Here is a 288,358-nt window from a genome sequence, read left to right as displayed (position 1 = left end):
CACAAAGAGATTACTGTAAAATGCCTCTCAGAAATGATATATGAATGGTTTGAAATCCATTCCACTGTTGTGAGTTTCTACGGTGTCTTACTTTACCATTCAGAAAAAGGGACACACAATAATAGTATCTGTGATACAGGAGGAGAGGAATTGGAGTAGCAACTGAATTTGTATTGAACATACTTGCAAAGATGAGTGGAGTCTATTATGGCACATACAATTCATCACTATGACAAGTAGCTCAGAAGAGGCTGAATAAATGGGAGGATGGACAAGTCATCAACAGAAACTAAATCAGGAACCTTCCCACCTAAATTCAGTTCAGCCACCATTGCATTCGTGTTATTTCACCCCCATCGAGCATCTACACTAAGAATGAAGAGTGCTAGTTGAAAATCTATTTTCACTCTGTCAGTATCATTTAAATGTGTCATGCCAAGAAATACCAAAAATCCAGATTTCCTCCCATAATATTATTTCTGTTGGGCTGGAAAAGCACTTAAAACAGCACATTAGAGCTGCTCCTGTCAATACCTTTATACTGTCTTGCATTAAATCCCTGCATGTAATGTAAAAGGGGTCACTTGTATTCATGAACCCAGAGAGAGCTATCATTCAAATCTGCAGCATCTTTCAGCTTATTGTTGTGTGCGTTGTGGCCTCAAACGTTAACGTCTTGGTTCACTCTCACCGCTCTCATCAATGTCATTTCTGGTTGCAGCCGACAGCTGTTTTTAAATCTTAACAACTGACCAACAGAGTTAGCCACAAGGGAACATAGTGAAGGATTTAGCAGCTAAAAAGCCAGATAGTTTATTTGGAGTTGATGTAGACCAAAATAGAGGCATAAAGAGAGTGAATACTAGACTTACTATAAGCTACATTAGACATTATTCCAAATGAATGCTATAAACGTTACACGTCTCCTCGATGTGTAAGTGGGCAGCTGTTTACTACCATGCCATAGCAACTTTATACTGTAAGGTAGTACTATGTCACTGGAAATAAAGGTCCAGTGTGTAGGATTTAGTCACATCTAGCACCTGACTAAACAGCCCTCCTTCTGTGGCTGCTAAAAACATAAAAGGCCCTCTGTATAACCAGTATTTGGTTTGTCCATTTCGGGCCACTGTAAAAACATGGTAATGCACCGTGGCGGAATCAAGCCCCCAGGAAGAGCACTAGGCTTTGAAATCAATTCAACATAGTGGCAAATCTGTGATCGCGTCATGTGATGCACGCTGGCCCAAAAACACTTTGTTCCTTAAGATAAGACATGATAAGATAAGATGTACCTTTGTTGATACCCTGTAGGAGAAATTCAATTTAACACAGCAGCACAAGGGAACAAACAGTGTTGTGCAAACAATATAAAAAGTAGCAGCACAGGGCAGGAATTGAATAAAATAGAGTAAAGTAAAAAATATACTCCAATAATTAAGATAAAGTAGAATAAAAATGCTATATACACGAGATGGATCTGTGTGTATATACCAGTGCAGCATTTGTTTGCGCGTCACGAGCCCCACGAAATGACTCGTTTCACCATCGGAATTCGATCCATTCGCTCCGATAACATTTGCCAAGTCACGATTAAATCACTTTATCCCCATTCAAGTTAGCAGACCGCTAAACTGGAAGTTAGCCACTCGGCTGGGCAGACGTCACTCATGCGCAGGCTCTATGGGCTCCACAGTGTGAAAGTTATACAGGAATTTTACACCCAGGAAGTAAAACAATTTTGGCTTCATGCACCACTGAGCAGCTTGGAATGGACAGGCGCCTAGCTCCGATGCTGCATCCAGATTTCCCTTCATAGATCCATGGCCAACAGAGGACCTGCTCCCTCTGTAGATATTAAGGTCTCACGCTAAGGGGACAAAAACACAATGATTCTTAGTTTCAGTTGATTCAGTAAAGGAAACATAATTATGAATATTTCATTCCATTTCTGCTCCTTTGCATCAGAGTTTAACAACACTTTCTGCTACATAACCAATATTTATATTCTTGTGAATACTATATATTATAATGATTGTTTCTCTCTAATCTAATCTATAATTAACTACCTTCTAATTTATCTCCATTGCCTTGTCTACAAGCATTACAGGATACGCCACATCTTAAATCAGGCCGAGCACACAGTGTTTCCCGTCTCATCTTTCAACACCACGACTCGGCTTTGACATCCATGAAATTCTTCTCTTTTCCCTATCAATTGTATGTCATTCCTCCACTACATACTCTTCCTGCCTTCCCCCCCCTTGTTGATCTAAGACAGAGCCCCGGTCCATTAACACTCAGCCGTCATCCCTCTAATCTATCTCAGCACCTGTTTCAGATGCCACCTCTCCTTGAGCAAAGCTTGAAGAAGAGATTCAGAGGGGTCAGCTTTGTCACTTTTTCTCAGCTTAGTCGAACAGCAGCCGCACTACCCAAAGCTCCTGCAAGAGTCCTGTGCGCTAGCAGGTGTTATTCTAACAATGACTTGCGCAGCTCTCTGGCGAGAGTGAAAAGTGAAATCCCCACGGGCATCTGGTTTGAGCAGCAATAAGAAAGATGTTCAATTTGCACCCGCAGCTTCACTTCAGTCAGTCCTAAAGTCATTGAATACCTTTTGTAAAGCATACAAAGGCCACGTTTAAAAGAAAAAAGGAAAAAGTTTTAATTGGAATTTTATCATGCAGGCTTTCTAATTCCTTTTTGTCCATGGTCTACTGATAGACTACTGTCCCTGACTGTGAAATATTTGTCTTTGAGCTAATCTTCACACTCTGAATCCCTCTTTCATCTTATTCTTGCCCTTTCACTCATTTGTTAAAGGCTCTTTTCAACATGACTGTTATACCAGTCCACCTCCACTAATATCCAATATTAATCCCTGCCATGTAGCCGTGGCAACTGATGCCTCTGAAGTGCTGACATTAATCTGGATATTACTGTATGTCTCACTAAAAACCCTGCCTCTGCATCTACAAATATACATCACATACACATTAGTGGTGATCATCACTCTTTTGCTCTTTCTCGTAATTAGTTTCCCTCCTCCTGCACATTGCATTCATTTTATGTTGTCTCCAAGACATTTGTATTCTTCTGTCTCTGGTGGCAGTATAATGCAGGTCATCATAATAAATGGTATGTACACTATACAGCAATGTATGGCAGAAGAATCTGGATATTAATGTATGCACATTTAACTCCTGGATGAACAAATTGAAAAGAGTCTTGCATTTTTAATGCTCCCTGTGGGGATACTGGATTAACAGAGGTTTAACAGTGGTACAGCATAGCAAATGTTATATAAACAAGAGCATGGAAAATAAACAGTAACACAATTCAAGCAATAAGTCCAACTTTTCAGGAACATCTATATCAAATGTAATGATAATAATAAGGTATGATGGAGTTATTTACAAAGTCAATGGAGACCAAACTAGGGCAATAAAAAATCTGATTGAAATATGATAAATTACATTAAAAATGTGCGTGAATAACTGAAATCTAGGCAAGGCAAGGCAAGTTTATTTGTATAGCAAAGTAGGCTAAAATAGAATAGGTTTAAAAGAGACAAGAATAGAAAATAAAAGTCGCAGTGCAGTTCAAAGCCTTAAAATTGCTTCAGTGAAAAGCAGTGGCAAACAGCAAGATCTTCAGTCTTGATTTAAAAGAGGTGAGAGTTGGAGCAGACCTGCAGTTTTCTGGGAGTTTGTTCCAGATGTGTGGTGCATAATAACTGAACACTGCTTCTCCATGTTTAGTTTTGACTCTAGGGACTGAAAGCAGACCTGTACCTGACGACCTCAGAGGTCTGGATGGTTCATAATGTGGCAGCAGGTCAGAAATGTATTTTGGCCCGAAACCATTCAGTACTTTTTAAACCAACAACAGGATTTTGAAATCTATTCTTTGACTGATCGGAAGCCAGTGTAAAGATCTGAGAACTGGAGTGATGTGATCTACTTTTTTGGTTCTTGTTTGGTACTCGAGCAGCAGCGTTGTGAATCAGCTGCAGCTGTCTGATGGATTTTTTAGAGAGTCCTGTAAAGACACCGTTACAGCAGTCGAGCCTGCTGAAGATAAATGCATGGATAAGTTTTTCCAAAACCTGCCGAGACATAAGTCCTTTTATCCTGGATATATTTTTAAGATGATAGAAGGCCGACTTTGTAATTGACTTAATGTGGCTACACAAAATATGAAAAAATGCTAACTATTATCTTTAAATATAAATGTTCTGGTTATGTAATGCGCCTGCTTTGTCATTTCTTGACCCTATTAGGATGAAATCATGGACAAAAAGGTGCATGGCTACAGGTTAAACAGGTCTCTGCTGAAAATTGGTCTTAATGGTGCAATTAACGGTGCAACTTTGATGTATAAAGTATGGCCATGATTAATCTCATCTTAACCTGAAAATGTACGTAAAAGTATCCTTAACGCCTATACCAGTCTAGACTGTTGTTGAACCATTTAGAGTACAGACATGGTTTTGGGCTCTTTTGAAAGGTTATAAGCTGAACGCCCCCTTATAGCTGGAAAACACAATGGGTCCCCATCATATAGTCTTAGGTGGTCCAAGTTCAAATAAGATAACAACGTAACTAAATATGAACACTTGACAGTTGTTTTTTTAAGGAAATATTCAGGCGCCTGGCAAAAAAATGCCACTCTGTGACCTCAAAATACCCCTGCTTGAGCGCAACAGAGGCAAAAACTCATTATGACTGTGCTTAAGTGGAAGAATGGCCCATTCAAAGAGCAAAATGCATAAAAACTATATTAACAACTTGCATAATTTCCAAATTTATGGCTTTAAAAACATTAATAAACTATATTTTGCTGGATTTTCAATTCAAAGGGGGCTTTATTGGCATGAAAGATTAACAACAATCTTTTTTTCTCCTTCTCTTTTAAACCATCCCATCAGAAATATCTGGCAGCCCGCACATTTATTCTTTTATGTCCATTTATTCATGTAGACAACATCTATTATGAGGATCTTTTGTGTCAAATCTGATTAACCTAATATTCAAATTGTACTTCTTACAAAATGAAAAAAGCTGCATATGAATTAATGTAATGGCAAAGGTCATTCTACATTGAACGGCTTTTTAAATTTGCAAATTTTGTGCAGTTTCATCTCCACTTTTTTTGAGTGATCTTTTTCTATTTGAATACAGTTTGTAGAGGTACATTTCTTCCATTCTGGGTGTGGACTTTTATGTCCATGCTGGACTGTAAACAGAGCTGTCCCAGCTGTTTGCATCTGTCTCCTCTTCTCATTCCCTTTGCTTTTCATTGATTTCCTGATAGGAGACAAGCAGCAGCAAGTGAGAGGACACAAGTGGGAGGAAAAATCTCACTGCAGGAGCGATCACCCGCTGAATGTTTCCACTGAACAAATTTGAAACAACGGAAGAAAACTGCATAGATACATTTTACATTTTATACATCCTGTTTTTGTATTGAAATTAGATGATAATATTTCCTTTGGGAAATCCTTGCATCCTTTGGGAAATCCTTGCATCCTTCTGAACATTATGCTAGCTGATCTTAATGGGAAAATTTGCTTACTGGAAACCAAGTAAAAGCTTTAATCAAACTAATCGAATTACTCTCAGTGATCAGGTTGCATGGTAGGAGCATGCAAATCCACTCTTTGATTAATTTAAATGTATTGATTGGACCTTTTCCTGGAAACATTTGACAACCTTCCCTGATGTTGTTGGTGAATGGAGAGCGCTTTGTGTGCCCGTTCCCTCTGAACAAAAGCCATGCTGCTTGATTTGCATAGGCTATTTACACTCCTCATTCAGTTTGGCAAGCAGCCTTTATGTTCAGGGTACCACTGTAGACATAGCTGCAATATTTACATGGTTGACGGGTCACTCACCACTGCCTTTTTTTCCCAAAAAAGCCCCTCTGATGTTCTAATGATTACCTCCAACACCTCCATGAAGGGAAGACTGTACACCCAGCCACATGAGCAGTTTAGAGTTTAGAGGATCTTCAACACCGAGGCCTTCTGTGACATTTTGAGCACAGCTTCAGCAGAACTACTGTTTTGCCCCGTAAGGCTCCGCTGACATTTTAAAACAGACAATTCAATTTGTCAATTCATGCATGCACAAGCATTGCCCTTGACATCTCCAGACCATATTTTGTATGCAGGGATGCTCCTCGCATCAGCAATTTAATTAAGTCTGTACACTTATATATGCTAAATCTATAATTGTAGTATGCAGCAGTCACAGGTGACTTGCTAATCAGCTTTTGTGCCTTGGAGAGACAAGACATCAATCAGATTTCTTTTTCTGAATTAAATTACACGGAGGTGAGTCGTGTGCATTACACCTGAGGCGCAGGCAAGAGATCATCCCACCACTAATTTGTGTACTATACTCTGAGTATTTATCAGAAGGTTTGATGCATTTACAGCATAGTGAGCAAACTTGGAGCCAAGTAAAAACTTTCAGAAGATGATTGTTTCTGTTGTATATATGGAGCATGCATACATTTTCTGAAAAGCTGCTCTGTGGTGTCAAAAAAAAGTATGTGGTTATATCCTCAGCTCATTTATCACAGGAAATGAGCTAGGAAGCAAAGTTTACTTTTTATTTGCATTCAGTGTGTGTGTTCAGAAACTCACAAGTAGCCATATATATATATATATATATATATATATATATATACATACATATATATATATACATACATTGGAGGTTCCTAACCTGTCATTCTGCCATGTTAGAGTCATAAGCAGCAAAATGTTTTCACTTCTAACACACTGGAGAACATTGCGTGTGTGGGGGCTGAGACTTTTAGGTGTATTGATGGAGTGCTTTCGTCCACAGTCGACTTTGATTGGCATTGATCGCCTTTGCCCCCTGCCAGAGGAAAAATCAGAGATAAGATAAACACTGAAAAAGGCTGGAATAAGTCTCTCAAAATAGACTTTTTGTAAACGTGCCCTCAGATAAACTTCCCACTGCCCTCCCATTTTGATGCTTGGTGACAGCTAAATGGACTCAGGGAGAGGTTAGCATTTTCATCTATTGTGGAAATGTTCTTTTGTTTTCAACATGTTTACCATCCAATTTTCAAGCTTGCACAGGTGTTAAGTCACACAGAAGAAGGATGCAATTCAGCAGTACAGCTGCATATTAGAAGATGCAGTTGTGTACAGTATGCGTAGGAGGAATAAATGAGGCTGTTTGGCTGAGTGCAACTCGTGGAACAATCCTGTGTGTCTGACTATCTGATATCCTCATGCTACCAGCTCATTACCACCATTCGTGTTTCCTTTGTCATAGCCAAAGACCAGATAAAGATACGAGAGGATTAGCATAATGAAGTTCTCTCCAATAATTGACTTGTTGTGTCTAAATACTGGTCACACAGCTTCACAACGTGAAGACTTGTACGGAGATTATGTCTGAGGAGATAAAGAGAGATCTTACCCAAAGAGAAAATGAAGAAGGGCTTTCAAACCCAGGAGGACATAGCTCTGAAACTGTGCCTTTCAACTTCCTATCAGCTCCATCTCTAATGAATATGCTAACAAGTCTTGATAAGACTATCGAATCACTTACAGTAGGTTGCAGTGATAGTAGAAATGATCAGAATCAGGAAGGTATCAGGTCATTTAAGATCCATCAATGTAGCAATAATGAGACGGTAAATAGTTTCAAGTGTCCAATTTGTAACCCGATACAATGTGGAAAGCGTTGAAGATATATTATGTTGGAAATTCCATTAACATTTGTCCCTGTCACATCAGGTAGATTTTCATCAGCTATAGTGGCTGTTTAATGGTGTGTTCACCACCAGCGAAGATTATCTGCAGAGTGTTTTATTTTCCCCAGACAGCCAGATTATTTTACTGTACATTAGCTTTAAAATAGTGAGCAATGGTGCATGGCAAGGGGGTTTGTGTCTGTGTGCTTGCACTCAGGTCAATCATGCCATTCTCAGAAACCCAATTGGTGGTTGCCAGTGCCTGTTCCAAAATCAAGCAGGTCTCCAGGTGCAGGTTATCAGGCAGTCAAGTGAGTTAAGGGGGAGTACAGACATCAAGCAGTGACAAGTGTAGACAAACCAATTTGTAACAATAAAACCATGCAATAAAACAAACAAACTCATGCAAATAAAAAAACAATATAAAATACTTAAAAACAGTCACTTCTGCCCTTTGACATAAACAGCTCCAAATCAGAGCAGAATCAGAAGTGACTCTGGGTGTCTACTCCTTCAGAAGGTCTGGCACTGCACTCAACTCTCTCCTACCGTAGCTCCGAGCAATGCCGATTCATATATTGGTGTTCATATACAATCCCAGACAGAATCCATTGTTGAGAAAAATATTTAAATAGGACCAATACATTGATGACATTGTGCGTCTGTTTGAGGGGGATTTTATATATTTTATAATAAACTTTATAATAAAAGATCCCAATATAGAGTTCAATATATGCTGTTGATGTTGAAGTTCACGTCATGGACATGTGGGTTGAGAATAACTTAATACAGACAAAAACACATCAAAACACCTTACTGCTGGCAAATAGCTATCACCCCACACCCCTAAAATGAGGTCTACCAAGAAGTCAATTTTTCAGACTCACACACCAGAGGATTTTATTAACATATCAGTAGATATGAAACAAAGATATATAATAGATAACAAGGGTTATTCGTGTGATTTTGTGGAGGAGGAGCCACTGCTGTGATGTTTTGTTAAATTATCATGGAGTGATATTAGTGTAATTTCTTTTCTGTGATAAATGAGGATATTTAGTTGAGATTTGATATTGGGATTAGGGAGGAAAAACACTTAAGGACTGTTACACCTTATCTCTTTTCACATTTCTCATCACGGTTGGTGACAAATTTATGCAAGGATCCATGTTAATGCTCTAATCCTTCATTCAATTTGAAGCTGCTCTAAAGCATTTCTTCACAGATGAAGAACAAAGCTGAGCATCCCAGTGCAAGGGGGAGGGAGGAGGAGCCACTTGCTGCGGCCTGAATACCTGCTGCTAGCTGGTAGAAATAAATTCTCCAGCTTCAGTGATATGCTTAACTTCAATTGAAAGATTAGGTGTTCCTCTGTGGGCTGCCAAACCCATAATTTTGGGAGACAATGGAGGAATAGAAAGATGTTTTGAGGGTGATGTGAAACAAAGTTATTTTCTTTTTAGTTCTTAACAAAGCACACTTGTGTGTGTGTGTGTGTTTCCTTAACTGCTTTTGATTGTCTTACTAAATGTAATGTATTTTAGCTTGGGTTGTTGTTTGACAAACTCAAACTGCATTTGTCAGCATTGTACGCAAAGTATGAAAAGTAAAAGAACTCCTTCAGACAATTAAATTATGGAGCATTCAAGGTCTAGACGACTTTATTATTATATTATGCAGACAGAAAGATATATTCTTATAATCAGGTTTATAAAACTGTGTGTACGCCCGATTCTGTTTTATAAATTCAAGCTTCATTTCCTCTCCCACTATAATCCAAAAATGGATGTAGAAACGCTATTTAACAACTGTTTATTTATCAATACATAACCCTATCATGAGAAGAACTGCAAAGAACAATTTCTGAAATTCTCCAACACCATCAGAACAGCTGTCATGAACACAACCAGGCACAGCTGTGGCTATTTATAGTGGCCACACATGTGTCTGCAAAACAACATTGCCATGGTATTTCAGTCATCATTTTAAATGTCAGGAGAATGATCGATAGTTCATCTACAGAGCTATTATTGAAACAGACTTTACAAAGTGCTTCGCAATTTAGGATCAATGGAAAAGATCATTAACAGGGACGCCATAGCTCCAATGTAAATTAAAAGAATAAAACATTTAAAATAAAGTTTATAAAGACGCCTCTGAGTGACAACTCCAAAAAAACAGCCTGTCATCAGAAAAACAACCATATAGATCAACTTTGAAAGCAGCTTATTATGACCCATTTTCACGTTACTTGTTAGGCGGCGGCCTCTAGTGGCTGTAGTAATTATTACGGCTGCAGAAGAGGAAGTCAGGAGATGTAAAAAGATTGAAAAGTCAATATAGTGATGGGAGGTCGGGGAAGGATGGTCGGGTTAAACAAGTACAGGACTTTCATTCATAGACTGCTGTTCATGTCCAACGTAAAATCAGAAGTCAACGGTGAGTTCCTTTGACTAACGTTGTTAGGTTATGTCGCGTGCATAACATATCGTATGTTACTTATGTAATGTAGGTACATTTGTAACTGAGGATGTATTGCCAAAATAATAATACAGAAATAATAATACAGATCAGTGAAAATCGGCAATCAACCAAAACAAAAAGTGTTTTACTCTGCGGTTACATCTCTTACCTTAGACTTCATGTCCAACTCATCATTCCCCCTGCAGCTATCTCTCAAAAAACTTGTGTACTCTGGTCCAAAGTATGCTTGACTGCACACATTCATCCTTAACAAATACCATTTTATGTGTGGGACAAAGACATAAGCGTGGTTTCTGTGCGTACACCCGGCACAAGGTCTTACCAGCAACATAACTGAAAACACCTGTGCAAGTGTGTGGTGCCTTTATTCATTCACAATGTGTCATATTTAATGAGTTGTATTAATTGTGATTAAGTACAGTACACAAATAAATGCACTTTCCACCACTTGATACCAACAACCCTTTGATTCTGTTTAAAATATGCAACAGCAAACGCGCATTAGTGGATCTAAGAATGAAAGATTGGCTGGTGTCAAGCAATTACAAATCCATTGTCATCACAGTCCCTTGAGAGAATTCATCTTTTATTAGATGCTGGTTTACGATCCATTTAATTATCTCCATTTTAAAATGAGATCACCAGGGGGGCAATCACCTCTGACCACGTATAATCATTTTGCATGTTTTCGTTCTGTGATAATCACAACTCATGTTGAGCAATCAACACTTTGACAAATGATCAATTAGCTGAAGATTGCATTCCGTCTACAACACTCATGAGGGCTGAGGCCTGCGTCTGTCCGAGCAAATGACTCTGACTTCACTGTTGATTTGCTCTCTTCTGTCATACAGTGCTGCTTTGTTTGCAACATACTACATAGGAAAAACCTAATGGACCCCCTGCAGGTCAACCACTCAATTCGAGTACCTATAATCTATATTCCGAATGCATCTACAAAGAAAAGGCCGCTTGATTAGGGGAGAAATCAATGGCTCAGTCGGGGGATGACAGAGCATCCGGTGCAGCACACTTCAGGAGACAATAAGCTGATTATCGCTGCTTTGTGGCTACATGCATTCCACTTGATATACAACAAGAACACAAAATGTGAGGTTCAATAACGTCACCTACCCAACATTGTTGTGGATGTACTCTTTGGAATTATGCATAAGATTGGTGTTTCGAAAAGAAATTCTCAAGAGGGTTATTGGTATGCATCACACATCATTTTATTTAATCAAAATGCTGTCAGTCTACCTTCTTCATGCAAACTGCATATTGAAGTTGAAGTTGAGTTGAAGTTTCCCATTGTTTGAACTAGTTTGAAATGTTTACACACGAGGGTTAAAGTTGGTCCAACACACAATACTTGAGTTTCAATCTGATGGTAAATTTTGTGACATCATGGTTACAATAATAAACATGTAGTTAATAAAGCAAATTTGTCATGAGTGGGTGTTGTGGCTGCACATTTCTTCACGCTGGTCGAATCTGCTCCTCTGCTCTTTTCAAATTAGGCCTACACATAGAAATGATCTTTATAAGAACCACATGAATTTATAATGTATGGCCTTTTACGTGTCTGCATAAGCGGGACATTGCTCCTTCTGCAAGGACCAGACTTGTGTGATAATCTGCGGGGAGGTGTTTTATGATGCCTGCAGCCTCTGTGTCTGAGTGTCTGCTGCTCGCCTCTGAGCAATAAATACATTTACATAGATCACAAAAACCACTCACATTATTTTCAATAGATTATATTGTGTTTCCTTGCCAGATCCAATTGCGGCACATGGAGAAAATAGAACAAATGCCAAAAGGGTCATTGAAGATTGAGAGTCGGCCACGAAGCATCTTACTGGGGCGCAGTGCTGTCTGAACATCCCAGCTGGTTAACATGGGAGCAGAAAGTTAAGTAGCATAAGTTCAGCACGGAAGTTAAAACAAGTTGCTCTTTGCACTACATCACCCGACTTCCTCTTTTGCTCCTGTCATAATGACGATGCCCGGTGGAGGTCGCCATGTTACAGTAAACCTAAATATAGGTCATAATAAGTCAACTTGAATGGCTGATTCTGAGGGAGGATTGTTTGTTTTGTTCATGACCAAATACTAGCAAAACTAATGAAATTCCCATCAGCCTTTGCTTCACATTCTGTTTTGCGCTAATAAACAAGCATGCTAATGTGCTAGTGAATATGGTTGTATTTTATGCATCTCTGTCAACATGTTAGCATAGTGATTTTTTAACTCTCTAGCATGGTGACATTAGCATTAAGCTGAAAACACAGCTGTGCCTCAGTACAGACTCACAGAGCCGCTAGCATGACAGTAGACTCTTAGTCTTGTTTCACACTCAAGGCATGTTTTAAATCCACATCCTGCTGTATCACCGCATTTTTATGGTTTTATGAGCCAGCGTGCCTTCTGTGCTCTTCTGATCATTCCACTCAAGATGTGCATGCTGTGAAAACGGTATGTTATATTGATGACTGACTGACACTGTAAAATTGAAACTCCACGGGCTCAGGCTGTGCGATTGTTGCGGTAAAGTTTTTGATGAGATTCCTCCATCGCGGCCCTGTAGGCCTTGGAAAGCCCTGCTGGTCACAATCAGATGAGCCAACTTAGTATCTGCTAAACTCATTTCATTTGAACTCTATATTTCGATTTATTTATTTATTAGCTCTCCTGTGTGTTAGCCCAGGGAATGGGTAAAAGAACTTTTGAAAAACCCGCTTGTGAGTTCAGGCGAAACGATAGTTGAAAAATGGTTTCAATTACTTTCATCAATAACACCCATTTTATGGCTGTACAGCTCCACCGACGCCAATATAATGATATCAAATAACACTCCAAATAATTTTCAGAGGGACCCTTTTCAGTAATGGAGCTTCTGAGAAAAATATCTCATATCCAGAGAATGGCTTCATCATCATTACCGGGTCTGATAAAGTTGTTAAACTGTAGAATGTGTAAAATGCCTCTTTGGATATGGTGATTGTTATATAATGCAGAAAGACCATTACAGCCAATTTTAATATTTTACATTTATACTTTATCAGTGTAAATACTGCTCTAATTTGTACTTATAGAGTAAACTGAATTCAAGCTCTTTGTCATCTTTAAAGTGTGGTTGTCTTATGGGTGAACACACATTGCAATATATGGGCATGTTATAAGCTCACTTGCCAGCTCTCCTCGTTTTTTTTTCCCCTTTTTAGTTATCATAACCTGTTTCTGTTGTCCACTGTTGTGCTGTCTTATGGAAAGTTTTAAAGGAAAGCTGCACAGATTTTCTATAATCTGCTACGCCTATATTTCTGGTTCCCACAGCGTCAATCATCATCAAGAGGCTGAAGGGCAGTGGCGTGCACAGACTCTGCACAGACTTGCTTTTCTCCATTTCTGGAGATTCATGCAAGTTCACGCCAGAGGGGCAAATTATTTTGCATTTTTTTCTGAGAATTAAAAGAAAATTTTTAATTATATAACTGTGGCAGTTTACTTCATTTTTTGTTATTTTTATTAAAGACAGGAAACAAAATCTCCCCCAGTTTCTGTTTTAGTCCATTTACATAGAAATGCTTGCTCTTGCCAGTGTTGCTCAGAAACATAACTTTAGGCATAAAGCACAGGAACATTCTCACTTATTCATTCATTAAGTTACAGTGTATACTGTCTGTTGGTGGAAATGGGTCACCATGTGTGAGGCATCCGGCCTCTGTGGGTGTTAATAAATGTCTGTTCAGCATAATTTTGAATCTGCATATCAGTCTCTGACCTTTTTCAAGTACTTTAGAAACAAGGACCTGACATGAAATCTCTCTGAAGCAAACACTGGAGCTTTACATAACAATAACACTGTCTTTCCTGCCACATTGTGAACTAACATTGAGTGATTACTAATTGAGGTGATATTTCCATTAATTGTGCTCGCCACTTGTTTTTTCTGACGCCATTTCCGTGGTGTTGTAATTGAAGTCCCTCTCTTACATCTGTTTAGTGACACTAGATCCATCCTCGTTGTCTGTCAAGTGCCTTGTTAGACCTTTTAAATGCGTTTCAAACAAGAGAAAGGAAATCATAAAGATCTATCGTATGACTTCATATTACACAAGTGGGACAGTTTTTTTCAGAATTAACAGGGGGCCTTTTAATGTTGGAGACAGTCATTATTCTGATATTCAGGAACATTGTATTTGAATAGTTTAGTGGTGAAGCTTTGGTGAACAATCTGCATCTGCTATTAAACTTATAAGTGACCCTTTGACCTCAGTCACTAACTCAAACAGTAACTCTTGAGATGAAATGTTGTGCATTTGTGGTCCCCCGAGGATGAAACCTACCTACTTCCATGCGTTTGTAGTCCTAAAACCTGCAAACCAGTTAGCATTTTTGCACATCCGGTTCCCTCGTCTCAAAGTCTATGAGTTTTTTTAATTGTTATTTTGTTAAATGCCTGAAATAAAGTCTGTGGTTACCACAGGCATAAGATATTTACATGTTTTGTTCTACAACATAAAATCTAAGTGCTGTATCGTAGGCAACTGGACTTGTTTCAGTTTCTGGGCTCCATGGGCTCACCTAGCCTTAGAAACCCACATGAAGGCCGGTTGGATCAACGACCCACAACGACTCTGAAACTCAGACCTCACACGTGTCCTTAACGACTCTGTAAGGACACTCCCACACAGAGTTTAAAAGCCTGCCACCTCCCCTCCAGTTAGTTAGAACTGAAGAAGCCTCCTGGATGAGAGGTGAAACGTCTTCGGGGTTGTTGTGGACATTAAATGTCATCACACCGAACACAGACAATCATCTACTCACAAGTACGTCTTCACAGGCCGACTTTAGTTATAAACTATTCTAACTCTAACTTTACAACTTGTACACTGATCAATTTATAGAAACCGTGTATAGTAATTGTGTAGTAAGACGCTTAGTGGTGATGACGTTTAACTCGTGTGATTGTGATGTAGTCTGTTTACATAACATTAGCTTTTTACTTAGGCTTCGAGAATCACAAAAGTGGTGTTCATCTGTGAGGATTATCTTGCTGAACAAAACGTGTAAGTATCATAAACTTGTGTTTGCCACGGAGCATGTTTTCAGCGATAAGCCAAAATCCAATTAAAAAATCCCACAGGCTTTTTGTCGAGGGAACTAGGGTGATACTAACGTCCGGGTTAGCCTACAAAAATACGTCACCGCTACACCACTCTATTTGCTACACACATTAATGTTCCCCTCAAGATGATTTACACCGACTGATGATCAACTTGCTTTATTGAGCACCACAGTCGACAAGTCCAATACTTCGGTTTATAAACAAAATCCCTATAAAACTAATAACATTCCCATCAGCCTCTGCTGTACTTTGTATTTTGTGCTAATTAAACGTTCATTGTTACCATGGTACCTAATCATTGTCACTGTGAGCATGAGCATGAGATTCAAAGCACCTTAGTACACACACCTTAGTATGTTTGTAAAAAACACTTGGCTGGGGTAAGGAAAAGATTGCGTTTGGCATAAAATTCCTGCTTCGGTTGCACAAACACGGCTTAAGATGTCACGACTTCCCATCAAAAATATCCATTTTTTTGTCACCACAAACATAAATATTAATATGGTATAGTGTATGACATGTACAAATGTGGACGTATCAGTGTGTGCAGAAATGTTAACTGCCAACATTTTATCCTGGCGACTAGGCTGGTTGATAAGACATCTCACCAAGGACAGAGCAAGATAAAATAAGGACATCACAAAACCTTTGCCACAGCACCCCTTTATCCAGGTAGACAGATAAGATAACAAAAGTCTTTTGCGTGTTCTGTAAAAAAACATATACTGCGCATCTGGGACAGATGGTAAAGAACCCAGCCACCACCACTAAACAACCTGTGATGTCTTTGTCACCACAAACATCTGTGATCAGAGCAAATTGCTGGATGGTGAGTCAGGGTCCCCAATGAGAGTGGAATCCAGATGGATGCAAATAAATCCCCTGTAGTTTCATCAGGAAAATTGCTGTTTTTGTATTTCTCCTCCACATCCTCCAGACACTGCAGGACATCCCTGCTGCACATCAGAAAAAAAGCAGCGTTTGTATTTGACCGCGTGTGCGTGGCGAATGTGTTTGTGTGCACGTGTGTGCGTGCACACGCGTGTGTCTAATTGCAGTAATCTGCCAAGTGTGGAAGAAATTCATCTGTTCGGCTGTGCTCTACAATCCTTTAGGTACGGCAACAAATTGGATTAGCATATGATGCAGATTATCTAGTCGTCACTGAAGGCACGTTGGTGTTAAAATGGTTGACGCGTAGACAGAAACCGACAGGGAGTTTGATGGAGTCGGACGTTTTTCAAACTGATTAGAAGTGCAATAAACCAGAGCTAAACTGCAGGAGATGACAGGCTCAGTGTGGGATTGAACTTTAAAGCTCAGCTAAAACCTTTAAACACTGAGAGAGTAAGAGAGGGAGGAAGTTGTGCTGCAGATTGTCCTGTCGTCACAATAGAAGTGTTTCACGATGTCGGCCTCCAGAGTTAAACAGAGTTAGGGTTCAGATGATTGATGCTGTAATCTTACATCATATCACACACACACCACACTTCTTGTAATTAATCTCATATACAAATGGCATTTTAGATGCTTTTTCTCTTTGAATGCTAGAATTTTGGAGAAAGGTCTGACTGCACCTAGGGAGTGCTGCAGGAATCAGTTAATCAACCCTTGTGTATTTAAGTCCTTATCTCCCTGTCCCATCTTCCTGTAGTGTGTTTCTGGCTTTTGATTCCGATTCCTGGCATTATTTCTGGACTCTGCTTTTGGTTTATACTTTGTTTTGCTTTTGTTCTTGGATTTCTTGAGTTTTGTGTTCTGCGTCTGTGTTCGTGGAACCTGACAGCAACACAGTCCACAAATGATTTTTGAGTCTCATTCCCGACTCGTCAAATACTGACCTTCTGGGACGTTGCCCGCCCCGACCTACACTCCCCAAGGCTTCAGTTTTTGATGAGTTGGGAATGAGACTCAGAATTCAACTTCCTTAAAAATAGGACCTTTATAATTTCTAGTTTTCAGCATATACCTCTGATCTCAGACAGCCTGCTGAATAAACATTATTTTCATTTGAAATACTGTAGAGACACATTAAAAGCTGAAGCATCACATCTTGTGAAAGGTTTTGCATCATTTCAATTTTGACAGTTCGGATTGAATAGCATTTTGAAGAGTGAGCAAGGAAAGTGTTTATCTGTTGCTTCCTGCCTTTGGATATTAATATGCTTTTCAGTGACTCTTTAGACGGGATTCTTTTTCTCCCTCGGCTCGGGGGTCATGGTGGGGTTATATACGTACTGGTGAGGAGGATATGATGAAGTGGGATTGTGCTGTATGTGAAAGGCATATTTCAGTTGCCTGAAGGGTTGGAGACCCTTGCTTTAATTCAATATGATAGGTAAAGATATGCAGGAATCTCATTTAAGTCTTAAATAAATCCTTCACCTGGAGTTCAGATGAGTCCTTGATGGGATTTGAAATTATTATTTGTTCCTGTGTGTTTTATGAAGATCCACTCTACCATTTATGTAAAGTTCTGAAAAACCTTCGGTTCTTAGCTCGACATCCCAAAGAGGGGAGGAAAATTGTTAATCCAACTTCCATTTCAAACAGGCAAGTCAATTAAAATCAGATTTTTATTCATGCTGAGGGTCCAGAAAGAGTAGGGATGGGGAACCTGGGGGAGATCGGAAAAAAACTGAGAGACAAGACACGAATGCAAGAGGCAGGAGGCAATAACAGAAAGTCAGTAGACAGAAATGGTCAAGGAGACAGGTAGGTAGAGACAGCAAACAATGTATGAAAAACAAGACACCAAAATATTAACATGTGACTGGAAATATACAAACATAGCTCTTTGCACTGGCAAAAGGTATGGGCAACACTTTGAATGTAAAGAATATTAAAAAGAAAATGTTGATCCATTATTGCCCTCTGCTGGACACCAGTGTCACCCTCAGTGAGAGGTAACAAAACAGTTAACAGCCTTCTCACTCACACAATAAGCAGCTACTTTACACCTGACTTTTTATGATTTCGATTTTTGAATCACACTTCCAGCTGATTGTCATCTGAGGGTTATTTATGTAGGACTTGCTAGTAATTTTGTACAATCACTGGCCACTTCATTATTTATTTATACAGTTGAGAGTTACAGGGACATTGCACATCAATAACATTTCTGTGAATGTGCCAGCATAGCCATCCTGGCCAATTTTTTAAGAGCCATCCCTTGGCAGGTTGACAGCCACAATAGACACATGAAATACATTAAAACAGGACAGCAACACTGTACACATTTAAAACAAGGACAACAATATACATAACATTAAAAAAAAGTACGCTTCAGGATATTTGAATATTTGTACAAAGTATGGTCACACACTCGATTGTCTTTTAAACATGATTTTAAATAGATTTCAAATGAACAATATGTTTCACAGTTTCTGATAGGCGCTGACAGACTGCTCAGTGTGTGAACTGCTTTCACTGAAAAAGCTGACAATATTCAATATTCAATATAATGTAGTGCAATCCAATGCAATAGCTCTGCTCTGAATTCTGCATTTAAAAAGATAAGAATTTTCAGTTTTGAATGACACTGTCAGAGAGGTATTAATTTAGCAGCATGTTTATTATTGAGGCTGTAGTTTGCAGTGGTGTTGAAAAGGACGCCATTATATTAAGAAGTGTTTCTCATATTTGGTCCACACCATTTACATATATGAGAGGGGCAGAATATAATCACTCGATATGATGCACTACAGTACAACACCACCACCTGCTAAGACCTTAATAATAAATATAAAGTAGAGTGTCTTGTAGCACGGTGAATGGTGTCTCTGTCTCAGCCGCTCCACCCCCCTATCACTTGTTTCTGCACTGTGTAACTTCAGTGAGAGGGCAGGATCACAGCGTCACATACATGTTTACTTCAACATACAAGTTTTCAACACATAACATTGTTACAACGTAATGAGTTTTGTTTGTAGTCAGCACCTACATTACGTCTGACGGTGGTGTTGGACTCAGAAACTGTAGGGGGCGCCAAATCGTACAAAATGCCAATTTCTACACAATGTTGCTTTAAGATACTTCTTCTTTACTCCTAATGTTTAAAATTTCAAGTTGTAATTTACCATTGTTTTGAGCCAGTTTGATTCCTCCACACCTGACAAAAAAAGCTCTTTACTTTACTCTTTACTTTTTCCAGTGGGGTGGCAGGAATTAGAGTTAAATAACAGTGAGTAAGTAAATAACATCGCAGACTCTTGTTTTGAGACTTGTCCTTTACTGTGTCCTGTGCATTGTGAACTTTACCAATTCAGAAAATTATACACAAATTAAACAACTATAATCTCCACTTTTAAACAATGCCACTGGTATAGAGAAGGATCACTCTTACATTATCCCTCATTTTCAGTCAGTGGTTGTGAACATGTGGATTTGAGTGCAGCATACCTCCACTCACGAACATTTTCAGCTGGGTCGGGTCGGGAGCAGCTATTATGTACATCTAAAAAAGAAAGCTTATTAGTAATCACAAAATCAGCAGGGGGGGACAGACATTTTGTCTCCATCATTGATCTCGCTTCAGTTGTTTGTTGTTCCTCTCTTTCTAGCTTCCAACTCTGTCTCATTACAACTCTAAGCAACTTGACAGCCCAGTCACTGAGAATCTGTCGAGACAAACTGAAGTCAAGTGAAATCAATTTCACGGTGAGCCGATACAAAACGATGCTGTTGGACAAATTCAACTCAACTTGTGGTAGTGAAATAAACTCAGATTGAGAGCCCTGAAGAGATGGGTGATTAGATCATGTTTTCCCCCAGATGCTCCGGTTATTTATTTTATTGGTTTAGGACGGTGCAGTGTGAATGAAATTTGCATGCTGAAAAGACAACAGCAGTTATTTTTAAACCGTTGGAAGTTGAATGACCTGTGGCCTGATGTGAGGCGATGTGATGTCGTCAGTGCTGTTGATAAATGTGCCCAAACATTTTCAGTGTCACCAGTAGCATTGGTGCGAAGGGCATTATGGGAGAGAAAGTGCCCTGACAAGGGCTTCAAGTTTCTGGGTATTATGTTAATAGTCAAGTGATTGGCAGCATGACTGCTGACAGAAAGTTCAAAACAGATAATGAGTTGGTGTTTAATTGTTGGGGAAAACATTCACAATGTTACTTACATTAACCACATGAGGTAGATGGGTCATATATATTGCCACATCAACTCTTCACAGCATTGCATTTGCTAACAATTAGCCCACATCCAGCAGCCGCAGCCCTCTCCTATTGGCTCATTTGTACCGCCAGGGTTACAGCTTGAATGAACAGAGGCCACTGTGGCCACAAAAGACAACTACATGATGTTGGTAAATGCTCAAACCATCTAGACTGTATAATAAATAGTCACCATGATGCCACCCATTGGTTTGTGGGCTGTAGTTTTGAAGCCTCAAGTTGGGCATAATGGCTGTTGCCATCTTGCACGACTTGTGTGCCTTGAATTTTGACCATCTTGCCCCTATATCCATTTTAGATTAAAGATTTAAGGCGTATCTGCATTGGCTTTAATGTTTGGTCAATATTTATACAATATTTATTACAAGACACTGTAGGATTTTGAAGCTGTTATTTTAAGATAAAAAGTTACATAATGCAGCTTTAAGTAAAAGACAGTTGCAGGTAAAAGTTTCTCTACATTCACCTCTTGTGAAATGATATTAACTCTGGTCGAACTACGATGATCATATCTCTATTCATTCATGCTAATAAAGAGGAAAAAAAGTGACTAAATGTTATGCATATACTGTGTGTTTTCTGAATCCAAATATCAAGACAGCAGTTGCACTGACTGTTCAGCCTAATTATGAAATCAATCCAAGCACCTTGAAGTGTTTGTGTATATTTTCACTTGGTGTATTTTGTGTCTTGTTTGTTTTCTGATTATTGTGCCAATTTTTCTTTAAATCAAAACATAACAAGAAATCAATCATCTAAAAACTGTGAATTTAAATTACAAGTGTGTCTCAGAGGTAAACAACAGAATGAACCAGCGACAGCTGCCTGAACTGGATGCTGCAAACAACCTAAAATAATATCTCCGGGCACCTTATCTAGCAGCCTACAACTTCATCAGACTTCTCCTTTCGTGTTCACTAGAGGGCGATGGCGAGTGTGGTGGATGAAGAGCAGTGACCCAGAGGTTCAAGTGCTGATCCTTAATCTCATGTTGCAGGAACATAGTGCGTATTTTGTATCCCGGACTGCATCTGGAATGAATGGAATTCAGATGGAAATCAAGGAGTCTTGTGATTGCTATGTTGTCCACACTAAAGAAAAGCCTATTGGGAAATATCCACTGGATGTTTTGGAGTCGGATGCAATCACAAAGCATAATACAGAGGAAGTTGGAGCGCTCTGCTATTTAAAGTTTTTGCACCGCGGCAAAACAATGAGATCTATTCAGAGGGAAATTGTTTGGGGCATTATGTTGATTTCAGTGGTGATGGGAGTCAATCTGACCCGTGTCACGTGGAGTGAGTATGTGACTTCAGCGGTATTGTATCAGTCTCCTAACAGTCTCCTACCTCGGTTGCACATTAGACCCCACCTTGTTGCTATAAATGCCTCCTTGGCCTCCAATGGCTACACCATCTGGTAGAGAGAGGGGGGACAAATCCCTCCTGGTTATTCCCCAGTGTGCCATTTCAGAAGGTCAAGGAACTGTACATTTCCCTCGGGCCGACAAAAGAAATCAAAAGAGTATTTTATGCATCACTCCCTGATAATTTGACTTACTTTGCTTTTTTTTTTTTATCAAACCAAGGACAGATATGTGGGCAGAGGAAGATGAAAGTCAGGACAGAATATACGGCACGCAGAAACTCCCACGAAATAGCAATAAAGCACAGCGTGAGGCTTCTCCCTGCTGTTTTTCTCTCACATTAGCAGACGATGATGACGCCAACGAAAAGCATGAGAAAGGTCTCCGTATCAATTATTCAGCTTAAGCAATTCGTACCATCTGATATGAATGAAAAATTTTTTCAAGACAGTTTTGTCAGGTCGGTCTGACCACCCTAGAGAGATATTCAGAGTTGGAGAAAAATGTTTGACCCGCGTGGAGGCATCTTTGGAGGCATAAATAACCAGCATAGATTTGTTACATTAGTTAGTGATGTACCTATACTCCCAGTGGACCTATCAAGCCATGTTTGATGGACCATACCCAACAATGTGTGGAATTAAGGAGGTTCAGTGAGTTTCAACAACACTGTAAATACATAAAAACCTCTCTCATTTGTCACAGACGTTTTGTGCAAGCTTGTGATTTTAATTTCTCTTGCATAATCCTATCCTGTTGATCTGCCAGTCCTTTTGGGTAGGGTCTAATTCTTTGTCTACCATCTGGATGATTAAACGTATTGGCTTGTTTCATTTCCCCCTTCTCAGCTTGTCATAGACGTAATCTTCTCCACCACTGCATACGTGTGAACAGCCTTGTCATTTAAAAAAACAAGCTCGCCTCAGCAGTGCAAAGCTACCAGAGAACTACGAGAACTTCCCTTTTGTTTTTATTCTTTTTAAAAGCACCAGACGTCTGCATACAATTGCAAAATCCAGGCTTATCACAGACTGGAAATAACAAGAGGGCGATGACAGAGCGTTCCCATTTCACCTAACGCAGTGATAAATAATAAACATCATTCACGGGGTACAGCTTCGTGCACATTGACGAACCGCAAAACTCCATTAACGTGAGCTTCGTGGGTGGCCTGATGGGCCTCTGGTGAATGCAAGGTATGCCCTGATGCGGGGAAAGATGAAGTGATCTCTTTATGGACCTCCTGACCTCTGAGGCAACCTATAAAGGCTCCCCAGAATGTCACAGTTGATATGTAAAGGTATATATTTACAATTAATGACTCTAGAGATCGTTAAACTGATACAAGCCCGAAGCTGCCAATGATCACAAGGATGCCTCTCTCCCCTCAGATGATCACAGTTTTAACCCCAGTTTTTCTCTTTGTCCTTATAAAAATCCAGTGAAAAACTACAACAGAATCAGGTATATTCTCATCGATTTGTGTTTTAAATGGCACTTTCTTTCCCATCCCATCCCATCTTACAATGGCAGGATACTGAGTTGAAATAACATGCAGCCCATACCTTCCTTATTTTGAGTTCAGCAGAGTGTTATCCTAATATTTGTACAAGTGCTTTGTCAATACTGATGTTTCCTGTCCTCCCATTTTTACTTTCCCCAAATAATCTCTATCATGAGACATTTGTAGCCAAATCTGAACTTCGATGTTCGAGTCAGAATCACTCAGAGGACGTCATTTCAATTTGAACCGGTCAATATCTTAAAGACGTGCAAAAAGCTGGCTAATCTTTGCTTTTTGCTTATAAAGAAAATATATAGAACGGAAACTGGGAGACAGTAAAGGAGACAAGGAAGGGTGTGGACTCACCGACAGTCGATCGATAATATTGTTCTAGGTGGCCTGAAACGAATCCAGTGAGACAATACTATTCCCAACTCCTCATAAAGTCGTTATTAAATGAGTTTATAATTGCTAATTCCTTTTAATTAAAAGAAAAGGCAGTGTAATCATCTTATTTTAGTCAAAACTAGTTTACTGAGGTTTCTGTTTGCATGTTCCTGGGAAGCAGAATAATCTGGAGCAGTGCACTATGGGTAGAGATCAGTTCCTCTGTTTGAAAATGGCCACATTATCTGATGTGAAGGGATTGTTTTGGTCTGTTGTGGTTGGCCCGAAGCAAAAGTGTTGTGTAAGAAAACATGATAATGTTTTATCTCTCGTATGGGTACAAAAGAATGAAATCAGTTCCACAAGGCCTACTGTTGAAAAGAGAAATCTCTGTATCGCAGGCCTAAATGTTTTCAGCATTCAAATCCCAGTTAAGTTTTCGATGTTCGAAGTTTCGTGTTTCAAAGTTCAAATTAGAATAAATGAACAACATGCTGTATTGACTTAAAACTAACAACTGAGACCATAAACTCATTAGAAAACTGTTAACTAAGGTAATAAATCAAACAAGTAGTAGGGTCAGAAGTGGGCCTGAATGTTTTGGCATTCAAATCCCCATTAAGCTTTCTATCAATTTAAGCCAAATAAATAGATATTTTTTCCTCGTAGAAATTTGCAACAACAATTTATTGATTCTGCAAAGGAATAAAAATGCGTCCGTAAAATATACAAGTTACAAATAAGCATGTATCTAGCATACATGCTTATTTGTATGAAGTATATGTATGAAGCTTCCCAGCTGCCCACTGAGACAGGATGCAACGCACATATCAGACTTCCCAAAAGAAAACAAGCCAACCAGTACAGTCTGGAAGGCATGTTTTGAACTTGGCAGAAGGCTGTCACAATGACTGGCCCTATGCCTGATAGGTCTTGATTTGTAGACGACATCTGCTCTCTTGCTACTTTAACCTATTGTGCAAACTTCTCCATGCATGGAAAAGAACATGTTTAAGAAAACCGCTGCGTATGCATGGACATATCTTCAGCTGTATGCATACTTTATCAGGGGAGTTCAGGAGCCAGATTTAGCCGTTTAGCAACTTTCTCACAGCCTCCTACTTGATATACAGGCCTTTTGTTTCACAGGAAGTAAACCGAGCCACCCGTTTGTGAATCGATCGGCTGGGATGTTGCTCCAATCAAAGCGTAGTAATTTATTCAGTGTATGTACGGTACATTGAGAAGTCCAACCTGCATGCGCTGAGTCAGAATGACTCACTCTGCAGAGACACTTGTTAATGAAATATGACTAAGTACATAACCTGCCCAGAAAGGAGGGTCATGTGATAATGTGTGATGACTAATGGGACTTTCACTCATACTGCTGCGTCCGTGCATTAATGACGTGGAAATGCAATCCAGGAACGTGCTAACATAACTCGTTCTTTCTTTGGAGCTTAGTGACAAATGTTTGTCTGCTCTGTTTAGGCTTTCGTCTTTTTCACATCCTGAGTCCGAACTGCTGCAGCAACGGCCTCTTGGCAGTGCTCTCTCATTAACATATAGGTCTGAAACAGCCTTCTGCTCACACATTTGATCCCTTTTCAACTAAGGGGCCTAACACACCACAGTTGCCTCAATAGCTTTTATTCCTCACTGTGGGGGGTTTGGTAGAAAATTGCATTAAAAATGGCAGCAGATCCTTTCATTGCTGTGTAGCAATGAAAGAGAGCCAGCGTCCCGTCAGTGGTTTCATAACAAAAAAGTAGAAGTGACCTTTTCAAATACCAGGGATTTTGTAATTACACTTTGTGATATTTATATTCTGACCTGCTCTCATTCAAAGAGGTAAAGGTGGACTGAGGCAGCCGGAGCATTTTATGACCTCAGGTCCAGGCCACCTTCAGTTTTGTAACCTCGTTCTCTGCAACTTGAAATTAGCACATATCATTTCCCAAATTAGAGCTGTGATTACATGAGAGGCTTTACATCTGAGGGGGTTGATCTCCATCAAGTGATGTGACATTCAAAGTAATTGCTTGAAAGCTGCACCCCTCTAACCCCATTAAGCCGGCAAGCAGAGACAAAGCTGTCACCGTAGTTATTTATCTGGAGGGAGAGGTATGGCGTGAGGCTCTATTGCTGCCATGTTTGCTCGTTTTTTAGTGCAAATTGAAAGTTCACAAAGCTCCCATTAGTTAGCCAACTGTTGCTGTGCCTTCAAAACTTTCCGTTCTAGCAATAACGGATGCACACATGCAGTTAGGACTCAGAACAACAGTTGCTAACAAACTTTGTCAGCTGTTGCTAGCTAGCATATGCTAAACCCCACAAAATAGCTCTCTGCCTTTACAAATAGTACGCTAGTTAGCCGGTAGGGTAACGTTAACTAACGTTAGATCAGATAAACTAATAACCACCAAATCCATTCCTTGCTCGTTTGTTCTTGCAATTCTGTATAGTATCGCTCTTAATACAGCCCCATACACAATATGTGGAGAAATTCAAAGCTTCACTCACTTGCTGCGCCTTGAAACAGTTGCAAAGGCTTTGAATGAACAGCCGCAGTTCAGGAAAGGGGTTTAGCCGACAGTCAGTTTGTTTGAGACTGATTTGCTTGCTGACAGATCACTGGACAATAATGAACGGGATGATGATAAGAGTGCCAGCAATAGCCTCAGGATAGTTTTAAACAAGCACCACTAATCTGACAAGCTAAGACTGTGTTTGGAGTCTTAATAATAATCTAATAAGGGGCATCATTCTCAACAGAGGAGCCGCTTAAACTCCTCATGGCTGATGGATCCAGTTTGAGTAAACTGTCTATCTTTCAGGGGTAAGTTTTGGTCAGGCTACAAGTCTGTATTGTATCAAGGCCTTGGCCTGGGTAGCTGAACAGTAGCCCAGGATTTCATTAACCAGGAGGACATGAACACAGCTTCCACTGTTCAACCTTTTAACAGCCCTCCTAACATCTCAGCAAAGTCGAGTGCTCGGCTCCAAGTGTTACCGCGCACGATGGACTGACTCATCCATCTGTTCGTGCACTTGCTTTTATATATTGGATTGAGTGGCGCAGCAGCAAGGCTATGTGTGGAGGATGTCTGAGAGACAAGTGATGATTTAAAGTGTCAATGTTGTGATAATGCGGGCGCCTACGGTGCCGCTGTCCGTCCAAGAAACGGAAAAGGACATCCTCTGTTCTTCTACCAAGTTGGCATAGTTTGTTTTCTGGCAGGGTTGTTTGCCAGCGGAAGTGAATGGACAGACCGCTTACTATGCAGCAACACATCTCAGCTGTTAAATGAGCTTCAGGTGGAGGGACAGTCACCGATAGTTGGAGGATAAAAACTCACCCTGGGATTTTCACCAGCACCAAATGTGGCAACTTTGTTTTGATGAATGTAGGAAGTTTCATGTGAAAGGGAGGCTGAACTGCTTTTCCCTTTTTATCTCACTTCATTTATTAATAGTTTTCACTTCTGTTTTCACCTTTAGTCCATATCGACTACTTTATAATCTGTCAGGTTCCTGTGTTTGTTTCCTTTGAGTCAAAACAACTGATATTCCTCGATAGCACAAACAACCTTACCTTGGGGCACCCCTAGGCATTATCCTCCTCCTGCTGACTAATGCAGCCTCCTCTCACTAGGGGGGAACAATAACATACAATGCAGGGAAGCAGCTCCCAGATTATTTCCTTCCCTTGATAAGGCAGTGGCTACTACTGAATAGGAGACAGGAGAGTTCTTTTCTGCACCCGAGGGACCCGCACTGTGTGAGAAGATCCTGTGCCTTTGGAGCCAACACCTGCCCCGTTGCCACCCATGAACTCCTGCTACAGTTCCCAGTCGACCTCCCACTGATTATCTGCCCTCGCTGATTTCCACCGCTGTGCACACAATGCTTTGTGTGTAAGATTTAGCGCTGACACTCAGGCATCTAGGAAATGCTTGCAATGTGATATAATTGTCTGTCTGTGGATTTGGGAGGAGTGCACAGTACAGTACATAACTGCCTGTTTTTTTAAGTCATCAAGAATTCATCATTTTGTAAGCACCCCAGGTGTCATAACAGTTAAAAGAAAGACAAGTTTTATAGCCTCTCACAACTTTTTGAGAACTATTGCTTTTTTGTATTTTTTAAAGCAGTGAACACATCCGTCCTCTGCACCCAAAATGTCCTCATTTACAGATTTCCATAAAGTTTCCCAAAGCTCTTCTTCAATAGTGTTGTATTGTTTGTGGCTTGTACCCACACTGGATTTTCATCAAAAGAAGCCTAAATAAGCTACTTCCACCGGATCTTAACCACTGTAAAGCGGGGTACAGTGCGACACGTGTGAGCTTTTTTACAATCAAAAAATACAATAGAGTCACTGTATATAATGGCCCACTCTAATATTTTATTGCTCCCTTTAGAGGAACTTTGTTTGCACTTACGTCAGGCCAGGAACTGGCAGGGATGTTGTTCCTTGTTTAAATCCACTTGAGCACGTCAGACACCTATTAACACAGATGCTGCAGACACTTTCCCTGCGTGGTTCAAGGACGGGTCCTCTGAGCACAAGGCCACTCAGAGGAACCTGAATGTGCCTCTCTTCCTCACCCAGGAGCTTTTACTCAGAATACTGTCATTGATCATAATGAAGAAACTGGTAGACAGCATGGGACACAGTCCAACACACAGTCGCCGAACATTCCCCCACATTGTTCTCGCCACTGATTTTTACATCAAAGAGCTTGATGTCCATCACCACTGACTCTCACAGAGACAGGATTTCTTGGACTAGCTGGTGGGCATGGGAAGGGAAAGAGGGGTGCTGTTTCATTTCCCAGTGGGTTGAATTGTTTCTGTGTAGGTAGGAAGAAGTGAGAGGAGCCATGCAGACAATAGCTGGTTTTATTGCATTTAGCTTAAAATTAAAAATACTCTTTAAATGATACAAAAACCTCTCATTCTTTGTCATAAGGCACAATAATAGTGCATTATTTTATTTTTTTTACTTTTAACCACATGTTTTACCAATTAAACTTTGCAGCCGGTCAACATGTGTTCAGCCTCAGTAGTGTTTTTTTGATGGTCAGTACTCCTCATACATTTGCATAAATATCATAGCCATCGAACAGATAGCGACTGACGCAATGTCACATAAGTGAGTCCAAAGAGGAAACCACAGCCCCGTCCAAACATCAACAGCCTGCTAAATTTAATCTGAATCCTGGCTGACATTTCTATCTCCAACCAGACAGCATGAGTTTGTCTGTACGAATGGTGTATTTATCTAGGATGAAGCTGAGAGGTGGTCTTTTTTCAACTTGAAATTCTGATGCATTTTTAACCCATATGCTTTTGAAATTAAACATAAATAAAGCATAACATTTTTAACTGAAGGATTTTGGATGATGCATATGACTGTAATACATCCAGTAATGAACTATCCACTTCTAGATTTGCTAATTTTGTATGCAATGGCAGCAAACACACTCACTCATAGATGCCAGCCAACTAAATACACCTGTTTTTTTTCATCGAGATCCAAGCGTGAAAATATGAAAAAACGCCCTATCACCCAATGTTAAAAAGTGTCCATCCCTTTTGTCCAAATCTGCACCAAATCTAAATGGGGTCTATTCTGGGCTGAGACCCATCCTCCAACCAAGTTTTGTGGAAGTCCGTTCAGTAGTTTTTGTGTAATTATACTGACAAACCAACAAACAAACAAACACAGGTGAAAAAATAACCTCCTTGGCGGAGGTAATAAACCTCTGACGTAACTTTCTATTGTGCTATCTGATGTCTGGCTGCCACAAAGATCTCATGTCACGTTAAGCACATCTGCATCCCTATTCCTCGTACTGACTTGTAGTCAGCGGGGTGAAGCGCTCTCCAGCCAACTCCGTACTGACAGAAACGATGGTAAGAGAGCCTTAATAGTGCCATCGCAACAAACTGTAACTTCCTCTTCTATCTATTCAACTTCTATAATTATGAGCAAGATGAGAAAAGAACTGGCAATCAAATTAAAAAACTATTACAGTAAGTGCTTGGTAATTATGTAAAAGAATAATTAAAAATCAAGTTTGAGCAACAGGATTTTACTCCTGTAAAAACAAAAAATAGAGATCTTGAGGAGCTTCTAACAGATCAACACAAGCTAATGAAACAATGAACAAAATGAAAACAAGCTAGAGAAATCATCAGTAAGTGGCAGCTACTTATTGATGATACTGTGGTTTCTTTTAATGTCAGAGAAAAAGGCAATTTTCATGAAAGGACTTTAAAACTTTAATGTGCAGTACAGGTTCTCTTCTAATTGACAGAAAGGTTGGTGGGCAAAAGAAATGCCACCTATTATAAATCTTGGCACGCTATAATGACTTAAAGTGCATCCAAAATCTAACTTTTGAGTACAAAACACTCACCCTCCTGTGGCTTGAAAGATTAGAGTGATTCATAGTTTGCTTCAAAACATGCACATTGCCAGCAGAAATGTAGTTTATCTTGCAGGAGCAGTTTGAGACTTCTTTGTGGGTGTTTTGGTGCTTTTTTCCTCCAATATATACAAATTCTCCTGCCTCCAATATTAAGTTTTTTTGAGGCATTCGAGAATATAATAACATGGCAGATTAAGTGCATTTATATTGCGTTTTTCTACTTTAATGGAAAAAAAGCTTTACAGTATTGCCTCTCATTCATCCATTCAGACCCTGGCCTGCTCGTTGTGAGCAGCTCAGGGTTCAGTGTCTTGGCCAAGGACACTGACACATGGAGAAAAGAGAAAAAGGAATCAAACTGCAAACCTTGAGATAATTGGATGAACTGTCTACCTCCTGAGCCACAGTCGCCATAACTACAGAAATTTTCCTGATATCCAATATGCCAATATTTTCCAACTGATTTTGGCTGATTGCAGTTGCCAATGCAAATATACGCAGGTATTGCAGAGTACATAAAATCTCTCACATCTCAAATCTCTCTCTCAATCTATTATGCCTACTCTTATCCTGATGGCCCACTGGTAGATGCAGACATACAATGCTTTTCAAATTGTGCACATTTACAAAAAAGATAGGAAAGACAAAATAAGAAACTACTTAAGGCTCATTTATGCTCAGCGTTAGATACGCATACGGACGGCGCCTTCTGTCCACACTGTGCGTTAATTTCTTCAATGTTTCTGCACATTTTCTGAAAGCGCACAAACGGAGCAGCATCTCCGCTAGTCGTGGGGGGCAGTGTAGCAGTGTAGTGAATAGTTCAAGCGAGACAAGAGGAATCATTTTTAAAAATGGTGTATCTTTTTGAGGAGAGGATATGTGAGTTGGCCAAGCCCAAATGAGGGGCGCCAGGGTTTGAAGCCAACTTTCGTAGTGGCCAAACTGTGTAATTACAGCGTCAACTGATGCACTGGGGCTCAAAAGTACTCCCATAAGCTTACATTGTGAAAGAAGCTGCTGTAAACGGGTGGATACATTTTTTGGAGCGTCACAACCCCAATGAAATAACTTGTTTGACTGTCATAATTTGATCCATTTGCTCCAGTAAAATTTGGAAAGTCTAGAAGAGCCACACGGTTAAATCATTTTATGGCGACTCAAGTTAGCCGGGCGCTAAACCGGAAGTTAGCCAGCTCGGTCGTTCGAAGTCTCCAGTGAGCAGCTGTCATAGGAATGGATGAATGAAAACTGCATTCAGGTTTTAATGTAACGTCCATGTAGCTAGTTAAAACATGTGTATGATGTTACCTCACCATGTGAGATGGACGGTAGTGAAGGAAAAGTGGAGGTCCACGCGAGACTGACTTGACTCTGAGCGGCGACCTCTAGTGGTTGTATTGTTTAAATCAATGCCCATGTGGAGGACGCATGGAAGTGGACAGTGACGGTAATATAGTTTGAAACTGACGTATCTATTTTTTTTATGTAAAGGGAGCAAAAATGAGCCTTAAGTCAACTTTTTGCCTCGCTTGCACATAATTAAATCACCATCTCGTCGGCCTGTCCTATTGGTAGAAACGTTGATTTCTGGTCGATGTTTTATTTTGAAGCATTTATTGGTTGATGCAGATGATGTGCTGACATAATCATTAGTCTCTGACCATAACAGGAAGTGGTTTCAAGTATTGGATACTTGAAGTATACCGTCACCCAAAGCTTGCCTCAATAAATGAATATTGCATTCATGTGGGTACTTGGTTTCCACCATAAGACCTTGTCAGCGTTGAAATCTGTTGGACCATGTGTAGATAAATCTGTTGGACCAAGTGTAGATATTGGTACAGAAGCTGAATGTTAAAATGCATTCCAACCAAAAACTCTAACATCAGTATTAAGAAGACAGTCCTTAAATCACACAAATCACTTGTACAATGGTCTGGCTTACTTAAAGGCCTGTTATTAATTTATTTTTAGTACTATAATCTGTCTAATTGCTGCTCCATCAGTGGAATGATCTACTCTTATTTATCCTTGACTGGTCTCTGGTCTGCAATAACTTCATTCAAGCGCTCTGTTCATGTTGTATTGTGGCTTCCTCTGCTTCTGCTACCAAACTCTGAGTGACGTGTCTTTCGTCCCCTTTCTTCTCAGACTCTTTCCTCCCCCAGGGACTTGCCTATGGGCTGAATGTGCTGATGCTGTTGGTCATGCATGGCTGTTTGTTCACGGCTTCCTTTTTCTTTTGTCGTGTTTCGACTTTCTGCGTGGTCTCTGCTGATAGCCGTTCCTTCTGTTGTTGTTTCCATGTACCCATTTACCCGTTGATAGGTGAAACCTGATTTACATCCTGTCTAAGGGCATCAAGGTGGGTGTCCTCATCATATATAGCTTCTGATGTAGTTGGAACATGAGGCAGAGTGCCAACCTGTAATCTCTCTTGATCTCTCGGTCTTGCAGGAGCTGTACATTAAACTGCTGCCTTTTGTATTGCCTCATTGCACAGTTCTCTCACGGTTTCAGTCTGGCAGTTAGTACATGGTGGTCTCTTTTAGCATCCACCCATTTCTTTACCTGCATGTATTGATGCTGAAACTTCTTGAACATGCACATACTCAATCTTGTTCTCTATGGAACGATCCAGAAAACCAGCCTGGCTTGTGAGCAATAAATGCTTCCTCCTGTAAATCTTCCCCTGCTCTCGTTTTTTTTCCATTTGCTTCTTTGAATTGCTTCTGGGTTCTGGTTTTCCATCACTAAATGTTCATGTCTCTATCACTGAGCTTGTCCAAGGATACTTGATGTACTGTGGTAGATGCCTTACTGTTAAAGGGTACTATACCAAAAATACTTTGGTGGAAATGCAGCTTTTGAGAGTTTGCTACGGTACCCTTTCTTGGAAGTCCATTTTTGTACTCCCTCAAAAGAAAATTATGCACCCCATGCCACAGAAAATGTACCCATCAATGGCAGACAGAACAACAGAGAGAGTTATGAGTGCTGGGAGGACATGATCCCTCTCTAGCTTCCCACCAAAACCGACACTGTTGCTCAAGCTACAAGATTTTAGCTCGGATCTTCCACTCACTTCGGTTTCATGCATATTCTTTTCTTTTTATTTCTTGTTTTCCTGTTGCTCTGCTGTGCAGAGCACAACGATCTGACCACTTTGAAAGTTGTGTAGATTGGCCAAGTTTAAACGAAGCGGTTTTTCCCATCCATCATTAGAGTTAGGAACTTTGTATCTTTACAGATCAGAACGCATGAAAAGGTATGTTTCTGGGATCCGTTGTGTGCCTGTTATGAAAATGTTCAGAGAGAAAGACACCAGACGACTGAAAGACAAGATATCTTATCAAGATATCAGTGAAAAGTGACTTAAGCCTTTGCAAAATCTACAAAGGTATCACAAATTCTGTCAGTCCTAGATAAGCTCGTTCACAGGATTTTGTTTGCAGGATGAAAGATACTGGTGTAGGACCAGAAGATGAGAAACCGACCTGGAGAGGCTTTTGCGAGGACACCCAGATTTTTCAACTACACACAATTATAATCACTGGAATACAATTCTTCTTTATACTGTATGTTAAAATTGTGGATGATAATTAGGCAATACAGAAAATACAGTCAACCTTTCAGGACTCTAAGACATGACATGGGATCATCTGGCAAAAAACTTGTGAGTTAATGGACGGACAGGGTGCCTTCTGTCACCATTGATGTTTCTAACCATCACTGATTAGATCATAAAGATAGAACCCACAAGAAAAGATAAAAGAAATCCAGACAACCTTTAAGACCTGGTACCGTGATTTGGACTTCAAGGCAAGAAGTTCGGGGATTAGAAGCCAGACAGTGGTGCCTGCTGACACCATTTTCTGTTTTTTAGCCACCACTGATTGGATCACAGAGACAGTATCAGCAAGAAAAGATAAAAGCAATCCAGACAACCCTGTGGACACATATGAATGCCTGGACTTACATGTAAATGATGATCACTTTCACAAACACCAACGGATGCAGATGAACTGTAAATCAATACCACCAGTGTTGAGCCAGATAACACTGATGCAGACACGAGGGCAAATACAGCGCAAATACTGGAAAATTTAATAAAAACAGACCACAATTGAAAATAGACCTATTTAAGTAGTCCTGTTAGACAATCAAAAGTAGTGAAGAAGCTCCACCTCACCCTTCTTTATTCAGTGTTTAAAGCGGCAAAATGTCCCAAAAGGCAAACTGGTCCACACTTAATGTCAAAAACAATAAACAGCTGCATTTAAATGATTCTACATATCTAAATCAGAGAGACACCATCAGAAGTACTGACCTATATGGCAGAAAACATACAATATCAGTAGAACTCACATACTGTAAGGTGAGTTTTATAAAAGGCCCATCGTGTTGGCCTATCAAATCATAACAGATAAACTTCTCAACCTGAACTCATGAACCTGATTATTTTGACTTAGCTCCCTGCTCTAATCTGGAGTGATGAGAGGAGTGGGAACAGTTGAACGTGACTTTTGTTGCTTTCTCTTGAGGTCAGTTTCATCAGACACTAAGCTACTGCAAGAGAACATTTTGTTTTTCAACTTTGGGACCACAAGCACGGAAAATTTATGGAGCCTTTGTTTTGGGTGGGACTCCAGAATGAGCTTCTGACACGCTCTGTGAAATTAAAAATATTTGAGGACACATCCACATCCATCATTGCTGTCCATTTTGCAACCATTGTCCTCCAGCTACTCTCCCGTGAAATCCTGCTCCGTTGTACGCGAACACAGAAACCATATGTACACTCACATGTGTTCCTTCTTGATTATGTAAAGACAGATTTGTACACCAGGCACAATTGTCATGTGTGGTATAACAAGTCTTGCTATATGATAAGGAAGTCAGCTTTATTGTCATTATTTCTGGCCCCCCAACTGATTGTCTCGTAGGACATAGTCTAATTTAGTTTCATTGTTTTTCCTTCCCAGTATGAAAACAGATGGCCTTACACACCCATACACACCCCCACACCTACTCTCCTGTGCATCCACACACTCTCAACTGAACAGATGTACTTCACAATAATGTTGGACTTGGTGACTCATCTTTTTCCAGACTGGGAATTGAATTTGTCTCTTCTCAGTGCAGGAGCTTATCTGTTGAGATCATAGAGATATGTTGTATCTCCATTTTTGTTGTCCGTAAATCAGAGAGCCTCTTTCCAGATATATCCTACAACAAGAGAGTAACAGAGTAACTAGGAGCATGGTGAATGAGAACTGTCAAGTACCATGCTATCGGTTGTTTAAGGTAGTTAATGCGGGCCCAAGTGCATGCTAGTTACCTGTTACGAAGCACATATTATGAAGATGTGCTCAGCTTGTCAGTCTTGACAGATTTTGCCACTTAAAGGACAAGTTCGCCCAAAAATGTTCATTATCTATTCAACCTCATGCCGATGGAAGTCGGGTTCAGTTTTGTCGTCTACAAAGACTTCTAGAGCTTCATAGCAAAACAGTGTTGCAGCATTCTCATAAAACTGAAGTAGATGAAGACTTGTCTTACATTTATAGGTCTAGATTAGGACAAGCAGTCTCCATAAAGTACTGGAACACATTACTAACTGAAATAAAACAAATTCCAGATATAAAATCTTTGTAGCAGTCGAAAGAGGTTAAGTGTTGGCTAAAGGGAAACCAGAGCTGTACCCATTTTTAGCTAATTCTATTCTTGGTATATCGTGTGTTGTTTATTGTGGTATGTGTGTTGTGGTAAGTATATTTTATCGTATATCCATTTCTACAGTGCATTATGGTTTTATAACACTGACAGCTGTATATTTTAATTACAGTGTACGTGTCAAAACTCAGGGACAAGAGTTAAAAATTAACTGTAGCTACAGTGTGTTAGCTGCCTACTGTAACTGCGTTATCCCTATCAAACGCTTTAACAAAATAAATCATATTTCATTGAAGTAAATGGGTTTGGCAAGTACAGATGACTTATTACTCAACAGCTTTTAAAAACATTTCCTAGAAGGCATTTCTCATATCTAGCCAGACCTCTGTGCGTAGCAGGACGTTTAGTAGTCACTCAGATAACCACGCCACAACAGATAGATGGAACGCTGATAATGTTACATCGGTGGCTGCTTTCTTTAGCTTAACAGTGTTCATTTAATCCTTGCATAGGCATTTTGTGAAATGTTCTCTGAGATGTGCCTTCAGTGAATGTATTCTGCTGCATCAACTCAAATCAAATCAGGTTTAAAAGTTTTGAATCGCTTAATTTGGCACAGTCAGATGGCTGAGAGGACTGCTGCATTTTGTGAATGGTCTTTCATGCTTTTAGGTTGTAGCAGGTGCTTTACAAATAGATGTGATTTTGCATGAAGGGTCCGTGTGTTGTGCATGGAGAGCAAAACGCTGTACAATGATGCAAACAGACTGACAACTGAAGGGGAAGAGAGAGACAAAGAAGCCTCTGAGCAACGGTTATAAGAATTTAAGACATCATCCGTCGTTGATCAAAGAAATCGGAAGCTTAGCATCAAAATCGGTGCAGATTTTAAAGATGAACAGGTGTCTTGTTTCAGTGTTGAGTGCACAATAATGCCTCTAGCAAGCTGGAATTGACAGGCGTGTTGCTTTAACAAAAACTGTTCTTAGAATTAATTACAAGTTTAGTCTGGGGTATTGTAACTGAATCGTTGAATATCAGCTGGATTGGCAATTTAAACCTATTCAATTAGTAGACTACAGAGGGATCAAAGGAAAACAGGTTCCCAAAATACTAAAGTCAATTTTATTTAAATAGCCCTGAAAATCACAATTTGCCTTAAACGATTTTACAACCTGTGCAGCAAACAACATCCTCTGTCCTTGACTTTTGATTAGAATCGGGAAAAACGCCTCCAAAACAAAAACATTTAAACAGGTAATAACTGAAGAAACCTCAGAAAGAGTTACAGAGAAATAGAATTGTTGCTTTTGCAGACTCTACTATGGATGACATCAGTGCTGGTGCTACCTTAGATGACACTCATGAAAGCACCATATTCACCATAAAATTTGTCCTCGCTTTCATTAAGTTTTTGCCGGATTAGTTCCACATTGTAATTGCTATTTCTTTTTAGTTCCTATTTGAAAGTGCTGGTTATGAAACTGCTACAGGATATTTTTATCCATGCCTGTAAAATCCATTATTTGATTAGTTCTGCCTGAACAGTATGAATAACTCAGCAGAGACAACGGTACCAGCAGTTACTGCTGCCTCTTATCCTCAAGCACTTTAGTGTTGCTGAGATGTTTGAATGAATTTATGGTGTAGTAATATATTATATATCACTCAGAGATTTACTGCACGTGGCATATGGAGAATCCCACTTTTACCAGAGGGGGGCCTTCCCACAATTTATAGATCAGTGCATGTCTTGCGTCCCAGTCAAACACGTATTTACTGAGGAACCATCTTGCTCAAAGGCTTAAGGATTTTGTCAGGTCATCATAAATAACTGTAAGTGCTGCTCTGTTTGGGAAAGACAGATCACCCTGATACCACTATTTCATTGCAAGCAAACCTCACCAGATATACAACAGTTCACCTGCCATAAAAGCAGCTCAGCTTATGAAATATTGTTTGTTTTGGGAGAGAAATATATACATCTACATCTTTTATTTTTATTTTTTACAATCATTTTTTTTAAATATTCTGTTTAGTTCTTTTAAAGCCGCACTAATCATTCTTGTCATGTTAATAATGGATCAAATGGTTATGTGCAACGTGAGAGAGGTCATTCATACTTACAAACCTGAGGGCAGCTCTGGTTCCCCTCAGCTCCACTTAACATTTTGGCATCTTTCAGCACACTGTTTTGATTGTACAGCCCACAACTCTATTGTTTTGGTTTATTGTCACGTGGCAGCCTATTTTCGATAAAAAGTCAGAATAATGAGACACAAAAGTTAAACAATATATGAGACTTTTTATCTCATATTTGACTATGGTTGCCCATAATTATTTATTTGAATCTAATAATCGTTGCTTGTTATCTCATAATTATTACTTTTTTATCATATTTTAGATTTTTTTTTTGTCTTATGATCATGACTTACCAGTTCTTATCATTTTTTTTCTTTCTTTAACTGGCGATAATGGGCTTCCACACAGCTCTCATCACACTCATTTCCAGCAGTAACAGTATCCTCCCTGCAGTTATATCGAACAGTAGGCACTAAGGAAGCTGCGCTAACTCGGTGTAAACATGTTTTATTTCCAAAAAATTCTTCACAATAAAAGTCCCTTGCTATTTAGTTGTTTTTAAAAGTTTTTATTGTGATACAGCAAAATCAGGAAATGTTGGGTTTTTACCAGATATCTCACAAATAAGACAAATTTCCACAACACAACTTAACGCGACTCCTGAAACAGCTGAAAGCAAACACGATGAAACAGTGAAAAAACAGCAGATATCAGAGCATAGGAGAGAAACTAAACTTCGAACCACAGAGACTCGCTTTAAAGCTACGAAATTACCTGGAGCTGACTTTTAAAAACGTCTTTCTCTCCTGTCTCTGGCACAGACATTAGCTGAGTATTGCAACACAAGCTTGTTTGAGGGCGAGACAGGACTCATCACGGGTTGGCCGACCACGCGAGAAAGTCACTGCAGCCCGCCTCGGAGGCGGCGCAGGATTGCTTTGGCCCCATTCCGGAGACAGTCCATCCTGGGAGTGGCTCAGCTCAACCTGGCGTAATAAAACTGGTAGTGGAAACTAAATCAGTGCTGCACGGTTTGACTTGGCGCGGCCAAAATTTAGCAACTGGTTGGTGAAAAGTGGGGCACTTCAGCAGATCAAGAACCAGCTGCTAGAGAACAGCAGCAGCTCTTAAGCAACAGCAGCTCAAGAATCGGTTTTGGTTTCCACTTGTAGGAGGAGAAAGCAAGACAGAGCGTAGGGTCATGTCAATGCACTTCCATAGTTAAAATGTCAGGTTTATGTTTACAGCTGGATCCACTGCACAAGAGGCCAATAATGTAATTAATATTGAATGAAATATGTTTATTCACATGTAGCAAGTATTTGGGTGTGATCTTTGGACTGCAGCAATGCGCAGACGTATATGAATCAATGAAAACAGTATCTCTCCCAGAGCACTCTGTGTTCCAGCTGTTACCAGAAATGGAATGTAAATAAACACATCAAATCAACTTGGCATCACGAGGGAGTTTAGAGCTAATATTGTATCATCACTCGCTGGATTAAAGCCAAAAATGAGCTTGCCAACAGTGTAAAGTCCGTCCTTATCAGTTGGCGCACAATCATTTTATTATTTTATAAACTTGTTTTCATGCCAGAGCAGTTAATGTGGTCTCAACGCATCCAGGATGGCAGCTAGCCATAAAGGCCTGATAAGTCTGCTGTTATCTGAGAGGAAGAAAGGTTTTATGGGGAGATTGCTACACTAGACAGGACATTATTATGGTACCAGGTGTGAAGTTTCTGTCCATAACCGAGAACAAATATTTTCTCATTTCTACCATCAATTCATTTGCGTTTCAAACATGCCAGCTTTTCACGATTTTCAATTTTCCACATCACAGTTTTTCTGCGGTGAGTCACTGAGCTGCTCCGCTGCGCCAAAATCCTGATTTGGTTAGTCAGTAAGGTCTCCTTGGTGATCTCGCCACAGAGATGCGTAAAACATGATATGGTCTCTGAAGCGGGAAGAAGTCTATAATGTTGTAGCTGTTGCCACGGCATCACAGGACCCCTGACCAAGCCTTTCAGAAATGTTTTTGTATAGGTTTTGTAGAGGTGGGGGACACTGGCGAGGGCCTTTGCAATGGTAATAAATAGGCAAAGAGCCAGTGGCCACACGTAACAATTGAGGGGAACTGATCCGCCCAATAAAAGCCCCCCTGTGTGTTTTGTGAGTCTGCCATTCTCAGGAGAACACAGAGTGGAAATATAAATCTCTTTGGAGATGGACACATGTAAGCATCGGCCCGCGGCTGCAAATTGCAGAGGCTGGTTCGATTCAACACAGAAACTTGTCACCAAAAAAAAGAGCTGGGTACGATTGAGATAAATCTTGACCGAGCACGTACAAAATCCCTTCAAAGGCTAATCGGTTAATGTTTAAAGTTATATGGACGTGACACAGATAAGACTACTTGGACACTGTTGCAACTATTGTAAAAGCCATTTTTAGGGTGCTTGGAAAATCATTTGTTGCACTGACACGTTTCCTTGACAGAGATAAAGTAGCTGAATGCACAACGCGGGTGTTAGAACGAGCTATAATAAAGAGGTGTTACACCAAAATCGATTTTATGAACAGAACAGCAGATCTGCACGGTTGGCCTGAAGGAATACACATCAGAATGCCCTGATCAATGTCAGGGAGGTGCACACAGACGTACTACTGCTCCCCTGAGACGAGACAACATGCAGAATAAGAGGATATCCTACAATGGCTGTTGCAAAAATAAACAGTTTCACCTTATAACTCGCTAATTACGCTCCCACTGTGGAAGTCAGATAAGCCAAAAACCATTAAAGCGACATTAGACCTGCTAATGCTTCCTATTCTGGGCAGCAACACCAAACATTACACCTTGGATATTTTATAAACAAATAAAAATGACGCAGACGCAGCAGGAAGTTTCGGGGATGTCATAACTCACCTGTCTGTTCTAACAATATCTGGACGTGAGGCTCTTTCGCCACTTTGGTGTTTTTGAGGAAAAATCTGATCAATCATGACATAAAAAAAAAAAAAAAAACTTAAGATGTTAAAATTAGCGCATGGATGGAAGGAGTGTTTATGGTTATGAATCCTTTTCTTATGATTCTGAGAATAAAGAGACAATAAGCTAATTTGGGCCTCTGTTTTCAGATGGTTCGTGTTAGTTACATAACTGACCAGAGCGCTGACCCGAGCTCGAGCAGCAAGTCTCATGATTGTGATTTGTTAGCTAATGTTACTGTCTCTCGGTTGAATAGAAGCCTTTGAAGGAAGCTGTTCACTATGGATGATTTCAGAGTGTGTGTGTATTTGCATGTATTCTGGGTAACATGACAGTCAGACGCATGAATCTGAGCTCTCAAATTATTGAACCAGTCATTTGGCTCTTTTGTCTCTGTCCTGCTTTCACACGCTTGCAGCTAAATTCCTCTCCTTGTCAGTGTGAGGTCATTGCGAAGAATGACCTCTCTTTATCCGGGCAATCAAAACATCTGTTTCAGAGCAAACGTATCAACCACGTGCTCGCTCCTATTTCTGTTTCTATTGTAGCCTCAACAAAAACTTTATTCATTTTTTTCAGAGGAAGTGATGCAAAGCAGCAATGCGAATGTGGTGTGTTTGTTTTGCGGCGAGGAATGTTTCCTTTGGACACAAAATACCTTGTGACCAAACTGTAATTAGATAAGTTTGAGCAATTAGTAAAATGAGTTCCTGACTGTCACAGGCGGTTTTTCGGGTCACTGGATTTCTGTGTTGTTCATGCTCCTCAACCTTTAACCCCATTGGTCTGTTTGTTCAACCAGCAGCTCACAGTACTCCTGACAAACACTTGGAACAGGCGCATGTTTGATTTCATCTTTACCTTTTTCATTGAACCACTTGAAACCTACGAAATGGGCCAAACTATGATGACTCTGTCCTGTCAAGCTTGGACTGAATTGGCTTTGTTGTTAATTGTGGTCTGACAATTAAAGCTTTAAAGGGATCCAACATTTGTTATGGCATTCCCCAAACCACTATTCATCCATCATGAACTGCTCTCAGACTTTCTTTTCTGTTACTGCAAGAATAATGCTTACGGTTTAAGCGAGCGACTGGAAATTAAGTGGTGCACTCTTGCATGAAGCTTTAAAAAGAAGGGAACTCCATCTTCCTACCTAGCGGTAAATGTCGGCTCGTATCAGCCGGCTGCAGATTCAAATTTTGGCAGGACTGAAGCAAACTGAACAATTCCGAAAAATGGCATAATTTACTTACAATTTGAATGAGCAGCAGTTCCACTTGAATGCAACTCACCTCCATTAGAAGAAATGAAGGATTTTCCCACAAGTCAGAGAGGGCCGAGCAGTTTGTACTTTTCACATCATTCTGCAGACTTTTACTGCAGTTATTCATGGCTATGTGTACAACCGTGCATGCATGGGTGGATTATTATGGCGTATAGTGGCAACCTCTGTTTGTGTTATGTGTCACCTTTGAACCTAAATACCTAACAAACTCATGTGATAATCAAGTCCACCATGACCTTGACCTCCCCCTGACATTCACCCTCTGCTGTTGCTACCACTGTCATGTCCATTAGCTGAACATTTTAAAGGTTTACAGAACATTTGTATCAACTCTTACATAAATCACTCACATGGAGCTTCTCACTGTGTTTAATACTTTGAGTGTTTATAAGCATTCTCCACATTCCTCCACTGGCGATCTGAGCACCTCGCAATCCAGTACGATGTGACGTCACTCCACGTGCTCCGGGAAAGGTATGTTTTCGGAGAAGATGTAAGCAGAGGCGAAGGTGGAGCGGTCTGAGAGTCTGATAAGATGCAGAGATATCTGTCATACTGTCAACTGTGAAAGATCTGTGGAAACACTTAGCGGAAAGTTTAGGAAAGTTTAGCACTCATGCCATAATGTCAAAACAGGCCTCACCTGATGGCTGCTTTTCCCAGATATTCCCACTCTCCCTCTCCCACTGAGGGGTGTTTGAGGTAACGGCACACAAAGTGCAAAGCAAGAAAGCATAAAAATCCCAATTGCAATCTCCTAAGACTTCACTGAGCCACACTTTGTCTGTACATGTACTTAACTCTGAGAGCAGAACAGTCAAGTCCCCTCCGACACAAAACATGGTTTGCGTTATTGCACTTCGGGGGCATCTGGGTTATCTTGATGTTCATGCATTTCGATTATCAAGAGAGATAATCGAAGTCACCACAGGTTCAAGTGGCTTGACCTCTAAATTGGGTGACTAATTAACCAAGTTAACGACAAAACTGCAAAATAGTGCAGCATAGATTTGTGCTTTCACCAAATACCCCCAGAAATATGATAGAGAGTCTAGATAACTGCATAACTGTACATTACACATTGCATATTGCATCATGTATAAGCTCACTGGATGTATTTTTGACATTTTCAATCTGAAATACAATCTGATTTTGGATGCTGAGCATTGCCAACATGTCCCAGATTGATCATTCTGTAAATCTGCTCAGACTTAATTTCACTCTTTCCAATTTCATGTTGGAAAAGTGGTTGGAAAATGTGACTGTATTCGCAGGAAAGCATGCGTACAAAATGTTTATCAGATGTGACTACTGAGATGTGACAAATTGCCATTAATAAATCATGTATTAGTTTGTATCAGTCATCAAGTTTTCTCTTTCAAATGTTAGTAAGTCATTACTTGTTGTCCTTCTCTCCACTGAAGAGCTGTGCGTTCACCCTGGCAGCACACTGCTTTTAAAGGAACTGAGAGCAGCTGGTGTGATTGACGCCAGCCCCGACAATATACTGTATGGCTCCCAACCTCATGTCATTTTGACTGCAGTGCTGCTTTTGCACAGCGGCACACCTCTGGCCATAAAGCTTTCCAAACTCTCACCTCTCCAGCGTTCACACAGTTTATTCTGCGCTTCAATTATAGCACTATTTTTTTCAACCTTGTCCTCGGGCCACGTGTGTCCTGGAAATTTTTGCTCCAGTGCCACTCCAGCACAGCGGATACAGTAAAGGAGTTTTGAACATGCATACTTGCATACCTGATGCAACACTTAATTGCATCAGGTATGCAAGAGCACACTTGGAACAAAATGTGCACAGGACAAATCTAGGGTGAGGATTGGTCTGAGAAATGTTCCTCTGTCCAAACACATCAATCTCTTTAGTTCAGGATTTTTAAAATTCATGTCTCCATTACAGATTAGAGGAAGTTGGTCCTCAATTTGTCGGTCCTCACTTATAAATAAATCTAGTCAGTGATATGATTAAGTTCTTTGCTTTTTTTCATGCTGATGTTTTAACTGAGTTATTTAATAAAGGTAAAAAGAAAAAACAGGGTAACTATAATCAAAACAGACCCGCATTATTAGTCAGTACTTCAATTCACAGAGGAGTTTAAAAACTAAATGTAATTTCTTACACTCTTATGACCCTGGACATGCTCCACAATAATATGGAGGCAAAGCTGTTGTTGTTTTTGTTGCTTTTACTCCTTCTATTTTGCATGTTTTGGCAAACTGTGGAGGAAAATGAAAGTGATCAATGCCAAAAAAGAGGTTCCATTTTCCTTCTCCTATTTTGCTGCACCTATAAAATGCTTCCTGTTGGCTCCCACACATCCTTCCGCACATTCGCTCGATTATCAGACAAATCAGGTAAACTCAGGTCAGTGCGGAACTCAGGGAACTAAGAAAACTGTGCGAGTTTAGTGAGATGAAACAGTTTTCGCTGTAATGAACTGATTAGTCGTCAACACCCTCAGATGTGCATTGCTAGCTTCATCTGCTGCTCGCTGGGCTCAGTTGTACTTTTGGCTTAATGCTTTTATTAGCATGCTACTGTTAGTACTGCAGAGAGGTAAAGATGATCTAACTACATTAATACTGATACTATCTCAAAGTGCAGTCTGGTAAAGAACTGCTAAGAATACAGTACTCAACTACTGTAGTACTGTTGAACATTAAAATACTTGTCAGAGGTTTGTACAGCTGGCAAACGGAGCAGAGAATGCATCTTTCATGAAACCTATGCAGCCAAGCATGCTGTATTATTGCTTACGAATGTCCAAATCAAACAGTATTTGGTTCCGGACTAAAGAGGATATGTCATCATTCTTTACTGAAAAGTGGTGCTTATCTACATCCTGTTCCTGCATGGGGCAGCAAGGAACAGTACAGGAAAATGCTAAAAAAAAAAGAGTTGAGCTGTAGGTGTGTCCTGAGCAAAACTTTTATGTGACATAATATGAAAGTAAAAACAGATATTTTTACACAGCTTTTGTGCTTTTGCTAGATATCCTATGGTCTAAAATACAAAATCTAACAAAAGTTACATGTCTGCTCTTATATACATATACATATATGTACATATACATATACGTACACTGAATGTTAGCTGATATTCAGTATTATTATTATTATAGAGCAGGTGGAAGTGACAGACAGTCCTCAGTTTCTCAGAATCATGTATTTTATATAATTTGATTATGATAGCATTCATGTATAAGCATCACTTTGATATTACAGCTGGTAAACTTAAACATTTATACATATGTATGTTATTATTATTACTCATGGTCAGAATATGACACAAAATATGAACATTGGCCCCTTACACAAACACGTAACAGACTTTGTGGTTGTGTTGCCTCTGTGTCTAGTCACTTTTTATCTCTTTGTAGTTGTAGTTTATGTGTCTTTATGGTTTTTGTGTGTCTCTTTGTGGCCATTTTGTGTCTCTGTCGTGATTTTGTGTTTCTTTGGTAATTTTGCACCTTAATTTTAGTAATGTATTGTCTCTTCGTGGCTTTGTGTCTCGTGTCTTGATGTAATTGTGACTGTATGCATCTTTCTGAAGTTTTTTATCTCATTGTTGTGGTTTGGTGGCTCTTTATGGTTATTTTGTGTCTATTTTTGGTTGTTTTGCTCCTTTTTTTGGCCTTTATACGCCTCTCCATGATCATTGTGCATGTTTCTGAAGTTTTATGACTCTCTGAGGTTATTTTGTGGCTCTTTCTAGATGTTTTTGTGCCTCTTTGTGTTGTTTGTGGCATTCAGTTTCTTTTGTGGTCATATTACATTTCTCTCCAGTTATTGTATGTCTCTATGTAATAGATTTGCCCATTTTTGCGGTCGTTTTGTACCACTTTTTGGTCATTTTGTGTCTCTCTCTGTTGTTATTTTATGTCTCTTTGATTTTTTTTGCTCCTCTTTGTAGCCAATGTTGTGTCTCTTTGTGGTCATTATGTGTCACCCTTGACGCGATGTCTAGCAGGTCCATTCAGTAATGATGATGATATTACATCATAAAGGGAATTAATCATATTGCGTGTAAAAGGTAAGCAAAAAACATCTTATCATTCAAGTCATTAGAATTTCTACTAAAACAAGTAAGTCATGACATATTGACCAGCGCTGTCAGGCACACATTTTATTCAACCAAGCGCTGAGCTAAGTAGATTACCAGTTGCCCTCCAAGCATTAGTCATTGTGGTTTGAGAGCATGTTTCATGGTACTGCAAGATATCCGTCAGCAATGTTTTTGCAACAGGCTGTCACTGTCCCTGCCACTCTCAATGTCAGGAATGTGCCAAATGTGAGCCCAGTAAGCTTGTTAGAGTACAAACTGGCACAGTTAAACATTAAAAGGTCATAAAATTGTTTAAGGACATGAAGCTTTTCCTCATCTGTCTTTGATGCTACCTAAAACTAGTTAATGAGACATCCTCTATAGCAATGACAGAATTAGTCACAACTATAAGATACATTTTGTACAAACCTGCAGGCTGAGTCAGCTTCATAGTAAGTGTTACACCCGTGAGGAATGATCAACACAGTTCAATTAGAATTAAACCAGACACTTTATCTGATATAATGAAAATAAAAAAAATGTTTACCCAAGAACCAGAACACACAGAGACATAGAAACTCCCACAGTAGTAGTTAAGTAAATTCCATGACATATTTTGCAGTGGTCTGGCTGCTGTTTGCCATCACACCCCCTTGAGCTGGGGACCAGGTGCAACAGGCAGCTCATTTCTCAGAGTTGATGTTTTACTCTGCTCCGACTCTATTGCACTCTTCAAAACGTCTAAAAATTATTTCGCAAAACACCCTTCCAGTTAATGAGTTGCGACATGCTACATATTTGGATTTTTGTTTGAGAAATCAGTCGCCTAAAATCAGTCCTGCTTGTTTTGAAAGTCACAAATTTAATCCTTTTTTTTTAAGAGGATTGTTTTTATTTGGTTTTGCAACACCGACAAGAGAAAAAAATGCTTTTTTTCTCCCAACTTTTGTTTTTATTCTATTTCTCTGTCTCTAAGTGTCTCAGAGCTGGCATGTGAGCTGTCATTTGGGTGGTCTTGTAAAAGCTTGAAAACCTTTGGGGAGGGAAGGGTGAGACCTGAAATGACTATTTGGGAGTTGCCTGGCCTCCCTCTGGCTCTCTCCTATGTGCTGTCAGTCATCCATGGTGCGATTAAGTCCAAAGTAGCACAAGACACATTAAGAAAGTTGTTGTTGTTGTTGTTTTTCAAATATAAATAAGACAAATTACATTTAAAAATACTTAGAATTCATCTGGTTTTAATGCAAAACAATTTTCAACTGAAAACTCACATTTAGGAGCTCTGTAGTAAAACTGCACATGCTTGTGTGAGTGAAAGATGTACCTTTGGATACAGCTATTTCAGGACCAAGTTCTTTTACTGACAAAAGTCCAAAGAGCAGAGAGCGGTGCGCAGGGAGGTGCCGGGAGAGGGGCCGGAGGACAGAGAGAGGAGGAAGGAGGGTGAGGGAGCAGAGGGAGGGAAGTGAGAGACCAGTCTTTTGGATTTCTCATTAATTCAGTGTGGCCCTCTCTTTCAGTTTTTTTAAAGCCCGCCCACTGACCATTATCAGCTCAGGCCTTATATATGCAGCCTGTCGCCGTTGTTTGTGAGTACACTTTCCAGAGCTCAAACCCACAGCCGGACAGCAACACTGCCACCACCATGAGAGAGTTCAAGAGCAAGGACTTCTGGAGGGCCGTTCTGGCAGAACTGGTTGGCATGACCCTTTTCATTTTCCTCAGCATCTCCACAGCTATTGGGAACTCCAACAACACCAACCCAGACCAGGAAGTGAAGGTGTCACTGGCCTTCGGACTGGCAATCGCCACGTTGGCTCAGAGTTTAGGCCACATCAGCGGAGCCCACCTGAATCCTGCAGTCACCCTCGGGATGCTCGCCAGCTGCCAGATCAGCGTGTTCAAGGCGGTCATGTACATTGTGGCCCAGATGCTGGGTTCAGCCCTGGCAAGTGGCATTGTGTATGGAACACGTCCAAGTAACACTGATGGACTGGGGCTCAACGCTGTAAGTAAAACATTTTATATTACTGTTGTTGACAGAGCATCTGATGATCTAAAATGTAGAGCTTTAAAACATCCTTCACTACTAGGAAATGTGATGCAACTGTATGTTTTAAGAGTAAAGTTGACCTGTCAGTAAAAACTGAGACTTCAGCGAGGATGTAGGCACTTTATTTGGCACTGTTTGTATTTTTCTTTGGACACTCTGTCATTGCTTATTATTGAAAAGTGATGACACATGATTAAAGCACACTGCACACTGGAACAGCTGAAAGAACCTGCAAAAAATATGCATCTCCTTGACATTTCTCCTCAGCTCTCTTGGTAAATTTATATACTAAAAACCTTCAAAATGCAACATTTTCCCTTGGTTCTCTGTAATGTGTAACATCAGCTGTCTTCTAACCAAACAGCATGTGAGTGTCAAGCTCATTTTAGAGAAACAGTACTGCCCTGTCGGGTACCACAGCTAAATTACACCGAATAACAACAATCAGGTTTCCCACAAATAAAAAAAAATGAATAAGCAATGTGGCACTAAAAAGCTGTCAGACTTCCAAGGCGATGCCAGCTGCGGCTACATGGGAAGTGGCCGTGATGGGAAACTATCCGTCTAACCGACGCAGACTGACAAACTGTTGTTGTTTTGGATTCCTCTCTAACTCTCACAGCTCGCTGGTGTCACTCCCAGCCAAGGCGTGGGCATCGAGCTCCTGGCAACCTTCCAGCTAGTGCTGTGTGTCATTGCAGTCACTGATAAAAGGCGGCGTGATGTCACCGGCTCAGCACCCTTGGCCATTGGCCTCTCAGTCTGCTTGGGACACTTGGCAGCGGTAAGATGCACCTCACAACCGTACCCGAAACGGTGTCATGTTTATCTTGGATTAGGCCCGGTACACGTGAACAATGTAAACAAGCAGCACACATGATAGAGCTCTTGGAGTGACAGAATTTCATGCATTTTAATTGTTTTAGCTAATGCCCCTCACCCCCTGCTGCACTATTAAACCACCAGACCATGTAGCTGAAGATATTCTCTTCATGTTGTCTCTTTGTTGTTGATTACAGATCAGCTACACAGGCTGTGGCATCAATCCCGCTCGCTCCTTTGGTCCGGCTTTGATCCTGAACAATTTCACGAACCACTGGGTAAGTCAGACAGAGAGGCACACAAGCTCTTTATGCGTGCCTCACATTTTTTCTGCATGCATGTTACATGTCAGGCTTAAATAATTCAATAACTCCATAACAGACAGACGACTCCTTCACCCATGAATCCTTCTTCAGTTAATCAGTTATAGATTCCTATTGTTTTAGGCTAAGATATTGATGAAATTGATGAAACCTTTAGAACTTGGAATCTTTGTTATTTCTTGCTGTGATAATGACGGTTTACACCCGGCATCCAGAGATTGATCAGAGTTATCCATTTGCAGGTGTACTGGGTGGGGCCGATGTGCGGCGGCGTAGCAGCAGCTCTCATGTACGATTTCCTGCTGTCCCCCAAATTCGATGACTTCCCCGAGCGCATGAAGGTCCTGGTCAGCGGTCCAGTGGGTGACTACGACGTTAACGGAGGCAATGAGGCTGCGACTGTGGAGATGACGTCAAAATAGTCCCACACAGACATAACCACTTAGTGTCATTGTACATGTCTATACTCCTGTAAAAATAAAAAAGAAGCTATTGAATTTAGTGTAGATGTCAGTGTTTTTGTGCTGTTGTGAAATACCAATGAGGATTGTGGTAATGGGTCAGTTAGTGTCTCTTTCTAATTCACTCCTTTTTTTGACCCCACACACGATGCAGCTCGGGCGAACAAGTCCAGGTTGTAAAGATCTTGGCAGTGAAGTTTGTTGAAATTTTTGTCCCATATCAGTATTCTATGATGAGCCATTTTTTGTATACTTTATGTGCCTGTATCACTTTTTATTTCTGATGGATAATGTATTGTGTGTGCACTTTTGAAATGTCTCTCACTTTTTTAAGTAAATAAAACACTTGTTGTTAACAGATGTCATTCTATGTGCTTTCTTGTTACATAGCTATAAAAGTAAAACAAATGCTCGGTATTTGATGTTAAGGATTAGATTTTCTCCTCTCTACTGAATCAGCACAAACCACTTAGCTACACAAATTCAAAACTCTTAAAAAAATAGTTGAATGAACACTCACTTCCATATTGGATAGTTATTAGCTTTGTAAAACTTTGACTGCATGCAAATGTACAGGTAATCCAGGGACTGATTAACCTTTTAGGGAGCCCCAGGGCAAAACTTTGCTGCTGGGCCTCCTCTGGCCCCAGCCCCAACACCAGTCCTCTTTTTATTGTAAATGTACCCTGTTGCCTCCACGTCCATGGCCACAGGTTGTGGAAAAACTTGATTTTGACACAAGGCCTCTCAGCACACATCAACTTTACAGAATAATGCAGGACCCACCTTGTTTAAAATTGGTCTTTTATCTTGTTCTTTTAGCAATCAAATTACTAGAAGTCACTTGGCATGCAGTAAACCTTGGGCTTTTGGAGGCCCTAGAGGTCTGAGTTTTAGCCTAGTTTATTTATTTGTTTAGTCCAATTAAAAAAATTCACAATGTAACAAGAATAACAGCTTATATACAGTGCAGGAAGAGGCAGAAATCCCAGTGGGTTTATTTGAAGCCTCTACTTAAGTGTTAAAATATCATAAAGTTATAGAAGAAACATTTGTGACAAATAATATGACAATTATACTATCAAAATAAAAGCAGAAAATGTGAATTTGTGCCTATAAGGTTTGCCCAATTGGTAATCCAGTCTTGGATTTATCTGATAATGTGCACAAGCCCTCATTTCTGTAGAACTTGAGACAAATCATCTTGGTTATTATGTTTCCACTATTGTATATTTTCAGTGCAAGACAATTCAACAAAATAAGAAGTAGTAATCCGTAAGGTGTCCAACCTGTCGGGTGTTATGAAAGTTACATGCAGCTCAATGATGATGCATGATGCATTAACAAAAAAAAACAAAACAACAAAAACACAGAACCCAGAACCACTGACAGAAGACAAACATGTGTGTTTGTGTGTGAAAGAGAGAGAGAGAGAGAGAGAGACGGCTTACTCACAGGAATTTCAGAAAAATGACTAATGTTAAGTGTGTAAAACCGAAGAAACCACAGCACACGTCAGTGGTTAGTTACCACAGTAAAGACATCATCTGTAATTCAAATGTAAACAGAAGGCCACCCCACTATGAAAGTGAAAGCACGAGACTGTAACCTGTTATCTCACCCACATTGATTGATTGGTCTTTAAAAACACATGCAAAGATTAGACAAGAGCTGTAAGGAAAGATTATCTGATGTCAAAAGTTGATTAAATCAGATCACAAATGTGAGATGATGTTTGTTTTACATAATTCAGTCCAGCTCTTCAGTTAAATATGTGAATATACTTGTAATATATAAGGTCAGAGTTGCTGATTTGGGCCTGATGAGCATGAGCTGTAACTGAAAATATTCCTCATCCAACATATGCCTTCAAAATCTTCAGGAACCAGACTCTTCATAACTGAATATATTTATTCCAGTCTTGTGGGTTTTTTTTTTTGCCATGGTCAGCTGTTGTTGCTGAGTGATGAAAAGCTTCCCTCGCTTCTGTTTTCAACAGGTGAAGCATCCAGCGGGCAGGTTGCCAGGTTGGTGAGAGTTTCTCCCCAGCAGCCAAGAGACAGCACATACTGGAGATTTTTCTGACTCGCCCTCTCTCTAGCTCTCCCCTGTGGGTTGGTTGGTCAGCTTAGGGCAGTTTGCCAGCGGGGAAAGACTGAGAAAGACTGGATATCTTTTTGGCCTTGGCCCTGCAGCGTATTGCTCATCTTTTGACAGAGGATGCTGGTATTATGCTTCCAAGAGCAACATGTTCTCTCGAGTGAAATTATGTAATTGCTGCACAGAGGAGACTTTCAAGGGGTCAGCACCTCCACTGCATGCAGGATTTGGTTTGGGTAAAAGGTTAAGGTTTTTTTCTGCTTAGATAGTTTGAGCTACAGAGCAAGACATTAGCCCTTATTGTAGTTTTTGGAGGCCAGACCAGAGAAGTATTTGTAGGGCACTTGAATAAAGGTTCATACATCTTTTACTCATTCCCAGCATTCAAATACAGCAGCCTGGTTTGACGCTTGAGTCGGGGGATGATTGGTGATGAGGTCACACATTGGACCTTCCCCTCAGAGACTGAGGCTGGCCAACCAAGTGTGACCAAGAGTCGAGAGTGTTTGTTTATAAGTTATGTTATGTAAGTTAACGTACGTAAATAAGGTAATGTCTAAACCTGACCATGTTTTTCACATGCAAAACTGACGCTAGAGGGGTAGGTAGAGCGTCATAGTTCGAAGATTAAGACCACTGACAAAGCTGCAGTATTTGATGAGTTGGAAGTGAGAAGGTGTTGGACATTAAACTCTTTGCAACACCTTTTGGATGCCCGTTCATTGGTTGGTTTCAAATATGTTTTAAGGCCACATTCAGAGTGACTTCAGCCTTTCATGAAAAAAATTCAGGCTTGTCAAAAAAGGTCAAACTGGTTCAACTTTTGCTGGACTGCTACGTGACATCATCCACTAAGGCGCTGCAGTGGCAAGCATACATTCCTGGTGGAATGATCTCTAACGTGAAAGTCACAGATTGTTATGGCAAAAGACAAAATAGTTGTCGAACATGTTTGTGAAGCCTTCAAGCGCTCAGGTCTGTCACTCAAACTGGATTATATTTCATCCATTAAGTCCTCCACTACCCAAAGCTTGGTACCCCTACAGATCAGCCCCAAGGCTGTTTTCAGTCTGAATATCCGTAAATACATGCAGTGACTTCTGATACGGCAGTCTTCAATATATGCCTGAGGGGACAATGAAGATAAGAGCATTTGTGATACATAGTCCAAGAAAAAGGAAGATGTCACTTCAACCTACTTGAGCAGTTCTCAGTATCCCTCAACACAGCAGAGACATGCAGGTAAAGACTGGCAACCAAATGGTCTACGTCAGTGAGCAGGAAGACCTCCATTCATGGCATTCAGGCCATAAAACAGAGATCAGCCAAAGACGAATACAGGTCTACACAAACTAGCCGGAGCACACAGGATGGGCAGAGGCTGCTAGCTTTTCACCATGTGGATGTATAAATCAGTCATTCCTCTTGTCTTGTTGTTTTTGAGGGTGTTGATCAGTCAGCGTAACCATCACACCACCCTTTATCTACAGTATTTTCTCTCACACCTGCTCCCTCTTCCTTCTCCCTTCCTCATCCACCTACTGTGTGTCATAAGGCCACAGCGTCATTTTTTCAAGACCTAATTACTCTTTGCATTCACTATTTTGATATGAAATATTTTGCTGTTCAAACAGACTACCGGGGCAGAACAGAAGCAGTGAAGGATCATCCACAAAGTGTAAACTAATGGAGTTTCATAGGCAGAAGACAAGCAGTTTACTTTGTCCTGTTTTGACCAGTTTTTCTGTGGTTACAATTTATTCACCACATCACGCATTTATGTTTTCACTGACTTTAGGTTAGTGTGAGGGAAAACCTTTGAAGTTGAAAGTATCATTTCACTCTGCTTAACAGACCAGAATTCATATTGATTACATACTTGACTTGCTTCCATTTCTGCATGGTTGAATTCTCTGTGTTCATCCTATAATCTCTGGGTTAGTCTGAGGTCCAACTCTCATGACAGACCACAGCAACAAATCCTCCCGGGGGTTTCTCAGAACACCTGCATCTTGGTGTTATTTATGCCTCTAGAAGACCAGATTTGGGGGATGAGTCACATTTGCGTCTTATTTACATCTGAAAGACAGGGGCGAGGAGAGGACATCATGGTTGAGTGGGAAGCAGACGGGGTGAGGTGGCCCCGCTGGCACAGTATCAAAGCAGGTTTTTGTGCACTCTAAAACTGTCCTCGACCAGAGAAAACATTGGCTCATTGAAAGCCGTCCGTCCGTTTGTCCAATCGAATGGTTAGAAATAAGTTGTCTTGCTTGATTTACTTATATCACAGCTGTTTTAGGAGCTGATAGTCTACTTAAGTTCACTCCACTGGGACGTACAGGTATATTTTTGCATTAGTGGTGGTTACACAGTTATGCACATTGATATACAGTTTGTGTTTAGAAAAATGTCCTTTTGGAGCTCTCCCTGGATCTTTGCCTGAACAAAAAAATCATTGCAGAATGGAAAAAAACTTTGTGCCATCTTCTACCCGTTTGAGGCAGGAGTTCAGTGATGGTATGATTACAGCTCCATACTCTCCTTTACCCCTATAGATAAAGCCACACACAGTTTGTTGTACAGAAAACATTTTTTTTATTTTAGGCGATCAAAGATATATAATTTTTACTCTCAGTTTTTTGCCTAAACCTAACCAAGTAGTTTTGGTGCCTAAACATAACCAAACCCGACCAGTTCTTAACGTTATTTATAGTCCAAAAGTCACAGTCTCAGTCATAATATGTCAAATGTTTGGCAGCAAGCTTTACTTTGAAGATGAGGGGCCTCTGACCAAGCTGCTGTATTTGACGAGTTGGAAGTGAGAGAGTGTTGGCCATTAAACTCTTTGCAACACCTGGTTGACCAACGACAGTGAGTTCAATCACGTTTCCGGTTCACCACCACAGTATGTCGGGTCATATGCCAGCAGGACACCAACTGCACAACACTGTTAACGCAAGTGGTTGAGGCGGAATGAATTTAACCATTTAAAGATGAATCCACCCACTGGCTCATTGGTGGGTTTCAAATATGTATTTAACACACATTCAGACCAACTTCAGCCTTGCATGAAAATAAAATGCAGTGCAGTGGCCAATCCTAATCCGATTCTGTATCGCCTAGATAGTTTCACAAAAAGGGGGGTTTTGGGTGTTCCTACGGTGGCCCGGAGAGTCCAAACACAACAACATTTAGGCAGAAAAATCGCCATGTCAGATCACACAAAAGCATTTATAGTACACATACAATACAAACAGGACATGAAACTGAACTATTTATAGGGACTTGGGTTCTGTCCAATCACAACCAAGAATTGTTCCCTAAACTTTTCTGTAATCTGAAATGTTGTTGTGTTTTCTGTCACGTGTTGTGTCTTGACCCTCAGGGCCACCGTAGATTTCTTTCTGGCAACACCTCATCCATGTATGTAATCAGATTGGTTCAGCCATTTTAATTTGGGTATGTCATTTAACCCCAAAGATGATTGGAATGGAAGAGGGTAACATGTAAACGTTGGTTTAGGACTGTTGACAAACTGGTAAAAAAGTCAAACATTACTTGCTTGTGATTATTAATATATATACTAATATCACAGGCCTCAACATGTGCACACATTGTCTTTTGTCAATAGCCTTATATTGTAATTTGCTAATTAAGAAATTTCACTTGAATTAAATTGTCAGCTTCAGTCATTTGTAATGGCAAATCAGAACTGAACCGAATTTTGCAGCATTTTAACATTATTCAGCATTTTATAGGTCATTTGTACGTCTGCCAGGTACATTTCTGTACAAAAAACACAAAAGAAAATGTGATGTTGAGAATGTCGTCAATACTGCTGACAGATGAGCCGATGCTGCTGTGTACTGATCTGGTGGCTGATGTGATAATTATACTTTGGAGTATTTCCATGTCGACTCAACCAAAATATCAAATTTTGAAGGAGCAATAGAGCATCTTTGACACATCTTTTGTCAAAGGAAAATAATCCTTTCTTGGGAAAATATACAAAAGAAATATCAAAATATCCTAATAATGTTTTGTTTCTTTTCAGCTCCAACGCTATATTTAACAAGATCTGTGGCAGTCAGTCTTTTGTTCAGGACCAAACAATGTCTGGATGTGCTGAAAAAATATTACCACACAGAATTACAAATTGAATGCAAGAAAGTGAAAACTAGCGACAGCTTTGTCGTTTGGCTTGAAAAACGTATGGTTGTTGATTAGTTTTCTGTAAACATTCTGCAACAATTTAAATGAATAGCAACCCCAGGGTTCTTGGATGCTCAAGACAAATTTCAACTGAATCCAGCAAAAAAGGACAACAATTCATGACTAAAAAAGTAGAGCTATAGGTTTTTTCTATACCTCAGTCAGCCAACTCATATGGAATAGATTATTACATGAATGTACAATATGTTAAGTTTACATTTGGTGTGTAGGCTCTGACCTTTTCATCCCCCACAAGGAAACTCCAATCTTAGCACAGCAGGGAGCGGGGGGGAAAGATGACAGCTTCCCCTCCCTGAAGACTCAGAGCCTACAGCTGGATGCAGGAGTGGGAGTGAGGCTTATCATATAACTTTACAGCCGAGTAAGACAGTATCAGATATGCACGTACCAAAAGAAAAAGAGGAGATTTTTCAATGAATGACATGTTTGTTGACAGTTTCAGTGGAGAGTTGGCAAGCTGCTCCTGCTCACAGGGTTAGAAGGCATAACTTTCGTCCTTCCTGTCAGCTCTCCATGATTATCTCCCCACTCTCCTGTCACATTTACTTTATGATGCGCAGTTCATTACGACACTCCTCTCCCATCCAGTGACAGTCTGATAAATCTCACACAGAAGATGGAAACAACTATTTGATTTAAATTCACAAAATCAAGAAATAATTGGCAAAACATGCAAGAAAAGCTACATTTATGGGAAAAGAATAGTGCATTCTTCTTTTCGGGTGGAGTATTGTTGCCTGAGTCAAAAGTGGTGCTTTGATTTCTCTACTGACAAGAAGACAAGAAGCAGCGTGACCTTTTAACCTGTCAGTCCATTCACACAGAAGAGCAGAATGGGAGGCTGGTTTCCTTGCCGTGCATTCAAAAGGTCCCATTTCCTTCACAGCGGCGTATGACTGATGTTAACTTCAATGCAGCCGGGTCCTGCATGACACATGCTCAGAATAGAATAAGAAGATGGAAAGATAGGGATGCCATTTACAAAGACCTGCAAAAAGTAATGGGGTAGTGAGTGTCCTTCACTCATCTGACGAAGGTCCTTCACACACTTAACAGCTCATGAAAATTCATTCCATAATATTAAGATGCATTACTTTTTCGCAAAATCGGATCATTTTGAAGGATGGCCTATTTTAATATTTGACAATTAGCTTGAGCGTGGATTTAATTATACATGGAAACTGCTGATGGCTGCATGTGTTATTTTTTACTACAAAGGCACAAAAACTCTTTCTTTTCAATCCAAAAAAGAATTAAACATATTCTTTATTCGAACAGGTCTTCTACATCATTCGTTCATTCGTTCGGTGCAGTCTTTAATGAGTCATGAATAATAGTATAAAAGCAGCACCGCCTTCTGTTAAACTGGAAAAGTACTGAACAGAGCAGGAGACGTGGAGGTCACTCTCACTGGTTGAAATGCACATCTCTCAGCTGTTTGTAATTAGGCCTGATTCTTTACAGCCACACACTTGATGAATGCTGGTGAACCTCACTCATGTTTTGTTTTTGTTTTTAATTGGGCTGCTAGTGGAACCAAACCTCTGCCTGTGCCACAGCCCTCTCAAAAACTGCCCAAATACCTGTTTGTTTGTGTGAGCAGCCATGTCAGAAATAAAAACGTGGGCATTTTGGAGGGCAGTGCTGGCCGAGTGCCTGGGAATGATCATCCTTGTCTTCACCGGCCTGTCGGCTGCAATAGGAGACCGAAATAATTCCCACCCTGACCAGGAGATCAAAGTGGCATTTGCCTTTGGCTTGGCCGTTGCCACATTAGCCCAGTGTATAGGTCACATTAGCGGTGCCCATCTGAATCCTGCCATCACCATGGGCCTCCTGGCCAGCTGCCACATGAGCCTCCTCATTGCAGTGCCATTGTGTATGGTATCAGACCAGAAAGCACACATTCACTCGGTGTTAACAAGGTAAGGTGGAATCCATGTGTTTCCAATTTTCCTCTTATCCTCCCCTTAATGAATGACATGTTCTGCTCAGTGTTGAGTGGCATTTGGGGAATTGCCTCCGGCCTGATCTAGTTTCCTCGTGGAAGTCAGACACTCAAAGTTTTGTGCTGTAATCTCGAAGACGTCCACACTTACTAACTGCTGGTGATGTTGTTTAATTTAAATGTCAAATTTTCATTATCATGGTTTGTAGCTGCCGTGCAACAAAGGAAGGCCTTTACAGGATGAAAGCTTGTGCCGTCCACTGCAGTAATTTGTTAAGGGCTGAATGAGACAGGCAGCTAAATACCAAGGGGAGACACTACAGGTGAAATCATGCACTGGTTAATTTTGAGACTTCAGGCTAGTAAGCCTCCATGACATGTCTTCTTCAGACTAGTGGAAAGAAAATATCCAAAATACACATTAAAGTGTTTATTTAGTTCAGATTTCTCAGGCCTTTTTCTCAAAAAGAGGCTTTTTTTCACTTAAACTAACCCAGAAATCTCCACATTAGTGGCACTAACATACACCAAACTTTCCAGCTTTACTTATGTATCTATATTCTGAAGGTTTTTACAGAGGGGTTTGTTCATATATCATCCATAGCCGGATTTATCTAATCTAATCTTATTTATTTAATTCATTTTTATGGCCTGTTGACAGTATTTCCTTTATTTTATTTATGGAGTGATGAAAAGAGAGATCCAAAAAACCTTTTGACTCTAATCCATCAACAATTTTGAGCCTGGCTTCATCAAATGTTTAGAAGTGTTTTCAAACTGGTGCACTTTGAATAAGATAAAGCATCATTTGCATATTTGAACATAACATTTCAGAAAACGTGTAGTACAAAAAATAATTTTCTCAATGTAAGTAATCAACTAGGATAGTTAAAACCTAAAAAGAATTAACTAAAATTATCAACAGAAACTGAATAAATCACAGTATTGTGTTTCAGAGATATCTGCTGAAGTTAGCATGTTAACCAGCGAGCCCCAGCCCGTGGCTTCTGTGCCAGTGGTGTAACCGGAACCCTAGTCCCTGGGCTACCAGTCCAAACTGCTAGCTCCACAGCTAACTATGCTAACTAGCTGAAGGCAGCTACAGCAGCAGAAGTTAGCAGTTACTCTGGCGATATGTTGCCCCTTATTCAATTTGAGTATGAATTTAACAGTTGGCCAATTCCTTCATATTGCACCTTTTTTTAAATGTAAGTATGTTTATAGGTCTTGGGGAGTTACTGCATGTGTGGGGGAACGTGTTGTGGCTCCAGAGGAAGCTGCATGTAATCTGATTGCCCCCGTGACTAAGTTGCATTATGGGTAATGTAGTGCACCAGGATTTGAAAAGGACAGCATCGAATAAAAAAAGGTAATATCTTTGACTCTTTATGGACAATTTTTTTAAACAAATCATCAAACAGTGTTTATAGGAGTGCAATGCTAGACCCACTGGTCTAGCCACTGGGCTGCTTTTAAAAACCTGGCACCTACATTACCCACAATACAACTTAGCGACTGAGTGACATCACTGGACGCAATTTATCAGATTACATGCAGCCACAAAAGGCTTTACACTACTTTTAATATGAAAGATTGGTGGAGTTACCCTTTAGTTGTATATCCATAGAGGCAGGAAAGAGGCGGGGTGTAAACTGAAGCGTTTTCTCGTATTGCAGCTGAATGGAATTACCCCACGTCAAGGATTTACTGTAGAAGTCCTGCTCACCCTCCAGCTCGTCCTGTGTGTGCTGGCAGTCACCGACAAAAGACGTGATGTGGGCGGATTTGGACCTCTGGCAATCGGATTGTCTGTGGGGCTGGGACACCTTGCTGGAGTGAGTATATATCAAAACATTTCCTCTCATTAATTTGGTAGATGGTTTCTCCGTCTGATACAATGGATTGGCGTAGGATGAACTGGCTATAAATCCGGCTTGCGTGTAATCTGCTGATGTACGGCCAGAGAAGCAAGTGGTGGTTTCCTCTGATATGGTTTACAGATCAGCTACACAGGATGTGGTATCAACCCAGCTCGATCCCTTGGTCCTGCAATCATACAGAAGTCTTTTGATGATCATTGGGTATGTATTGCAGAGCTGTAAATCTGATATTTTGCAAGTGTTCCACTCGTGAGTCATTTCTATTGAAACAGAAACAGATGTTCTTTTGTTTTTCAGGTGTACTGGGCAGGACCAATGAGTGGCGGTGTGGTGGCAGCTCTTCTGTATTATTCTCTGCTGGTGCCCAGAGATGAGCCCTTGGGCGAACAAGCACGAGTCCTGTTCTGCTGTGGCTCGACAACGGAGGTTGAAATTCGTGAGCCCCTCCTCGAGGATGTCAAAGATGGATGGTCAAGGAGGTAGTCTGGTGGAAATCACTACTGTGTAATGCTTATTTGTATCCAATAAAATATTTTTTCAAACGCAAGGAGCTTCTCTCTGATGCTCAAATGTGTAACCTGAAGTCATCTTTTTCCTGGTTCATCTCTTTTTTTGCCCTCCCCTCTGCCCACAAACCTCCTCACTATAAATACAGAAGCTCACACATGTTGGTTTGACACACCAAACACATTCGACGCAGAGATGACAGAAATAAAAAGCTGGGAGTTTTGGAGGGCAGTGGCTGCAGAATTTGTCGGCATGTTGCTGTTCATATTCGTGGGTTTAACTGCTATCATTGGAAACGATAAGGAGAGCATTGCTCAGGAGCTGAAGGTCTCGCTGGCCTTCGCGCTGGCCATCGCCACACTGGTTCAGAGTTTGGGGCACGTCAGCGGGGCGCACTTAAATCCTGCAGTCTCGCTGGGGCTACTGGTGAGCTGCCAGATCAGTGCACTCAGATGTGTCTGCTACATCTTGGCTCAGATGCTCGGGGCAGTTGCAGCTAGTGCTATTGTGAACGGAACCGGAAACAGTAATTCCCTCGGTGTTAACAAGGCAAGAGGTCGTTTTTAATGTCTGTTTTTTGACTTTAATTTATTGTGATTTCGAAAACTGTGTCATGTAATATACACCACAGCATTGATTCTAACTTTTTGCATTTAGCTGTGTTTTTTTCTCATTGTCTTTCACAGCTAAACAAAGTCACCAAAGCGCAAGGCTTCATCATCGAGTTCCTTGCAACCCTCCAGCTGGTCCTGTGTGTGATAGCAGTGACCGACAAGCGACGGAGTGATGTCAAAGGTTCTGCACCGCTGGCTATTGGGCTGTCTGTGGGGCTCGGGCACCTTGCAGCTGTAAGTGAATCCCAATCCTGACGTTTTCTGCTTGGATTTTACAGCAATTTGGACCAGTTGAGCAGAGCAGAGTGAAATCCTTTCAGGGCACAAATGTATGTTATAAAGGAGACTCTCAGTGGAGAAAGTTGCCTCTTCAGCTAAGTACTGTAGGGGTGGACAAGGTTTCATTTAAATGATAGAAGGTGGGAGAAAAAAGCTATGCAGTCACAGCAATTTGCTAACGATTTTTGTTCAATTTCTCTGAGGACCGACAGGTGTTGATGCTTTTTGAGGCCATTTGCAGTGGTGTGGGGCAGATTTCCTGTTCACTCACTCACTCAAACAGTGTTGGTAAGGGTCTACTTGAGACCACTGTTCCTCTTTTGACAATACAGTTTCCCTGTGTTGCACAGGAATTGTCATGATTCAAGACTTTACTCTTGTTGCATAATTTTTCAGGGTGTGTGGCTGACATGCCAGTAGTTCAGGAAGCGGGCGCAGCAAATCACAATTGCAAAAGCGGCTACAGCGGCGCATTAAGTTGAATACAAATCGGCAGCACGTGTCAAATTTCTGTAAGTGCATTTTCCTGGCAACATCACGCAGCTTTCCGAGGAACAAGTGGGTTGGGCGCTGCCTGCTGCCAAGACTAACTTATTGAATGAATAAGGTTTTTTAAAGTCACATGTCAAAATGCGAAAACTGCATCACAAACAGGAACAGTGGTCACAGTTAGGCCATCAACATAAACAACTTTTAATTTAAAAGAAAAATGGTGATATTCAGGTTACACTGTTAAAATGGTTTAAAATATTCATTTATTTTTGATAAAATAAAAATGTTATATTGTAAGGTGACCTTCTGAGTGCAGGAATGACATGCGCAATTAACCCTTTCATGCAATAATTATTCAATCACAATGTAATATTTTTTAATGCTTGGTTTTACTGTTACAAGTGAAAAATCACGACGATACCATTTTATTTGTTATTTTGAAGGAGTTAAATGTCCACTGCAGTGTAAACCATACATCACTGGTATGAAAAAATTATTCAGGAATAACTTTCAAAACCTTTTTAATTCTCAGGAAACCAGAATGGTAAAGACATTTTTGTATTATTTTTCTTGTAAAGCTATTTTTTTGTGACTGAAAATATCTATCCACTAACCGTAACCCTATATTCTGCCTACTGGATCTATATTTAGATCTTAAGACTATCTAATATTTGATGTTAATTAAATTATTAAATTATATCATAATTTAAAATAAGACATAAGGCAGATCTCAAGAAGAAGAATATACCTGTTGGTACATAATCTCTACTGGAGTGGACGGATATATTTTCAGTCACAGAAAAAATAAAGTACAATAAATTCTAATTACAATCTGGTTTAATGCATTTTTAACAACTTATGTAGCCGTGAAAAAAATATTTTTAGCTGCCTAGTTTTCTGAAAATAGTAGGATTTAACAGTTATTCTAGAGGGACTTTTAAATCTATTATGTCATATCTCAAAACTGTTATTATTTATTTGGACTCGGGTGGCTGGGACATGGTACTCCAGCCTAAATGGTCAAAAATGGCTTCCAAATAGCTGTCCTCCACAACACCATGCATGAAAGGGTTAATTGGTACATTCATACTGCATATACTCAAACTACTGATATGAATTCATTAATATAACTTGCTGAGTAACTGACTTTTCCCATCTACAGATCAGTTTCACTGGATGTGGTATCAACCCTGCTCGCTCTTTCGGACCTGCCCTGATACGTAGCAGAATGGAGAACCACTGGGTAATGTCAGCAAACAATTTGAAGCCTTTGCTCTAAAATACATTTTCTTGTCCATTTTATTTTGTTGACAAATGATCTCTCTCGCTTTTATTCAAGCTGTACTGGCTGGGGCCCATGTGTGGCGGCATAGCAGCGGCTCTTATCTACGATTTCCTTCTGTGTCCACGAGCACAAAACTTCAGGACGCGCAGGAACGTCCTGCTTAATGGTCCAGAAGATGAAAACGATGGATATGACAGGATTAGAGAAGGCGACAGCAGCCCAGGGCCAAGTCAGGGGCCAAGTCAGTGGCCAAAACAATGAAAAACATGCAACATATGAATTACAGATGAGCTTTGAATATGACTGATCACATTTTTATTTTTGTAGTGAGTTTTTGTAGTTGCTTTTATCATGTGTGTGATAAATTGTTATAATAAAGATTATTTTTCATCCACTTTCAGTGTTTTCATCTCAAACTATTTCCTAATTTGCAAAGTTCAAAGACAGTTCAACATATCCTTATTTACATTGAGCAGCTACCAGAATAACACAATGTATATTTAGATCTGCTTGACCTTGACACTAGTTTCTTTATAATATATCACATACTGTATTATTCTATTCATTGTGCTTGGCGTCCGTCCCAAAAACCTCTGTTCTGAAACAACGAGAGGATGTGGATCAGGTAATTGCACATAAAAGTACTTTAAATTCTTCATAAGAAACGGCATGATTAGACAAGACGTGACCATCATGGAGGTTTCCTGTTTGGCTGTGACACAAGAATGTCTGTTCTCCATCTACGCACACGGCCCCTCTCACATCCCGTTTTATGGCTCATGGGTATTTGATGATCCCCACACCCTGGGCTAATCATTGAAAAACCATTGAGTGACTTTAAACTCCACAGCCCAACATTTCTCAGTAGAAACCCTGCGGTCTGAGGGCAATCTAGCCAAGGTCATTTAATGCAGGTTATTGTTAGCTTAAGCACCAATCATGGGGCAGGATGACCGCCGTGGTTGGATGCACATCCCCTTGCTGAGCATTCCCATTATCCTGCTCAGTGTGAGATGATCATTAACAAAATGTCTGTGTCCCAAATAATTTTACGATGTCCCGTGTGGAAATAAAGGTGTACATATTGTTTTATTGTCGTGCCTAGGTTGTTCCATTTATTGCAACACAGCTAGGCAGGTGATGGGAAATCACTGATGTATAACACAAACTTTGGTTAAACGACCTGCACAGCCTGAATAAATCAACATATTTCATTGTATTTAATTGCAATTGCTGGAATATTTAGAATGAAAATATTTATCTACATTAGTATATAGATCATTCTTTATGTCTTTCCTCCCTTCAAGGAGGAATATTGCTGTGCTCTGGTATATGTTACCACAACTCTGTCAGCTTGGTTCCTCATAAACCCACTGAGGTGCACTGTGTGTTTAAATTTATCAATGAAGGATCGCCGTGCTGATGGGTTTATCTCACTTATACGACCCGACGCTTCTTCACATGATTTTTTATGGTGGAATTTCAGAGGCCGGTCATGTGACGGCGGCCAATCTAAAATCTCCTTCCTTTGTGTGCTTAACCTCGGAGGTCAGGGCATTGTGTTTAGTCTCTTGTTTTGAAGTTTGTCCTGAACAACATGGACAATGCCCTTTTTGTTGCGCCTCAGTCATTTTTGTCTGAGACTGTCCTTCATCAAATGATTTGGCTCTCGTGTTGAGCTTGATTATTCCCTGAGTTGGCATGGGAGAGTGTTCAGTGCTCCTCTCATTCTCTTTATCTAGACAAAATAAACAATTGGGAATGAAGGCTTAAGCCGATTGAAGCTGATTTGACAAGTTAACAGGATAATATTCAACCCAAGAAATAAAACACATATTTTCAACAGTTTTTGTGATAGAAAACCTGTGTCATTTATTTTCACCTTACAAATCAATAGTGATTAATTAAAAGATAACGTTTCCAATATCCTGTATATTTCTTTATTGTCAACAAATAGCATTTAAAGACCAAAATCATCAATGCATTGATACTAATGAGTATTGTCTGTGTAACCAAAGCCTGATAACTTCCTCTGTGCCGAAGAATCTTTGGACTCAAGTGTTTACACATTTCATTGACTAAACACTTGATTGATTAAGTTTCTGATTATTTGCACAATAACTCAGTTATGAAATTAGTTGTTAGTTGCTGCCATGTTGTTGGTAAAACTAAAATTAGATGACTAAATAAGCCTTCATTTAACTCTGAGCTATTCATTTACGCATTGAGCGTTCCTTAAATAAGAATCACAGTAACATAAATGTTCCTTCCTTTATAAAGGCTAAGTTTTATCTCACTGAAGGAAGAATTTTATGTTTATTTAATAGGATTTGATTGTTAAAGGTAGAAATACATTGCACTGAAGCAAGAATTTAAGTGTTAGCCTCACACAAATATCAAGACAGGAAGATCCAAGTTTGCAGAAACTCAACAACAGCAGTCAAAAGTTGAGAAAACACAAGCATTTAGTGCATCAAAAATCTTGTTTATAGCGCAGATTGTGTCCAAAGACTATTTAAAACAGATCAATGTGCCGCAATGTCAGTGTGATTCCTTCATTACAGTTAACATGGGCACTGTAGTTTGTTTTAAGTCAAGTCCCACGCACACTGTCCTGCCCTGCTTACTAAGGTGCACTGTGTAGTTTAGGTGAAGGCATCTTTGTTCATATTTAGCGGACCCTTCTTCTCCAAAACTACATAGTGCCCCTTTAAAGTAATGTTTGCTGAGAGCTGCGGTGCCCAGCTATTTAAGGACATTACTGAGGCTCTTTAAAACAAACCGATATATCTGTGACCTGTTCATAAAGATTTACATCCTCAGAAGGAACATGAGGGGTGATAATATATACAGTAACACCTGCACTCAAAGGCACATACACGTCTTCCTTAGTATGCACATGTAGAGTAACATTTCCAACTTAAAGACTACGTGCCTTTAACCTTAACCCCTCCCATCAGCCCTCTTCACCCCATCTCCACATACTGACTGATGCCGGGCCCTTATCTGCAACCCAAGAGTTACCCGCCATGCTCACTCCCTTTCTGCTTTTCATCAGTTTTTGGCAACGGTTCAATAAGCATTGTGTCAAGGGGGGGGGGAGATTGTGGGCCCCAGCTATAGATATCTTGTGAACTGAACTGTGCATTAGGGTAACAAGGTGCCAATCAAAACTGCAGAGTAAAACAGTTCTTAGTTCCCCTTTTTATGACCATGCAGCCACACAGATGTCATGAAAATGATCCCTCAGCTCTTTCTACGTGACACTACTGCCCTACAATTTCACAGCTTTAGTGTATTTCTCCCAACGTCAGCACAACACCTTCAAGTTCAGTTAACAGTCAGTGTAACAGCAGGGCTGTAAACACATGTCAGAGGGTGCAGAGGGTGAATGATCCCACTACTAGAAACTACTACAGAGGTCTTGACCCGTGAAACTGCTTCGTAAACACAGATCAAAACAGGCCAAAGTGCTCACATCGATTCTGGGAAAGTAAAAGGCAGAGTGAGTGATTCAGACAGTATATAGACCAGTGTCACCACTACTAAAATTAAAAACGAGGGACTTAAACCTGCTATCACTCTCCAATAGATTTACAGATGGTTTAAAGCAAAGGCGAACAACTAACAGAGACAACAGATGCAAATTAGCTGCTAGCCAACTCTGGTGCAATTATTTTTAATTGTGCGCTGTCCCTGTAAAAATAAACAATAAAAATAAATAAATAAACAAATGGCAACAACCAAAGCCAGGTTATTAAAGGAGAAGTTCACCCCAAAATTAAAATTTAGTCATTGTCTACTCACACACATGCTGATGAACTTTCGTGGTCCACAAATCATTTCTGGAGCTTCACAACAAAACAGTGTTGCAGCATTCCTCCTAAACAACTGAAGAAGATGGGAACTACTGGGGGAAAACTGTAAAAAATAAATAAATAAATAAAAACAATAAAATGACTCCATACAGCTTGCACTGTGTAATCCACGTCTCCTGAAGCCTCGAAACCCCAAATTGATTTGAAAAGACGTTATTTACACTCTCTTTTAAGCCAAAATCTTCACTGTAGCTGCTAAGCTAAAACATTAGCGCGCACCCTGTCTGAAGTGCGTGCATGAACTCGCACGTCAAGGGTGTGAATAACGTCTTTTCAAATCAATTTGGGATCACTGGGCCTCTGGAGATGTGGATTATTTATTGTTTTGGGTTGTTTTTTTTCAGTTTTCTTTTTATAATTTAAAACAAGTCCCCATCAACTTCAGTTGTTTAGGAGGATGTTGCAACACTGTTTTGTTGTGAAGCTCCAGAAATGCTTTGTGGCCTACAAAACTTCACCTGACTTTCCATCGGCATGAGGGTGAGTAGACTGACTGAAATTTTCACTTTTTGTTGAACTTTTCCTTTAATGTTTTCTGGTGTTCTTGAAGATATGTTTACATCAGTAATGTTTGTCAATACAACCTCCTTGCATTTATATATGTGGTGAATAAAGTCTGATTCTGATTAAAACGGGCTTAGTTTTAAACCCATAAAATGATAATTAAGTCAACTCTGCATGTGAATAGAAGGCAAGTTTATGTCTAACTAAAAGAAATATGGATTGGGCCTTTATTGACTGACGCTGCGGTTAAATGCACCGCTGGTTCTAATGTGCTGTGTGACATTGTTGAAAAGCTAAATCCTATCAAAGAAATCAGGCCCCCTGCAGCTCAGTGATTGTAATTTAAATTGTATTCCCATAACACATCCAAGTGTGCACACACAAATATGACTGCTGTGACCTCTGTGGTGTTCAGTATCTGCATGTCCATGTGATGTACAACGCCAGAGGGAATATCATCACATTCATGTTTATTCTGCCATGAGTACATGACAGACACACACACACACTCACAGCCACCACTTAGTATTGTATTTGTGCAAACAAAGCTGTGCATGATCTGACAGCTTTAAATGTAGAGGACATAAAATGGTGTGCAACACTGCCGCCCTCTGGTTTAAAGGTCACAATGCATTTCCACCAACTACTGACAAAATTATGTTATTATGTTAAGTTAAAGACTTGATGAGACATGATGACTGAAATGATGTGCCTGTGATAATTTTGTTTTCAGTTTATGTTTTTATGTTTTTTTTAGTCTGGCTGTTAGTTTAAAAGTGATGAGGAGAGAACGTTTTTTAGATATTAGGTTTTTCAGAAATTAGGAAATACATAAGCTTTTCTAAAGTTATTTGTTTTTGTTTGATTACATTTCTTTCTAGTCTTTTCTCTTTATAAAGACAGGAAACTGCAAGTAAGGCTTGGAGCAAATGACTTGAGTCACATAACTGCCATAACACACAAACAATACAAAAAATAATTGATTAATAAATAAATAAATAAGAAAGAAAGAAAGAAAGAAAGAAAGAAAGAAAGAAAGAAAGAAAAAGAAAATAAATAAAAACATACAAAATACATATTATACAGGTATCAATTATCTCCATAAAAGCTGGCTGCAGACAATAAAGACAATAATAAATATTATTCATAATTGTACGATATTAGCGAGATAAACACATGGATGTATTATATTATTTCGGATCGGAGAGCTCCTGAACGCACCCTTCCACAAACCTGAACAAACCGGAAGAAGTTCGGCGTCACTTCCGGTTGCTAAGGCGTAAAGATGTCGCCGTCCTTATTTAATTTTCTCGACGCTAAAGACAAATTCACGGTGAGGAATCGCAAAATTGCCTTTCTTTATCAAAAGACGTGTTATTGTACACTGTATACCGTCATTAAAACCACAGCTAGACGGCGGGCTTACTGATGCAAGTTACTGCTTGTTCTTGTTCTGTTGGTGTTCTCGTAGCTAATGCTAGCTAAGCTAACTCAACAGAAACGCTATCCTGGTGATGAATTTCGTCTTGTAAATGTTCTTCTCTTTCCCTCTCACACACCCACAGGCGTCTGCCAGACATGCCCTATCTGGTAAAACTGGCAAGCATTTGCTAAATGCTTTCAATCAGATCCCTGGGAAGTGAGTAATATTGATTCAGCTTCTGTACAAGCTCTGGAGACAGATTAATAACGCTCGTTTTGCACCCGGTTAAACATTTCACTTCTGTCTGCCATGTTACAGTGAGACAGAGAAGAAGACCACACTTGACCAGGCGCTGAGAGGTGTTCTTGGTGATCAGATTGTAAGTCAAATTAGCACAATAAACATCATTTAACTAACCTGTTTGTATACGAAAGCCTGAAATTGGTGCGTTTTTGTCTGCAGGTTGAGCAGAAGTCGAGCTGTGATGATTACCTGTCTCTCATCTACCTGAGTATTGATGCAGTTACAGAAGGTATGTAACTCTGTGAGAGAGACAACAATGAATGAAAGAGTGTTTGGTTTTCTTTCATATCATTCATATTGCCAACGTGACAATTACGTTGTATGGTATTATATTATTGTTGGGTCATTCTATTGAAATGTTTATTTTTCTGTTTGAGACTTACATTTTTTTCATGTTTTATATTAAAACAATACGGTATTTTAACAATTACTGCCCCTTAAAACATCAACTTGGCACTATTTGTTTATTAATGAATTATTTATCATACCAAGCACCACAGAACTGCTTCAGAACCATGTTTTTCCACCATTTAATATGCAATAATGTATACATAACTGATGCTCTATAACAGCTGTTTTGTAAAATGTAATTTTTTATGAATATTGTCACTGGTGTTACTTTCCTTATGGGTAACACCATTTTTAAAATGTTTCTTTTTAAAGAGGTCATTAAGCTTACATTTGTGTATTTATAGAGTCAATGAGTTATGGAATAATGTGATCTAATTTTAAATGTTAGTAAAGGAAGTCAATTTTCAGACATTTTGCCCTTCCAAAAGTGGACGTTTCTGTAGAATGACCCTGTTATTAATATTATTAAGATTGTTATTAATTAGAACGGTTCCAAAAAATGAAAACAGGGTTGTTTGGTTTAACAAATGCTTCATTTTAATTTCACAAAATATTATTTTCTTACAGACAAACTTGATTCAATACCCTACTGCGTATTCTCTCAGTAAGCACTGATCATATTAGACTTCGAGCAGTTGACCTTCTGTCTCCGAAGAAAGATACCACATACTGTACACAACAATAAGCAAAAGGAAAGAAAGCAAAATATGTTTTCACAAAAACAGAATTTGGACATTCAAAGCTGTATACAACCTACATTTTCCATTAAAATTTTGTATATTTTGAGTTGCATCATTCATATCAGCCTAGTGTTCAGGCCGTACTAAATCTACTTCTTCATTCCTTATAAGACCACATTTGGGGTTTTTTCCTGAGTCCAAAACCTGAGTAAAATCGTCCCTCAACCCAGCCCTGCTGCTCTGCTTCTCAGGGGTGGGATTTTCTAGACTCCTCAAGATTCAAATCCAATTCATATGGCCTTAATACTAAGATAACAGTGATCTGAATAATCAGAATGAGAGTCCAAACACGTAATTTGCATAACAGTGAATTAAAATCACATGAAAATCAGTTAGCTTGTAATGAATTCTGCCTGTTGTTGTAGCCTCTCCTTTTTATTTTGCGTAGGATGTCAGTTGAGTAACTGCCCCGGGAGCTCAGATGGAGCTCATGTTCAGAGGCTGCGTCCTCGCTGCAGCGGCCCAAGGGTTCAAATCCGACGTGTTGCCCTTTGCAGCATGTCATACCCCTTCTTTCTCTCATCCCGTATCCTGTCACTCTTCAACTGCTCTATCAAAAATAAAAAGCCATGAAAAGGCCAAAAATATACAACAAAAGAATGTTGTCACATGTGGTTTGAGTGATCGGATCTCAAATGTGTCTTGGGGGGCGTTCACACCTGTACTTAGAGCTGTCCATCTGTTGATAACGGGTCTGAACAGCCTCAATAAGCTTTCTCTCCTTGCACAAAGATCAACACATCTGTTGATCGAGCTGTCTTTCACTCTCTTCATGTAGGTATCTGTTCTGCTACGACTCCTTTCGTTCTGCTGGGAGACGTACTGGACTGCCTCCCTCTCGACCAATGTGACAAAATATTCTCTTTCGTTGAGGAGAATGTTTCCACTTGGAAATCGGTAAGTGAGCTACAGCCTAAACTTAAACGTAAAGTATTTCTCCAGCATAATATACATCATTTGATCACCATGTCTCTTCTCTCCCTTTTTCCTAGAACTCTTTTTACACTGCCGGGAAGAACTACCTGCTGAGGATGTGTAATGGTAAGGATAGTATTTGTTTCTTGTTAATGAACAAGACTTTTTACGTTTACAGGGCAAAGCTGTTTGTAACACACCTCTAAATCTGTATAGATCTTTTAAGGAGGCTGTCCAAATCTCAGAATACTGTATTCTGTGGAAGAATCCAGCTTTTCCTGGCACGTCTCTTCCCTCTGTCTGAAAAATCAGGTAAGAACAGCATCTGTGTATTTTATTTCTTAACAAATTTCAACCATGTCTGATTGCACTGTTTTTTTACGCACTGCCATTTGTGTTTATTTCAGGTCTCAATCTACAGAGCCAGTTTAACCTGGACAACATAACAGTGTTCAACAAAAATGAACAAGAAAGCACTCTGGGCCAGAAGGTAAAATTTAGACACCCGATAATGACTGTGAGAATTTAATTTTTAATCAGAAAATTGAAGTTTAATCATATTTTATGGTTCCATGTTTATAGCACACAGAAGAAAAGGAGGATGGTATGGAGGTGGAGGAAGGAGAAATGGGGGAGGATGATGCTCCTGCGCCATGGTAGTGACAGACATGCTCCAAAACACACAATATAGTTTGACCATGTTTTTTTTTTTATTATTTAAATGACACCTTTGATTGTTACTGTTTTTAATTTCATAAAAACTGACTCAAACTTTACTTTCAGTTCCATCCCAATCGACTACAACTTGTACAGAAAGTTCTGGACGCTGCAGGACTACTTCAGAAACCCTGTGCAGTGTTACGAGAAATTCTCTTGGATGACATTCCTTAAGGTAATGCGCCCGGGCACTAAAGCAGAGGAACATTTTCCCCCTTGCTCTTTATTTGATCAGATCACATTAATACCTAAATAGATGCCGCAGATGTTAATTCCTTTTTGTCGTTCACAGTACTCAGATGAGACCTTGGCAGTGTTTAAGAGCTACAAGTTGGATGACATGCAGGCCTCTAAGAGGAAGCTGGAGGAGTTGAGAGCATCTGGTGGAGAGCATGTCTACTTTGCCAAGTTTCTAACAAGTGAGAAGGTGAGGAAACTCTTTTTACTGTAACAATAATCACCAGTTCAAATCATTTTATTCTATTATCTCAAAGGATAATATCCCACTCAAAGATATGTGTTGCACATTGATTGATAGATAGATAGATAGATAGATAGATAGATAGATAGATAGATAGATAGATAGATAGATGGATACTTTATTGATCCCGAGGGAAATTCAAGGTCTCCAGTAGCTTATAAACAACACACACAACATACACATACAACATAAACAGGATGATAAAATATCCACATGAATGTAAAAAGAAATGTATAAGCATGAGACGCTTGCAGTGGCAGGGCAGGGACTGATTCAGTGTGCATTGTAAGGTGCTCTAAAAGAATGTGTGCCATGGTGTGGTGCAAAGGAGTATTACAGTGCAAGGCTAAAGCCTAAAAACCAGCATTAAATATGGACAATAGAAAATAAGAGAATAATGTAAACAGTAGGAGAGACACAGATCAACGGCAAATATTAGAGTATTAAGTATTAAAGTTACAGCCAGTATTCAAGTATTAAGTTAGGACACAGTCCAGGTTGGGGGAAGGAGGGAGGGGGGGTGCATATGGGCTAATATAGCCAGTAGACAGCCAACTGACCTCACGTCCTCTTCTTTCATTCATCTCCAGTTGATGGACCTCCAGCTCAGCGACAGCAACTTCAGGCGGCACATTCTACTGCAGTACCTCATCCTGTTCCAGTACCTGAAGGGTCAGGTCAAGTTCAAAAGGTGAAGCGTGTCTCTGCTCTGACCTTGTAGAACAGGAGACAAATTGTTGTTTGTTGTTGGGGCTTTACATTTTACATTTCTTTGTCCTTGTACAGCTCCAGCTGTGTCCTGAATGATGATCAGACTGCGTGGATTGAAGAGACAACTAAACTTGTTTATCAGGTCAGTCCTAAGTTACACATAATCTCACCTATTCTGATGGTAAGATTTACCTGAATAATTATAGGCTGACAGAAGCTAAGGAGAAAGAGGAGTCTTTCTTTTTATTGTATTCATTGAGCTGTGCTGACCTGTGGCTGTTCCCTTGTAGCTTCTGAAAGAGATCCCTCCTGAAGGAGACAAGTTTGCCACAATGGTTGAGGTAAGCTATGTTTTGGGAATACTGACTATTAAATATTAATTGAGGCTCATCTTTACATTTACATTCTGATAAGTTTGTTGTTAGATTTCCCCTCACACTGGTGACATTTATCATCATTTGACAGCATATCCTAAACACAGAGGACAACTGGAACGGCTGGAAAAATGAGGGATGCCCGAGCTTTGTGAAAGAACGGTACAGCTGTTATTTTATTTGATTGATACATTGATAAGTCCATTTTTTAACCATAAAACAATGAGGTACGTGAGCTCATGCTAGCAATTGTTCCCTCTTTAACAGGACGGTAGATGACAAACCCAAAAGACCCACCAGGAAAAGACAAGCTCCAGAAGACTTCCTCGGAAAGGGGCCGGACCGCAAGATTTTCATGGGAAAGTAGGTGATCTAATACAGGGGTGGTCTAACAGTAGCGCAGAGATGAGGAGATAAGATGAGAGATTTTTATTTTTAAATTAATTGTCAGGTTTGAACCCTGTAATAGGAAGCGTCCATCTTCCTAAAATATCTTCGAACAAAGTGTGAACGTAGACACATCGAGGTGTTTTGCGAGATCAGTCTTTACTAATCCATTTTAGACTATGAAGATCATTGATCAAGCTCTTTGTGTGTTTTGTCAGTGACGAGTTGACTCGACTCTGGAACCTGAACCAAGACAACATGGAGGCCTGCAAGTCAGACAGCAGGTCAGTGGGTCAGCAAAGCAGGTATATGTTCCCATCTTCAATCATATTCATTCTTACATTTTGTATATGCTCAGAACCATGCAGTAGCTTTTTAAGAGTATTTTTCCAGACTCTCAATGCCTATATCATCACATCTGTATCATTACCATAAATGCCATTATGAGAAATAGTTTACAGAATGTCTTTACACTCACCCTGTTTATTTTACCATATTTTTGATTGAATGTTTTGATCATGATTATTAAATCTTGCTAATAAATCTGATGTCTTTCATGCAGGGAGTTCATGCCATCACTGGACGAATTCTTTGCAGAGGCCATCGAACAGGCCGACCCTGCTAACATGGTGGAGGATGAGTACAAGTAAGTCTCCTCCTTCCAAAGTCAGTTTGCAAGATTTTTCCCCACAAGATGACCACTGGCTTCCATTACCTGTTTGTCTCTATGTATGGTTGTGTGACTTTTTTGTTTCTTCCTGTAAATCGACACAGGGTTGTGCGTAACCCAAACTACGGCTGGCGCGCTCTGAGGCTGCTGTCCAGGAGAAGTCCCCACTTCTTTCAACCAACCAATCAAAAGTTCAAGAGCCTGGCAGACTATCTAGACAGCATGGTTAGCAAACTGGCCAAAGAACTGCCGGTGAGGGTTTTTTTACTTTCAAAACACTGTTGATCATTATAGAAAAGACTGCATGATGATCACACCATTGACAAATGCTGATCTAATCTCATTCTGTACATGCAGAAGGATATCCCCTCTGAAGAGATCAAGACAGGAGAGGAGGATGACGACGATAATGGAGACAATCTACTCAAAGACAGCAATGACAGTGAGTTGACGTTTTCATGTAGGAACCATTTTCTGTATCAGGAAGTGTGCATCTGCTCATGGACTAGTTAAAGTTACAGCTCAACTGAGGATGCCATTCAGCGTTTGTTTACACCCTAATATGCATCAACCCAGTTATCTCATTCTGCTTTCCCCTGCTTGACCTCTGTATTTTTTTACATCTTGGTTTTAATGACTACATCACCTCATCCTCCACACATCTGCTCATTTCCATCCGTTTTAGATCAAGAATCTATTTTTATCGTCCTTATTGTGTGTTTTCTTCCAGGTCCGAGCATACAAAGCAAGATGGTGACGAACCAGCAGATGGACGACATAGCAGCCAAACTCGGGGCTCAGTGGAAGGCGTTGGCTTCTCATTTAGAGATGAAGGCGGCAGAGCTGCGGGAGATCGAAACGGACAGCGAAGATGTTGAGATGCAGGCCAAACTGCTGCTCGTAGCCTGGCAGGACAGAGAGGGAACACAAGCTACCGTGGACAGCCTGGTCGCCGCCCTTAATGCTGCAGGATTCTCCCAGATTGCAGACAGCCTCAATGAGGCCTAAAGTAGACCGTTCGCAGTACTTCCATTACTTTGTTGCAGCATCCTTTTTTCATACCAAAAACTGTCGACTAAATTTTTGTATGTAGCGTAGGTTGAAACAAGTTTTTTCACTGTAGAAAATCCAATAAATGTTTTTTTTTTTCTAATAAAACACGTGTTAGATCATTCATTGATCCCAAGCTCACATTAAAGAATCTCACATTTTGGTATAAGTTTATTTTCACCACCTATGAAAAGCGATCAGTCAATAACTTATTACAGAGTGGTGATGGTTAGGTCTTACACATTGTGGCAGGGTGATGAGGAAACCTGCTAGGAGAAACAAAGTGAAGCATAGCATTTTAATGGTACAGATGTCTGAAATCAGTGTCGGCAAAGAACAACGTTCAAGGCTTGTCCAGTAAACCATCACAGTTGAATCTCAAGTCTTTATTTAACTGCACACAGTTCACCGCAAGGGCAACCTGTTCTGAACCAGTCCCCCCACCCCCAACAAAGCATTAGTGAAGATTTGGCAGTAAGAACCTCATCTGTCAATACATCCGAGAACAATTCCAGGAGATGACGCGAGCCAAGCACTTAAGAAAAGACCTGAGATTGAACCCAAATTTCCCAGAGGGCCAACAGGTGAACAAGGGCGAGTCTTTACAGTGTTACATGAAAATCTCCATAATACATCTAAGATACAAGCCAGAGTGTCGAGGACAACAGCCCGGCTAGGCGTTTTTTGTACAAGTTGATTAAATGACTAAAGAGAAATATTTTGCTTTTTATGATATGAGCACCTTATCAAAGGCTTTAAAAAATATACAATGTGTATAAAACATTTAATGAAACTGCAGAGCTAGACTCAAAAACCTCTTTCAAGGATCCAGTCCAGAGATTGCCTCTCGTCATATCTCTTATTTTCAAAGCCCACTATGTTGAATATTTAACACCATTTTGACAGAATTTGTTTTACAAGCATCCGTGTTGGTTACAAAACAAAAAAAAAAAAATTAAGGTCATCAAATCTTTAAAGACACCAGTTTTACTGCACATCTATGCAGACAGTGCTTGGAAATGGCAATTTGTACGTGTGTTGGATGTCGTCTTTGTCTTCTAGGCAATCTTCCGCGGCTACTGCTCCTCTTCAAGTATTTCCAGCCGCCGGGGGCCGTACAGTAGAACGTATGCTATATGCCAGTCTCCGCCGCCGGACAGTCGCAAGATGTCCTCCGGAGACACCACGCTCACTTTGTCATCATCAAACTTGACCCACTCATCTGACCGAGGCCACAGGAAAAAGAGGAAACGTTAAGTTCCTGAACATCTGCGTACACTTCCTGTACAGTTTTATGATTTATGACTCATCTACGTGATGACACACACGTGCTGAATATAGTGTCTGCGGTTACCTTCTTTCCTCTTGACCCACCCGACATAGTGACCTGATGAGCTCGAGCGGCCTTGGTGTGTCAGCACAGCCTGCAGGTCGTAGTAGCCGCTGTTGTTGGAGCCGGTGTCTGCAGGAGAAACAGCAGCGTGTTACAAATCCTGAAAAGCAACCCTCGAATTTCATTACGTCGCTTGATACCCAAGTGTGGGACCAATTACATTTTGCAGGGCCTTTAAAACCTTAAGAGATTTGACATTTATGGTGTGTTTTAATGTAGATTCCCCCTTTATAACGTGTGCAGGGGATGTCGTTGTTGTGTCCCAACATACCATCAGAGAACGAGAAAGGTTCGTATTTCACTTCTTTTGCGGCGCCTGGCTTCTTCACAATCTAACAAATAAAGAAAATCGTGAGATACTGTACACGACTAATAATCACACTGCACGGTCCGAGTGGGAGCCACACTGCCGCTCATTTTAGCATGAAAGGTAAAAAGGCAGCGTGGATCGGCCTCACCTTCTGCTGCTGTTTCTCTAACTTCTTGTCCTCGACCTCCTTAAACTTTGACCTGATCGGCAGCATTTTCTCCTGGAGCTCTGCGGTGCACAGCTCGTAGACGTCCAGCATGAGCGGGAACTTGACATCCTTCAAAAGAAAATGTTAGACTTTGAGATTCACGTTATATAGAGGCCTGTTGTTAATTAAGAGATAATTGTGACTGAAGACGAACCTTGAGGACTTTTGCATTGACGGACTCCTTCTCTTTGTAGAAAAATCGGACCATCTGAACAGTCATGTAGGCCGGCAGACGGCTCAGTTTTGACTAGAGGATGGGAAAAGGATGGGTTTGCGTACGTTTCAAATTCACAGCAGGAAACAAAAACACTTCAAATTTCAGGTAAAAGGAAACACTTACAGATTTTATATACAGGGCATTTCTTTCCAAGGATGTTGACATTTTTGTGATTTCTTCCTGCAGTCTCTGGAGAGAAAAACGGGCAGAGACAGGATTTGTTCCTCATTACCTTGGAGACAAACTAACCAAGAGCCAGTCTGACGTATGCTTTCACTCTGACTAAACCTGGACAAACACGTAAGATCCAAGTATAGTCTTCCAAGAAACAGTGACGGCTTCCTGGTAGAAAAGAGACACTGCTGTGTTTCAGCACATTTCAGAGTCTGATACGTACCAGCCTCAGTCCTGTTGCAAGGTATTTGACTTCTTGGTTGATGAAGCAGCTGAGCTGGAGCTGGCTTTCCTTGCCCTTGATCGGCTCCTCGTCCTCAGCCTCTGTGCATTTCATACTGAACGGGAGAGTTAAGAAGAAGCCGAGCAAAGCAATGCGAGACCTCTGCTGTGTCGCCGCGCACCACCCTTAATGACCCAAACCGTACTGAAACAGGATAAAATACAGAAAGATGCAATCGACAAAGGCACGCTTGCAAGGATACGTAGTTTCGAATTCTACACCGAAATATTGGTCGATGAAGTTCTTCTTTGAAGAGGCGGAGGCAGCTCCACTCTCAGTGTCGGTCTGGAGATTGAAGAAATGGAAGGGATTATTTGTTTGTCCTCAACTAGCTCATCGGTTACACATGTTGTCATCATAAAGAATCAACGTTTTACCTCCATGGGAGTCTCTGGCTCTAGTGGCTCCAGCTTTTGCTGAAGCACTCTCATCATCTGCAGCCAGCACTCGTTGGCATCCTGAGAGAACAAAAGAAAAACAACGCCAAGAAGTGAGACCACGTCCCATCGCTTGATAAGAAAGTAAGCGTGAGACGCAAGGCGCGGCTGTATCAGTAGTGAGTGTCTGACCTGCTGGAGGTACTGTCCCTGGTCCCCCTTCTCGGCAAACTGTGGAAAGGCCATGTGAAGGAACTGCAGCAGAATGATGGGCGGCAGGCTTGATGAGGTCTTGTCCATGGTCTCATACAAGTCACGAAGGGCTGAGGATGCAAAGGTGAAAACATATACATGCATTAGTTAGTTTCCCACATCAATCAATCGCATTAATAATTCACTGCGCTTCATACCAGCTGTGATGTACTGTGATGGCGCATTTGCCCCTGAAGATCGCAGAGCGCCTGCATACCTAGAAGGAGAGCGACGAGTTCAGCAAGTGCAAAACCACAAAAACAACAGGAAGGAAGAACACGTCCTCAGTTAAAGAACACCAGATTATTTCAAGCAGTGTTTTCCATCAGTGTAGACCACTTAAACACAACGTTCCTTTATATTTAGGGTTTTAAAACTCACCTTCTGAGTGCAGTCTTGAGCTCTGGCACAGAGCGCAGGCACTGCACCGTGGCGTTCATGTAACAGGTGTTACCCAAGTTTGTCAGCCCGCAAGGCAGCTCCATCTACAGACGACAAGAGTGGGATGAGTCCCTCTACAACTATCAAGGTGACTAAAGTGTGGCTGTTTTCATTTCATCCGCTCCCAGTAAGTTAGATGTTGGCCCTTAATCTGCTGTTACACCCCTACACTTCAATTCCTCTTTCATTTTACAGGCTTTTTTATGGTATCCCAGAGTTTCAAGCAGTGCTGAGAGGTTACAGCGAGCCATCCTGCCTCGAGGACCTGCTAACGCATAAAACAATTACGCTTGTTTGGATTTCGAGAAAGAGCTGGCATCGTCAGAGACAAATCGAATCAGCTCCTCTCCTTCCCTCGGCTCTGTCGTGGGGAACTGACAAGTTTCCAAACCGAGATGAGACTGCAGACTAAACAGCGTCAGAAAATCAAGTGACACAGCAGTTTGTAGTTTACATGTAGTTAGCATTCAGAAAAAAATGAAAAGACAAAAAAAAAAAAGACATTTCCTTAAAATCATAACAGATGCTGACCGCACTAAGTTGCATTTCCCGAAAGGTGGATATATACGGTATAATTAGTTTATTATGTTCTCTGCTTGGTAAACATCATATTGTGGAAAATGTTTGATCGGCCACGTCAGCGCAGAAAACAGCAATCACCATATTTGTTTTAGTTGTACTGATAATTTTCAGGCTTACTCACCGCTGAGGCCAGCTGCTCCTCAGTCATGTCCTCCACAAACATGGGCCGGACAGCAGGCTCCTCGGGCAGGGCATCGGCAGAGCCCATCATCAGCAGAGTCATCCCCTGCGATGAGAACACAAGCACACACAAAAAATTCACATGCCTGTTTGTGGATGAAGAGGTGCCTGTTGTATGCATCCTGAGGTGTGTTGCATACTCACATTTTTCAGTTTAATGTTTCCCCACTCATCGTCCTAGAGCGAGGACAGGACACCGGTTAGCTTCTTAAAAACAATTACATGATGCATACCAACAACGTGGACATGGAGTGTTTTTTCACAAGATCTTGACTGCTGTGTGTGTCTGTACCTTCAGAGTGCCACCCTTCACCATCACCTTCTGTCTGTCTGGCTGAACTCCTGTCAGGGCAAAGAGCTGAGCCTTGAACACCATGGGTGGCTCCTCAGTGTTCAGCTCTACTGCATCAAACTTCTCTTTGCCCCATTTCACATTTACTGGAAGAAGCAGAGGGATGGTACAGTACATGCCCACATGTTAGCTTCCCAGGGTACGCAGCATAACTTTGTCTGACTGCTGCCATGTATGACACAGCATCTGGTTAGCAACAATACAATACACCATGGACTCAGCTGACTGTTGAGCTAAAAGCATTGTGTGAACGCTAATGTATAGCTGCTTGATTGTCAGTGTAATGAGTTAACACGGCTGATTACACGTTTTAGAAACCACTACAAGATTACTGGCACGTAAAAAGGTAAACTCTTGCTCTATAAGCATTGCTGGTATCCAATAAGCCGCAGCTGCAGTCAAAAGCTAGTAAAGTGTACACTCATGATTTGGCTAACTTAGTTAGCAAAGCTACCTGCGCTAGTAAAAGGCGTGATTCTGATAATTTCATACCGGTAAAACATTAGACATGTATTCTTGTTAGTTTATTCTCGTAAGAGTTGTGCTGAGAAACGATAGCTTTAAATAACTAGATGAAAACACCTTTCTTAACGTCAACTGTTACTCAACAACGCAGCTAGCTAGCTGACACTTAGCGGCAGTAGCTAGCTACTTTCTGTTCTGTCAGATGCATGTTAGCATAGCCGGCGTCACTAAACACATTCTGTAAACTCTACGAACGGACAATAACAAAGTCAAAGCGACGTGACACTTTTGTATGTTTTCTTGTCTCGAGCTATTGCTTTTTGTTTTAACTCAATCAGTGGCCTAACAAGGCTAATGTACTGCTGGCTACCGTTAGCATGCTAACTGCACATCATGCTAAACCTAGCTAAGCTAGCATGCTAAATGTAATTTACGCTACAGCACAAAAACACGTGTAAGGTTTCGTGTTTTTATCATCAATTCCAATGGCATTGAACGTGTTGTATTAAAACAGCATCATACCTGTAAACACCGGCATATTTGGCAACCTTTAACTTCCCAAACTCTTTATTTTTTCCTGTTTCAGACCACCGGGGCGCGAATGAAGAGTTGGCTAGTTCTCGGTCTGAACTTCATTCAAACAGAATGACGCTGCAACAACACGCTGGGAACTTATCGATGCGCTCTGACATCTGCTAGTCATCCTGCCGCATGCAGCGCACGCACACCACACACACCCAGATCCGCCGCACAGATCACTCAGCCACATTAATCACAGTGTTTATGAGGCGGGGATGTTGTCTGTGAGGTCTGTTCAGTCACCAGGACTGATGCAGGTGATAGTCTGGCCCGTCTGTCTCGTTACTCAGACAGCACTGATGGATGAACCTGCTGGAGGACCCCGGGGCCCCCTGAAGCCCCTATTCCTCCCATTCTCTGTGTAGTGTGTGCAGGTTTTCTACACTGCAATGACCTCAACTGTAGTAATTAGATTTTTGGGATGGATCCATGTACAGTCTGATATTTAGGGCTTTACAAACATGATCAAAGCTGCAACAGACCCATTGCAGAAGCAGAACAGTGTTATAATGAGGTACTGTAGGGCTGCAGAGAGGCTCCGGCCTACGCGTCTCGCTCCAGACGTAAGGAAACATGTATCTGTATCGTATCTGTAGTGAAAAGTAAGTAGTAAACAATTATTGATAGAGATATGTTTATTGACATATCCATCAGTGCGGACTCCAATGCAATTAACCATGCAAATTATCCAAGACAAGAGTAGATCATAGTTCCAGTGCTTTTTTTAACTGAACAAAGTTACAAATAAAAAGATTGCGGAGGTATTTCCATAATCCTTATGTCTCTCTCATTATATACACTGTGGGGGGGAGGGGGGTTTGCATTAATGGGACATTACCGTGTTAGAGAAACAACTTGTAATCGTTAACAAGGACAATCATCGACACAGGTAGGCTCGCCTTTAGGTAAACACCATCCCGAAAATTTGTCGCGTGATATGAACCGAGTCTGGGGACCTTCTTTTTTTTTTTCTTTTTCCATTTTGACACACTAACTCTATTGCAATGTGTCCATAAAGAGGTAATCTAATATATATATTTATATATATATATATACTTTATATGCTCAAACCAGAGAAAAGAAGTTCCGATAAAACCACAAATGTGCGGTGATTTCTTAAAAAATAAACGATGGAAGAGTTAAGATTTGTCTTGTTTTGGAGAAGGAAGAGAAGAAAAAAAAACAAAAAGAACAACAGATATGGCAGTAAAATCAATATCCAAACGTTAAGGCACTAGGTGGGGCAAATGCTACACCTGTTTAGTCTTCTACAAATAATTTACAATTCAAACAGTGCAGTTTTACATTTGTTAACTTAATGTTTTCCTTTTGAACCATTTATCTATGAATCAATGTAAGGCAATACATTACAAAAAAATAAACAATACAAGAAAAAAAAAATATTACAGAGACAATGTACCAAATAAACAAACAGAAAAAAAAAAAAAAATCAATTAAGTTTTAGGACTCCTATATGCCATTACAATGGAATTTTTCCTTATGGCTTGGAGCAATAAAAATAATTATAATAATAAAAATAATGCATAGATTTAAATGATGATCTTGCATGCTCCTCACTCAATACTCAAAAACATCTAATACTCATGTCCCAATACTCTGTTTCCAAACCTGATAAGTGACTCGCAGAGTGAGAAAGAATAAAGGCAGAAAAGGCCAGAGATATTAGATGAAGGCATCAGTCGTTTGTTTTGTTTTTTCTGTGTGTACGTTTGCATTTAGCTCGAGTATCTGTCGGGTGGGGGGAGAGAAATTACAAAATAAGATATTCATATTCCACCCCTGAGACACAACCACTCACTGCACATCTGCAATCCCTGTATGACGGTACCTTAAACTGAACACATACTTTTGCAGGAGTCCCAGCGAAACCCCCTTTTTACCTTCCCAATTCCATCATAACTGCCGTGTGATATGAAACGCCGGGACGTCTCCGTGACATCAGTCCCTCCGTCGCTCCATTGTCCGTCTTAAGTTCGAGACGAGCGCGCCATCTCCTGGTCGAAATGGAGATGTGCACGTTGTTGATGTGGATGACGGTTCTCTCTGTGGTATCAGGCCTCTTTGTGTCCGTGATGCCTTTGTGTCTGACGTGTGTTGCGACTTTTCCAGCGCCGGTAATTTATTGAGATTTTTTTTTTTCTTTTTAATGACATTTTTTAAAATGTAATACAGGTTGTTTTTTTTCTCCGTTTTTGAGGATGAGGAAGGAGGGAAAGTTTAGAGTCCAGAAAAAATCCAAACGGTTCAGATGGTTAGCTGAAAGACAGAGCAGAGACAGGTGTCCAGTAAAAGAGAGACAATATCTTTACTTTGGTTAGTAACATAACAGGAAAAGCTGGTTTACAGACGCCGTTAACACCTTTGACAGGTAACGTGAATCCTTTAAGCGGACAATCCTGACCAGAGTTGTAAAGTAAGTCTTTAAGTTAGTTACTGAACCCAACAACACATTAGTGCCAATTAGAAAAATCCCAAGTGTCAACTGGAAAGAGCCCAGAGTCCAAACGACCAACCAGGAAGTGTCTCGTGTTAGAAACACCCAGTAAACAATTAATAAATAGACAAGTTTGAAGAGAAAAGTCTAAAAAAAAAAAAAATAACACATCAACACTTTCTGAAGAAGTTCCTGTCAACAAGTGCTGGATGTTGTGTCTGCTGCTTGGAGGCTGGACTGCGCTCTGCTACAACACAGGAGACAAACAGCAGGTCACGCCACCGACTCGACCACATCTCAGCCCACCAGATGGGATAAAATAAGATTTCTGACTGCAGCACACCCTCACTTACTGCCTTTAACAACATTACAGTGCCTTGTTGTATGTCATGCAATTATCTAATTAGGGGGAGGGGGGGAGTCACAAGTTGTCAAGTTACCTCAGCTTTCCTGTATTGCTTTTAGGGTTCTTGCGGAAGGATTGGTTCGGTCCAGAGCGAGTGGACATAGAACGAGGTGAGGCTCTGGAAAATGTGGATGGTGGAGTCTTGGGGATCTTCTTTCCGAGGTGGCCGATCCATTTCTTCTGCTCGTCTTGAGTCAGGGCCAGCAGGAGCATGTCCCGGGCAGAGGTCACATCGTAGTTTACTGGAAGGAGTGACACGGAGTGTTTGAGGATCAAGAATCAAAACATGTTCCTGCCAAAGTTTCAAGTTATTCCACTGGTGGCAGTGACAAACCAAGATATGCTGCAATTTGCCAACAGACAGGCATAAAAGAAGACTGCTAGCTAGTCAACATGGATGTAAACAATGCAGGGTTTAAAATACCAGCTTTGACGACCCCGGACGGCACACTTTACCTTTGCAAGGAGCAATAACGTCCTCCTTTTTGTCGAGGTGGTCCTTGTGGCACTTGACGTGGCAGCGGCGACACTCCAGGGCCGGAGGCGGCTTGAAGACGTGCCACAGAGGCTTGGAGCAGGCCTCGCAGTTGGAAGGGAAGTGATATAGCGTGGGGATGAACTCGTGGCCTTTGTGTGGGAGACAGTTGGTCTTGTCGCCCTGAGGGACCGTCTCCATGTCCGCCTCCTTCCTGCACTCTCCCTCGTTGGCATACAGAATCTGAGTACGGACGGAGAAGAGGGCCACGTCAAAACAAATCTGCGCTAAAATAAGCATTTCGGAGGCCGGGCAGCGCTTCACAGAATCTGACTTGACATTTCGACATCCAGGCTGATGCTGAAAAATGGAGAGAAACCTCCAGGATAGGAAGAAGCCTCAAACCTGGAATATCCTTGGAATCTCCTCCGTCTCAGCTCGGTACACGTCTCCTTGTGTGACCGGTCTCACGTGAAACAATTTGCTACAAAAAAAAAGACACAAAATTAGCAATTACATTTCAATAACATTTACATTTACAACATGGCCTCTGTGGAGAGACGGGAGGGGAAAATACTCACTCGATATCTAGTACCATTGAGGGGTTGGACTGTTCCTTATCCTGCTCGTCATTGTAGAACAGAATCTTCTTACTGCTCACCACCACATACTGAAAAAATATTGAGAGGAAGGACAATGAGAGGAAGGCGGATATTGCCCTCAAGGGGTTGGCAGCATTCTCAACAAACCATAACAAACTTCTAAACAATGCGGGAGCGCAGAAGAGACTCAAAATAAGCAACGACATACCTGCTTCTTCCATCCGTATCGCTTGATATTAGCACGGTTAGGAATGGACAGCCAACCCTCCAGTCTGGATTCTGAAAAGCAGCCCAGACGCAAAACGGAAGAAGAAATTAGAGATCTACGCGGCGAACTAAATGCACTGCAGAAAAAAAGGCCATGCAGTGTTTTAAAATCCAAACTCAACTGGGGGAAAAGAAAATCAAAAGTTAAGTGACAAAGATCATAATTGTTTCCAAACACCAGGTGAAGCCCTTTAAGGAGCTCTGCCAGCGTTAACTGCACTGGAGTAACGTGATAAGAGCCGAGTTTGGTGCTGCTGCTGCACACTCCATGCAGGAGGAACATATCACATACGGGTAAGTCCTTCTTACAGCATGTAAGATTTTATCATTCCAAATCATGTTAAAAGTTTTTTAGTTTTGCAGCAGGAATTAGTATTTATTTATTTATTATCTCGCAGTAAGCTTCATCACTCACTCCTCTTACAGAAACAACCATGTGCATTGCAGGTTTCACACATTATTTGGTTTTTTAAATGATATCTTTAAGAACATGCAGCTGCAACAAACAACACAAGTTAAAACGGGATCGGTGAACTAAGCGGGACTCGTCTACTAAAGGTGACATTGTGAGGGAGGTCTTCGTGTCTAAACGAGCGGTACTTCTGGGTGAACATGCCGACAAATCAAAAGAACAACCAATAAGAGTGTTGAAGTGTTTGAAGCACACGGTGCTGTGAATTTAAATGAAAACAGCTCTTTCAGTTTCAAGACACGTTTTGAAAGGTGCTGAGAGTGAGGCGGTAAACCTCACGCAGGGTGTAGTATGGTAACCTTCTGATGTGGTTACATTACCGTTAGGGCTGCCATCGTGACGTTAAGCAAATTCACTACCAGCATCTTTGCTTAACGTCCCAATTGATTTGAAAGTAAGTATTTTGCTGGTCAGATTGTTTTGACAATTTGGAAAGATGTATTTTTTTCTCTCCGCTCCACCAGACTTCTTTCAAAAGTGTTTCCCCCAAACAGAGGTGGTTTTCTCACCTCTGGAAAAGAATACTTAACAAACTGGGAGCGAAAATACAAAAAACCACACAACAGCTGCTGCACAGGCCAGGCAATAGAGGCTCGTCCACTCAGTTACTCACAGAGGGAAAGATATAGAAGTTACAAAGATAAGAAGAGCAAGGAGAACCGGCTGGACATGAGGGGGATAAAGAGAGAATGATTTAACCACAGACACCAGCATGTATGAAAACAGACCATATTTGTAAATAAGAGGCGTTTACCTGCATGAACTCTGAACTGTTTATGTACCGCACTAAATATGATAGGGTGGCTTTGAACTATATCTAAAACCACAGACACCTGTTGAACAGTCGGTTCAGTAAACGCCTGCTTTTCATGTCTTAAATATACAAGCTGAATCAATACTAACTGTCCTGAAAGAACGTCCTCAAAACTGAGCAACAAACGGATTAAAAAGGACAAAAGACGTTACCTGAAATAATATTTAAATGCAAAAAGGTACCCAAGGAATAGAGTACAAAGCTGACCAAATACAAAACAACCATTTAAACTCCTGTAAGACTGTTTTTGTTACATATAAAAAGGACTTTTTGTTTTAAATCTCGTCCAAATGGCAACTATTTTAACCAAAACTAGGAAAGTCATACGAAAAAATGAAAACTGCAAAATGAATTACTGAAATATGTTAAAGCGAGATACAGCAAGAAAACACGAGGAGGACGGTTAAGTTTGGTATTCAATCAGTGAATAGTGGACGCACATTATCAACCCAGCACATCTTTCCAACTTTAACATTTGTATTGTAATTGGATATTAAAAACAAGAGGACCTCTGTTGCTTTCTGTCTAATGAACACACGGATGCAACATATCGGAACACAAACAACAACTTTTTTAAGACCCATAAAAGCGTCATCATTGTTTGTTTTGAAAAAGACAGAGTTAATAGTCAAAGGAGAATCCCACATTGGGACTTGTGTCTCCTCTGCAAGGTAAAGCATCAACAGCAGCAGTGTCCAGTTAGGCCCAGTGGTGACCCTACCTGCGATGTTGCTGTCCGTCTCATCTGTCTGCAAACTGGTGACACTAGAGTTTTCCATGCGCAGCTGCAGGTCGTTCAGTTTCTCCCGAAGCTGCTCGATGTCGCTCTCCTTGCTGTCCAGCTGCATTTGCAGCTCATTGCGATATGTGCATTCCTCCGCCAGTTGCTGTTGGCAGAAAAGCCGAGAGACGTGGTTTAAAAAACGTGGTTAAAAACGTGGGGGGTTTTTTTGTTTTATTTTACTGAGCTCTAGTATCCTGAGACTTCTTTCACTCACCGCCTGCATCTCGCTCAACTCCTTCTGGTACTTGATGGCCATGTGGTTAAACTTCTCCTTCTCCTGGTTAAGTTCCAGCTGAAGCTTGCGGTTCTCCTTCTCCTTCTTCCGCAGGTCGGCGGTGCTGCCCTTCTTCTTCTGGTCAAGCTTCATGTCCTTGCGGTTCATGATCTCTGCCAGCTTGTTCACCGCCTGATAAATTGAAGCAGGTAAATAGTTAGGCCAGAATAGGCCACCACCAGGAGGTAGGTTTTACGTAGAAAAATGGTTATTAGATTATTGTAATCTACATTTTGCCAAAAGGTATGAGCAAGTATATAGTAAAAAGACACTATGAAGTTAAGCTTAAAGACTTTTTAAGGACCTGAAGACACCCTGCTACTGTTTGCAAATATCTTCTGAAATAAAAAAGATGGATCTTTACCTGAGTCTTCAGCGTGCGCTCTGTGTTGAGGACCTTCTCGTAGTTAGCCTTGATTGTATTTGCAATCTCTTCCTTCTGAGCTTCGTACTCTGTCAAGACAAAGAGACTGCTCGTACAACAACGTAATTTTATTAAATAACAGAGAGACAGAAGGGGCAGTACCTTCGTCCTGAGCATGAAGCTTCTCATTCAACTCCGCCTTCTCTTTGCTGAGGTTCTCCACATCTTTGGTCAGAGTTTTGTTAGATTCCTCAAGCTGCAGAGAAATTTCAATATTATCAGTATTTACACTCAAAATTCAGATACATAAAGTTGCATCTCACTGAAAGTACAAGATAGTATAAATTGTGGAGGGGAGGAGACAATATAGGTTTTGCTCACCCGTGCAATAGTAGCCTCCTTCTCCCCAATCTCCTGCTTATGTCTAGTAACCGACTTCTTGTTCTCCTGGCTGAGCTCAAAGTACTGCTCCTCCTGAAGTGCCCGGGCAAGCTGCTCCGACTCGGCCTTCGTCACTGTCAGATCCAGCTGGGCCGACAGAGAGTCCCTTTGTCCAGGATGAAACACGTTTCAAGTTATATAACCTTGTCTCTTCAGCTTTGTATCGGTTTTTTCATCAGACCATATATAACTCAGCAGAAACAGAACGAAATAAAAAACAATTTTAATCAATATTTTGGAAGTTAAGTCAATAAAGCGGATTAAATGTATACTCTTACCTTTCACTACACAACTCCTGCACCTTTTTATGAGCCTCCTGTACCTGCCGGTTCCTTTCCTCAATCTCTTCTTTGAGTTCCTTGACCTGAGTTTTGTAAAGCGTCTGAGGAGGGACGGACAAATACTTTAGCTAGTGGCTCTCACACTAAACAAAGAGGACAGAGACACTCAAGAATAGATTTATACTTACAGAAAAATACTGTTCGGCCTCAAGCTGGTCCTGAAGTTCCCTCATCTGTCCCTCGTTGCCTCTGTATTGTCTGTTAACACATCACAACATTTCTTCAGTAAATCAGCCACAGCACTCTTAGGCAGGCAAACAGAGCCCGCCTCTGAGTGCGCCCCTGTAGTAAAATGTAACCAGCAGCACTGGCGGCAGCATCGGCCAGAGGATTAGCAACAGAGTGGATGGAGCTGGACTCAGTGTTTACATCAAAGGATTAGAGTTTTCTCTGCCGCTGAACAGCTTTGGCGCAGTCACCCTCTAAGCTGGAATAATAGCACTTATTTGGAAATAGCAGGCAATTGTAGGGTAATTTACGCCTTGACTTCCAAAGAGCATTACAGGCCAGTGCAGCAATAACAGAAAATTAACGTTTCTGGCTGGAGCTACTGCCAGTTAGTTTCACGGTAATATTAACCCGCAGAATTGCCTGAGCAACCTCACATTTTCCCGTTTTCCGTGTTCACCTGATACAAGTGTTGTTTCTATTTACTATAATTTCCACTTGGATTATTTTACGTACATTACGTTAAGACATCATCCTCTGTGATGAGATTAGAGGAAAGGCATCAAGGTGGGAAATTAACATTTTAAAATGTGAACATCTACCCGATAGTGACAGATAAATGTTCAATAACCAGCCACTCAATAGTTAATCATTTTTGCATATCTGAAACCTGCCAGCCAATTTCATATTTAATCTGCTAGTGGCTGGTCCTAATTCCCCACCCTGAGGAACATCATATGCATCATTTCATGGAAGAACAAGTAATGAGTTTTAAAGATCTCGTGCAGGAAAGCCGCTCACTTGGTCAGCTGTGCCAGCTGGAACTCCAGCGAGCGTTTACTCTCTAGCGCTGTGTTGATCTCCTGTTTGAGCTGCTTCTCTGTACACCTAAGACGGTCCACCTCCTGTGTGCGGCTCTTCAGGTCGCTTTGAGCCACCACGCGCTTGCTCGACTCCTGTTCTCCCTGTATCCGCAGGCTCTTGACCTGGAGAAGGAAGACGTTAGACAGGTGAGATATCACAGATACAAGGCACATGGATGAATTTGATGTAGGTGAATACAAAACAAAGACTGCCGCAATTACCTCATCTTCTAGCCTTTCTTTTTGCTTCATCAGCTGCTCCATCTTCTGCACCGACTGCTTGAGATCAAATTCTAACATGGAGCACTGCTTCTCAACCTCCACTATTCGGCTCTCCGCCCGCATCCGCGCTCCATTCTCCTCAGACATCTTCTGCTGAACCGCTGGGGGGGGGGGGAACAGTGACAGAGAAATCATCAATTACTTGTTCTCACTTAACCCTGAATTCACAGGGTACAATCCATCTTGTCTAATAACTATATAGAGCAAGCGTATTTTGCATTTTCTGTTCTTTGGTGAAGCTGCTGTCAGCTTCAGTGTTGCTGAAATGTGGAACAAATTGCCAGAAGAGACAAGACTGGATGTCAACTACTTTCAAATGCAAGGAAAGACAAACCTCTTTAACATCGCTTTGAGTTTTCTTTTACATTAAATTCATTTGTAAGTTTGACTTTATGTTTTTATTCTGTGTGCTTCTGCCCTTTGTCTGTAACATTTATTTCTTGTGTATTTGCCTGTGTATCTGTAAAGCACTTTTGGCTATCATTTGGTATGAAATAAAGAAGAGAGAATAAATTTGCCTTAAACAAACAGTGTGTTTTTGAAGCTGTAAATGAATAATGGGGGGCATAAAATCCAGATAAAAGGGGCTTTGAACTGTGGAGGTAAAAAAAGGACGGGCCTTGGCAAGGAGAGGCTTATATCTATTCCAGCATGGAGTAGGCGAAAAGTAAAGAAATCACCTTGACAGACCATTATTATATTGCAAAAACTTTTTCAGCAATAATATGCAATGAGGCAATGTCCCAACATGCTGACTGGCTTACACTCCTTGAATTCCTCCCACCCAAACATCCCCTTCAGGTGAGTCTCCTCAGACAGCAGATAAGAGAGCCAAACAGCAAGATGGGGTCAGAAAGAAGTTAAATCAATTAAATGTGGAGAGAAGAGTAAAGATTAAGAGATTAAGATAAACTTCACGTGCATTCTAGAGTTAAAAGGACAGAAAAAGAGTGAAAAAGAGCGGAGGAGGGCATGCTCTGACATAGGACTGACATACCAGTCATGGCAGCTGATTTGGCTTCTTCAATGGACTCATATTTGTCAGTGAGCTGAGCCCGTGTCACCCTGTGCTCAGTCTGCTCCTGCTCCAGACGCTGCTGCAACGTCTTCAGTTTGTAGTTCAGGTCGATCTCCAGGTTGTTCTTTTCCTGTGGGGAGGAAAAACAACATGAAACCAGCTGAACACACCACTCTCCTATTATCTATATTATTAGAAATACAAAAAAATACCAGCAATTGCTAAAACTGAACAGTCTTGTATACCTTCTCCAGATTATTGCTCCTCTCCTGGGCCTGTTTGCGTTCTGCCTCCACTTTGGAGAGGCTGAGCTTCAAGCTTTTGTTGTCCTCCTGCAGCCCTGACATCCTCGCTGAGAACAGACGATAAAGACAGTGACCATCATATTGTTGGTGATATGAGGCTGGCTTTTTCACTGCTTAAAACTTTTTCTTACTGCCATTCACAAAGCTCAGTATTTCGAATGTCTGATACTTATTTAACATTCAAAGAATGACTCTCTCCATCATTACTTCCCCACTCATTCTTTGACTTTTAGAAGCTTGTTTCCATTAAAAGATAACTGGCTGACAGTTAAATCAGAGACTCATTTGGATGCTGTGGTGTGTTGTCGGTGCTTGGGCATGTCTGGCATCAGTGCGAGAGTGAGGGATGGCTTCTATTAGGTGGAATTTCTGCAGCTGTCTCAAATGTCTGAATAAGAGTAAGATGATTAGTCTTAAAGAGTTATTTTGAACCACACCGAGATGGTGAAAACGCACAGATTCTGCCCTCTAAAGTAAGCATTTCCACTCTGATCAAACCAGATTCAAAACAAATGTAAACACTGTAAACTGTATTTTGGTCACGCTGTTATGGATTCCAGTGTTGTGGCTCACCTTGCAGCTCCCTGATCTCCTCAGAGCCCTGGCTGTAGTTCCTCCTCTCCGAGTCCAGGTTGCTCTGAAGGAGCAGAAGCTCCTTCTCCAGCTGGGCCTTCTCTCCGTCCACAGAACGGCTCCTCTCCTGCATCTCGCGGTTCAAGCTCTCCAACTGGCTCATCGACTTGGCCATCTCGGTGTGGCTCTTCCGCAGTCTTGCTGCTGTGTCCGACTCTGCGCGCAGGAGGTCGTTGGCCTCTTCCAGCTGTCAATCAAATCAGAGGACCAGAATGGGGTGTTAGGTTTAATGTATTGTCCTCCCCCTCATTCAGACTGTGTGTGTGCGTTTGGACTGTATACCTGATTCTGTAGCTGGACAATCTTGTCATTTGAGGCCTGAGAGTTCTGGCTGATCTTCCTCATATCTTCAAGTTGCTCCTTTAAAGTTGACACTAGAAAAGAAACCAAATGGAAAATTATTAGACAAGGATTCATTTAAGCGTCCATTTCAACTACCAACACCATTCCTGATTAAAATTACGTGAAATTACACACACAGAATATTAAGTCATCAATTCTAACAGCTCACTGCTCGTCAATCCAATTAGTGCTGTCTTCTGTTGTAAATCAACAGGGAGGTCAGACAGACGTGTGCAAGGTTTAACAGTTAACTAGATCTGAGGTTAGCAGCGAGGAAAGAGAAGGTCACACCAGGATACCAGGTAATCCATTTTGGACACATGTCTTACCCAGACAAAACACACTGAGAGGATGAGGGCATTAACATGCAACTCAACTACTGCGTCCACTCTTCATTCTGCAATTTCACTTCAATTGCAAAGCATCTGAATCATACAACAGCAGCACCTCATTATCTTTACCCTCATTCTCCAGATTGCGTCTCTTCTCTGCCTCCTGGTCAGCTTTTCTTTGGTACTCTGTGAATCGGTGCTGCAGCATGATCTTGTCCTTCTCCAGCAGAGAGACGCCGGCCTCTGCGCTCTTCCTCAGGTTTGCCTGTGGTGAGGGACAAGAGCAGCAGTGATGTGGCAGGTTTTATTCAACTCATCACACTTTACCAAATCAATCAATGCAGCAAACATTATGAATTTATATTTCATATTTCATTATGAGCGAGTGTCAGCATTTGACCTCTTCATCCAGTTCTTTAATGATCTTGTCGATCTTGGTGTTTGATGTCCTGCAGAGAACAGAATTTGAGAAAAATACTTAACTTAAACTTTTTTTTTATTCAGCTCAGCAGAAAATAACGTGAGACAAGACGATACACAACATGATACTCTGGGAGACTTGACAGGTTCAGCACGTCAAGGAAAAACAGACATTGAGTCCAGACAATGGCAACAGCAAAACGAAACAAAAAACTGGCATACTGGCACGACGTATATTGGAGAAGTTGTGGGGCAGTCTGTGTATAGGATTTTGTGTGTGTGGTGTGAGTGATGGGGAGCGGTTTGGAAATAACAGAAAAGAGCCGAAAGGGAAACAGGAAGGAGAAAGAGAAAAGAAAAAATAATAAATTAATTAAATGAAATATAGTAAATAAAATAAAATAGTAAGATAAATGGAAAATGGCTCTTAATAAACATCTAAGGATGCATATGTAACAAGGGGACAGCGAATACTATGGAAACAAACCATAATGACTTAAATATGGCCCTGTTTGCATTTTATCAAAATTTTACTAGAAGCCATAAAATTAGTGTTTTAACCAAATAAAATAAGTAAACATCTCTGTTAATGCTGTTGTTTGCTTTGCAGCCTGTTTATGAGGCGAATTTGCATCAAGTCAGCACTTTGACTATGAAAGAGGTTTTTTTGTTGTTGTTGTATATATGAATAAATATGATTTCTTATTGATCCTGCACCAGAGACATTCATTTCTTAATGCAGCTCAGGAGTCAAGCAAATGAAAAATTGATTGAGTGGCAAACAGAAATGAAACATAATGAAAAAAAGACAAAAATTAAAATAACATATAAATAAATATAAAAGCTATATACAATTATACATGTACATACATTTCCTGTTTCATACCTGCATTTCTGCTCCAGCTCATCCTTCAGCTGCATCTCACTGTGGAGCTGCTCCTCCAGCTGGTAGATCCTTTTCTGCAGGTTCTCCAGCTGAACAGAAACAAACAAGAAACAATCTTAGATCGTCATAGACACAAGACAGATCTTGCAGATACCTTCAATAAATCTAACCATTACCGCAATTAAAACAACTGGCAGATATTCTATTCTACCATCTACTCACATGACTCTTGTCTTCTTTTGCGGAGCTGCTACGTTTGTCACTGGCCTTTGTGGAGGCGCTGGACTTGCGCAAAAGGCTGGAAATAGATCACATGTTTTATTATTCGTATAGATTCAGCATGGTGATATCAAAACCTCTTCTCAAACTGAAAACCAACAACTAGCACCATTTATTTACAGAAGGAATAAGCATATATAGCAAGAGCATTTACACACAAACAGAAGAGTTAATTCATCTGTGACATTCGCTCCAAAATAAGATATTCAAACGATGTATTCTGTGATAAATTGATTTCTACCATGAAAGAGTCATTTTAAGGGCATGAAACACTGACTGAAAAATGCACAATGTCACACATACATCAAAAATCCTATATTTTCATTTTGTTTCATAATGTAGTGTTACAGGAAGAGCAGATTAATTATGAACCAGGTAAGGAGCAAAGTCTGGTACACTTACAGCTGATTGCTGTAATAAGTGAAGCCTACAAAGGGGAGCTGGTTGCCCACAAAGGCCTTTGGTATAGGGAAGGTCTCTTCCTCCCCCCGATCCTCCTCGATGTCATCAAAGTTACTGGTGTCAACGTCACTGCTCAGTTCAGGCACAACTGGGGCAGCCGCTGCACAGGGCACAAAAAGATGTGAGATTCAGTGACTAAAGACAATAAACAGGGCCACCGCGGCTCTTAAGGTGCTATGTGTTAAAGGCCCAGTCCCTGAAACATGTAAAATATAAAGGGCTATTAGGCCTTGAAAAAATGGCCAGTTAACCCAAATCAAAGGAACATCTTTTTGCAGACTTTTTTCTTTTTGTTATCAGAGATAATCATAATTTGACCTTTCAGATAGAACAGAGACAACACAAGTGTTTAAGTTTTCTCTGCATTGACTTTTTTTGGATCACAGATCTATTTAAAACATGAGGAAACCAGCCAGCTAGCAGAATCAGCCAGTGGAACGACAGAGGTGGCAAACACCAAAGTGCTGACTTCAGCCTAGTCAAGTATTAAATATAAAGCCACTAAAGAACTGACTATAGCTCCTGGATTTAGCTCTACATTTCTAATCTCTCTCTGCTCCAGTGTCAATCCCAGCGCATTAACATTTGCGATTGACTGCTTCCCCCCGCTGTTGGCCTCAAACAACGCAGTGCTGCCAATTATTCCTCTGAGCAGGAATCACGTTTAGTCTTGGAAAGGATACTGAATGAATGGCTCGTCTACAAGAATTTCCTGCAACTGTCTGTAGTAGGTCAAATGGAAAACATGACCGCTGGCTGCACGATTGCAGTAACAGTGAGCAGACTGCCAAATGAAATGGGAGGTGTGAAAGTAATGAGTGATAATGTTCTTACTCTCTCTGATGTTCTCCCATGTCCACTGGTCATTCTTGAAGAAAGGATGCCTCTTGATTTCATCTACACCGTTACGGCCGAGTCGAACTTCCCTGTGGGGGGTCAGTGAGGACATGCTTATCAACTTTGATCCTTCATAATTATGTGCATGATTTTCATAATACCAGCAGAAGCAGTTCTTAAATATCTCAATGCAAAGAGGCACATGCATATTTCAATCAGGATTCTTTCCACCAAGGGTCCTCTAAGCCGGAAAACAATCAGCTCCTAAATAAGGAAAGGGTCTTAAGATAAGAGCCCTGTGCTAAGATTGCCACTATCTAACCTGTCAGTCAGGAAAGCACAGATGAGATTCTTGGCATCATTGGAGATGTCACTGTCGTCAGGGAAAGTCAGGGCATTCTTGTGGTTCATGATTTTGCTGTAGGTCCCCACCAGGGAGTCTGCATAGAAAGGAGTGTCGCCTGGTGCACAAAAAAGAGACAAGCCATCACTTACGGAAATGTTCACAGTAAGAAAAAAACTGTGAATCTCAATTTGGTGTTTTAGAATAGAGAAAGCTAAAAATGATCTAATTTTGTTGTGATTCTTAAAAAACTTCATATTACTAATAAGCATTTTTATGGGTATAATACAGGGTTCGTACAGCTTTTGAAGAGTAAAAAATCGACAGCCTAACAGCCTCTCAAATCTTTATCATCAAATGTAAGTTGTCAGTATAAATACAACTGATAAAACAAAGAATTTTTAAACCCACAGCAATCAAAATATTGTCACGGTTTATTTTCCCAGCTGTTCACATTAACTTCTTGTTTAATTTAATTATTGCTAATTTCGACGCCAGGTGACAACAAACAAATATGATACTTGAATGTTTTTCTTTCAAACATAAAGAAGATTTTTGGTTTACATGTGCGATGGTGAAGATAAAACACCAGATTATGTTGAAAATCGCAGATTTTTCAAGGATTACATTAAATTGAAGCATGTTCCTGACCTTAACATGTAGGCAAAATTAAGCATTTTCCAAACTTTACAGCAGACCTATTCAACTAGCAGCATGTGCACCAAATGTGGTCCTTTAAGAAACTCATTCTGGTCCGTGGATCATTTTAATAGTAGGTTAATTTGCCCATTAGTGAGTTATGTCTGTTTCCAAGCCCAGAAATACACAGAAAGTTTAACCTGGGGTGTTTAAGGAATTAGGAGAGTCAAACAGACAACCTACTTCTAAGATTAAAAAGGTGCATTGTGATTTTTTACATGCACTTTTGTAGATCTAACAATTGTAAAAACTTATTCTTAAAAAAATGTCTAAAAAAATTAAAAGTGCATTGTTTTAACACATTTCATAACACATAGAAAATTTCAATGTTTGGCCGCTTGGCACTTCACTTTTGCCCAAATCTGGCCTTTCTGAAAAGGTAGCTGAATAGGTCTGCTTTAAAGATGTTGTACGAAACCCGGATAACAGCATTAACATTAACTAGTTGACCTTTTCCAGCAAATACTCACCAACTAGCATTTCGTACAAGAACACTCCCACTGACCACCAGTCACACTCTCTGCCATAATAACCATCGCCTCCTTGGGATTTCAGTACCTCAGGCGAAATGTAGTCTGGAGTTCCCACTGCTGTGTCACATCGTACCATACCATCCTGAAGAGGGAAAACATTTTTAAAATCCCTTGAAATGTTAATGTTTTTCATAGCCCTTAATAATCAGCTAATTTTATACATAAAGTATTCAGAATGTATGCGGTGTGATAACAATGGTGATGTGATACCTTGTTCATTTTCATGCAGGTCCCAAAGTCTGCCAATTTTAAGTGGCCTGCTTTGTCTAGCAACATGTTATCAGGCTTCACGTCCCTGAGAAGGCAAAAGTAAAGTGATGTCAAACACAAACAATACATCCATCTCAAGCATATAACAAGAAAACTGAAGCACATAAGTGAACAGTTAAAAGGTTAAAGCTGCTTGAGGGCACCACTTGGAAAAATAGCTCTCCAAATCACAAGTGTCTGAAGGTGCTGTGCTGTTCTGCAGCGATAGCTCCGATGTAATGAGGTATGAAGGAGGCTGGGGGCTGAGAGAGCGCAATTTATGTTTTCTTCAAATTTCCTTTCACTGCAACTTCCAGGGGAACACAGCAAGAACTATTTAATACAACTGTCATGGTGTGAATTTTCCACCACCTCAGCTGTGCATAGAGCCAAGGTTGTAAAATAATATTAGTGACCATCGCATAAAAAGGAAAAAAAAAAACCTATTTTAGGACTGTTTTATATTGAATTTATATCGTAATAAATTGGCTCTGTCCAGTACAGAGAGATTGATTATCCTACTAGTCCAGGAGGTATTACAGATCTATAGCCAGGGTTATGGACTTAAAAGATCAGAAGCAATTCTAGACAATTTAAAAAGGTCAAGTGTGTAGGATTCTGCTGCATCTGGTAGTGTGAGCGCAGACTTTAGGGAACCAACTAAACATCCCTCATCTAACCCTCCCCCTACAATGGTTGCTAAAAATGTGAAAAACGCAAATGGCCCTCTCTAGAGCCGGTGTTTTGTTTGTCCATTCTGGGCTACTGTAGAAACGTAGTGGTGCAACATGTGAAAGAGGACCTACTCCCTCTGTAGAAATAAAAAGGCTCATTCAAAGGTGACAGCCTCACAACGATACTTAGTTTCTATAAACGTTTTGATTTACAGCTAAAGACGCTAAGGAAAAAATGTATGACACATGATACTGTAATATTGGGAGCGAGCATTACATTCATATTTTAATTTGTGAAAGAAATCAAAGTTGAAGTTAGTGTTTAATAGGCTTGCTGTGGCAGTCCGTGTAATATGGTGTTCAGGCATACACTGATAACTTTACTTGCCCACCGTTGTTTACTTTGATTTGTTTAGTCAAATACTTGTCGTACAATGGACGCTACAATTACAAACTGAACGTGCTCCGTGCAGCAGCAGAAGAATCGCAGCACGCTACTTTGGCAATGAGAGAAAAAGAGTTAGTTACCTCACTGAGAAGTTGGAGCTGTGCAGCCTGTCGTCTGCAGCTCTTCATCTAACAGCTAACTGAGGCTGCTCCTTATTCCATTACTCACATAATCTGCATAAAACTGTTCCCTGACATATTTCAAACTGATCCACCGCCAAAAAAAAAATAGAGAAGATAAGCGCAGGTTTGCTCTGCAGACACATGCTTGACGACGGTAGCGTTATGTGCTAAACTTACTGAACACACTTCATTTCCTGTGACTAGCCTTCTTCATAATAAAAGGCATCTCATCTTTTATAAGTTAACTGTTTTTTAATGTGAAGCTACAGCAGTAGGAAATGTTTTGTTTGTATTAGCAGTAAATTAATACAGCGTTCTAAAGGTAGTGAATGTATTTTCTTGTAAAAAAGACTATAATTGGGAACACTGGTGTTGTCACAAGCTTCTTAGCCAGTGGGAAAATGTCACCATGGCAAACTCTGTCAACAGAGTCTTAGTTTTGAAAACAAGCAGTAATGAGGCATGACACCTTAAGCTAGAACACAAGCAAGTATCTAGCATTAATGCTAAAAAACAATACTACTTCAGGGTTATCCCTAACCCTGCTTATTACAAACACGCTGTAAAGAATAGGTTGTCACCATACCTTCTAGATCCTAATACATATTTCACAATTGTCAAGAACCATAAAACAGTACAAAACCTTAGGACTGCCTCACAGAGGTGGGAAACATCATTTTCCATTAGAAATTAGTTAACATCAACGTGTTTGGCTGCAGCTAATTTGAAAAGCAAAACAATAAACGTAAAAGACAGACAGAGAGAAAGTAAAAGTTTTGTTGTTACCTGTGAATGAAGCCCATGGCGTGGATACCGTCCAGAGCCAGCACTACCTCGGCTGTGTAAAAGCGAGCCCACTTCTCTGGGACATCATAGTTGCTCATCAAGTTAACCAAGTCGCCACCAGGCATGTATTCCATCACCATGTAGAGGTAGCGGTCATCTTGGAATGCAAAAAAGAGCTACAGAATAGAAAAGAGAAGAAATAATAAGCTAAAGCAATTAAGAAAAAAGGAAAAATGCCAGTCAGAAGTGAGTAAATATCTTGCACTTAAAATCACACTAGTTTAAGAAGCCTTGAGATGCTTCTTTTCTGTCGCTTCATACCTGCACCACCCATGAGCTGTTGGCAAAAGCCATGATGTCCCTCTCCTCCCAAAAGAAAGCAGAGTCCGACCTCTTGATCATCTCAAACTTGCTCAGCAGCTTCATGGCGTATACTTTGCATGTGGCTCTATGTCTTACCTGGAACAGATGGAGCAGTGACAATCAAGTAAGGCTTACTGGAGTACTTCTCACAAACTTTGTTTTAGAGCAAAACATAAGAAATAATGTAGTATTTTGAACTCATTAAGGAAATAAGTGACTTTATTACTTATACAATTGGAACATTCTTTATGATTTTTAGACACAGCATGCCATTCTTACCAATTGCACCTCTCCAAATGCTCCCCTCCCAATAACTTTAACCACCTCATAGTCCTCCGCTTTCATGCGTAGATCACGAATTTTACTAATGGTGTCCTTGTCTGGAAAATAAAATCAAGAAAAGACAAACGTTAATGAACAAAAAACTATACTCTGCTTAAGTTACTGCATCGATCTTTTAGAGGAATCTTATTCTTAGCCTTGTATGTTTAATAGAGCTGCAACTAACGAATAATCAGCAGATCAAAGTATGCAGTGTGAATTTTATTTAGTAATTTTTGTTATTACAATTCAGTCACTAGTGGTTGCATTTCATATGAAAGATCAGCTCACTGCTACCATGTTTTTATTATCCAACATCACGTAAGTGTCATATAATGTCTACATAAAGCAGAGGTCGACTTTAATAGGAAAATCCACCGTGTTGGCAAACAGAGCAGAAAAAGCTGACGACGCCTCTGCACAACTGAGAGATGCTGTTTAGGGAAAGTTTGTAACATCAGGGAGAGGCCAACTCTCAGTAAGCAACAATGCTAGCTCCCTGAGGGGAGATAGTATTCAGCGTTAAGCCAAATTTGGTCATAGTTGAACTACGGGGGATAATTTTCAATTCACATGGGTCACTACTGGCACGGGAACGCATGGAAAAGGGGGATGCAGGGGCATACAAGTTCAATTGATCTAAAAATAAAAAAGCAAGGGAGGCCTCAGTTATTAGAATAAGAACATTTGCGAGTGAGTCATTTCCACCCTGCGCACTGGTTCCCGGGATCATAATCCCAGAGGACGAAAAGGATACATAAACCATGTTAAGAAAAGGTACAAATAGGATTTGTGTTGCTGTTAGAGATATAGACTGTGTGTATTTGCCTGTGTGTGTGTGTGTGTGTGTGGGAGGAGGGGGATTATTTCCAGTAGATCCCAGCATGCACAGAATAAATACATCAGCTGAGGTGATCGGGGTGCAGGGCACAATGCATGGAGGAGAGAATTCAGAGTAAAGAGCCCTTTAGGCAATGCATGCTACTGAGGACCAGTGTCTCACAAGACTGCTGCTCCATTAGTCCATATCCATCAATGCATTTCCAACACTTGGCTGCTATACAGAAAAGTACTGTACCAAGAGTAATTGAGGAGATTCCTAATGGCAGTTTCAGCCCCAGGGATTTACAGTAGCTTGGGCTGATTATCAAATAAGAAACAGTGATTTTTTTTAGTTTTCCTTAAACTGATATAAATGTTTAATACGCTGTTACAAGAAAAGTCATTATATGGACAAAAGAACCCTTTTACATTACACTTCTTATGAAAGCAGGTCAGCCCTGCAAATATAGCAATCACCTTAAATAAAGTGATTACAATTTAATAGATTTGTATACATTATAATTTAAATAATGCACTAGTATTTCCGTTTGCACACAGAGTGAGAGAAGGCCACATGCAGCAATCTGTGCACTTCTACAGCATAGAGTTCAAAGTTCACATTTCCCCATGAAAGCCGTCACTACTCTATCACTACTATGCATGAATTGCAGATCTAAATAGATTTCGCTGCAAAGTTTATTTTCTGGAGAGGAATTCTTTGAGAAGAAAATGAAAAGTGATGCCACAAAGGAAGGGAGAATACTGTAGAGTCCTAACAGAGGCGGTGAGAGTAGCATTTGTTTGTTTGGTTTGGTTAGAGGTGTTTCAGTTAAATTATACGTTTCGCTATATGCAATTCTGGAAATTAAAGATGTATACCTCAAAAATATAGCCCCCGTGCCCTTCCCCCATTTCAGACATTGCTGGCTCGCTGAGGTAAACACTGTAACATAATAGCTAACATTTCCTAGAAATGTAAATGCCTCATAGCTTTACTAAAGTATATCTGTTAGGGAGATAAAGATGTAGCCTCTCTATCAGCCTTGTATTGGTATTTTCTGGTGTTTACTCTAAACAGAGTTATGGGGGTCCCCCAGTCTGAGGGCACTATGAAAGAGAGAAGCCATCACGATAGGCATCATGTGGGTCACCAGCCATTTATGAAAGCCCCTTTGTTGGGGACACTAAGCAGCAGACACCTATTGTGTCCAAGCCCACATAGAGCTGGTGACCCAAAAACAGCCTTCTTTTCTGAGCCTAGGCTTATGCCCATATGTAACGGGGTCTGCAAATGGTTCAAGTGAAAGACATGGATGGATCAGCATTAAAGGAGGACATGAGGGGAAAATGAACGATGTGAGCTACTTACATCTATTCAAGAAGTTGTCAATGCTCTTGTTTTTCCTCAGGGCAGGGAAGTCAAGGTCATACACCAGTGCGTCCAAGCCATCCTGAGAGGAGAGAGGAAGGGTTAGCATGCAGGCACACAAAGCTCAAGTGTCTACTATTGCAGCAGCATCACAGACAGACAACATGTAAACAGCAAAGATGGCATCCCATCAGGCTGTTGGTTGCTGTAGAACAGCTTTGAACAGACCACTGCATAAAGCTAGCAGTGGGCTGCCAGTCTGGATTACATTAATAATGTCTAGGAGGGTTTTACTTGATTACAAATATCCGGATTTCAGTGCTACTGTAAACATTCACAGTCTCTGACAGTGATTTATAACAGAACCACTGAAGGATCTCAAAGGGTAGTTGTTTATTAAAGAGCGCCTCAAAACATGTCTGCCATGGACAGAACCAAGGCCAATTTAAATGTACAAAATCACTGATGTTAACTCTTTGAATGTAAAGATTAAATGAAAAATGTCTTGTAAAAGCTTTTAGATCACATCCGTACTCCTATTGTGCACCTATTTATCAATATATGCCAAAAAATACAAAAAATCTATTTCTTTGTATTGTTAAATAAAAATCCAATCAATGATGGCCGTTAACGTAGGCTTGAACCAAACAATTTTAACCAATGATATCAAGACATCTCAACTTTTAGTAGCAAACAGCTAAGATTCACTAGTTAGGTAACTAGCAACAACATTGCAAGTAGGTGTGTCTTCAGGTGTTCACCACCTCAAACCTTGTTCCATTTCCACAAAATTCCATGTCCCCCCTGGCTAGAATTTGTGTTATTCACTTTGAGGAAAGTGGTATCTCCTGATTATGCGCAAGGCATTTTACAGAAGACTGCTTCAGCAACAACATGAGCACACTATCAAATCAAATTCCTCCCAACACGCCGGGCATTCCCATCCTGTTGTACTCAGAAATATGACACAAGACAGAAGCTAGATATTTTTGAAAGGCCATTTCTCTGGACTTTAAATGCTGGCAGAAAATTCATGTTGTGCATCTATAAATGCATGTGAGGAATTAAGGAAAATCCTGCCGTTTCAAACAAATGTTTGAAAGTGCACAGGTTGTTATATCTGGGGGCTTGAGACTACTGCTGAGCAAACACAGACATTGTGAAGAGCAGTACTTCAGTTTTACAGTTCCAACGCTTTTCTACAACGTCTTTCCAATAATAAATGGCTGAGGTAAAAAGCACAGGCAGGGGAGATCCTGACCGGATGACGAAAAGCAGAATTTCCCACCCTGGTCACAAAGTTTCTAATAAAAGCAACTGACGAAACTAACCACCTTTTGATGAATGAGGCAACAGGGTGGTGCCTAACAATCACCGTTTAGTGAGGTAACCTGTATGTATTTACAATCCAGTCCCTGAATGTCTAGAAATGACTCCCATCTCCTGACCCTCATTAGAATCCCTTTTATGATTACTTATAAAGAAAGCGTGACTGTTATTATAAACAGGGATAAGAATGATGGTGTCAATAAATAAAATTAAAAAGGACCATTATGCTGTGACGGGTTAACAATATTGGAATTCCCAGAGCTACAAACATTCAGTAGTGGCTGGATTGGCTCAGGCTAGGCAGGAGCATAAGTGCCACAGGCGGGATTTAATCTAATCTTCCATAATCCAGAATGGCTGGAAGAAGACAGGCACACAAGCACTTGAACACAACACACTGTTATTCATTCCCTCTAGCGTGTGTGAGCCAGATGTTGAGACTGAGCATCTACTGACATTTTACCATGGGTCACCAAGCCCACATTTTCTTTCTTCAAAAAGGAGAGAGATAAATATTACAGCTGATGTTAACATCGTTATTTCACTAATTGACTTATTTTACACCGTCTCTGAACTCACTATCATGTTGGCAAAATGCTTATCTTTAATGTATCATGAATGATCTTCTGTTGAATAATGACACACTTCTTGTTGCATCCCCGAGCAAAACAATGATGACACATGGTGAATCAGCAGCTCAGACGCGGCGAGGAATCCTCTTAAGTAACTCGGCTGCTTCTGCTCAGCAGTGGAGGTCAGGGCCATACCCCCCCTCTATGAGACATAAAACAAGCAAGCGCCCTGCGGGATGGGTGGAAGCAGGGAAAAAAGGCAGATGGGAGGGGAAAAGGAAAAAATGGGAGGTGAAGAATGGCTGAAGGGAAGAACAAAAGCAACGGAGATATTCACGGAGACAGAATGTGGTAAATTAATGAGAGGGTAGGTTGTGATCAACAGAGCTGGGAGCCATCATCTACTCAGCTTTAAAAAAAAAATAAAAAAATAAGTCGACTTTCAGGAAGGAGAATTTACACAAGACAGACCATAGGCTGGGAGAGAACAGGGGCCTTGTTGGCCATACAGTATCCAGCCAGCCAGCACTGGAAAAAAAAAAAAAGAAACTTGGAGAACCGAGTCCTTCAGGACCCTAATCACAAGGCTCTGTGCTCAGCAATGCACGTTTGCATAACTTCCTGCCGCAGAGCACTCTGGACAGCCACAGTAACATTCCTTAACAGGACTGTACACGTCAGAGAGCTATTTTAGGTATGTGGCCAAACAAGTTCTCAACAAAAAGTGAAGGAAGGGAGGAAAAAAATCCATCCCAAGTACAGAGTCACATAGTGAGCCTTACTTTCAATCAGCACTAGTGCCTAACACTACAGTATGACGGAAAGGAGGAGGGAGTGGACGGCTGGTGCATGTGGGGCTGGCTAGTCCAATAGAAGAACAAATAAAGGAAAAAACAAAGAAAATGGGAAGAGGGCCACGCTAGGAGTCTTTTCAGAGTGCTGAAATACCAGTCTGATGAAAGAACCAGGTTTAGTAAGGCAGAAATCACATGGTAGCATGAAAAAGAACTGCACATGTAACTGAAAAAGGTGGATTTAAGGAACTGTGCAACAATAAATGAGCAATTTGAGGCAGTCAGTGTGTAGCACTGGGTGTGTGAACTGTTCCAGGATTGAATCTCAGCATTTGCATCTCTGTTTTGGTGTCAGCTATCTTCATGGAAAGAGGAACTGCACAGAGAGGGGATTTTATTATGTGGGTTGTTCAAAGTGGGCAATGTAGATTAAATACTCTAATAATCTAATAAAAGACATGTCATTTTGTAATGATAGCTACCACAGTAGAAACAATATGGCATAATCTCTACTTGTAGTCAAATGTATATCATCTCACAGGATTTAGTCACACAGGCAGGGTCATCAGGTTCAATATGTAAATACGAAACAACCTCCGCTGACTAGCTTGTAATCATCAAGGTTGAGGGTTCGCAACCAAACAACATCTGTCACTATCTGGCTCAAGCTATCAGACCACTCTGCCGCTGGCCCAGATGGAGCAGCCAGTAGCATCCAAAATGGCTCAGCCCAAAATCAACTCCAGGCTACGCTAACAAATATGAGGCTGACGGTCCAGGATCACTGACAAAGCTCTTTCTTAGCTAGTAATTTCAAGAAGCGAAAGTGTTCCCAGATAAGCACTTCTACAGCACTTGTTGCGGCTCAGAAATTTCCAAGGGCTCAGGAGTTTGTCTGCTGAGGGGAAAAGGCGTCAATGATACAAAAAAATGTGGAGCACAAAACGGAAAAGGATGAGAAATAATAAATGTATGTGAAGCTAGCCTTTAGCCTCTGAGATACACATATTCACGGCAGGGTAAACCCTGAATCAACCATGCAAAACCCTATGACAGTATTCAGCAAAATGTGAAAGTAATTGAGATCACATACTGAAAAAAAACATGACATACACACAATATTCCAACCACCTACCCTATTAAGAGCAAACCCACGCATAAAATTCACTCAGTGCTACAAGCATTGGGCGGTAGCAGTCCACAGGCTATGTTTCATTATGTGGCAGTCTTGGGAAAAGAAAAAAAATGCTGGGAAAACAAACCAGAGCTCACAGGACTCCATGTTATCTTATTTCTGCTGATGCTGCTTCAGCCAGAGGGCGACACATTGCTGGGATTACTAATAATAATACCAAAAACCAGCTCATCACCCCATTAATGAAATGTGGTGATTATGTTAAAAAAAATGTACAGTTCTAGAAAACGCACAAGCTAGTGGTTAACATTGCATATGGCAATTATTTCTTTAAGCTTTAGGGGAGAGAAATCCACACACAGACACACACAAGCTCTTTTCCAGACATTAAAGTCTGAGTTAAAATTTCCATGGGAGACTCAGCCACATCATCCCTTTCTGCATGCCAGCACAAGGCATGTGGACTGGCCTGAGTCGAGCCCTACTTCTCACTTCCTTTTCTGCCACCTCTTCAAGACAATATGCTTTCCACATGTGAGCAATTGTGCAGACAGCCGTTCAGTTTGCCATGCAAATAAAAGCAGTTCCACTGCAGGCTGCGGCCGTGTAAACACAAACATGATCATACAAACCAGTGGAGGCATTCAAAGTATGAAATACCACAAGGCTTCCACGCTGCTAACTTTCAGGTGGAGGCGGTGATGCATCTCCATCTGCTTTGGGATTTATCAGTTTGGTACACTTTGAAATCCACCACAGAGGTTCACTTTTTACTTGGTCCAAACTCCTTTTGCACACGACTGCTGTACATAACATCTACTGACAGGAAATCCCACTTACCTAGAAAGACTGCATATCTAACAACTCTACTGGATAAATGGCAGTGACATTGAACCCAGGGGTGGCAAAACAGGGGCATTCCATTTCCTTATGAGGTCCCAGTGAGCGAGAATCACTGTCACAAACGCTTTCATGTCAAAATATAATTGAGTTATTCCAACAGTGGAGAGCACTCACGAGTTTCCACTGACCGAGCTCTGGATTCTCAAGAAAAAAACTCTGCTGACCTGCCTGCTCTGCCCAGCATATCTGACCTCACCCCTCACAAAATAACCACCTTATTACCACACTTCAACTTGGTTCACTTCGACCATCTTCACTGGAAAGGGGTCATAGAGCCTTTAATAAGTGGGACAACCTAACTGGGTTTGTAGCCCTTAAGAAATGAGATTAAAGAAAAGCAGGAGGCTGTGAGGTTCAGTGGGTGAATCAAAGGCAAAAGCGTCCGTTATTAAAAGACTGGATCATTTAAGTATGCATTCCTGCACATAATCAGTCAGTTGAGGGAATGCAGAGCTACAAATAGCTCAGCCAATTGTTGTTCCCATAGCTGAATAGCTGAGGGGAGCAGTTTACAACCGACAGCCCTGAACCTTTCTGACAAAAGGGATGGATCAAATGCTGACAATAACCATGGCCACAAATACATGTTTTTCAGTGGCTGCAATTTATATCATTAAAAGGGACCAAACTAGTAGTTTTAAATACTTCAGCCCATTAACTATAAAGTACATAAACTGTAGATTACAAAATACTATTTTCTAATGTATACCAAAAGTTATTAAAGTGCTTTTGTTGCTTCCAGCAGCACGTTATGATAAACACTTTGCAGAAAATTGAAACATGATTTAAGTAGATAATCCACCACAATGAGAATTTAGTCACTCTTCCTCAGAGTTAGTGCACCTTAGCCTTGCAAGGTCAAAAATAGCACTGGCGTAACCTGAAAACAATGGCTGCCTGGAAGGTAAATCAACGTAAGATCTTACAGTGCGCTACAGTTAATCGTCGTAACTCATGTGTAGTGAGCAAATTACTCAAGTATGAGCAAATTACATGCACGGCACTTATCCGGGGTAAACAAAGAAAACAACCAGCACTGTCCTTCACAGAATGATAATGGGCATCACATGCATTGCTTCAAATTAATACATTTTAGAAAATGAGGTTGAATAATTTAATTTACTATAAGTCAAGGAAAAAGTATGAGTAGTGTCATGCAGTGAAAAATCTCTTGACTGACTCATTTCCTTCTGTCAAAACTATGCAAATCTGTTTTGAGTCTAGAACCAAAAACAGACTATAGCTGCATTATCAGTCTGGACAACACTTTGCAGGTAAGATTTGTCCACTAAAAGGCAAAGGTGGCTAGAACAAGGGCTGGACCTATACATAGGTAAGACAAGTTAGTATGGCTGTTACTCAAGTTCAGCCTGGACTATGCAAGACAATTAGGTCGCACCCCAATAAATTACTTTTTAAAATCATTCTCAAAGCTCAAATTCAGAATGCTACGACTGCTTGTCTGCCTGTAAAAAAGGTCTTCATGGCCAGGTTTTAGTAGACCCTGGTTTCGCTATTTCATCGTTTCCTTTACATGCCTAAACTGGGCTTGAAATAGAAAATATGCCACATGCTGACTGGACCAATTAGACCATAATTGGAGGTGAAAGAATAAAAATTAACATAAGTAAAATGTTTCACACTGGCCATTTTCATTCCATAGCCTCTTTGCCACACAAAAACCTTTCAACCATTCATAATGACATAAGTGGTGATGAGCACCTCCTCCAGTTAGTCAACAGATATCGCTGAGGGCTGAAATTGAATTTGAGTGGAAAATATTGGCAGGTGTTGACCTGCAAATGCGATTTTAACACATTTATTATCTCTTTCAGTTAATACAGCAAGTGTGTCGTCATCTGTGAATGTGCTCATGGCTACAACACTCCCATAATACCATAAAGATCCACCACATAAACTTCACTTCTTACAGTGTTGTTATTTTGGCAAATTCAGCCTATTCAACTAATATTCTAAATCACATCAAATACAAGAGCATCCATCCTAACATGTACATGCAGCGCAGTCTATCTCTGTCTACAAATCTGGTTTACCAGCCTTGCAGTTTCCTGTAATTACTCTTATTACAGATTTAGAGTCCAAGTAACAGATGAAAGAGGGATCAAAACGCAGAGAAGCTAATGCACCCCAAAATTCACAGTAAGAACAAAGGCGGTGCCAGGAGGCCTTTATATATCTCAAACAGAGGCAAAGCCCTCACAAAACAAGTTCCAACACATCAACTCAACCATTCGAATTTACCAAATGATGAAGAGACTCCAGCACTGAAGGGCCAAGTTAAAAAGCAACCAGGCATGTCTAGTCAATATGAAAATTGACAAACACACAATTTCCTCCATGCTATCTTTCAGAGATTCAAACTAAGGTGATCATGTTCGATCCAGACATTTCATTTGATAAAATGTTTGGATGCAAGACGTTGATTGTTACCAATGGAAAAAGATATATGGACAGTGCTCAGACCCTTTATAAAAGTGAGCTTTCACATGACAATGTCAGGAATTCTGTCCGTTCAGACTGGCTCTTAGAGGCCAGCCCAGAGCACAATGATTGGGGAGGGGACAATCCATCGAGATAAGGCAATCTTCTCTCCTAGCAGGATTTATTTAGGGGGTGAAGATAAGGGCGACAGGTTTGGAATACTGTGCTCAAAGGGGCAGCCCAGGGCTGAGTGGTAAGGTGCAGGCCAAATGTCACCATCACACAACACAGGCCAGGCTTTCTATGGGAAAAAATGTATAATCCCAACAGGGCTGGAAAGCAATACCAGCTCAAGACTCAGGTACAGACACATGGCCAGTAAAAAGGCCTGCATTGTGCATTCTGATGGAACCTATTACTCATAGCCAAGCATGTTGGCTGCTCTATGAGTTAAATGTCCTGATTCACGGCATTCAGAAACATGAGTCTTCAGTCCACATAATTTTGGTTTATGGGTAGAGAGCTGAGCCCACACCCAGCTACCTCAGAGCTGCCTGCCTGCTCTCAACTCTCTCCAGACGTTGCAGAATGGCTTTGGGGACGAACAGGGAACTCCAGGCCAGTCAAAGACAAGAGGTTATTTGATTAGCATGGAATTTTATTAAGCTGTGGGTGGAGTTGCATGGTGGCAGAGAGAGCCTCAGCAAAAGGCCTCCATTCATTGATCCGGCGAGATTGCAGAAAGGGGAAAAGAGAGGAACAACACCCTTGTGTGTGTGGCTGCCAGCAGGAACAGTCCCCACAGCTTTTTGCCATTAAAAATGCAGAGTGTGTGCACTTTTAGGTGAGTTTAATTGCCTCTTTCTGCAACAGGATGGGAGGTCACGGAGACTAAGCAAGTTTTCTTTTCAAAAGACTATCTACAGCAGCCTATACATAAACACTCCAAGTTGGGTGTGTGGGTAGGGTTTTAAGTACAAGCCCTTTTCCCAAAACAGATTCCCTGATGTTCTTTTTCTTGGCAAGTCTGCCTGCTGCAATGTCCCATATCTTACAATCCAGATACAGAAATTAATCATCAAAGAGCGTGACTGTGTATGCACAAGATACATGTGAGTTACAATGAAACTACTGTGTACAGGGACACAGAACTACTAGTCACACCTTACTAGTTAAAGCAATGAACCCTAGGCAAAAACTCTTGCAAACGCAAAAAGTAGGTCCCAAGGTCAGTCCCGGGAAATTCAGGTCAAAATGTTCCATCCAATTACCCACATGAATATTAATTTCATCACACTGTACATCCGAGTGCAACTGCACTAACGAGTCACTAAGAGCCAAATCCCTGTGAAAACACTGAGAGCCACAGTCACCCAAGTCGAAAGGCTTGTGATATCAACAAACACTTGACACAACAACATCCCCTTGGCATCCACTCCATTGGTGAGTCAGTTCCTGGGATTGGCACACGTAAGAAAACTCTATGAAGGTGTTGCTTTAGGGTTTAGCACGTGGCAGTAGCCGCCTTCTTTCCTCACACATCAGAGTCCCTTCGAGACTTGTCGCCCATAGACAGGAAGCAGCCAGAGCTAACTCCAGCCAACAGGTGTACTGATGCAGCTGGAGGCCTGCAGGTTGCAACAGGCTTGCTGGCAGCCTATCACTTCAAAATGAAGCTCAGATAAGTAAATCTAGACAAAACAGCACACCTAACCACCAACTTCCTAATGATCTAAAAAGGCACACTAGTGACATCACAAACCATTATCAGTTTGTGGTGGGCGGAAATCCAGATTTAATAGCAATGGCCTATAATAATCTGACAAAGTGTGTCTGAAACACGGTTACCACCTGTCAGTATGTTTTACCATTGCTTTTTAATTAGGTAGACTCCTTAACTGAAGCTAGGTTATGGAGTGCTGACAGTATATAAACGTGACATATCAATCCGCCTGCTAGAAATGACAGTTTAGTTGTTTTTGGCTGCGACTTTATACAGTATTTGATTGTAGGATACCAGAGTTTCAAATGGCTGATTGTTTTCTTTTGGCATATCCGTATCCGTAATACATTAAGCGATCACACACACAGGCGTTTGAACTTGATTAAGCGTGAGTCTAATTGGCCTGTCGGCGTCAATATCAGCACATTCCTCCAGTGACAATTGAGACGACTTGTTGGTCTCGGAAAGAATTTCTGCTCCAAGGAGTAGACTGACCCCGAATGGTTGACTCGCTAGCTTCCTAGCCAGCTAGCAAGCTACAAACTTACCAGAAGACAATCCGTGTTTACTTCTGACTTTGGGTCCTTCAACATGGCATCGATTTTTTCAAATCGAGCCTCCATACTTTCCCTAGCAGTCATTTTTGCTGTTAAACTCAGTCCCAATGGTGAGTTGTGAACAAAAACAGCTCACTGGCGAGGCAGGAGGCTGGCTAGCTAGCTTTAGCAGCCAGCGGTAGCTAGCTAGCCAAATGTTCCTTTCTTCGTGTAAACTTCACACCGCACTTCAGAGAAAATACATCGTTCTCCTCGAGCTTTCACAGACGATGAAACGTTTAAGGTTGCGTTGAATGTACAAAAGCCACATTTTCAGAGTCGAAAGGTATTTTCCCAGTTTGAGTGACAAACAACTTCAGTGGCAAAAGATAAATGCGGCGACAGATTAGTCAGCCTCCGCAGGATGCCACTGAGGATAAGGGCTTAAAATGTTGGTGCATCCGAACAAAAGGCAATTAAAACTGAAATGTAATGTCTCTTTCAAAAAAGCACAGTTTGTAGGTAGGTTAGTCCAGGCCCGTTCCCATATCTGTGCCAGGCCCTTGCAGAAAACGACAATAGAATCTGACAGCTCAAAAGTAGAAGTGGTGGGAAAAAAAAAACTTCTGCTTCTTCCAAATTTCGATCAGTTTAAACGCGGAGTCGTTACAGCGTTTAACGGCAGTCCTTCCGCTGCAGCCCGTGCTCTGTCATTGACTGTCGACTGTTTCCCGTCCAGACGGCCTTAACTCTCAGTTTGAAGACACATACATCGGGTTTTTCTTGTGCGTTAGTTTTCGGAAAAAAAACAGCAGACTATGCCCGATTTTCTCCCACAGCCTGACCAACATGTCCGCCTTCCTGTTCAAACAGCCCGGAGAAGCAACTTCAAAATGTCAAGTACTGCGCATGCGCCCTGTCGTGGCGCATTCAAAGAGTTCACATATGGCAACATGTTGCTGTTCACTGAGGTTTCACTGCAGAGGGAAGGAGCTCACTGAGCAGCTACATCAAGAGGAAGAGAAAACATTGAAATAATCTGTGTTACTGTAGTAGTTATTTATTGTTAAGGTTTACACAAGTTCAAATATTCTATTCTATTGTGAAAGTGATGTAACGTGTCCATAAGGGTTACAGATAGGCTTCCCTTGGTTCTGGTCTGGAACATGGTCTATTCTATTCTATTATTTTCTATTCTATTCTATTCTATTCTATTCTATTCTATTCTATTCTATTATTTTCTATTCTATTCTATTCTATTCTATTCTATTCTATTCTATTCTATTCTATTATTTTCTATTCTATTCCAAGTCTTTATCAAGTCATATCTATTCTTTTCTCAATTCAATTCAATTCAAAGGGGCTTTATTGGCATGAAAGTTTAACAGCAATGTTGCCAAAGCATCTGTCCAAACACTCGGACAGAACACAACAAATAACAACACAAACACAACACCAAGATTGATTTACATTAATTATATATACAGTATATACGGTGTGTGCGTGTGTGTGTGTTGCTCACTCACTGTCCCTCAGGTTGTGGCATGTTGACACATATTGGGCATTTCTATTCTATTCTATTCTATTCTATTCTATTCCTTTCCAAGTCTCAGTCAAGTCCCAAGTTATTTTTTCTCGGGCAGTCACAGGTTGTGTTATGTCAAGTCCAGTCGAGTCCTAAGTTAAGGTCTGGATACTGCAGTTTCACGTGCAGTATCCAGTCTTTATAGATATTAAACACAAGATATCGGTGCATCAACTAATGATATTATCCACCAATTTGTCTTACCTGTTCAAAAAGTATGGCAATTAATTTGTATTATAATTATTAATAATCAGTGAAATAAATGTGATTGAAAAACAAACAACTTTGTATAAGCTTATTTAGTCTTAAATTCTTCTCAGTCAAATACAAAAGTCCCTACACATCACTTTTACACAGTTAAATACTGACAGCCAGACAAAACTGAATTGTGTTCTATTAAGTATATACTGTAAATAATCCATGTGGGTTGTGCTCTTGGTTCTGAACCATAATTACTGTAAATAGTCTATTCTATTCTGTTTTGTTGTATTCTACCCTTTTCCATGCTATTGTATTTATCACACTGCCACTCACACCAGGATAGCTGTTCACCCCTCTCACCCCTGTGAGTTACATGAAAAGGTCAGATGGTCATCACTGACATCCAGAAGGCATCAGCATACCTATCTTTTAATTTATAAGGTCATGCTGTCTGAATTTATCAACCTTAGTTGGGTTCAAAGTGAACAACCATAAAACCATTATCACAGGATCAGTTTTCTCTAAGATTTTCTCATACCAACTCGAACTAGGGGAGGCTGGTTTCCAGCTCCATGCAGAAAACTGAACCTAGAGGCACACCTAGAGGCACTCCATCAATGCAATCATAATCTATGGTTGTAACACAATCCCATTTGGAAACAACTGGTCTATAGAAAAAGATATATTTCGAAAGAGTCAGTCACAATACTCTCGTCATCTTCTCCCGATTATGCTGCAGTGATTTCAAAATTAATCTTGATTTCAAAGAGATTCACCTGTGTTTTTTCTGTCTCAGCTTGGTGGTGGACGAGATTAGTTTAGATCAGATACCTACTGACTGTATATTTGTCTACTGTGATCCCACACAGGTAGTTCTTTGAATGAACACATGATGATCAGGAAATGCTTCTAGGACCTGCTGTCAGTTGCTCGCTGGGGAATGGCAGCTGGTCTCTTGCATGGTTAAGAGTGATCTATCTAGGCTTGCTGTGTAACTATCTTTAGTGTAATTATTTAATAATAACATATAACTGGAAAGATTTTCACTTTTTTTCTCATTATTCAGCATGTCATCCAACAGAGGGCGGTGTTGTACAACTTTTATGATAAGAACTCCACTGTGTTCACACACTTGAGGCACATGATCTTGAATTTTATGGCACTGAAATATGAACTGAAGCTGCTGCCAAGTGCTCTTCACAAAATGGTACTTCCTTTTTTTAGTAATATCACTTTGAAAAGATATTTTCTTTTTTGTAAAAATGGATTCCCTAAAACTTAGCCCTTGATAGTGGAACCTGAACTCGATGCCCCAGTTCTGTATTTCTGCCCATAGAGGGAGATGTTTTATCCTTGAATACCATAAGTGGGAGATATGCTGTAGAAACTATATACAGGTACAGACTGTATCTACAGTTTCAAAAGAAAATATTGAGTGAAGGCTGGCTAATAATAATTTTGTAATAACATATAGTAGCCCATTATGTATATTTTGTATGTATGTTTTGTAGGCTTTATAGATGAAGAATATAGACGATAGCCTATACAAGAAACTTGAAACACAAGTCCATGTAATGTCCATCAAGGTCAACAGTCAGTCACCATACTACCTTCAAGTTATACTGCAATAATTTAAAATTCAATCTTTTATTCATGTACGTATATATGTCTGTATGCCTAGTATCTATGTATGTATGTTTGTATGTACACTACTCAAAATTAGTTAGGGGTATTGGGATACTTTATTATTTAACTTGATGGTTTATTCTGTGTCTATTTTGTGTTTTGTGAATATTTCTGGTCCCCCAAAATAATGTGACACATTTAATTAGACTTTTTTTGCATATACATTCACACACATGTATGCACCCATATCCCAATATCCCTAACTAATTTTGAGTAGTGTATGTATGTATGTATGTATGTATGTATATATGTATGAATGTATGTATGTATGTATGTATGTATGTATATATGTATGTATATATGTATGTATGTATGTATGTATATATGTATGTATGTATATGTATGTGTATATATATGTGTATGTATGTATGTATGTATGTATGTTTGTATGTATGTATGTTTATATGTATGTTTGTATGTATGTATGTATATATGTATGTATGTATATGTATGTGTATATATATGTGTATGTATGTATGTATGTATGTTTGTATGTATGTATGTTTATATGTATGTTTGTATGTTTATATGTATGTATGTATGTATGTATGTATGTTTATATGTATGTATGTATGTTTGTATGTATGTATGTTTATATGTATGTATGTATGTATGTATGTATGTAGGCCTATGTCAAGGCAAAGTCAAGTCAAAGCGTTAATAATATGAAATAATAAGATAAGAATATATACAGAAGATGTAAAATGTACATTGTAGTATACATTTCAAGTGCAATATGCAGTGTGTATGTGTAGGCTATGTATTCCTACTGTGTAAATATATATATATATATATATATATATATATATATATATATATATATATATATATATATATATATATATATATATATATATATATATATATATAGATAGATAGATAGATAGATAGATAGATAGATAGATAGATAGATAGATAGATGTTCCTCCTCCTCCTCCTTTGTGTTTATATCCTGCCCTCTGACTGTGCAGCAACAATCTGAACTGAACTTTTTCTTCCGTCCATGTGAACCAAACGGCACGTACAGTAACTCCCTGACGTCAGCTGGCAGTTCCTCGGCTGTGCGCAGATCAGCTGTGGGAGAGCACAGCGAGCCGAGCAGCAGCAGCAGCAGAGGTGGTGTTAACTGGACGCAAATTTACCCACATACTGGCCCGCTTTCGTGTGGATACAGGTAGGAGGGCATGCTGCTGTTCCGTTTCCTCACTCTTGCTTTGAATCGCATGTCATAATAAACGTGTTGGCGATCATAAACGAGGAGTAGGGCTGCTGACGCTCTCCGGAGGATGGTCGCCCTGGAAGCGCGCAGCTTGTTTTCGGTCCGAGGCTGAAACAGATGCTTAAAGTTTGTTTCGTCATTGAATTTGATTTGGCATTAAAGCTACTGCTGGAGAAACTTACCCATATGTGTTAGAGGAAGGGATGATTAAAGTGTGAAAGAGGAAATTATAGGTGATCAACTCTTGTCTTGTCAGTGGACCTGTTTGAATGCTCGAGAATACTGCACGAATAGCCTGAACCTATTTTAACCTTTCTTCATTTTCTTCTTTTGATTAACAAGCCTCGCCAAGTGTCGTGGCTGTCAGTGATGCTCGGCCACTGATCTTCATCAAATAGCTCAATTATCATTTTAATTTAACAAAATGAGCGTCAGTGTGCAACTCAAACTTCTGTGGAACCAAAAAGAAGATTCAAGATTATTTTGGATCAGCAGTCAAGTAATGAATCTTGTATTATCTTGCAGATGATCGCATTTTATTTCATATTTGAAAGTGTCAATCCTGCTGATTAATCATCGTTTAAGTCATGTCAAGAATATCTGGAACCAGCCCACTGATTTAAGTTCTCTTGTTGAACACTGTTACAGTTGCCTGAGGCTCGGTGTTGAAACAGGCTTCAGCAGCTCAGATAAAGACCTATCAGATAAGAGGGACCGTGAGATGTATTTGGTGGTTTGTCATTGTAATGACAGGCAAACCAGTCTGTCTTGACTGCATCTAATCTGCCATTCCTCATGTTTCATGTCCCAAAGGTTGCATTCCTCTTGGCTCCACTACCCCCCTTCTGTACTCTCAAAAATGCCTGAGAGCCAAAGCCAAAGAAGCAGAGAGCCAATTTTCATGTTAAAGCAACATTTGCATATATCAAGTTCTCATCCAGGGCCATTTTTGCTTTCAAATATTTACATGCATGATTAGAAATATTGCCAATTGCTGCCATTAACTGCATATTTCATTCATTGTTGTCTTCTGTAACTCCTATGCCAGGTAGTGTAGTATCTCTGTACAGCCGTGTGAGTTGTGAATGTGCTGGGTGGCACGTCTCGCTTAGAGCACGCGCAGCCCTGTCAGAGAGGGCGAGGGCTGGAGGGGTCAGGGGGCTCTGAATGCTGACCATCTGGCCCTTGGGGGGGTGGTTTCCTCACTGGCTGCCTTTGTTCACGCCGAACAATTGGGACTTAATCTAGGAGGAGATAAGTAAGGCCTCCGTGACAGGACTCCTGCGCTCGGACAGGTTTCCCCTCTTCAGCCTTGAAGGAGACATCTTCGTCCCCATGATGCATTGTGAAGGCCGTGAGGCGTAGGGGTTGTTGGTACTGGGCGTTTTGTTTGTGTGATTGCAGCATCCTAACCTTTTATTTTTAAACTAGAGCAGTAAATTGGCAGTGGAGCTGGGTATGGTTTAGCAAACAGAAATGTGAACTTTGAAAATGGCAAATTCCGACCAAATTAATCGATATGTGAAAAGTCACTGTTTACTGACCCCCTGATGAAAAGTCGGGTGAAGTTTTGTAGTCCACAAAACACTACTGGAGCTTCACAGCAGAACAGCGTTGCAACATTCTCCTGAACAACTGTACAAAAGTACAGTAGATGTTTTAAAATGTAAAATAACAGCTCTTCTGGCATAATCCAAGCCTGCAGAAGCTCCAAAATCCCAAACTGATTTGAAGAGATGTTTACACCCTTTTTTTAAGATGAAATCTTCACTGTAGCTGCTAGACTAAAAGCGTTAGCGTGCACCCTGTCTGAGGAGGGTGCACAGGCTCGGCCATGCATCGAGGGTGTAAATAACGTCTTTTCAAATCAATTTGGGATCTTAGGCTTCCAGAGAGAAGCTCTATGGAGAATGCTGTTTTCATTTTTGTGTGAACTTGTACTTTAACGCTTAATACGCACATGCTTTCCTCAGTAAATCAGATGAACCAAATTGAGATGCACCTAAATAAAAATGAAGGGACATGACCTGCCAGAGATGCTCTCTTCCACAAGTACTGTTCTATGCCGTGACGATAATGGTCCTCATTCACGGTTGCTTTTTTTGGCATAAAACCTGCTGCTGGGCAAAGAGGTTTTCTAAAAATGTAACATGTCATTTGTCGTATGGAAAAGCTCCACCAAGCTGTGGACAGATGACTATTTGCACGTATAAGGCAGATTGTCACTGTGGTAACGGATTGATTAATTTTCTCACATTATTCTCTCTCTATCATTATGTGCACATCAGGACTCCTCTCTCAGATGCTCCTCCTCCGCTCTACCTTGTTGGTTGTCATCGTCATTACTCTCTGTTATGACAAGTTAGCGTGTGATAGATCGCTCAGATTTGTATTCGGTGTCATAACAAAAGGGCATACATGAGAATTGATTACCAATGCAGTCTGTGACAAAGTGGTTTCAGTTCCTGCTTTGGCTTCCGGATCATATCATTTTGAAGATTGATCACTGAGGATGTCAAACACCCTCACAGATCATTCGCCGTCCCAGTTTAGAGCTCAAAAACGCCACTGGGACCAGTCAGCAAAAGCAGGCAGATGCTCCTCTTGATCTCTTCAGAGGTACGTCTTAGTGATTGTGGGCCTCCCTGATCCTCAGTACAGATGGTACAAGGGATAAAATCCCAAGTAGAGAGATCAGCGCTATTGTTTCACACTTTATTCTTTGAGTCCGATGTAAGAGGGCCCAGAAAACAGGTGTTCTTCAAAATAGCTGTCATTCATCAATCTGCTGAGGCAGAAGCTAGGAGCATCTTTGACTAATTCTCCTCATGGCACACGCTCAAGTTGATATAGACAGACAGATGATTGTTGTAGAAACACACAATATGATCTGAAACTACATAATCAAACACCAGCAGCAGAGGAAGTCATCAGATACTTGTAGCAACGTCAAAATACGAGAGCCTGACCAATACTTGATTTTGGGGACTGATGCTGATACTCCTTACTTAACTACATAATAAGTAAGTAATATCAGCAAAATGTACTTAAGATATCAAATTAAACATGTTCATTATGAAGAAAATGGCCTCTAAATTAGTATATGTAACATTATTTTATTTTTAAAACAACTGTAATAGTACATTTTGTTGTTTTTTAACGTTATAGATGAAGCTAATTCAAACTGCTTTATCCAGGGTTGTGTGTAAACAGTCCATTATATTTCATATATAAATGCACTCAGTGTTGTGTGTAGAATGTACATCCATAGTGTAAGGTAGAGTTACAATTTTGACAAACTTGTACTTATATTTCAATGTTATGCTACTTTGAACTTAACTAATTTCCGTGGAAAATATTGTAAATTTTACTCCATTACATTTTTTTGAAAGCTATAGTTGAAGTTAAGTTACTTTTTACATAAAAACATATGATAAACTCATCTGATATGATGCAGTACTATACTGTTCATCTATGGTAGTATACAAAATATTTAGAATTGGCTCCATTTTACTCAAGTAAAAGTACAGAGTGCCTACATTCACTACTGCCAAATAATATAAGAGACCATTTCACACCCAACACTATTAAATCATATGTTTATGCCAAACACAAACAAGTCACATAGAAATTTTGTCCTCATTTCACTACCTGGAAATATATTTTCTGATTCTTGACAAAATATCTTTATTGCTTTCGCACTAACATTGCCAATGTGAGTCAGAATCATTCAGTCATGTGAATTGAAGGAGCATCTTGCTGCTGATATGCAGAGCCAGATATGTTCTGCTTGGATGGTTGTAAACTTTTTAACCTGTCCTCTTTTATTGAGGGTCAGGAACACTAGGAACACCGTGTTCTTGCAGTGTCTATAAAATAAATAAATATTCACAGAGTGTAATGGCAGTGCCTGGGTTTTATGTTTACTTTTCATGCCAGTCAGATATAAACTTGGCCAAATTAGTTTCTACTCAAAAGCAGTCATTTGAATATCTTACTTTAATGTTTATCTTGAGCCGCTTTTATCATCCAAAGTCTGAACGTTAGATTCATGTAATGTTTTGCTTCTTGCATGGGAGGATCTTGGAAAGCGGTTTGTTTATCCTCCTGCCTTGGTCTTTTTAAGTGACCAAACTCCTGTTCAAAAAAATGCAGCATGAAAGAGGAGGGAGGGTAAGCTCAGATAAGGAGAGGAGCAGGGGAGGCTGAGGACTTGAGGTGATGGGAGAGGAGGTTGAAACAGATGTGGGAGTGAACGAAGCGAAACGAGACAGCTGAATGGGGACAGCAAATGAGATACGGGGCAACTCTTTTTTTATCCAAACCTCACACTTGTGGCTGGACGGTTCGGTGAATGAAACCATGCGTAAGGGTTGAGTGTGCATAGGGTGGAGCGGAGTAAGATAAGATAAGGTAATACTTTATTGAACCCCCAGCAGGCAGATTGGGGTATGAAAATGTGCAACAATCTGTATGTACTGTATGAAGGTGCATGACACAGTCGACAATTGGATCATTAAAGCCAATCTCACAAAGGCCCGTGCCCCCTCCCCCGGCTGAAAGGACATGTCAAAGGTCTGTGACCTCTTCCATTTATGTGCATTGATCCCTCTGGTCGGGGGTGGGGCTTCCTTCTCAAAGCCCCTCCACCGTCAGCTGTTATATCTTAGTTTCACCTGCAGGAAGTGGATCAATTATTTAATTTTGATTAATTTAGATTTTCTCAGTTGTTGTTTTTTTTCTTTTTGTTCTACATTACAAAGTACAAGTACCCCATTTGAGTGTGCTGTTGTTTGAAGCTGAAGCGATTGGTCAGTTAATCAATTACTCAGTCAAGAAGAATAATCAATTGATCACGTTTTCCCAGTCTTCTATGGAAGAAAATGTAATATTTTAAGTTTTTAATGTTGGTTGATTTGGGTTCTAAGTAATTCTGATGGGCATTTCTTTTCCTATTATATATGATATGATACCTTACAGATTAAAGGAATGATTGGAAAAATAATTGGCAGATGAATTGAATTTTGCCAATAAAGATGTAGCTAATATAGGAGTACTGAACTGTAGCTAGAACAACCCATTCTTCCTCTAAATGCCTGACCATGAATTTGTGCTGCAGGGTGTGAGTCTACTTCACGCCTCTGCATTTACGGCCTGCTTAGGAGTGAAGGGGAAAAGGGGAAGGTTGTGAAGATGAAATTCCTCCAAGTTGAAACAAAAAAAATCCTTCTCATAGTGGCCTTTAAGTGATGGATGAAAGGAACTTACAGTCAGGAAGGTAGGAGTACAGCCAAAAAGACTGGCCTGGACATCCTGCTCTTTGTTGCAAAGAGAGACTTGGGATGCTAATTGTGCATGTGTGTGCGTGTGTGTGTGTGTGTGTGTGTGTCTACATTTATGCATGAGTGGAACACGACCCCGGTAGATGGCACTTCCTGTTGTCCTGTTAGTTATCTTTATCTCTATTCTGACATGCAGGCCAGGTCCTTATCTGTCACCGCTGGATCTTCTGGTTGACTAACCGGAAGACTCAGTGAACCCAAACCCTGTAGTTTATGTAAACCCTCTGTCTCTATAACAGTAATGGTACTTCTTCCTCTTTTTAAGGCTCTTTTACGTAGAAGTTGTAAAGGCATCCAAATGCAAAGCTTAAATAGTCGTAAGAAGTTAAAAGCTCCAAATTTGCGCTCTTTCTCTCCGACCTCCCACCGCCAGATCAAAGTTGAAAAAGCTCCCTGACAAAAAAACGAGTGGAGCTGATCTGGACGTGGCCCTAATCATTTGTCAGGAAGCGTGTCCGGAGCAAAGTTAAAGGGTCGCCATTAAGCGCGAGTGCATTTGTGTGTTTCGCAGGGGAGTGATGGCATGTCAAGGTGAAGGAGGAATTTCAGTCTTTTGTTCCTCGAGTTGAACTCTTTCATTTGCAGCCGTAATAAACAAATGAGGCCTAATAACCCCCAGACGCCTGAGTCCTTGAATCTTGCGTCTTGCATCGCATCACAGCAGCACTGTGGCATGAAGTGCTCATCTCATGTCTGCAGTTGTTCTCCTTGTTTTCTTTTTTTTTTTTTTTTTCAATCAATCTCGTGGATTTTTTGCAAGGCTCCATTACATCAAGTGTGTGGCAGGCTCCATGGAGAACACTTATCCTCATTCTAGCCGTTGAAAGCTGGACAGCATCCAGCTACGATTCCCTTCTGGCACAGTACTGTTGTGGAACAGTGTGTTCTCACAGGGTGTACCGCTGTATCTCCACCCCCCCCCCCCTCCTGCGTGCGTGCAGATGCCAACCCATGAACAGTAGTCCTGGCCAGAAATGACTGCTAACAGCGTGCATGTTCTTATTAAAGGGTACGGTGTGTGCTGTGCTGCTGGCTGGATCACAGAGCAGAAGCCTGAAGGAAAGTTAATGGTTTTTTAGATTGCATTTCTTTGTTTTGGCCTCTGCTACGAGGGTCATTCTTTTTTTTTCTTTGGAATGACAAACACTGTTCGAATGATTCATCATCATACTGGGTTCCTATCTATTGATTAACATGCTAGTTAGACACACCAGTGATCATTGTCTGCATTTACTACGTTTAATCGGGGCAGGCTGCAACACTGAACTTTTCACTCTACTGTAGAGACAACTAGTTGTATACTGAGTTTGTGCAATATGCAGTCATACTGTGTCTACTTTTGAGTTGTGTAGTGTTGAAAGAGAAAGGTAAACAGAAGGGTTGGCCATCTGTATCTACAGTAACTTATGTTATTATTAAGATAGGGGCAGGTGATATTAGATTTTTCTTCTTCCTGCTCCTGTTTGTTCATGGAATGTGAAGTACAGTGGGTAAAGTGCATCATGTGTTTTGTATTATGGTTTTTGGAAATCATACGCTGAAACAATTATACTCATTATTGTTTATTCTGACGATTATTTCCTGAAATAACTGATTAACCATTTAGTCTATAAAAATGACAGCTTCACGTTGCTCCTTTTGTACAACCAACAGTCCAATCCCAAAGACTCTTTATTTACTATAATAAATTGCAAAGAAAGGCAGCAAATCTTTACATTTAAAGGGCGACTTCACCAGTTTTACACATTGAAGCGCATATACATGTCTTGGGGGGTTCTACTGCGTATGTGGAAAACAAAGTATAAGCCTTGCGCCGAGCCAGAGGGAGCTGCATGTAATCTGATAAATTGCCTCCAGTGATGTCACTCAGTGGCTAAGGTGCATTGTGGGTAACGTAGGCACTGCAGGTTTTGAAAAGCAAGAAGAATGCGTGGAATAAAACGCCGATATCTCTGGTTGTGCTGTATCCATTTTGAGTCGACCAGTTGTATAGGAGTGCAGTGCCATACCACAATGCAATTCAGCAACTGAGTGACATCACCGGAGGTAATTCATCAGATTACGTGCAGCTTCCTCTGGAGCCACAACAGGCTTTATACTACTTTTTTCACATATGCAGTAGTACTCCCTCAAGACCTGTAAACACACTTTAATCTGTAAAGTTGGTGGATTTACCCTTTAAGAATTGATTAGCTGACTTGTGTTGTAGAGGATGTATACAACAAGTGTATCTGTTGAAGCCAAAACTCTCAGCAGGACGACACAGAGGCGAGGTTTGTAGAAAGTGGGTTATGTTTATTCCTGGACTGACCAGGCATTTATATACCTCAAACTCTGTTCATCTGTTTACACAGTTGCGTAGTGATGACCTGGACCATCACCAAAATGTGATGATGATCTTTGCCTCATTGTTCCATATCTCTCCTAATATTCATGTAACTTCCAGTAATCCTTCCAGAGCTTGTGTGTGTGTGTGTGCGTATTTGCTCATGCATGTATGTGTATGTGTTCTTCCTTGTTGACTGGACCATACGTGCTGGTTTGGTGTGTAGGCTTCCTGTTTTTCACCGTTTTGGAAAGTTTTGGCATCTCTATGCGGTTATGTGTGTGTGTGCTTATTAAGTTTGATGTCATTCATATTTCCCAATCTTCTGTTTATCGCAGACCCCAAAACAGAATAACACATTCATATTTAAAGGTCAATACCGGTCACCTGGTCAGGCCAGATTTCATGGTTGCAGCTCTAGTTTGTAACGTCTTTTGTTTTAGATTGCCAAATGTGAGCTTTAGTAGATTTTAGGCTTCTAACATATTGGTGATGATTATGTTTTACTAATGGAAAGTAACACTTTATAATAACCATCATTAATAAATCGAAAATGTATCGCTAATTAAGCTTTAGTTCATAGTTATTTCACTGTAAACAAACAATGAAATGCTTCATAAACCATTTGTTAAGAAATTGTTAAGGTTTATAAACATCAGCAGCAACTTTACAATAAACAATTGCTTAACAATGATTTGTAAAGCATCATTGTTTGTTAACAGTGAAATAACTATAAAATAAAGTTTGATTTATTAATGATGGTTATTATCAAGTGTTACCCATGTGGTCAACTGCAAATTGTGTCTTTGTGTTGTTGCTGTGGAGGAGCAGGATGCGTGTGAACAACAGCTGGAAACACTCAGGCTAGAAGCCAAATTTCCCACATCAACACTGCAGCATCGTTGCCTTTGCCCACATGGATTGTCCTCACATCTCCCTGCCTACACACACACACAAACACAAACACAAACACACACACACACACACACTCGCTCTCCCTCCCTCTTTGTATTGAAGCACAAGGTCAGCGTGTGTTGATGCTGCCAGGCTCTGCAGCAGAAGGCTTTTCTATAGGCTGTCACAGATTGTCCAAGGCTACGGTGACCAAGACCCGGCACTCTGCTGCGAGGACTCAGCGTTCCTCTGTGGCAGGAGAGGTCATTCTCTCTCTCTCTCTCTCTCTCTCTCTCTCTCTCTCTCTCTCTCTCTCTCTTTCTCTCTCTCTCTCTCTCTCTCTCTCTCTCTCTCTCTTATTCTCTCTTTTCATCCATTCTCTGTGCACATTAGCAGCTCAAGCACAACCGGAACAGTACATAAATGCAGCTCCCTTTCAGGTAATGAGGCATTATTGAATGGTGAATAATATGCACATGGCCTTTGTGAATAAGCGTTTGGAGATTTTAGCAGAGCTTGTTTAATGGAGCTCTCAACCATCATCATTAAAAACACCAAATGAAAGGAGTATCTTTTGGGAGAGTGGTGTCCATCCGTAGAGAAGATTTCGAGAGAGCCCAGGAGCATTTTAGCTGTGACTGTGACTGTAAAGTGTGACTTTATGCCAGTTTTTCCTTTGATTTGCCACTTACTATATGTGAAACGCTAACTTCCGGTATCTCACGCTGTGATGAGAAATATATAAAATACCTGAGCACATATTCACCTGCAATGACTCACTCTGCGTTTGTTCCCTATAATAAGAGCAGTGCCGCCAAGTCAGCGATGCTTTATCCACACATGGTTCACTTTTATGTGCCGTGTGGCGTGTTTATGTTGTTTTCGCCCTCTTGCTACGGATTGAACAACACAATTGTAACCTTAGACACTGCAGGAGGAAACAGCTGCCCCTAAAACATTGATTGTCATTGTATGAGCTTTAGAGGAGTTTGCGTGTGGATTTTGTTATCTATGGAAAGAGCCAGGCTTGCAGCTTCCTCCTATTTCCAGTCTTTATGCTAAGCTAAGCTAATCAGTCACAGGCTGTCGTCTTAAATTGAATGGGCAGTTATGCGACCATTATGCTGCAAAATGATACACTGTGATGGGTGATATATATTATAGTTAGAATGATTCTACTTTATTATTTTCGGGTTGTTCCACAATGAAGGAATGAATTATTACTCTAACATACTCTAACTCTAACTAATTATGGATAATTTAGTCCCTATCTGCTGTTGTTTTATAGGGCACAGCTGAATTTAACAGTAATGGGTGTAATAATAGAGTTGGGAGTCAGATGTTAAGCTGATAAAATGACGTTAGGTGTGTTTAATGTCTTCCTGTGCTGGCACTGAATTCAGAAAATAAAGTGAAGAGAAACAGAAGCCCATGTATCACACACAGCCCGGAGTAATTGGAGAACGCTACACAACAAAACAAAAACACAAAAATACCTGGTAGGAAGAGCTTTCTCTGTGCTGAGGTTTGATAAATATCACTTTATCCATCGTTTGGTGTGAGACTGTTAAGTAGGAACATTTTGGAAGTCACTTTAAAATGACCCAATGTTGAATAATGTGATACTGATTCATTTTCCTTTCTATGGGGTGGCAGCAAGAAGGAACACATTTGAAATCACATTGTTATATTATTTTATCCAAAATGTCAATCTTTTTGTCACCTGAGTATCTTATTAGCTGTTATTTCCGCCTGGTCAACCACATTGTCCAATGAGCCTTGTCTTAACTGTCACATCTGCCAGTCGGTAAAGTATCTCATCTCTCAGAGGGATCAGTGCGGGATGAAGTGCAACAGCCCTGAATAGGTTTACTGTCACTTTTTCTCATCAGCAAGGTTTGTGTGTGGGGTCCAGCTCTCAACAAAGGATGGCCCTGCTTCCATTGTCCCATTAAGACAAAAAAGAGCCCTGCTGATGCAGTGGCTCTTGCTGCAGTAAGGAGGACTGATGGGATTTAAAGTGTGGGTCCTGTCACCGACGGCAACCTGGTGCTTATTAATCGGGAGGGTGGGGGGTAATGGACGAGATGTGGCAGGAGAGTGACGGGGGTGGGGTGCTGCTGAGGCAGCAGTGCCGCCGCCTGGGGTCAGGAAGAGGGGGCATGATGGATACAGCTGATCGCCCGGTAAGGAAGTTTGGAGGGAAGGAGGAGGAGGCGCCTTCGTCGGGACGTTAAGAAGCCTCTTTGTCACGGTGTCACTCAAATGGATTCAAGGTGGCTGAGACTTTTTTCAGGGAGGAAAAGAAAGGAGAGGTCCTATTGTGAAAGGTGGATCTCTCTCTGGACGCCTGATAAACACAACAGACCTCTTTCTTATGTCCTCTCCATGAGTGCTCCTGTGTGGCTAAATTGAGTTAATGTGTCAGTGGTGGGAACTTTTCAAGGAAGCACTTTGACTGAACTTTGAGGGATCTGCTCTCTTTTGTATCTCTGCCTTTCATGTCTATTCCTTTATTTGTAAAATAATTAGAGGTATCTAAAATATTGTCGACACAGATAAAGGATGTCTTTATCTTTAACATGTCTTCAAGGTTTCTAATGAGCAGAGGGGGGTAGGGCTGCAACTAATGGATAATGGATTCATCTGCTAATTCATTTTTCAATTAATGAATTAATCGATTGTTAAAAATGTCCATCTCAGTTTCCTTTCTTCGGATGTCTTGTTTAGACCAATCAGCTGAAAAAATGCCCAAGATGCTGTTAAGACAAAGAAAAGCAGTAAATCCTGAGACTTGAGAACATGAAACTCGCAGTTATTTTGCTTTTATTTTTATTAATTTTTATTTTATTAGTATTAATTAGTTGTTCATCTATTAAATTGTTTCATCTCTAGAGCAATTGTGTTTGTAATTGTGCATACAGCTCAACAAATATAGAGAATAATTCTTCCAAAAATAAATGAATAGTTAATTAATTTTTGGTCGGGTTTAAGTTTTTTTCTTTTTTAAAGAATACTCACTAATTAGAACTAAATTAAGTAATTTCCATCCAGTAAACCTTCTTGGAGAATATCAGGAAAATGTGCATAAATTACGCATATGCATAAAGTGTGGCCAAAATTATGTTGGTTGTTGTTATCATGTGACCAACAATCAACGCTTATGTCACGTGATGATGCAGGGGCCACTTTCATTTGCTGATGAAGACTGTAAAGCTGCTTGAGGGCTCAGAGAAAGCTTATAAGCAAATCTGCTTTCATCTGTTTTGGTAAAAACTAAGGTGACGCGTCGGTACGGATCTGGAAAAATGCCAAACAACACAAAGCCCTTCTAATGTAGGCTATGACCATCGGAAATCCCCCATGAGTATCACCTCTGAACCTCCGTTTGACTGACGTGATGTGGAGGCAGGGTGGAGAGCAGCTCCTGGAAACAGAACCTGACCCCTCTGCTAGCTCTGTCATCTGATAAGAGCCAATGTTTTGATAGTGTTGGCCCTCTCAACGTGATCCATGGCTCTCCTTTTACACCCCATAACAAATAGGGCTGTCTAAACAACAGTTTATGGCCGGGACAAGGCCTGGTCAACCATCATCAAAGATCTACTCTGGGATGAGCCATTAGGTGTGGACCAGATGTTAGAAGAAGCTCTGGTGATGGTGGAGGATCAATTTTTATGTCAGAAAAGGATAAGATACAGATACATGTATATGCAGCTTAATTTGACCATAAATTTCATTTAAGGTTAGGGTATTAGAATGAAAATATAAATCTTTAAAGAATGCATCGAGTCCGGTTAACATCGTGCTCAAGTCTTAAGATTTTATCCCCTCCCCTCATCTTGCCCTTTACCATTGACCGCCATTTGACCACAGCCCTGTGACAGCTTTACAGTATGAAATAGAACTCATTGTTGTCTTATTCAATATGGCTTCCCTGAATAAGTCCATAAATGCATTAGGGTCCTGTGTCTCTCCCTGTTGTTCAGACTTAGGTGAACTGGCGTTCAACCCGGCAGCGTTGTAAAATGCAGATTGGGTTCACTGACAGGCCTTCCATTTTATTACACAGTCATGAACGGCATTGTAAACTGTCACTCGTCCTTCACTTTCATTCACTTATTCTATCAGGGGGAACAGCCATGAGAAGCCATCGCTGTGCTCAGCGCTCACATCGACAAAGAACTGACTTTTTTTGTTTTGGCCATCAGGATGGAACATTTCTTACATTCTATAAACACGGTGAAACAATGAAAATATGGATTTATGTGGTCACCAGTTTAGATTTGGCATTTGAACTTTAACTTTGCAAAGGATGAAATCAGGAGGAAACTGGATATTGGATCAGTTTTTTAGAACAATCACTCACAGATGGCGAGCGATTATATAAACTTAATTTAGAATCAGTGTAATAACACGAAACATTTTAACTTGCAAATGTCCTCACAACAACATCGTTTCAGTCAGCTTTATTGAAAATTTCAGAAAGACAAAAATGGCCGACTGATTAATCGTTGCAGTGAGTTTCCGAGCAAAAATAATACATGTTGGTAAAGTGAACTGGTTTAGGACAGCTGTTTAGATATTACCATGAAAAATACTTCATTTTCACTATTTTGTTTGATAGCCAAAACAATTAAGTAAAATAAACAATTAAGAGGTGTTTTCAAGCTTCCTTCCATTCCCAAAAGTTTGACTTCACTCTCTCCATTTTTTTTTATGTATTCATTGAAACAGTTGACTGTCGTGGAGGAGGAAAGAAACCAAGAAAATATTCACATTTAAGAAACAGGAGTCAGATAATTTAACCCTTTTTTTAAATGAGAAAATGACTCCAACCAATCAATCAATTGTCAAAATAGTTGCCGATTAATTTGATAATTAGCAACTAATCGATTAATTGATTGCACTGTAAAATCTGACAAAGGTGACCTCAAAATTGCCAAGTAAATTCGACTAAAGTTGTTCGCTTCTAAGCTCATACATCTTAAATTTAATACTCTACTTGGTAAGTCTGACGTGATCAGTTTCCTGACTTTTTAAAGTAAAGTCAACTTAAAGAGTACAGTTTAATCATTGCAGCTTTAGTCTGCATGTCTAAACAATTGCTATTTATTTATTAAAAAGAAGAAACAATGTCTTCTGAGTGATATTCAGGAATATTAATTATGATATACACTATAATTTTACTGTACACAAATGATGTCTGAAGAAGTGTTGAGTGAGCGCCCTTTAACAAGGCTTGTCTTCCATTTGTGCTGCCTCAGTTATCTGTTTGGTAGCCCTGTGCCATTAAATGATGCCGGCCTTTGTCCGCGGCTGAGATTTAGTTTAAGGTTAAATGCCTTGCCCTTAAACTCATCCGCTCGGCCAGAGTGTGTGACAAGGTCACCACTCCAATCAACCTGGTGTTAACACAAAGCCTGCTTGTCCCCTAATGAATTAGTGCTACAGTTCCTCAGTCCCTTCAGCCCCTCGCAGGCCTTCCCAGCCTTGCTGCCCTTTCACACACACACCCCTCGCCCCTAATTTTGAAATGAGTTTTATAACTGGACAGTAAACTTCCAGTGGCTTAATGATGATGACTTCTTCATCTGCCCAAATGCTCCTTTTGTCCACCCCTCCTCAGGCCTGGACCCTGCCCCCGTTCCCTCTGGTCACACCAGGTCTTAAACCCTGGTTCACCCCACTTTATAGTTCCACAGATAATCCCCTAGAACACACACACACACACACACATGCACGTGCACACACACACCCACCCTCAGGCTATTATCACCACTGAGCCCTGCTCTGTCTCCTTCTCCCTCTCTTTCTCTCTGTTGCTGCCGACTTCAGCAATGGCATTCAGCTGGAATGTTTGCTTTTGTTTGTGTGGCCCACTGGAAAGCCATGAATGACCTCAGCTCATCTGCTATCCTCACTAGCACCGATTTGCACTTCAGGGCCCAGCAGGTAGTCCCGAGGAGCGGGAGGAGGGGGGGTTTCGAAGAAGCTCGTGGGGCTTTTATAAGGAAATTAGAGCCGTGGACTACCACCCGGATAGTAAACAACAGTGCGAGTCCTCACACCCTTGGCGTCAGGTAGCCCACGTGAGGAGAGGGGATTCTGTTGCAGGAATTTTCACATGGTGGCAGCTTCGTTTTCTTGTTTTGTTTTTTGACAGTTGAGCTGCAGGATTGTTTTCTTATTATAAGAGTCAGACGTGCTATTTAGCACCTCGGTTGCTGTACTTCCTCCCCACCTGATGCTCATCTCTCATCTCTTGATTTGTCGGTTGAACCTCATCTGCAGAGCAGTTTCCCTACAGTGGCAGAGCCTCTACCTGCCATGTTGAGTAATCAGTGGAAGCCATCCAAATATATTGTTTATATATATTATATATATAACTGTTTCTCCAGGACCATCAATGCAACTGACCAAGGACGTTTTGTGATGTCATAGCTTATGACTCAGGAAAAAGACTGGGAAATTGCCCACATGGAAGAAATAAGCCTTTCTAACATGTGGTTAACTGGGTCTATTTTAACCCAAACCATGATCTTTTCCTAAACCAGTCTCTTCAGGATTTCTTTGTTTTTTTTGGGATTGTTGCGGCTTAAATTGCCTGATTTTGAGGCAGCCTTTCTAAAAAACTACAATGTTTTTTATGTTTTCCAATGCCCTCAATTTCTGATTCCAGTACACATCAAGCTTGATATTTTGAATAAAGCTTTCCCATCATTTTTAACATTTTGTTTGAGACTTTTTATTAACATATACACTAACATTATCACATCTATCACATTAAGGCATGTTTAACTCAACCTGATTCGTTAAGCGCTTGGCAATAGATATGGTTGCATTTCTCCGGCTGTGTTTTGTGGTAGAAGTGTTCGTAAGTTGATGACTTTTGATTTGTGGTCCACCACAATGCTGCATGCGGTACAAAACAGTCCATCCCCGCTTTGTGCAGAACATCAGCCTTGTCTTAAGCGGTCTTTTTTGTTGGTAAATGTGACACGTTGTTGTCATGTCTGAATCTTTACAACCATGAACAAGGAAGTGAGTTTGGTGACATACATGTATGGCTCAACATTTGCAGGAAACTACAGTGACTTAAAATTGGTTGGGATTGGACAATGGTCAATGGTCAAGTCAAGTCAGTTTTATTTGTACAGCCCAAAATTACAATCACACACACAGTGGGCCTTACAATCTGTACTGTGAAAGACATCCTCTGTCCTTGTTGTCAGAGAACCTAAACAAGTAGTGTTGTTGCCTTAACTTAAACAAACTACTACAGAAAACCAACAAAAAATAACTGCAATTATTAACCGAACTAAATCTAAAAACAGTAATTCAACAATACAATATCTTCTCCCTGATCTCCCAAGTGAAAGTCCTGTGCTAGACCCATTCAACCACCACAACCTGCTACCAGTGTGGACTTAGACCACTTGCAGTAATGATTCTGGAGCTACATTAATTATGATGTGGTTGGAACATTCGACACAGTGATATCAGATAAATCTAGGTGGACACTACTCCAACCAACCGCCTAGTTTCGCTGAGTCGGCTAAAACAAAGCTGTGACTCTCCTCTGGGAATCCCAAAAGAGGAAGAACCCTTCTCCCCCTACATTTAAGACCCCCCCTCAGCTGATCATGTGACTCGTCTTTCCTCAGGTGGCGGTGGCAGGGATACTTCCCCTTTGTCAGGGACTTTAGCAGGAGCTCAATGCAGTGGTGAAGGATGGGCTCGGGGGCGGGCAAGCATTCAATACACACTCTTTTGTTTTTTTGCACAGTGTCTTTTGAGGCCAAAGAAAATGCAGGGTTTACTCATTATCTCCATTTTAAATGGGCTATATAAGACAGGCCATGTCAAAGTCAGGGGCTCAGAGATAAATCACACTGACAGCTCTTTTCCCCCGTTTGAACTTGTGACTGCGCTGGTATCGGATGGATCATTGTAGAGATTGATAACTACAGTTAATATACATTTCTATCACTTAAAGATGTTGAATATAAATCGGTGGCGCTACCTGAGACTCACCCATGTTTCCCATGTGTGGTCTAAATCAGCAATAGCCGGACAAATTTCACAGTCAAACTCAAGCCCAATGTTTAGACAAATGTGGCTGATTGAGAGAAAATGAGTGCATGAGGACTAATGGAGGCCCTGATTGGCTCGTGTGGTGGTTTACAGCAGGCCTCACACTGACGGCGCCCTAATATAACCATTGGAGAGGAGGTGAGAAGAGCTGCACACAACTTGATTAAAACAACTGTTGACTGTGTCTGTGGTAATGAACTGGAACATCAGTCTCACGGCTCAGTGAAGCAAGAAACACGGGCCAGTGAAGGGAGAGTGAGAAGAATTTATTACAAGCATGAATTGCCGTCGTTATTTTGTGTTTTGAATTCACGCAATAATCCAATTTCTGTACAGTTCTACTTCAATTCAATTTTTAACTTTTAATGAATCTAATACATACATCTGAGGGGACTAACTGAAATCTCTGGGTCATGGTTAATTGTGAGTGCATCTTCCCGGTCATCAAGTAGATGTGAGTTTACTCAGACCTACTGTTTACCTGACAAATTCTTGCTGACTTGCTTGACATTAATTAGTCGGCCGGAAAACAGATGCAGAAGCCTTACAGGGTGCTGTACAGTTGATGTAGTAACCAAGTTCCACAGTAAATGATGCACATGTTGTGTGGTATTCAAGCTGTTGAATTAATCACCAAATATTTTGATCATTGATACCGACAGTCCCCTTTAATTCAATCAAGCCTAACCCAGTATCGAATAAACATATTTAAATCCGCTACATCCGGATTTTTACTTGGATTTGCATCAAATTGTAGTCATTCATAGATACCAGCCACCTAAGTATGCCTGATTTTTTTTTTTGTATAATTTCCAGAGAAATGCAAAAACAACAAAAATGTCAACAAACCCCCTATCTTGCAACGTTAAAGTAAGTGAAAAAAAACATTCCTGGACCCGTCCCTTTATCCAAATCCACACCAAAAGTTAATGGGGTTTATTCTGGGTCGAGACACATCCTCCATCCACGTTTTGTGGAAATCCGTTCAGTAGTTTTGTGTAATCCTGCTGACAAATCAACAAATTGACACCCACAAAAAACATTGCATTGCGTTTGGAAATGTGAGTACTTTCTGTCTTCTTTACGCCTCTATGACAGAAAACTAATTATGTTTGGGTTGTGGACTAAACAAGATATTTTAGGACGTGTCTTGGGCTTTGAGAAACTGTGTTCAACATTTTTCTAACATTTTATCGACCAAACAACCAATCGATTAATCCGACAAAGAAAATAGTAGTTAGTTCAAGCCCTGAACTGCAGTCTAAACAATGTCGTAACAGTTTACAGTTAGACTTGGCAATCTGACAGCTGGTTGTGTTTACGATTCAAAGTCAAGAGATAGTTGAGTGTGTTGCAAAGATTCAGCAACCCTGACCGGAAACAACAATGAAGATTTGAAACTGTAATTGTTGATATTGGATTGTAAATCCTTAACATAGTGTCAAAATACAGTAAGTTCTATGACTCAAGGGAATGGAGTCTAATATTTCAAAGCAGGTTTGGCATTGTGCTCAGATGTTGTAGATGTGACACATATGTAACTTCACATACATATAGTATGATCAGTCTTTCCTGGAAATGAGCACCCTCTCCATCTCAGGATAAGGTACAAGCAGTGATCACTTGGCTATGATGACATACAATCCCCAACATCTGCCTGCGCCTGTTGATTTGTGGTGCATTTCCGTTTATTTATTTTGACCAGATGAGCCCCTTGGTATTTATAGCGGGAGTAAAAGCCCAGTGTGGGGTCAATCCCGGACAAGGCTACCAAGACAAAATGCTCAGGCTGACCTGACATTCTTGTCTCCATTTTGCTGGGGATGGACTCTTCTAGGTCTGAATTGGCCCCCAATAAAATTAAAAAAAAAGAAAATCCAGCGTGGCAGTGAGATTTAAGTTCATGCATGAGAGCGAAAGTTTGATGTCCAGAAAATGCAAACTTCCACCTGACGCTGTGCCCGCGGCGGACGACTCGGCGTGCTGGGGGTCACGCGTGGCAGGGCGCCGTGGATGTGTGGCTGCGGGGAGAAGTGGGGCTTCTTCTTTGTTTCCCCCCACGGCTCTGCAGGCCTCCAAGAGCATCTGTCACCACAGGGGGTCAGCAGGGCCAAGATGAATGAGCCCCCGGTGGATTCCCTCCCTCCTTGGCAAATGGCACAGGACAGAGGAGGGCATAGGGGACTAGGGGGAGGGGTCTGTGGTTATGTGTGTGTGTGTTTGTTTGCATGTGAGTGAGAGAGAGAGAGAGAGAGAGAGGGCGAGAGAGAGAGAGAGAGAGGGAGGGTTTCTGCTGTACTGAGGGGAAGAGTGGGATTCCCATTTCTTTCTATCATGACAAAGGTGACTTGAGACATACCAGAGAAGAGTGAAACTCCATATGCTGCCTGAGAATCAGCAAATTCTTTTCAAAAGGATTTATTATCTACAATGGACTATTTTTGAAAGAAAAAGAAACCTCACATTTGGAATTTACCGCATTTAGTTTGGATTTGAAGGGCTCATCGACCGGTCGTCATGGAAGGTACAGGAGAAGCTTTTTTAAAGTGTGTCACATGTGGCCCTGATGTAGCATTAATGAGATGGGCTTTTTGCACCTAATTTAGAGAACATGGAGAGATGTTTGTCGCGCCCCCCCCCCCTACATTTCTCACCCCATCCCCCTTTTCTCTCATGTCTGATGGGCAGTGGCTTTTCACCACCACTGCTTTTCTAATGTTAAGAGTGTGCTGAGCTCTTTCCCGCATTTCAACTATTGGTATGGACTTTAAATGTTGAAGCATAACAATGAAGGCGAAAACAATTAAGATATTTATCAAATTTTCATTAACATTTGCTCTACGACTTTGGTGAAAAGAGGAAAAAGAGCTAATTTAGTCAGTGGGTAGCTTTAATTTAGTATTTTTTAAACAAATGCTAAATTAACTCTTTTCATTTCTCTGTAGTTATTTAATTAGCTCAATTTTAACAACACCCAAGTGTCAAGTTTATTTGTTTGGACAGTATCAACATCTTTGTACCTCTATTTCTCAAATATTTATAAGGAATGTAGAAAATATTAATGAGGGATTTCTTCAAATTTATTTAGAAAATGTGTTGGCTTTGACCTGAAGGATTTGATGAGTCACAATGTATGAAACCATGTAAAAAAGGCAAGTTTAATCCTGCCTCTCTGCCTCTATTGTAAACAGTAATGTAATTAAGCAGTTGAGGGAGAAACAATAGGAGGACTGGAGAGAAAGGAGAGGCTGGGCTAAAAGTAAGATTGGCTCATTTGGAAAGAGTTCAAAATCTAAAATAATGTTTAAGATAAATGTTATGTAAGGTTTGATTTACTACATGTTTAAGGATTTAAATCACTATGCCACAATTGTGACCATTGCTTAACAATACTTAACAATTCATGCCAATTACAGGGAATTTAAGGAAAATTAACATTCATGCCGGATCCATTAAGTTTTGGTTATTTTCTTTTATGTGCCGCATTGCCAGATAATGTAAACACATTGACAATGGCTAACAAAACAGCTGCAGATAGCCTTTACTGCAATATATTTCATCTGAACAATATTCATTCATGAAACTTAACATTAACCAACAATATTCTTATGTGAACTTACCAATCTTTGCTTTCCAATCTCTAAAAATGGTACTTTTTGAAAATAATGAAGATGTACAGAGAAACATGAGGCTGATATCCTTTTTGATTACAGCTTTCAGTGTAAAATGTAAGTAAGTAAGTAAATGTAAGTATGATATCAGCACAGGCAGCACAGATGACTGTTTAAAGACAGATGTAAAGATACTCAAATGCGATATATATTTCTGGACCTAATGAAATCTTTATATGTGCATATATTGTGCTGTGTATATTACAGGTAGTGTATGATTTACAGATACTGGGTATGTATGCGTCCAGTTGCAGGCTGTATGTGAGAAATGTGCTTTTAATGAATGAAAACCCAAACCAGCACGTGAGCCTAAACTTTAACTCAAATGGGATTTCTGGAAAAACAGGACCTTATTCTTCACCCCAGGCTGGGCTGAAGTTGATCTCTAGGTTTACGTCTCCTTCATCTCGGGAGCCATCTGCGTCTCCTTCTGTGTCGTCTATCCTTCGCGACTAGATAAGCATCAAAATATTTCAAGACTCTGCTCCCTGGGTAATTAGCAGAGGGAAACCTGTGGTTGGGAGTCATTCCTTTGTGGCAACACCCAATGCAAGTTGTGTTGCAGTACTTTAGCTAGAATATTATATTTCACATGATCAATGCTACATTGAATTCTGATGCAATTTTCTTTTATCTTAAATAACATTTTCAGTCTCCCAGAAGGTAAAAGAGTGGAGGTTTCTGACATATTGACATTTTTAAGTTTACACTGAGTGGCTGTATCAAGCTGGCTAATCATTCACAAAATAAGGTCTAGTGAATGCAAGTTGGACCAGCTTATGTACACTTGCTACGTGAAGGACTTGGACCCCAGACCAGCTCACATGAATAGCACCAAACAGTCAGAAATGAAGACGGGGTAGATTGTGACAGTCAGTGTTTAGAAGGGGAAATTTGCTTATGTTATAAAAGAGCCTGAGTGGGTAAACAATCCTTTGTCAAAGGGTCAAAGTAACTGGCAGATCCATTCAGAGTGGAGTGACTTTGTGTAGCGAGGGCAGCTACAAACTAGAAAACCCAATTGTGTTTTTACGAAAATAGCCCCGGGGTCGTGGTATCACATAGCACCCTTTTTAGGCCTGTAATAGTGAGTACATATGTCATGGTTTGAGCAGCTCTTAACGTTTGGATGGCCATAAGTGCACCCATTTATATTGTGAATGGGTATGTTCTCTGGATTGTGGTGACCTGCAGTGCCAGAATATCTGTAGCATTTCAGAAAACAGCTTATGTTTTTGGCTTTCCATTCAATAATATAATACCTCCACATTGTGTTTTTTCTTGCAGAAAATCACTTATACTACCAAGGTCTAACAAACATATTTTCTTGATTCAAGTGATAAAACCTTTAATGGACAAGATTATTTTAACTTTTATTAAAATTTTTGATAAAAAAAAAAAAAAAAAAAAAATCTTTTTAGCATGGGGCTGAACAATTAATCGATATACTATGAATATCACAAAATGGCCAAAATCGTAAAATGTGTCACAAAGCACCATTATAAAGAAGTTCCATAATGCTGCACAGACTTCCTGGTCAAGCAAAAACATGTTTGTTCAGTAAAGACCCAAACAAATCTTTTGCCTTAACGTTCAGCCCTATTTCAATGATTTTCCATAGTAAATTGTAAATTTCTCTTTTTTAGTGAATTAAGATTAAAATGTAACGTACTGGCTGCTGAGAGGAAATCTAGCCCCGGTAGGCTACAGCTTATCTTTCAGGAAGTATGAAATGTGAAATTTGTCGTCAGTGACCTAACTTAAGATCTCCCTTCTCTCCTCCAGGTCTCGAAGCGCTGAGTGAAATGTGTTTGCTGAAAGTGTCTACTGAGTGGTAGCGATCCAGCATGTAGCAGAGGTGAACTGGTCCCTTCACGCCTGGGAACAATCCAACAACGTAAGTCACCTTATTGTTTTTTTTTAATGCAAAGCTTATGTGTTAAAAATGCAGCTGTTATTTCAGACTGTCTGCCTTCTCATATTTTCTCCGTCTCAAATCCACCGAGTGAAGATTAGGCTAGTTTATTTTGACCTGGGGTCACATTCATACAATCTGTTGATGCCACCCAGGAGCTGAATGGCCTTGACTGACCATCTGAGAGGCAGTTTTAAGGCCACCACTCAGTGATGTGAACGCCCACTTTCAGCCATGAACATTAAACTGCTTCTTCCCGGAAGAGTCCACTCATTATGTTTGACAATCCATCAAGCAGACTGCAGCCGCTGACTCACCTGAAATAACCCCCCTCCCCTGCCACTGCAGCTGACCTTAGCAACCACCTCAGTCACACCCCAGAAACACCCGTTAAGCGACCTCCGCCGCAGTCAGGCTTTGTTTTAAGTCGAGCAGGTGATAAAAGGTCATTTTCTGTGTTCACCTCCGGCCTGCGCGAGGTTAATGACAAATCTGTCCATTGAGGCTTGAGGGTCAGCCAGCCAAAGAAGCCTCCGGAGCCTCCTTTGACTTGACAATCAAAACAGGCAGCCGCTGCTTTAAAAACGCCCTCAGGCACTATTTACCCTCTCTGTCTTTGTTTCTCTGTGCAGCCGCCTTCCTCCATCAGTTAAGCAAGAAATACTGTAGCTTCATTCTGTTAAGCTTCTTATCTCTTTGACAGCACAGTCAGGCACTGTTAATCTTGTCTTTTGTCTGGGTTGGTCAGATTCCTCCCCAGGAAGGTTGTTAGATAAACACGGGATCTGGAACCTGTCCAGGCGTGGGTAAGATGAGCGCTGGGAGGAGGAAGGCAGCTCCAACTTTTATTCCAACCAAGCCCATAATTGACAAATTAGAAAGGTTCAGGGTATCTGTGTGACCAGAAGAGAATGTGTCTAGTAGATATTTATTGAATGACTGACATAATCATATATTCATTATTATTCTTATCCTGGATGAGTGCAACAACTACGGAAGAGTGTTAGGGTCAGGAGTGAGGATACAAAATTAGAGGAGGACTTTTTTTTTCATTATGCACTTAAGTACAAAGTGGAGAATAAAGTTGACATTTCAAGATTGAAGTCCTTTTGAGACTACATCAAACAGCGCATATGACTGCCTCAACAACATGCCGTGTATAGATGAATTGGTGAAACTGTACTTCACAAACGGCTTTAATAACAAAGAAACAATTTCTCTTTTAGCTCATAAACACAGCATAGTTTTCAGCATTAGGACTTTGAAGAGATTGTGTCGAAAACTGCGTAACTTTCATATTACAACTTGTAGATTTTGCCTGTAAAATATGAAAAGTCAGTTAATCGATTAGACCGTCAACATAAACAAAAGTCAACTATATTTATGATCAATTCAGAGTTTCGGTTCTCTTTTGGAGCAAAAATGCCCGATGATCAGTAGATTTGCTGCAGTTTGTTTGGGTTTTAGACTTTTGGTCATAAAACACAAAATATTTGTCTTAGCTGGACATTTTTACCTCCTTTCTGACATTTTATAGACAAAACAACTGATCAGTTAACAAAATCTGTAGATGAATCAATAATTAAATAAATTGTTAGTTGCAGCCCTAATGAATTTTAAAAAGTAGTCGTAATTAACAAATCTACAACCTTTTGTTGGTCTTTGTTAAGTGCTAAATAGCTTAAATTATTTTAGTTTTGCATCATGTCAGCTACATTTCTAATTCAGCCATTGTGCACCTTTTAACAAAACAAATACTGTGTTTAAAAGGTACATCAGCAGCAACTCAACACATTTTAAATCATTACTGGACTCTGAGCTCAGGTTTTGGTCAGTTATATAACTGACTATCATTGAAACTGAAGCTGCAACATGACCTTGTCATGTAAGTGTTTCAACAGCTGTGCAGGATCTTTGTTAGACATGAAAGAGGAGTTGTTCCCAAACAGCTGAAGTCTTCAACCTGGCCTCCACTTGGCTGCTCCAGTGTTGATGAACCACAGCTCTGGTCTGCACCAGTCAAATGTAGTCCAAGGACAGACATTGAAGGCATTTCTGGTCAAACTCATGTGTCAGGAAAGAAGCCAAAGCTCCCTTTATTTTCCCTTCAACTTTCGGCCCCACACAGCTTGAACACCCTTGATTACTGGCTCAGTATTAAAAACAAATCCAGTGAAATGTTATGACAAACCGAAAAGAGGGAGTTGAGTAGGAAGCTCCATTGTGTAATGAATGGACACCATGATGTAGAAGAGGCACTGGTCAGTGCTGCCTTTTCACCACACTAGGATTGCTTTCTTTCTCTCTTTCTTTCCTCCCTGCTCTCTCCTTTGAGATGACATGCTCAGCCCTCTGTCCAGCTGCCACCTGCCACCAGAGAGCCAGCCAACCTCGGGCCCACACAGCCGACCCCGGCAGATGTCACTGAGTGGACACTGGGGTGGAGGGGGCACGGGGGCAGAGCAGGCAGTGACAGAAGGAGAAAGAGCCAAAAAAAGACTGGAAAAAGCCATTGGCCTTGGCCATTATGTTTTGGGCTGACGTAGAGAAAATCTTTGCATGTGTGTGTGACTGCAAGCAAACATGGTTGAGTGCTTGTGAGAGTCAATTAATGCAATAGCCTCTGGTTAACCAGGAAAATTTATCACAGGACAGATGTCAAGCATTCTTGCTTGAAGAATCAACAAATCATTTCATGCCTGCATTCTTAAAATGGGAAGGATACATTTAGGGATTTAATATATCGTCCTCGACATAGCTGATCTGCACCTCCTCCTCCTAAAATGCAACTATACGTGTAAATACAGACAGCAAGAAGTCCTTTTCCTTATAATTTTTCTGGGTTCTCTTGTATTGCAATCCGTTTCCAGTCCAAAACCTCTCCTTGTCGCTAGTGCCTGTCTTTTAGTAGAAGAAGGCAGACTTTATTAAAGGATAAGTTCACCCCCATGCCAATGGAAAGTTGGGTGATACGTCGTCGTCCACAAAACATTTTTGGAACTTCACAGTAAAACAGCATTGCAGCATTCCCCTGAACAACTGAAGGAGACGGGGACATGTTTTAAAACGTAAAAAACTGACAAAAAGACAAGGTGGTATACACAGTCATGCTAAAACAGAACCTACACACGAGCATTATTGTGTGGAGAGCTGTCAGATAATTGTGTGAGACACCTGTTGCCAGTTTGCTGTCTTTGCTATTCTGTGTGACTACATTCAACATAACTAATCAATGCATCGTGATAAACAGTACTGCGACTGCACATCGAGCTCTTTTCTCTTCGCTCTCACAGACAATGGGGAATTCATACGCCGGGCAGCTGAAGTCTGCTCGATTTGAAGAGGCTCTCCATAACTCTATTGAGGCGTCGCTGCGCTCAAGCAGTGGAGATCCACAGCCTATCTTCACACAGCTCTACCTTGATCCGGAGCCGTATCCTGGTAACGTGGAAGGTAGGAAACACTGAACCAAGATCTCGTCTTTTATTACACTGCTATTCACTGAATTGACATAAAATTGAGTTCTTTCCAGGAAACACAATAGAAATTCATTAGGACTAAATGAACTTGAAAAAAACAGTGTTCCTACATAAATATAATCCAGCTCTAATGAAAAAAAATGTATTGAAATGTCCTTCAGACATGAAGCCGAAAGCTGACCTCCACGGACGGGAGCCGCCGAGCCAAGAGCTCACGAACGGCCACTCGTCCAACGATCTAGAGGAGCTGGAGGACGATGATGACTCAGACAGCAGCAGCCCTCCACTTCCCTACCTGCAGACGCCTGTACCTGACGGCTGCTGCACACTGGATGGTAAGAACAACACCCAGAAAAGAAAAGCCTTGATAATAACTGTCAAAACACCACATATTTATATTTAAGTTTGAATGAAAGTCCTTCTTTATTTCATCCAATATCTCATCTGCTTCGTCTTCTCCCTCTCTTCAGGGTTCTGTCAGGCCGGCAAGGACCTCCGCCTGGTCTCCATAGCAACAGAGCCCATCGAAGTCCCAGCAGGCTTCGAGCTGGTCGGCGCCAAGTCCCCCAGCGTCCCCGAGCACATCCTGGTGTGCGCCGTGGACCGCCGCTTTTTGCCTGACGAGAATGGGAAAAATGCACTTTTAGGTCAGTGTGTCCCCTGTTCTGAGATAAGAGTGGAGGAGACAGATAGCCATCAGCATCGTTTTAAGCGCTTGTTGTCAGCCTGTGCTGCTCATACAGCTGCACTGGACTATAAATAAGGTTTGTCAAAATAAGATAATAATTTGCTTTCTGTCTTGTTACCCGCAGGTTTTTCAGGAAACTGTGTGGGCTGTGGGGAAAAGGGTTTCAGATACTTCACTGAGTTTTCCAACCACATCAACCTAAAGTTATCCACCCAGCCCAAGAAGCAGAAGCACTTAAAATACTACCTGGTGAAGAGTTCTCAGGGTGCTCTGTGCAAAGGACCCCTCATCTGCTGGAAAGGTAAAAAAAAACACTCACGAAATCCCAGACTTTTTATTTCTGCAACCGTGTTACACTTTTATTTTAACATAATGAGTCACAAACTTAAGACCAAAATCCCTAAAAACATCAATCTCAACAAGCTGATTGGGTTTTTAAGACAAAAAAACATCTTGTTCGCCAGATTCTACTTGGTCCCATTGCATTTTCACATTTGTGGGAATTTTCTTGAAAACACAATCTCAAACTAAGGCTGGGCAATATATCAGTATTATATTATTGTCATGATATGAGACTATAAATCATCTTGATTTCGTGATATAGCATAAGCGTTGTCTTTTTAAGGTGTTAAACGCTGCCGTGCTGTAATCATTTTGTCATTATTATTAGCACATACTCACACGGCGGCCATCTTCCTCTGACATCAGGCTCAGGGTGTGAAGCTCAAACGTCATAGTGGGAGGTTGCGAGTTGTATAAACATACTAAATCCGACTAGTTGTAATCATTTCACATCTTTCTGATTGATCAGCAACTGAAAAGGCAATGGATTGTAAAATTCTGGAGGGGCATTGGGCCATATTTCAAGGTTAAACAACATGTTTGATTAACTTCTGTTAGACAACAGCTAACGGTAGCATCCAACCACTTCCACTTTGATACACATTACAAAATACGATAGGAATGGAGTAAAGTTCACTCTAAAATATCATCATTCATCATCAAATTTCAAAATATTCAGATGTAGAGGCCCATCGTATATCATTCTTACGATGATGTGCCATTGCACACTGCATATGACAGTTCTGCCTCTCTGTGCCTTCACAGACTGTAAATCCCGTCAGCTCTCCAGCAGCGCATCGACGTCGAAGCCCAGCTCGTCCTCGTCTCTCAGCAGTAAAGAAAACGGAGGCACCAGTGGACACAGCTCCTCTCCCTTTTCCCTCTCAGGTGAGACTTCACACAGCGCAGAAGCACGTCGATCCACTCCAGACTGGATGTGTCGATTAACCTCTGTGCAATATAATTAATATTTAGACAAGCAGCCAGTATTTCAACACGTGAGGCATTGTATCTGTTGGTAAATGCTCTATGTTGTCGCTGTAGAGACAGGTGGTGGTGGTTAACCCCGGAAATGTATTACGTGAGCATGGTCTGACACTAGAAGCACGACTCTGCACTCAGCTGTTAATTCAGTTCATGATGAAGGGGCGGTTGTGTGTGTTGCGTTTCATCTCTCGCTGTTGATGTGAGGCTTTGGTGTTTATTCCGGTAGCATACTGACATTTCATTTCATGTTATTTTTCGGATAAAAGTGAAATGTTATGTATTTTAGCATGCTTCTTTACAGAACACAACTTAAGGCCGGACATGTCAGGTAAAGCATGTTTGTTTTTTTCATGCAATGGTCAATTTTAAACTCAGGGAAAGAAAATGTCCAAAATACACCTGTAGGTGGTTTGTTTTAAAAACCAGAGGCAATCCAGGCACTCCAAATATAAGAACATGTATCAGATAAGGAGGGAAATATTTAAAAGCCTTTATGTGGCTAGTCTTTAGAATATGTAACCATACGATTTCAGAAAAACTGTAATAGAAAAAGTGAGTATGATGATATCTATTAACCTGTATTATATTGCCTTAATTCTGTCACTTTCTGTCATTGAGGTCATGACACGTAAAAATTGTAACAGTGTAATGTAATGAAGCCCTGACTCATTTCTTCAGGTGAACTAAAAGCTAAATGTCACATGATGAAGAGGCAGATGCTGCTTCTCTTCAAGGAGACGCTGTTCTTCTGTGACCTCTCACAACGGGAGCGTCTGTTCCCTCTTTGATTGAAAAAAGCTCCCAGGCTTATGCTATCGATTTGTTCTGAACCTGGAAGCTGCCTGTCAGCAGAGATCTCACACTTTAATGTGTCAGACAGCCGAGCTGTAGGGCTCGTCGTCTGCCACCTCCAGGTACATCCTGCTCCTGAAGAGGTCGCTGACATACAGTTCCCTGCTCTGAATTTATCCTGAAATGATTAATGAAATCGGGAGTGTTTGTATTGTGCATTGGACATTGGATACAGACACAACAACTTTCTTTGATAGATGAAGGCCAGAAGCGCCAGAAATAACCAATCAGGGGAACTTTGGCCGTTGAGGCTACAGTTTTGTGGCCAAAGATCCCAAAGATTTGTAACGGGTCGATGGACAAGGGAGCATCACGCACCAGCATGGCAGGGAGTTGTTGAGTTATAGATGTTTTTTTATGACAAGCTCCTGAATCTTTTGTTTTTACCTCCAGATTCTCCGCCCACCAGAGTGACGCAAGCATCCTCTGTCTTTTTCGGGAGCCAGGACCTCAGCAGAGACTGCAGTTTCCTCAAACCTCTGGCGTCCACACCTGGAAACAAGACCCTACCGATAGGTGAAGCTCGTTTTCAGATCCCCTGGAAATGTTCATGTTGTTTTACCAGCCAATTACATTATCTATTTCATTCCCCCTCTACTTTATGCTGTATTATAGAAACACACACAATTACATACTCCACATACATTTTTGGTCTCATCCAGGCTTTGACACTTTCAGCATAAGACTGATGTAGACTGACTCATCGCTGACCATGGAGCCGAGATTAACATCTGCCCTGGCCTGCACACAGACACACACTAGCCCACGTATACACACATAAATCAATACTGAAGGAATGCTGTAATGACTTTCTAAGGCCTTGCTATCCATTAGCCCCTTTAAAAGGTTGTGCTATTGACAAGCAAAGGCTACACGTACCGATCAATGTTTTAACGTATTGCAAACATAGTGAATATATGAGATTGGAAAATGTCCACTGCGGTCATTGGCAATTGACGTTCATGTGTAAGAAATCAATATACTACTGTTTTCTGACTTGTACTGACTCATTTTTATGTATAGCTCAGCCTCTGCTGATGACTGCAGTTGTTAAAATATGTTTTATTTATGCGTTAATTAGCTACTTATCATTTTTTAGCCAATTCCATTTCCAGAGGATGTATACTAATTATCCTGGTGGTCAAATGAATTCACCTCTAGCGCCATCATCAGGTCATAATTAGGCTCACGACTAAATATCTGCAAATCTAATAAACCACAGCTGTGCTTCGTGTTTTGTACTAAGTAGAAAATGTTAGCATGCTAGCACGCTCCGCTAAGAGTGTGACATGGTAGCATATTCATCAATATATTAACATTGCCACTGTTAGCATGTTAGCATACTGATGTTAATATGTAATTTAGAGTAAACCTGTGTCTACGTATTTAACGGTTGTTTCTGCAACCATTAAATACATCATGTCACGGTTCATATTACTCGGCTTTAGTAGGAACTAAAAATATATTATGGATACCTTTAAAGGTGCAATATGTAAGAAATTGAATGGAGGAACATACAAAAATTAACATATTTTTTCAACAGAACGTGAAGAAATAGATGTTTTTATGTCTATGATGATGTTGTGTGCGAATAAATATGCACGTTGACAAGTGCTTTGAATGATTAATTGATTTCTCAATCGAGGATTTCTGTGACACTCCTTTAGCTGTCCTATATTTGGAACCCTGCATACTCTCAATGTAGAAAAATATAAAATCTTTACTATTTCTTGTGTATTTATGTGTATGGTTTGCGTCTCTAGTACCAACAGCTCTGAGGGTGAATGGGCCAACAAATGGTCTAGGAGTTGATGGGCGTCCTCCCTTACTGAGCCCCTCCCAGGTCTCTTTAGGGCCTCAAGTTCAGGGGTATCGCACTGCTGACTTAGGAGACAGTCCTGGTAAGACCTTCACTAAAATAAAGTCATAGAGTTTTAGAAGGGGCATATGTTTTTTACCTCCACTACCTCCATTTTCCTTCTTTTTTTTCTGTATTGATGTTTTTCTGTGTGTCTGTTTTTCATGTTTAGTATCCTCTGCCATGAATTCGGGGCCTCCAAAGAAGCGTCACCGGAGCTGGCATCCTAACTCGTTGGTACCTGTCCCACCGACAGCTGTCCCCGTGCCAGCCATCCGGCCGATAGTTTGTTCTCCAGGTCAGTCCAGGATGGCTCTTTGAGCTAAAATGTATTCTGCCACAGTCAGTTTGAGATGAGTTGTAAATTGACCCTCGCATGTTACGTGATCTTCTTTTTTAGCTCATTTCACTGTGCGTGCAGAAGTGTGTCTCTGCATAGACTGTGTCGATTATCAGCCCTCTGCTCCCTCTGGTTTGGGGAGAAGTACACATCATCCCTGATGTCCTTCTTGTTGTCAGGGATGATTCACCAAGTGTCTCCATGGAGATAGAGCTGGAGAGTTTGTGGCAGAAATTATTTTCTTAAAATTGCATTATTAAAGAAGATTCCGGCCACGTCATGTAATCATGGTCAAAAATACGACCATCATTTCAACTAAATTGTCTGACCTGATTTTTATTCTTTCATTTGTAACAATTCTGTGAAGGCAGTACAGCAACCCCAGATATTACTGCAGTCTTTTCTTGCTAATGTAAAACACAGACATGTGAAACCAAGGTCATTATAGGTAACTTAAAAAACTAAAACTACATGTGGGAAAAACATTTTAGTTAAGCACTTAGTATTCAATATCTGCAGCTAGGTGTCTCTCAAACAAAACACTGAAAACAAAAGATGTATTTTGATGACGTTGTGAAGTAGCGTGGGATCATGGGAGTTGTCCTCATTCTTGAATCATGCCATCATCGCAAATAAAAATCCATCTGACGTGACTCAGTCATGTTAGTTTAATTCATGTTACGTTTAGTCACATTGGCTGACAACCCAACAAAATATATAACGTACGCGTAGAAACTAGATGAAATTGAGCAAACCCACTCTAGGAACTGACTGAAATAAGACTGAATTTAATTGAAAACAAAAATTATAAATGAAATCAAACTAAAAACCAATGAAAAACACAAAACTATGATAACTCTGGTTAAAGTTTTACTTGTGATTTACTTCCCTCCAGGTTCTGTATTAGGAGTGTCGTCGCCTCAGGCGCCTGTACCAGGAGTCATTCAGCCTCAACCTGTCAACGCTGGAGACACCGTCATCGTCCCCGACAACCTGCTCAGCTCCTCAGGAGTTCGCCCTGTCATCCTCATCGGTACGAGCTTCACTCCACTGATCTGCTCCTCTTTCATACTGCCAATTAAGTGTCGTCCTGCAGGGCATAACACAACAATATCAACCATCAAGTATTGTAATTGTAATTGTAAAGTTTCAGTCATCATAACCATTTTTGATACAAATTATATGAATGTTTCCATCGTAAAAGTTGGTTCAGTTCCAGTGAGTTCGGGTAGATTAACCCTGCCTACATGTAGCTTGTCAGATATAGCGCTAATTAAACTGACAGTAATGTTAAATTATATCACACTGCAGGCAGAAAATCAAACACATGTCAAAACAAATTGTAAATCATCTCTTTTTTTAACTTGTTTCTCATCATTGGTCAGTTTGCTGTGTTTAAATGTTAAAAAACAACAATGTTTTCATAATGAAAGTGTTACAATACAAATATAAAGTTGCTGTTTGTGGCGACTACATGTTTCAGTATTGTCTCATGGTGTCTTTTCTCCTCAGGGCACGGCACTTTACCCTATTTCTATGGGAATGTTGGGGACATAGTGGTGAGCCCCCTGCTGGTCAGCTGCTATAAGAGCAGCCAGCTGACGGAGAAAACCCTGGAGACGTTGGGCCTCAACAGCAGCCAGCTTCTCTGTGTGGAGACGATGATCCTGCTCACTTTACAGTATCTTGCACGCTTAGGTGAGCAGCAAACACACACTTAAAACAAACCCTCACTGTCACTGAAAGCTTAACGCACACGTTGGATGTGTGCGGTTTTAAAACACACAGGGAAGTGGGGTGGATGACCGAGAGGTGCTGTTGTCTTATTTAAACAGAAACGTCGCTGGCAAAACAAATATCTAACTTTGATGTTTATTTTGTTACATTTGATATTCTACAAACTCCACATGACTGAGCTGAACTAAAGTAAATTTCTCCCGCAGGCTCGGAGCAGATTCCTCTGAGGGAGGAGCTGGAGCAGATTGTTTTGAAGGCCATGCTGTGCTGTCCCGGGGGTCCCGCCATCTCCCCGACACAGCTGCCCTGGTTGGCTCGGCTGGAAGCCAGCGTCTCTGGGGGCAGCGTCCAGGTCGTGGTTACCCATAGCTCTTTGGGAGAGGGCATCTCAGAGTCACTCCGTTCTCTCAGTGAGGGCCCTCACCACCAGCAGTGCCTGCCTACATATGTAGTCATTATATGCGCCTCTAAGATGACCGGCAACGAGTTCTGCGTGCTTGTTTTGGGTGAGTGCTGCTTCGTTATCTACAGTCGTTTAACCTGGTTGTTGCGTGTGCACAATATGTATGTCAACATTGTTATAATCTAATTTTTTATTAATGTGTTGGACACAGGAAAGTACCAAGCACGCGCCTTAGCTGAAGGCATGCTTACGACCAACGAGTTTCTGAAGGAAATCAGCTACGAACTCATCACAGGGAAAGTCAGCATCTTGGCATCTCACTTCAAAACCACCTCGCTAGGTGAGTGCTGCGTCCACACAGCAGGTGTTTATGGCTTTACAGTTGATAAAACGGATGGATGGATGATAATAATGGTTAGCATAATTTAAGATGAACTGTCTGATAAATGTCCTTTATATTTCACAGTGACAGTATAACAAAGATGTGGAAAGCTTGGTCTTGGCAGCATGTATCCCTGGCTCTGTGTCCTAATGTGACTGTTTCTTTTCAGGGGACAATCTGGACAAGCAGCTGGTGCGATACCAGCGCCGACGGAAGGGACAGGTCATCCAGCCCTTTCAGGGCGATGTCACTGACTACATCCACTCTCAGGAGGCTGCCAGCATGTCACCACCCTCAGACAGAGGTTAGACTGCTCTCTGACGTGCTCGCTGTCTAAACTGCATGGCCCACGTGCCAGGGGCAGCGAAAACATCACTGTATATTCTTCTTCTTATAGTGTATATCATTATTCTGCTGAGCCCGCTGGTGATTTATTTGCGCTCCTCTTTTTACTGGCATCCCAGTCAGGTGTGGACCTTAAATCTAGACCATAACCACACTTTTATTAGTCAAATGCTTTAGGTCTAACTGTACTATAAGCAGCACATGACAAGATTCTCTCAATAAAATCATATCAGTATTTGTCATTGCTGGCAATATTCTTCAAATTTCAAATGTCTGTATTACTTGTGGTCATTCTTAATTTGCTGCACATTAAATTGACACCTGTATTAATGCGTATACCTGCATGCTTTGTCCCTCTTTATCCCCCTGTAGCAGAGCTGTTGACCAAGGTCTTTCAGATCTATCCGACCCAGCTGAGTGTGGCCCGGAGCCTCCTTTCTCAAGTCTGCTCCATCGCTGACTCAGGGACCCAGAATCTTGATTTGGGGCGTTTTTGTAAAGTGGACTTTCTCGTTTTGGTCCCTCCATCTCACATTCTGGTACACCAGACGGCACAGCGCATCCGACAATCAGGTTTGTGTCCACTGATGACTTTTCCAACTTCCCAGATGACATATTTTCAAAACTTAAAAAAAGAATAGAAACACTTTTATTTTTCAAATGTATCTTTGCTTTGCTCAGGAGTGCTTGTGGACCTGGGAATCGAAGACGCCTCCTCGGCCTATCAGAAATCAGACAAGTACGTGGTGCGTCTGGACGGTGACGTTCATGCCAAGATGGAAGCCTTCATGAGGAAAGTCAAACAGAACCCCTACACGCTGTTTGTCCTCATCCACGACAACTCCCACGTCGACCTCACAAGGTAAAGCTCCTCCAGGACACAAGTTGCTGACGACATTTTGCTCTGTGCCGTGGGAAATATGATTGTTATGGCTACAAATGTAGCCTCGACCTTTTTTATACACTGATTAAAGTGGAGAGAAGAGAACAGCTGCATGGAAGTGAAAACAATTACAGCACAGAGTATCTGTTACCTTGAATTTTGCTCAAACGTAGGTCAGATACTTTCAGTTTCCTGTTTTTATTAGACATATTTGGGTCTAAATGATGTTTGATCAGTGATGGAGGAAGTTTTTTACATTTGAGTTTTTAGGATCTTCTGCATCTTTAAACCAAAACTGATTTTTTTTCACTACCAGAAACATAAAATAGATCACTTCCTGTTTCCCAGATGATTTTAGGAATGACCTACACACTGGACATAGCACGGCATAGCAAATTAAAAACCATTACAAACCCTAATGACCCTAATCGAGCTGTTATTTGCGTCCATAACATCTTTGGTATGATGTGTACAGGAAACTAGAGTATCCATCACACTTTCAAACACTTTGCCCTCCTCCCTGTCCAGTGCTCTGTCGGGCTCTGTGTGCCACGGGGAGCTGCAGGGTTTGGCCGACCGGGTGGTAAACTGCCAGGAAGTCCTCGATGCAATGAACCTCCTGGTCCTGCAGGTCAGCTGCTTCCCATACACGCTGCAGACCCGCCAATCCCGCATCAGCATCCACAATGAAGTTCATTGGCCCTCCAAAGAAAGTCTGGTGAGTGTTGATTTAACAGCAAAAAGCCCCCCCAAAACTCATAAACACTATGTTCTTTTGTGATGTTAAAAATCAAACAACACTAAACGTTTAAGAGACATCTGAGCTGCTTTATATCTACGTTTTGTCGAATTAAAACTTCACGGCAGCGAGCAGATGCCAGTTTGTCACAGTTGTGGTTTAGCTGCTCCACCTGGTGTCCTAAAACTGCAATTACACTCACAGGAGCGGGGACTTCATCCTTACTGACTGTTGAGATATTAAATGAGATATTGTTCTGGCATTTTTGGTTTCATTTGACATTTGTAGAAGTAGATAGGAAACATGTTGAGAGAGAGAAGGGCATTGTTTGCTACAAAGGCTAGAATCGCTTCAATTGTTGGCCCCGAAATATTGTTTTTAAACATATTTCTGCTTGTGACACCTCCGGCACACTATGACTGTATGGTGCTATTGAGTCTTCAGAATTATATTTGGTCTGCTTTTAGGTAATTGTGTGTCTGGTCATAGGTCACGCTCTACTGTACTATTAATTCTCATCATTATATTTAGCTGAGCGTACAGTCTCGTTGTCTGGATGATGATATTTAGAGCTGTGGTTCCCCAACCGTGACAGTTAACAAGACAGTAAAGCAGATAAAAAATAGTGATTTCTCTCATCTTTGCTTTTGAATTGGGAAAAACTTCTTAATATTCAGGCCTGTAAAAGACAATGCCACTGTTGCAAGTAGACGTTGCGGACAAAAAATAATATAGTGGAAGCATTTGCTCAGCTTTCAGATCAGATGTCATGCAGTGAGATTCATTATGTGCTTATTAAATTAGCTCCCCTTTTCAACACACTAGTTTTGGTGCGCGAATCCCGACGCGTTCTCACGGGAGATGCAGTAATAAAATGATTTCCCTATTAATTGTGGCTTAAAATGTCACAGTTTTGTAACCATAAGAGGCTCAGCTGTACCAATTGTAGTAGGGTCATTATGCTACAATGAGAACAGGAGCATTAACAGCCCTCAAGAGCAGAACACCTACATAACAGATGTTCTCAATTTATTTATTTCGCTTTTACTGAAACTAAAGCAACTGTTTAAAAAAACCAAGGCATGTTGTTGAGAGATTAAAACCTCTAGATAACAATGCTCATGTGATTTTATACATCTGTAGTGTTGTGAAATAAATGAAAGCATTATAATCATGAAACAGGGATTTTTTCCTCATCAAAATCTGTTATAGTTGCATCTCGAGTGCCCATCACAGCTCAGTCAGCTATCATTTTCTTCCAGCAGGGGGAGCAGTCTCCTAATGATTTGCTGTACTTTGGCCTGAGGGACTACAGCAGATCCCTGCAGTGGGGCGTGGCCAGCCCCATCCTGCGCTGCGATGATGCATTTGAGAAGATGGTCCACACGCTGCTGGAGAGGTCAGTATGGTGTCATCACGGAGAAATCATTAACACAGAGGGCTGCTGGCAGATTATCAAATAATCTATAGATGTGCTCTGTTTTTTTTCTCTCAGGCAGTGAGTACTGTATGTTTAACATTAAACACAAACATGTACAATTTAATCATCATAATAGTTATTTCTTTATCTGTTTGTGTCCCAGACATCCTCACCTACACAGCATGGTGATCCGCAGCTACCTGCTGATTCAGCAGTACACAGAGGCCATGATGGCCCTCACCTCCTCCCCGTCCCTGAGAGACCACATAACCCCAGAGACCCTGGCCATGGTGGAGGACCTGATCAACGCCCCGAGCAGAGAGGGCTCCCAGGGCCGGGGCCACATGCTGCTGGTTCGAGTCCCCTCACTACAGCTGGCGATGCTGGCCAGGGAGCGGCTGGAGGACGTGAGGGACAAACTGGGGCTCCAGCTGTGCTTCGCCGTGCTGCTGGGAAGCCCCGCCACTGAACTGAGCCTGCCCAGAAACTTCACCAACCGCCTCAGGGTGAGAATGAAACCAGTCACATGCATCATTTCTTTTAATTTAATTTTTTTTTCTAAGTTTTCTATGAAGCATTTGAATATAAACTGTTTTTATTACTTTCAAGCAAGGTGTTTTGGGTGTAATTACTTTATATACTTCTTTAACATCTCAAACCTCATTTTAAACCACTATTAGACAACAGATATCTCCATCGAAACCCCACTAGTCACTGTTTATAGGTTCTATTGAACAGTGTGACTCATATTTCAGATAATATGGAAACTTTTCTTTCTCAACTGATAGCTTTAAATGATTACATTTGTACTCAACCTCTTCAATATAGTAAAAGAAACCCTCTTCCTCAGATACATTTGAATATCAGTCCAGAATCAGCTGTTGGTCTAGTTCTAAATGATACAGACTTAACCAAACATTATGTAATAACGGTGTTTTGCTGTAGGCGTGGAGAGGCTGTGAGAATGAAGACTGGGTACCGCACACTTATGAGGATCTGGAAGGGCTGCCCTGCATCGTCATCCTCACGGGGAAGGACCCTCTTGGAGAAACTTTCCCCAGGTGAGCTCACACATCAGGATTCCCCGATCACAAGTCAAAAACAAGAGTTGTCAGGAAAGCAGGGAGAGAGGGGGGATGACACGGGTCAGATCCTATAACTGGGCCACGGTGGCGAGGACACAGTCTCTGTTCATAGGTGGGGAACGTTGGTAGTTTGCGTTATCAACTTTTTTTCAATAAATTTAGACTTCTGGGACTTTTTAAGTTTCAAAGTATTCGTTTCAGCCCTCACTATTTCTTTTATTTATCCTCCAGGTGTTAGTTTACACTTCCACATTCACACAGTGTGTGCTGTCTGTTCTACAAGAAAGATCCAGTTACATTTATCCTGCATTGAGTGTGTCAGTACTGGGTCGTGTATTTGTATTGTGTCAGCATCAGTAAAGATGCACATTAGTTTAAAATGCATTTTCAAAATCAAAAAACTATGACCTTTTCTCAGCAACAATCTTCTTATCACTTTTACCCTTCTAGGTCTCTGAAATACAGCGACCTGCGTCTGATAGACTCCAGCTACCTGACTCGTACGGCCTTGGAGCAAGAAGTGGGTCTGGCCTGCACCTATGTGTCCATGGGCGTGGCTCAGGACCCCAAGAAGGCCATGGCCCCTCGGGAATCAGACGGAGAGAAGGCCGCCACCAGCTTGAATGATGGAGACGAGCTGGAAAGACCTCAGAGCAACGGCAGCGCTGCAACCAGAACGTCTGGTGAGTCCCAGACCCTGCTGAGTCCAAACATTCAGTTTCAATCATTCAAAACTCTTCAGACTAGTGTTTAAATGAAATATGGTCTTAATTTGGTGAAAAACAGAGTCTCAACTGTGTTATTAAAAGTTATTTGAAGTAGATGAACCAATGTATCATATCTTGAAACGTTCATTTATTTGTATTTCATTTTCACATTTTACCCTCCTCATGTTTCCACTCAGGCTCTTTGGCAGAGAACGGTGTCAGCTCATCTGACGTCGCCGACTCTTTCCAGAAGCCCTCCACCTCCACCTGCCCACCTGAAGGTGCAATCACATCGGACGTGGGCACCATAACACAAGGCTTCAAGCAGGAGTGCGACTCCCTGGGAAGCCAGCTCTCCTCCAACCCCTCCAAACCCTCCAATGCCCCTCCCTCTCTTTACTCCAGTTCCTCCTCCTCCGCCCCCTCCCCATCATCCTCATCCACCCAGAGGCCCAGCCAGTCCACGCAGTGTGGTCGAGAGCCCAAGCCCACCCGGGTGTCCCCGCGGACGGTCATCATGTCACGGGCAGCGTACAACTTGCTGGCGGGGGAGTCGGGGAGTCAGCTGAGCTCCTTCTCGTTGCTGCCTCATGCAGATGCGGCGTGGAGCAGCCCGCTGAGGCCCCTCATCACTCCCATCCTGCAGGGGGCGGATCAGAGCATGTACTACCGCCAGTGGACTGTCACCAGGCAGCATCACGCCGATTATGAGGCTCCACCTGTGCCACATCCTCGACGGCTGCTACTCAGTGGACCACCACAGGTAACTGCCATCCCTCTATGGGATAAGTTAAGGTTTTATTTTATAATAACGAACCTGATTTGCTATTTTGATAAGTTACTTGAGGAATACAATCAATTTTAATCACTAATAAATTATACTTGAGAAGTTTTATATTTACATCCTGACCATTTTCAACTGTAGCTAACTTTGTAAATGAATCTAAATGCCTGAATGTTATTGTTGACTATCGTTTGTCAGATTTTAATTGGGGAAATGAAATTATCAAATGTCATTAAAATGTCAAAAGTGTCATAGTAACATTACCTTTTTTTGTCCGTTGCTAGGTGGGAAAGACTGGCGCCTATCTGCAGTTTCTTCGCATCCTGTTTCGAATGCTCATCAGACTGCTGGAGGTAGATGTCTACGACGAGGAAGAGGTGGAGGAGGAAGAAGGTGAAGATCATCGGGACTCATATCTTTTTAAACACACCATAGACATCAGGGCTCCAGGGTGCAACCCAAAGATCTGCAAAGTGCGACAAAACATTTCACCGGTCGCCTGAAATTGACTTATAATTCAGCTTCAACTTTTTAAACAATTGATGTCATCTCAATGTTTTTGTTGCATGTGCTGGGGTTTAAACGAAGAAAAGCATGCAATTTGCAACTTTATTCCTTTTCACAATCATAAACATGTGCTGAAAAATTAGATTAAGATATATTATTAGGTGCACCCAAATTAAATGGAAACGTTAGGCGCATTGTGTGAAGTTAGTCTAGAGCCCTGGATATAACAAGGCACTTCATGTTAGATTTTCATGGCGGGGATTCACCTTCTCGTGTTCTTTTCATCTCCAGAAACATCAGAGGTCACAACTCCAATAAACACCCTGTGGCCTGACATCGAGGAAGTTCGAAAGCTGCCCTTTGACCCCAACCCCCGGGACCCTAAGTTCAGGAAGGCCAGCCCTGTTTACACTGACAAGATGCCAAAGTGCTTAAAAGGTCAGCAGAATTATGCAAACACCAGGGCAGGGTGGTATGGGATTACATGTAACCAGGATTGTGTTATCAGATTACAAAAACTATAATGAATCCAGAGCACATTTGGAAAAAAAATGTGTAATAAGATTATAGGTAAAATGTCAAGAAATACTTGATTACAGCTTTGATTGTGTGTTTAAGACACGGCAATTTAAAAATAAACTTTTTCATGACCTTGAATAAGATGAATATGTTCTACTTTAGGTTTTTTATTACTTTTTAATACTTTTTATTTACATTGAAAATGGAAGATTAACATATTAAGTGAGTCCTCCATGTGGCCTTTGATTAAAAAAACAACTGCAGCAAAATTTTGCATACAAGAAACAGCATCCCACAGGCTGTAGAATACACATCTGTAGCTTGTAAGGGTGATCTTTGTGGGACTCGTACTCTTGTGGCTGCGTCTATAATTTTTGCATAACGTGTAATATTTTCAAAGTTTGATTTTGAAGAAATGAAAAAGTACTCCGTAAATATACAGATTAGATTACTGATTTCAAAGATTACGTTCAGCAACCTGCTATATTTTAAATTAATCCGACTTAACCCTGGCAGACACACAACAGCCTCAGTCAAACACAGATGTTCTATGATATAAAGTGTGAGCGTTAACATATATAATTTTTTCCTGCAGATTTTAAGCAAGAAGGCCAAACACCAGCCAAACGAGAGACCAAGTCCATCCGTCTGAGCAGGTTTGCTGCCCACAATGCCTTTCATCACTGCGAGCAGTGTCACCACTACTGTGAAGCAGGCCCTGCCACACAGGTGAGCGCAGCGTGCAGGCTAACATCAAATGTCTGAGACACTCCTCTGCTGCCTTCTTTGAGCTTGAGTAACTTCAAACTGTTGGCTGACTTACGGATGCATATCCTAACCTGTCAAAATACTTTGACAGTGGAAAGCTTGAGAGCTCTTTACTCTCTGTAGTGGTACTTAATGGCGATATCTCCGTGTTAATAATGCATGTGTGTGTTGCAGCTGTCGGAGTGCACCTTCCACGCTTTCACCTTCTGCTTGTCCATGCTGGGGGAGGAGGTCCAGCTCCAGTTTGTCATTCCCAAAGCCAAGGAGCAGCACTTTGTCTTCAGTCAGCAGGGGAGCCACTTGGAAAGCATGCGCCTGCCTCTGTTCTCCACCAAGGTTAGCTTCCTGTGCACATGTGGGAGTATTTGTGTTTGTGTGAACTTAAAAATGTCTCAAGAGGGCAGGTGTTAAATTATTATTTGGTCACTGTTTTGACTCTTCTTCTGTTTTGACGTCTGTCTCCAGGACCCTGCGCTGCTAAAGAGTCCAATCTTCACCCCGACGACAGGACGCCAAGAGCACGGCCTGCTCAACATTTTCCACGCCATGGAGGGCGCCACTCATCTGCACATTCTGGTGGTCAAGCAGTTCGAGATGCCCCAGTACAGGAAGTACTGGCCCAACCACATCCTGCTCGTCCTGCCGGCCATGTTCAACAATGCAGGAGTTGGTGAGCAGCTTACTGGTGCAATCGATTAAACTGAGACATCTCTATTGAACGTAAAACAAATTTAGAATATAATTTTTTCCAACCCTTCCTTTGCCAGCATGGATGTGCCAATTTTCATGGGAATTTTCTCAACAGATAAATAATCAAAACAAGACACAAAACACAAAACACAAATTGGAGAAATTTGCAACAACAGGAACAACAAAAGTTTAATAAGCAAATTAAGCTCAATCTACCCCAATACAAATCAAATCAAATCTGTTTTATTTGTACGGCCCCGAAATCCCAATCACATTGCTTGCGGTCTAATTCATTCATGCCTTTGCTATTGCTTTGTTACACTTTGGACCCTCACATGAAAACGTTGCTCCACTAGTCATAAAAAACCTCCACAGGGCACCTTTAAGTCTGCGTCACCTCGCAGCTTGTCAGTGATTTGTCACAGTGAGCGAGCCACCCTGGTCATACACTAATTACAGTCAGTCACGTTTGAGCACAGTAGTCTGATTTGTAAGGAAGCCAATCAGGCGTGTGGCCTGTTTGAAATGGGTGTAACCGAACTAATATGAAACAGGGATCATTGAGGTTAAGAGACTATTTACCCTTTTACCTTTTTTCTCTCAACATGCCCCGAGTGTCAACATGCTAATACAGGATAGGCCCGATGCTCCTTTATGCTGAATGTGAAACATGCACTTGTAAATTCACCTGTAAACCTGTAATGCCTACACACACTATGCTATACTATATACTACTATACTAAGCTTTTGAAGAAGCTGCATAGCAGCACTGAAAAGCATTTTGGGTGTTTTGAGAAACTATTAAATGAAAGACTGACACCTGTCTGTTTCTAGGTGCAGCCCGCTTCTTGATCAAAGAGCTGTCATACCACAACCTGGAGCTGGAGAGGAACCGACTGGAGGAGCAAGGCGTCAAGAGGCAAGATGTGTGGCCTTTCATCGTCATGATGGACGACTCCTGCGTGCTGTGGAACACCCATCAGCCAACAGACAGCAGGTAGAGATTGTTTCTGATTTGTAAAATTTGTAAAAGACTTTTTAGCGCTATGATTATTCAAATGTACTATTTTTCTTTTCTTCTTTGGCTGTAGTTACCCCTACTACTAAGGTTGAAACTCATGTCTTTACCCTGTCCTCTTTTTCGTCCATCTCTCAGTGAGACATCGGATGACGGCTCAACCTACACAAACGTGTCCCTGAAGATGGTGCTGCAGCACATGGAAACCACACCAAAGATCTCCCTATACGCAATGTGCGGCACGCGCAAGTGGAGCAGCGGCCTGGCTCGCAAGTCTACCAGCCAGCCGTACAGTCGGTGCCACCTCCACGACTTTGTCATGCTCAACGTGGACCTGACGCAGAATGTCCAATATGACCTTAATCGGTAAGTTAGTGTAAGATTGTGTCAGTCGATCACATGTTTGGTGATTTGTGACAGATGTGCTGACTGTTTTGTTCCTATGTGCAGGTATAGCTGTGAAGAGGTGGACTTTAATCTAAGGGTGAACAGTAGTGGGCTGCTGCTGTGTCGCTTCAACTGCTTCAGCCTCATGAAGAAACACATTCCAGTCGGGGGAAACAAAGACTTCCTGGTCAAACCTAAACTCATGGTGGGTGTCATGCAACCTCTGCCTATCTGTAAGTGGGTTTCTAGTTAGTTTATTTGTCTTCTTTCAAGTGCTAATTCACTTTCTTCTCTCTTCAGGAAATAGAAAACCCCGCCCTAATCAGCCCGTCCCAGTACGTCTGCGCTCCAGACAGCGAGCAGACCCTCCTGGACGCCCCGGCCCAGTTCTTGCTTGAAAGGTTCCTGCAAAGCTGCAGCCACAGACTCTTTCCGAAGGCTGTTCAAAACAGAAACAACCCAGTTCTGTCCATCGACAGCTACCTCAACATAAGCCCCGAGGTAAGAGCTCCCAGGAAGTATCAGCTGAAAGCAGGAGAGGAGACAAATTAGCATCATTACTTCAACTTAACCACCAAAACTACTGTGAAATCCTCCACATGAGATATAAATCAAGTTGTTCTACTGTTTCAAGGGAAGCCTCTACCCTGTTATCTGTTATAAAAATAAGAAAAAAAAACCTGCTGACTGACTTAATTTCACGTTTAAGGTTTGTAGAACCGTCTGAACCCACAGAGAAACATGTTGCACGACTTCACCATCTGTTTTGCTCAGAAAACTCCGACCTGCATCCGTGCACATCTGCAAACAAAGAATGCTAACAATGCATATTTGCACTGTGCATTTGTGCACGGCATCATGACACGCACACCTAGACAGGACTCTCGTGTTTGCATTTTCTTTCTGTCATGGAAATAAATCATGCAACCTTTTCATTTTGCTTTAAGGTTTCATGATGATTATTTCACGAGTTGTAACCTCAAATCTGTGTTCCATTAATGACGCGTGTCTCGTTGTATCTTCTGTCACAGATTTCTGTGTGCTACATCAACTCTCGTCCACACTCCACCAACCTGAACCACCAGGGCCTGCTGTTCAGCGGCCTGCTGCTTTACCTCTGTGACTCCTTCGTCGTCTCCGGACTCCTCAAGAAATTCCGCTTCCTTAAAGGTGACTCATCAGCGCAGGCGTACTGACCGCTGCTGCTAAGATACTGCTCTTGTGTTTGTATGTGTATTCACTTATGAAGAACATTTTTTTTTTTTTACCTTCTTCGCGTCCACAGGTGCCACCCTCTGCGTGATCAGCCAGGACCGAAGTTCCCTGCGTCAGACCATCGTCCGACTGGAGCTGGAGGACGAGTGGCAGTTCCGCCTGCGGGACGAGTTTCAGACGGCCAACTGCAGCGAGGACCGGCCTCTCTTCTTTCTGACCGGCCGCCACGTTTGAACCTGAAACGTACCGGGTCCGACGCACTGCCGCCCAAACACAATCAAGAAACGAGGATAGTTCTTTGCCATTCCAATGGAAGGTCAGAGGGGATCTGTTGGAGATCCACAGTGCCCCAAATACTGTACTACCACAGTGCTCTATGCCTGGCTCATGTTTGAACTCGTGTTTGTCTCCACTGGAGCTTCTACTGAGAAATCCTTTGCTGTGGGAAAGAAAGCACAGCTGATACTGAACTTTATTTGTTTTGTTGTTGTATTGCGCAAAAATGGACGCTCCCTGATCAATGATGTGACTATTTGAAGATTGTATGTGTACATGGACTTTCAACAGTATGTCCCGTACTGGACGTACTTGTTTATCTCAGGGTTTTAATGGGAGATCCAAGGGAGGTCGCTTAAAAGGGTAAAGCTTTTCTCCCAAGTTGTATTTTTGGCTTTATCTTACGTTGGCACCAAAGACATCCCTTTCGCTTTCCTTTCTCACCTGCCTCAAACTCCACGAAGCTCATTGTTTTGGATTTCCATCATCACCATCATCACTTCTACTGCCACGCCATCGGGATTCAAACAAGAAGCGACCATTTGAGCTTCTTCTTCTTCTTGTGCCTCCTAAAAATATTTACGTGGCATGGATAATCCATCCTGTACGAAAGTGTTTTTCATCTCCAAACGACTTGCTCTCAAATGTATCCAAAGATTTCGCTCACAACTAAAGAAAGTTGCAAGTTGTGTCCTCTGAAGAATGTAAAATGTTTCAAAAATGAAGCAGGTCTGTTGTCCAGAACAGACAAATGTGACTTGCCACAGGGTTTTACTCATCTGTTAATGTGTATTACCGATCACACATGGATGTAAGTCGAGTTTACTGGTATTTTTCGGTGTTTTGAGCATAATCACGCCACGTCAGTAAATGAAACATAATAATCACTGCCAAATGTCCTGCTACTGACTGTGCCTGGGGTTACACCTCCTGTTGTAAAGGCTGATCTCACATGGATGGTTCTGGCTGCCGTCCACACGTTAAAAATCACAATCTGGGTAATAATCAGAGAAGCTTTAAACGCTGTCAAAAGCAGGTAACCAGATCATTTCATATACTTGAACGTAGAATGTTTTTATATGTTTCTGCACAGGGTTGTCCAAAGAATATGCCTTAAGTGATGTTTCATGCCGTCACTGCTCAAGTCATTAATTTTTTTTATTTTTTTTGACCAAAAAGAATGAAGAAACCATTTAACTGTGAGGCGAGGGAATGTTTGTCCAAGTGAAGCAAAATGATTAATTGGATTTCGGACTACTGTACTGTTTAAAGCTTTGTTTACATTATTAATATATTATATCACCCCTTGTACCACTGAGGGTTACTGATGTTTTTTTTAGTCTTGTGTAACTTTTGCCAGTATATTTTTAGTCATGATGTCTTGCTGCATTTTTATGTTATGTCGCAAAGGCAAAGAAGAATCTACCTAGATGTGTCCTTAACCATATGTCTGTATCCCTTCCTGTTCTTGTGTTGGATTTTTTTTTATTGAAAATGAAAATCAGGTCCATGAGGGATTCTTATTTATTTGACAAGCATTTTTGGACTGATAATCATGTTGAAGTGTAATATTTGATTGCATGCTAAGCTCGCCTAAACCGAGGGAGTGTGTCCTCTTCAGAACCATCCGTGAAGGCTTTGCACAAGACCCAAATGAATGATTCTTAGATCTACTGAATGTCATTGGGGGGGGGGAGGAGGAAATGTGAACTTGCACTAGTTGCCAGCAGAAAAATAAATGTTTCCCACTATTAAATGAGCCCCGCAATTAGTCCAAATATAAGACTGATGGTCAGAAAATGTAACTTAAACTCCAATGGTCCATAGAATGTGTCTTTCTTTTGAATAATTTAACACTTAATATGCAACTTGCTCTCACAATCTTCACTGAAATGTGTTTGATGACCATGTGCAGCCCAGCGGCAGCCTTGGTGTCTGGGTGATCTACCTCATGTTTCTCATTGTGGTTACAGGCTTTGAACATATGACATTAGAGCCATGCTATTGTTGTTGAAAACGTATGAATGTAATAAAATGACTTCTAAAATCATTTGTGCGTTTGTTTTTTAAATGATTGCATTTTTATATGGTTTTCTCCTGAACATCTGTAAACAAAACGTGTGACAGAAGGGCGAACACAGTGTAGCATATAGGACGAACAGTTCGATAGGACTACGTGTTCTGATTTCCAGCTATTTCATATTTAAAGGTGCCGCTGTGTAGTTTTTCAATCCGAAGAGAAAGATCGTCACTTTTGAATGCCTAAACAAACTAAATAAACAAACTCTCTTTGTTTTCAGGACTGAATAGACAAACTGGCCTTAAAGGACAACACAATTTCATACCGTTTTACTTTGTTTATATGTGGCGGACCCTGCCTCCTTTTCTAGCTTCAAACAGTGTTCTGGGGACTTTATTTTCCAGATTCAGAAGAAAGTTCTTATTTGCTCTCCATTTTGAGACTATTATTGAACCCACAAATGCTGATGCTGCAGAAACTCATAACATAAGGAAGGACAATTTTATTGCTTCTTTAATCAGCACAACAGCTCTCAGCTGTGTTAACATTATCGCACAAGAGTTTTCTAATGATCAATTAGCCTTCTAATGTGACAAACTCGGATCGGCTAACACAATGTGCAATGAGGCCACAGGAGTGATGGTTGCTGAAAATGGTCCTCTGTACACATATGGAGATATTCCATAAAATCAGCCATTTCCAGCTAAAAGAGGCATTTAAAGGTCCAATTTGGGAGAAAGTAGATTTTTGAGTCTCATTTACAACTCGTCAAATACAGACGCTTTGGGATCGAGGCTGTATTTCTCATGAATTTTATGTTATTTAACTTGAAATTAAGGGGACCCTGAACTTTTGGCCAAGAAGATGCACACTTCCCTTCATTGCAGACACACAACACATGATACAACATAACACTTCATTAGATTTCAGAGGTTGAGTTGAGCTCCCTGTCATTAGACTAAACTTAGACTGATTTCCATTTATTTTTCTGCTTTCCTTGTAATTTGGTGTGCTTCCCAGGTAGCTGCTGAGTCTTTTAAAGTCTGTTCCCAGTGCATTCATACAAAGCTTAAGCAGTGTTGTTGAAATGCATGTGCAGCCCTGTCTCCAGCCTGTGATTAATAATCCTCTCACTCTCTCCTCTGCAGCCACTAAATCCCACATCTTTTTATTCTCCTTAAGAGTAAACCCTTGCTCATCTCCCAGTCACGTCCTTGTCTGATGTTTGTCTCACCTCAACACCTCTGCAGCTGTGCCGTGACTATGCACAATGACCCTTCTCGTTATCAAGAGTGGAAATGGCCTCTTCTCTTTATGGATGCTGTGTAGGATCCTCCCTGGCTTCACTGTAAGGGCACAGGGGCATTGCTTGTCCAGGGACAGTACTATTTCAGCTCGTGCGAGGTAATATTAGAGCACACTTTCCATCAACCTACAACCCCTGTGTGATATAACACAAGGCTATTTTCAGCCAGCTGCAGGATAGGATAAGGAAGAGAGGGCAAGAAGAATGGCTGGCATGCTGATTCCTGCGTCATATAATTGCTCTTTTGAGAAAAGCAGAATGACGCTGTGCACGAAGCCCGAGGGAGTTTTGTCTTTAAAGATTTTAGATGTGCCAAAGGGTTTTCTTTATGGCGAACTGGCATTACAGTACAGAGTAAAGATGGGCTTTCTTTGGCTTCTCTCGATTATGCTGTAATTTTTCAGTTTCCTGGATCGACTTCATTGTTTGATTTGATCTTTTAGCTGATATTTCAACAAATCCTTCAAAGGAAAAAAGAGAAAATGCCTCATGAGAATTCCCTCTGACATATTTCTTTCATTTATTCAGCCCTGAGGCAATGCAGTACTTAATATTAAACTACTTTGAAACACTGGAATGATTAAATGTATGACTGTGAAACATCCTTTATTCCATCTCAGAACGTTGTTTGGTTATTGATCTGTAACTATGTGGAATTAAGCAGAGTACAGTCTCACATGAGCCGAAACATCAACATTAATAACAGAGGGGATTCCTGCCACATAATATCAATTCTCATAGATGGTAAGCAACAGTAAATTACTCATCCCGCCTGGCAGTCTACTCTAATTACTCTCAGGCTTCTATAAACCATCTAGCTAAAACCAAAGCTCATCTGTCTGCGGGCTTATTGGGGGGTTGGGGTGAAGGTAAATGGAGTGCCGGGGGATTACGATTTGCCTTTGGGTGGATCACACTCACTACTGCAGCAAATGCATATCCTATCAGCAGCTAAGCCTGTGAGTGTGGAGTGAGTCAATTCCAGGGACCAAAACCCAATACTGTGACAGGAGCGGAGAGGAGGGAGTGTGACCCTGCAACGACACACCGGTCAAGCGGTAAGCCAGCTCCACTCGTAACACTGTCGAACGTCTTGACTTAAGGGTCGGGTCCGTGACCCAAGGTGGAGTCGTGTGTGAGCCTGACACCTCACGTGCCTGACCAAGCACTCTGGGTACTATCAATATGTAGCCACAAGGCTGTTCCAAAGGGTGTCAAACCTGCAACAGAGCAGCCACCTCCTACTGTACTGGTGGTGACCAGTGGACACTACAACCCTAATACCAAAATAATAAGTTTAAATTGGTAAATATACACTCACAGTGTTGAAACTTTTTAGGAATTAGAATTGTACAATAAAATAATCTATAATAATAATCTTTTTTTTATTGTTACTGCTGTTTATTGTTTTGTTTTGTTTGAGTCTATTTCCCCCTCCTGTCTAATGCTTTGCCATATGTGTCTTTATGTTGTATTGCAAATAAAAAAACAAGAAAGAGAGATGGAGAATTGCTGACAAACGGTAACTGCAATCAGTTTTTCTAGCCTGCGGTGAATGGTCAGTTGAGCAATCCAATATACTCTGTTGACAAGACTCATTACGAGCAGGAGCACTAGAGACAGAACACACAAACTGACCTAGACTGTGTTTAATAATTTATTAAATACAGCATATTACACTCATGTTGATAATGTGCATATACTGGTACTAACACTATAGAGACATTTTTTAATTTAAAATCTTATTGCTGCACATGTTAAACAGAATGTTTTTTTTTTTCTTTTCTTTTCATGTAGTGTACAAAATAAAATGCAGCAGCCTATGAAAACAAACAAACAAACATGTCCTTTGCGCTACAGATTACCAGGTGATGTTAAGGTTCAGGACATGATGACGCAGATGAGACACATGCTACTTCGATGGACACTTGGCAGAACAGACAGACACCAAAATTCCACAGGAACAGGAAGTCAAGATCCCTCATGCAGTGCATTACTGAAAGTCTGGCCGCCGGTCAGGTATGCCTGTTTCATCGATGCCAACTCATACACGGTAGCCAGCCCCATGATCATTGTTGGCGAAACAGAGACACACCAGGACCGACAGCCAGGTTCCATTAACGATACTATGCATCTCGTAAAGCAACATCCACCACTTCAAACGGCCAATATGTACACTCTCTGTCTTCCTATGTGCGTTACTTCATTCACATCACTGTATCTAGCACCCTCAGACTTACTTACATTGTATAACCACCAACATTTTCACAAAGAAAACCCTCACTGAGTTCATATACTGCTCTGTTCAGCCTTTAGGATATACTTTCATATATCGAATGAAATGATGTGCCTTGCATGAAGGAATTAGAGGCATGATAGTGTCAACTAAAATAGTGCAATTTCACATTCCTTGTCATTTATGAGTTATTCTCTATATAATACATTTGTAGGACTATTTGGTGTGCGTAAAGGTAGAATGTGTGAAAGTAAAAGTGCATGCAAATGGTTAAGGAAGGAGTAGTTTGACATTTTTGCAAATACGCTAATTTGCTTTCTTGCCAAGAGAAAGACGAGAAGATTGATACCACCCTCATGTCTGCAGCAGCCGGTTAGCTTAGCTTAGCATAAAGACTGGAAGCAGGGCGTGTGAAAGCTAGTTTGGTTCTGTCCAAAGGTTTTAAAAAAAAAGAACAGGTGGATTTTATTACCTTTGGATCCAAGCTAGCAATTTTCCCTGCTTTCAGTATCCATGCTAAACTAAGCTAAGCTAAGCTAAGCTAAGCTAAGCTAATCGGATGATGGCTGTAGCTTCAATGGTATCAATCTTCTCATCTAACTCTCTGCAAGAAAACAGATAAGTGTATTTACCATAACATCGAACTATAACGTTAAAAGAAAAGAAACAACCATATGTCAACTGATAAATAACATCTACCTTTAAACAAGGAAAATACAAACTAAAGGAGAATGATCGAGAACACAAAATTACACAGGAAGGAAAGACGTATGAGTAAATAAAGTCAATCCCTGAGGGCTAAAATCCTACTGACATGAGTACTTAAAGATGCTTCATGAGCAAACATGATTGGATTTTCATGTACAGTACGTGTGTTAACTTAAAAACAAAAATAATTGCACAAGGTAATAGCAGATTTTTTTGTTTTAGCTAGCTAATGCAACTAAACAAGATGGGCACAAATTCAGCTTTTCAACAATGACATGAACAGCTATGCTTGTGTTTTTAAGAAGCATATTATTCAGCTTTAGATTACATACAATGACTTGTTTACTGTACGTAATAAATAAATGAAAACTGAATGCAACACAAATGCTGCATTCAATAAGATGTGCCTTTGAAATGAGAAAAAAAGGTTTTTTGCTTGTGGCAGGAGGAAGAATGGGACGGAAGGATGGAGGGAAAAGATTAAAAAAGTGAATGGAAGGAAGGAAATAGGCAGGATAGGATTAGGTAAAGAGGAAAGGAAGAGAGGATGGATGGAATGCAGTAAGGAGGAATGAAGGGCAAGGATGAAAGAGGAAAACAATTCAAAGGAAGGAAATCAGGTAGAATGGAATTAGAAATTGAATGAGTAAAGGATGGAATGCAGAGAGGAAAGATGGATGGTGAAAATGAAATAAAGGAAGGAAGGAAAGAAAGAAGAAAGGAATAAGAGAGAGGAAGTAAGGAAGTAAAACTAGAGGAACACTTTGTTAAGTTCTCTTATCAGGAGAGGTCCGTGAGTCGGCTGCCTTCTTCGATGACGGCCTTAGCAAACTGCTTGAAGACTCGGTCCATGTACGTGCTCTGTCGAGGCCACAGGCCCTCGAGGAAACCAATATGGCCGCCATGACAGGTGATGAGCAGGGCCAGGTTGGGATTCTGCTTCACTGCCTCCACTGGAATGGCTGCAAAGGAAACAACAGGTCCTGTTTTCTTCTCTGTGGACTAGATTCTCATTCTACATGCCATCATATCAGCAGGGTTTTTAAAACCATATAAAATCAGTTTTCATCCCATTCTAAAAAATTAGGTGTTGAACTCACCATGAGATGGGGAAAAAACATCATCAGCAGCGTTCAGACACAGCATTGGCACCTGCACAGATTTGAGCCTGTGGACAGGACTGGCATCGTGGTAGTAGTCGTCATTGGTAGGATAGCCAAACATTATGGAGGTGAACCTCTCGTCAAACTCTCGAATGGTCCGTGCCTGTAGGGGCAGAGTAAAGTGATTAAATGTTGGCCACTTTGTTTAATTAGATTAGAATTTATGGCAGTGTGTCAGTGAAAATAATCCCGACCTTCATGACATGATCGATGTCGTAACACTTTTCAAGCACTGGTCTGTGTCTGCGGGGGAGATTAAAAATAAAACTGTCACCGTGGTGAAATGATTTGCGTCCGAAAATGTCCCTCAGAACTGCTGACAAGGTTGTTACAACGTAATGAAACAACAATCAAGCTTTCAAACTACAAATGCAATACTGTTAATGTATATCACAATCACATTAAGACACAGATAGTAATACAGTATATTGACAGTGTTGAGTGTTAGAGTTAATCTTTGAGACAATGTGCCATTCCAGTGTTTTATTTTGTGGCGCTAAACCAAAGTCATATGTTCCACCTGCTGAAAACTCAAAGGTATATAAAGGTAGCACACGCACAAAGTTGAAAAATGCCATGCCAATGCTTGAGTTTTCAAAGTACCTTTCCCCATTAGCTAACTCACAACATGATACTTTTCACAATAATTCCAATGGAAATTTTCTACCTGGAATATTGCCGTAATTTTGCAACCGTAGGCTTTTTTAACATGCTTTAACGTGCTTCATCTAACAAATAAATATACAGCAGCCGTATTGTTGGCCTGGTACTATCCCAAAAAATAAGAAATGCTTGATCAACATATAAAAGATGAACACATAAAAAACAGTTTCTCAACGTTCAGAACTAGCAGTGAGTTAGCGGCGTGTTAATCCCTCTCTGTCCCCTGCTGACCTGTGCACGGAGGCTTGTAGGCAGCTGGTGAGGTAGGAGTTGAAGAGGAAACGGTCCAGGGGTTTTTCCAGTGAAGCGGTGCACTCAAACACATCCCAGCCCGCTGAGAAGACTACGACCCCTTTCAGACAGGTTTCCCGGCCCTTTCGCCCCAAGTAGTTGGCCAGCATCATCCTGAATTACGCAAAGAGGGCGAGAGGAAGGGACAGATGGGGGAAAAAACAGGGATTGGGACATGTTCCATTTCTGACCAATCCTTCACTTCATGGGATTAGTGCTGTGCAGTAAAAAAACACCTTCTTTACGCTGCACTGAGCGACTGGAACCATGTTGAAGCACTGACAATAGCAGACAGTCATTTACTAATGTTGGATTATTTTATATATGGGGATTTCTGGGTTAATATATTTTCAGTTGCAAGTTTAGCGCACACCGGTTCACTGAAAAGTTGTCTTGCACAGCTTTTTGAGATTTTTAAGCAGTGTTGGCAGTTCTGAAAAGTCCAGTCAGCCGGTAGTGAGTGGCTTCATTACCCGCCCATTGATACTCCAGCAGCCATGATAGGAGCAGCTCCATGAGCCCTCTGGATGTGCTCAATAACAGTCTCCAGATCCTCTGTGTTAGCTGCACAGTAGGTCCTCGGCGTCTGTGTGGGACAGGAAGACAGTACTGTCACTCTTTTGTTACTGCTTCTCTATGTTTGTTAAAAAAGACTCAATGTGAATAAAGTGAATTATTTTCATTTAAGCTAAAATGCTGAAATATACATGGTATTTATGTAATTTCTGTTAGGACTAATTAAAAAATATGGACAGTTGTTTCTTTTGTCAGGTATTAACCAAGCTCAACTTTTGTATACACATACAAGTTACAGCTACAGCTACAATACCTTACCACTTTTTCTGGGTGCTCAAATTAGAGGAAAAACCAGTTAAAAGGTTGCAAACATTTTTTGAAAATTCAGGTCTCCAGACTTGCGTTTTCATCTAGGTGCACGCACCAACACATTTTAATTCAATTTCTTAACATAATATCATGTAAATGATTGTAAACAGGAATAAAGGTGCAAATTCATGTTTTTCTACATTTACATCACAGCACAAGCAACAACAAATGGCGATGACCTCAATTGTTTAAAAAATAAACAGCAAATGAAAACAAAGGACCGATGGAAACGTTAAGTTGCACTTGACAGATTTTTGAGTGCAATAGTCGCACCTGGAGCCCAGATATGAAGTGATAATACGCTACACTGTGAGAATAAATTAAACCAAAAAAACTGCAGTATCAGTACAGCTGTGATAACTATGATTGTTGTAAATACCACACAAAATGTTGCATTATCAATAAGTGTTTGGACTCTATTGGAAGAATATTGTGAGTAAAATTGTACATATCATAAACAATTATTTTTTAATTTCATTTATGTTATGTGCTGTGCGGCCTTTGCCCATGTTTGCCTCGGCGTGGTTGCTCGTAGATATGAACATTTTCACTTGGGTGAGGCTTACATGGACTATATATGATTAAAAGTCTGTTCAGAGTAGGAAATATAGCATTTGTGTCAGCAACACTAGAAACAATGCTGCCTCTGACTGAAGCTGTTTGTCCTGTGGGAATGTTGGCAGAGGGAACGAGCTGGGCCTGTAGGAGTATGGGAGAAGGTTGCTAATTTGCAACAGTCAGAAAGATCAGCACAGACAGTGAGAAAGTCCTGACTGGAGAAAGTATCAACAGTGCAGAGAGACGAGATAAGAAGCTTACAAGATTTGCTTACGGCATTTTTCTGCGGTACACACGTAATGAAAGTAACCTTTAGACAATACTGTGAGAAATACTTGTGTCTCGCTCCTCCTGATTGTCAAGAAGTTACATTTCAGAATTTCCACAACAATATTAAGAAACAAACAAATATAGTCAAATAAATCCTTGGCAAAGACAGCATATTATATAGTAGACAGGTGTGAGACACACAGCCATGACACACACAGTAGCTAAAACACACGTGGACACAAGGAGCTGACACATGATTATGAAACAGACATGGTGATCCTGGGCTACATCAGGACCTTTGTTATGTATGGGGAGAGATAGCAGCAAAGGAAGTTCACCTATAGATTCTACCACTGTTGGGCTGCACACGTGCCAGTCTCAGGTCATGGTATTTTCCATCTTAAGGGAAGATCAATTGTTGATATCAGCTGCTGCTGTACATAAATGCAAGATGCTCTGACAGTGAAATCAACCAATATGATACAGGAGGCAAATCAAACTTGAGCTAAAACGATAAGTTAATCAATTTTCTCATATACAGAAGATACACCTGCAACTATTTTGATAAACTTTGGTAATCTTTAACAGGCATTTTTCACTTTTTTCTTTTTAACTTTTTACCAAACAATTAGTCAATTAATTGACAAAACAATAGTCTGAATATTTTAAATGGAAATAATGAATAGTTGCAGAACTAAATCAAACACCTAAAACAGAAGATAAATACTGTAATTTTATAAACAGGCATGAAACAGTCAATACGATTCACTACATCACCTTTAAAATACAAACAGAAAGTACACAATTGATAGTTATTATGACTATGCTGGGATTTTTCACTTATTTTTTTGCACTGCCATGAGTGTAAAGCATCTCTCCTGACATCCATTGGACTCCAGAAGTGAGTCCACAGTCTATAACTGTGTAAGGCTGTAAACAGAAGATTTACTCTATACTTTTTACTCTATAACCTACTGCATATTAAAAAATGTTTCCCCTTATCACAGCTAAAAGCTAAAATTACCATATAATCTGTTTGTTTTTTTTTCAGTATTTCTGGCTATCACATAGATGAACATGTTGTTGAAACATGCAGGCAGCGCAGGTTACTTAACATTATAAAACAAACCGGCTCCAACTCCAAGGAGCCTATTTAACACGTCCAATTTCTCAGGATGCTGTTGACTCTTAAGCTCTTCAAGGTGCGTCATTAAGATTCAACTCAGGCAAAGTAAATTCCTGTTTTTCTGCCCTCTCATGGTTCCTCTAATAGGCATGCACAAGTTTTAGACTTTGCAGTGAAATAGCAAAACTTCGAACTCATCGAATTCTAACATATAAATAAGAAAAATGAAATACCAAGAGTTGGGTGGAAATATTAGAGGAGAATAAAACTCCTGCACTGCAAAGCTAGCACTCCACAGGAAAGTGTCATGTAATAGGCTTTTTACGAGGTTTAGAAATAGGGCACTGGCACTCGGGACAGTCTTTGAGGCAGGGGGCATCTTTCACTCAGCGGGTCATTCTACAGCGCTGTCCAATTTAAACAATGGGCAATGTTCACACTAACTGGGCACAGAGAAAACACTCACAGGAGCGTAAAAAATGCTAAATTGTTTGCATCTAATATAGCACAATTCCCAGCTGAAATGAGGGAGAAAACTTCCTCCTTACCACCACCACTTGATACAGTGCCAAGGTTACAGAGTTTACACTTTGTCTGAGGGCAGCTGAGCCACCTGAATTCTGGATATGACCTAGAATACATGTTTAAATCAAACTGGATGACATTTTTGCTTTAGTGTCACTTTTACCCCCTTGTTTTGTATTTGCAGCTGAGCCAGAATACAGCAGGACACAGATCAGCCACTGATTCAGATTTACACCCAGTAACAGGAACATTAGATTGATTGTGGGCAATCCCTGCCTGTAATGAAACACCATTTGTGCTTCGGATGAGTTCTCTGTATTGTAGCGATGGCATGATTAGATCAGGGTGATACAGTCGCCCATAAAGAAAGCGCCTCTGTTCCAAATGTACAGACAGAGAAGGAGGAAACTTAAAGCACGCCAGGCACGCCAGGCACTATCAGAGCCCGGGTCCATTTTGTTGGCTAAATATACCCGGGTTTAAGAGGACAGATAAAGCCAGGTGTCAGAACGGCACGTGCTCGGCGAGGTCATATTTCTGTGGATGGGCATTAAAATACGGTATCTGCCTGCAACTTAATCCCTGCTGTGCAACAACATTGTCTGTGCACCATCAGCTCAGGCTCCCTGTGGGCTCTGTGACACGTGTGGATCAGACATGCTCTGTGCCGGCTGAAGCAATGAAAAGAACAACTGTCCTTAACAGCTGTCTTTTATACACGTCTGACTTTCTGAATACGGACAAGACAAATGAAGTAATGAAATAACAGAGAATGATGGAGTTGTAACACGTTTGAATCTTACCAGCAGCATTTCACCGGACACCCCTCTGTTGTTGAATACCACGCATCTGAAATACACAAAACACATACACTTATTATAGCCTCTGAAAAGATCCCTTTAACAACTTCATGTGTTAATTGTAATGGGGACGTAAAGCATTTAAAGGACCAGTGTGGAGGATTTAGTGGCATGAGGTTGCGGATTTCAACCAATTGAATACTCTTCGTCTCAGCCTCTATTTAAAGTGTGCAGGAGAAAATGCAAAAGGCCTCTCGAGTGTTTTGTTTGTCCGTTCTGGGCTACTGTAGGAACGTGGCGGTGCAACGTGGCGGACTCTGTGGGTGAGGACCTGCTCCATCTGTTGATATTAAAGGCTCATTCTAAGGTTTCAGGTGATTATACACTAGTGAAAATGTAATCAGGTATATTATATTCCATTAATGAGCCTAAATCCCCCTAAATCCTACACACTGGAACTTCTGCCAACAATCCATTAGTTCTAGCATCTCAAGTGTAAAAATATTCTAGTTATTGTAGTCTTCTATAATAATAAAGGCAATATACTTGAGTTTTGGACTGTTGGTCAGATAAAACAATCATTTTGGCGACATTTTACGGACAAAGTCATTTATAGAAGAAATAATTGCTATTATGAAAATAATCGTTTGTTGCATCCCTAGAGCTGACGCAATTAGTCGATAAAGCGATTGGACCATCGACAGAAATTTAATCAGCAACTATTTTGATAATCAATGAATTGTTTTATTCACTTTTCAAGCAAAAATGATGATACACTTGCTGGTATCAGCTTATCAAAGTTAAGTATGTTCTGCTTTACTCAAAATCAATAACTTGTTTTTCCTACAAAAAACAAACCCAGCACTTCTAAGACGACACAGCTGGCTAAACGGATCACGTGTGCACAAAGACAACCAACTGACTAGTACTGGAGGTAACTATGTGCTTAGCATGGTTGCTCATACATATAAAAGGCAACATTTTCACATGGGTGAGGCTTACATGGACTATATATGATTAAAAGTCTGTTCAGAGTAGGAAATATAGCATTTGTGTCAGCAAAACTAGAAACAATGCTGCCTCTGACTGAAGCTGTTTGTCCGGTGGGAATGTTGGCAGAAAGAACGAGCTGGGCCTGTAGGAGTATGGGAGAAGGTTGCTAATTTGCAACAGTCAGAAAGTTCAGCACAGAGAGTGCATCTGAGATGTTAGGTTTATTTTCTTTTTGAGAGATTCTTTATTGATTTGTTTGGGAAGAGGGTTTACTCATGGTGGAAGAAATTAAATAAAGAGAACTGATAACATTACCAGAGATCCTTAACTCTTTTGGTTGGCAGGAGGGTTAACTATGTGACTATTATTTCAACTTGTCTAACTCTAACCTGCGTAAAGCCACCAGGTTGAAGTCAAACCATCGTTGTAAAAACCCCTTTTTCCCAATGCAATAGTCAACAATGACAAAGCCGTCAGTGCTGAAAAAAAGTACGAGATCAAATATCAAATTATGACCTTAACTTAAAAAATCAAATGGATTTGGAAAATTGTCACTACAATGAACTGTCTATCTTTTTGACTGATGGTCGGACAAAAAAAATATCTGTAATATCTGATATCTAGAATGTTCTGGCAACATGTGATCATCATTCTTTAGTTTATAAACAATTTATAACAAAAATAATAGTTGTGAAAATAATCTTAACCCTAATCTCTTAATTCTAACTGGACAAAATTCTAGAAGAGCGAAAACTGTCAATAAATCGATCAGCCAATCAACAGAAAATGAAGTAGCAACGACTATTGACTGATCGGTTGGACAAAATCTGCGATTTCAATGTCACCTTGCAGCTCTGGGAAACTGTGATGGGCATTTATATACAAAAAGATTACTCTATTGAGAAAATAACTGGCTTTTTATTCAAGTATGTGTACAAGGAAGAACATTTGGAAGATCGAGTGCACTTACACTTGTTTATTTGTTGTTGTCACTACAAGTTGCTGACTTTGCATGTACAAAGGAACACAGTGCCCCAAATTCCTTTAAACAAATGTTCCTCGCTTTTAAAAAAAAAATTGTACTGGGATGAGGTGTGCAGAGAGGCACAGCTGTGTGAGGAGCACTCTGTCTGTACCGCAGAGAAAAGGCATCAGCATCCCTCCTTGCCTCACATCTTCCGCCAGTCATCTATTATCTGGTGGAGTCAGACCTGCTGTTTGTATCGGTGTAACCCAGCAGCAGGGCGGGGCTGGACAGGGTGTTGGGCAAGAGGACTGGTAGGTGCAGGGATGTGTGTGTGTGTGTGTGGGGGGGGGGTGGTTAAACACACACTGCAGCATACACTCGGAAGCTGGTCTGGGCTAAGCTGCAAAGCTTCTACCGGGATAAGCTGTAATTCATTAAGCTACACAGACAGGGGTGAGGGGTGGAAGATGCTGAGTTTGCCGGCTCTCTTCCCATGCCTTCCCCAAATCTGGGTGAAAGAATGAGTGCACAGTGAAAGGGCCTATTGCAGAGGGAGAAGGGGGGGGGACTGCCTCCCTGTGCAACTCTTCAAGCCTGTGCTACGTTTGGCTATTTACAAAAGCAGCTCTTGACACACAGCTTAGCCCACCACTTTAATTGTGCACTTCACCTGAAATAACCCCAGGCCTGTCACTCCTGCATCTATTATATAAAAGTTATAAAATTGATACAGAAGTGGGTTTTACCTTTCAGTCAATATGGTTACCATAGCTGAGGTTGAGTGGACGACATATCTGCATGCTAGATGATTGCAAATTAGAACATAAGGCACAGAGTGTGTCAGTTTTGTGATTTAGTGCCCTGAGTGTGTGTTACTCAGCGCTGGACCTCTGCCAGCATCTCTGGCCAAGACCACCCACCTATAGCCCAGATCCCGGCTCTGTTGGACCATGTGGAGGATGTAGGACTCTCGACTGGTGCCGGTCAGACCGGGGAGAAGGAGGACTGTCGGTCTGGTGGCGGGGTCGGGATGAGAGAAGCTGTCGTCGTTGTCAAACCAATCCAAAGAGATCTGTCCTCCATCTGCTGCCTTAATAAGCTCACTGCAGAGACGAGAGAGACACGCAACTCAGCAACGAGTCTGAACATCATCCTCAATCTTTATCTCTGGATACCTATTTATTTGTCTCATCTCATTTTTGATATGTAGGTGCCGACCACATTATCATCACCATCTTGTTGCTGCTGCTGACATACATCCTGGCAGATTTAAAAGCTGCACTACGTGTTTATGCATATCTGTATATCAATAACTGTATATATGTTCTGTAATATGTGCAGCATGAAAACGTGTACAAACTTTCATTTCGTTATACAACCCTGTGTTGTCTAATGACGAATAAATCATCTTGTACCTTGAACGCTTACACAAACACTTAAGCACACACACAAGACAATATAAGTGAGAAAAAGTACTGAAAGTAACATTAACCTTGGGTGAAATGTAAATTTACATATGATCACTCATTAAAAGCTGTTTAAAACACTTAATACTTTCTGTTCAGTTCCAGGTAATATGAGCACTTCATTGTATCCATCACAAGCTCTGCCAAAGGGGAATTTGATATGTGAGTAGAACGATCACTGACAGCCGCCTCATTTCCCTTGTGATCATCTTGTCAGCGCGCTTTGCAACACGCAGCAAGTTAGGATAAGGAGGGAGGGCATTGCACCAGTGAGCTTTTATGATCAATCAATTTCTGGGCTATACAACCCTAGCCTGGCAGATGAGGTCATTCACTCCCCGCGCTAGTGCATTTTAAAACCTGCACTGCACACTGTGCCAGTGAAGCCAACCAGCTGACTTGGACGGCTGGCGGTAAAGACATCAGCATGAAATTACAGAACCGCCATGAAATATACACCTGAGGCTAGACTTTAAAGTCTGCCACGGCCAATCCAGAGTGACCAGCGCGCAACGTTGGAGGGGACCTGGTGCTAATCCTCCGCTCGGACAACGAGATGAGTGGAATTTCACCCAGACAGCCAATGACAAAAAGGATGGTTTTCACGGTGTCCGTCCTTGGGTCAACCTTGCGTAACTTTATTATGGGTCGGGTGGTGTCCTGTTGTCCCCGGAGGTAATGTGATAATACAGTGAATGTGACATCGGCCGTGCCACGTTTTGATAACTGACAGCTGTGCATTGTGGGAATATTTGTCTCCTTGACAAAGGAAGCCGTCAAGAGCAGAGGCTGCGTGAATGTCCTTGGGACGGGTAAATCGTGAGACTAATAATTTAACTAAAGGATTAAATACAACCACACCAATAATCATGATCAACTTTTGATCAAGTGTTTCGATAAAATCAGAAGTGGGTTTAGTTTTAATGCATTTGAGTTGAATATTGATTGATAATTATTGATTATTAAAAGCGCTTTGGCAACCCAAAATGTCAGTATTTGACACCATAGAACAGCTCGGAAAAGTCCTACAGGTTCTACCTTTAAATTTAATAGTCTTTGAATTATATTAATATGACGTGAGCTTCAATTAGCTTTGCACAAAAATGGCCGGTAGAAATGTCCTTCAGAGGGATACTTTTTACTTCTATACTTTAAGTACATTTCAAAGCCTGTACTTTCTTACTTTTACTTAAGTAAGGAAGTTGTATCTTTACTTCTACTGTGCGTACTTTTGCCACCTCTGGATAAAATACACAAAAAAATTAGGGGTGCACAATATGGATTTATTTCAGCTGATACTGATAAGTGATAAAGACCTGCTACTAACACCAATAAGATAACCGATAATCTAACATTTTTGCACTTTTAAAAAGTTCATAATCTGAGGCTAAGAAAGGCCAAGATGTCGTGAGCAAAGAATCCTCTCTGAATCCTTGTTAAACTTGTGTTATAAATTATTATCGTGTTGTTTTCCACTGAAACTGTAAAAATAGTTCACGCCAACATGTTTGGTTCTCTAGTCTACACTGCATGGCTCTACCCTTCCTCTCCTTTGTCTTCTTCTCCTTCTTTTTCTTCGTCCTCATGTTTTCTGGTGGATTGCAAACCAGCTGTCAAGGTGCATACGACAAAATTATTTAGGCTTCATATTATGGGTTCTACTTATCAGCTAGAATTTCACAGATACTGATAAATAGCAAATAACATAAATTTCCCAACATCGGCCTGATATTTATTGTGCATCCTACCAACGACAGTATCTGTATGTAAAGTTTGGGGTTTAGCTTCAGTTTTTATATTAAATGTGCACTTTTTTTAGAAACTGTTTTGGTTATAAAGTCCTATATTTTTGAAATGTAGAAAACTTCTATGATCTTTTTGCTCTCACCCCACCATAACTTAAAATACAAGCTTGTTTTGCTCTAATGTTCATAAACAAAAACATAACTATATGGCTTTAAACTAGCCTACATCTAAAACTCATGTTAGCTCTTGCTGACTGCCATTCCTTGTATTGGGAACTCTCTCTGTTTATAGGCCTCTAAAAAGTAGCATAGTGCACCTTTAAGGGGTGAAGTGGCAAAGTCGTAATTAGAGGAGCTGATTTTTTTTCCCCCTCTCCTGGCTGACAAATAAAGCACCATCACATCACATAATATATTTCATATTTTATACACACATGGTCACTGAAATGAGGATAAATCAGAATACATGAAACAAATTACATGAGAATATAATATGAACAATTAGGTAATAAACAGTATAAATGAAAAATAAGCCTCTCTTGATGAACTGTAATCTCCTTTATGTGCACAGGGGGCAGGAATGCAGTGCCAATTAATCTTCAACAGAATGTACATTATCAAGGAGCAGGCAGGGCGGCCTGAGCCAGCATTGTGCCACAAAAGATCTCTTTCTCCGCTGAGCTTTTGAGTCTTGGCTGAGAACAAAACTGGGATTTGTTTCCAGTTGTGAAACTGGAAAGAAAGACATCAAGAAATAGTCAATGGCATTTTCCCTGTGCTAAAGCTAGTTTTAAAGTTTTACCGTAAAGCTTTTCTCTGTGGGCATGGAAAATTCTGCAGTGCTATTTAATTACAGTAGAATGCCTGAACAACAAAGCTCTCATATTAAGTGTTTATTTACTGTAACTACTTAAGTGAGAACGTTTTTGCTTGCATGCTTCACATTTATTGCTTATGGGATATGACCTCTTTGACTTCAAATGTACATTTTAACCAGCATGTCTACTTGCAAAGAGGAACAAATTCTCAGTTTGGAGGAAAGAAAAGCAACTTTTGTGATGCATAATTAGTATGTCAGTCACGGTGAAGACTTACTTTCTGTAGACGACCCCAGGTTTGGCTGTGACAAAGGGTCTCAGCAGGGTCTGGATGCGGCTCTCCCAGCACCAAAAGGTGGGGTAGTAGGTCTCTGTCACTACTGGACATTGCTCCCTCAGAAACTGGCAGAACTTCTTACCCCCAGATATGAGCTGTGGCTTCTGCAAAACACAAGTGAATGAAATGTGACACAGTCAGAAAAGTGACTTATTTTTTCCCCTCAATATGACAGTAGATCCATCAGTGGAAAACATTTTTTTTTAGCTCTAAGCCATGTTTTGTTATGTCATATGTTGTTAAAAATAAATAAATAAATAAATAAAAAAATAAATAAAACTCTTAATCCTTTTCTTAACTTGCATAACTTGTTGCATTGTCTCTAAACTTAACATCAAGTCTTAATCTTCTGGTGCTTGTAATACAGGATTAAAACTGGAACAGAAGGGCTGATTTGCAAAAAAAAATTGTGTGCACTTCAGGGAATATAAGTCAAACTGGTGTTTTTAGTTTCGCGATAAAATGTCGAAATGATAAAATTCTTTTTCATAAATCATGTTGTCAACATTAAGTTCTTTTTTACAGTTCAAAATTCTATTAATAAGAATGCAATAGCCCTTCATAATGAAAAGAAACAGCTTTACACATGTTATGGCATGGTAGTTTAACAATCCACCGTAGATTTCTGTTGCATAATTTGGTCTATTAAATACCCCTTTCATTTTAAGGGTCCTATTTGTGAAAAAAATTGATTTTTGAGTCCCCAATTCATAAAAAAAAGCCGATCTGTCCTTTAATCCAAAGCGTCCGTTTTTGGCGAGTTGAGAATGGCACTCAAAAATAAACTTTGCTTAGTTTAAAGGTGCACTGTGTAGTTTTGAGGAAGAAATTTTAAAAAAGAAGAGAAAAATCTCATCTTCACTTGAATAAACTGACTGTACAAAATGTCATGCTGTTTAACTTTGTTTACATTTGCAACAACCTTCTAGCCAACTTTGGTTTGTTTATTCCCTTATGGAAATATATCAAATAAATATTTCTGAGTTTGTATTAATATTGTAAATATGAACTTTAAGAATTTTCTGAGACTTTCTTTTCTAAAAACTACTTTTCTAAAAACTACATACTGCCTCTTTAAAGGGGCAGTATGTAGTTTTTTGACAAGAAATTTAAACTCAGAATTTCAATATTTACAGTATTGATTATGTAATAACACAAATTCAGACATTTATTTTTTTCCAAACTGAATAAACAAGCTGTTCTCAGAGGACAATAAGGTCATCAGAACACTGTTTGAAGCTAGAAAGGTGGCAGGGTCCGCCACATGTAAACAAAGTTAAACAGTGTGAAACTGTGTTGTGTCCTTTAGTTGTCAGTTTGTTTACTCAGTTTATTCAGTTTGTTTATTTAGTTTCTTGAAAGCATCAATGAAGATCTTTCTCTTTTGATTACATGTTTTTCCCCAAAACTACACAGTGCACCTTTAAGTCCAGATGTTGCATTCAATGCTCTTTTCAAGCCTCTTTTAACATCCTTACTTATATTTCTGTTGTATTAACATTTTAATGTAACTCATACATGATTTAAAAAAACCGTGAGATTAATTATTAAATAATGAATAAAATCATTAACACGGTGAGTCTCTGAGCATTACATAAATCCTACCGGCATTTTTAGCTAACATACAGTTATGTTAGCCTAGCTTAGCCGACACTGACGTCTAACTGTAACTGTTTGTGTTGATTTAATGTAGCCACATAAGTGCAGCACATAGGTGTGGTTAGATAATATTAATTTCTGGATAACATGCTGATTAAAAATGTGCCTCTCGGCTGCCTGACATCCTCCCCACATGTGCGGGCGGTGCATCGTTAGCCCCGCCGGTGGACAGATGCAGCCTAATCGAAACCTCCATCCAGCGGACGCACCGGTCGGTTACACGCGTGGCAGTGAAAACGCTCCCTCCATTAATGAAAGGACACACACGCCGGCTTCAATTGACAAAAAAACGAGCTCTAAGGCAAAAAGCAGTGCCTTCACAGCGGTGTAACACCATAACGGCTCTTACCTTCGCTACTGAAATCAAGTAGTAGCAGGTGTACGCTGCGCTAAAGCCCAGCACCAGAGACAGTCCTACACCCGAACCGAACAGCCCGACTTTCACTTGATTCTCCAGATAATGCGACAGGTCCCTTGTCAAGATGTTGAAGTTGAAGTCCAGCGAGATCATTGCAAGGTCCCTGGTGTCACCCGTACTGTGAGGACAGCGGCCAGCTCGGTTCAAAGTCAGCTGTGTCTGCCTGCGAGCCCGCTGTGAAGGAGACAGTCAAGGGGACCTGCTGATGTGGGGGAGATATACGTGCGAGCGAGCGGTGGCGCTCTTTGACCGGCTATCTCACAGTCAGTCAGTCAGTCAGTCAGTCGGTCAGTCAGTCTGTCAGTCGCCCCCTGCAGTCAGCACAGGTGATGTGCACCATGCGGGAGCTGCAGCACTGGAAGTCTCCCTTCAGTGGGATGTTACAGCCCAAAGTAGGTTTGTGCACAGGCAGCATCATTGAACAGCTCCAGCTTCTGAAAGATGATTTCCTGCAGTAGAAGTTCACTCCATGATCAAACTGGGTTTCCAAACTGAGGAAAACAGGCAGCTGCCCCTGGGAATACAGTCCCACAGGGCTCCATGTTTACCGTGTGGCAATCAGTTTGTGGTAATTTAATTAAAGGTGGCACTAGGTAATCTTGGAGAGGAAATTTTAATATTAATATTTTTTTCCCATAACTAAATAAACAAGCTGTTATCAGAGGAAAATGAGGTCCCCAGAACACTGTTTGAAGCTAGAAAGGTGGCAGGGTCCGCCACATACAAACAAAGTAAAACAGTATGAAAATGTGTTGTCCTTTATCGTGTTTGTTTATTCAAACATGAAAACTAAGAGAGGTTGTTTATTTAGTAAAAAAAATCAGTCAATGAAGATCTCTCTGTTCGGATTAAAATGGCTTCCCCAAAACTACATATCGCACCTTTAACTGAAAATGTGTGTGTTAAGACTATATGCACCACTTCACAGCCAACACGTACATTTTTTTGGGGGGGCCCACCTTGTCAAGAGGGGCCCAGAGTTGTAGTCTATATTAAAAGGAAAAGTTCACTCCAAAATAAAGATTCAGTCATCATCTACTCACCCCCATGCCGATGGAAAGTCGGGTGCAGTTTCACAGTCCCTCTCTACAAGGTGGGGCCCCCAAGATTAGGTAATACTACAAGTAATGCCTTCAGGCCCCTATCGTCTTTAGTGGTGCATACAGTCCCAACAAAGACATTTTCATTTTTTTAATTACCTAAAGTAATTGCCTCACAGTGAACATGGAGTCTTAGGGCGAAAAAATGAAAAAAACATTATCATGGAGTTAGCATTTTGATTACAAGGTAAAGATTAATATAATTTTTCACATCTTAGGTTTATAATGGTTACAGATGAACATACAATTGGCCTTGTCAACCTCATCTTATGGACTTTGGAGACAGTGGCTATAAAGCGAAACATAACAGCGTCATAAGTCTTCTCTTTATTTTATCTTATCTGAATATTTATATGGAGTTTGGATGTGAATTCTGACAGAAAAATGTCAGACTTCAACTCAGCAAGTTGTTAGTTATGATCATTCAACATGCCAATTGATAACTAGATTTAGTATAATTAATTACATTGTCTTAAAATGACAAAAAAAATTATTCCATATAACAATGCCAGCTGGTAGCCTTTGACACTCTCTGTGGATATCATCTAATTATGAGCATTTTAATGAATGTGAGCTGCCGTCAGCTTTGTCCACTGTAATAATACCACAAGAAATCCTATGTGCAGAACACATGCTAGACAATACATATAGTGTGTATGCATGGATTTATTCATATACCTGAGTGAATAAATGTGTTTATTTTATTTTTTTTGTTATCAATTCCTTAATCAATGTTGGTTTATATACTGTTTGTATATTACAAACTTAAAATTAAAATTAAAAATATATATATTTTGTTTTTCCGCAAAGTTACCAATACTGTTTGTTGTGACTCAAACATTGATTATTTGGTGTTTAATGAGCTGATGTGTGCACTTGCTTACTTAATTACTGTTCAATTCTAACAATTACAAGATGTGTGTTAGTTTAAAGTATTGTTCTGATTGGAAAAGAAAAAAAACAATTTAATAAAATTAAAAAATCACAAATATCTTTCTTTAGCTACATCATTACAATGCTGAAACACCGAGATTATGTTGTTATTTATTTATTTATTTATTTATTTATGTTTTTATATAGAGATCTGATCTGAATCTTCAACAGTGCAGATGCGCATGCGCGTCGTGGGCTGGACTCGTGCTTGTTTTCCAAGCCTCTAGTCTTCGGGCTTTGTCGTTTACCTCCGTGGCTAGTTGTTGCTCGTCTGAGGTCTGAACGATGATTGACAATAATGGCGACGCGTTTATTCTGAGTTGACTCCAGGGAACCATCACTGGTTGACAAAGGGAGCATCTTGGATGGATTTTCACCGCCACGGACAACAACAATAAGAATAACCAACCCACCTAAGGACTACATTTTCCTCAGCGAGAAGGACTTGCTAGCCAGGAGAGGTTTTATCTTGCTAGCCTTTCGATAGCTAGCAACTCGGCTCGCTAGCTTGCTAAGTTGAAGAGGTGGCATTCTTGTGTGTGGAGTGGAGGAGAGAGCCAGCTTGCTGAGCTAAGCTAGCAATGTGGCTACTTAATAGGCTTTTAGGGTAATTGGTTTGTTAAACTCAGAGGCGACACTGAAGAGGCGCTGGCTTGCAGGTAACACTAGCTTGTCGTAATAGTTTTTGTAAGAGGCTCCAACAGCCTCCTGAGGCAGCTAACTCGGCTAGCAGGCTAGGCTTTGAGGATTGTTCCAGTCTCTTTCCTGTTAGGACTTGCACTTGGATTTGGAAACTATCCTCCAGCGCACCGATATCCGGCTAGCAAAGAGCGCGAGCTCGCCAGTTAACTAACTAATTCCTGTGGCATTGCGAGATCCTTTTCGTAAATGACTACCGGCAGGAATAACCGTGCCATGATGGAAGGAGTAGGGGCGAGAGTAGTCCGCGGACCTGACTGGAAGTGGGGCAAGCAGGATGGTGGAGAGGGTCATGTTGGCACCGTCAGGAGTTTTGAAAGTCCAGAGGAGGTGGTGGTTGTCTGGGATAATGGGACGGCTGCTAACTACCGTTGTTCTGGAGCTTACGACGTGAGGATACTAGACAGTGCTCCAACAGGTAACTTCACACCAGCTGAGTTTGTTTGCCAGCACTTTCAGACTCAGTGTTTCCACATGCAACCGAGTTGTGCACAATATAGATACTGGTCCTTTTATTGGCCTTCATTGTGGGTACAGGGATGGGATTGATTTGTCAACAAGTAATACATGTAATAACGCAAAGTCTCTGCCATTTAGGTTGTTGAAACTTCAGGTTTATAAAGTGAATCTAGGAAGCAGCACGGTAGTTTATTCCGTGTGTTGAACGCAGACAACGTCCGCCTGACTTTGTATAAAAAGGATGAGTATTTGAATACATCCTATCTGTACAGATGCATGTCACAGTCAGCTCTGTGCACAAGATATGTAAATAAGATGTGGGAGATATGCGTTCAGAGTCAAGAATATGTCAGCACAGCTTGTGACTCTAAATTGCACATTGAGAGGAGCAAGAAATCTTGCTGATTATCTAAAAGTATGTCAGTAGGATGAGTGTTTGTTTAGCTTGATCTCTCTGTACTTGTCATAGCAGTGCATGCTGATTCAGCTCTTTTTTGCAAGTATCCCATTGACAGGCTCCATTCAGTTCTGTATCCACCTGAGGATGCGGTCGTGGGATGAGGAGCAGTCGAGTTTTCTGTAGTTGTTTTTGTGAAAAGGAAGTAAATTAGAGGCCATAGAGCCATAATTAATCAAAACTGTTTTTATATTAAGGTGTTGGATAAATAAAGCCATTATAAAGGGTATGGTTATTATCAACAACTCAAAGTTGCAAGTGTATAAGTGAAGACAGACTATGTCAAATACATGGAGTTCTGCTTGCATGTAGAATTAGTGGATTTTTTTCACACATAGTTTTCATATTGTTGATAGCAAAATGCTGAAAAGTTATTCCAGTAGTTTTAAGATGTACACATAGTATCACACAGTACTATCCCAATTTATTAACGTTGACTAATTTTGCCCCCCCCTCAGGCATCAAGCATGATGGAACCATGTGTGACACCTGCCGTCAACAGCCCATCATTGGTATTCGCTGGAAATGTGCTGAGTGCACCAATTACGACCTCTGCACAACCTGTTACCATGGAGACAAGCATCACCTGAGACACCGGTTCTACAGGATCACCACCCCGGGCAGTGAGAGGTTAGCTAACCCAGCAACATTTACTATTATGGAGCCTCACCGTAGACCCACCAACAATAAAATAGACACAAGGTAGCCAGGTAATCCCTGCGCGTCATTGTGATTGGTTGGTCTGCCCTTTTACTCCCTTAGTTTGGCTTTATGTGTGTGTGACATTTGAGAAGTCTGTTGTGCACCCTGCCTCAGGATCTATCTCTGTGCTCCCAGCCCTCAGTTGCCAGGCAACAACTCAGCCTCGTTTTAAGATCCAGTCAGACCTTTTTAAAAATTATATTATTGCAGTGCCTCCCATTTATAGAATTCATTTGAGCAGATTTCCCTAATTTAAAATAGATAAATAAATAAATTAAAAAAATATATATATATTTATGTCATCAGAATGCTTCATGCTCATAAAACATGAAGTGCAGCTTGATTGAATGGTCTATTTTGCAGCTGACTTTCAAAATAAAGAATTTAGTGCGTTGACTGCACGAAAAATTGCAATCACATTTGATGAACAGAGATATTTATTACCATGCAAGACAGCTTTATGTTGAATATAACATACTTATAAGTGCATAATAACTGTCCCAGAAGTTACTAAACATAATATAATAGTAACAAAGTATTACACAAGACATGTACACCCGCGTGTTTTCACTTCATTCAGTCGCAACATAGTGTTACAGCAATCCCCTGTGCCAAATATTACTTTATTATTTATCCCTGTTTGCCTGCAGTCATTCTGTCACTCAGATGGCATTATCACAGCGGGAGCCCCATTGTTTTCTCTTTTGCTCTTTTTTTACTGCTGTCGATGTGTAAAACTACCACACACATTAACTCAGCACTTACTGTTATACCTTTTTATAATAAACGCATTTTAGCGTGCAAGGGTTTTCGCTGTGAAGACAGATGGAGGTTTACTGTGAAGCTTCCTCTAGTATTAACATTAACAAAGCACTTACATGTCTTTTAAAATGGTGGATGCTAACAAGTGGCTAAATGAGACTACAGCTGCTTGGACATTGGGTGTCATTATGCCAAGCAGGGAGGCTCATCTACTTACGTATCCATTTTAACTTGTTGACTTCAGTTGCAAACTATTCTAACGCTAACTTTACGACAGTAGATTGATTCATTTATGGTAAAAATGTGTATAGAATAGTGTAGTAGTTGGAAGCATTTTGGTGGTGATATTGAAGTCATGTGACCACAATGTACTGTAGTTCATTTATACCCTAACGTTAGCTTTGTACTTCCAGAAATTTGCTTGCATTTACTCGTCAAAGATCAGTCAAACAGAAGGTTTTTTTTCATGGGAACCAGTGCGATGCCAACTTTCATGTTAGCCTAAAAGAATTGAATATCCCTGCAGCACTCCCTAGGGCTGCACAATTAATCGTAATAATATCGAGATTGCAACATAGTTATGTGCAATATCCAAATCGCAGAATTTTTTAATAAAGGAATCATTAAGTTGCTACAGAGATATACTGGCCTATATATCTCCAGATGTTTGTTTGGGGCAGACCCATGAAATGTCAACTCAACATAATTTTGACATTGTTTCAGGAATAATTTAAAGTTGTGGTGCAAAAATCATCACTCCCACTAATCATGAATCATATTGCAATCTCTATATCTCTCAAAATAATCACAATATGAATTTTGTATCATATTGTGCAGGCCTAAAACTGTTAGTGTTAGTTGGAGGTTGGTGCAGAAGCTTTTGCAGTTTGGGCAAACTTCAAACTAGGGCGTGATCAGTGATTCAGTGGTAATCTAATATAAGAGATTTGTGCACTATACCAATAATCCTACATGAGGTTCTGTGTGTGTGAATAACAGTAGGTGTATGTGATGTGTCAGGTCTCCACAGGTCTTATGGTAAAAAATGACCGAAAGTTGCTAGTGGAAACAATGTTTAAGGTGTGGTCTGTGGAAAGTAAAAACATTGCTACCAATTAATTCATGTAGAGACAAGATTAAGAAATTGTTGAAGGCAGCTTTACTCTGAGTACGCAGAGATGCTCTACACAGAGATTAAGGTAGCTCATGTATTGTAGGCAAACAAAGCCATTAAATCAATGCCTGATTTGATACAAAGACTTTAAATGCATCATTTGGACTCATTTAGCAAGTATGCACACTCACTAAATTCCACAAGTTGCATTTGATTGTCAGTCACATAGACTGTCAGTACTGTGATGATGCTCCATCCATTTAAGGCCTATTTCAGCCAAACACTATAGTTTAGTAAATGAACACATGGCCCAACAGCTGGCAGCCTTTTCAACTGAGTACGACTTTATTCCCCCAAGACAGACATTGCATAATGCACAATGGGTGCTGGAGGTCTCCCCAGCCCACACTGCTCCGACAGCGTGGTGGGGTGTTTTGTTACACCACATTAGACTTTGTCACTAACTGCTGGAGAGGGAGTGGTTAGAGGCCTCAAGCTGTTTGCATTGGTTAGACCTGCACTGTCCAGCTGCCATGTCTACCATCGAGGCTCACATTGTTGTTTGATGGTTAGAGCTCAGCTGGGTGTTTTATTTGCTATTTCCTTTTCATTAGTTAGGCCTGTAGCTAAGATGGAGTTTAGACTGCAGCTCACATCCTTCTAGTGATATCCTAATGTAAAATAATAAAATTAATTTGCCTTCCTTACCACTGGCTTTTCATTTGCATTCCCAGTGGCATGATTCTTGGGTGTGGATGAAAAGGAAAGGAATTGTCAGTAAGGTGTGAATGCTGAGCTACTGCAGAAATGATTGTTATTTGTAATGTTACGACATGACACCTGCCACTCAATTACACACAGCGTGTTACTTGAATTTAACTGCATAAAAGTGGCATTCCTAAAGGCAGTAAAAAGTCCAAATTAATTTTGACTTTTAGAAACCTCATCGCCATGCACCGGCCAGTGTGAGATGGTCAGTAATGTTGTGTTGCTCAAATCTCTGACAAATGTTTCTGGCTTGATTTGTGTTGCTGTCGTTAAACATCAGTGGCCCAAAGCTGAGTCAGTTATAATGATTGTCAGGGGCTGCATGGTTGGTACAGCAGATTAGATCCTGTTAAGGCCCAACGCTCACAGTGAGATTTTTCATCTGAAGCCATGTCCCATTTGCTGAAAGTAATTTACACCATGACTGCAGAACAGTCACGCAGCGAAGGGCAGTTAAGGACACTGGGTAGCAGGAGGGAAGCACTGGCATCCCCTCTGCAATGCATATTTGCTAGTAACAACAAGAACATTGAATTAATCCACCTAAAAAGAGCTCCTGTAAACACCTGCTGTTGTATACTCTGGCAGTGTCACTCAAGTGATTAAAGCTGAGCCCAAATAAAAATAATTGTTTCTTTTTGGAAACTTTTTTTTTTATCCCTGCAGAGTACTTCTGGAGTCACGTCGCAAGTCAAAGAAAATCACGGCCAGAGGGATCTTCACTGGAGGCCGAGTGGTGAGAGGAGTTGACTGGCAGTGGGAAGACCAAGACGGAGGCAACGGAAGGAGAGGAAAGGTAGGACACCAGCCAGGATAGCAGTGCAGAGTCTAGTACATGTAGCAGTCAGTCACCCACTTCTGGCATTACTATTTATTATAGAGAAAAGCATGTGACCTTTACAATTCTCCACGCTTCTTCTTCCCTTTCTCCCAAATAATCTTCTACATCACCTGAGGGTTTGTCTGGGTTCCAGCCACTCAGATTTGGCAATAGTCAAATTTGTATTATGTTAAAAGTAAAAGGTGCTTGATGGTTAAAAAAGAAGGCCAAGAAAAATAGTTGTCTCCAAGAAATCATTTTTCACAAGTGATTATTGTGCAAAAGTAACTATTTTGTCCATCGACCACATGGTTAGTGAATGTTGCACATTATATTGGTTTCGTGGCTGGTTAGTGAAGCAAATCTACCACACACTTACATATTTTACCAGCATTTGGCCGTGAGGTTTAAATGTGCAGATATGTTTCCATTTTTCACTGAACATAGCTGCTAAAAGACACAGTTGCAAAGTTCTTTTTATTTCAAAGCTGCACAATTAAATGGATAATAAATCCCTGGAGGGAAAACCATTAAAACCACATGTGTGCAACTGAAGTCGGCATGGCATTGATTTGAAATGTACTGGTGCCTCAACCAAAACAGGAAAAGCACTGGCTGAGCATGAAAAAAACTAAGAAGCATATGAGACAAACCCACAAGAGAAACAGTCCAGTGGTGTCTAGCTAGGTGTGTAGCAGTTGAAGACACTGTGGCCCTAAAATAATGAAGATAACTATATTATTGCCCTGCAGCCTTTTTTTAAGTTCAGGAAAATTATATCCCTTATTTGCAATCCATTGTAATGCATACTACAATAAGCAAAATCATTATCTTGTCTCATATCACTGTGTCAATATATTGATTTCAGCCAGAGTGGAGAATGACAAGTTTCCTCCACCAAAAATTAAAGGTGCTCTGTTGAACTTCTGTGATGTGCTGGAAGCCAGTCGTTAGTTTATGTTAGTGGACATCTCTAAACTAACGTTAGCTTCTGTTGAGACACTGAGACGAGGCACTCAAGAATGTGCATCAAGTCACATCCTTTGGACTGTCGCAGAAAATCCGACCTGAGTCCTTCACAAAGAAATCCAAAGTCCAGCAGCATTAAAAAACTTAAACAAATCGTCAGCAGGCTTGTATGGGCAACCAAGAGAAAGCGGGAAGGTCTCATTTTTCACATCACATTACAATCCGCTCACATATAGTCAATAAAAATGTGATTAATACGTGTGTATTGCGTATGTAATATGTATATTGCTTCAAATTGTACCATAGGGCCCCTTTAAAAAGAAAACTAGAAATGAAAAACATACAGTGACTTTATAGAGCAAAGATTCAGCATGATCTTTTACATAAGTGAAGAATAATACATAAGCACTGTTGTTAAAATTCAGCAGCCAGCACTCCGGACTTAGTGGGAAATATCTGCTGATCCTTTGTAAACTCATGTACACAAGAGGTTGAGCATCCTCAAATAATGTAATAAGGTTTTTGTAAATTTGTATTTAAATGCTAAGAGGAACCAGTAGATGTGTCACAGAAAAACCTTTACTCTTTGGTTTCATTCTGCTGATTCTTAGATATCTTTACTAAGGCTATAAACACACTTCTTTGCTGCAGGTTATTCCAGCCTTAAATACATCATTAGAAAGTAATACAATGTCTGATGAGGTTGCATTTGTTTAGCACACTCTATTTAGATTTATGCTGTAAATGTGCTGTAAAGTGCTTGTATTTTGACTCTGGTCCAGACCCCAGAGTATTCAATTTAAGAGTCCCTCCAGGCAATTTAAGACTTCATTTTGCTGTGTTATTTAATGGCATATCTCATTACTGTTTTATGATGCTGTAAGCAATATGCTCTCCAGAAAACTGCTATTGCATGTCCTGCAGCTTAGATGTTCCATTAGTTTAGCATGAATATTACCTCCGAAGGCCCATTAATCAATTACCTCTGTAAGGGGCCTGAAAATAATTTAACGATTTGATTCCTGTATTTACTTAAGGCACAGCTTTTAATTAAAGAATTCATTTACTCCAATGCAGCTCTTCTCTTGACACTTTCCCAATGTGATGAAAGCACTGCGCTGCTGTGATGAAGAGGGAATTGTCTCATGTGACAATCCCAACGTTATCTTCCAAATTTGAATTGATTTTGCGGCCCTTTCATACCTCATTTCATATTTATGCTTATGAATTTCTTTGGCTCACAGCGCCCTTCAAACATCACAAAGGCTCTGAGCGGTTTCTCACTACAAAAGTTGAGTAGAGCATTAGTCATAATGTAATAAAATGAGTACTAACTGAAGAAAAGCACGTATAAAAATGTTGTGGCAGATGTTATGCTTTCGATGGTTTTGATCAACTTTTGATGCCTGATCAGTGGGTGAAAAGATGGACTGTCTGACTCGCAGTGTTTCCGAATATTTTTAACGTGCATACACAAGTTGAGAGGCTCAATGGAGCAAAGGTAAGAGCCATGGATTTATTAACATACTAATGGTGTAATACACCATGGAAAGGCTGATGAGAGTAAGGACAGAAGCTTCTTTCGTTTAGCCTTCCTTCTGTGTGGCTTGCAATTTATTTAAATGTAAAGATTTTGTTTTTTAATGTGAGGCTGGAACTGTTGTGGCCAAAAAACTTTGACTGACTGTCCATATATTCCAAACACAGTGTGGAGATACCCAGTAAATTGGAATGACTAAGAACATAAAATGCTTTTCTGGCTGACCTAAGCATACCGTGTAACTATAACCACAGTTTGGATGCAGCACTTAAGGTTATGTTCCCTTAATGCTAATTGATGGAAACATACACGGATATCGTTGTTTGCTTTTGGAATTCATCAAAGATGATGCAGTTAATCATTTGTGGAAAGCCAGTCTCTGATTTTCATTAATTACTTGTTAGCAAAATAGTAACTGCATCAAGTTCTCTTTCAATAGGGGAAAAAAAAGCCTTCTGAAAACAAAGTGTAGTTTTGGAGAGAATGTTTTGTGTCAAAAGTTCTTTGCCTGGATGAGCAATGTTTCCCACAAGCTGTCTGTGGTCTGGCTGAACTAGGCCAGGCCCATTGCCTCTGTCTCGTGTCTTGTTTTTCTTTGCAGACAAACCCAGTAAAAGTTTAATTAAAACATTCTTGGAGATTTCACAACTATTCCCAACTTGCCCAAAACAATGAAGGGTTTAGTATTGACTGTAAAATTGCAATGCAGGGAGAATTAAAACAAAATCTAATTGTGACTCCAAAAATCAAAGCCTAATCAGATTTGTCCTTGATGAGTCCCACTCCTAATATCTCAGTGGTTGAGCGAATTAAATTTTCCTTGAGGTCGAAATACAGTGGATGTGCAACAAACAGAGCATCTGACACTACTGTGTATAGATTTATTACATCAGCTTTCCAACTACTTTGCTATCCTCTGTCACATGCACAATATATCACCATGTAGGAAAAAAGAGGTACATAAAACTAAAATTGTATCTCTGAGAGCGCTGATTGTACATGGCCAGAGGTTGATTGACCCTTCAAGTAGGGGAGCTCAAGTTCAACTTGTTGTGTAAGCAGACATTTCCTTGTCTTTCACCCGAGACACTGCATAGTAACTTGACTCCAGGGTTTCTGTTCTGAAGTCCAACCTTCACTCTGACCTTCAATTTGAAAAGATAATTTCCCTACAGGGATCAATAAAGTCTTATTTTCTATCATTATGAGGTGAAAAAGATGAAAAACACCTGCTTAAAACCTTCCCGTAAAAAAGTATCCCCTTATGGTCAATATAATATTTTCACATACAGTATGCCAAAACCTTTTTTTGATATACAGACAGTTAAAACCTTTTTTACACTAAAAAACGTGTCATAGAATCCTGATTCAAGCGCAAAACAATCTGCTTTCAATGTGTCTTTTTCTGTCTTTCTCATCTCGTCTCATCTCATCCCGCCCTCCACAGGTAACAGAGATCCAGGACTGGAGCGCAGCCAGCCCTCACAGCGCTGCCTACGTACTGTGGGACAATGGGGCCAAGAACCTGTACAGAGTTGGCTTTGAGGGAATGGTGAGCAAACTTCCAGCCTGACCCTCACGCTCAGTCACTCACTCACACACACTGAGTCTCACAAAAGATCAGCTGTCAGGTGGCTTTTGTGTTTGACCGCAGGGCTGAGGCTCTTTCTTTCGCTGCCAGGCCTTTGTGAGAGCCACGCAGCCAGCATGAGTAAGGCGCCATTGTAGAGGCAGCTGGAAGGGGAAGGTATCTGCATGATAAAGGCAAGCTGTTCCCCTTGCTTTTTAGGGGCAGAGAGTGAACATGGAGGTCAACTTTAGAGGAGGGGGACATCCTCCTGGGGTTGTTGCAGGAGCAGCTACACACGCGTCTCCGATGAAAAGCATCCTCCTCATTGGTGGAGACTGCCCTTGCCTTTTTTCGAAAGAGGCCAATCAGGTTTCTTGGTTTCAGAACAGATTTGTCCTTTGTTATTCTAATAGGCCAATAGGAAGGTAGATGGCATCTGCTTCTGGCTTTAGTAAACCATGGATTAGACCCCCCATCTTGGCAGTTGCATTTTGGCCTTGTTTTTTTTTCTTTTTTTTTTTCGAAGACTGTGAGCAAATCCTGCAGATATAAAGTAACAGTGTAGGTTCCAAATGCAGCATTTGAGGCCAACACCTTTTCCTGTTCCATAATGTCTGCTTTGTGCACAAAGCATCATAAGATCAGGAGTGTCCTGCTGGCTGGATACAGCAGGAAACCCTCGAGTTATTAATTTGTTGGGACTTGTCGTACTCAGGACTTTAGTGTTTCATCAGTTCAGAGGAATGTTTGCTCTGCCTTACAATCATCTCTGCCCTCTAACTCTGCCACAGTGGCTGCGCATCTGAGTCATCACAATGATATGATGTAGTCTCTCTATGTAGCAGTGTAGTGTCTCATTGTCCTGCCTTACCCTAAGGGCATGGATATTGTTAGTTTTCCAGACAAACTACACGTACACAACGGCTTGAAGTGTGTAAATTCTCAAATTCATTATTCATGATCATCATGCCTCTCTGCTAATGGAATTACCCTGGCTAATTATCTCACCCTTTCCCTCTTTGTTCTCTTAGTCGGATTTGAAATGCGTCCAGGATGCCAAAGGAGGTTCTTTTTACAGAGACCACTGCCCCGTTTTAGGTAAGTAAGCCACTGATCTGTGTCCACCGTCATTATTGCACCACTTCTCTCACCTATCGTTCTGGTGCAGTGAATTCAAGGGCATTAGGGGAGTTTCACTTGTAGTTAGTCGTGTTTGGTCACTAGATGGCAGCACTGCATAGTAACCTGGCTGCCAAAAGCAGGTACAGGCTCAGGTCATGCAGTTACAGTATTCCAAGACTACAGGAATGAATCGTCTCTCTGCATTCAACACTGCAGCAGAAGTCCTTCATTTGGTTTGATAGTGTCATTATTCATAGAAAGCAACACTTTTATTGTAGTAATGCTTTTTCCGCTTGTTGTAATCAGTTTGCTTCCACATATGTACTTAAAACCTTCTGGAGTACTGATATTTTCGCAGATTTGTCTTGGAGATTTAAAATGTCGACAATCAAATTACCACCATTTTTGATACACTTTGAATAGTGCAATTTTACAATTAATAGACCTAACTTTCCCAATATCTCCCAGGTGAGCAGAATGGCAACAGAAATCCTGGCGGTCTCCAAATTGGAGACCTGGTCAACATCGACTTAGACCTAGAGATTGTTCAGTCCCTCCAACATGGCCACGGCGGGTGGACTGACGGCATGTTTGAGACACTCACCACCACTGGCACAGTATGTGGCATCGATGAAGATCACGATATTGTCGTTCAGTACCCCAGTGGGAACAGGTACGTGCCTAGATGGACTGGTTCAGATTTAATGGCTGCCGATGAGTAGGATCAATGAACTGTATCGTCTCATCAGCATAGTTTGCCAAGTAATACGCTCTTCAATTCAAACTCAGTCAAAAGCTGCCAAACACTTTTCAGTATGTTCTCGCTAGATTAAATTTTGGTTTATGACACTCAGAGAAAAGACTCAATAAAAATAAGTGGTCAATTTGTAGTAAAATATATATTAAAAAAGTGGATCTTTGCTCAATTTTAGTCTGCTTTTAGTATTCATAAAATGTAAGCTCCTCACTCTGTTTGACATTGATCTTAGGTACCTTCAGATATTCCATGCGACTGCTCTGAATCAATACTTGGTTTGGTAACATATGTTATGTGAGTTATTTGAATGCATTCATTTCTGTCTCCACAGATGGACATTCAACCCAGCAGTGCTGACAAAGGCCAACGTAGTGCGAAGTGGTGAAGTAGCCGCTGGGGCAGAGGGAGGCAGTTCCCAGTTCCTTGTGGGAGACCTGGTCCAGATTTGCTATGACATCGACCGCATCAAGCTGCTACAAAGAGGCCATGGGGAGTGGGCTGAGGCGATGCTGCCTGTAAGAATCTAAAAGATTTTCTCACTCATTTGTGCAAATTTTACCACCCCTCGACCTTACTGTAATGTATATTGGAATATTATGTTAACATATACAATTACCTATACAATGTTGAGCATCCCTGTTTCAGTAGCATGTTGCGTTTTATGATTGATCTTCAAAAAAATGTGGAGCAATTTTAGAAATGGGTCTCTGTAGATTTATTTCATTAATATGGGAAGTACAACGTCAAATTAAATTATCCACTGTAGCTATTAAGTTGTCTGAGTGACAAAACATCTTGAAATCTAAACTACACTTAAGTGGATAGTTTCATCAAACCTGAGGAGAAAAATCTGCATTATGATAGGTACTTAGAGGAAAATCTGAGAAAGTCATTGCTGTTGGCACTAGGCATTTTAACTTGTTTTAAAAAATTTCATCAGTTTTGACATGGACTTCATCACAGACACAATTTGTATGCAAGAACTGTCTTTAAATTAGTCTCAATTCATCTAACTGTGTGTAATTTTCTGCTGTACACGTAGCAGTGCCAGTCCCTCATTTTCTTTAAAGAAGTGTTGCAGTTTAATAACATCCAGAGACACGGTTGCTCCCCTTCAATAATTCTAACGCTTTGTTGCTGACATTTTTTTTTATTTATTTATCTTTTTTTTCAGTCTCAACACGGCTTTATTCTTCGCTTATTATGTAGTTTATTCATTGGTGCCCAGCACGCCTTAGGTTATGTAACGCCAGTCTACTCCAATATGCCACTTGTCCCTGCCAAACTGGCCCCCCTCAGCAGCTAATGAGCCTTAAAACCCTGAGATGGGTTGTAGCTTTGATCACTAACCACGGATGTTTGCCGCCCGCTGCTGCTTCTACTGCTGCAGTCCCCATTATTGATGGCATCCTCCAGGACAGCCCGGACCCGACTCGACAGACTCAAAGTGCCTCTTTCTCATATAGCCAGAGCCGAGATGATATGATTCAAAATTGAAAAGCATTTTGCTCTGTCCTCTCTGTATTGCCTGTATAGATGAAGAATAGTCTAGCCAGTAGAAGGTTCTTTTTCTTTTATATCCATCTTCTTTCTCAAGTACATGTCCTCTGAATAATGAGAACACAGCATAAATCTGTAATATAGTTTTTATTTTGCCACAAGCTTTGTTTCTGCTCTGTGTAGGACAATTGCTGTGTTGAGCTGGTATTATTTCCTCTTTATAATCTCCTCCACCATCTCATTTTTTGCTCTTTCTAACAATCTCTCTCCATCTTTCCTCCGCCACTTACAGTCCCTGTTACACAGAACATAGCCCAGAGACAACATTCCTCCATATACTAATGAGTTTGTCGCAATATTTATCAACAGACCTTAGGCAAGGTGGGCCGTGTGCAGCAGATCTACTCTGACAGTGACCTGAAAGTCGAGGTTTGTGGAACTTCTTGGACGTACAATCCAGCCGCTGTCACCAAGATTGCGCCCTCTGGCTCCGCTGTCAGCAACGCCTCTGGAGGTGTGTACAAACATGCACTTCTGACATAAAAAGACAGTGTCATCTTAGTTCTTTGTCCTCAGTGCTCTCTGTTTTCTGACATCTACACACAATTACTTTCTGACATTGTCCCTCTGTTTGGCCAGAGCGTCTGTCTCAGCTGCTGAAGAAACTGTTTGAGACACAAGAGTCCGGGGACATCAACGAGGAGCTGGTCAAAGCAGCAGCCAATGGAGACCTGGCCAAGGTGGAAGATATCCTTAAAAGACCTGATGTGGATGTAAGTGCTCAAAGTACCGTATTTTTGGAGTACTTTTTTTGGTGTGAGCATCTGCTGAATTTCTAGCTGGGTTTATGACAAACCTATGTAATATTGCCTGCTGAATAGACACAAAAGATCTGAGTACATTGATAATTGGTGGTGGAATACCCTTGGCTGTGCTCTACTCTGCTCTCAGTATATTGAGGAGGCTGAGAGTCTCGTAGGAAAGGGCTCTGAGATCCTCCCACTCCTGCACCTCTCTCAATCTGAAAAGCATTAAGGCTGGGCCCAGAGGAGGCACCAAGGAGCATTGGTGTGCACTGCAGCACAGACCCGATTCACTCTTAGAATCAAGCTGAGATCTACAAACCCCATACGGCTGCAGATTGTGCTCTGACTCAGGCTGCAGGCCAGGGAAAACACCCGTTTGCTACAGGACAATGTGCCCTGTATAGGTTAAAAGAACTGCGTACGTCAAGTCTGCAATACAGTCTTCACTCAGCGAGCAAGAGAGAATGAATGACTCTGCATGTGTGTATGTGTATGTGTGTCCATGGTGAAGGCTGGCCAGATGCCCTACTGCCTTTCAGTGGAATTATTTGCTTAAAGCTGAGCACACTGAGCTTGGCCAAGTGATCCGCCTGCCAGGACAAGAGACGTCTCGAGACTCCCAAAGGAGTCCACATTAATATTTATGCTCTGAGTTTTTGCAGTGCTGCAGTTGGTGATGAAACATGCACACCCAGCCGTTCATGCACGCACACATATACAAAGGCTTAAACACACCCTCAGCAATCTCTTAGCCCCTGAGGTGAACAGCTAATTCAGTAGATGCACATCTAAACATCAAACATGACATTGACACGCACCCATATTCTCTTTGGCTCTTGATGTGTTTACAGGTGAACGGGCAGTGTGCTGGACACACCGCTATGCAGGCAGCCAGTCAGAACGGTCACGTTGATGTCCTAAAGCTGCTGCTTAAACACAATGTGGACCTGGAAGCTGAGGTTAGTATAATTAAATACATTTGCCCTCTCTCATCCAAATCCTTTTTATCATAAATGCATCTTGGCCCATGCAAGTAAGAAATCCACTCTCTCGGACATAACACTGAGTCATTATGCGGGTGTGTCGCTGTACTCAGGACAAAGATGGAGACCGGGCAGTGCACCACGCAGCCTTCGGTGATGAGGGCTCTGTCATTGAGGTGCTGCAGAGGGGCGGTGCTGACTTGAACGCCAGGAACAAGAGAAGGCAGACTCCATTACACATTGCTGTCAACAAGGGCCACTTGCAGGTGGTCAAAACCTTGCTGGACTTTGGCTGCCACCCCAGCCTCCAGGTATCTATCACGTTGACTTAAAAATTTCCAAAAGAAAGTATACACAACAGCACCGTCAGAGATCAATCTGGTTTACATTGATTTGTTTAGTTTTGTCAATAAACAGTAGTAAAAAGGTCGTTTTAGGCAGGGTTTGAATCACGGATTAATAAGAGAGTAGCAAGTAACACTAGGTTTCTCTTTTAGGATTCAGAAGGGGACACACCCCTGCATGATGCCATAAGCAAGAAGAGAGATGACATGCTGTCAGTGCTGCTGGAATCTGGTGCTGATGTCACCATCACAAACAATAACGGGTTCAATGCCTTGCATCATGCTGCCCTGCGAGGAAACCCCAGGTAAGAGACTCTGTCCTGCTCCCGCTAGCTGTCACACCTATTTATTTTATTTCTTTGTTGGACTAGGGCACATTTAAGTGGAGTCTGTGGAAGTGGTATCCTCAGGATCACAATAAATGTCAGCATATTGCTTTCAGTAAAGTCTTGATTAGATGCAGACTGCTGAATTCCTAAACTCTTAAAAAAAACTATTTAAAAAGCCTTGGATAATTTTTACACATTACAATCATAGATGATGAGTATGGTGAGAAAATAAATCTTAGATGCATGAATGTTGGACATTGATTCCAAAGACTCCCTAATTGTCTTACAGTAACAAACCATATAGAAATCACAGTAGAGCTGCATTGAAAATTTGACTGCCCTGAAATCTCGTGCTGCTGAGAGATTTTTAGCCCTGTTAATTAATTAACACCTGAGGAGTTGTGTTAGATTTTATGTGTGACAGTCATACTGCATGAAACATACTTTGTCACTGAATGTTCACCTCAGCACAACTGAAACATCATTAAAACAAGAAAAAAAACATATCAAACCGTTGAGAATATGAGTCGAAACTACGACCGCTAGACCTTGAGGTTTGCTTCTTAGCAGCCAGAGGACAGAAGTCATGTCAGCATTACTTATCTGTTACCACTAATCCGTTGCTTAATCATCCTCTGTTGGAATGAAAGATTTGGGCTCACCACCTACAGACAGACAAGGTCCAATCACAGACAAAAACAAATATGAAATTGGCAAAAGGATGCTGTTAAAAAAATGGCACTTTTAACAATGTCACAGAATAACAATGTGTCTTAACTTCCCAAATTGCTGTATTTGTAGTAAATTTTCAGTCATGTTTTGTTTTTTCAAAGAATGTGCTCTAAGGGAATTATCCAAGGCCTATGGATCAAAGTCAAAGACAGTCTAGTGTGGTGCTTGCCCCTTAAAATGCGCCTAAATCAAGAATATATTGAACACCTTTGTATGGATATTTTTTAAACTTTGTTAATTTGCTGTTTAAGTGACATATGAACACACATAAAGCACATCCCCCTAAAGATAGGTGTAAAAACAAATGAATTAGATAAAATTAAATAACAAGTCTCTCTGTAGAGCGCATACCTCCATATAAAACATATGTAAATCCACTAGATCCGTATTTTATATGGATCTGCATCAAATTGTACAAGCCAACCTTATTTTATTGAGATCTATGCATTATTCTGTGAGAAATTAACTTAAACCCCCGTCTCGCAATGTTAAAGAAAGGGACAAAGAAATTATCCTGATCCACACCAAAATTAATGGGGGTTTCAGTAATTTTGGGGTAATCCTGCTGCCAAACCAACCAACCAACCAACAAACAGACACAGCAAAAACATAACTTCTTGGCGGAGATACAAAAAAAAAAACAGCAACAAGGAAAGACAAATTTGCAAACTTAAATAATACAAAATTACATGCACACTTTCAATAGTGACAACTCCAGTATGAACAATCTTTATATGGATATTTAAAATCTTCCACAGATTCCACTTTAAATTTAAAGCCAGTAAAACTAGAAGAAGTTGAATACCTCACTGATCACATTTTATTCTGCTGTAAAATGTACTTTAAGATCTCAATTTAGTTTGACATTGATTGAAGTTTGAAGCAGGCTTTGTAGGCTGCATCCATCTCCACAACAGATGGTATGGTCTCAAATTGACATTAGACTACCTTTGAGGCCTTGAAAGCATCTGTCTTACATTGACTTTTTTTTTATCAGTGTACTTAATAGCCCTTGAAGTTCATTTGTTGTTTCTTTTTACTGTTATGCTGGTCCGTCGCCTTGTGTTGTGAGCAGAGGCTGGCCTGAAGCGGCTGGTCCGTTCAGCTGCAGCAGCAGTTCGCCTTGTCCTTGGTCATAGCTATTTCCGGCTCTAGCAGGTTGCTACTCCACTCTTGAGCTGTTTTATTCTTGTCTCTCAACCATGAGCATATTAAAGATGGCTCAGTGAGACAGCTGTCCATGTCATGTTGATCATCCAGGGCCTCTTAAGGTGATGGGCATTGACATTACAGGGCCAGTGTTAGACTGGAGCGATCTGGCAAAAGTAGACAGCTTCTTCCTGTTCTGAACGTTTTGGGTGTGTATGTGTATGTTTTGCGCATGAGCGTGGTTTTCCAAGGCTAAATGTCATTCCCCTTCACTGACATTCATTCCTTTGGCGTGAGGACAAATGAAATTGAGGTCAGAGGGCGGTGAAACACCTGCCACCTGCCACAGGCCTGCCCAGTATCAGCCCCCCACCTCTGGCACACAGCAGAATAGATTGTCCAAGCCAGCACCTGTTTCCTGTGTGGTACACTGATCAATTGATTTGCAGATTGACTTAGACATAGAGAATAACTGTATAAAAACACAAAACAAGGTTAAAATCAGTTGTCAAAGGGTTAATCGCCACCAAAAATGTATTGGCTAATAGATTTAATTAGACAGAGTGTGGGTCAAGGATTTATTTTCTCTAACAAAGCAAAACAAGCTTATTCAGGACATTTCAATGACAAAGGAAATAACACTTAAAAAATAGAGTGCTTTACAAAAAGACAAATCAGAAAAAAGATGACATTGGAACAGCAACAAAAGTGCTGAAAGACGCAGAGTATAAGATGATAAATCAAGTAAAAGCAAGTCTATGATAATTTAAAAACATATTTAAAAAATTTAGAAAGATGCTGAGTTAGCTTGCCCGATTCCCTTTAGCAGCTCGTAGTTGTTGATCCCTTAAATTTTATAATTAAACGCAATTGTACAGATATAGGTCTATCTGATTCATTCACATATTAATTATTTTTTCAAATTATAACTAATAGATGACAAAAATAATTAAAAATCACACACAGAACACACAAAATTGTCCATACACTCACCAGTCCCAGCCTGACTTTGTAGTCAGAGAGAGGCCAGTGTGTTTTTTACTGCCCACTTTTAAAATTTTAATGAATTATACTGAGCTTATTTAGAAAAGCTCGCAGACTGGCAGAAAATCACTTGCATTATAAATATTAAAATGCAATGAGAGTGTAATGTGCATATGTTAACCAGGATTCAGCATATAAAGGAGCACAAAGCCGGTCCGCTCTAGGACTCATTGATTAAGTGGCGAAAAAGTGCTGGAGTACAGAATTTTCTGAATCAGGGCTGCTGTTGTGGTGTGTTTGTGTGTGTGGGTGTGTGTGTGTGCGTCGCTTGCTGCCGTCCACGCTCTGTCCCCTTGCCTTCAGAGAAACGAAGATATATGTCGCCTTCTCCAGTCTGCCCATTTACTTTTATTTCACACTCGAGCTCCTGCAATATCGGGGAGACAGTCCACAAGTCCTAAAGCCCTCGAAAATCTCTCCCTTGGTTGAAGTGAAAGTACCTTGTCTGGTGTGTTTTTTAGTGGAGAGGCAGTTGTTTCGATTGAGTGCTTAGCGGAATTCCTACCATGGAATCATAGCTTCTATGACAGTCTGCTTGAAGTTGATCGGAAGCCCACTGGATGAAGGATGATACGAAACCCCTCTAGTTAATTATTGATGTTATTATTGCTTCCTGATGGTAGCTCCGTTTTCCCTCTCTCCTCGTAGATTGAGCGCAGTATGTTCTGGCATTCATGGTTTAAACAAGTCTAATCTCAAAACTATTACAATAACTCTTGTTAAATGTGCTTGTATTCTGTTACACTTTCTCTTTGTAATTGATGTAAGTTATCACCATCAAATTCTAGCGCTTTGGTTCAAGTAGAGAGTGTGTCAGAGTCCCTGGTGTTTGTGTGTACCTCAGTGCTTTAAGAGCGCTGGTGGGTCTTCCAGCGGTGGAAAGAAGATTGAGGAAGACGCATAGGAAGAACCCGGTGGGTGACAGATGAACCTTTCAACTTGGAGTCCCAAATACAGAGACAAATCAGCTCTACCAGCAGGGGTGCTGGAGGAGCTGGGGCTTTACTATATTTCACCTTGTTCATTACTCACACACACACACACACACACCCCATGACTGAGTCTAAGGGCATTTCCTCATAAATTAGACCTAGTTGTTAAGTTTTACAGTTGCTAGTAAATTTGAAAGTGCTGTTATAACCAGTTGTAACATGTTCGGGAAAGGATTTTCTTCCTCGGACATCCACATCATGTGTTCTCGCCGTGTGTGTTTACCGCAGCCCCGGCCTGCAAGGGGAGCCTGGTTCGTCTCTGTGTCTTTCCCTCGGGCTGCTTGAAGCCAGTAGCTGCTACAATACTGTAAACAATACGATTAATAGCCCATGACTCATAAATGGGCTCCAAACAAGCCCTGCAGCGGCGGTCTGTACCCTTTTACGTGTCACCTCCTTGTATTATTTGCCCTCCCCCCTCTCTCGTATTGTGCTCAGCTTTCTTTTAATTTGGCAACATACAGGCAAACCCCATATGGTAATCACCTCACCTGTGCAGACATAGGGTTCTGCAATCATACACACTGTGATTGGAAATGCAGACAGATATGATGTCAGTACTAATAGGCAGCAGCACAGTGGCAATATTGTAACAGGGTTTACAGTTGCATATAAAATAGTGTTTTGGGGCCCATGGAGACAAATCTGCAAAAAGGGGTCAAATGTTTGTATTTCTAGGGGCTTGCCGCTATATTCACATGTTCTTCATGGCTGCCATTGATTGAATTTTCACCCTCTCTCTTGCTCATTTCAGACTAGGCTAATCAAGTCAGACTGCTGTGATTGAGTAAGCTTGAGACTCTTACATTACCCAAATAGATTTCAGGGTTATTGGTCCAATAGAAAACACGTTAAATTCAAGAGAAATTAGAGGGAATACAGTGCTATTTGCAATATAATAATTGATTTCAATGTGCTGTACACACATCCTCAAATTAGTTTCAGAAATTAGACAAATAAGATCAGGGATGCCCGAAGTGAGGCTTGCGGACCAAAGTCTGCCTGCCGTAAGGTTTGATTTGGCCTTTAAAAGAAATCATAATATTAATCATTGTTTATGCTGTTTTATTTTTGTGAGGTAGAAATGCTCTTTAAACATGTAGCATGCCTAATTATTATTTGTTTTTCATAATGTGAGCATAGTTGGGGGAGTGACAATTTGCACAGGAAGGAACTCAACTAAGGAAACTTGGGATCCTGGTACCATTATGCATCATAACAATACAATAAAATACAAAACAATACAGTAGTTGTTTGCTTTTGGCTTGTGGCCCACCATTAAGTTTTAGCCCTCCAAGCGAAAAAGTTTTAATTGGATCAAGTCTAGAACAAATCCTTCAGGAGTGTCTATTTTCTGAGTTTAAGAACAGGTCAGTTTGACATCGTGTTCGGTGCCAAATTAGGAAGGCAAAACAAATAGTGAGAATAGAAAAGGAGGGTGAGCAGGAGACGCAGTGTGAAGGGAGTTTTGATCTGCCTGCCTGTTCTGCAGTAACGGGGAGTGAATGTGTGAGACTGTAACTGTTTGTGAGCGGTCTGCTCCTGTGATTTGTGCGTTCAGCTCCTGTCCTCTAGAGCATCTGGCTCTCATCTACCCCAGCTTGTCTAACAACACTGCAGGAGGCTTCAAGGGAAGGAGGCCAAAGAGTTTGTGTGTTTGTGTGTGTTGTATGGTCTCTAAACAACTATATTTTGCCCATTTTTTGATTTCCTCCACTCTTAATGTCATTTTTCTTCTTTATAACTCGTTACAATGCCACTGGGTCCCTGCTGAGCTGCATTAGCTGTCCTTTTATTTATTTTATTTCCTTTTGCTCATTCCCACCCACAGTGTAATTGACTGTTAGCATCCAGTGACAGCCAGTTTAGGAGGTGTCTTAGCAAGACAGCCGCACATTCTCACACTGACATGTGAGTGCTGTGTTTCCGAAATAGCACACACTGCAAGTCTACCCCCCCTCAACCTGGCTATTTTTGAAACAGCCATTGATAGTGTGGTCAGATTAGCATTCCCGTTGTAGGCAGAGAGGCGACACTCAGTCAGGAAAGTGGACCATACCAAAGTTTGAAGCTGGGATTGGTTTCTTTATTAGTCAAAAATCAGACAGGTTTAGCATTGAACATGAAAATCACCGTACACTCCAGATGTTGTTGGTCGAGGAAAGCCATAAGCCAGTCATCATCAAGAAGCGGCCTGCTGTCATTGCAGTGATTGTGTTGAAGGCATCACAGCAAAAGGAGCTCCTGTAGTCATCAAAGCATAGCTACAGCTGGTTGAAGGGGACCAAATCCATTCAAGAGGTGATTTGGTTCCATTTTACCAGCTTTAGCAAAGCATTGTGGAATCACTGTTTCAGAGACGGACATGGCAGCTGCTGTGAAGAGAAGTGAACCGTCTCAAAGATTCGACTGCAGTAAAGTTTGATCCTAAAAGAATCAGAGCGACACTGAGCGGAGAAAGGCCATGTTGCATTCAAACATCTTATTAAAACCTGAGATGTGGCTCATCATACCATGTCCACCCACCGGTTGAAAGGGACAATACCGTGTCTCTTTCTCTCTCCTGCTTTTTCTCTCGCCCGTTCACCTTCACCCACTCTGTGTGACACACAGGTACATTTAGCACACTACACCCCATTTACCACCACACCAATAACACATAGGTACAGTTGATCAACCTTACCTAACTTTCTCCTTTGCTGCCTCCCAGGCAGCCTATTTATCCTCCTCGCTATCTTTTTAAGTTTTATGCTTGCCCCCCTCCCAGAGAGCGAGAAAAATTGTTCCCTGAGAAAAGGATAATAATAATCTGTGGCAGTGCACTTGAGTCAAATGTCCTGGAGTCATGAAGCAATTACAGGCTCTGACAGATGGGCCCTGCTGCAAGCTCGCTGCCGCTGCGGTCACCGAGACGGCCAACAGACAAATGCAGAGGCATAACCACACACACAAGCTCTCTCACTCATGTTCCTACAGCAGCACTCTGGGGTGTCAAGTCACAACATTAATTTAAACCAGTCATTTAAGTCCTAGAGACTGATTTGTAGTGTAGAGAGTACTGTTTGAACAGTGACTGAAGGCAGATTATTTTATGTCTCTTTTAGCACTCTAAAGTAATACAGTATTGTTGCATTTTCTGATAAAAATCCATCCCTCAGCTGATACAAAAATGATCAGAGTATCTCCCACAAAAAAGTTGTGAAAACTTTTGATTGTTTTTTGTGCATTTGATCCTAAAGCTTATTGTAGCTGATGTTAATCATAAGATCAGTAAATCAATCCTGCTATTACAGCTACATCAAACAACATTTTCAATATTTTAGCCGTGCATTGTATTAAATTCTTTCTGGTAAATTTCACTGCAGCAGTATTTTTTATTTGTGCTAGAAAACATTCAAGTTCTCACCACCCAGTAAGCTGTCGTGTACCTCGATCTTTCCATTAAGATACAGTTAAGTGACATTTATTTGGCCTTTTTTCCGCTTTCATTTTTTTAGTCAGCTGTTATAATTATCGACTTTTCTGCCAAGCCACGAACGAGGTTCTCAAAGTGGTCAGCGACAGCTGAATGATATACAGCACTGCTTGTAGACAGGATGGAGGTCAACATAGGGCCAGCTTGATATGGCACACCAGAGGCAGGTCTATTTGTAACATACACATTCATGCCTGCTCACTTACACGCACACACACACACGCAGTCACTCAGAGTCAGGTGGCCAGGCTGCTCACCTCGTCTAAGGGCCATAACAGGGCAAAAGCAGGGGGACGACAGGCACTGAGCATTTGATAATGTCAGCATCTGCTGTGTTTGTCACTCAGACAGCAGGTCAATGCTATTGAGGGCCTGGGAGAAACACGCAGTGCAAGCCATGCAATCCTACACGCCTCTGATGTCTTGACAGAAAAGAGAGCTAGGCAGACAGAATGTAATGCAGATAGGTCTGAGGGGTGGAAAAATCTGAAGCCTAAAAATGCTGTTTGATTATGATGCTATCCTCAAATTAAAAAAAAACCTTTCTGTTGTGCAGTTTAGCCATTCAAAAATGAATCAATACAATGCTGCCTAAATTCTCATGAATTTGATGCAGGTCCTGCCTTCAAGTTGAGTTTGTCCTATTGAAAAAAGGGAGCTGGACTTTTGTTTTATGTCAGAAAGTGATTTACAGGCTACAAACAATTCTTTTTATTCATGACTTGGGTGTTTTTTAACCACCATCTAAAAACTAAGGTAAAAAAAATGGCAATCATTTGTGTCACCTCGCCTTAGACACTTCTTTTATTCAATGCGAATAGAGTAAATCAACCCTACACTTGACATATTAATCAGTTCAGAATGAGGCGTCTTGTATTTCATTCGAATAGAGATGTCCTTCTATAGAGCATACGTACACTTTTTCATTGCTCCACTGCGGAAAAAATTTGTAGGCACGGATACATCTCAGCCTGCTGCTTTTAACAACATTTTAATTTAGGAAAATAAATCTAATGTAATGGAGCATTTTATATTTGCTGGTACTGTGTTTAAGTTTTACAGTTTATTAATCATCATAGGTTTACTGTAAGCAGTGTACTGAAGTACATTTATATGAGCTATTTCTGAACCACTAATTATTTGACCTTAAACACTTATCGCAGGATATTGACTTGAATTAATTGTATTATTTGTTCAATTTTTAAATTTACAATTTCTTTCTTGTGATTTTTCAAGAGCCAAAATGGAGTGGAAAAAATGACCTTAAGTAGAGAAGTGGATCGACATTAAAGGGGTTTAAACCTGTGCTAAAAGTGGTACATTCATTGTCAGTGATCCAAGCACAGGCCAGAGACGAGGTCAGAATAGGTGAAAGTGCTAGATATGAATAGCTCGCCATGCAAACTACTCCCCACCTCCCCCTCGCTTTATTTCTCTCTGTGCCTCTGTCCATATTCTGTTGCCTTTTTTTTTGTTTGAAGCAGTCAACAATTGGAATCAGCTGACGGGCCATAGTTGACTCTGATCCTGCATTGTCACTTTTTGATGGTCTAATCTGACTGCCATGCGGCCCAGCAAAGCATTTGGCAAGCATAGCAAACGTGAACAATGAGAGCAGGAATCAGGGGGAAGGGAGGGGAGCACGGGGGCAGCCGGGTTGATGCGGGCTGGGGGTACGGATAAGGGCAGCGGCATAAAGGGAGGGCAGCCATAGTTAAACACACAAGATTGTTAACACGGAAGCCATATGATACGGCACTAGGATACATCCAGCTTGTGGCAGCAGCAGCGGCAGCAGCAGCAACGTCAGTGCCTCTTCATTTTGCCTCCTCAGCAACTACGTCCTTCTCTTTCAGTTGCATGTTAAAAAAAAAAAAGGCTGCAACAATGGCAGAGTTTTGGTCCAATTCACCTTGCTTTCTTTTCCCCTTGAGCCATGTGGGAGCACTGGAAAAGATTATGGTATTAATGGTCAGGAGCAGCTCCAGCATACCTCTCGCAGCCTGCTGAAGTTGGTGCTAAGTTGCAGCTGGCTGAATTTCAAGGGCTGTAATGCAGTAAAAGCACCTAATAATGAAAGGAGGCCCTGTTCGTATGGCGATGTCACAAGGCGACCGTTTGCCCATAGTTGGTGTAGGTGTCTAAAGCAGTGCGCTAAACTCACACTGCTGACAGTGCAGGCTCAAACATGATAGCTATCATTTTATGCTAACTTACATAATTGTCTAATGAATTGTTGGCATGTCTTGGATGAGAGATTTTTATTGGCCAAGTCAGCCGGTTTGAGAAGGCAGTAAGTTCCCTACAGCGATCATTGCTGCAGTGAGACTGCCCAGAGACAGTATAGCTAATGTATGAGCCTTACCACTCACATTCATACTCTCTCTTTTCCTCTCTCACTCCCTCTCCCCCCTTCTCTTTCTTATACTTTGCCTCCTATTTTCTCTCACACCATGATCACAGTCATATTAACAATCTGCAAAGCACAAACATATCCACAGAAACAGCTGTCAGACATCAATTTTCCCAGAACGAGGACTTGCACCTCACCAAGAATACATACTTCTTTACATTCCATAGCTATCATATGTTCATATGGGTACATAAAGAAGTATGTACGCCAAGGAGGTAATCTTAGGTATGAAATGTTCTCACCTTTCGCCAAGGTCAGGAAGTTATGAGCAGAATATTTTTCCTCACCGTTCTCTCTCCCAAGTATGGTAGTCTGCACCGTAAGGTGACTTTGAGTGTAAATTCAGTTCAACACTCAAGGCTTTCGTTTGGTTGCCATGTAAGGCTGAACAGTCAGTCCCCCCGCCCCTGAACATAACAGAAGTTTTGCAGTCCATACCATAGTCGACTGTCCCAGTGACCCCCGCTGTCCTCCAGACAACCAGGAGAAACCAGGAGGATCAGGGGGAGGAATACAGCTCAGTCAGGAGGTGGTCTTTTTTTCAGCTTCCAGGAAAAATGTTGAGGTAGATTAAGGGATTGGATAAAACCGACAAAAAGAAGAGAAGAGTTTTCTCCTTGATTTAAAAAAAAAAAATAATAAAAAAAAAGGTCCGCTGGGTAAGGTGCCTCTGTGTGCACCTCGTCTTGTATGATGATCATTTGCCGTGTCCTGGGAGCAGGGGTGCACCTATAAGCCGAATGGCCCTGCTGACATACTACACATTTCACTTCTCTCCTCCCACTTCTCTTTCCGCCTATCTCTTTCACCGCCATCATGTTCTCTGATTTCACCCCCACTTTCTATATCCTTTTTTCCTGCCGACCTCTCACTCGCACCAGTATGAACCCCTCTCTTGCCTGTCCCTCGTCTCTCTTGTGTCAGCAACGTCCCCAGTGGCTAGCTGGAGCGCTTGCTGATGTTTGAAAACGAGGGTGATCCAAGTGGAACAGGAAGCTATTGTGAGCAGGATTTGGGCTTTAGGCGCAGTGGCAGGCCATAGGTCACATGAAGGCGCTAATGCCCACTCAGCACTTGTGGATTGGTCCTGGCTATACCCCCCGCCCACCACCACTCCCCCACCTCTCTCTCTGTACCTTGTTCTCTCCCCTCCCGCAAACTGTTTTTATGGTCATCTTTCCTGACTTCCTTTTTTATCTGATCAAACCTCACCTGTCCCCAGTGAAACCAGCTGCTCTGTTGCAGAGGGCGTGGAACCGATCAATAACCATTTGCATGGTGGCGAGAATTGTTCAGCAAGTCTCTAATGAATCTTTGCCCCACACCAACACATTCCACAAGTCGACAACTGCCTCCAACCACGCTAAGCTAGCCAGCAGGCTGTGTGCTGAGGCAATGGGTGTAAAACGAAAAAATGGATTAGGGGAGACCAGCTTAGAGTTGAGTTTGGAGACTTGGTGGCGGAGAACTAAATAAATGGGAAAAGTGGTGCAATGGTTTTTGCAGTAGAAGGCTTTGGAATAGCAATGAGGAGAGGTGGAACAGGAGGTGACAGTTGGTGGATGAGCCCGGTCCTAAAGGTGTGACGTCCTGTTTAGGAAATGTCACAGCCACCCGAGAGGGTGAGCAAATAGGAGAGGGGGGGCGATGAAATTCCTTCCTACATGGAGGTTGGGGAACGTGAACCGGCGAAATAGCCTGCTGGTTGTTGTGTCTGTTCTGGTTTGGCGATAGCACTGCAGTACTGTGTGCCCTGCATGCCCTGCCTAGCCTATAGCAATCCGTTACTGAGAGTGAGAGAGAAGAAACTGGGTTACTACCCTAAGTGCTGTGGGTTCAGCCGGTGACACACATCTACTCAGCCAACCATTGCTGCCCAATATCCCCTCCCGCCCATCCTCACCTTCCTCCCCCCCCTCCCCACATCTGTTTTAATACACTTCTCACAGCTGTGTGCCGTCAATCCGCTTTTCCCCCTGTTCAGAACTCCCAACCTGCCCGCTGTTCATTATTCTGATGCTTCGTCATCCCTCTAGATGCCACATTCCATCCTTCCGCCCCAATCAGCCAACCTTGGGCTCAAAAGTGCGACGTGTTCTCAAACTTACCTCCCATCAATTAAGAATGGCAGTGACCTCCCCCGCCCCTCAGATAAATTGAAAAGTGGTCTGGTAAGACCACCAAGAAAGAACCAAAAAAGATGTTTAAAAAAGACAAAAATGACACATTAAAAGTCCCAGTATTTATAGTATCCTTTAGTCATGGTGACAAAAAACATCTTGGAAGGTGTCGGACGCAGAGGGCGAATTGTGCATAAAGGAATGTCTCTCCACACCAGTGCAGGTCTGAGTTAACGAGTCCGTCATTAGATAGCGGCAGGGCTGCAACCATGAAGCCTAATGAGCCAAAGAGCTCTGCTGCTGCAGCATGTCCGGCCAGTGCCAGGAACACAAGAGAGAGAGAGAGAGGGAGAGAGAGAGCAAGACAAGAGAGGGAGGGAGGGAGAAAGAACAAGATGAGAGAGATAGAGTGGAGAGTGCAAAAAAACAGGGCTAAAATCCATGTGGGCCATAGCAACTCCCCAGCCTCCCTTTTCCCTCTTCCACCTCCTCCTGCATCCTCTTCCTCTCCATACTTTTTTCTTTTTATAAAGCCTTTATTTGTTCCCTTCTTTAAAGACAAGAGGAACAAGAGATGGAAAAGCCCAAAGGTGTTCTCTGGTTAAGTTCTGTCCCAGTGTTGCTGCTGCTGCTGCTGCAGAACAGTACATTCCACTCCCCCTTTTCGACTACGCGACTCACAGGCAAACCATGCGGTTCATAACTGATCGCATCCGAAGAAGAGAGAGAGGGAAGAGACAGGACAGGAGACGTCAAGGCCCGTCAGGGGTAAACTCCGTCCGAAAGCGAAGGAAGAGCATATATTACCTGTCAGATCAGTTTCTTATCTGAGCTGCTCCTCCTCTCTTCTCCCCTCCTCTCCTCCTCTTCCCGTAGTGAAGAGAGCCATAATGACCTAGAGAGCGCTCCAGCTGCTGCAGCCATCGTGTGTGCCGGGTGCACGCCTGACTCGCTGAATCAGCTTCTATGATTGGGGGGAGGAGGGGTGGTGGTGGGCGGGTTGAGTGCCAGAGTCAGGGAGGGGAGGAGGGGGAAAAGGAGAGAAAGCAAGCACATGCACACACGCACACACACACACACACACACACACACACACACACACACACACACACATATGCACACACACACACACACACATATGCACACACACACATTCCCATACAAACACAAGTCATACCTTTAGAAGAGGAAGACGTAGAGCTGACATGAAGAGCTGCCATTTGAAAGGAAAAAGGGGGGAGGCAGAGAGAGAAGAGGGAGAGAAGGAGGGGTGAAAAAAAAATCTGCAGCACTCTCCTCTCCATCATGTGCATTCTGAGGGGAGAGAGCTGGGAGGATGCCCTGGTCGGTGGAGGAGGCAGAAAAGTGTACCAACCGTCCTCCCACCCCGCATTTTTCTTATTCCATCGACACACACGCAGCCCCTGAGCTTTATCCTGCTCCTAAAATGCGCTTTTATTATTCAGTGGAACTTTATACAGCAGCTTAGAAGAGGGAGTTTACTGAATGTTTGAGAGCAGAATTGTGATGGAGGTATTTAAAAATGATGTGGCCGTGCCTCTGCGGTAGAAGACAGCTGTACTTTTAATAGTCCCTTGTGATCCGTGCAAATTTGATTACCATTGTCAGGGACTGGAGACGGAGGATCTTGACATTGCAATATCTCTTTGGTATTTTTGGTGTTTATATTTTTTTGTATGCAGCTTACGCAGTCTTGAGTGCATCGCAAGGGTCACCTTTTGACGAGAAAAAGATCAAGTAGAGATGCAGCTGCAGTGTGGAGAGCAGAGAGCGCAGGAAGAGTACACTGGCAGCAAATTAGGAACAAGGGGTCAACCAGCCAGCAGCTTCCTACCTCACAGCGCCGAGGGTTAAGCTAAACGCTTAGCACTTTGTGGGAAGCCAAGCATTTGAAACACGCCTCGGCCCCTGTTGCCGGGCTGCTCATGTGTCTTGTCTCACCACCTCCCTGACCATATTTAGTCAAGCAGTGCAAAAAATAGTTCCAGCTCCGCTCCACTCCACACTGCTCCTCTCATCGCCTCACCCCCCTCCCTCTCGCTTCCATATCCCCCCCTCAGCAACTGTTGGCTGCAGGCTCCGGGAAGCCTCCCCTACGGCTCCCTGCCTATCGATTCCACTGGCCTGGAAGGAGAGAAGCGCGTTAGGCCAGCTAGCCCCCGCTACCATTTGCTGCACTATTTTTAGTAGCTCCAAATAAAGTGGTCTCTCGTGCTTCCACTTGTATATTCTTGAATCCCCCCCTCCCCTCTCCTGCTTTACATCCTTCACCACCAACTCAACCGCCTACTCTGATACCACCCCCTCACTCTGTGTGTCCTTTTAACCCCCACCAGTCTCTATCATTCTTCTTTTTAAATAGAGCTGGAACACGCTGCTTATGGTAGAGCTTCCGTCTGCTCACCTCTATACTTAGAATAACTGCATATTCGAGACATGGAGGAGAGAGTAAGGGTGAATGTGTAGTGTAGAGGAGCGTGGATGGTGTTAGATAGCAGGAAATATTATTGTGTTTTCCCCCATTTATTTATTTATTTATACTGCTTATGGCATTGCAGGGAGACAAGTGGCAGCCTCACCTCTGAGGCAGTGAAAAGTTTGGGCTGCTTCCTCTCCTTTTTGAGCTCTCATTAATTTTCAAGTGTCTTTTTCAAGCTTTCCCGAGGCGCGGCCACTGAAGAATCTGTTTAATTAGTCGGTCTCATCACGGGGCACATCTATACTGTACGGAAGCAATGTCCTCTGTGCCCTCCTCTTTTTCTCTCTCTCCTCTTCTTTTCCTCTTATACCTCAACGATAGCACACAAGCCCTCTTACTTACCCCACCTGCATTTTAACTGCAGAATAGCCCCCAGGATGTGTAAGCCAATGGTTTTGCACTTTAAGTCGATCATATGGAAACCAGACATTTCAGTTGTGATGAATGAGATTGTGAAAACTCACAAACACCCTCAATCCAGAGTGGACATTCGTCAAAGTGTATTTTCATGAGCCAGAAAAATGTCATGCAATTCTCTGGCCGTTGATTTGATAAGGCTTTTTAACAAGCTCCCAGTCATTCGGCCCTCACTCTCAGTTATATATCGCAGGCCTTTTTCATGGCGGAGATAATTCTGCATAGATTTAAGTGCGCAATTTAATTAATGTATTGTCACTGCAATTTATAGCTTTTCGATTACATTATCTTTACGGCTGTTACAAGAATTGACCATTTGCAAGGTAAAATGGATTCCACGCTAATGTGTCTGCTCAAAACCTGACCTTACATGGCCAATCAAAATGCTGACTTGCAGCTACATAAATGGCAACTGTGAACGTGCACCTGTTATTGCCCTGCAGTCTACACACCACTTAAAATTGAACCAGCAGTAACTCTCTCGCCAGCCTTAATTCCCTCAAAGTGGAACTTTAGATGTACACTACATGTCTTACTGTACATGTGTATTAGACCTCGATGGTGTGCTTTAATTCTCCACTCAGCTGGTTAAGGTTTTTGCGGCCTATAACCATTTCCATTGACGATGCCCTTGTGTATTTTGTGTATCCCCTCAGTGGGTCTCCACCCAGCCTGTTCCAGCCACCCAACCCACCAGTTTAATCTCAATTACATCCCGACATCCCATCTGCCCCTGAAACTCAGCAGCACGGCTTACATCTTGCCTCCATGATGAATAGCGCAGGGCTGAATGTTTAGCTGAGCAGTTAATCGATCAATAAGAAAAGGGTCGACTAATGGATGTGCTTTCCTTCACTGGATGAAGGGGTGGGACGGGTTGTTCTCCCTACGAGTACTGCTTAAGACATATCTCCATTTAAATTAAGAAAATAAATGGAACAGATTGGTGTGAGGTCATCCTTATGTTTGTTTAAATGGTGCTTTATATTATTCAGAAGATGCATCCTGGGTGGAAAAAAGAACATTAATTAGCTGATTACAAGCTTCTTGTAGAAACTTTTTTCCCGTTGTTATCTGAGAATTGTGAATGGATGTAATTAGGATTTCTGACATTGATTAAGAGAAAAGGGGCAACCAAATAAATCTCAACAAGTGATCTAAATCAAGTACAAATATAAAACATTAGTTGCAGTTGCAGGAGTATTCAGCCTCCACATAGTTTAGGATAGGAATAGGCAGTTGTTTTCAGATGTTTTATAATATTTTGAGTTGAGATCACTTTTTTATCAACGTGTGACTAGTAAAAAATCAAACATAAGTCTACTGCTGGGCAAATCTTGTGTTTGGTGCAAGTCAAACACGGCACACTGGCAGAAACACACAGTCCCCACCATGAAGCGTGTTGGTGGCAGCGTCACGCTGTGAGGATGATTTTCGGCTGCAGGCCCTGGAGGGCTTGTGATCAAGAATTTGTGGCAGGACTTCGAAACAGCTTGTTTTTCTGCGATCTCATGCAATAGAATGGAGCCTTGGCTTTTTAGCAAAGAAGAATTGGGTTAAGAAGAAAGGCGCATCCACTAATAGAGTCAAGGCTATAATTGTCGCCGGAGGTGCTTCTACTAAATAGTGGCTCGAGGGCATGAATACAATCAGTTATTTTGTTTTGTTTGTTTTTGTACTTAATTAAGATCATTAGTAGAGATTTGTTTGCAGTTGTATATGAAATAGTTCTTCTTTTGATCAATGTCATCAAGCCTGATTGCTTCGACTGTGATTCAAAGTTAAAAACTCTAAAAGATCGAAAAGAGCAGAGGGTTGTGAATGTCTTTTAATAAGTGATGTTCTTTCATGTGATTGGCAGTCTTGATTAGAAGCAGGTGTCTTCTTAGACTGAAGTCTTGTACAGGAAATTCTCGTTAGCTTCAGATGGTGATGAAGCCCCTGTTTTGTCTTTGAGCTTCAAGCGTGCTCGGGAAGTCTTGGTAGGTCTTTCAGCTTGTCTTAATTCCTCCTCTCTGTGTGTCTGCCCACCAGTCAACATCATAGAGGGATTAGAGACTATTTCTAATGAGTCCAGTTTGTGCTTTTTGAGTAAATCTCCGTGCTTCTCTTCCATCAGACCAGCTCTTCCTCGTGCTTACTTTATCTCTCCCGTCAGTTCCTCTCCTCTGCCTCCCCCCACACACCCCCTCCTCTGTCCCCCGTCCCGCCCCTCCCTCCTCATCCCTTTACACAGTGCATCATTTGAAGAGGTGAGGCTGTTGAGCGCTTGGAGGAATAAAAGTGATTTATGAATGGGCCAGCCTACCTGGGTGCTAGAGGGGGAAGCCAGTGGCAGTAAGGCTCTCTGATCCAGCAGCCCATTGTTCCCCTCCAGCCTCACTGCAGGGGAAGCTCCTCTACCTCTGCTGCCTCAGATCTTTTACCGTGCCTTACTGGCGCCGCATGTTACCATTAAGTGACTCACAAACTGCACAAATACCGATGCACTGCAGGGCACACACACACACTCACAGTGATACTGCTTACAATCTATGTTTATTTATATTGCCACTCAAGCAAATGTGTGCAAAAACGTGCGGAGGTTATGTTGTCATGCTCAGCCTGAATTAGTCTTTTATGATTGTGCGTTTTCATTTTTCCAGAATTTAGAGGTTAGTACAAGAGAGGACAGCCAGATGCACCAGCCAACAACCCTATCGATAAAATAAAGAGAGGTGACAGGAAAGGTGTTGTAGCTGCTGAGGACAATGTATGAGTTCCTCCTTGTCACCATATGCTCACATGCAGATACTTGCGCACACTGCCATCCATTCCTGCATTACATGATGGTAGAATATTAGAGTGTTACAGGGTAAAATTGAGCAGAGAGGTCACTTAGGCAAAGTGATTCGGCTGTTTGTGTGTTAATCTGCCGTGTGTGTAATCTTGTGGTGTTTACAGAGTAATATATGATAATTCCTGATTGCGGGATGGTGGGGAGGCGATAAACTTGGTCAGGGGAAAGGGTATACGCAGGTGCCCAGCTGTAATTCATTAAAAGATAACTGATTGCAGAGATATGTCAAAGTATCCTGTGGAAATGCACTTAGTGAGCTCTTGTAGCACAAGATGGGAGGTAATATCCTTATGTCAGACAGTCATCATAACATACTCCACAGTGTGCAGTCTAGAGAGACTGATCCCGCTGATTTATTATTTGTAATTACAAATGTCTCCCTAGTATTATCTGTTATTATCTTCAGTTGTTCAATTAGACTCCGCATTATGTTGCCGTAGCTTATTCAAGTTAAATTACTCACTGAAGAGTGTACCAATAAAAGATGTAGTGCAGCGACTGGTCCATTCAGTGAGCCTGGGTACCAGTTTGCTGCAGCATGCACTGTGACTTAATTGAAAAGTCGGCCAATCCTAGAAGCCGTCCCAGTGTCCACCTCTGTATGCGCTGGGACCAGTCCAACAGATCAGCCAGAGGACAAGCTGATACAAGCCCCAATCCCCCTGTGACCAATCAGAACGCCTACATTTCCTCCTAGGGCTGGGCCAACAGTGGCTCTGAGCCAATAGATAAGCTCAGCCATGCTGTAATGCTCTGTCTGTCCTGTGGCATGCTGAAACATTGAGTCCTGGCTGCTATGTTGCTATAGCACATGTTGGGGGAAGGAGGGGTGGGGGTAGCAGAGGGAGGGAAGGATGGATGGATAGAGGGGAAAGAGAGAAAACAAGGGATCAAGGGATGGATGGAGGGAGAGGGAGGGAGGGCTACATCCCTTACTGAAGGGACTCAAGGACATAAAGAGCTTTTGGGAAAGTGACTATAGCATGCAAAGAGAAAAGCTTGCATTGTGGAGCCACTATAAGCACTGATGGTATGCTTTTTCCCCACTTGCCAAACCTAGAAAGAGCAGGATTTATTTGTGGCACTTTAAGTGCCTCAGCAATGCAGGTAATAAATATGACAGAGCAAGGTGAAATACTTCCACAGCACAGCTGTCAGGCATCTTTAATATTTTCTCCCCCCGTTTAAACAACAAATGTAGTTTATCTATTTACTTGATGTATTGGCATAAGTAATAGAATTTATTTTTGTGTTTGTGTGTACTTTAACATCAGTGATGGCACTTTGGTTCGTGATTTTAATGAGACACTGAGAAGCAGGCGACATTTTTCTTAGCTGAGTGAATGCATGTAAAACATCAGTATAAACCTTGCAACTCAGTAAATATGGTTTCACACAACACAAAACTCAGGAAAACATGTCACACAGTACACTTTTAACTAGCTTGTCACCTGGCATGATGGAATGTATTTATTTATTTATATGTATTCATATTTTGTACTTAATAGAGGCTAACTATATAAATATAATATTGATGATATACGTACACACACATAATAGAACTATTAATATCGCCTTGGATCTTAATTAGAGATGTCTAGATCATGATTCATATAATATAGAATATCAATACAGAGCCTGATGTTTTTTTAATTTTCTTTTTTAAGGATCTGAAATGAAACAGGCTTTATTTAGTGAGTTGTTGAATCATTTTTTTAATGAGGTGACAAAATAATTTTAAGGTCATACACAGGATCATTTATAACAATTTTCGCTGTGAAAACAGAAATGCAGTGATCCGTTTTAACAACATTAAATGTGTCGGGAGCCAAACCTGCAGGTTTGAGTTTTGTGAACAGTTTTAAAATCATGTTCACTTGTTTAAAGGGTGTCCAGTGATCTTCTCAGTATCCAATGTCTAGATATTAGCTGTTTTCACATATGAACTCTGGACAATGTCCAGAAAATCAGGTTCGCCTTTCACACATGAGCACACATCAAGAGATTGTCCGCTTCAGAAGCTTTGTCGGCAACTGAAAATAATGTTATCTCTTAATCAATACAACGTGCACTGACGTATCCGCAATATCAACTAAAGACTGGAAAGTAATTTACAGGCAAGCAGAAACAGTAGCAGCTACACTACATTCAGAACCTGTACTAGGAGCTGGCAAGGTAAAGTGTCTTTAATGTCCGGGTCGACAGATTCGGACATTTGCGTTCAAATATATGGCTCCTCCGGGTGTTGCCCAGAAAATTTCAGGGTAGCAGTCTATGTGTGAAAGGCGCTATATACATTTTTTTGTCAACGCAAGGGTTATTGGTAACCTAATGTGCTCTGAGGGACACATTCAGGTCGATGTTCACATCTAAACCAAGCTTAGCTGTTGAATAATGCAGGACATGTTACCTTGGTAACCTGTACGGACGCTGAAGTCTGTGGCTCCCATGTAAATGCAGTATGACAGGTCAAGGGGATAAGGATTTGTGTTTGTTTGTGTCGTTTGGTGTGCTTGTGCATGTGTGGATGTTTGAACATGCAAAGAATACTAAAGAAAATCAACAATGGCGCAGCACTTTCTTTGCAGAAAAGGCATTACATTATTATTGGGATTAGGCAGAGTAGCTTACGTGGAGAGAAAACCTTCATCGCTCTATATGTAGAATCGTGGATCTGTGTGGAATACGTTCATGTTTCTATGGAGCCTTATCTGTGTAACGTGTAGTACATTCACATGAGCTTCATTCCCCCGCCATTAACAAGTTGGCTGTTAGACATTTTCTGTGCTGCTCTGGGGCATATGGCCTGTTGTCTCAGTGCTTAGGGGAGGCAGTAGCTGATACAAGGGCCTTTGATCCCTATTATTTCCCACTGCAAACAATAGATTTTAATTACCAAACCGCTCTTTCAGCTGCAGCTTCCTCCTCGGCATGTGTGCCTAGAAGTGTAACTGCTGAGGAAGTCAGAGTCATCAGCTGCAATATGGCAGCTTGCTTTTGTCACTTTGGATCTGTTCTGCCAATTACTGTGGAAGAGAATTTGATGGCGTGTTATCCTCGTTTTTCTGTTGTGTTTAGGGGGTGATACTGTTACTGCCGGCTCGCTATGTGTAAAGGGACCATCACAGGTTACAACATACAATGATGAGAATTTCAGGGGGAGTCCGAGGGTGAACATAATGTGTTTCTTGGGGCAAAAAGGTGGGAGGCAGGCCAGGGAGTGAGGGGTGATTTAAAGTGGTAGATTTGCAGTGAGACTGTAGATCATGTGAGCCTCTCAGACTGTCTGCCCATATGGTGACAGTGTGGGACGCTGCTGAGTGGCTGTCAATCGAAGGACCTTCAGCGCGGCTGAATTCTCCTCCGCTCTGCAAAACCCAGAGTCAGTCCCTCGGTTCTATTTACCGCTTTGTACCCCAGTGTGGAAGCACTTGCAGTAAATTTCACCCGGCACGAGTAAGTCTGATTTTGTTTCACAGACACTGAAAGGAACTTTATAATCACAAAGCGGCCAGTATCTCAGCCACAGCGACAGAGTCATTGTCAGCCAGAAATGAAGCAATGGCTTCACAGATAAGAGGTAATTTAGATGCTGTTGGTTGTGTGAGCTTATGACTAAAAACCTGATAACAATTTAATTGACAATGACGTGGTGGCTTAACATAAAGACTGCTGATGACCTCGCAAGAAAACATCTACGTATTAATGTTGGAACTCAGGGTTTTCCATAGCACAACCTGAGGCCAAGATGGTACATAACGGAGCAGAGAATGAGGTGAGCAAGTTTTGCTTTGACTCCACTGCGTAAGAAGCAACCAAGCCTCCAAAAATGTCCCTAAGACAAATTTCAGAACCCAACCAACGTAGCGGAGCTGCTTCCAGTGCCAATGACGTATCACCTTGTTCAGCTGCTTCACAGTAAATTCAGTTCTCTCTGCTGTAAGGCTTTCACTGTCGCTGCACAAAGTGTCGATCAATATCATCTCTACACCTTGGACTATACAAAAACACACTGAGAATGTGTTACGTTACCCATAGGTTTCCAAAGGGAGGTTTTAAAGCCTTGGTTTGGGTTCTCACCACCATCTTTACAGTTACAGGGGCCATTTGCTTTTAGTTAAGCAGACTAATGAGCTCAGTTGCTTACAACAGGGGACAGTGATGAGCACAAACAGTATCAGAGATATATTGGTATGTCAAAGTGCAGAAGTGTGCATATCGAAGAGTAGGTTTTGTTTTCACGAATTCAATTTCTGTATTATCATCAGAGAGAAAATCTGTATTTGAAGCAGTTATATAGATGGGCAGTGATCTGTAGCATGTTCCAGAGGGCTGTTTGTAGAAAAGGGAGTGAGCCGGGTCAAAGGGGTCAGAGATGATTTCATTCGCGCTGTTAGCAGCTTGTTTGAGGTGCAATGACTGTAATGATAGGAAAGAGAGGCTGGTGTGTGGATGCTCAGATGACAGCGCTCTCAAGCCCGTTTGTATCTTTGGCTGATAAGTGATTTGAGCCACAATTTTCATTTTCTCTGCCTCGTTTTGTATACTTTGTAATCTGTCAAGTCAGCCACTCAAAATGCTATTACCAAATCCTGTCGTGTAGGAGGTTTTTTTGCACGTTGTCAAAGTGTATTCACTCCCTTATGTCAGTCTTAGGTAAACTACTTGTGAGTCATTTTCATACAGCAGGTTCATTTCAGTTCTGTTTTATCAATATTTATTCAACTGTCTCCGGCTTTACATTAGCTACAGACTAAAAATGAATGCACAACCTATTGAATTATGATCCAGGCCTACCCAAGCTTGTGCGAAAAGTGATGTTCAATAATTATATGGTTGTTTTATAGGTAAAAAATGCTCATGAGCATTTGTTTGAAATGCACGATTTATTATGATATAATCTGCATGTCCTTGCTTTATCTTTTATGTCATTCTTCGCTTTTTGGGTAGAAGGATGTATATTATGACTATTACGGCCGGGGAAGAAATGAGAATGAGGTTTTTTCAAGGTGCCGAGGAGAATAAAGAGCAAAGGAAGAGTAGCACGGGAAAATAATTGGGTCATCTCGAACCAATGGGACATTAACGCGCCATTGGGCTTCTCTGACTGTCTTGCTGCCTCCTTCTTCATAAATTGCTATGAATCAGGACACCCCATAATACCAGGTGATTTAAGGCTAATTAAAGCTAAGCCTTTATAGGCACCCACCCACTTCCCCAAATGGACAGACAACTGTACCTCAGATATTTGAAAATGCACCTGGCGTCTCCTAAACAACCTTCAAGGCACCAGCAATGGCTTTAGTGATAACCAAAACATCATAGAAATGCACCCCATTCCCGTCTTACCCCTTCCCGGTTTATGCAAATAGTCCTTAATAAAAAGCATGCTCACTCAGGGGCCTCAGGTACAGGCAGGCTGGGGAAGGTCACATTGTAGGGGAAATTATTCTCTTCACGGCATGGTAATGAAAGCCTTTTTTATCGAGCGGAGCCAGTGAGGTTCTTGTCCTCAGCTCTCTGCTGCACTGCTGGCCTGGACGCTACCTGTGTTTATTTACTATGTCCACAGCAGGTCGGCCAGTAGCTGTGGGACGGCCCCGACAGCGCCAACTGGTAACTAATTGCTTCTCGGGGTGGAGGGATGGCCAGGATGAACTTTTAGAGAACTTAAATTCAAGCAGTTATATTTGCATGGGGATTATAGGCTACTTAAATTATTCGTCACGTCCAATATCTGCTGTGTTATTTAGTGGCAGCGCTGGATTTGACAGTTAAGTTCCCATTTTTTGTGTTGAGGTTATGCTTATTTAATTTTCAAACACACATTTAAAAAAAATAAGCAATAAACCCACATTCCAATTAAAGCAGCATGTTTTAAGATCAGTGAACTCCTGAACAGTTTTATGACTCAAACCTTCCCAGCTGCCACCGATTTAGGGACTGTGTGCCTTCTCACATGATGAAGAGCACCTCCCTGCCCAGAGTGGAAGGGGGGTTCCATTTGGAAGCAGTGTGTTGCATTTGTGAATGATTTGTTGGGAACAGGGTTCACTATTTCAAAGGACCTGAAAGTATTGATTCTGTCCCCGATAAGCTGACACCTCATGTATCGTCTGAAGTCGTCTCATCTCGAAAAGGCTGTTCCAAGAAAGACTCTGCCTCAGAGAGAAAAAATCCTTGTGGCACTGGGGAAGGAATATATAGATAAACCTCACTGAAAAATGTGACCAGTTCCATGAAGGCAGTATGGATAATGTTAGGCAACTCAACTTAAGGCCCACTTACTAGCTTTTTTTCCCTAAGTTGTCATGGAGATGGGTGTTTTGATATGCCAAATAATTGAATCCATTGCATTTTTTAGGATTTTTTTATGTGTTTGCGTAGAAGTTTAACACTTAAAAATTACATATGTACCAGCTGTCTCCCATCACCAGCAAAAGAAGACAGATTAGGTGTCCGACATACATCCCTGTGCCGGGTTTAAAGGGCCTTTGACTCCACATCTTATGTCCGTAAAGTAGTCTTCAGCCTCCCGCCATCATGAATGGAACCAAGCGTCTTGGGTTCACCTAATTGAGCAGGTTTGATAAGAAAATAAAAACAGAGCATGGAGACGTAACATCAGTGCGTTGAGCAGCAACACATTTTTTTTTTCATTTTCTCTTCCACGTGTCAAAACGCCAACTCTTGTCTTTCTGCAACTCTCAGGGGATGCACTACTTTTTGTCACTTCTTGGAGAGGGACTTTCTAAATCACAATTTTATGATTGTACAGGGCTCAGTACAATTATTTAAAAACGCAATGATATTCGATTGCTGCGTAGATTTGTTTACTCAAACTCCAGTGTGTTAGACAGTAAAAGAAGTACTTCTGATACTGGTACACGTATCCAAACAATCCTACTTTAAAGTCCTAAAAGTGGTATCGAGAAAATCATATCTTCATCCACTGATTAAGGCTGTGTGATAGAGATGAAAGCTGGTAAAATAACTTTAGTAAGTTAGTAAATAACCTTTATTTAGGATTGTATACCAGGTCAAGAATTAACTTTGATGGTCAAAAACATCTTAGTTTTTTAAGTATTGGAGTATGTGGAGGATTTGTACCCAGATCTGTCTGTTTGACTATGTAAAAATTCTCATGGTTGCAAGACTCCTTTACAGTATTAGTTTTATTAAGCATTTTATTTTCCCAGGGCAGGCAGCACCTTTTGGTGACTAATTACCAATGCAGTATCTTGATCTCCTTTCTTGAGCTTGAAGCCTTAGTTAATGGATGATGGTATGCCAAACACGTCTCCTACATCAGAGTAACCATATGTTTGTGCACAGCCATTAATCTCAGGCTGGATGTTGACTGTTCCCGTTTTGCCCTGTCCTACCCAAGTTATTGTCCCCCGACTCTCACTTCCTGTTGTAATAACGGCTACTGACCACCACACAGATGGCTGTCAGCCAAGCGAGGGCAGCAGAAGGGCCCTGTCGACCCCTACACTCACACACACGGTCTTACATACAATGACAAACGCCAACACACACAGAGCTGAGGGCGTCAGAGAGCGTCCTGGTCAATGACAAATTGCTGCCCAAGACAACAGGCTCCTGTGTAGCTCTCCTGAGGGACTCTTGAGATCTCTCACAGGGTGACCCAGTTCCATCACGTCTCCCCTTCTTCCTCTCCTCTACTGTTCCCTCTCCTCAGCTGCACATCCTCCTGCATTCACACAGACAAAAGCACTGGGTTTAAAGTTCAGTTGCAATAAGGCGATCCTCACTTCACTCTAAATATCGTTCAGCTTCTCATGGCAGATAAACCTGAGTTGTCTAAATGTTAACTCCCAGGTCATGTCAGTGTCTTGTGCTCGGTAAAAGGTCTGCAGCCGGAGTCGCTCTGACTCTTCTTCTGTCTCCCGCTCGACAACCTACCTCAGGGGCCAGCACGTAGTTTCTCTCATACCCCCCTTAGTCTCTGCTAACATCACTTACCCAAGAGATAGAAAAAAAGCAACTAGGATTTATTTCTTGGTTCTTAATTCACTCTCTTTTTTTCTGCCTTTACAGCAAATAGCTTAACTGCAATGCAGCAGTGCCAGTATGGGGCATTAATATTAATGTCCGCCCATTTCGCCCAGCGTGGCAGGGAGCCTGTCAATCTAGACTTCTATTGGAGGGGCTCCCTACACCAGCAAACACCTGCCCAGCACTCATGTGCAGGCTTCTGACACTAGAAGGCGCCAGTCTGCCCCTATAGTGTAGCAGGCGCGATTTTATTGGCCAGTTGTTCAGCATATAGGAGATGTTTCCAGCCAATCCAGATCGCACAAATGTTCTATATTGCACCAATAGGAGGAGGAAAATGGGCACAAAAGAACAAAGGCTTTATGTGGGACAATTGCCCTTGATTGTGATGAAAACTGTTGTAGTTAAGAAAAAGGAAACTGCATTCCTGTATTGTCTATCAGTCTTACTTGAAAGAAAGCTAAAAGAGTGCTATGTTTAACCACTGAGAATAAGTTTTATGTTATAGCTTCAGGCAAGAATCTGATGTGGCAAGGTCTTTTCTTGAATAATTTGCTTGTTTAAGTCTCAACTCATACCCAGTGGGAGAACCATGGATGAAATTACTCAAAAGTCCCCCCTGAGATGGTAAATCTACAACACGCAAGCAAATAATTCTTTGTAACAAAGGCGACACATTATGAATGTGAGATTAGGCAGAATGGGTGCGGTTGCTATCACATTTAAGCAGTGCTCCTCTGCATTAAGTGGTTGAAGATAGCTGCAAGCAATGCAGGTGTGTGTGTGCGTGTGTGTGTGTGTAAGCCTCTGTGCAATGAGAGAGGTAGAGAGAGAGAGCGAGGGAGCCTGGGATCAGTGTGCTGCGCTGTTCATCACTGCAGCAGTACACCAGCCCCGGATCTCTGTCCGTGCAGAGGTGCTGACTGGCTGCCCCCCTGCCTCTCTGCCCCCTTTTTCTCTGCTTTCCTCAAGAGGGTGTGCTGATGATGCTCTCTTTCATTACTCCAGAAGGATGGAGACGAGCTGTAGGTTTAGCAAAAACCCGCAGGGAACCAGCCATCCTGATTGCCTTCAGTCTTAAAGCCTGCCAGCATGTTGGTTTGCATTTCTTTCTTTTCTCTGTCTTAATAGTTAACAGTTTCCATTGATTGTGCAGGCTGTGGCCTTTTCTGCTTAAGGCTGGAGCCCATTTCCTCCCTATACTGCTTCAGACCCTGTTTACCTTACTGTAAACACTATAGTGCTCGCATGGGGGCTGTTCAGCCATATCAAAGTCAGAGTAAAATCAGCTGCCTCCTTTTGTCGCAGTTCAAAGATATGCCCTGCATGATTATTCAGGGTTAATCAAGGTCAGAAGTGTTCCCTCCAGCGTTGCTGCTTTGAAGCTTATTGAAGGTACATTGTGTACCTAGCTACAGACAAGATACAAGAACAGTTCAAGGAGCTGTCTCTATAATGGCTTGTTTCATATTCCATAGTATTTGCACAAATAGAGAAAAAGAGTTGAGTTTGCAGCCTTAGTTTCTTATCACATATCCTTGACTGATGCACTGGTCATACATTAAATTGAGTATTATTTCACAGTGTTCTCTTGTACCAAAAGCCTGGATCTGTGCCCAGGGGCTAAAGCAGGAAGAGTAGGAAGAGAGGTAGGGGACAAAGAGATATTAGATCAGTTTAAATGCTAAACTAAAGCTGCCATGAAACCTAGTTGACTTAATAGCAAGTTATTTGTTAATCCGCATTTATTTATTTCCAATTACAACTGTATTACAACCTAAATACCTCATGCAGTCTTCTCCTCCTGCATTTAATAAAACATCTAAATGTGTGTGTGGCTACCTTTTACTAGTAAAACAGACGAGTCTCATTTCTTTAATGATGCTGTAGGGAGTGAGAGTCAGCTTCCCTCTTTATCCCCACTGTGACACTGTGACTCCCTCTCAGCCTTCCTCTTGTACAGCCGCCTTTGCAGCCACGTCTCTCTTTGGCACACATCCTTTAAATGACCTTCAGTGGCACAGAACTGACTGGCTCTTTTCACTACACCTAGCCACCTCTGTTAAACAGCACTGTTTAAACAATGGATTTTTTTTTCGTCCTTCCCACCCTGTCTGTTTCTTCCCCAGGAGGAGACTTGAGTGAATGCAGCTAAATCTTGTGTAATTACCATTTTGCCTCCCAATGATAGGCGCTTTTGCGCATCATCAAGGGAAAAGTGGCTTCCCTTTTTAACAGAGGAGATGGTAGAAGGGACGGGTACTCTAAAATAACACACAGCACTTGTACCGCTCAAAGCTTGATGTAAATAACACTCGGCTTTGGAAAGCAACTCCCCCCTAAGTTGATTTAGTATTCTTGTCCCCATGTGTAAAAATGGGATATGCTCCGCTTGGGAAAAAAAGTGTGTTGGAATATGCTTTGTATCAGCAGTACAGACACTGCGATGTGTTTGCTTACAACAGCTTGTGTCTGGCCATAAGCTATCATACAGTGCAGGAGGCATTGATTAATTTTGGCAGTTTACATCACGAACCATCAAATTAACTGTACTGTCTGTACCTTCTCGGGCTTTTTCCATCATGCTTCCCAGCTCAGCTCATTTAACACTCGCTCTTCCCCCTCTGTCTCTCCTCTGTGCAGTGCCATGCGTGTGTTGCTATCCAAACTGCCGAGGCCTTGGATTGTAGACGAGAAGAAGGATGACGGTTACACCGCACTGCACCTGGCTGCCCTCAACAACCACGTGGAGGTGGCTGAGCTGCTTGTGCACCAGGTAACAACACACCAGCATTCACACACGTATAAATAGCTAATTTTAATGCAGGCTTAATCACTTAAAGTGGCAATAAAAACAGTTATTTATTCTCTATAAGAGACCAAAAGCAGCCCAAAGCATTGCTGCATCCTCTCAGCCTTCACTCCTCGCTCTCCCTGACTACAGACCATTAAGAGCAGCTTCCACTGCACTCCCTGCAGCCAGCAAGCTGTAGACCACTTGAAGCAGCTATAACTGCCATTTTTTTATTGAATCCATACGGTTCACAGGGCCTCCAGGGGTATTCTTTAGTGCTGTTGGGCCCTCATATCCTCCTCCTCTTGCAATCATAGCTTCATGCTTTTTTTCCCCCTTCTGAGATTGCAGGTTTAACTCCCCAAAGCCTAAAACATGCAGGACTTTACAGCAAAAGTCACCTGACCAGGTGGGAACTGGGTTAATTAGGATATGGTGCAGGGCAGCAACGTTGCTGCAAAATTCCAACGCATGAGCGCTCGCTGTGCAAGCCTCCTTTCAGCAGGGACGGCCTTTTTCCCAAGTCCCTGCAATGGGCTGGCTCGCAGTGATGGCTCAGCTTTCTATTCAGAAATTGCAGCACACAAGGTGCACTGCAGATTCCCTGCCAGCCAGCCAGCCAGCCAGCCAGTCAGTCAGTCAGTCTTATTACTTGGGGATTTCACACACTGCCTGATCACAATGCTTATCTCCCCTCCACATCTCCTCAGCTGAGGTGTTCGCAATTGGAAATGACAATCACATGCAGCGTTATTGTTGGATGCGTTTTTTCTAACCCCCTAGGTGATAGTTTGTTGGTTGGCGGGGTTGAAGGAAGGAGGTTCAGTCATGGCACATAAAGCCAGAATAGTTGTTGGAATCTTTAATCTTCTGAGCTAGCAGTTTTTTAAATTTTTTTATTTTTTTCTGTACACTCGTCTGTCATATCCACATGCACATATGTGATTTATTAATATGGTTGTAGAGATTTATTGTGTGTGTTTGCTTCTCTCCCGTTCCCACCTCCCAGGGCAATGCCAGCTTAGACATCCAGAACGTCAACCAGCAGACCGCATTACATCTGGCAGTGGAGCGTCAACACACCCAGATAGTCCGGGTTAGTGGGCCCTTCTCCTTTCATATGCTTTCTGTGATTTTTTTTTTCTTTTTCTCCTCCTTTCCTCCCTCACATCCACCACAAACTGAAGATCCTGCCTCGAGTTATCTTTCCATCAGTCCCTCATTCTGTACTATACATAAAAGGGAGTAGAACAACATCAATGCAGCACCACATTTAATTTGCACTAGTGGATGTCCTGCAGTTGAATGAGGTCCTGCTTCAGATTGATGCTGTGCAGGGAAAATGCTCTCTGAGGCAGCGTCTTGGTTAGAGTCATTTGGATTGAGATTGCCACGTTGCCATCTTGTGGACTCGAGAAAAAATGCACTCCGTAATTGGGTAATACAGCACTGAGGCAGTTCATTGTAAGCAGCAGCCTTATAAATCAGCACTGTGGCATTTGCATTGTAGCATAAAATTTGTTTTATGGTTGTTGCTGGAGTTTCTGCCCGTTTGTGTGATTATTTATGTGTTATTCTTAACAGCTGCTGGTGCGTGCAGAGGCCAAGCTTGATGTGCAGGACAAGGACGGGGACACACCGCTGCATGAGGCACTGCGTCACCACACACTGTCCCAGTTGCGGCAACTACAAGATATGCAGGACGTCAGCAAAGTGGAGCCCTGGGAACCCTCCAAGAACACAGTACATATACATCTATTATTAACCTTGCTGCTCCTCCCAGATTACAGTAATTTACTTGGGTCAAGGTCCTTAAGGTATCATAAGGCATCACAGCATTAAGGTTTTCAAGAGCCAAGAAATGCAAGAAACCAATAAACTAAAAATGTGTGACTTATCTACGCCTGTATATGTCTATTACACAACCATGGTGCAAAAAAAAAGAAAAAGAGGATTGTTTTAGGTCAAAATATGTTGTATCGGAGTTTAGGCTCAATCTGGACACTGGAGGTCTTTAATTTAGGAAATGTGGCACCTCATTAGGCTGATTTGATTCAATTTAACATCCCCAAATATTTCTGGCTAGAAGACAATACACAAAATCACACTAATGCATGTAATGAAAACCTTACACTTCCTGTCATTGCTAGACTTCCACTCTTGGCTCTTTAAAACACTGTCATGTGGGCAGTGTAACATGTTCCCTCCTAGGGAATAACAGTTATTGCCACTTTAATACACCAGCTGTGTGTGTGAGACAGGACAGGGTACCTGCTGCAACTTGCTGCAACATTTATACTGGAGATATTGTCCTATCCATTTCTATCTATTTATGACTTTTCTGAACCCTCTTTCCCAGGTCACTGAATTGATTAGACTTATTAGACATATAAGACAGGCTCCAATTCATCTGAGATATCTCTACTTTGGCTGTAAAAAGATACAAAAGTTTCCAGAAACGCCTATAAACATGGAGAGAACGCTGCAGTCACCTCTGCAAAGAATTGAATGCTTGTCCCTTATGACCACACAAGTTATTAGACAATATAATCAGGTCATGGCATTTAGCTTTTATGATTTTGGGTGATTGTACTCGGAGGTCGTCTGGGCAGCATTCTGCACGATACACCTGTATTAAGATCAGTATGTGAACCACTTGCCTGATGCGTGAAAAATGATGACGGATCACATTTAGACAGGAAGCTGCATCACTGGACAGCCCAGTCTGCACCGGGCCATCACTCAGACAGCAGCCAGACACGAGCATGGAGCAGTCAACCAGCTCGCTGCCGCCTCTTGACCAGCCTGAATGAGCTTGTAGAGGCCAACAGGGGCATGTCAGTCCTGAACCCTCTGTATGTTAACAGCACATCACTAATCCCTACAGGGGATGAGTTAAAGGCTACAGAGGCGAGACTTACCTTACCTGTCACCTTCTGTCTCCCTCCTACTTCTTTCTCTTCTCCTCCTCTACCGCCTCCTCTCTTCTCTGCCCTCCCTGGTTCCCCAGCAGAGGAGTGGAACAGACAGACAGTGGACCTAATTGAGATATGTGCAGTTGGGTCACTCTCCCATAGCCCACCCACCCCCTTCAAGATGAGAATTGAATTAACCGGCCCGATGGCTCCATCAGCAGAGATGTAAAAGCTACTGGTTGAAGACAATCAGACATGGAAGGCCCAAATTGCTAGAGAGAGAGAGAGAGAGAGAGCGGCTTTGAGTTGGGGTAGACTCAGTGAGGTGATGAGCTGGAGGAGGGAGAGAAAGGCGAAGCAGTTAATGGGATTTTGGGTGGGGGTGAGAGGGTTACACTGCCTGACAGCCTTCTGAAGATATGTCTTTGATTGGCTAATTAGTGGCGATCTGACAGTATTTTGACATTGCTCTTTTGAATTTAACTCTGAAGCTGTCTAAATAATGTTCAAGTCACGATCCCTTACTCTTCTTACTCTGTACATTAATGGTTTGGGTGCCTACGTGTAAGGTGGAGATGCAACACTTCCCACTGTATTCAATCTTTTCTCTGTTTTTCTGTGTCTACCTGCAGTTAATCATGGGCCTGGGCACCCAGGGGGCAGAAAAGAAGAGCGCAGCATCCATCGCCTGCTTCCTTGCAGCTAACGGAGCGGACCTGACCATTCGTAACAAGAAGGGCCAGTCCCCTCTAGACCTGTGTCCCGACCCCAGCCTCTGCAAGGCTCTGGCCAAATGCCACAAAGAGAAGAGCAGGTAAACATCCCTTAAAGGAATAGTTTTGACATTTTGGGAAATACACCTATTGGCTTTCTTGCCAGGAGTTAGATGGGAAGATCAATACCACTCTCATGTCTGTCTGTTAAATATGAAGCTGGAGCCAGGAGACAGAGAGCCAAGTTTAGCCTGAAGACTGGAAACAGGGGGAAGCAGCAAGTGTAGTCTGTTGTTGTAAGTCGATTCGGTCACGATGAATGTAATGTTACGCCTAGAATGTCCAAAGGTAACAGAAAATTGGGCTTTTTACTAAGCTTTCATCAGGCTATGTAAGCTCATGTCAGCTGACTATCACCTGTCTATTTCTGATACAAATAGATAACAAGTCATTTCACATTTTTGTATTTTAAAAAAACGTTCATAACATTAAGTTTATGCACCCCTGAGGATAAGGTTGCCTTCAGACCAAATCTGGTGCTGGGTTGATTAGCCGCAGGGTTTTGTGGCGGTGTGGGAGCTGAATTTAAAAAATAACAGTAAACAACCAGGATAGGAGGCATATCATTATGGTGGGTTTTAAACTGGGGAACAAGAACAAACTAAGTGATTACAAGTAAAACAAAAATGCTACACAAAGAAATGCCCGTTGTGTTTCCTCTGTAGCATTTAGCCATGCTAAATAGCACCCACACCTACTCTGCCTCTGATTTGGGTCATGCCTCTGCCAGAGTAAGTTAAGCATGCCGGTCCTACAGTAATTGTCCGCACCCACAGAGGAAAAACAATGTTTTAAACTGTAACCATCACGTCTCACATCACCAGCTTATGTGATTGGCCACCGCAACGTGACGTCAGGCTGCATTTCTCCAAAAGTTGAGTCTGTTTTAGCCTTTTCGCCGCAGCTGGCTGCATTTTTTCCATTACCCCCATGGCCTGAATGCACTATCCTCATTGAAATGAAAGGGAAGGTCTGCGTTTTCACCACAACGCTTGATTTGGTCTGAATACAGCCTAAGACGAGCTAAGACGTAGTGAGCAAAGATGTTTATTTAAATGTTCCATAGCTCTGACCTAACCAAATCTGACATCACTATTATAGTGAGTCTAGTGAGTCTTCAAATGTTAATTTATTTTTCTAGTTGAGTACCTGACAAGCGTACTTTGGCCTTTTTTGAGCATTTTGCTGAAGAATTAAAATTGAATGCTTTGACGTAATCTGTCAAACCAGATATGTCAGAGTAGTAATTATCAATATAAAGATAAATATGTGAAGTCAGTTAAAGCAATTTGGCTTTATATTATTGGCTTGATTTATCGGCTATAATTTCATCATCTGAATAATGCATATTACATTTCCCATTATCAGCCAATAATTTATCAGCTCAATTTATATCTTGCATCCGTAACTCAGACCTAGATTTTTATATGTAGTTCATTATTTTAATCAGATTTTCACATTTATGTAGCCAAATAGGTACTTAACCGTTCATCATACTGACATTAGAATGGAAATACTTGTCACACACAGGGAAGAACATGATGAACTTACAGGATTGTTTTAGTGCTTTTTGGTATGTTCACGCTGCAGCGACTGTAACAACACCTGAAAGAGAAAAAAGAAGAAGGCACCATCTCGAAAAATCAATGATTTCCTGTCTTTGCAAAAAATGTTTCATGTAGGGAAACGCGTTTCCTTGTTCGCTTCTCCTCCGTCTCTCCCTATTTTTAGTCTCTCTCTGTCTCCCCCTATTTTCTTTGTTCTCTGTCAGCCTCTCCTTTTTCTTGCAATCTCCTCTGCTCTCACACACACACACTCACTGTGGTTTTATTCTCAATGTTCCAGTGGTCAGGTGGGCACCCGCAGCCCATCTCTGAACAGCAACATCGAGTCACTGGAGGAGTGTATGGTGTGTTCGGACATGAAGAGAGACACTCTGTTCGGGCCCTGCGGACACATCGCCACCTGCTCCCTCTGCTCGCCTCGTGTCAAGAAGTGTCTCATCTGCAAGGATCAGGTCCAGTCAAGAACCAAGGTATCAGACGCACTACTATCTGTCCCACCCAGAAAACACACACATGAAGAAGAGCGGACACTTTTACTCCTCTTTTTGTTATTTCATTTGTCTCTCCACAGATTGAGGAGTGCGTTGTCTGCTCTGATAAAAAGGCAGCCGTTTTGTTCCAGCCCTGTGGTCACATGTGCGCTTGTGAGAGTAAGTTAGACACATTTCAACATCAGACATAACCTTGACATTTCACCAGTCACTGAAATACTTTATATAGAATAAACTCTGCGTCCATGCCTTAACAACCTGCACTCTGTCATCACCAGACTGTGCTAGCCTCATGAAGAAGTGCGTACAGTGCCGGGCTGTTGTGGAACGCCGCACCCCCTTTGTTCTTTGCTGTGGAGGGAAAGGTATGGAGGATGATGCCGCTGATGATGATGATGATGATGATGATGATGATGATGATGATGACCTTAGTGAGTGAATCTTCCACACATTCCCTTTTAATTCCCTCTTCCCTTTTTTTAAATTTCTTTCTTCTTTTTTAGTTTCCACTTGTTTCAGTAATATCTGCTTTAGCACTTTTTATCTTTTGCTTTGTTGCTGCCTTGCTTATGCATTTTATTCCTTTGTTTACATCACTGATATGTTGTTGTTTTTTCATCCTTGTAGAGATGTTAGAAATGTACAAATTAAGCCACACGTTTGAATCATTCAATCTTAGTTTCTAAACTGTTTTCTACCACTAGATCTGGCATTTTCAATCATTGCATCCATTGTTACATTTTTAATAATGACATAATTACACAGGGAGGAGTAAAACATAAATGGATAAACAAATATAATGGTAAAAGAAGATACATTTAGGAAAATAAATGGACAGTGGTTTCACAAATACTTGGCTGCCTTGTCTAAAATTCTCCAAAGAGAGAGGATTTTCTCTTTCACATCATAATCTTTTCATAAGCAGGTTCTCAGAAGCCATTCCTGGATGTAGTTTTGCTGACCCACACTGAATAATACAATAATGTCAGAGTATACAGCCAACCTTATTACTTTATTCATGTTTTTGTGGCCTCTAAAAGTTTGACTAATCACATTCGCTTAAAATGGATGGACTTATTTGTGAGCATATGCTAAATGCCCTGTAGCCATAATGATATATGCATATTAATACCCACCTGAAAGTGCAAAAGAACTGAATTATAATGCATCCCTTGTCGAGAAAGACCCAGAATGATAAAATGTTTTTGCTGAAATGGCTCGCAAGCATGTTTTGTAACTGGATGTCATCAATTTTACCCAAAATATTGACACTGTCCAGTGAGTAGTGATGTAATGTAGTGTGTAAATACATTTATTTTTGGTTGCATTCACTATCCATCTTCCTGTCTCCAAGTTGAACACAGTGTTATTCCTGTCGTGTTTTCCACATTTTATTTTGAGTTAAAAGGGAAACTGTTGTAAGTTCACTAACTTCATGTTTACCCCCGTGTTGATTATTTAACGTCCTCCACGTGTCGGCTTGTTGGCATGCAAATCTTACCTGCAGTCGCTGCCAGACGCGCAAAAAGTGGATGCAGTCCCCCAAACACACATACACTCATGCAAGGGGCAGCATTGATTGTTTATCTCCCTTCATCCCAGTAACACCGACCATCGATGTCTGTTGCAAAAGCAAATGTAGTGCACGAAATTCACCTGTCAGTTTGATTATTTTGGCTTCCTACTTCTCAAGTTTAATACTTTCATAATGAGCACAGGCAGTAGAATTGTGCTTTAGCATTGGCTGATTGCAAAAAGAGAAAGAATCACTTGCTGCTATGCATTTTAACTATTAACTATACGTATAAAAGACTCTATTTCCCTTTCTTTTCCTGATCACTGTTTCCAACTTGCTAGATTTCTCTTCAAATTCTTTCTCTGGACCTCTCTCAGAGGCTGTAGTGAGTAGTTTTGGTCCGCAGGCCAACTGTTGAGCTGGTGAAGTCGGCTCCTGCTATAACAATGTGACTGGTTATTCCCAGCAGGGAGCTCTAACACTATGGCAGGGGGATCGCAGGATCTTCTCCAGCCCAACAATCTGGCACTAAGTTGGTGTAAGTATACCTCTATGATCCCCTCCCTTATCAGACCCTTTTTTTAAAGGGCTCCCCACAGTGCTGCCCTGGCCCCTGTCCCCTCCCCTTAAACCCCCCTCCCTTTCTCTTTCAGCAATTCACACAAACCATCAACAGTATATGCTGATACAGTAAATGTGTGATGCACATGCCAAGAATCGCACAAGTCTGGAATGGAGTCCCCAACAGGGCTGCAGTCCAGCCAGTAATATATTCAGGCAGTTTCACACCGGTATCATTACCCACATGCATCCTGTGGCTCTTACAATGCCAATAACGCTGTATGATGTTTTGTCCTGTGCCAGTTTATATTTCCGATAATTACAAAGTATTAAAAGTGAATGCGGTGCCAACACGGGCTGCTAGAGCCCAAGTTTCGTCTGCCAAACATAATAAAATCCAGAGTGCATGCGTTTGTGATCCATGCTCGTTTCACAAAACTGGTGTTGTAAATATAGTCTAGTTCCCAGCTTGTTTCGTAATGTCGGTGTGGCTGCAGTTCTGTTTAATTGGCAATATAGTTTATCTTTACGAGGAGGTGAGGTTTGATGTGGCCACTGGTGCAAACTGTTAATTTGTTTAGTCTCTAGGACGGTGACTAAATTCCCTGTTTTTTCTCACCATGCCTTTCTATTGTTGTGTCCAAGCAGCCAGCGGAAACATCCCAGCCTTGCAGAGAGACAAGGACAACACCAACGTCAACGCTGACGTACAGAAGCTACAGCAACAGCTCCAGGACATCAAGGAACAGGTGAGGCCCAACTGTAGACTGCACTGTAGAGAAGGGACCAGCAAGTGGAGTAATCCTTCTACTAGTGTGTGAATTTCCAACTTCAATACAATACCTTGAAAAATATTGATATCTGATACCACGGGGAAGAATTGACACAACATTGAGGGCATAACATTTTAGAGTTTTATTAAAAGATAAATGTAACAAGGCTGCTGTACTGTGTGTTAAGAAAGACAGCATCTCAGTTCATTTACAGCAGTGCATGTGTCACCTCGCTGTTGGAGAGAAGAGAAAAAAGGACTGGTGTGTCAATACTGTGAAAAATTAGTATTTAAACTGTTCCAAAATTCAGAAATTGACATAATATTCCGATATTTTTGACATCACTACCTTCTACTCCAGTTAATAATCCACACCTGAGGTACAGGGAGTGTGAAAATGTGTGCAGCATTCTTTGAATGTATGATAGTTAATGAAGACTCTTAGGATTTTGGATTATGATTAGAGCAATTAGAAGATGTCACTTTTGTCCTCTGAGCATGTTTCAATGTTTTTTGACATCTTGTAGAATAAGCGATTAATGTATTGAAAATAAGCAGCCCTAGGCCTTTGAGTTACAGGATGCTGGCTCCCTTTTGGTTTCCTGTGTCAGTAGAAACGTTTGGTGAATGGCCAGCATAGCAGTGGCAGATCCAAGTGATACAGCATATCCAAACATTATGCATCAGTAACATTTATTGAGATCTTTAAACGTTTAATTGAGATTTAGGGCTGCAACTTGGTATTATTGATTCATCTATTGATGTGTTTTCTCAAATCTAATGAGAAAATGGTGGGAAAGGCACATCGCAAGTTCCCACTTTTAATATTCGAGGATATTGAACTTTACAAATTATGTAAAAGACATAAAATCTACAAATCCTCATATTTGAGAAGCTTGAACCAGTAAATCTACTGCAATCATTCTTGATAAATGACCTAAACGAGGGCTTAATCATCAAAATTAATTTAGCTATCAGCTCATCCTCGCAGCTCTACTGAGAATGATTTCTAACACTGCACAGAATTAAATGAGCTTTCCTAGTAGCAAGTAGTACCCCGGCTTTGCAGGACATGCAGGGTTTAACTATAATATGGCTAACTAAACTGGGCGCACCCTGTTTTTTACGTAGACACAAGCCAGGTGCAGTTCGTGAACTACACAGGAAGATGAATGCAGAGCGGGTTGTGATGAACACTGCTGTAAAATGTGTGATCAAAAGGACCTCTGTGCCATAAAGTTTTTAAGAGGGCTTGGCTCAGTTATTGATTCTCTGTGTGACTTTATTACAACAAAACATGAAGTTTGATCGCTCCTCTTCATCTGTCCGCAGACCATGTGTCCGGTGTGTCTGGACCGGCTGAAGAACATGATCTTCATGTGCGGCCACGGCACCTGCCAGCTGTGTGGAGACCGAATGAGCGAGTGCCCCATCTGCCGCAAGGCCATCGAGCGCCGCATCCTCCTGTACTAGACCCCCCCCACCACCACCACAGACTCTCTCTTTCTCTCTTTTCTCTGACAGCCCACACCGACCACGCCCGCAAAGCCACAATCACACCAGCTGCTGTTGCTGCTGCTGCTGCTGCTGCTGCTCGACCATCCTCACAGCACCCGAGTCAGCCAGCCAAGGGTGTTATCTAATGTCTTACTCAACACAACAAATGCTCTTTTAATGGTTTGATTGTGTTCAGATGGAATTTCTGTTACAAAACAAGGAAAAATATGAACTGACTTGACTCTGTCATCATCATCAAGACGCTCGCATCATGGCGTTTTTCTCTTTTCCCACCATCCCCCCTCTCTTTCTGTGTCATTTTCTCTGTTTTTACTTGATATGTGATGCTTATTTTATCTGATTTAGTCTATGGTGGCTCCTTTAGGCTCACGGTCTTGGATATTTACTTTTGGGGCACGTCCCATTTGCAGATTTCATCCTCGAACAGCTGTGCACATCTGAAGCGTAGAGGAGATGATGTAGAGGTCGGCCCGTTACCTTTTGATGTAAAGTTCTCGTGCATCTGTCGCAGTCGGTGCCAGCTGCAGTCAAGTTTTATTGTATTTGTAAATCTTTATGCACGTGTATTGGTATCAGAAGCTCCAGATGTGGATTTTAAGTACTTAATTTTTCATGACAGTATGGCAAGTTTGTGACAAATGCACCACTTAAAGGTTCAGTGAGTGTTTTAGCTTCATGTCCGTGTTCAGTTTGGCCGTTGTGACACGCTGTACGCCGACGTCCTCGCGGTTCGAGACCGGATGTTGGCAGTTTTGCACTAGAGAAGCTGAGTCAGGGTAAAAGCTCTTTTCTGCGCAGTGATGAAAACACAGATAGAGTTGTAGATACACCCAGGTAGCACACCACACCCGTACTTTGTTTACCGAGCTGTACAGTGAACGATGGGCGGATGTCGCAACACCCTTTCAGCTGCCGATTCCAGAGCCGTCGTGTCGGAATTCAAGACAAACGCATTCAGCTTCTGTCCAGTGATCAGCCCCCGCTGTGCCTGTTTGTTGTAAACACACATGATGCAAAACATTTCTGTAACAAAGAGTATCTTGTCACAACTTGATGTTAAACTGTTGAGACTACGTGGTATTTGTCTGACAAAAAAAATGTACAATTCAAGGAGCATTGCTAATTTACCATTGATGACTCTGTGCCATTTTGCTTCCAAAAATCTACTTGTTATATAACTCGTATGGGGATAAGGTGCTCTTTATCTTGTATTACTTTTTTTTTTTTATTTAAGTGTATTTCCTTTTCTCAAAAATCGACATTTATTGAGCTAGAGAGTACAATCTATTAGAACACTAAGATGAAAATGTAGAATAAATTATTTTGTATTGCTGCCCAAACAAATAGGATTTATAGGTATCACTGCCTTCCTAATATGTAGCCTCAAAAATCTCTCAAACATTCTGCTCTGATATTAATGTTGAGATACGTTTGTGAAGTTTTTATTTGTTTGCTTTTTGTTGGCAATAGCTTTCTAGCAATCATCAGTAGAAGCGTTTTTCTCTGAAATAGGTCTCTGTAAGCCTAACTTGTTTGTTTGTGAAGCAGAAAAAAAAAAGACATTTTGTTGTCAAAAGTGTCAAATATCTTTTCACCAGTGTTTTATTTGGGAGGAAAGCTAATGATTTTCTAACAGACAGAACTTGCCTTACCTCTTTTTAAAAGGCAGTTACCCATATGGAGACTCAGTGGTGGCTAGCTTGCTCCGCTATGTGGGAATTTGCAACGGCACACAAGCTTTTTTCTTTCCTTTTAGGACTGAAAGCAACTTTTCTGAGTACAGTTTTGATTCTTTTCATTGATCATGATAACACTTTAAGCTAGAAGCACTAATACGCTTTATGGTAGTGTTGTCTTGTTATGGTTGTTCTGAAAAAGCCTATTTTGTACTTTATTTTCAATACCTGTAACTGTCCTGTTGGTAATCAGTAGTATTTTCTTTGGCATGAATGTTTGACATATGCAGTACGACATGTATCATGGAAACCGTTCAGTCTGTATTGCTAATAAGTGCTTTTAAAACAACCATATAGCTGAAATAAAGTTCCAAATGAACCATGGGACATTAGAGGTTTGTTTTTTTTGTTGTTTTGTTGTTCATTAGCTTGTTTTGTTTTTTTTTGGTTTCTCAGATGTAGTTAGCTTCTTATTAGCATTTTGTTGCTTTTCCCCTGCTGTGCAGCGTCTGCCTCACAGAGGAGACAGGGTGGCAGAGATGGGAGGTGTGAGGTAATTGAAAATGCTAACACCTAATAATGACTCAGCACCAGCGTGTGATAGGTCAGCTATGCTAATCAGAGAGAAGAGAAAGCAGTAGAGAAACCACTCATGGGAGATGAGAGAGACCCAAATAGAGTGATGCATCTTCTCTAGCCAGCGCTGTGACAGCGGGACATCTCACAAGACATCTCCATAGCACTAAGAAATTATGACCAAAGGCCATTTATGTTCTAGCTCATTGACTAGTCCATTCATAACCTGGACATCTTTGGGTTTGGCTCACACGCAGCAGCCCTACGCAGCTGCTCATAACAAGACATTCATCATGCTGTCACCCTCCGTCAGTGCACGCTGACTGTAGGGGAGACTGTGACACCTCCTTACACCCTCTCACATCTCTAACTTGGCACAAGGCCTAGACAGTTGGTGTATAGTCTGGTGTCATGTCTTTGTCATTTTATACTCAAGTACCTGTCTTTAGAACAATGGGCCCTCATGTGGTTTTCCTGCTACAGTGTTCGACAGCGAGTGAATGGCAGCTGCGGCTGGCCACTTATACCCCCTTTGTACCAAGTTTCCAGCAAGTTAGCTCTGGTTCTTGAAGTGGTTCCATTCAGGATTTTCTGAACTTTGGTTTTAGTAGCAAGATGGTGGGCTGATATAAATATTTACGTTGACTGAATTTGAGAAGAAACGTTGAGGTAATTCTATAATGATTCAAAACAAATGAACTTCTCCAGTCATATTAAATTGATATTAATCCAGTTGTACTTAAAGGGGCTCACATTCAAACTCAGAATTTCAATATTTACAATATTAATGAGGTAATAACACAAACTAATAACTATTTTTAACTAACTAACTTAACTGAATAAACAAGCTGTTCTCAGAGGAAAATAAGGTCCCCCAGAACACTGTTGAAAGCTAGAAAGGTGACACAGACAGTCATGAAAACGCGGATAGTTTGTTTATTCAGCTTTTTTAGGCATAAAAAATAATAAGTCAATGAAGATCTTTCTCTGCTGATTAAAATGTATTTTACAAAACTGCATTGAGCACCTTTAAATCCTTTAGTTTATGTAACTTAATCACGATTCAGTTCCTCAAATTCTAATTAAAGTCTTTCAATTCCTTTCAACTGGAATCCCAAAGCTGAAAATATCTACAGTTCAGTGTAATGAACAGTTTAGTTTAAGTAACTTTGTTATGCCATTTTATCACTAAATCACAGCTGTAGCTGCTCCTATTGGAGCTACGTTGTTCCGGCCTCGGAACAAAAATAAATTCACTCCCAGCTGATTTGTTTAAAGAGTTAAAGTGTGTTATAAGTTCTGAAGAGGTCTGAAAAATAAAAAAGTTTAGTCGTTTAATCAACTTGAAATGAATAAAACTAGCACGTTTATGTTCAAGTATGTTTAAGTTCATGACAGAAGATTGCCCCTGTGCTTTTATGTCATCCATGAAAGCATGGCTGCAACTAAGGATTATTTTCATTATCGATTAATCTGCTCATTGTTTTCTTGATTTACTGTCCAAACTGTGAAATGTCAAAAAAATGTGAAAAGTGCCCTTTATAATTTCCCCCTAACTCTTGTTTTAGTTGACCAACAATCCAAAAAACCCCAAAACAAAATATGCAGTAGCTCCATAGTTAATGCTTATAGACTAACTAGCATTGCAATATTTTAGATAATGTGAGTATATAAGTAGTAAAATAAGTAAATAAAGTTTAATATAGCATCTTTCACAGATCAAGGTCACAAAGTGCAGAAAAAATACAAATAAAAAATGAGACCATAAAACAGTAAAAAGGACAAACAATGCAACACAAGCAGCAACAGATCTTTGAAAAAAAACTGCATTGGGTTATCAAAGCCCTCCCTCAGGAGTGAAGGCTGATTTGCAGCATAATAATCCCCAAACTTCTGAAATGAGATGCTCAATAATCCCATTAGAGTGTGATATTTGCATGTCCGCATACTTTTGGCCATGTCAGAATCACAGAAACCGTGAAATTACACCGTTAAATCAGTCTGCGGGGGTGAATAGAGCTATTCAGGGGTGAAAGTCAGGACCAGGCTGCCTGTCCATCACTGTGACTGACTGCAGACCAGCCCCTGCCCTGCTGACTGACTGTCAGGGTGCTGGAGACGCCACTATCTCTCCCAGTCCTGGGGAGGATCCCTGACCGCCACGCCTGCCGCTTTCAGCTGCTCGCAGACTGCAGTGTTTGCTGACTGGACTGCAGGGGTTGTTACTCCCACACCGGGGGGTCAGCTAATCCCCTCGGCTGCCCCGCAGAGCGTGAGTGATGGTGGCCCGGCGCTGCAGGCTTCACTGAGCAGCAGATAGAGATGAATTGAACCCCTGGAGAGGAGAGCGGGCATCCACGATCAGGAAAATGACTGTGACCCTGCTTCAAGTCTGCGCTGTGATCACTGAGAAGGGTCGGTGACATCCATCTGCCGCAAGGGAGGAAAAAGTCCACGTCCCCCCCCCCCCCTCCTCACTCCTCCTCACCCTCAGGCTTTGCCCTTGGCGCTGGTTCTGAAGTTATGACCTGACAGACATGAATAAATTCTCTGCACATTGACTGTGAGGTGAAGCTGTGACATGACATGCAGCTTTCAGAGCACATCACAAGGTGGCAGTACATCCAATGACTACGTACTGTACTGTGGGCCTCTCCTGTCATAGATAGACTTATATTTGTGGTGCAGAGGACAAATCAGGAAAATTTACAGTAGGATGCTTCCTCATGTATTCTATTTTGGTTTGACAGCTAGTTGTAGTCACCATCATTCATCCAAAGGTTATTCTGTGAGCTCACTTTGAAACAGAGTTGTTTATCCTCACCTTGGAGGAAATAAAACAGCTTAAATTTACAGTTGTCCAATACAGAACTTGAACTTGACGTGTTGTGATCCCAGTCGTGCTAGAAACAGCACGAGGGACGTCTCATTAAACTACTTGAGCGAGATCACAACGCTGAATGTATTTTTCTAAGTCCACTGTACTGATTTGCGAGCCATCAGTGGGAAATGAACTGCGGCTCCGGCATGTTTTTGACCAAAAGAAAAGCACTTTTGTTTGTTACGGCACAACATTATTCGGAAAAATTTACTTCAAATTCTCCACAAAGAAAAACCTGTAGCTGCAGAAATCAATTCTTCCCGGGCCACACAGATAAAGAAAAAGGGGAGAAACAAACTTCTTTTTGTCTGTTTTGGCCACTTGGGCTTTCCTTCCATGTTGGAGGAATTGATCGCTGACTGTCTGAAGGTCCTTTCCTTCTCTTTTCTCTCTCATGTCATCCAGTTCAGAGGTCCGGTTTGAATTTATTGTCTCAGTTTATGGTCGGGCTGAGTGAGCAAAGTGCAATCTGGCTGTCTGGACAGACTCTTGGAGGAGCAGGGAAGAAGGGAAGGGCCTCAGGATTTATGTGCGCTGCGATTTGGGACCCATTTTTGGACTTTTGGCCAGTTAATTAGGGACGTTTGTCAAACTAAGGACATAAACTGTCCTGTTGATTTTTATTTATTTATACCTTATCAAGGTAATTGCGAACCTTTACCCCCCATGTCCCTAAATGTGATATAACCTTACATGTGTTTGTGTGTTTGAAAGGGTGGGTTGGTGTACCTGAAGGCAGCGGCCCCACCTCCACAGTAAAGCCATAAAGTCAGTTATCCTCTCCCACAGATTCCTCCTCAAAACATGTAAGCCCCTGACGTGCTGATTGCTTTATTGATATTGATCAGGGCAAAGTGTCAAAGCACTCGTCCATCTCTCTGTCAGAGGTGGGTGATTGTTATTTATGCATGCGGAGAGAGAAGGTTGACACAAACAACACCCAGGAGAGATTAATTAAAGTAAAAAAATAAGCAAGAAGTAAATTCTATTTAGCGGTAACTCGCATGTCGTGTACGTTTTTGTGATTTAATGTCATGCAATTTAAATATTTTATTTTTATTATTCCAAAACAACCATGAAATTGTGTGTTGTCCATACACAGTTATTTAAAGTTCAATAATTAAGAAACAAATGACATTAATTGCAAATGCTTTATTCTTTCATTTTACCTGTTTTTTACCTGGTTGATTTAATTATGTTGAGTTAATGATTTTTCCAGAGTTAAACTTGGCTTTCAACATCCCCAAACCAAATATTCTGTGGCTTTTGACCTATTGGTTACAGCCCCACTCAGAGCTTGTCCTTATCATCCCGGCACGATTGGAGGCTGGAGCCCGCGAGCCACATTTACAGTGCAAATGTTATCGTTCCAATGACACTTTAAACAGTCTTTATCAATATATAGTCATTCAAGGTTTATGAGCGTTGATAAAATGCCACTATAGCCCGAGCAGGGTCATTACAACGTGCAGCGACGCGACGTGTTCTGTATTTCAGATTACAATTATTATTTTATGTGGATCATCTGGAACTTTTAATGCTCAACAGGTAAAATAAACACTCAGCACGTCGAGAGGACAAAGTGGCCTAGAGTGCAAAAGGTATTGATTTTCTCCTCAGGAAGAGCAGCGTAAGGGCAAACTACAGTGTGACTTTGGCAGAACCTTATCATCCTATTATCTTTAAAACAGTGGGTTATCATAATTGCTTACTTAATAATTCTATAAAACTGTGGAGGCTCAACCTTTGCCTGGGCAGTAAACTGTCAAGTGCTTTTGATGCCGAGATTGAAAAAAGATCCCTGACGCCGTTGGAAACCGCTGCAACCTATTAATTTTATTGGGTAGATTACAAACACTAACAGAGCAGTAATTTCAAGTCACATAAAAATGGTGAAGAATATATATATCATTCATGATTTAACGGATTAACTATCACAGAGAGCGTAGTTTGGATAAAAAAAAATTAACAAACTAGATTTATTTCTTTAAAAAAAACACTAATAACTCTCAGTATTACCCTGTTACATCAGAGCGACAAGTAAATTCTCCAAATAATTAACCAACAGAACGCTCTCTTTAGATGTGATGAGTTTCACACCTCTACAAGTATGTAGAACAATGGGGGAGACATGCTTAATCAACAAGTGCAAACCTCATCACATTCAACTCTTAGCTAAGACAAACAAGGTGGCGTCGGTGACACTGTCCTCAGTTTCTAAACAAGCTCAGCTTTGGGATCAGCATTTAAGCCACATGCGAGTTCGACAGTTTGTAATCCCTGTGAACTCAGATAGAGACAACAAGGAAACTCCCCGAGCCCGAGTTGACTGAATTCCCCTGAGCGATCCCTTTTGTTTCTTACAATTTCTTTCCATTGCTGGAAAAAAGAGGCAGCAAATGCTACAAAGACACGTTGTGTAAGAAAACAAGCATACATCTGGCAGGTGCTCGCCTCCGCCGAGCAGGCAGTAACCTTGGAGGGAGTAGACAGGAATGCAGCAGCCCTATCTGAGCTCAGAGGGAAATACTGACTGCAAAGGCCTTTTTTTGTTCGGGAGAGAAAAATCAATATTCCAGAGTCCATCACACGGGCAAGCATTTTTGGTGTTTTTTCTTTTTTCTTTTCTTTTTTTTTTTTTCCATGTGGGTTCCAGCTATGTGAAACAGGCTCAGAGTGACCCCTGGAAAAACTAGTTAATGCCTAACTTCTTTATCTTTGTTTTACAGCCAAGGGTTGTACCTCCAAATCAATACACGATACACAAATATCCCAGGGCTCCATGTTCTCGACAGAGAGCGGTGACGAGAGCTTGAGAGTTAGTCAGCTTCACACCACCTGGCAGAGAGAAAGGTCTCTTTTTAAAAGAGGCCACAAGCTTCTGGTAGAGTCAGTGTGGAGAGAGTGAGGCTGGATTATACGCCAGGGATTATATAGAAAGCAATATTTAACCGTTTCACATCATGTTTTGACAATTTGAAGGTCGTACGTGGCAAAAGTCTGAAAAACATTTTAAAAAATGCACTCTCTTGTCTGGAGTAAGACAAGAAAATTGACACCGCTCTCATATTTGTACTCTGACGCTACAGCCATCAATCGTTAGCTTAGCACAGGCCTGAGGATTGGAGACTGTATGAAAGTCAAGAAGTAAACGTGCACATAACCACCCATAACACTACGATTTTAAATTTTTACGCTTCGCTTTTGTATAGATTTAAAACATTTAGTTAGTGAGCTTTTCAGGTGCTGGTAGGTTGATTTTGCTGCCTTTGCACAGAGTCAGCACAGCTGTTTCCAGTCTTTATACTAAGCTAAGCTAACTGGCCCCTTTATTTAGCATGCAGACTCAAAACGATTTGAGAAAATAGATGGAAACATAAACAGAATGTGTGTGTCGTATCAATACTAAGTCAAGTTGCTAAGTAGGCCTACGAAGCTACAGCTAATAGCCAGATAATTAAGCTCTAAGGTTATCTAATTAGCATGTTAAATCTCGGGGGTTTAATCCATAGGCTACAGAGCTACATTATTTCTCCTAGCTGCCTCCAGTCTTAGTTCTCAGCTAAGCTAACCGGCTGCTAGCTGTATCTCCATATTTAGCGTACGGACGTGAGAGTTAGGCTATAAATCTTCTCATACGTTTAACTCTTAGCAAGAAAGTAAATATGCGTATTTTCCAAATTTCAAGAGGTTTGAAGGTATCAAGTAGTTGTTAGGGTCAATGTAACATAAGACTTAAAGTTCTAGGCGACAGTAAATATTGTGACCATAACACTGCTTGTAAAAACATTATACGACTGTTAATGAGCAGAAAACAGATAGCCTAGGCTACAAGTGACTAGGCTACATAAACATTTTTATCCAACAGGTTTTTGAAGAATTTAATTAAAATAAAAAAAAATGTTACTAGGCTATTTCCCCTGCTCTCCCCCACTTAATCACTTTGCTTGCAGAGAAATAGATGCTAAATATAAAAGTACAGTGAGCAGCCAAATAGCTTAGTGTTGCACAAAAGCTGGTTACATTGGGAAACAGCTGGCCTGGGTTTGTCCAAGGACAGTCTCCCTGCCTCCAATCGTTGCTCTTAGTTTAGCTAATCGGCTTCGAGCTGCAGCTTCATATTTAGCTTGCAGACTTGAAAGTCTTTCGCCGTCAGAGAAGTTTATTTTTCCAAATTTCCAACTCCGCTCTTTTATATTTACAATCAGTTTTTTTTTTTTTTTTATGGTTAGCCCCTTTTCAATTTGTGTTTAAATAAAGGCTAATGTTTAATTTCTGTGGAAGAATTTAAAAAAAAAAACACCTTGTCAATACTAGTGCTGAAGGTCTCAGCATGCAGCCTGGGAATGCAGCATCTGGACCTTGATAGCACACGGCCGATTTTCCACGCTGTTATTACAAACCCCCTTTTGGATGGACAGCCGAATCTCACTAGGTGTTTACAGTAAAGACCAACATGCTTGAGGTTTTCTCTCCTCTCTCTGTGTCTACGCTGGCCAAGATAGTTGATATCTGTCACCGTCTGGCTCTCTGTCCCTGCAGACCTTGTAGCGAATCAACAGAGCAGCTCCCGGACAGATAAAACGCCACATCAGAGTTTCAGAGGCCGAAAGCAGGTTCCAGTTCCCAACCAGTGTTATGGTGAGAGAAAGGAGCATCCACTTAGGGAAGACAGACCCCCCCCCTCTCCTTCTCTGATAGGAGCTGGTAATCTCTGAGGTCGACCTGTCAGTCAGTTCCTGGAGACAGATGACGTGAGGCCCCTGATAGGCTGTCTCCAACGGAGGAGACACCAGTCGGCCGCACGGGCTGCTGGGACAGAGAGCAGGACCCGAGGCGACGGACGGATGGTGGGGCCGACGGGGGAGGGTAGGAGAGATGAAGACGAGGTGTGTCAGGGAGGTGGTGTGGCAGAGGAATGCCAAGGCAGAGAGGTGGGGGTCATGGAGAAGGTCTCCTGATGAGCAGAGAGACAGCTCTCTGCTGGAGATCGTTGCATGGCTGACAAAGTTTACTTAACACCAACCCCTGGGAGCTCGGGTCACTGGGGGGGGGAGAGACCCTGTTCGCCTGCAGAATGTTGTCACAGAAAAATATCTAGAGAGCTGTGAGGAGACAGGATGATTAAGAGTACTGAGAGAAGGATATGCTGGTTCAGTTCAGATGTTTCAAATTAATTTTCTACCATCTAAGCAGCCACTGACTCACATTCAACTCAATATATGCAGATGAACTTGCAGTGATTTACATGAACATTCAGTCAGTGAGTTTTTAATAAAGTCTGAGAGTTCCTCCTCGTTGGTGAATTTTAGAAAACAGCAGGAAGCCACACAGCTCGTGATGTCATTTTCATAACATCTGTGTTAACACATTGTTTGTCGTCCACGTTTGATTTCCTGACAGCGTATCTCATAAATGTTATGTTTTTTCTGCAGTTGACTTTCAAATCCCAGATGTTGGAGTTTCCCACAGTAAAACGCAGGAACAGGGAAGTGTATTAAAAACTGCAGAGCCTCTCAGAGAATCAACCTCACTGTGGTATTACAAGAAAAGGTAGATTTTTATACAATATTGGCATAAACTTCCATGTGATTCTCGCCTGGAGGGAAGAAAAAAGCATTTTTCAGGTATATTTTCCCCCGCAGTTAAACTACAATCATCCTCTCCTACTTTACTACTGGCTGAGGTGCAATGTCAGCCACCTTTTAAGTGATTTTAACTCAGACTTCATTAATTACCAGGTCAAGAACCCAGACGTTTTACCTGATTATCTAACCAAAGGTGTCATCGACTATCCAATATCAGAAACGCTGGATGACGAGAGCTCTTATCAAACTTTTACTACTGTGCTGCAAAGTTAGGTTATCTAAACATTTGACACGTGACTAGTAAAACTGAACGACACATTTTTTATAACCTGATATTTCTCTTACTATCAACAGGCCGAAACCAACAACATTGTAGTTGTACTTTCAGTAGGTTTAAGTACGGCACGCAACCCGGCACCCACTTGTTTCTACTGGATCAGAGCATGGATACCCAAAACTGTTGGGACCCGGGCTGGGTTTGGTCAAAAATTTATGTTATATTATGTCTGTATATATTAGCGTAGACCACTGCCTATAGTGTACATGTCTGTAATCAGTGTAAACAGGCCAGCTGTAACCCCGGTAACAGCTGTGTAACAGGGCAACACAATCTCAGGTCTGGTCCACACGAGCACGGGTACTTTTGGAAACAGGGCTTTTTAGAAAAAACAATCTCCGTGTGAGCATTTTAGCACCATTTCACACATCGTCTCCATCCACACAACACACCTGAAAATGTATATCCCATACGCGTACACAAGGCTTGTCCGTGCTGTTGTAAAGATTGTTTACTCTGGTTGGTTGCCTAGCGACATAATATTCTATGGGCGAGGCTGGTAAACGTGACCTCTCTTCATAAACATCATAAGCAGTCGTTTTTGTCTCTCTGTCCATCCTTGTGTTATCAATGTCCGTCTGTGTCTTTCTTAATATGAACAATATGACATACCTGTGTATGTGTGGACAGGGTTTTAGCTGGCCTCAAGTCAGGACTTCAAAACTGAAAATAAACAGATGGACAGCAAAACTTGAACACCAACATACTGTAGGTCAAAGAGGCCACATCAACCACAGTCAACAACAGCAAGGAGATGAAGAGGGAGAGAAATTCCCCAGACTCCCTTATAAAATCGCTCAATTTTGTGAGTTGTCGAGTTAGGAAAGACATAACAAACTTTGCGAAGTGCTGTTTCTGACAAATTCTTAATTATCTGGGCGTTCTTGTAAATTCGGCATGTTATAATCTCCTTTTAGGGGGTGCTGTAGCCCCCTCAGCACCCCTAGCTCCCAAATCCATGTCCTCATCATCCAAATCATTATCTATAATTCATATGAGTTCAGTGTTTACAATATAGTGTAGCAATGCACACATGTCAATTTTAAGCGGTAAAAAAAAACAGCTAGAAAATGATATTCATTGGTTATATATTTACCATTTATTCATGAAGCATTTCAAAAATCCATCATCAAACAGGTCACCATCTCAGCCCTGCTTCAGGTACACAGAGTGAAATATACGCCGAATGTTTCCACTTTGTTTCACTTTGTGGCTCTGTAACACAGATACACTGTCACTAGGCAACTGACAAAGGCTATCAGTATTACTTTAATATGTCAACAAATCCAAAGTAATCCTGAATGAGGAGCGATAGTCATTTGTTTAATGTAAAGATGTTATCAATTTTTACAAGCTGGCTGTTGGCTAACTTCTCCCCTGCTCTTCAATCAGAGTGAGTCTTCACTTCAGCCCGGCGCGGCCGACAGTACAGTCCTCCCTCGATGGCAGCTACTGCCCATGACTCCTATTAGATTACAGGGGAGATTTATCGAACCGGCTTCCGCTTTCTCAGATAGGATAGTGACAACACTTATCTCCAGATATTCCCTTATCAAAAAACAATTTAGTGAGAGAAACAGACATTAGCCCAGATTTTTTTACACTGCTGAGTGCTCCGGCTTAGCCTCCTCGGTACAAGGGTCTGTTTGCACTGTGCACACACACACCTCCATCCGCTCGGATAGAGAAGCATTAACATTGCCTTAGTGCGCGCTTGATGTCACTGCCATTACGTTCGCATCAAGCTCTTGGACTTTGAGACTTGATCAATTCTGCTCGGATGTGGAATATGGAAAAAAAGGTATCATGAAACAATTCGAAAGAGGAGACAAGACCTGACTGAAGTGTTTGTGTGCACGTACGAGTGTTGTGTATGGTTGACCTGGCAGGCCCAAGTTAGCAGCTGCTGAGAGAGGTCACTACAGGAGAAGGAGCCGGTGGGTCACCGCGAGGTTATCCTGACCTGAGCTTGATTTTATGCTGCCGCTATTTATCTAAAACATAGGGAGGAGAAACCGTGTGTTTGTGCAAGGTTTTTTTTTTTTTGTACGGATGTGTGCCTATGTGTGTGTGTGTGTGTGTGTGTGTGTGCATGTCGACGGGAAGCAAAGGCTAATTTCGAAGCAGCTAGAAGATTTTGACAGAGGTGTTTGTCAAATATTCATTTGTGTGTGTGAAGCCAGAAGGCCATGTGGGGGAGTCGGGCAGACAGATAGCTCTGACTCCTGTTACTATGACCCTGAAGGCAAAGAGGAGAAGAGAAGAGAAGAGAAGAGAAGAGAAGAGAAGAGAAGAGAAGAGAAGAGAAGAGAAGAGAAGAGAAGAGAAGAGAAGAGAAGAGAAGTGAACTGGGTGTGCCGAGGCTTTATGGAGCTAATAACACAGTGTGATCTCCAATAATTGACCCCGTTCTGCTTATTTTCAAGTGTTTTTTCGCCAAACACCTGCTGGCATGTCCGATGAGATGGTTCATGTGAAGCCGATGTGCCCAACAAGCATTCAGACTATTTGTTCTCTCCGTGGATGATGCCTGTAAAAGGGGTTGCAGGTGCTTGGGCCAGGGGCACAGCGTCTAGGGGCCACGTTAACCATTAACACAGCCATATAACACTGTTACTGATTAGCGCCTCTTGCTCTTGAGACTCCCACTGAACTCAGTCACAGGTAGGAATCCCGCTAGGTGTGTATTTGTGTGTGCGTGGCGTTGACACACCGGCCTTCAGCATGCGTGGTGTCGGAAAGCAGCCTCCCCTCCTAGCCATAATTCTTTCTTTCTTCTTCTTCTTCTTCTTCTTCCCCTCCCTCCCTCTATTCATCCCTCTTCGCTTCCTTCTCTCCCACGCAGTCCTCTCCCTCGCTAGATCTCTGCAACGACCTTCATGATGACCTTTATCCTCTGCCATAAAACGCCGAGACGTAAAGATGTCTTGTACAAAGTTAAGAGTAGTGCTCCAGGTACTTCACTCTGGGGCAAAAGTCTAAGGTGTAGAGGACACTGATGTATGACTCACAGCACATGTACAGCGAGGCCTGTTGATGTGAGAGGAGGAAATGTCAAGGTGTTGCGCTGCAATGTGGGCAGATGTTGGACACCGCTTGTGCGGCTTTACGTTGTAATGTTTCCACCACAGTGCAGGAAGATTACTGCACCTTACCATTTAACCACTGACATTAACCGCCACATCCTACCAATTGCACAAAGCTTTGAGCTTTGTGTCTTTAAAGAAATAGTTGAACATTTTGTGAAACGCACTAATTCATGTTCCTTTCTAGTGTCAGACCAGAAGATCGATACCCCTGTGTGCGTTAAATTTAGAGCTAGGTGATAAGCCTGGATTAGCATAAAGATGAGAAGCAGGAGGAAACAGCTAGCCTAGCTCTCCAGATTGTTCAGAAATGTGTCTATCTCATATGTTTAATCAGTGGTTTTGAGGGGAGTTTATCTGTCTTCACCAATCAAAATCATCTTGGGCGGCACTCAACACAAGATGGAGCAACGATGGGGCGCCCCGGTAGTTTGGTTGATAGAGCGCCAACCCATACATGGAGGCTTCGTCCCCGCTGCAGCGGCCCAGGGTTCGAGTTCGATCTGCAACCCTTTGCTGCGTGTTATTCTCATCCCGTTTCCTGTCATCTCTCAAAGCTGTCCTATCAATAAAGCCGTGAAAAAGGCCTATCCCAAAAAACATTTGAGATGGAGCAATGATGCCTCTCCATAATAGTTCCAGGAGGAACTTGTTTTGGTGACACATTGGGAGGTGAGCCCTGGCATAAAAATGGCTAAAATGGCTTTTCCTCTCTGGAAAAGAAAAAGTTACAGCTGCCGGCTTGTTAACATTCATACGAGGAGCGACCAGGTTAGGGTTAGGCTAACTTACCATTTTCAGAATGTGGGTGGCTATCTTGTAAGTTGTTGTTTCACAGAGCGATGGGGACTTCGAAAATGGTAAAGACAGCAGAAGGGCAGGACAAGACCAAATGAAATAGTCAACCGATGGCAGGCTTATACCAACAGCCTGCTTCGTGAGATTCAGAGTATTAGTAAGCTTTGGAGGCGTCCGTAGGCTTAATTTTGAATGTTGAACAAAATTATTCGTATTAAGCTTTGCAGCCGCAGTCGACGGTGCAGAAGGAGATGTTCCACACTTGAAAAAAGAATATTGTTTTTGCTAAATTAAAATATTTAATTTAAAGGGGCACTGTGTAGTTTTGGAGAAGAAATTCCAAATCAGAATTTTAATATTTACAATATTATTGAGGTAAAAAAAAATACAATTATTTTTTCCATAACTAAATAAACAAGCTGTTCTCAGAGGAAAATAAGGTCCCCAGAACACTGTTTTGAAGCTAGAAAGGTGGCAGGGTCCGCCACATATGAAGCAAAACAGTATGAAATTGTGTTGTCCTTTAAGGTCAGTTTGTTTATTCAGTCATGAAAACAAAGAGCATTTGTTTACTTGATTTGTTTAGGCATTAAAAAAAACGAATGAAGCGCTTTTTCTTCTGATTAAAATTTCTTCCCCAATCCTACGTAGTGCACCTTTAAAGGGGTCTGTTAAGTGTAATTAAATATGACAGTTACTACTTACTATCAAAGAAATAGTCCCTCCTAACTGACTGTCTTATCTAGATTAACGAGATACAAGAAATACTGCTGGCTACATTTTTTTAATTCACTTTAAGCACCACAAAAGAAATTTTATTGTATTGAAGTTGTGTCAGGAAACTGGGCAGCAAATGAATAAAGATCATAAACAATAAAGCATAAAAGACAAATGTAGTTGTGATATTACTAATGTTCTATTCACACTGTGTAATGAAGTCACATTGAAGATACCGGCTCCATCCTCGCCTTGAATCACCGGCATTATCACGCTGTGTTAATCGTGTTTCATGGTTAATATCAGCCAGTCCAGACCTCAGACCTCAGTGATGTCTGCCTGCCTGGGTGCAGCATCTTGAGGCTATAAGGCTGCGTTCTAGCCGATCTGTAAACACTGGGCTTAGTGGAGCCTGAGCTGCTGACCGGTGTCTGTGAAAACAACCAACACACACTGGGCAGGGTTTGTCTTTGTGTCTGGGGTCAACCTCAAGGGCTTAAATTTGATTTTTTTTTTAAGTTTACGCGTTCGTACAATTTTCTAGAAACAATTCCCCGGCTACAGATACACATACAGTCTTTCTGTATTTATATTATGGTTATACAACTTTGGCTATGATAACAGCATTCTTGTGAAATAACTGGCGATGTGGACGTGACTTTGACACTGAACGGAAGCCAGGCCGATCGAGAGCCGAGCCAATGGCAAGTCAGATCAGCCGTGTCTTTCTTAGCCTCTTTTGTTGAGGCGTACTGTGCAAGTCACAATAAGGGATTTAACTGTACGTGCTGCAGATCACCCAGATATGGCCTCCCTTTTTTTTCTCCTTTTTTTTTTTAACAGGAGACCCGGCGGTGGCGGTCAGAGCATAAACTGGCTGTGTTTGTCAGAGAAGGGCAACACCGCTCGTGTTTAATTTTGCTGTAATATTCACACAAGGAAGTTCTGCATTCGAAATCAATCTGTTACCGTGAAGTCGAAGGGATCGTGACACATTGTTTTTCAACTAAGCCGCGTGTTTTCTGCCAACAGAGACGCAAACCAGCCTGAGATATTACACTCCCACCATGGGCAAACATGCAAACACTGCGAGCCACTGCTCCGTGTGGTACAGTACACACCGTTAGAGAGGGCACAAAGGAAGGCGCATGATTGGTGTGTTTGACAGCGATCTGATAAAACCATAATTGGAGCATGTAGAATGCATATGTTTCCCAGTCAAACAAAAGCCTTGGTCACGCCATAGAAACTACCTCTCAATGTTTTCATTGTCTGGCAACTGACTAAAGTGAAGGAGAGGGCGACAGAAACCTCCGAGTCAGTCTGAGTGTGTTTAATGTGTGTGGAAGGGGAGCTGTGTGAGTGTGTGTTTGTCTGTGCGAGGTGTGAGAGGGCCGAGACGAGGCGAGGCCACACGGTCATGGAAGGACAAGGGCCGTGCAAAGTCGGCCATGTCTGGTGGAGCTCCAGACCTCTTTGAGTGGAGCTCGAATCTTATCAGATCTCAGAGGGTTTTATTTGTTCTCCCGACTGAAAAGCCACAGACACATTTGAACACATTTCACCCTGGAAAGAAAGCTGAGCTGTATTTACAGAAGGTCAAGGCCGAACTTGGGCACTTCCTGCCCGGAGAGACAGTTTCTTTGCAACATTGTTTAGCATCTCGCCGCTATTTCTGCATACAAATCCACTCGTACCTCCAGCTGCATCTCACCGTAGACACGTGCAGGTAGTTTAGATTTTATTGAAACTACTTGAAAACTGTCGACAGTGTTTAATTAACTACATCTAAGCTAGATTTAAGGCTGTTTCTCGTTTTATACACCCTACAGTGATTCTTTTATTCACTATGTAAAATATCGAGTGGCTATCTGATGGTTCGCCTTATCTAATTTCTAAATAAAAGACTATTGTCATGCATAATATTAACATTTGCGATAAAGAGCAGCGTTTGCTACGAGCAGAATGTTTGGAAATGTCTTTGCTAGATGTGTGATGAAAAGCAGAAGACTACTGAGCCTTTTTCAACATCTTTGATGCCGTCTCCTGACAGTGGCATCAGAAACTCGGAGGAGAAAACACAGGCAGCCCAAGCTAACCATTCGCCGTTCTTTTTATGTCAACATGAGCTGCAGTGGCTACATGCAAGGGCTCCACAGATATGTTGTAACTAAATTGTGGTTACACTCTGGGGGGATATTTTTATTAGAGACTTTCAGTACTTTTGGGGTATTTTGTTCAATATTTTGAGAGTGGACAGTTAGAGAGACGACAGGAAATGAGAGGAGAGAGAGATCTACATTTACTTTTTATTTATTCATTCAAGCGGCAGATGCTTTGAGTTCCTTGGTAGCCAAAGAGTTACTGCACACTCCATGTAACCACAATGCTTCTGGTTCAAAACCAGACCTTTGTTGCATGTTACGCCCCCTGTTCCCCCCTATTTCCTGTCAGGTGCTATGAGGTTGTGGGTGCATGTAGAAATCCATGTTAAACCAGGAGGAGTTTGCTCAAGTATGAACCCCGGAAGTGGCCAAAAATGCACTCAATTTTCATAATAAATTCAAAATGTCTGTTGGGTTTACAGTTAAGGCCCTAGAGGCTTCTTATTAAATCTGGACATGCTCTATCGACCTACCAAATTTCATGAATTTTGATCGAAGTTAAAGGGGAGCTTCGGTTTTGAATAATCAATTCACTATGCCCAAGACCCTAATCAGATGTACATCACAGACTTTGGCGACTTTGCAAAGTTTTGTTCAATCAATTGGATTACAAAAGGGTCCCTGATTACATTTTTTTTAAAGGAGTTGATAGAGAAGGATGGAATAAAAGTGAATATAACGTGAGTCAGTACTCTAGGAAAAGATACGCCTTCAAACAAGTTTGGACAGTTGGCCCAATATTCAGCCATCATTAATTTTATCATTTACACCTTATTTACGCATCTGGGAAAATCATTTCTACTCATTTTAATAAATATAAATTCAGTGGGCACCAGGGGAAAAAATCCTTTCACCCAAACACTGTGATCCCCTTTAATCTGAGCAAATAAAATCAAAACAATCTGCTCGATTAGACACCACGAGAGGTAAGTGAGAGAATGTCTTTCAGTAATTTAGGAGTACTGACACTTCTGAACTGTTACTGATAACATTGGCGATGATAAAGTGTCCCAGTAAGTCATGACAGTGTGACAGTGAGCCAGCATGAACACCTCCAGGACCCTGAAGCTGAAGCACCTAAATGGAATGCAGCCATCATTCATTTTTATTAGTTTTCCTTTTGTTTTTCTTACTGTGACATGTCAAAATGTCTTCCATGAAAAGTCTATCATAATCCCAAAAGTCACCTGTGTCACTCCCTTTGTCCCCTAATTTAGATCTGAACAATTGGTGATTGTTTCAGTTACACCACACACTCCTCTCATATCTTTCTAATAAGCAGCTCTAGACCTTGAAAGCATGAGTGGGCCTGCAAGGTCTGCCAGCTGCTCCGTCCAAACTCCACTCCAGTGCCAGGCCCGAGTATCCAACCCTCAGTACCTACCCACCACCACCGGCACCGCCAACGCCAACGCCAACGCCAACGCCACTTAGTCACCTCTGAATTGTCTCTGTTTTGCTATCAGTGACGTCACCTCTCGCCCAAGGCTGTTTTCTCTCGAGCTGGGGCTCCAAACAGCTGATTCAGGGAAAGTCACAAAGTGTACTGGAGACCTGACCTTCTCTTCGGAGACAAAACACATAGAGAGGGTCTGGCTCCACAGGATGGAGACGTTAGCTTGGAAACAATAACACAGCCTCTGAATCTACACGAGAGAGAGAGAGATGAGGCTCTGTTTTCCAGAGACAGAAAGACGGGCGTTCGGTGGGCGTCTTTGAGGCGATGGAAGTCAGCCTCCACTCTCGATCCCTCTTTGGTCTCCAATCAGTTATTGTGTGAAGCGCTACAAATCCAATTATAGACTGATTTCAGTTTGTTAGATTTGAATAATTGCAATAAGGCCTGAATAACCAAAACAGTCTAAAATTTACAAGCAATAAACAAGATGAGAAAACAAGTCATAAAAACATGAACAGAATTTTGTGTAGTTTGAATAATTTCTTTTTCTTTGAAAGGAATAAAACATTTTGGGAAACTAAACTAAACTAAACTTGCCAAGGGTTAAATGCTAAATATGAAGCTACAGCTAGTAGCCAGATGGTTTAGCTATACACAAACAGGAAGTCACAGCTAGCCTGGCTATGTCCCATTAAGGTAAGCAAGAAAAAAGCTAAACAATTAGCACGTTAAATCTTGGCTGTTTATTTTGTACAGAGCCATTTTACTGTTTCGCATGCCGTTGTTCTCAGCTAAGCTAATTGGTCGCTAGCTACAGCTTCTTATTTAGCGCACGGACATGAGTGTGGTATCAACCTTCTCATTTAATTCTCAGCAAGAAAGCGAATAAGCGAAATCGTCAAGCTATGGGTGTGTTCGTAAACCGATCTGATGCTCCACACAGCTGCCATCAACAGCATTAGCTGGTAGCCTAACACCATATTTGACAAAAAGTGTTATTGTTGTATCTGTAACATTAACCTTCAACTCAACTTAGACAAATAAGGTCAATGTGGCTGCTCGTCTGATGTAACATTAGCTATTTAACGCTAACATTTCAACATGACACGTCGACAACGACCATTACCTATAAGCTAACTTCAGAAAAACAAAATTCTCTTCCTCTTTGTTTCGTATCCAAGCTTGGGTCCACTTTGTGCCGCAGTGCGTTCTGGTGATTTCAGTGACAATTTACAAACAAACCCTGTTTCTTTAAATTATCTCATGACCCCTGAGATTTATCTTGTGACCTGCTGGAGGGGTCCCGACCCCCAGGTTTGGAACCACTGCTACTCAGCTGCTGTTTGGGAGAGTAAAGACGACATTTTCAAATAAAAATCCACTGAACCTTCAATGCATGTGAACTGAAACAAATCATTATTGGACTCTGCCACAATTTGCATGATCCTCTTTAAACTTTGAAATGAAACAGATCTACATCCTGCCCTAAAATAAACCCTAATCTTCATTTGTTTTGACACAGTGTGGATTATATTTTCAGTTTCTGTGCAGCTGTGACCCTGATATATCTGTCCTGCGGTTATTCTTTCACAGTTCCACTGTAGTGATCACATTGCAGATAGAATTAGCGGCTAAGTGTGTTAAACTGTACACCTTCACCTTATCGTGTTTTGATAGCTTTTTAAACAGCTTTATAGGTGATGGATGGGGGGCTTATCTAACTACTTGCTCTTTCCTTTGACAACCAAAAGTAAAAGCAGACATAAAAATCACAGCTGCCTTAAAGTCTCCAAATCACTGAGGGGATTCCTGCTATGAGTCTACTGATAATGAGCCAGCTTCTGAAATTTCATGGAAATTAAACCGAACAATTTTCCGTCATAGTCTGTTCTTTCATTCAGAATTACATCAAATTCACTCCTCCTGCTCCTTTGTCATCCATCCACATCATAGGATTTCTAAAAATAGCAAATGAACTTTGGTCTCTGGCTGACAACTCGCTGCTGATCGAAGAGTCCACATCAAAAGCGAAGCTCGAAAAAGTGAACAAACTAATTTCATATCTCAGTGCAGCAGGAGATCATTCCCTTTATCCGCTTAATCCCACATCCAATATGACTAAGCACAACCTGATAAACGTGCAAATTAATATTATAATTACATGCGGCGAGACTTTGCTATACTAATCCACTTAATCCCTCATATTACAGAGCAATGTGCTCAGCCTCGGTTTGTCCTGTGAATGCTGTGTTTGAACAACAGAATAAGCTCCACAAAGTGAAACATGGGCGCTTACAATCATTTTATTTCTCATATCTTCTTTTAACTGGAGTGTTATCACTGATATCGAGGGCTCTTTTTCAAGGGAAGTGCAAATGATAGAGCCTAAGTTAAGACAATGGGTCAGGCTGATTTGACATTGTGTTGCTGATAAACTGGAGCTACTGAACACAAAAAAAATCACCCATAACAACAGATAAATGGGCCTCCATCTTTCCCAAGTTCCTGTGTCTGTTTCCCAAGAAAGTATAATAGCTTTTTGGGGATTTCATGTTCTAGCCGAGACCATAAACACACAGAAAACATGTGTGATGGTACAGGATGATTAGCAGCTTCCAACCAATCCCCATCATAAAATCACACACACACACACACACACATTCATGCACACACACTCAGTACGAGCAGGCAGGTGAGCAGGGCGTTCCGTTGTGGGCGAGCCAGGGGAAGCAAGGACGGTGCATGTCCAAAATGACAAAGGTTGCTTTTACACCTGTCACGGCCCCGTTTAATCATCTACCACTTCAAACAGGAGAGTCTGAGTGACGCTCGCGGCCTCCCAGCAGCCTTTGCTCCGTGCAGCAGCCCTGGACAAGCTGCCATTCAGTTGGAAGACGGGGGAGAAAACAGACCAGGTATAAAACTTAACTGTGTCTTCCATAAAACAATAAGAGCAAATAGGTCATTGTTTTAAAGGCTGCAGCAGCGTAGTGAGGTAATAGATGAAGAAAGGTGGCTTCCACAGATTGATTAGAAGCGATGCATTGATTTACACATTCACAAAAAAGGGGAGAAATGGATGTGAGCCTGTTGTTTTGTTCATGAATGTGTTGTTTTTCCTTTTGTTGTTTTATTTTCTGGATTGCACTTTTTTGTTGGAGCTGCTGTAGTTAAAATCTGATTATTTTTAAAGGTGCACTACGTAGTTTTGGGGTTGAAATTGTGTAATCGAATAAATACAACAAACTCTTCGTTTTCATGACTGAATAAACAAACTGACTTTAAAGGAGAACACAATTTCATACCGCTTTACTTTGTTTATATGTGGCGGACCCTGCCACCTTTCTAGCTTCAAACAGTTCTGAGAGCAGCTTGTTTATTCAGACATGTTAAAATAAAAATGTCTGAGTCTGAGTATTATTACCTCATTAATATTGTACATATTAAAATCCTGAGTTTGAATTTCTTCTCCAAAACTACATACTGGCCCTTTAAAGGTGATGGTGCACAGAAATGGGTCAGGAAAAAAAAAGTATATGATTGTACGCAATAATATAATATTATAAATGATAACTGATTGTGGATTATTTATTACAAATATCATTCCTGAGTTTTCAAAAGTGATTTTTTTCTTTTCTAATTCCACAACCCAAGCCAAGTATTTTCCAAACCAACTGGAGAGGGGTTCATTTATTTACCTATTTATTCATTTATTTAGGATATTTTATTTTGAAATTGAGTGGGTCACTGTCTTTTTATTTGGAAAACGATTACCTGAAAACTCACCATTTTATATCTGTAAAATATGCTGACTCACATGTGTGTTAAGAGGTTGTGCAACCCACTATAATCTCAAAATGTTTATATGTATATGCTGCCAATTATATATTTTTAAAGTATTTAATTTGCCATTTTAGAATAAGACTCAACATTTTATAAATGATTCAGAAACATTGGTTTATAAAAGGACATCAGGCACCTTGTCCATTAATATCAGCACATAACAAATACATCTCATGTAAAAGTGCATTTTTAAAATACAACCAGCAGCATTAGTGTCATTTAAAACAGACTATGTGATATAAGTTCAACTATCTGTTTTATTATCAGCAAAAAAGAGTGTTCAGTGGCGACTTATGAGGAGAATTTGAATTTTATTTTGATGCTACATGCAAATTGAAGATATTTCCCCCAAATCGAAATTAATCTAACACGATAATTAAACACCTACTACAGCAGGCTTTGTTCTACATACAAAAGACAGATAAAAAGGAAAATGGCCATCAACAGCTGAGTGGTGATCCAGATGATGAATGGAGTCTCTTTCCTGCGTGTTTTACATGCAGCTACAGTCGTTTCTCATTAATCACAACCGAGACATCAGAGACATTCTTGCGTAAAGGGCGTGTTAAATGTCCACAATGACTTTTATCACTCTGTATGTATCAGAGAGGACAAATCCGAGCTGTATCTCAGTGGCGTTTTTGGCTGAGTCACACAGAAACAAACACCAGGACAGTTTTTTTTCAATAAAGGAGCGACACAGTGATCACCAGCATCAATAATAAATCACACGAGGGTTTGAATCCCTGTTTCAGTGAAGAATCTGTGAGCTCAGCGTTATTCCTGCTCCCTGTTATCTCCATAACATCGTGCATATTGCAGCAGTATTGGCTAATCAGGAGCGGGTTGTAACGAGTGCTGGAGTGTTGGAGATAATCATTATCAAGTCGGTACATAAGGCACTGACACCTGGAGAGGGTCGGCCATCAGACCTGCAGCAAGAAACAAACTGGATTCAGGTAGAACTGCTGAGGCCGCGTGGACTTCTGGGTAAAAAATCAATCAATCAATAAAAACAAAAGTATTATTATTATTATTATTATTATTATTATTATTATTATTATTATTATTATTATTAATAATAATAATAATTGTTTTTTATTTATTTTTTTCTGACGAATTTCATTTAGCTATAATAGTCTTATAATATTCAGTGGGAACCATCCAATTTTCAATTTATAATAATAATCATAATCATAATAATAATCATAATCATAATATTAATCATAATGATAATAATACATTTCGAGGCGTCCAGTCTCCGGTGAAATGTCTGATAAACGTAATTAGATCACGGGCCTCTGTCTCTGACATCCATGCGGGCCGGCGGTGTTTGACCGTCCGTGGATAAATGTGGAGACAGGGCGGCGTCCTGCCACTTCTCCTCGCAGGCTCCGTGTGTCAGAGCTGCACACTTTGACATCACTGCGAAAACACCTCATTCATCAAACCCGACGAGGCTCCGCAGCCCCAGTGAGCAAGAGGAGTCAAAGTTAGGGAGAGAGAGGAGAGAGGGGGGGAGTAAAGTTACGGAAAAGAAGCAACAGGGTTTTGTATTCTCGCACCTCTTTGACAACCGCTCACTGGGGCGATGGGATGGGAGACAGTAGCGCACGGTTTGGTTACTCCCTCTGATAAAAAAAAAAAAAAAAAATCACATCTCCAAATCCTCTCCGGTCACTCACGCTGCCCACTTTGAGCCTGTGCTACAACCGCAGTGCAGGAGAAGACGGTGAGGCCTTTGGGGATGTGTCTGCGTGCGTAAAAGTCAGATGTCCCCAAAAATATGAGCATCCAACACACGCACATGGACGCACAGAGCCACAGAGGTCCAATGCAAAGTTATATCTAAATGTATTAAGACAGTCCAAGAGCCTATATGTATTTTTATTATTTGCAGAAATAATGCTGTGCTTTCCTACATAGAGCTACTCTTTAGCCAACAAATCCCTCAAACATATACCAAATAAATAAATAAAGCAGCAGCTATTTAATGTGACAGCCTAATAATAGTAGAGGTAGTTGTAGTAGTTGAATTATAGTAGTAGTAGTGTTAGTAACAATAGGCTAGAAGTAGTGTCAAAAAATGTGTTTAAGAAGCAGTGGCAACAGGATTATAATAATAATAATAATGACAGACTAGTAGTGTTTGTATCAGTAGAAGCTCTAATAGTAGTAGCTGTTGTAGCCATACAGACAGCAGAGGTCAAACAGTAATAATAATAATAGGCCTGTTAGTTTTTATCAAAGCAGTGGAAGTAGAAATATTACTGATTTCTGAATGTATTAATATTATATTCCAGTTCTGCAGCTTCCAGCAGTGTTGCAGTAGCAAAGAAGGCAAAGTTAGAAGGCTATAGTAGTCTATTAATAATTGTAGCCATGGAAACAATGATGATATTAGCAGTAATAATAAGAGTATAAGTTCTAATAAAAACGGTTGTAGTGGAAGTAGAAATATGACTAATCTTAGAATGAAATAACATTATATTACCAGTGGTGCTGCAGTGGTAGAAGAAGCAGAAGTAGTAACAGTTAATCTTGTTTAGTCCACAAGGCCCCTTTTGCATTGTAGTTTTAGTAGTATAGTAAGATATATCAGTAATGTATCGGCAATGTTTGTGATAAATGATCAGGTCCTCTGTGAGTACGGCCGTCTGCACAGCTCTCTGTAGTGCAGACTGTAGTGTTGGTGCTGGTGTGAGGCTGGTAACTGTGAATGTTGGAGTCCTCAGGTCTCCTTCAAGCTCAGTCCGTCGTGTAGTGACACGTTAGTTAGTAGCCATAGCAGTAATCAATGACTGAGTACTTTTACTCAAGTAAAATTTTGAGGTACTTGCACTTTACTTGAGTATTTCCATTTTATTTTTATATTGTACTTTTTACTCACTTACCACATTCATTTGCAAAACTTTAGTTACTAGTTACTTTGAAGATTTAGAGTCAAAGTAGAGCATTTTTTAAAATGTATTTATTTTATCGGCAATCAGATAAGAAACAGATTCTGATAATAAAAATGCTGAATATTGGGTTGGATAATCAGTCGACCTCTGGTATACAGTATATACATACATGTAAATCTGTAATTTACTCTTACGTGTACTTTTGATACTCAAGTACATATAATTTCAGATAGGCTTAAGACTAAAATACTATTTTACTAATAACGAATAAAAAGTCCTTAAGCATCTAATATTAAATGTACTTAAAAGTAATTTCCAGGCAACATGTGTACTCCAGGCATCAAAAGTACAAGTAAAAGTACATTATAGGCTGCATGTATACACAGTCGATTACTGGCATTCAGCATTTTTCTGATTATCAGGATCAGTGTTTTTTGAATCAGAATGCAGACAAAATAAATTAATAGTAACTTGTAACTTAAGTTGTGAGATAAACATGGAGAAAAACACTAAAGCACAATATTTACCTCCAAAATGTAGTGGAGTGGAAGTATAAAGCAGCAGAAAATGAAGTACAAATACCTCAAAATTGTATACTTGAGTAAATGTACAAAGTTACATTCCATCGCTGCCTATAACTTTTAGGTACTTTTTAACAACAGTGGCAGTAACATTAAAATAGATGTGAATGTTGGAAAACTCCTGTCTGCCTGCAGCCTGTGTACTAGTAGTAGTCCTAGTAGAAGTATAGTAGTAGTAGTAGTAGTAGTAGCAGTATTAGTAATAATGTTGGATTCATCAGATGTGTGCAGCTCAGTCTCAGTTATCTCCCACCAGACTAAATGCAAACACACAAATACGCGCTGACCGGTGAGTGTGAAGAACCTGAGAGGACTGTTTGTTAACCTCTGTGAACACGCACGAGGAGACCTGTAAATGAGCGCATGATTCAATTGTCACCTCGCGGACTTTTGATCACCTCACACACACTCTCTCTCTCTCACACACACACACGCACACACACACACACTGCACTGTGTGTATGTATATTGAGGCTGAGCGAATCATCGCGGTTCAAAGTGAAGCTCCTCTCACCACAGAGACGTGCTGAGAGTTTGTGCTCCTGCTCAGCTGAGGCCATTTAATCCTGAATGAGAGCGTCTGACTTAAATAAACTAATTAGTGAGGGGATTTATTGATCACCGCGGAGCGTATAGAGAATAAACAAAGAGGATGAGAGGCCATTCATCAAGAGCTTCAATGGGGGAACTTCAATATAGAAATAAATAAGGCTTTTTTTTGTGTTTTTGTTTTACTTAATTAATAATCTTAAATGGATCCACATAATGATCCGTGTTCATGTAACACGATGGAGTTGGTGGTAACTGTGTGATTTAATCAATCAAAGTCATCTTAATTAATCAATAACAACTAACCAGTTGTGGAAGAAAAATATCTTGCTTTCAAAATCCTTAAAACTAAAAGTACGCAAGTATAAGTATTTAAGCAAAATGTGCGTAAAGTATCGAAAGTAAAAGTGTTCTTACGCACACAAACAGGCCTTGTGAGTGTTTTATTGTTGCTTTTATGTTATAGGATTATTGTTAATGGTGCGTTCAGGTGTACATAGTATTTTAAGGTTGTACTTTGTTGAGCTGGAGCTGATTGTAACGACATTTTACATCACATCGTGTAATAATTTGTTATATTTTATTAAACGACCATAATCAGCTGTCAAATAGTACATTAATTCCCCTTGAATTTGAGTAAAATATCAAATAAATGAAAATGGAAACCCTTAAGTAAATTAAAAATACTTCAAAATTGTATTTAATTGAAAGTACTTCAATTAAATTAAAGTACTGCAGTAAATTTATTCCTCTACAGCCCTAGAATTTAATCAGGAATAAATGTCAGTAATTTAAACGAACATCGCTGAGCAAAACAGCTGCAGTGTACTGGAAAATAACAGGTTCATAATAATAATAGTAATAATAATTAAATCGTCAGAGATGAGTAAAGGCAGACTTCACACGTGGAACTGTCACAACAACTCGCTGAAACCTTCATTTGCAAATTATTAAAACTTTCAGACGTGATCAAGTCACTGTTTTTTTTCTTTCTTTTTTCTTTCTCTCCCTCCGTGTGATTGATTGGAGGAGATCATAGGCTGGCACCCCCATCGTGTCTCCAGCCGCTCGCTCGCTCGCTCGCTCTGCTCGTGATTGGTCCGCCTCCTGCAGCCGCGGCCACCAGAAGCGCCTCCTCTCATAAACCTCGTCAGACCGCACCGACGTTTCCCATTATTTCCAGGAGAAGCAGCGACTCACTGTTACACGAACTTTCTGTGCGACCTATGGCACACAACTAGCAGGTAAGTTGGCGGAAATGTCTCTACTTTTTGTTCACTTGTTGCTGTTTCTCCCCGACAGCTGGTTTAAACATCTGGCGCGGCGGCGGCCGGTGAGCGAAATCATCATTTCGGGGGTATTTTTTTTATCGCTCCTCCAGCCCTCTCGGCTCTTATCTGTTTTGGGTCTTATCAAACGGTTATCTCTTTTGCTGTGAAGACATATTGCGTTTTGTTTCCTATCTCTTATGTGTGTGTGCGTGTGTGTGTGTGTGTACTTGTGTGTGTGTGTGGGAGGACAGAGATTTGACATGGACGGATCCTTTTAAGAGCGCTTGATGGGAGAATGGCAGTCACTGTGGATTGGATGTGTTTTATCGGATACTTGTAGATGAGACGGAAGAAACTAAAAGTCAGATTCTGTTTAAATGTGGAGGTGTAGGTTTCTCTTTTAAAGATGAGACCGAGGTGTACATCAGAGGAGGATTTGCGCTTCTTCCAGAAACTTTGGCGAGTTTCTATCCAGATGTTCGCTTGTCCATAACTTTGCCCCACATGCGTAAAGCTGATTTTCCTTTCTACTTTCTGTTTTGTTACAGGGTGGACTACTCCCTGACGACTTTTAGTAACCACAACGGTGTATGGAAAGTGCTCCTGGATGGACCTGGGCGAAAACAGCTGGTCCATGGTCAAGCGAGAAGTATCCAGCAGCCCAGGGTCACCGGCTGAGCAGACATACCTGCCCGGTGACAGCAGGAGGGACGGTCCCTCCGCGGACGAGCTGAGGACTCCTCCGAGCGACCTTGACGCACTGGGGCACCGCCGCGACGGCAGATCTCTACACTCCTACGTTCACTTCGGACACCATAACAACACCCTGACCACTGCCGAGGACATCCCGCTGTTTACGGATTTAGACCAGGGCAGCAAACTCGTCCTCTCCAGCGGAGCGCACAAGGCGAGCTTGCTGGTGGACCCGACCGACATGTACCAAACACTGGCCATCGCCGCCGCCCAGAGCCAGACTGGATATGATTCCTCCTCTGGTGGTTATATGCACTCCAACCCCAACTCCCCCGTGTATGTGCCCAGCTCCCGGGTGGGCCCCATGATACCCAGCCTCTCGTATCTGCAGGCCAGCGGCTCTGCGCAGCCGAGCCACGGCGTCTCCAGCCACTCGGTCTGGTCTCAGTCCACCCCGGAGAGCCCTTCATACAGCACCGGGAGCCCGCACACCTCCAGCCGGTTCCACTACCCTCCGAGCCCGCCCATGAACAACGGGAACCCCCGGGACACCGGCTACAGCAACACGCTGAACGTGAGCAGCAGAGACCAGTACGGCCTCTCACGGCCCCTCAGTGGGACCTACGCCAGTCCGTACTCTCCTTATGTGACACCGCAGCTGTCCCAGCTGTCCTCGCCTTGGACCGGGGGACCTTTCGATAACACGATGCTGCACACCTTGCAGAGCAGAGGCGCGCCCTTGATTCGAGGACCAAACGGAGGTAAGAAAAGAGAGAAAACAACTAGAAGAGGACATAGTGATGGAGTGACTTTTATTCTCGCTGTCTGGGATGGAAAATGATGATTCAATTCTTTTAATCAGGCCACTGCTGAAGTGGTTTTAGTGCGCTTCTGTAAGATAACCTGATCTCTTTGTGGAGGCCAAAGCTCAAAAATCAAAAAGAAAGATCTAACCAAAAAATTGTCTCATAAAGGATCACAATAATCTTCCTTTTATGATTCAATTTTGGCTGGATGTGGTCTGAAATAAATGTGCGTGTGCGTCCTGAAGAAAAATGAATCCTTTAAATATGTAAAACCATAAAATATAAAAGAGTAAAAAGTATATTTAAAGTGTCCAAGCGTTATAACTACATTTAATAAAAGAATAATTCAAAAAGTCAGATTTTTTTACTGCATGAAATCTGTGGAACTGATTTATTTTTGCTTCAGCTGTCATCCTAATGTCCAAGAAGCACAATACCTCATGAAGAAGTACAACCTGTAGGCAGATTCTCCTGTTTGTGCTGATCTGAGTTTTTCTTTCTCAGTTCAAGATATTCTGGACGACATGTCGGAGAGCAGAGAGTGCGTCAACTGCGGCTCCATCTCCACGCCGCTGTGGAGGCGCGACGGCACGGGCCACTTTCTCTGCAACGCCTGCGGCCTTTACAGCAAAATGAATGGCCTGAGCCGGCCATTAATTAAACCACAGAAACGGACGGTAAGGAGCAGGGGACCACTTAAGCGCTCAGTTTCCTGCCTAATTGTCTCAAACGACGGCCGGAGGTCATCGCAGATGAGTGTCAGAGTGTCCACAGATGGACAGCTTTAGTTTTTATTAGTTTTTTTTTTTTTTGAGAATATTTCTTGTTTTTATCTGGGACTGATGACAGATATCTATTTGTAAAATACATCTCAACACATACATTTGACGTTTAAGACATCATTTATCACATTACCCAATAATATTAATTTACTAGCCACCAGTTATAATAATTACAATGATGCTGGAGTGGAAAATTTGATCGCCAAGAGGTTTATCGGTACATTTCCCATAATTTGGTTTAAACAGAATTGAAAGCGCTGTTTTAATTGGATTAAACGCCAGCCATACAAGTGGATATTTGTTCACGTAATTAATCAGGCACTTAATCTGTCACCCTGCTCAGTGCCTCTGCTGGGTAACTTCATCTTAATGGGGTTACAATAAGAGCAAATCTTTTCCTGGTGCCATTACGCGCATTACGCACAGCTTTTAAAGGGAAATCTGATCACAAATATAAGCTCCACTGAAAATGGACATCCTGTGCAGAGCCCTGCGTAAATGGCGACTAAATGGATATCATAATAGGAGCCGTATTATTGTTAGGAAATAGGGTGTGAATGGCCGAATGGTAATTGAATTAGTGGAGTGTGCTCTCACTTTAAAAACAATTTATTTAACTGTAAGCGACAGACAGAACCTCTCAAGTCGCACGAGATCTTTTTATATGTTCCAGCTGATTAGAATAATTAATTTAATGTAGCATTTCTGTCACCAGTCGACGTCCAGAAGAATCGGCCTGTCCTGCGCCAACTGTCAAACCAGCACGACCACTTTGTGGCGCAGAAACGCGGAGGGAGAGCCGGTGTGTAACGCGTGTGGACTCTACACAAAACTACACGGGGTGAGTGAAAGATTTCAATAATAATAATAATAATGATGATGATAATAATAATAATAATAATAATAATAATAATAATAATTCAAAAATGATCCGCAGGTACCTCGGCCGCTCGCCATGAAGAAAGAGGGCATCCAGACAAGAAAAAGAAAACCGAAAACTTTGAATAAAACAAAGGGATCCTCCGGTGAGTTACATGCATGATAATTACTGTGGATCATTTTCATCAACATGTTGATTTTTATATTATGATCTAAACAATATATTTTTTATATTTTTCTAGGAAACAACAACTCGGTCTCTATGACTCCCACATCCACATCTTCATCTAATTCCGAAGACTGCTCGAAAACCAGCTCTCCCTCTGGACAGGTGTCAGGGGTAAGACTTGACTTGAAATAAATTAAAATGTCTTCTGTTTCCCTTTGATTCAAATGATCAAATAAATGTTAAAATTATTTTTTTTAAATGAGGTCAAACTTTAATTTAAAGGAGCACTATGTGGCTTTTTCGGTCCGCCCTCATCAGAAAAACTGTGAAAGCAGCTTATTATCTACCCATACTGACATGAGTACAATGTTGGTATATGGTCCTATGTTCTTACGCTGTGGGACTTCTAAATGGGTAATGCTGTTTTTCTTCTCTCCCCACCCTAACTCAAAATACAAGCCTTAACATATGGCTTCTCATGTTAGCTCCTCCAAACTGCCATTCTTTGTATATAAGCCTGTAAAAAAAAAAGTCGCAGCGTGTACCTTTAAAAATACCACCCTTTCAGTGATTTTAGAAATTTCAAACTTTGTCCTCGATGCAACTTCAGGGTTGAATATTTTGTAATGAACAAACTGAAAGCATTACGACATCTGCTACAGCAGGTGATCTGCAGATCACATGCTGTCTGACTTAAACTCTGGTGGTGATGACCGCTCAATGGGTCACACTGTGTTATATTACTGTAGGATTTACATTGTTCACAATCTGGTGCTTTTTACAAGTAGTGTAGCGCAAGAGGCTTCAAAAGAAGTTCATAAAACATGAAAAACAGTACACCAGACAACTGTTATTTTATGCAAAAATGTCAGTTTTATTAATGTAGTTTGTTTAATTATGCATTTTTTAAAATTTCCTCTTATGTTGTAGGTCAGTTCGTCCGTGCTGTCCAGCTCAGGGGAGGGAACAGGCTCCGGCTCAGTGGTGAAGTACCCGGGACAGGACGGCCTGTACACCAGCGTGGGTCTGTCCCAGCCATCAGACGTAGCTTCAGTGAGGGGTGAACCCTGGTGCCCCATGGCCTTAGCCTGAACATCTAAATCTTTCGGGAGGACAGCAATCCCTGGCCCCTCTTGTCTGGATGCTATGTAGTGTGGAAGTATTCAGGGGGGGCGATATTTGTTTCCTTCCTCGCAGCCGATGCAAGAAGAAGAAAAAAAGTGGGACAGGTTGGACAGAAGGGTGAGACGACCTTCAGTCACACTGCAAGCTTGAGCCGAGCGTGGAATAGCTGGTTGCCAGATTGGTGTGGGGGATCTTAAGAAAACAAAGGGAATCTCCAGGCCAGATGATCAATCAGGTGGCCTGATTTTTGGATGCTTTCTGGACCCGCCATGCACTCGTAAATCTCTCCCATCCCGTGGCACATAACCAGTGAAGCCGTCTTGTACATAACGGATTTCCTCTCTGTTGATTGGATACCACTGCTTCGTTAAAGCGCTGTATTCTTTTAAGGACATTTAGATTTTTGTTTTCTTTCCGCAACTGGAATCAAGCCACAAGTGCCGAGACAACTTTTATGAATCAAAAGAAAAAAAAATATTTATAAATCTTCCATTGTTGAAAACATGGCTATGATTGTTAATAAAGATATCAATATAGAGTAGAAGTTGAACCATTCTGATGTCTTCTTTTCTCTTTTTTTCCCTCCTCTATTTGTTTTTGTAGTACAGTAGTGTTGAATCTGCACATGTTTTCCACTGAGAGCTCTTACTGTATTCGACTGAAACTAGTTTGGTTTAAACAGGGTATAAAAGTCATCTAGTGTTTAATTATTTTTAATGAAAAAAATGCAAATAATCAACTCATTCAGACTATTTTTTTGATATATTAATGTCAGCTGTTTAATAGCATTAAGGTACTATTCTCGACTCTTTTTACATGTGAAGAAGTTGGACGGCTCGTTTGAACAAGAATAGCTGTGGGCCCGCTGACCTTTATGTTACAGGACATAAACCGCAGAAGAAGACTGTTGGCTGCGCTACCTGACTCACTATAAACTGTGTACCTTTCACAATGCAAGCATGTACTGTTGCATCATTTTAGACCAGAATTAGAGCAAAGCAGAGAGTGAGGTCACCTCTGAGCAAATTCTTGTTACTTTGATGACTTTGACTAATCCCTGTGAGGGTTGACATCAGTGTAATGGCCTGATAGTTTAACAGAATGAGGTGAAAGGAAATAAACGAAGCGACAAATATGTGGCACGCAAAATGAAAATATGAGAAGTTATGTTTGATTTTTCACACTGTTTGTCTCCATGTCCTTCAGCGTTGGTGTGGGTGGAGTCTCAGAAACAAACCAAAATAATCACAGAGCGACAATCTGACGAGTTACATGTGGAACTTGGCGTAAAAAAAAGGGTTATTTCTTATTTTTATTTTTCTTTCTTTCACAATTTCATCCAAAGAAGGTTATGTCATTCATTCCTCTGGACTTATTTATTTTTTTTGAAATATCATGTTTATTATAGCCTCATTCTCTTTTTTGTCATTGTTTTATTTTTTAAGAAATTATTTTATTTAAATTCAGTCCAATAAACTGTTCTGGTGATGCAAATGAATTTAAAGTTACCCTGTGTTTTAAAGAAGAGGTGGTGTAAAGAACCATGTTCCTGCATAATATTAATATTACTCAGGCATACTTTTGTATGAGGCAATCACAGCCTCCCTACATTTCTCCCTGGCTCAACTAAAACTGAATCTTTCTCAGATGTTTAAATGATTGGGAGGGAAGAACATGAAGAAATAAAGAATAGTGACCAGCTAATGCAAGGCAAGAAAAAAGAAAAATTGTGCTTCATTTTCTGAATTTCCACATATCCATCTGAAACCAAAAAATCTGCCCACAGATTTCGGGAGGTTTGCTTCCACACTCTGCTTATGTTTCATTAAAGCAAGCCTTTATTCTTCCTGACAGCTTTTTTACTTAAGAGTTTTTCTTCTCGACCGGCCCCCGAAGGCTCAAAGCACAATCCACTTTCCTGTGTCCTCTTGAACCAGCAGCTCAAAGTACCTGTCACAATGTTTACTGTACTTAAGCGAATATGGCCTGTGAGTAATACCACATGAAAAGATTTTAGAGATGGTGAAGATTTATGCCTGAGCTTAGCGTTATCTGTCTGCTCTTTGACATATTGATTTAGCTGAGTTTATTGAGTGTGGAGGAATGTTCTACACTGCACTAAGGGCCACATCCACAGTCCTTATTTTTCTCTCTTTTGCAAAAGATCGAACTTTTTAACATTTCATTTGAATGACGCAGCCACTGCCATTTGTTTTAGCCGAGAATCTTCCATCACAACGTTTCATTTTTTCAGCGTTGGTGTTTCTAGTGTTGAGTTTGGCTGTAAATGGCAAATGGAAATGTTTGGCATGTGTTCATTTGCTGCTGGGTGTTATATAAAACACAATTTGTACAACGAGACCACCGGGCGTTAAGTCCTTGAGCTTCCACGCAGATAAATTACAAAACCACCTTCAGATATGTAAATGCAAACTAGTGTTGAACTCAAAACACGGGCAAATATTTATAGGTTTCTGAATTTATGAGGTGGTCCTACCTTGGCACTGTCTGACTGGTATCCATGGTGCTGCGAGGGAGGAAATATAAACACAACAGCGCAGAAATCCTCCCTGCGCTCTCGTCTGGATAGATGTTCGCAGAGCTGAGGGTCACATCAACAACCACGTTCGCACAAAGTGATGCAAACGCCAAGCTTACAGTTATTATCTGCAAAGTGATGGAGAGGGGATGTGAATGATGTTTGTCACAGAGTTGGTGGGAATGCTGTCCAAATGAGTGCTGGATGGAAGGGAAAAGAGAGATAGAGGGAGAATACAGGGATTTTGATGGCTGCACAGGGTTGAAAGTCCTCCCAAAGTAAACATTGCATGCTAACCCAGCAGCAGCGGCGGCGGCAGCAGCAGCAGCAGCAGGAGCAGCAGACTACGGGCCCCAGGGCTGTTTGACCACGGGGCAGCAGCACAGTATGGCCCGGTGGCTCCCTCAGGAGATGCCCGTTGATCTTTCCATGTTGGCTTTCAAAGGAGAGCACTGCTGGCCCTGCCTCCGGAAGAGATGGGATCTCTGACTCAGCCCTTTTGGGTTTCCTCGACAGACACGGCGGCACATACTGGGAGAAAAAAACACACTTCAAAACATGATAGCTGTCCTGTTAGTGGAGTCTTTTTGGATTTGGAGTAGCCTCAAAAGACGTCTAATGGAAAGGGAGTTCATGTATTGTTCTGGATTATTATTCTGTGGCTAATTTTCTAGAAAGCCATGAAGTCTGCAGAGCATTTTGCCTTCTCAGTATGCAAACATATATATGACTGTACAGTATAATAAAGAGTAAAGGCACCTCCTCCACCCCTGCCATAAACTCTCCCAGTCTTACTCACAGGAAGTTAGCTACACAAAAGGGGAAGGTTCAGGAAAAAATAATAAGTAATCAAGGAGGCCCCTCTCTAATAATAAAACAACAGTAAATGTTGTTTAAAAAAATAAAAAAAACCCTAAATGACAGTGAAAGGTTTGGCTCCACACAGAGATTACATCATATCACTATGTATAGACGGTGTCACTTATGACAGAAACAGTGGGAGTGTGTTCAGGGAAAGGTTGGGTGTTGGAAGGAATGACACTTCTGGTGGAGGAGAATGAAAATCAGAGGGTGGGACACGCTGAGACAAAAGGAAAGAGCTTTGTTATGATGAACAAGGAAAAGTTCCTTGACAACCTACAACCCTTTAACCTGAAAGTGAATCACAAGCAGCGGCAGTTACCTGTGAACAATCACATACCACATAACAGCCGGAAAAGTATGTTTACTTTCAGTTATCTGTCCAAATGAAAGAGATGTTTTGAGATTATTATTCAAATAACTGCTAAATTCTGCTGCTTTGCATGAAATTCATCTGTTTATATAATGAATTCAACTGCCATTATGCCTGCCTGATTATGATTCTAAGACACCAGCTAATGGTATTTGGTACCATCGATCGACTGTCAGTTTGGTACCAGCGCCCTGCCAAATTTAAAAACTGTGCACCTCACTGTGAACAACTCACTGGAAATATTTTTATTTGTCAGTGGACATGACACCAGGGATTGTTGTTGCACTACAAACTGAGCTGTGAGCCACAATGACTGAATAATGTAACTTAGAGTGGATTGATTTTAAAGATATTGGAGAAGCTGGAGTTAATGTTTATCGATCGCTTAATGTCCTTGATACTTACCAAGGTCAGTATTAGTGCCAGTGGTAATCCAGTGTATCAGATTGGCACGTCTACAGTTGTCCCTTCAGTATCTCTGGATATATTACAGTAGACTATGTAATTATGTAATCAGTTTTTTTGGCAGCCCAATTGCCAGAACAAATGTTGGCAATGAAAGTTTCTGCAAATCATCGATAGGTTGAATCCTAACATTTTGTAATGTTTAAGTTTGTTTAATTCAATATTCAGTGTTATATTGTGACAACAGTGTGTTTAGGTACAAAAAGTGCTTGGTTAGGGTGAGGGAAAGATTGTAACACCACACAAAAAGGCTGTAAATTGCTGTGGTGCCGGCAAAAATATTCAGTTTTGTTGCTACTAACATGGCTGGAAAATGCCCTGAATTCTCATTACAAATATCCAGTGGTTTCACGCTCACAAATGTTAAATTGCCTTCTCAGACAGTGGTCTCTGGCTAGGCAGCCTTCTCACTGAGGATCATTAAAAATATTCAGCGGTTTCATGCTTACTAATGTTGAATCCCATTTTCAGACAGTGGCGTCTGGTGGTCCCTGTGGTCGAACAGTGGTCTCTGGCTTGGCAGCCGTTCAACTAGGAATAACTTCACTCACCATAGTCTCTACTTCCTGATCTCAAAGTCAGCTCATAAATATGTAATAATGATATGACATGGTGGTGGAAATGTTGATATGACATGACACATACAAATTTAAACATATATGTGGTTTGCACAAAAGTAAAATGCCAACATATAATTCTGGTGAATGGGCTGTTTATAGCATCAAGTTTCAGGTATTTACACTGACATTCCTGTCTATTTATTTGCTTAAACTGAGTATATATGAGAGCACTACATATTATTAATTTTTACCATAATGCCAAACTAAATTATATATAGATAGAGGATTTTATCCACATCTCCGACACCTACAGCATCTGTTGCCTTCTCTGATGTGTAACCTCATTAAGGAACAGCATAAGCTTAAATGCAACATAGGGCTGTATGATTTTATACCTGGTTGGGATCTTATAAGAAATCATCCCTTACCAGGTTTTACACCTGATGAAGAGTCTGACATATGAAGAAAGGTCCAGAATTTGTCCGTGACAGTCATCCCGGCTTCATTCAGGTAAGGTTTTGAGACACACAAACATTGTTTTATACATCTGTCCTGTGGTTGATGAAAATTCCATGCCCCATATGTCTTCCATCCCTCATCAAACATTTAAGACAAAATGCTGCAGAGCCTAACATGTGTTGGGAAAAAAATGTTTCTTTACTTGAATATTTTAGCGTCTGGTACTGCAAGCAAAGTAAATAAAGCTCTACTCTGATATGCAAACATTCAAGACAAATGGGACGGTGTTGGGATTAAATGCCTGGCCTACTGGTGAAAAAGCTGTTCACGTTTTGTGTTTGTTCAGTCTGTTGTTCCTCCTAAAGGGGCAGGCTGCTGGGAACTTTCTGCTATGAATAGTGTGCTATCAATGCTAACTATGTACACACAAACACGAAGGTCATTGTAGAGGAGGACTGTGGACAGTTTGTTTTTAAAAAGGGCATAGAAGAAATTACAAAGATTTATACCATTTTCTATGGCACATATATTTGTGTTGTTTTTGTGTATCACAAGGTAAGGTTGTATTATTCATGCTAACCATGTAGTTCTTTTCTATTTATTGACAAGACTAACAGCCTAAAGCCATGCTAGCAACTCTCTGCCACAGCTTGAGAGTCTAACAACAGCATGCTAAAACCATCACAAAGACAATGCTAACTTGCAGATTTTTTGCATTTTAGCATTTTTTAATTAGCACTGAACATCAACTACAGCTCAGGCTATTGAAATAATTAAAATACTCACATGATCATTGTGCTTGAAAAGTCAAAGGATCACGAAGTTACTACAATTTCTCTTGAGGAGAACTAGCTGCTGTTAAGTAGATAAGTTAGCTGCTACGTAGCACTATTAGCTGAGGGAGTCTGCCTGCGCGGTAACCGCGGGCAGCAGTGCTCAGTCACACCACTCGATGCTGAACACAGCCTCAGGGACTGACAGATGCCGGTATTAACAACAGGGGATACAATACAGAGGCGATTTACAGCAACTGTGACTGGGACTAAGACTCCAGGGACAGGAGAGGCATGAAGGGGCAGAGGGCCATGAGAAAGCTGGGCATCAGCAGCAGGCGAATACAGCATGTAGAGGCAGAATATTTTTAAATCTCACTCGATGAATTGAGGATTTATTTTGACAGAACCAGAGGTAATCGTGGAAAGACTAACCAAGACTGTTTTGGTGAGTTTTACGTCGTTATGTCGAATTTGAATCAAGTGTTTTATGATGAGTCAACGTTGCGTTTGAGCTTGTCTTAGTTCAGAAAAAGAGAGAGACTTAAATTCAGACGGTATACAGTTGTAGTTTTCTGTTTAGTAAGGGAAATAGATGTAAAAATATTTCCTTGACATTTAGCAAGTTTATTGTGGCGAACTCATTGCTTTTACATCTCCCAGCTGGGACTACGGGCTATACTATTGCTTCTTGCGGTACAAAGTGTTTATAGGAGATAGAACAAACCGTGGCTAGCTGGTTCAGTACATGGACGTCTTTTACATAACTTCAACCCTGTTCTTCACGCTCTGTTGATAATGTTAGTTCATTGTTTGGTATTTTCTTAACTCAAATTCTTTCCATGTCTGCAAATTGCCCCCATTTACCAACATTTCGGCAAAATGTCAGGGGATAACCCAAAGTCTGCAGAATTCATCCTCTTGGGACCATAAATGTCTGCACAAAACTTCAAAGCGCTCCATCCACAAGTTGCAAAGATATTTTATTATTAGCTGCTATTTTGATGCTGTGTTTAACAGCTGGTAATAGGGAGCTGAAAATACTGATGCATATAAAAATGCCATTGAATTATTATTATTAGAATTATGATGAAAATTAACCATTCTTCTGCAAATGTCACAAATTTATGGGTTGGTAAGTTTAAAATGGAACACAACACCCCCAAAATAATAAAATAAGGATATTCAGCATCACACCAAAAAAGGGGCCGATATAGTGGCTACTTCTCTTCTGGTCCGCTTACTGATCAACTCTCCCTTTCAACTATATTAACTTTTCTTTTCATGCTGTTTGCATTCACAGGAACAAAGTAAAGTATGTAAAGTATGTGACAAGCCCAGCACAATTTGACTATCAAATCTATCCCTCGTTTCTACACAATGCAATGACAGTTTTGCCAGACAACCGTTATTCTCTAATGGAAAAGTTATTTCATTACCAAGCCCTCTGCCTAAAGGGGTCTGGGCTTTGAAAGTCTGCCATTAAATCATGTAACTCGTGTAAGTATTTTCTGCTGCAGCGATCCAAGGAGTACGCTGAGATTCTTGGGAGTTCAATGCAAGGTTACAGCTATCTCTCCTCTCCTACTAGCCCAACAGTCAGCCTTGTGTCCAAGGCGTTTTGAATTAAGTTCAGTGCTCTCGTGTATGGGAACCCGAGCTCGCCGCCAAATGCAATACTTCCCGGAGTATTTCTGTCAGAACCCTGGCCTTTGAAAACAAAACACAGTGAAATCACAGCAGGACTGTTTTAATCAATTAAACATATGTCAACAAGCAATATGCTAATCACTGTCCCGACGGGGAGAGCAAATTCTCTCCTGGTGATGTATGATCAGAAGTCAATCATCATGATTGTGAGAGGACGAAGAGACAAAAAATTGGGTTCAGGTTCAGTTTTTAGATGAGAAATATAGGGTTGATAAAATTTGTGAATATAGTTGGGATAAACTTTCCTAATTTTTGCCATCATCTTTATTGTTTTGGTGTGAAACAGACAAAACACTAAAGTGAGTCAGATATGGGTGATTTCCATGCATGTTGTATGTTTGTGTGTCTGTGTTTGACTTGGATGAAGAGGTGGTGGGGAACAATGCCTTCCTGACTGGTATCAATTGTTCAGCTCAAAATCTCCAGCCTTCTGGAGAATCTGCATGCAGTCATAGCTTAAGTCATTTGGGTCAACTTAGGGCTATGGAGTTTGGTGGGATTTTACCAGCCCCTCCTACCCAGAATGCAATGCACTGTCTCAGACTTTAGGACTTCAGGACGAGGTATGCTTGTGTAAACACCATTTGGCTCACTGAAGTCTTGAGATGTAATAAATTTACATCTAGAGCTCAAGATAGCAGCGCAGCCACACAGCGAAGACGGGGGATAAATTGCAGGATGCAGCGGCCTGACAGACGAGACCAGTGAGGCTCCTCTCTTGCCTGCTGATTGGGCGTCTCTCTACTGAGACCTCTTATGAAAACTCCTGATAACCAAATGAGCATCTAAAATAAATAACAGGCTGACGCATGGCAGGCTCCCAAACAGAAGAAACAGACGCTCATTAAAATCTCACCAGCCGTTGTAGTCAGATTTTTCTAACCATGCTATTTACATTAAAAAATTTATTTAAAAAAATACTACCTATTAACAAAGACAGCTCTGCTTTATTTTACTTTTCCAGGGAATATACAAAGCCAAAATGTTAAAAGAAAACTATTATACTGGGGGTTCACCAAACTGGTTGCTGAGATCCCCAAACAGATGCTCATTAAAATCTCACCAGGTCATGTTGTAGTCACATTTTTCAGATTTTTCTAACCATGTTATTTACTTTTACAAATTTATAAAAACACTACTTATTTACAAAGACAGCTCTGCTTTATTTCACTTTTGCAGGGAATATACAAAATCTTAAAAAGAAAGCTATTATAAGAGGGGTTCATCAAACTAGTTGCTGAGATCCCAAATCGTGGTGATGTTTAAGCAATATCTATGATGAAATTAAAATTACAACCCAAACTTTAACAGATATATTTAAAGGGGAAATAGACAACTTTCCAACTCCCCTCTGCTATCGCTACCAGCCTGGCTACTGTCCAAAGCAAAAAAGATAACCGTATGAATCCCAATTTGACCTAGAAACTCTGATCTCAGTGCTCTGAAGAGGCAGTAAAACACTCTGGTTGTATTTTTCAGTAGGTTTTGTTACTTACTCATTTAGTAGAAAGAATGCTGAAAGTTACCGTTACCTGGGGAAAGCGACTGCGGAAAACAATGCCTCTTCCTGTTTTGGTTGCCTCAACAGTAGACACACTTCCGTGGTTATTATAGGAAACAAATCTCTGCGCGGATCTCTACACCGTACAACTGCATTACAAAGTATTTACTTCCGAATAAGTAGAAGCAAAACAGTTGTTTTTTGCCAGTTTAAGTTTAAATTGATATTTGAAAATTTGGTGTTTTTGTTTTCAACTAGGCTACAAAAAGACTGAGCTGTTTCAGCCAAACATTCTTAATAAAATTAATGGAAGTCTTCCTTTTTTAAATGAATATAGAGTTGCCAGGGACAGTTGTGTTTTGTGTATCTCTCCAAACTTCCTACGGTGGAAGTTTTGTTTAGTTTTTATTGCGCGACTGAAGTTTCAGCTTGCAGCAGAGCACATATATAAGTAAACAATGACAGTACAGATGCAACAGTAGCTACAGGAATAAAGTCTATAAAAAGATGTATTCTTCAAGGTTTAGATCAATTAGAGCTCTATGGTGCTAAGAGAGATCAAAAAGTGCATAAGTGCAAGATAACATTACCATTACATATTGCACAAGGGACGAAGGAAGATTGAAATCTACCACACTTGTGACCTCTGACCTGAAGTAGACAAGCTAGCAAGGCTACCTAAAATTAGCCTGCATGTTTTCATCGGTCATCAGGCATTTGCCTTGCAGGTTGTAGCGGCCCAATCGAGAGTCTCCCCAGAGGTCACAGCCTTACTTCCTCCAACTTTGATCTGCCATTTCCTGCGCAATGAGGGTTGATTAGCGACATTACAGCTCATTTCAACAAGTTATCAGTTTTACTTCCAAAGCAGTGGCAGCTAATCTGGCAAAGCTATAAGCGTCATGGTCGCCTGTGTACTTCAGTATTAAATGCTGTGTTTCAAGATGTCAAATTGATTTAAACTGGAAGGACTGATGGCCGGAGGTACAAAAATAACACCCATGTTGTACCAAACTGTAGCTTTCCGTTTTTAAACAGAGCAGTTGCACAGACTGCATGAAGTCTTCTGTGAACCCTGTGACTGAGCACAACAACAGAGCTGCTTCCTTATGCTCCCCTGACCAGGCAGACCCTTTGGCTGAGACGACCAATTAATTATAGACGTGACTTTAAAACTTCCTGTTTTTCCCTCCTTAATTAAGCCAATCTGCCCGGCTGCTCTAAAGAGAGGAAATACCTCAAAATAGTACCCAATTTCAGCACATTCAATTATTCTGTGCCCAGCAAAGATTGCATCGGTCGTGTTAATGCACGGATCAACAATGTTTGATCACAGGGAAATTATGTCTGTCATTTCTTCCTGCTTCGCCCCCGAATATTGTGGGAATTGTGAGGAGAGTTGGTGCTCGACGTGGGCACAAATTAGCAACTACGTGCCCTGAGTCAGGCCCATCCAACATCAATCTCTGCCGGAGATGTTTATTATTACACTCATGCGGTCACTTATTCTGAGAGGGGAGAGGAAAAAAAAGATCCCTGATTTATGCCTCCACTGTTACCCTTTCCTGTCCTCATTTATGAAAACAAAATTCCAGTGAATTCCTGCCATATTAACACTGAGCAGTTATAAGGTCAAGCTTTCACTTACACTGCACAATTCAACCGTCCATGCACGGATATTGCACTGTTAGTGGCAGCTTCACTGTACGGCTTTGTTGTTGCCAGGAAGGCTGAGTAAAGGAGTCTGAACACAATCTCACAAACTGACCTTGACAGCAGACACACTTCATATCTCTCCGCCGCCTTTTCTCCCCCCTCCTTCCAGTTACACTAAATCCACAGCCAGTGATCCAAGAGCACCAAGTCAACTTGACTGTTATCATAAATGCACCGAACTTGTTGAACACCTGCCAGCGTTTTTCAGTGGTGCCCTTTTCAACTTTGAACCGAAACTCACCTCTAGGCCTCACCCTCTGTGTTTTTCACTGGGAAACAGGAAAAAGGAGGAGAAAGTGAAGACGTACGTGGACGCAAAAACCAGGGCTGGAACGTTTTTACAGGGGGAATTTATGTTGAGTGTTTCTTTAGAAAAATCTGGTGTTTGGCCTAATTTAACAATAGAGCACAGTTGGAAGTAAAAATCTTTCCAAAGTATATCGGGGGAAGGCCATCTATTGTTCTCTCCTGCGGCATCTTTGAGTCAGATCAGTGAGGATGTAGGTGAGTATCAAAGTTTATTTATTTTGCCTATGTATCATATCTGGAAATACAATAATTGTTATTTCTATGACACCTTTTCGATTGTGTTTTTGAAGTGGAGGCAGTGCGTTGTGAACAGATTGAGGGAGAGTGACAGAGAGGGTGAATTTTATTTGATGTTTTTCTCTTTACAACACCATGAGGGTGCACTGTATGGTGCTGTGTCTGAATAATTTACAACCACCGGTACACACATGAAAGTAAACTCCTTATAATTTTACATTTTGACGTGAAATAAAAGCTGACATGAATGAAAATCGGTAAAATTCAACACAAATGAAAGTTGTTAGATGTTGCGTAATTGCCTGTGGACCCTGGTGTTATAATGTAAAATGTATTGGATGGTGCCTCCTTCTACAGAAGCCCCGGTGATCCATTTTCTAAGTCGGATCTAATTGTTTTTTTCTCTCTTGATTAATTACAAATTAATTCAGTTTCACACATATTCTTTTTTTCTAGTGAATATTTTTTTTCCTCCACCAGTTCTCAAGTCATAAACGCAGAAGAGAACATGATGTAGATCACACTTAGAAAGTGGATCACCAGAAAAAATAAAAAAAATCTTCGCTTGCCTCTCAGGGCCTCTGAATCCTCCTGCTCATTACTCATCAAGTATTTGCTGAATGTAAACATCTCACCAGGTCTCTCCCGGCTCAAAATCAAATAAATTGCACCTTAAAGCTCCACTTGTATGAAATGAATGAAACACTTGCTTTTACGCCCTTCCCTTCCTTTATGAGCATGCTACTATGTACTTTCCTATGAAATGAGCCATCTTATCACACAAGTGCCCGTCTAGCCTATAGGCTCATATAACATTGTACTCATCATCATAGTGAAACCCTTAGAATGACCAAGTGTCAACTAACTGTGACTCCACCCATTGGTTGCACTACAGGTTTGGACCCTTGAGTTTGCCATTACGAATGTGCCATCTTGGTTTTTGAAGCCGGGAGTGACCATATGTGGGCGAGAGGGTGGAGCTGCGGAGGATATCCTGATTAGATGTGACTGAAAAGCAGAGGACACCCTGTGGTAGCAACCTGTCAATCACAAGAGTAAAGCATACCCTGCTTTATCGCCCTTTCACTCTAAATGGGGCCATAATTTACAAACTGAACATCGTGCTGTGTTGAAGTAGACTTGAAACTAGAGATTGAGACCACAAACTCATTAGGGAACGTGTCAAGTAGGGTCTTTTTCTTATAAACTTCCATATAATCAGACTTCAGATCAACTTGAGTTTCCCCCTGCAAGGCATTAGAAAGAAAGCAGGTTTAAGGTATTTCTGTATTGGCTTCACTTTTCAGACCTTGAAGCTCCATGGATATTTTCTATATAGTCAGGGGTCCTAACACAACATTCAGACAGTGACTCTTACATGTAACTACAACTGTCTGTGGCAATGCAGAACTCACTTCAAGTTCAACAGGTTGACCCACATGTTCCACCTATATCACCATGTGCCATATTCATGCAAAGCGCCTCTTTGTTTACATTGAAACATGACCCAGCTTTCACAAATGAGAGGTCATTTCAATGTTCTAAATTTAAGACACTTGTATTTTGTGACCCACAGAGCTGCGGGGTCTGTCTGGAAGGTGAGTATAATTTATATGCTGACCTGTCGGCTTACAGGCCAAAAACATGACGAATTCATTGAAACAAACTGAACCTGAAAGACCTGCTTTTGAACTAAGTCCCCTGAGTTTTGTTTTTATTCTTTATTACTGATGTTTGATTATTCCAGTGAGCTCAGAGGTATCAATTGTAACACGGATGTCGCTGCTAAAATGTGCTGGTTTCACATTGTTCCTGAAGTGGCTGAATTCCTGTCATTCTTCAGAGTCTGAAGAAAGAAAGAAAACACTGCTTGTAATTTTTGAATTCAAACACAGAGGAAACAGGCTTGCTGGCTTATGACTTATTTGGCAAGATTAAGAGGATCCTGGCCTATCCAAGGACAGTCATTATGCATCGTTTGTCACAACGTGTTTCTGCAAAGTCGGACCCTGTGCAGCTGAAACATAAACTGAACAATATGAACTAAACTGTGTTCCTTCAGTGGGTGCTTTGTTTAATCTATTCTTCCAAGTTCTGAAGTCATGTATAAGAACACATGGAAAGAAAAGGGCAATCTGATTTGGAGTACTGGCGGTATGACATCATCAAAGTGAGGAAATCCAAGCAGGCCTACTAGCTGTCCTGCGAGAGGCCCCTCAATAAACAGGCTGGTTATCACATCACTAACATTTATTTAACCCTTCTGCAGAAGGTGTTCTGTAGAGGGGTGTGCAGGGGAGGGAGATGTTTCCGAACCCCTTTGGCTGACCTGTTACCAACCTTAACTGATATGCAAAACATTCATAAATACACACACAAGCCCATGCAGATTAATTTACTGTATCGTGTTGCGACACACACTTGCTGTCTCCTTTTTGCTATTTTATGCTGCTCTCAAGACATCCCCCCTACTCCCTCGAAGTCCACTACTCTCCCACTTCATCCAGTCCTCCCAAGTTTGGCCGTCTCTCCGGGACGGAGGGCTGAACACATGACTTCACCAGAGAGAAAGCTTGTGGGGTCAAGAAATGAAAGGATGAGAGGGTAAAGGGACGAGGAGAATACCTTGCGCCCACTTCCATTCCTTTCCGGTTTTTAGTGAGACAGTGCACAAGGCTCTCTCCCACACATCTCGACATCCCAGCGCCAGGCTCTGTGTTTTCTTTATTCATTACTTAAAGGAAAGAAATGTAGCCCATACCAAAATAAATATGGCTCTCTTGGATTAGACCATGTGTCATAGTGTGATAGCTCCAAGGAAAAGACTGTTGTTTTAACCGGAGGAGGATGGAACTCTTTGGCTCTGCAGAGCGTCTGTCACTCTGCTCTCTGTCTCCGTCACACAGCACAGACCAGCAGCAGGGACTCTTATCGCATGATTTAGACCTAAATACATTACTTTAAAGTGGGCGACACTCAGCGGTGAAACCAGATTCACTGGGTGTCACTCTGAAGTTAATGACCTGAGACTGAGCTCTTGGTTTAAGGAGTCATTTTTACATTCTTTAGACAACTTTTTTTGCCTCGCTAGCTGCACAAGTGTTTCTCTCTTTCACTCGATCTGCCACTTTATTCCAGACTGAAATATCTGAACAACTATTGGATGGATTGCAATGACATTTTGTGCAGACATTCATGGTCTCCAGAGGCTGAATCATAATGACGTTGCCCCTGACTCTTCCTCTATCACCTTCATAAGGTTGAAACTTGCTATTTTTACAGCCTAGTCACCAGGATAAAATTTTGGCATTTCACGGATCGGCAAACCGCTGAATTGTTCACATTTTTGTCATATTATTATTGAGATTTCTATTTTTTATATCACGACCACGTTACATGTTTATGATCTGACTTTCATATCAGGAGGAGATGGAGGTGGAGTTAAAGGCGAGAAGGCTGCCAAGCCAGTGACCACAGTTCAAGACTATGTTTCAACATTTATAAGTGTGCAACCATTGGATATTTTAAGGTGACCTTGGGACAATTTCCAGTTTGTGGCGAGAAAACCAGGCTATTCTGACGAGACCTCAAAACATCTCCAACCATGTTTGTGGTGACCAAAACAGGCATTTTTAGCCAAACCCTGATCTTTTCCTAACCCTAACCAAGTGTTTTTGTTACTAAACCTAACCAAATCATAAGCACAGCATTGTCACAACATAAAATAGAAAATTGAACTTTCAGAAACCTAGTTGTTGTTTGCAGAAAAGTACTTTGGCAACATTTTTTCTGACAATTTAGCAATCTTAGGGACATTTCCCAGCAACAAAGAGACATCAGGATAGTTTTCTGTTGTATTTTAAGTCAAAACATGATATTTTCCTAACCCTAACTAATTGTTTTTGTGTCTAAACCTAACCAGAATGTAAGAATAGTGTTATCCCAACATAAAATAGAACACTGAAATGTAAAGAAACAAGAAGTTTCAACGTATCCACAGTTTGCACAATGTCACAATAGCAACATTTATACTGTCAACAAGGTTGAACAGTTATCTCAAAGCATCTTCGTGTCCAAGCACAGCCTCCTGAGGTGTCCTAAAAAACATCCAGTGGTGTCTGCACCTCCCAACATGACAGTCAGCTCATAAACTGTACGTAATATGACAGCTTCCGTAGATTGCAGAAAGGTTACGTGCCAACAGGTGACAGGGCTGTTTCAAGCTTCAGTTTCAGTGTTAATATTTGAATATTTGCATATAAATTATCCCTGGCTTTTGAAAAAGTTTAATCCATGTAAGAATTTCTCTCTACTTGTTGAATACGACACAAATGTGCACCTATTCCTCAATGACCTTAGCCTAGAGTGAGAGTCACAGACTTGCTTTGAGTTTACTGAACACTGACAAAAATCATATGAAGATCACGACTCTGTTAATTATTTTTCTTCCTATCAAAAGTTTCTTGCCATTGGTTTCAGAGGAACTCCAGCACTTGTCATTAGGAGTCCGCTGGCGTCCTCATGGAGCGTTCACTTCGGGTGAGGTCTGATAAACGGCCAATTGAACGCTCTGTCAAGCAGAACCTTCCTATGACCCTAACACACACACACGCACACTTGCGCACACGTGCACACACACACACAAACATTTACTGCACTGGCACAGTCTAGCACAATCCTTCGCTAGAGCATCAATAGTTTGTTTATAATTAGCCCTGGCACCTCTTGACTACTTAGAGAGAGTGATTGTTTTTGAAAATGGCCCCTGGGGTCCTGTTGACTGATTGGCCTGAGGTGGATGGGGGGAGTAAGGAGGGGGAGATTTGAGGGTCTGCAGTTGCAGTAGAGGGTCTGTTGCTGGCCCACAGTTGTAAGCTGCATTCCTCCCAAGCCGCTCTGGACCCTCATCTGACAGCCACTCCGATAATATCCCAGTCAGATAGAGTCGCAGGGGCGGCGTGTCTGAGCTCTGTTCTGAATCACTCAATTAGTGCAGGAGAAGGAGGAGAAGGAGGAAGAGGGGGAGAAGGAGGGAGAGAAGGAGGGAGA

General features: G+C 41.2%; 8 protein-coding genes and 1 pseudogene across 19 annotated transcripts; 6 read left to right on the top strand and 3 right to left on the bottom strand.

Annotated features, from left to right (window-relative positions):
* Positions 1–47,876: 47,876 nt before the first annotated feature.
* On the top strand, positions 47,877–50,359 carry LOC141016822 (aquaporin-1-like). The gene is made up of 4 exons (XM_073491373.1): positions 47,877–48,348; positions 49,016–49,177; positions 49,413–49,493; positions 49,781–50,359. Exons 1-4 carry the CDS (start codon positions 47,908–47,910, stop codon positions 49,958–49,960), a joined length of 864 nt encoding a protein of 287 aa, XP_073347474.1. The 5' UTR covers positions 47,877–47,907; the 3' UTR covers positions 49,961–50,359.
* Positions 50,360–57,823: 7,464 nt separating this feature from the next.
* Positions 57,824–61,442, top strand: LOC141016606 (aquaporin-1-like; annotated as a pseudogene).
* A 7,526-nt stretch (positions 61,443–68,968) lies between these two features.
* On the top strand, positions 68,969–75,954 carry thoc1 (THO complex 1). Of its 2 annotated transcripts, none has more exons than XM_073491073.1 (21): positions 68,969–69,052; positions 69,285–69,358; positions 69,461–69,521; positions 69,605–69,674; positions 71,315–71,433; positions 71,529–71,577; positions 71,668–71,763; positions 71,859–71,941; positions 72,034–72,107; positions 72,235–72,343; positions 72,461–72,595; positions 73,240–73,340; positions 73,436–73,502; positions 73,651–73,701; positions 73,826–73,896; positions 74,002–74,097; positions 74,340–74,405; positions 74,684–74,767; positions 74,896–75,043; positions 75,149–75,233; positions 75,522–75,954. In XM_073491073.1, exons 1-21 carry the CDS (start codon positions 69,005–69,007, stop codon positions 75,797–75,799), a joined length of 1,965 nt encoding a protein of 654 aa, XP_073347174.1. In that variant the 5' UTR covers positions 68,969–69,004; the 3' UTR covers positions 75,800–75,954. The 2 variants fall into 2 exon arrangements, with proteins under 2 accessions (XP_073347174.1, XP_073347173.1); XM_073491072.1 differs by having other exon boundaries at positions 74,340–74,426.
* Positions 75,955–75,994: 40 nt separating this feature from the next.
* Positions 75,995–81,826, bottom strand: usp14 (ubiquitin specific peptidase 14 (tRNA-guanine transglycosylase)). The gene is made up of 16 exons (XM_073491074.1): positions 81,598–81,826; positions 80,551–80,696; positions 80,403–80,435; positions 80,200–80,304; positions 79,437–79,540; positions 79,214–79,272; positions 78,996–79,126; positions 78,804–78,884; positions 78,629–78,711; positions 78,367–78,481; positions 78,093–78,158; positions 77,907–77,999; positions 77,693–77,821; positions 77,506–77,566; positions 77,196–77,303; positions 75,995–77,063 (listed from the first exon to the last, which is right to left on the bottom strand). The coding sequence occupies exons 1-16, from the start codon at positions 81,611–81,613 to the stop codon at positions 76,918–76,920; spliced, it is 1,476 nt and encodes a 491-aa protein (XP_073347175.1). The 5' UTR covers positions 81,614–81,826; the 3' UTR covers positions 75,995–76,917.
* A 445-nt stretch (positions 81,827–82,271) lies between these two features.
* Positions 82,272–113,187, bottom strand: rock1 (Rho-associated, coiled-coil containing protein kinase 1). Of its 2 annotated transcripts, none has more exons than XM_073491071.1 (33): positions 112,352–113,187; positions 102,906–102,987; positions 100,673–100,773; positions 100,352–100,489; positions 100,031–100,206; positions 97,962–98,046; positions 97,689–97,833; positions 96,499–96,637; positions 96,174–96,265; positions 95,280–95,439; positions 94,821–94,896; positions 94,599–94,687; positions 93,693–93,741; positions 93,422–93,557; positions 92,901–92,992; positions 92,559–92,805; positions 91,926–92,032; positions 91,660–91,810; positions 90,603–90,763; positions 90,319–90,503; positions 89,478–89,547; positions 89,287–89,390; positions 88,949–89,114; positions 88,730–88,823; positions 88,568–88,656; positions 88,144–88,335; positions 87,867–88,032; positions 85,801–85,871; positions 85,572–85,660; positions 85,396–85,474; positions 84,972–85,233; positions 84,550–84,757; positions 82,272–83,931 (listed from the first exon to the last, which is right to left on the bottom strand). In XM_073491071.1, exons 1-33 carry the CDS (start codon positions 112,442–112,444, stop codon positions 83,928–83,930), a joined length of 4,098 nt encoding a protein of 1,365 aa, XP_073347172.1. In that variant the 5' UTR covers positions 112,445–113,187; the 3' UTR covers positions 82,272–83,927. The 2 variants fall into 2 exon arrangements, with proteins under 2 accessions (XP_073347172.1, XP_073347171.1); XM_073491070.1 differs by lacking the exon at positions 82,272–83,931 and adding an exon at positions 83,938–84,356.
* A 3,727-nt stretch (positions 113,188–116,914) lies between these two features.
* Positions 116,915–163,736, top strand: greb1l (GREB1 like retinoic acid receptor coactivator). 5 transcript variants are annotated; one of them, XM_073490446.1, is made up of 34 exons: positions 116,915–116,985; positions 139,146–139,257; positions 142,569–142,728; positions 142,916–143,089; positions 143,225–143,401; positions 143,567–143,743; positions 144,550–144,672; positions 146,017–146,139; positions 147,387–147,524; positions 147,654–147,779; positions 148,717–148,854; positions 149,334–149,519; positions 149,765–150,064; positions 150,173–150,301; positions 150,513–150,647; positions 151,061–151,261; positions 151,370–151,550; positions 152,100–152,289; positions 153,573–153,709; positions 153,894–154,236; positions 154,676–154,791; positions 155,266–155,498; positions 155,720–156,285; positions 156,591–156,699; positions 157,105–157,251; positions 157,928–158,061; positions 158,275–158,436; positions 158,566–158,770; positions 159,625–159,787; positions 159,947–160,174; positions 160,259–160,400; positions 160,496–160,696; positions 161,227–161,365; positions 161,481–163,736. In XM_073490446.1, exons 3-34 carry the CDS (start codon positions 142,572–142,574, stop codon positions 161,642–161,644), a joined length of 5,844 nt encoding a protein of 1,947 aa, XP_073346547.1. In that variant the 5' UTR covers positions 116,915–116,985; positions 139,146–139,257; positions 142,569–142,571; the 3' UTR covers positions 161,645–163,736. The 5 variants fall into 5 exon arrangements, with proteins under 5 accessions (XP_073346547.1, XP_073346551.1, XP_073346550.1 ...); XM_073490450.1 differs by lacking the exon at positions 116,915–116,985 and adding an exon at positions 136,050–136,213 and having other exon boundaries at positions 151,064–151,261; positions 153,576–153,709; XM_073490449.1 differs by lacking the exon at positions 116,915–116,985 and adding an exon at positions 136,050–136,213 and having other exon boundaries at positions 151,064–151,261.
* A 2,920-nt stretch (positions 163,737–166,656) lies between these two features.
* abhd3 (abhydrolase domain containing 3, phospholipase) lies at positions 166,657–182,807 on the bottom strand. Its single transcript, XM_073492062.1, has 9 exons — positions 182,572–182,807; positions 180,504–180,667; positions 177,118–177,300; positions 174,241–174,286; positions 170,547–170,659; positions 170,014–170,187; positions 169,314–169,362; positions 169,057–169,222; positions 166,657–168,918 (listed from the first exon to the last, which is right to left on the bottom strand). Exons 1-9 carry the CDS (start codon positions 182,731–182,733, stop codon positions 168,737–168,739), a joined length of 1,239 nt encoding a protein of 412 aa, XP_073348163.1. The 5' UTR covers positions 182,734–182,807; the 3' UTR covers positions 166,657–168,736.
* Positions 182,808–184,962: 2,155 nt separating this feature from the next.
* mib1 (MIB E3 ubiquitin protein ligase 1) lies at positions 184,963–241,042 on the top strand. 4 transcript variants are annotated; one of them, XM_073490903.1, is made up of 22 exons: positions 184,963–185,790; positions 186,747–186,918; positions 190,301–190,430; positions 194,411–194,515; positions 195,565–195,631; positions 196,124–196,328; positions 196,744–196,927; positions 198,282–198,426; positions 198,552–198,685; positions 199,570–199,677; positions 199,815–200,012; positions 200,199–200,350; positions 228,721–228,853; positions 229,881–229,967; positions 230,456–230,614; positions 232,419–232,600; positions 234,405–234,594; positions 234,696–234,774; positions 234,894–234,980; positions 236,601–236,669; positions 237,341–237,441; positions 238,797–241,042. In XM_073490903.1, exons 1-22 carry the CDS (start codon positions 185,562–185,564, stop codon positions 238,935–238,937), a joined length of 3,057 nt encoding a protein of 1,018 aa, XP_073347004.1. In that variant the 5' UTR covers positions 184,963–185,561; the 3' UTR covers positions 238,938–241,042. The 4 variants fall into 4 exon arrangements, with proteins under 4 accessions (XP_073347004.1, XP_073347003.1, XP_073347001.1 ...); XM_073490902.1 differs by having other exon boundaries at positions 236,598–236,669; XM_073490900.1 differs by having other exon boundaries at positions 234,894–235,046.
* Positions 241,043–267,140: 26,098 nt separating this feature from the next.
* Positions 267,141–272,356, top strand: gata6 (GATA binding protein 6). 3 transcript variants are annotated; one of them, XM_073490647.1, is made up of 7 exons: positions 267,141–267,325; positions 267,901–268,806; positions 269,356–269,528; positions 270,334–270,474; positions 270,571–270,658; positions 270,755–270,852; positions 271,612–272,356. In XM_073490647.1, exons 2-7 carry the CDS (start codon positions 267,960–267,962, stop codon positions 271,771–271,773), a joined length of 1,509 nt encoding a protein of 502 aa, XP_073346748.1. In that variant the 5' UTR covers positions 267,141–267,325; positions 267,901–267,959; the 3' UTR covers positions 271,774–272,356. The 3 variants fall into 3 exon arrangements, with proteins under 3 accessions (XP_073346748.1, XP_073346750.1, XP_073346749.1); XM_073490649.1 differs by having other exon boundaries at positions 267,145–267,325; positions 270,349–270,474; XM_073490648.1 differs by lacking the exon at positions 267,141–267,325 and adding an exon at positions 267,617–267,811.
* Positions 272,357–288,358: the final 16,002 nt, after the last annotated feature.

This window comes from Pagrus major, chromosome 21, assembly GCF_040436345.1.
Source record: "Pagrus major chromosome 21, Pma_NU_1.0".
Classification (NCBI taxonomy): domain Eukaryota; kingdom Metazoa; phylum Chordata; class Actinopteri; order Spariformes; family Sparidae; genus Pagrus; species Pagrus major.
This window is presented reverse-complemented; position numbering and strand designations above follow the sequence as displayed.

Bases quoted from the DNA above. Each gene is read 5' to 3' on its own strand.
- LOC141016822 (XM_073491373.1), top strand. From the start codon at position 47,908: ATGCAGCCTGTCGCCGTTGTTTGTGAGTACACTTTCCAGAGCTCAAAC. The intron at 48,349-49,015 runs GTAAGTAAAACA...TAACTCTCACAG, and splicing joins ATGGACTGGGGCTCAACGCT to CTCGCTGGTGTCACTCCCAG. The intron at 49,178-49,412 runs GTAAGATGCACC...TGTTGATTACAG, and splicing joins GCTTGGGACACTTGGCAGCG to ATCAGCTACACAGGCTGTGG.
- thoc1 (XM_073491072.1), top strand. From the start codon at position 69,005: ATGTCGCCGTCCTTATTTAATTTTCTCGACGCTAAAGACAAATTCACG. The intron at 69,053-69,284 runs GTGAGGAATCGC...ACACACCCACAG, and splicing joins ACGCTAAAGACAAATTCACG to GCGTCTGCCAGACATGCCCT. The intron at 72,596-73,239 runs GTGAGGAAACTC...ATTCATCTCCAG, and splicing joins AGTTTCTAACAAGTGAGAAG to TTGATGGACCTCCAGCTCAG.
- usp14 (XM_073491074.1), bottom strand. The intron at 78,159-78,366 runs GTACGTATCAGA...TTTTCTCTCCAG, and splicing joins TTGCAACAGGACTGAGGCTG to AGACTGCAGGAAGAAATCAC. The intron at 78,000-78,092 runs GTAAGTGTTTCC...CCCATCCTCTAG, and splicing joins ATGCCCTGTATATAAAATCT to TCAAAACTGAGCCGTCTGCC.
- rock1 (XM_073491070.1), bottom strand. From the start codon at position 112,444: ATGACTGCTAGGGAAAGTATGGAGGCTCGATTTGAAAAAATCGATGCC. The intron at 89,391-89,477 runs GTAAGTATAAAT...GTCCCTCCTCAG, and splicing joins AGGCCGAACAGTATTTTTCT to ACGCTTTACAAAACTCAGGT. The intron at 88,657-88,729 runs GTACTGCCCCTT...TTGTCTTGACAG, and splicing joins GCTTCATGCTCAGGACGAAG to AGTACGAAGCTCAGAAGGAA.
- greb1l (XM_073490446.1), top strand. From the start codon at position 142,572: ATGGGGAATTCATACGCCGGGCAGCTGAAGTCTGCTCGATTTGAAGAG. The intron at 150,065-150,172 runs GTGAGTGCTGCT...TGTTGGACACAG, and splicing joins GTTCTGCGTGCTTGTTTTGG to GAAAGTACCAAGCACGCGCC. The intron at 150,302-150,512 runs GTGAGTGCTGCG...GTTTCTTTTCAG, and splicing joins CTTCAAAACCACCTCGCTAG to GGGACAATCTGGACAAGCAG.
- abhd3 (XM_073492062.1), bottom strand. From the start codon at position 182,733: ATGATCTCGCTGGACTTCAACTTCAACATCTTGACAAGGGACCTGTCG. The intron at 177,301-180,503 runs GTAAGTCTTCAC...TCGTCTCTGCAG, and splicing joins CCTGGGGTCGTCTACAGAAA to TGAGCTTATTAAGGCAGCAG. The intron at 169,223-169,313 runs GTCGGGATTATT...CTGCCCCTACAG, and splicing joins ACATCGATCATGTCATGAAG to GCACGGACCATTCGAGAGTT.
- mib1 (XM_073490899.1), top strand. From the start codon at position 185,562: ATGACTACCGGCAGGAATAACCGTGCCATGATGGAAGGAGTAGGGGCG. The intron at 196,928-198,281 runs GTAAGAATCTAA...ATTTATCAACAG, and splicing joins GGGCTGAGGCGATGCTGCCT to ACCTTAGGCAAGGTGGGCCG. The intron at 200,351-228,720 runs GTAAGAGACTCT...TCCTCTGTGCAG, and splicing joins GCCCTGCGAGGAAACCCCAG to TGCCATGCGTGTGTTGCTAT.
- gata6 (XM_073490647.1), top strand. From the start codon at position 267,960: ATGGACCTGGGCGAAAACAGCTGGTCCATGGTCAAGCGAGAAGTATCC. The intron at 268,807-269,355 runs GTAAGAAAAGAG...TTTCTTTCTCAG, and splicing joins GATTCGAGGACCAAACGGAG to TTCAAGATATTCTGGACGAC. The intron at 270,475-270,570 runs GTGAGTGAAAGA...AATGATCCGCAG, and splicing joins TCTACACAAAACTACACGGG to GTACCTCGGCCGCTCGCCAT.